Here is a 287922-nt window from a genome sequence, read left to right as displayed (position 1 = left end):
CTGAATCACTAAGCCAGGGAATCAGAGGACAGGACCTGTGAGATTCCTCACTGGGTTTTCGAGTTGTAGCTGCTGTATATTTTGAGAACAAATACCAAAGAGAAGCTTCGATCTTCAGAAGGAATATGGGCACTCTCATCAAAAGCAACTCTCAGTTTGCATACGAGAGGGCAACGTGTGCAGAACCCCGCTCCGTTCCTGAGCACCCGCTGCTGCGCCTAGGCGCTCGTTAACAGTAGTTGTCACTGAGCGATAACGTTAGAGGGGATTTTAATATTTTTCTGTTTGCTTGTCTAGTTGCCAGATAATGTATTGCCTTTGAAATTAGACGTTACTTGAAACATTGACTATTACAACTGAAAATGTTATCTATTAAATTTAAATCATCAATATTGGCCTAGTGTTACTTAATATTGTGAGGTTGGTAGACACTTTCTGGAAAGCACTGGGGGATGTAGCAGACCCTTAAACCTCCACACTCCTGTGCCAGTCCAGGTCCATCTGCCCTCCTGCCTTTGCTACTTCCTCTGCTGCCCCCAGTCTGCTCTGCGGGAAAAGGGGCTGGTCCCTGCAAGTCCTTTGTTTCAGACTCCCTGGTGAGAAGATGAGGGGATGGGAGGGAAGCAGAAGGCAGGTCCCCCCGGCCCGTCACCTTGAGTGGCACATCTGAAAGCCACTACTGGGGATTCAGTTCCTGCCCAACAGGCCTGTCGCAGTTGTAGATTCCATCAGATGCCCCCAGCAGTGTTTGTGGCTTTGCCCCTAAACTCTGGGCAACCTCACCGTCCCTGCTGGCTCCTCAGCCACTTCTAGAACCCACGTAATCAATTTTTTTTTGCATAAATTCCTCATCGCTATAAAAACCTAAGAGTATTTTTTGTTTTCCTGATTGGACTCTAATTGATACTTGATCTGACCACTCACTCACTTCCAGTAACATATCAAAGAGAAATAACCACAGAAGATAACAGCAAAGATTCATATGAAAGAATGTTTGTTGCAGTAGTATCATTTAGAAAAATTATAAACAACATAAATGTCCAATAGGAAGTGTGAGTTGAATTGGTCCCTTGAGAAGATATGTTGAATTCCCACCACCTGATGTCTATGAATGTGACCATATTTGAAAATAAGGTCTTTACAGACGTAATTAAGTTAAGGTTAGTCATGCTCCATTACAGTGGGTCCTAATCCAATAACCGATGACTCTATAAGAAGGGGGAGATAGGGACACAAATATGCGGGGAAGAAGGCCCTGTGACAATGGAGATAGAGACTGGAGTGGGGCATCTACAAGCCAGGAAATGCCAAGTTTGCTGGCAACCACCAGGAACTAGGAGATGTGAGGAAGGATTCTTCCTCAGAGTCTTCAGAGGGAACATGGGCTTGGCAATACCTAGAATGTAGAGTTCTAGCCTCCTGAATGATGAGAGAAGACACTTGTCATCTCATGACACCTAATTAGTGGTCATTTGTTTTGGTAGCCCTAGGAAACTAATATATAATAAGCTAATAATTAGCCAATGTTTTGAAAGAACTGGAATTACCCAAGATAACTGAGATATATGTATATATATAGTCTAAATTTTATAAATATAACCTAAATTATATTTCTATATAATCTAAAAAATAACATAAAACATAATGAGACAGCATGTTTAGAATACATGCTCTTGGACCCCAGATATTCTGTAGATATTCCAACGCAGTAAGTCTGCTTAGCAGCCACTCACACATTCTAGAAATCTTAGCCATCATCAGGGGTCAGGCTCCTCAGCCACTGCTGCCTGGAGTCAGTCACAGCAGGGCCTTAATCTTATTCCCTGAGATGTAATTTAAGTGATTTGGGAGAGAACGGCAGGGCAGAGAGAAAGACAGAGAGATCACTTTTCTTCATTCTTACTCCCAAGTAGTCTCAGGCTTCAATGGAGCCTTAATTTTTAGCTAATTAACCTGTCAATCTTACTTAGAAGAAATTGGTGTCCTTCAATCAGAATTGGGAGGGTAGCACTGAAACCTGAAAAGGTGTTTCCTGGCTCTCAGTCTTATATAAGGCTCTTTTGATCCCAAATTATAGAAGTCAACCCTAGCCAATTTAAACAGGTAGGTAGGTAAGTAAGTAAATGAAGGAAGGAAGGACATAGAGCAAAGACTCATGGACAAAACCAAAGTGGGGAAGGATTGAGGAAGGGAGAGGGGGGAGGGGCAGGAAATTTGAAAAAGTTGAAAGAAAGAAAGAAAGAAAGAAAAGAAAGAAAGAAAGGAAAGAAAGAAAGAAAGAAAGAAAGAAAGAAAGAAAGAAAGAAAGAAAGAAAGAAAGAAAGAAAGAAAAGAAAAAAAAGAAAAGAAAGAAAGAAGGAAAGAAGCCCCAGGGAAACCTGAACAACCAGCCTGAGGGAGCGCAGGGCCCAAGACAGATTCAGTCATTAGCATCAGCAACCATTCCAGGCTGCCGTCCTCACTCAATAGCACACATTCCTGATTATCTGTTCTTCTCAGTTCAAACTTCCAAATGCCTCAGAGACAAATCTGATTGATGTCATTGAAGTCAGAAAGTCCCCAGGACCAATCAGCTATGGCCAAGAAAGAATAAAGTCGTGTAGGGTAGAAGTGGCAGGGGAGGGTCTGTCTGTGTGAAAAGGGTCAATTCTCAGAGCAAGCAAGCAAGGGAGTGGCCACTGCCCCACAATGCAGCCCCTCCCCTGACTCCCCCCCCAACTTCTGCCCTTGGTTCTTCTCTGAGGGCAGATCTTCAGCCTTTTCCTAGGATAGACCATTTCTGTCTTCCCTTCCCAGGCCACACTCCATCCCAGACCAACCCATTTCTGAAATGCTTCCCGAGTCCTCTTTCCCCACAAACCCCACGTGAGATGAGGATTCTTGTTTATCACACACTTACACTGTTCTGTGATATCCCCTCTCTGGAAGAGGGGATTCATTTAGAATCAACGAGACAATGCTGCTCTTTGGATAAATGAGCCTAGGAAATCAGAGCCAGCAAATCTTGGTTTGGGTTATTTTTCCAGGGGCAGTGATGATGGGTCATGTTGAGTCACCCATACTAGTTTCCCTTGTGACCAAGAGCACACATGGAAAAGCAAACTGACAGACTGGGGCACAGTCTTTGGCTGACAGCGAAACAGGGCTTTGCTCATCAGGAGGCTGGGCGGCCAGTGCTGGGAGTGAAAACTTAATCCAGGCAGGACAGCACCACACCCTAAATGAAAGGAGTTATCAGTGCTGAAAATGACTTCAGCTATTCGAGTCAACTCTCCTCCCCCAATCTCTCTCCAGGGTGAGCTGACCAGACTTAGAAATCAAAGCAGTTTCCTTGTGTACCGTCATACTTTCTTTCTCTGCAGAAACTACCCAGCAACCACATCATCAAACATTAGCTCTCACAAACACACTTAGCTCTTAGTCATGGCAAGGTGCCACAAAGCTCAGCTATGTTGTCCTCTGAATGAACTAGGAAAAATGCCTAATGGAAATGCTTAGCTTACACTGTGTGTCATTTTGGGGGGCCAATTACATAACCTCTCTGTGACTGCTTTCTCATCAGTAAGTAAAATGGCATAATAATAGTCCCTCCCTCAGGGGGTGGTTGAGATGATTAAGTAAATGTAAAAAAAAAAAAAATCAGAGCAGTTTCTGGCTTGTGGTAAGTGCTCAATAAATGGTAGTTACGAGCCATTTGCTGACGCCCTGGGGAAATGGTTGACACACCTTGTCTCTACAGAGCATCCTGCACTGTAAATGCTAGTTTAGAGGTTTGTTCCCACCCTAGATGAGGGCTCTAGGTGGAGGGCTCCTGCTTCTAGCATCCAAAGAGCCAGTGATATGAGGGTATGAGTCAATGTTGCTGGAGAACCCAGGCGTGTCACCGGGACCGAGTTGTGATAGAACTGGGACCCCAAGTTTCTTTGGCCTGTGTGAGGAGTGCATGTGTAAATTGGACTATTTGCCCACAGATCATAAAGAGGGAGTAGAGAGGACTAGGGAGGAGTTTGCTGTGACCTCGGGCTAGCTGTTTAACATTCTTAGCCTGCTTCCTCCTGTGTAACACAAGGATAGGACTTAACCTCCGGGCACCGTGTGAGAATTGAATGCAGTAACAAGAATAAAGTGCTTGGCACACCATAAGCATAAGTAATACCTAGAAAATACTCAAGGGAAAAAACATAAGTAATACCCAGTAACAGTCAAGGAAAAAAAAATAGCTACCCAAGTCAGAGTTTGCTCACCAGAGGTGATGAGTAGCTCAATGGCAAAACTGATAATACCACCCACTAATGCCTCAGGTTCTGACTCTGTTTTTACCAATTTACCTTCTAGATAGTGATTTGGTTTCCTAGGCAGACTTACGATGTTATTTATTTATTTTTAGAGAGAGAAGAAGGGAGGGAAAAAGAGAGAGAGAAACATCAATGTGTGGCTGCCTCTCATGTGCCCCTACTGGGGACCTGGCCTGCAACCCAGGCATGTGCCCTGACTGGGAATCAAACAGGTGACTCTTTGGTTTGCAAGCCAGCACTCAATCCACTGAGCCACACCAGCCAGGGCCAAAACCTATGTATTCATATCATTTTGCATATGTATTTCTTTGGGATAGATTATTTGGAATAAAATTATGATTTAAATAGTGCATATTTAAATTTTGATAAGTGCTAACAAATTACTCTCATGTTATTTTGCATACCCATTACCATTATACAGCAGCACCCATTTAAAAAAATCTTTGCCAATACAAGGTTTCAGAGAAGGAACAGGACTCACCAGCTAACAGGGGTCCACTCGACTCTTCAGTGTTATTTAAAATGGGCATTTACAAGTTTTCTCCGAGAGTCCCAGTGAGCTGTCATAATACCTGGTGATATAAAGGGATGTTTCGGGACCTGCAAAGGTCAAGACCTTACACATGGCAGCCCCTTCTTGTTCAGCCACCAGCTCCAGTGTATTCACCAGGGGCACCTCTCGTCTCCCACTTCCCTCTCCAATAGCAAGAGCCCGACATAGGATGAGAGAGTCAAGCTTAATGAAGCTTATGACCGCAGCACCGTTTCACAGAAGGCAAATTACATTGCAATACTCCTTTATTCTGGGAATACTCTCCTGGAAGGCTCAATGATAATTCTGAATCATAGTCTTATGTAAAATATACTTTTAATGGTTTGAAAGTTATATTATTAGGCTTTAAAAAGTGAGATGCCAAAGGCTATAGTATGCTGAAAATCATGTAAAATGTTTAAATGTGTAAACTATCACTAGAAAGATTTATAATAAACTGGTTACCTTGGGGGCCTATGGCTAGAGGAGTTGCGTGGTTGGAGAGCGGGGGTAGGAGGGGAACTTTTCATTGCATGTTCTCTTGAATATTTTATTTTGAACCAGTAAATATATTTGCTTGCTCAAAAAACACATTTTAAAAATGTTATGAAATTCAATGAAAGAATCCGCGTCTGCCACATTTAATAATTTCCTAAAGTCTTTCATGCTTATGGTTAATTTTCTTTCATGGCCTTATACAGTTAGTTCAAAAATTGCATTTTAGTCATTCCATTCTTAAGGATATTTATTTTCTAATTCTTATTTAGGTCTCTTGTCACTTGGTTACTGATTTCCATTCCTTCTTTTTAAATCTCAACAAAATTTTTGAAGGGAAATTTTTTTTTTAAATTAATTTATTTACTTTTTAAATACATTTGTCTCTGCCTTCCCCCCACCTCTTTCCCTTGCCCCCTCCCACCTTCCCTCCCTCAGCTCTTCCCCTTTGGTTTTGTCCATGAGTCCTTGCTATATGTTCCTTGACTTTCCCCTTCCCTTCCCTTTCCCTGCCCCCCCTTCCCTCTTGTCTCTGTTGATTTCTTTTCCTTTCAGTGTTGCTGGTCATATTTGCCTTGCTTCTTTGCATTGTTGGTTAGGTTCCGCTTATAGGTGAGATCATATGGTATTTGTCTTTCGCCCCCTGGCTTATTTCGCTTAGCATGATGCTCTCCAGTTCCATCCATGCTGTCGCAAAGTTTAGTACTTCTTTTTTCTTTCTGCTGCATAGTATTCCATTGTGTATATGTACCATAATTTTTTGATCCAATCATCTACTGATGGGCATTTAGGTTGCTTCCAACACTTGGCTATTGTAAATTGTGCTGCTATGAACATTGGGGTGCATAGGTTCTTTTGTATTGGCGTTTTGGTGTTCTCAGGGTATAGTCCCAGCAGGGGAATCGCTGGATCAAAAGGCAGTTCCATTTTCAGCTTTCTGAGGAAATTCCACACTGCTTTCCATAGTGGCTGCACCAGTCTGCATTCCCACCAACAGTGGACTAGAGTTCCCTTTTCTCCACAGCCTCGCCAGCACCTGTTGTTTGTGGATCTGTTTATGATGGCCATTCTGACCGGTGTGAGGTGGTACCTCATGGTGGTTTTGATCTGCATTTCTCTAATGGCTAGTGATGCAGAGCATCCTTTCAAATGCCTCTGGGCCCTCTGTATCTCCTCCTTAGAAAAGCATCTGCCCAGGTCCTTTGCCCATTTTTTGATTGGATCGTTTGTCTTCTTGGAGTCAAGTCGAGTGAGTTCTTTGTATATCTTGGAGATCAAACCTCTATCTGATGTATCATTAGCAAATATAAGAAGGGAAATTTTTTTAATTTGAAAGGGAGCAAATGGCTCGAATGAGGTCCAGATAGTGTTTTCTGACTGGGGGATGCAGGAAGGTGAGTTAAAGACAAAAAGGAAAGGGGAATATTTTTCAAAGGCATGTTTTCTATTTCCATTCATTATGAGATCATTCTGAACATTTTACTATGGAACTTGCCCTAAATCTCTGGTCATCTAAAATAAATGAATGATTAGCTTAGATGTTTAGCAGGCCATGTGATTTATAGGAGTCTTTCCTGACACAATTTGATTCCTTGGTGTGGAACGTGTGGGCCACAGGCATCCTGCCGGGAGCCTCAGAGTGAGGCAGGCGGAGGGCGATCTGAGTGAAGGCGAGCGCTCTGAGGGCTCTCCCCTCTGCCTTCAGTTACCTCCCCCTTTTCACCAGCACCTCCTACCTCAGGCCCCTGTCCTCCACCTCCCAGGTCCTCCCTACAACATAGACACGTATAGATACTCACACTCAGTGCCTCAGGTCTATAGCAAAGGCTGTCACACATGAGTGTGCATCACAATCACCTGCAGGGCTTGTTAAAAACCAGATTTCCACCCTGGCTGGTGTGGCTCAGTTGGTTGGGTGTCTTTCTGCAAAGCGAAAGGTCGCCAGTTCAATTCCCGATCAGGGCACATGCCCAGGTGTGGAGAGCAGGACCAATAAAATGGTGTTCCTCCAGTAAGATAGGATAAAGTATATAAAACAAAGTGGAGTCACTCATGTCAACCAAGATAGCTGCCAGTCAGCCATGACACTTTGGGTCAAGAAGGAAACTACCTAAGTCAGAGCAGACACATCTGACAAGGAGTCACAACTAAGATATCTGCACACATGGCCAGAACAACCCTGTCTGCAGAGCAGGCACTCACGGATAGGCTTCTGGAGAAATTTCCCATTTGCCACCAAGGGTGCCAAGACATCTACCAAGAGACCCAGAAGGGTGGATTACACCACTTTCAAGGTATAACTGAGGCAGGCTCCAGACCACTGCTGGGACAGCCGAGCTCCACACACCAGAGTGCTGCTCCACGCCATGCTGACCTCCCCTGGTATCAGCTACTGGAGGCTCTGCCCTAGTGGACTGAGGACTCCTTCTGCCCTGCTGCCCATCTGGCTCTAGAGATTCTTCCTTGCAAGATGCTGACAGTTCCTTTGCCCACCATGCTGTCTCCCGGACCCGAAGACCTAGACTCTGGGACTCGGGTTCATTATCCCCCCATTGATTGCTCCGTGTGTGTTATACTTCTCTTAGATTGTTAGAGTGTGAGTAGAGTATTAATGTATGTTGATGTCCTGCTTTGAGTATACCTTCATTCAATAAAACCTGGGTGAATAGCATAGTTACCTCATGTGACTTTTGTCCATTCCTTGGTGCCAAGTTGCTTAGTAGGCATGTAGCTGAGCAGTTGCCTGGCTGACTTACAGGAAAGACTATATCACGAACATACGCTCACAACACTGGGTCATGGGTTTGGTCCCGGTCGGGCCATGTGCTAGAGACAACCGATTGATGTGTCTCACATTGATGTTTCTTTCGCTCTCTTCCTTCTTCCCTTCCCATCTCTCTAAAAATAAATAAATGCAATCTTTAAAAAAAAAAAAAAAGGAAAAAAACACCCAGATTTCCAGACCCCAATGCGGAGTTTCTGATCCAGAAATCTGGGGCGGGGCTCAAGTGTTTGCACTTTTAATAAGTTCCCAAGGCAGTGCTAAAGCTGCTGATCTGAGACCCACACTTTGAGAGCTGATTTATACATTTTTCTCCTCTGCTCAAGGCCTGGTGTCTGCCTCTGGGCACTTAGAAAAGATCCATACCTAATTAATGAATTAATTCTAGTATAGTGGCAAGAGCTTGGGCTATGGAGGCAAGGAAAGCAGGTTCATAGACTCTGTCATTTGTTATCTGTATGATGCTGAATAAGAATCGTGCCTCAGCCTCAATTTCCTCATCTGTAAAAAGGAAATACTAATATTTATTCACATAATTAAATTATATATTGTGTGAAATGGGCCTACACCATATTAGAGATTCAGTGACTGTCGCATTCTTTGACCCTTACTCCCTATCTTGATGTGTAACAGGCTGAAAGGATTACCCTGCCAGGAATGCCCAGGATAAGAGCCACTTAGGTTTGTACAGCTCTTTACATTTGCACAATAAGTCAGTATACATTATCTTCTGAAGGAAGCCTGAGAATCTACATTTTTAACAAACACTCAATGTAATTTTCATAGGTACCAATGTTTGAAAGCAACTAATATCTCATTTAGTCCTCACAACAACCTGAAAGATGGCATTGTTAGTCAGATTTTATAGATGAGAAACAGGGTTTCAGGGAGGTGACTTGTCACCATAACACAGTGACACAATCCCAAAACTCTGGCTTGTGAACTCAGTCCTTCAATACTAAGATAAAAATCTTTAATGGTAGTATTATAGTCATCAGAGACCAGGAAGTGAAGGAGATATTTTTGCATATAAGGCTATTCTTGGCACCACCTGATACCTGATGGATGATTTGCATAGGAAATTGAGGGGCTGACAGGTCAGCTCACATTTGATGCTGTCCAAGCATGTAGCTCCTGTACCACTAAGGTAAGTAAGGAAGCACCTGATCCAGGTGTCCTGGCACCTTTCAACTCTGAATGGCTGATGGAATGCCAGCTGGCTTTCTGGAATGGAGTATTTGTGGCCACAGTGACAGGCCAGCTTCCTCCTTTTCCATTCCTTCTTCCAATGCAGTTGCTTCTAAATGTGGTTCTGAAAAAACAACGCATATAAAAATGAACCTTATCTTGGACCTTTACCATCATCCAACATACCACCAGTGGGTTCTTTATACCGAAAAGGAAATAATTTATGTGTAAGATCCCACCTTTCAGCTTCTGACTAATCTAAAATGTCCCAGAAACCAAAAATTGGAGTTGAGATTAACAAAATATTTAGTGTACATCCACACATGGCTTCCTGTCATAGCAGCGAACTTTTACGCAGTCACCTATATTAGAGGCTCACTGTTTAAATAGACATTTTTGATCAATACTGGTCTGGTTCTTTCTCTGACCTTCTGATCCCAGATCTTGATTTGCTCCTTGGGAATGCTTTCTGTGCTCCTGTGTGAGGAGAGCTCCTCAGGCCAGCGTGGAGATTTTCTTTGTACTTATTTATTTTGACTAAAGGATACTTGAGACACAAACATAACTACGGATGAGGGCGTTGAAACTAGCCCAGAGGAGATTAATCCCAAATCGGTAAAGAGTTTGGCAACTGAAAATGGGTTTCTTATATGTCCGGACATTCTGACCTCCATGGTCAAGGCAATAAAATCATGTAAGCCAAAAAAAAAAAAAAATTCCCCATGAACTTCGGTAGGAAAATCCCACTTTCTTATCAAAGAAATGTAGTTTACTGCTTTCTGTTTCCAGTTAGAAATAAAACATGAGTTTTCTTGATGCTGATATCTCAGTAAGTCACAGTAAGTCCCACTGGAAATATGATACCTGGAACTCAGCAGTTAGAGCCAGTGCTTAAGGAAAAAGAGCTAGAATAGGGTTATTTACTCCAGACTGTGAAACTATGTTAGGGTTTCAATTGACATTTTCACTCCTTTTACAGGTGAGCATGAGCCTAGGTGGAAGTGGGTAGTAATGGGCTCCTGAGGAACCAGTAAGTGCGAAATAGAACATTTTTACGCTGTAGACGTGGCTCATTTGTAGTGTTCACAGGCCATGATGCGATCAAATCAGAAACATTAAAACCAATTTCTGCAGTCTAGCTAAAGGCCTAAAAAAAGAGTTAATGAGACAATGAACTCCTGGGCATATTCTTATGATCAAGAAAAATATATAAATCCCAAGCCATTATTTTCTTGGAACATAATGAATTTCTCGAATTGGGAATGGAAGTTTTCAAGAGGAAGAGCCACCAGTTCAGTCATTTGCTGTCCAAAGCTGACCTTGTCTGCCAGATACGGTCAAGGCCATTCGCCTTGAGCCATCTCCCTGCAGCTGTGCCGTTGCTTTTTCCACGCAGGTTCCCTCAGGCCTTAGAATACTCAATCAGGGGATTCAAGACAGTGGGTGAGTCAGGGCCCTTTTCTATGAGCTTTAAAATTTAGTCTTAGTGCTAAACCCATAGTAATCTGCACTATAGAACTCTGGCCTTAAACTCCAGACCCAGGTAAACCTGATTCACGCCATGATAAGGAAGACAAAATTGTGACAGCATAAACAATCTATGTGTAATTCTGAGGTGTGAGCAATCAATTTCATTTATTTACTTATTCATCCATTCCATAAGTACAGGGGTTGGCAAAAGTAGGTTTACAGCTGTTTGTGTGGGAAAAGACCGACGGGTTACGATTATTACAATAGCTTTATTATCTCTGTGTTTTCATGTACCCACAACTGTAAACCCACTTTGGCCCACCCCGTGTATATTAAGATCCTGGTCAGAGGGGCACAGAACCACCCTAGGGCATGCCATTCACAGATGCCCCCGTGCTCTCTGGAAAGCTCCGGCACACAAGGGACAGTCCAGCCTTCAGGGGGCTCACATGCAGTGGGAGGAAGGCACTAGAGGTCGGGCAATTGCAAAGAAAGACCTAAGATAGAATGATTGGCAGCAGCGAACCTGGCGGCTCCAGGTGGGACACTTACCCCAGCCTTGCGGGGTGGAGGACGGCTACCAGGAAAGGGCTGCTCCTGAGGAGACCCTGAAGGGCAGACTGGATGTAGCGAAGTGAAGAGGAGGGAGGACAGTCCGGGGCCAAGGTACAGCACATGCAATTTCAGAAAGAGAAGGAGAGAAGGCGCAGTATGCAGAAGAAGCCATTTCAGACAGCTGAGTAGACACAGATGGTTGCCAAGAAAAAGAGAGAAGAGAAGGGGAAGGGAAAGGAAGAAAGAGACAGGGAGGGGAAGACAGTGGAGAGCAGGACGGAAGAGGGGAGAGTGTAGCCTGAATCCAAAGCTGCCTTTGTTCTCACTCTTCCCGTAGCTTAGTGACCACATTGCCCTGGAGTCAGCAAGTGACCACACTGTTCCTTACAATCAGGAGTAACAGGGCCTGTTGATACTCAACAGGCAGACATGCAAGTCGGGGATTTTTTTAGCATGCAGCTGATTAGCATGTGACTTACAAAGAGTTATTCGATTAAACTGCCATTTTAGTTTAGAGCCCATTGTCTGGATTCAACAGCTACTCAGGACTGGAGTGGGAAACATTTAGCTTTGCCCCTTTCTACTAAGCATGCCCTCTGCTTGGCCTGGCTTTGTCCACCCACCTGAAGAAATGCTTACTCTGAATTCTCCCTTCTGGCCCCGAGCCTCAGCAGTTGGGCGTCCATCGATGCGATAATTAGAGGAAATACTGGTTGCTGACTTTTCAAAGCTAGATTTCCACCTAACATACAACATATTCGAAATGGGGTGGGGAGGGAGGATAAGCTGTCAAAGAAGTTTAAAAACATAAGTAACAAAAGTATTCTGTCTTCCTATATATCAGCTCTTTTATATTCATAATTCCTATACATACACAAACTAGTTCAACGAATAACTCCTGAAGAAGAATAAGAACAGAAAGAGCTTAACCTTATTTTGACAAATTTATTCTCTTCTCACCACTTTGCCACTTCCTATTCAATCGTCGTCTATTAATTTTTTTCACACCACACTCAAAAACCGGTAAAACAGAGTTACTGAACATAAACATCTCTAGCCTACCTCTTTCTGATAGTTTTGTTCCTCATTTTTCTTCTCACTTCCCCTTAAGGAGGATTTTTCTCTCTTTCCTAAATGGGCCAAGCCCATAATTAGTCCTATGAAAGCTTGTACATGATCCTATTTTCAAATGTTTTCACATACAAAATGCCTTTAGGACTTTAATCTCAACATAATGATTCCCAATAATATGGAGGCTATTTCTGAGAGAGAAAAAGAGAGATTCTAGGAAGCCTAGTTACAAATCAGTAATAGGCTTCGCAAATAGTTGTAGCCATAAACAAACAAACGAACAAAGACCAGAAGATTTTCTCATACGCCCTACTTAGTAAAAACCACTGGTCTTTACTTTCTTAGTCATACCTTCTAATTATAATCATCATCTTCAATCATTAAAAAAGAAATGTCCTATTGGGATCATTAATGTCCCTCTTCTCATGCCATGCTTTTTAGAGTCCGGTTAATATTTCCTTATTACCAACCATTTTTAGTCTTTCCAATCTTTCCTTTGCCTCTGTGCAAAATGGATTGTGCCTGAGGGCTTAAAATTGAGCATCCAGCAATCAAATGTCACCAACTGTCTTTATTTCCCTGGCAGCCCTGGAGGACCCTTGTCACTGGCCCGTGGGTACTTTTCACATTCCCTTCAGTGAGCTGTTTCCCATGGTGTGTGAACCACACTCCATCTCTACTTCTCTCTCACAGTTTCAATTCTTAAAACGTGCTAATACTGAATCTTTTCTTAATTTCCTCCCAAGAAAAATGAATTCCACTCTAGGAGGTACACTTTTTTCTCCAAATTTTTTTCCTCCTTGTCCCGTCTTCTTTTTGCCACCTCCTTGGTAAGACTCTTTCCACCCATGGATCCATTTTGCATCAGCATTAGCCCTTCCAGCCTGTCTAGAGTGGGCATGATATAAATTAATTCTCTCTCTCCGACTGTTTTTCTTCATGTCTTAAAAACATCTGAAGAAAATTTGTTCATCTTATTCAGCCTTTTAAAAAACATGGTTAAGCAAGGGCTACCCCTGAATGTGGGACTGGGGTGGTTTTGGGATAAAGATTGAGAGGGGAATGAGGACCCCTTATATTTTATTTACGTATTTTTACTTAAAGTTTTTATGATGCTAACGTATTCTTTTTGTAATAAAAAGCACTTCTTTCTTTCAAAAATATCTTTACATTGTTCAGAAGGAAAAGGATTCCCACCTAATGCTTTTTAAACCTGAGATTATAGTTATCAAGATTTTCATAACTAAATAGTTATTCATCGAAAAGAAGAAGGGAACAAAGATAGTGAGAGACCGTGACCCCCAGAGAGACGGTATTATTCAAAGTCAGCATTCCCGGCACCTGCGATTCACCTGTGGGCATAAGACTAAGTTCTGTGAGAGTCACGCTGGGAAGGCTGTGCACAGAGAGGGTTTAGGTAAGTCTGACGTAAAGCTAGCTAAGTTATGTTGATGTCTGTTTAGGAACGTAGGAACTTCTAATTCAAAAGAAAAAGGTAGCTCTCAATTTTTTCTCTGTACAATTTGGTAGACTCAGAAATAACACACACACCCCAAACAAAGCTCCCATTGTCCTGAGGTTGGTCAGTTTAATCAAGTGTTTTTCCTAATGCCCAGCACCAAGTAAGGCATGGTAGCTGCCGCAGTCCCCACAGGGGCCTAGAGGGCAAAGGGCCCTGCTGGAAGGCAGCCTTCCAGGGCCAAGAGCAGAGCAGTCGCGGGTGGGGAAAAGATCCAGAGAGCAGAATGGGAAATAATCAGCACAGATGTGATGACTTAGTTATTTTAGTCGTTATATGTTTATAAAACATCATGATCAAGTATCGAAGCACGTGTTTTAAAACTCAGTCGCAGCCGTTAATATATGCCATAAATAAATCTGCCTGGTGGAGCTAAGCTGCTCAGTGCTCACAACCAGATCTGCATACCTAGAGAATTAAGGGAAAATTGCCAGACTCTGAAATACCTTTTCCATGATAATCTATTTAACTGCGACGTAGGCGGGTTGTGATATTTTTCCAAGCTCAGGTGTAGGTTCAGGCCCTTTAAATGATCTGCCTCTCAGTTGCCTTCCTGGTTCTCACAAACTTTTTGCAAATCTCCAGGGCTTTCCAAACTTAATTACTATGTCTAACGTTGTGATCTGAAAGATACTCATCCTCAGCATCACATTCCAAAATACCGACTTTTTCTGGATTTCCTATATAAAGGATGTTCTATTTACAGAACTGAGCTTGTCCCTCAGTGTTTTCCACGCGTTCATTTTTAAGTCCTGGCGTGCGTCTTAAGGCAGGAATTCTTTATTTCTGCTTTCTTACTGCATTCAAAATAGCTCTGCTCTTAAGGGATTTTTTTTGGCAGCTTTATCTTATCAACCACCTTAAAATCTCTCTGAAAACTCTCCTCTGGCAAGTGCAGCCTCCCTTCTCTGAAAAGCTTTTCCTCGTGGTGGGACCAGAAGCAAAAAAGTCTCAGAGGTTATCTACGCCGATCCCTTCATTTGACTGATGAGAAAAATTCTTCCTGCTTTTTTCTTTTTTAATGACAGTACTTAGATTTCAACTAATCTCTTCCTCTCCCATTTGTTCTCCTGTATCATTTATCTTTCAACTGGAGTCTAAGATCTCCCACACCTCTAATAACTCAAGATAAAAACACACACACACAAAAAAAACACAGGGTTTCTTTCTCCCAGAGAGCCTTTCCCTATATTCCACTCTGCAAATCCAATTACTGTACTGATGACATTAAGATCCTGTCTCATACTGTCTGATTAAGTTTACAGCAGGAATGTAGAATTTTACCATGAATTGCACACTCTTGCCACACCTAAATATGTTTTGTCCTTGTGGTAGATTCTAGTGGGCTACCGCTGTGCAACAGGCACATTCAGAAGCACTCTCCGCTCAACATGCACACTTCCCACCCCCATCCTCACAATCCCTTGTGAGCTGGAATTATTGTTCCCATATGAAAGAAGAAGAAACAAAGACTTTGAGATCAAGTGTCCCACGGCACCTTAGCTAGTTGGGGGCAGAGCTGAGATACAAGCTTGAGTTATCTGACTCCAACTTTTGTACATCATTATGTTCCTTATATATTACCGAGTGCTTGGCTTTTCTTTCTCTTTTTGACACTCTACTAACCCGCTCAATCCCACGTCACGAGAAGAGAGATGAGAGAATGATGGAGAAGAAAACACCACCAGTCCCTCCCCTGGCCCAGCTAGAGTCAAGGTCGCCAAAAAGCTTTTTGCTTTTGTCTCGTTATCCCTGGAAAAAATCAGTACATTAATTTTTAACCACTTCTTCCCTCCTGCTTTTTTCCCACCCTCTTGTTGCTATTAATATACTGTTAGGTTTACTGTAACATTTCCCTAGTAGTAAATTTCATGCCGTCTTCTAGGACTTTTCCCTCTTTATTCAATGCAGCTCCTTTTTTTCCCCATTCCTGAAACAATCTGTTAAGAGACTGTGCTTGCCTGAAAACTCCTCCTTATCCCTCTTTAGCTTTAGTAGAATATTGAAGGGCAGCTTTGAGAAAATAGCAAATGGGACAGAGGAGAATATGTGTTCCCATGAACAACAAACCCCCTCTGCCAAAAGCCAGGCACACCAAAATGCAATCCATAGAATTAAAAGATTTCAACAAAATTTAAAACATTTGTGAATCAAAGGACCCTACTAAGAAAATTAAAGGCAAGCCACAGACTGGGAGAAAATATTTGCAAATCATGTCTCTAACAAAGGACTTGTATGTATTAAAGGACTGGGATATATAAAAAATTCTCACAACTCAATAATAAGACAAATAATTTAAAAATTAGTAAGTAAGTAAAGAAGAAATAAAATCTTTTAAAAAAAATGAGTACATGATTTAAAAGGATATTTTTACCAAGGAAGATATAAAAATATTTAAAAAACATATGAAAAGATGTTTTATGTCATTACTCGTCAGAGAAATGCAAATTAAAACAACAATGAGTTATCTTTTCACACTTACTAGAATAGCTAAAATCAAGACAGACAACAACAAGCGTTGGAGAAGCTAGGGAGAAATGGGAACCTTATATACATGGCTGATGGGGACATAAAATTGGACAGCCACTTAGGAAAATGGTTTGATACTTTCTTAAAAAGTTAAACATAAACTCATCTTACAACCCAGCAATTCCACTCTGAAGTATCTATGCAGGAGAAATAAAACCGTACTTCTGCACAAAGACTTGCACAGAATGTTCATTGCAGTATCATTCCTAATTGCCAAACATTATGTCAACTAAAAGGAGCCAGATGTATAAAAGAGTATGTATTATATTCCATTTATATGAAACCTATAGAGACAGAAATTTGATTAGTGCTTGAGGCTGAAGATAGAGTGGAGATTTACTAGAGAAAAAAAAAGAGAGATTTTGGAACAATGGAAAAATTCTAAAACTCAGTGTGGTGATGGTTGCACAATAGCCAATTGGTTAAAAGTAGTTGAACACTTAAAGTGGGTAAATTTTATGGTGTGTAAATTAAAAGATCATTGTTTTTGTTTCAAATTTGCTAAGTTTTTATCTTTAGTTTTATTGACATTTGAATCAATAAGCCCATCCTACATTGTCCTGCCTTTATTCATATCTGGGAAAACTTTAGCATTACATAGAACAGAGCATCCAAATACATCATGTTGTGTCTCGGCACTATTTACCTTGCTTGACAATTGAGTAAACTACAAATAGACCTTAAAATGTGTGTTGATTTCCTTTAGTGGTTACAGCAAATTTTGACAATGTTAGTCAATGTTTTCAAAATATAACATTGAATAAACAGACACATTTGAAAAGCTGACTTAAACCTGAAAGAATGGTTTCACTTTGTTCAGTCAATGTAAAGATTTAAAAACAAGTAGTGAAAAGAGGCCACATATTTTGCTTTTATTAAGGTCAACTTTTTAAAATCAAAATCTGGGTTCTCTATTACCTATCTGGGCTTCTTCCTACAAAGAGAGCATTGACCTATTCTGGTTTTATGTTGGTTGAAGCTCAAGGATGTTGCCATGTGTCCTCACCCATTCACACACCACGTGGCCTGCTTTAGAGCTATGCTATTCTAGTAATGAGAATTATCCTGCTCGGGAAAAGGACCAGAGTAGCTGAAGAAACCAGATTAGAAGTGCCTAATGGACAGAATCTCCCTGTTTTGGTTTTTGGTAAATGGAATGAAATTGCATTTCCTTGTCAGGCTATTTATACACTCGTTATTTTTACATGGGTTATAACTGGGCTCTGGCTTCGCACCTGTGGCAGTTAACTCATGAGATACCAAACATGCTTTAACTTGCAAGGGTAAGAAGTTGTGTGACCCTTTGCAACAATAAGATAACCATGAAAAATGGAGAAAATTAGGTTGTGATTCATTAAATAACTCTGATTTAAATGCCATAATTTGCATGAATCCTCTGAGGGCTCACAAACTTGAACCTTCCATACATCTATACAGGCCATTGGTGCATTTGGAAATGAAAAGACTCCGATAATAGTGTCTTCAGAAGTACAGCCTGCTAGTTGCCAAGAGAGTAACAATGAAGTAGTTACCTTGATAATTTACTAGGACTTGGGTAATCAGTCTTAAAACTGGAAATTTTATCAATCCATTGATGATTGGTTGATATTTAACAGACACTGAGAATAGACACCCCCCTCTGGGACAGATGCACATTAAACCAGTCTTACAGGGACTGACGTACACAAACCAGAATGCCAATGCATGAATTTATTGTGAATCATTAAGTCATCCAAAAGACCAGAAAACTTGTATTAGCAAAGGATATGTCCCTCTCTTACTCCCAGCCATGGACAGCCAACTTACCCAAAAGTGAGGATATAATCATAACACTGGCAATTAATTGATCCTAAGAAACATTTCTTAGTAGAGAAGAGGATGCCCTTTCACCCACCAGAGAAACAGTTTCCTCTGGAAATAGAAACATCTTAGGCTCCTGGACCAAGGGTCCCACCCCCTGGGCAGAACTGGGATAGGTGTCAGGCTGTACTCTCACTCTCTTTTGTCTTTGTTTCCGTGGTGAGGCATCCAGCTCTGACTGACTACTTGGCTAGGTACAGTCACCTCTTAAGGGTATGTGGGTTATCTCCACTATGTGACATGATGCATTGATTTTGAAGGCTCATTTATAACTGACATGTTGAACAAGAACAGTCCTTAGGATGTGCTTATCAAGCAGCTTTTGCTTCTGTCTCCACCAGCTCCTTAAATCCACCCTGGACTAGTTCTTCTCCAGTCCCTGAAAGACATCTTGAACAACACTATGCTGTTTCTGGTCACTCTCTGGAAATAAAAAAATAACAATTTATGGTCTCAATTGAGTAAACAAAATATTGAGCTTTATATAATCATTGAAACTATAAACATGATTTAAAACTGAGAGTGGTAGCTGAAGGAGGTGCCTCCCTCCAGCTGTGACAATCAGACAGAGGAGGAGGCTCAGCTGGTTTCTCACTGTGTGTGTCCAGACTGCCATAACAAAATACCATGGAGTGGGTAGTTTAAACAACAGAAATTTATTTCTCACAGTTCTGTAGGCTGGGAAGTCCAAGATCAAGAGGCTGGTCAATTCAGTTCCTTCTTGCTGTGTCCACACAAGGTAGAAGAAACATCTCTGTGGTGCCTCTTCTGAAAAGATCACTAGTCCTATTGGATCAGAACTCTACCTTTATGACCTCATGTAACATTAATTACCTCCTTCAGCTACATTGGAGGTTGCAGCTTCAGTCTATGAATTTGGGGGGGACACAATTCAGTCCATAGCACTCACTTTTACCACCTTATACTTTCTTTTCCTTCCCCTCTTATACATATTCTTGACCCATGAATAGGGGGAAAGGAGACTTAAAGAAGCAGGACCGTTTATACTTGTCTGAAGCTGGTGCAAGCCTTCAGCACACCCCCCAGGCCTGGCTGAATGTAACATTGATTCCCTTTCTTAGGGGGAATGTTGTCAATTCTTGGGGGGCCTCCTTGGTGTAATTTCTACACTCTCCTCCTGCTCCACGCTTATGGCTCTTTCCTCAATCCCTAGGAATTCCAGGGCCACCTGCCAGCCATTTCCTGCTGAAGCCCCTTCTCCCCTTCAGGGACCCACCTGCACAGATGTGAGTAAGCTCCACACCAGGTCTCTCTAGAGTGTGGGCCATTTTTTCCATTGGAAACCCTCTCTGTGAGTGTAACAGGGCACAGCCACGGCCCCCCAAAAGGGTATTTGTAACAGGATCCAGAAAATGGGATGTTCAAGAAAAATATATTCTTCCCACCCCAGGGCGGACCGCCATGGGGGATGGGAGCCTAGAGCAGGGCCATGGAGAGTTATTTTGACAACTAGAGTTGTCAATAACAGGATAGCTTCATTTATCATATGCAACGAGGGTTATTTTGCATATCACCAAGGCTAATCAGGAAGGTTTAAAAGACTAAATACAGAATGTAACTGGGGAGGAAGGAGAGACAGGGGCGTGCAGGAGAGAAAGAAAGAGACACAGACTCTGGGGAACAGTGTGAAGACCACGCAGGAAGAAAGAGGGGAGAAAGGACTCTTGCTAGTGGGCCAGGAGAAGGTGCCATATGGTTATGGATTAAGAGCTGGAGATCGCGGCGACGCAGCGGATGGTGCTGAGAGGCCTGCTGAGCTGAGCCCCGGACTTCTGTTCTTTTCCTTCTGAAGGACGGTACCCCTGACCGGCCTGACTGGCCTAACTGGGCAAAGGGGGGAAGGCAGGACTGTGTGTGTCCTGGTGGTTGTTTTAAAGGGATTTTGAGGTTTAAGAGTGAGGTTTAGTCATTAATCAAACCTGAATAAATAGTTCCTTTCCTTTTCACCAAACTCTGCCATTCAGAGCCATAATTCCAAGGGCAGGGGGCAAAGGACCTACAACTGAGGAACCCTGGAGAAGGGGGGTGTCGTTGTTTTGGTAACAGCATCTGGGCAACCCCCCCGCCCCCCACCCCGAAACAGGTCCATTTATTTGGTAACAGGAAAACAGACCAGTCATGATGTAGCACCCAAAATGCCTTTGCTCCTGTAGCCAAAACATCTCTCATTTCCAGATTCCGCAGGCATGGGTCAAATGCATCCCTCCTCCTCCCTCCCAATTGCATAGAACACATTTCCAGCTTTCTGAATAGTATCCCTGAAGCTCTTCTCTCTTGACCTCAGGGAAGAGGGAATCAGCCCCTGACCCCTTCCCTGTCCTCCCTCCTATGACAGATGAGAAGAATTGGTCCTTAGCAACAATTCCAACCTCCTGTCTGGGTGCTTTCCTGTACCACTCTCAGGGAAGAAAAGACTTTCCTCTCCCCTTCAAGGTTCTTTCAGCTGGTTTGACAATTAAATCTACATGAGACAGATTAACAAGAGAGAATAACCATATTTAACTATGTACGTATAAGAACCCCACATTCATGAGAGTCAAGAGATCCCACATATGTGAGAGGTTCAGGGGCAAAGTTAAAATGAGGTGTGTATGACATTCTGAGCTAAGGATGAGGGAAGGGGCTTGGGGCTTCGGAGGGGGGTTGGTCACTGCAGGACAAAAGGAAGAGCAGCTGCTCAGTAATTAGGTGTTTGCCCTGCCTCACGGATAGGTGGATAGGTCGTAAAGAGTCATTTCTAGTGATAACTCTTATTATAGGCAAGGCCCCTAATTTAAATTCTTCTAGATCGTTAAGGGGCAGGGGTGGGGAAGAGGGGGAGGAGCAGGAGTTTCGCTTGAGCCGGCAGGGCCTTGGTTGCCTTGGGCTCAGAACAATCCTCACACCACAGAAGCCCATCTTAGAAGGTCACTTGTTCTGAACGCTTACACTACAAAATTGAAAAGAGTCACCTTTAGATTCTCTTGCAGTTAGGGTTTTGGATGCAAATTAGGTTTTGCCAATTGACAGCACTTGAACAAGATCTGAAAGGCAGAATGGAAGTGTGGAGAAGGCTCGTCCCACTGCTTTCAAGGCCATGGAAATTGGAGACGGGACTTCTCTGCATCGGTGATCCAGTGTCCAACCGTTATTTTCATGGACACTAAGAAGCAGTTGCATCAGTGTTGACAGAGGTTTCCTTATCTCTGGCTCGCAGCTCGGGTGGTAGGATCTTGACATCAACAGCGCTCGAGTTGTGGTCCCTGGACCGCTCACCTCTAGATGGCGGCCAGAGCAGCCGCTCCCCGGGGCCCCTGCCCCGGTCCGTTCTGAAAGTTGTTTCCTCACCCCCAGCCAGAAATCTACTCTTCTAGCCCTTTTCACATTTTCTAAACACCAAATTCCTTGAAGTACACTTTGTTCTGATGCAAATATCTAAGCGGTTCCCTGTTCCCTGAAGCTGCTCCCTGACAGATACACCTCCCCTTAGAAAGGGACTGGGGAATGAAACTCACCGGTACAGCACAGTTAGCCTGAAACTCCCACCCTATCCTCTGTCAACTCCCCTAGGGCCGTCCCTACGCCCAGCCCCAGCAGAGCCCTTCTCCAGAGAGCCTGTGCCCCGATCCAATAGAAAGGACCCAATGCATGTAAAATAACACATTTCCCTCACAATGAAGATAATCTCTTCATTTACATATACTTAAGTACTCAGGAATCTACCTAGTATTTTACTTATTTGACTAAAGACAGTGTCGTCTTCCCAATCTTAAAGCACCAACCAAATCCTTTTACTCTTAGTTGGACTGGCCTCCTGAGCAGGCAGAGGGCGGATAAATGTCAGGGATCTGGGAAGAGCAACTTCCCTTTCTGATACTCACTCCACCAACTAACGTTGCACCCAAGGAGGTAGTTATTTTGCTTGGGTTTTGTTCCCAGCTCGGCTCATTGTGACCAGTGAACCTATACTCCAGTTTCGAGTTTATCCTAACTGTCCTCAGAGCAGGTTTTGATGAGAAGGAAGCAGAAAGAAGAGGAGGACATGGCCGGCAGTCCAGGGAAGGGGCGTGTGGCCTGGGGAAGGGTCTTTCTTCCTCTGTTTTCCCCCAAAACACCCCATATAAAGAAAAATGTAGTTTGAGGTAAACAAGTAACTTTCTCTTAATACAATTATGTAGAAAATAAACAAAAACATCTTTTGGAAACTTTGCTGTATGATTTGCTTTAGAGCATACTTGAATCAAAAAATGGTTTGCTTGCTCTACGGATGCAATTTCAAGATTAGGCCTCTAGCCCCGCCCCCTACTCAGATTGCTGTCCCTAAGTCCCTCTGCTATAAAATTCTGGAGTCCTCACTGTGATTCAGGGCATTAGAGAGGAGAGGAGGACCTCCAAGGTGGGGGAGGCCTGGGGATGGGGACATGGGGTTCCAGACGACGTTGGGACCTACTTTGTAATTTTGCCTGGTGGCAGCACACATCATTTCTGGAACCTTCATTGTTGGCACGCTTCATCTCCAAAATAACTGCATGAAAAATCTCACCCCTCCCAAAGCTTGCATCATGCCTTTTTATTCCGATCTGAGTCACGGCAATGTTCCTTGAGTCTTCTGCCAGGATTTAATCAAAGTTTTACAATGTCCTTCCTATGTGAATACTTTCTGGCTTCTCCCTTCAATTTTGCTTTGGCAACAGAATAACCTTTTGAAAAAGTGGCTCCAGGATCTCGGGCCTTCCAATAAGCTCCTCACAGTTCCTCTGTCTCTTCTGTGGCCCCCTCTTCACTGAGGAGGTGGGGTCGGGGTCCCAAGGTCTCCATCTCCCTCTGTCCTTCCCTCTTCCCTTGCCCGTTGTGTCACTTCCCCACCTCCTTCCTTGCATTATTTTCTCCACTCAAATCTTCTCCCCCTTCTCAGTGCCCTTCCATTCTCCAGGGGACAGTGCCACTCCCTGGGTCCCAGGCTCGGAAGCAGGCAGACAGCTCAGTGCCCTACAACCTTGGGCAAGTTCTTTGATATCTCTTAATGTCTGTTTTCTGTAGATTAAAATAGTTCTCAGCTCATATCCAGAGTTGGTTTAAAAGCATTTGGATGGCAGTCCTACCACAGCCTGGTACATTCTACCCTTACCTAGAAAGAATCTTTCCATTACATAGGAACTTTCTTTGATTTTTATTTTACCTAATTTTTAATTATAGTTGACATACAATATTGTATCAGTTTCAGGTGTACAACAGAGGGAGTCAACATTTATATACCTTATGAATACCACAATAAGTCTAATAACCCCATCTCCATACAAAGTTATTATGCTATCATTGGCTCTACTCCTTGTGAGATACATTGATCCCCATGACTTATTTTATAACCGGAATTCTGTATCTCTTAATCCCTTTCATCTTTTTTGCCCATCCCCACCCCCTATACAAAATTTCTTGTTTGAAAATACCCTTCTAAATATTCACCAACAGGACACTGGTAAAGTAATGGTAGCTTCATTAAAAAGCATGAGGTGCCTTTTTAAAAAAGATGTCTGAAGAGTAAAGAAGACCACTTACTAATGACATTCTAGTATCATCCCTGTTTTTAAATATATGTGCTACATGCTTTGTGTTGGCATTATGTTACCGATCACACATAAGTTTGTGTGTGGTTAGAAAAAAAATCTGAAAGGATGAAGACTGCACATAACCACAGTTGCTTGGGAGGGAGAACAGGGATGGGGTAAGGGGAAGGGGCTATTTGCTTTTCATTTCTATGCTCTGAAGAGTTCATCTGTATTTCTTCCATAATTAAATGGCAATGATTTTAAATACATTTTGGAAAATATCTCCTATAGCCTGGAATAGAGCTTTATTGATAGGTGTAAAATCTTATAAAATAAATGATCATAAAATAAGCATTTTCCTTTGGTCCCCATCCACAAAATGCCATTTGTTCTAAGAAATTAAATTCATTATTTGACTGTTCTGCCCTGTGGAAGAGTGAGAGCTGAGCTGACCCCAGGTTTTGGTTCTGCCCCCACGTAGCAACCCACCTTCAAGTCTTCTGACTTCTCCCCACATAAGCATCTCAGCCACCCAGGCAGCCACGGACAGCAGCACTTGGAGAGAGGAAACAGGGTTAAAGGCTGAGGGGAAGCAGAGGCAGTGAGCTGTCCTTTCCCTTTTTAGGGTCAAATCAAAGAACGCTGTTTTTATATGATCAATTTATTACCCAGGGAATTGGCCGAAATTCTGCCTCACAGACTGCAGGCTGATTTTACCAAGTTATTTATTTCAAAACGATTGTATTGGCTATCAAGCAATTTAGATATGACATTAAGTTGACTATGGTGGGTTTTTACTGATCTTATGTCACCGAATGAAGCCATTTCGCTCTGAACCTGTTCACTAATGGAAATTCTGTGAACTTGTTTATAGCTCGGGTGAAGCATGGACTATCAAAGCAGCAAGACACACTCATATACCTGCTTGGTCTTCATTCACTGCATCCTACCAGGATAACCTGCTACATCTTTAAGAATAGAGCCCTCCTGAACCCAATGCCCCAAGGAGGAAGTTAGTAAGAACAACTTGGGAGTGATTTCCTCCTTCTTCCCTCATTCTATCGTCCAGCCTATTTTAAGATAGCTCTACATAAACAGGCCTGATGCCTGCATGACTCAGCCTCTGTTAATCATGGAAAACAGGAGTTCATTTGGCAGGAGAATCAGCCACCATCGCAGGCTCCTGTGCTTACAGCTGGTGTGGGTGTTCTCTGCTGCCCAGGCATGAAGATTCAATGAAAATGACATGTCAGTCCTATGCATTTATGGGGAAATTGGACAGTAACTGTTCAATAACGTCAGTCGTTCTTGGGGACAACATCAACATTAAAACACTCCATTTTCATTAGTGTTAGAAACTGTGTATTTAACTATGTGATGTCTTTGTTTACACATTTGCAGATCCACACCACCTTTCTTCCTAAGGGCCCCATGCCCCCAGGCCTAGAGAAGCCCGCTCTCACTGGACCACTGCAATGCCTCCTGACTGGTCTTCCTGCTTCCGTTCTGGCCCCGCTGCATCCTGGCCTCTCCACACAATAATGATTTAAAAATGAGAATCAAGTCCAATCCTTGCCTGGTTAAGTACCCTCTACATGGGTATTTACTCTGCCTGGAATAAAACCAAACTTCTTTGCATGCTCTGGACCCCGGCTTCCTCTTGACCTTGGTGTTGGGCGTCCTCTCCGCACTCCAGCCGTGCTGGCTCTCCCACACTTCCGAGACTGCAGCAGCCTGGTCCTGCCTGCCTCAGGGCTTTGCACTGCTCACCTCTGCTTGCAGCCTCACCTCTCTGCCTGTTCCCCTGACCTCACTTCCTGCAACTCAGTGTCTCCTCAAGGTGCCTCCTATGACCTACTTTCCGAAGTTTCCCTCCTTCTCCTTTCCAACTTCCTATTTGTGTTCTTTTATACTTATTATGCTCTATAATTACTTGTTTATTGTCCCTCCCCGCCAATACCCTATTGACTGTGGGGCTGGGCCATTAGAGCTTGCATTGTGAATGCTTAGTCCAGGGACCCGCCAAAGTCCCAAGAGGTTTGGGCAGCTGACAAAGATTCTTTGCTTGGCCAAACTTTAGTCAGGCTTCTGAACCTTCTCCCAGGCACCTCTGTGTACTTCCCTGTAAAATCCAGTTTTAGCAAAAACCCAGCTAAGTCACTTTAACCAGAAAAATCCCACTGTCAACCAGGTGATGTCTAATCATCCTGACCCTTTTTCAGCAAAGATTCCTATTAGGTCAGTTTGGCCAGAATCCTCTCTCACCCCTGATATTTCCTCTAAGTAATTTTTCATCCACTGACACCATAACCCCGCCTACCCTCGCCGCCGCCATGCTGTATTCAGAGCTGAGCTCAGTCTCTGTCCCTCACTGCAAAATCCCATTGCAGGGGTCCCTATACTGACTGAGGTGGTGCTGAGTAAAGTCTGCCTTACCGTCTTCAACCAGCATCATTGAATATATTTTTCTTTAACAGAGCCCAGGTTATTAGCTCCTACCATACCATTATTGTGAGTCATCACTAACAAAACTTCTTTAAAGTTCTTGTTAACATCAAGTTCATTTTATTGAACAATTTGTCAACATTAGTTTAAATCTGTTACTATCCTCTGGTTAAAATCTGTAAGTAAAGTTTTTTAAGTCAACTCCAAGGAAATAGGGTAAAGATCAGAAAGAATTTTGATAGGACAGAATAGAGAAGCATGACTCAGCTCTCCCAGGTCAAATTTTTCAACAATGACCTCACTATTTTATTTGAAACAACAAGAATTCCATGGTCACTGACATATCTTTACTCAAAAACAATAAGGAGAATGTTTTGAGAGACTTCTCTCAAAAGTCTCTGTGTCAATGTCTCCTTCCATTTATGTGCATAATCAGTATGATTTTTTTTATGTTTCCACACAAATAAAGGTATTAAAGCAACCAGGGTTTAAATTTCTTTAGTTTTCAACAATAAAATTGTGTGTATATTTGTGAAGATTAAGGCAAAGTCACAGATAAGAATTATTGTTATTCCATGGGAACTTAAATTCAAAATATGGAAAATTAAACATGAAGCTACTACATGACTTACTTCACATTTTTACATAGTTCTACGGCTTTGAAACAAAACAGCTATTTTTTTTTTGCCACTGACAAAAATAGAAGGATAGCAGTATGGAGTTACCGCAAAAAAAAATAACAATGGAACTGCCTTATGACCCAGCATTTCCACTTCTGGGAATATATTCAAAGAAATCTGAAACACTTATTCAAAAGGTTATGTGTACCCCTATGTTCACTGCGGCATTATTTACAATAGCCAAGATTTGGAAGCAGCCCAAAAGCCCATGAGTAGATGAATGGATAAAAAAGCTGTGGAACACAGTGGAATACTACTCAGCTGTAAAACGAAGGAAATCTTACCTTTTGTGACAGCATGGATGGACGTGGAGAGTATTATGCTAAGTAAAATAAACCAGTCAAAGAAAGATAACAACCATATGGTTTCATTTATATGTGGAGTCTAATGAACATAATAAATAAACAAATAAAATAGAAACAGACTCATAGGTACAGAGAACAGACTGATAGCTGTCAGAGGGGAGGGGGTTTGGGGGGCTGGATGAAAAAGGGAAAGGGATTAAGAAAAAAAACAGCTCTGGCTGGTGTGGCTCAATGGATTGAGTGCCGGCCTGTGAACCAAAGTGTCACTAGTTCGATTCCCAGTCAAGGCCTATGCCTAAGTTGTTGGACAGGTTCCCAGTTGGTGGTGTGCAAGAGGCAACCACACATCGATGTTTCTTTCCCTCTCTTTCTCCCTTCCTTCCCCTCTCTCTAAAAATAAATAAATAAAATCTTAAAAAAAAACCTTACAGACAACAGCATGGTAATCACCAGAAGAAAAGGGGAGTAGGGGAAGGTAGAGATGGTATGGGGGGGATAAATGGTGATGGAAGGAGACTTGACTTGAGGTAGTAAACACACAATACAACATACAGATGGTGTATTATAGAATTGTACAACCTCAAACCTATATAATTTTATTAACAAATGTCACCTCAATAAATTCAATTATAAATAAAAGCTAACGAATACAAGGGCCTGCTGTGAATCTCATATAACTAACCAGTTGTATTGACATATGTTTATCGAGCTCCCCTTACGACCTTAGGAACTTTATACAAGGGCCCAGCCTTCAAGGAGTGACCACATCCCAGGACACCCCCCAGTACCAGACAAATTAAGACGTTTGATCCCCTGAGTGCTGAAAGAAACATGGGCTGAGGTGGAGCAGTGGCAGTGGATGGATTGGAAAGGCACCAAGGATGTGAACTGACAAAGTCTGGAGACTCATTAGATGGAGGGTTGGGAAGTCAGCAAGTGATGGAGATGAAGACATTAAAGATGAGCTTTCTAAGTTTGGAGTGGGATGCACTGACATAAACAGCACATATTACTGTAGAACTCAGACTATAACCCCGACGTTCTAAAACTTAAGGTTTTTCAAACATACTATATTTCTTTGATTTGTGTAAGATCAGCTAAGCGATAGAGCTTTGTTTGTTTTATTTTACAATTAACAAAAGGGTATTCTTTGAAACTGGGGGAGACTGTTGGGCTCGATATCTAAAAGAAAATAAAACAATGTGCATAGGTTTCTACTGAAGTTGTTTCTCTGTTTGTTTGGTTCTCTAAGAGTTGGGACAACAATTAAAGCTTCAGCTTTCATTTCATGGGACTAAAAATACCCAAGTCCCTTAACCTGAAATTTGGAAGTAAGCACCATCTTACTGGCAATCATTAGCAAATCATCTCCTTTTCTTCTCTGTTTCACTCTCTCTGACCTACATTTTCCTGGGTGACTTTATTTGGATATTTTTGTCTGCATATGGGTGATATCTAACCATAACTGGAGGAATTTATAGGGCACAGAATGTAGCAATAGTTGTACAGCAAGAGGTAAAATGTGATCGTTTTATTTTGCAGCCTTATTCTTTCCATTTACAGTGTTTTTCTTTAATTATGAAATAATAAAAAATTATTTTCATTGTTAGAAAGTCAAACAATACAGTAAAGTATAATGCAGAAGGGGGAAACACCCTGCCATGTTGCCTTCAGAAATATCCATGTTAATAGTTTTGTGTAACTCTTCCAGATTTGTGCACTAACGTAGAATTAAAATTAGGAATTAGCCAGGCAATAAGCCAAGGGTCAGGGTTCCAGGCAGAGGGAGAGCATGTGTTCTTGAGAAGACACAGGACAGGTTGGAGAAACTGAAGACTCAGTATGGTGCTAGAACAGCACATAAGGTGGGTATGGCAAGAGTTGAGAGATGGAGGCAGGCGGGGACCCCTTAGAGTGCTGGGTGGGCACCTGGGCAACCTTTGAAAGCAATAGATGATGCTATGCATTCTCTCCCAAAACTTTTTTCAATTGTTTCCCACCTCAGTACGTTTAGACTTAATTTGTTCTTTTAAAAACAGCTATGTGTTACTATATTATTCTGGTGTACGAAGTTTGTTTAGCCAATCCGTTAGTTTCTGAGTTTTGCTATTAAGAGCAAATGAACATTATTAAGTAAAAACCCATAGAATTTCTGATGGCGTAATTTTAGGATTGACATTGCTAGGTTAATGGCTACGCATATTTAAAATTTTGCATTACCTATCGTGTACAGGGTTGGCTATTTCCTACCATGCTTAGCAGGACTAAATGTTATTTATTTGTTGCTAATTCAATGGGCAGAAAATGTCTTGTTTTATATTTTACTTTCATTATTACTGAGATTGAACACCGTTTCATTCTTGCTTACAGGTACTTATGTTGTGAACTACACACCGCTTATATCTGATTACTTTAGATTACCTGCCTCTCGCGGCCAATACAAATGTTACTGTAGAGATTTTGCCATCATTCGTAGCTGGAATATTTGTTGTGTTAGTGCAGCAATGACAGTTGATGGCCCTCAGTATCTTAGGGTCATCCAAGACTTTCTGTTTTTACTGAAATTGCATGGCTCCGCTATTTATTTACTTATTTACTTACTTACTTACTTATAGCCATATGTTTTCCCTGGCCTTTTTCTGTTCACCTGTACCTCCTTGATCTGTGGACCTCCTAATTTTCACCAGTCAATTTAATCTTTTTAAGAGGAGACATTTAAAATGATCTTGAGGAATGTTTTGTGCTCCACGTCTTCATTTTCTCCTAATGGATTTATGATTTTCTGGGAAGGAGACACATTTTCTTTTGAATATGGCCTGTCTTCTTTAGACTCCACAGTTCTCCATCAGCAAGCAGTAGAACTTGGGCCACGAGAAGCCTGAATTGGTCCAACTGTTCTAACTGGCTTTGGAGTGAAACATACCAGATTTCCTTCCAAACATTCTTTAAAAAAAAAAAAAAGATTTTACTTACTTATTTTTAGAGAGAAGGGAAGGAAGAGCGAAAGAGAAGGAGAGAAACATTGATGTGAGAGAGATACATTGAGTGATTACCTCTCATGTGCCCCAACAGGGAACCGAACCTGCAATCCAGGTGTGTGCCCTGATGAGGAATCAACCAGTGACCTTTTGCTTTGCAGGATGACGCCCAACCAACTCAACCACACAGGTCAGCCTTCCCATCCCCACAAACATTATTCATGCTTAGTCTGTAGCTGGACGAGCTGAAAGAAGTTCTCCTAGTGATCTCCTAGGGGTCATCAAGGGTGGGGCAAAAAAGACAAAGAAATTAAAATACAGATATAAGGAGCCATTGGACTCATGGATTGGGGATATTTAGAGATCATAGAATTATGAAATTTGAAGTGAAAATGCCATTTTGATGAGATACAAAAACAAAACCAACTTTGTTTTATGGGTGAGACCTGGATGGGTTGCATGTGCTGCTTGAGCTTGCCCAGCCAGTGAGCGACAGAGCTGAAATGCAGGTGTCCTGACTCCTGATCCAGAGCCTTTCTTCGGCTTGTAAGCTGCCTCCTTTTCTCATCTAATGGGAAGATGGAATTCACTAAAAAGATTAATATATTATTAATTCCAGAAGTGATCATCTATCACCATAAATGAAACTGCGTCTCAGAGAGATGAAGTGACTTGCTTGGGGTCACAGGGCTAGTGGGTATACATCTGTCACAGGACATGGGTGGCACATTTTCTCATTGCTAAAGAGGGCTCACTCTATCAAGTCACCATGGAACCCTGCGCCAGGACCATCTGAATCCTCAAGGAAGGTCAAAATATTTTTTGAAGCGTCAGACTATGGTGGATGCCCCCAGAAGTGAAATAATAAGAGGCTCCCTCCACCCAGTGCTCTGAGAAGATGGTAGTCAGTCCTGTGAGGTAGTCTATACTTTCCAAATGTCTATAAAATAAGGTTTAAATATGAGAATAAAGTTTAGGTGCAGTAAAACTGTCATCAAGGAATTGGCCAGCTTAGGAATGTGAAGATCACAAGATCCTCTCAGGACACAGCTCAGAGGCCAAGGTGCATGGGCCTTGTATCTCACTTAAAAAATAATCCTCGTGGTCCTATTGGTAATGTGACTTGTGGAACAGTGTGTATGTTCAGAGGAAGCGCATTTACATTTTCCTAGCAATAATTAAAATATTTCACTGTTTTCCTACTATTTAAGTCAGATTTTCTGTTTATAATGAATACTGATCTAAGTTAGTTGAGGCAAGGGGATTTCATGGCAGGAACTGAGATAGCTGCACAGACTGAGATAGCCTGAGGAACTGGTCACCCCGGGGACCCTCTGCTCTCTCCATTCTTTCTCGTGGCTTCTTGCTTCTCCTTGTGCTTTTACTCACTTCTGTCCCCCTCTGTCTACTAACTGGCTAATTCTGCTGATGAGAGCTTTCTGAACTTTCCTTAACTCGGCTTGTTCATGGCTTTTACTTCAAAGTCCCTGACTCTCTCTTAGGGAATCCTTACAGTTGCTGCTCTTATTGCTCTGGTCTCATTCTTTCTATGTTTCCTAGTTCCAGTTCTTGAAAGATGGGGAATCCAATTGGCTCATCTTTTTTCATCATAAGACATAGTTACTCTCTAGCCTGTCTGATTGGCTGCCCTTTGGCCAGGTGCCTACCTTTGAACCAGTCAGATGTGCCCAAAGGAGGTTTCCATGACACAGCAAATTACCTGCCAAATTAAGGGGCTGTTGGTAGGTCCATTTCTTTCACAGGGCCTTAGGCATCAAAAACACATTTAAGGCATATTTTTTATTTAAAAAAATAAGATTCAAGTATCATGGAACTGAATCTGTTCATTGGCATCTTTTGTAAGCTTGAGGGGAATTATAAAAATATGTTACTCTAGAACTCTTTCAACTATAACAGTGAATCACAATAATACTATCATTTCTCATCAGTGAACGGATTGACTCCCAAGTACTTGGTTCCACTCCCTTGAAATTAAAATTTCAGTGTTTCACTGGCAGAGAATGAACCCATGCACCTTGGCACTTGAGCTGTGTCCGGAGAGGATCTTATGATCTTTACATTCCTGACCTGGCCAATTCCTTGATGACAGCTTTATGCCACCTAAACTTTGTTCTCATATATAAACCCTATTTTATGGCCAATTTGATAGAAATGGGTTGACTTAGAAGCTTGGGAAGGTGCATAGGAGTTGAGCAGACATGCAGAAAAAAAGGAATTCACCTTTACTGAGTATCGACCATGAACCTGATGTGAACATGCTCATTTTATAGATAAGGAAGCTGAGGTTCAGAGAAGACATTTGCCCAATGACAAGCAAGCAGGTAGTAGGCCTAGACTTAAACCCACATCTACCTAATTCCAAATGCCACCCTTTGTACCATACATACACTGGAGTTGAGGGTTGAGAAGGAAAGTGGGAGGAAGGGGATAGTGCAGGTGAAGAGAATGGAGACATTTCAACCGAAGGTTTAGAAGTGGGCAAAGGGAGAGCAGTGCATAGGCTGTTGATTGGAGTGGTGGATTCCTGGTAGAGATAGAGGGAGATTAAATGTCAGAGGCAGCCTGATTCTTGAACAATATAAAAGCCAGTCTAGGATGTATCTAACATTTTTGGAGGCCTCCAGGAGTCACCACAGACAAAGCATGACGTGACCAAGGCAGCTGTTTAGATTAGAAGGATTAGTCTGGAGACAGGTGTCAGAGGAATGGAATAGGAAGAGACTCGAGGTGACTTAGGCGTGCATAGCTATGCAGGCCCTGTAATCTTAGGGAATGTTTTGCAGCTGGCTCCATCATCTCAAGCAGGGACCCCTTTTCAAGTCCTCTCTCTCCTCATCTTCTCTGTGACAATCACACACATGGAATTGCCATTCTTCTAGGAGCTGAATTCTGCTATTTAACATCACCTTTTGATGCAAAGAAACTCATCTTGAAGTTTCCAAATGTTGCCTTTCTTAATTTTTAAAAACAGAACTACTCCGAGGGGTAGTGAGCACTGGGAAGCTGAGACTGTGGTCTAAATTTCCCCTGAAAGTCTTAACCACTGGTGAGATTTTGTATGTGTATCAATCATACCATTTCCATCCTCGTTCTCTGTTCCTGTGAGAAGTGATGGACGATTGAGACAAAGGAGAAGTTCCTAGGACTTTACCTTCTATTTCTCTTTTTTCTTTTCCGTAGTAAAATCACCATGACATTATTTGTAAGAAGTTGCAGACAATTTGGTTAGGGTATTCATAGATTTGTCTTGGGAAGAGTAAACACCAGTAAATTTTACTTTCTTCCCTGTGTTTGTCGGCTATGGAGGCTATTTATGTCACTCAGGCCTGCCAATAACATAAATAATACTGGCACTGAAACATGCATTTTGTCACTAGATATTGAATATCAAGTTCGAAGTTGAGTTAGTCACTTTTACTGGTGAGAAACTAAAGAGGGGAGAGTTTCACGCAGAAACCTAGAGGGAGTCAGTAATAATAAAGGTGGAAACCCAGCAGATAAAAATGGTGACAGGTTGACCTGCCTTTTCTTTGTGCCCCAGGCTAAACTTGGAGCCTCTCTTTTTTGACATAGCTGAAGTCATAAGACACACTTACAACCTTGACAAAACAGGGGAAGAAGTCCTTTGTACTAGCATTAAACTAGTGTTTTCGCCCACCCAATGAAATATGAATGACATTTTTAAAAAAGCCCTTAGTTAATTAGATGCCCTAAAAGTATAACCCACCATATCAGAGGTGAACACTGAATCATTTTTTCTTAAGTTTAGGGACAGAGAATTTGCATACTGTCACATTCACAGTCAATATTGAAACAGAGCTGAGTTGTTAAAATATCAAACTCCGGCCCTGGCTGGTGTGGCTCAGTGGATTGAGAGCCAGCCTGCAAAACAAAGAGTCACTGGTTCAATTCCCAGTCAGGGCACATGCCTGGGTTGTGGGCCAGGACCCTGGTGGAGGTTGTATGAGAGGCAACGGCACATTGACGTCTCTCTCCCCTCTCCTCCCCTCTCTCTAAAAATAAATAAATAAAATCTTTAAAAAAAATAAAATATCAAACTTCATTTAGCATTCTTTAGTCACACTCTTTACCCAGCAGTTTCTCTGCTGATTGCTACAATCAACTCACTGCATTCCCCAGTGCTTAAAGCAGAGACCATTAGATGTTTCAGATAATACAACACTCATGGATTCCTAAAAAGGCCACGTGCTCAGGCGACTGTGTAGGATGTGAAAGTAGGCCCTGGCTAGCAGGTCATGGGGCTTTGCTGTCGGGCATGGATGAAGGCCAACACTGGCAAAGTCTTAGAGTGGTCGGGCAGTGAGGGTCATCATATCCTCCTCTTAATCCCGTCACAGCTATGTCGGATATGTTAGTAAAGTTTAAGGTGGGAATTACGAGAAACGGTGTATGTGCACCAGAATGGAATTGGTCAATGAAAGCTCTGTGCGCAGTCCTGTTGGCATCCAGTTCTAATCTAGGGGTGGGTCTTGGTGGTGTCATCTATATATATTTGTATCTCTCAGAATTCTGGGATCCAGGGCAGACTGGCCACAGTAGAACCAATGACCAGCGGTGTTTAAGCTCCCTGGAAAATAGTAGGAACCTGAAGATTCTTGAACAAAGACAGGAGACTGTGTCTGTGCCAACCTCTCAGCAATAAGAGGGAGTGCCCCAGGTGGCAGATAACTCTGAGTTTAAGGAGGGACAGAGCTCTTATTCCCCATCAAGAAACATGCATTTTTCAGAGTCGAATGATGCTTTTGAGTACGACAAAGAGCTGTATCTTCCTGCCCAGGGCAATAGTAAATTCTTACATAATGGCTGTCTCAAGGGGCCTTTAAGTTTGTGGTCACTTAAGGGTCAGACAATTCAAGGTTATTGGAAAGATAACTTTGTATTTGCTTGGGGTGGAGGCTCAGGTACAACCTTCTAGTTTTAAGAGAAAGCAAGCAAAGCAGGAACTACAGGAGAGCTGGAGATGGCAGTAAAGAATGAAAGCATTTGTTGAGAAGTAGAACACTCCAGAAGCAGTGGCAAATACTCTATAGAGGTAGTAGAGATCACTGGGGAAGGGAGGGGCTTTAGGGGTTTAGAGTTACAGTAATATAACCATGTGGGAGCTCAGAGCCAAATATCTCCATGCCCATCACCTGAGATTTGACTATTGCCAAGGCCTGCGTAGCCTGAAAAAACAAAGGTTTCCCTCAATACTTGGTGAAATATTGGCAGCTTTTAAAATGTCACCATTTTTATCAACATTTTGTGGTGGAAAAATGAACACAAACAGGGGACTGGTCTGGGTGGTATGCTAGCTGTTGGAGGCCAGAGACACAGAGGGGAGTCCAAGATTAGCTCTTGAGGTCAAAATTGTCCAGCTATTTGGAGGGATGACTTACATGCCTGACACAGTTAAATAATATTAGAATATCTGATTCAGTGTCCAGTGGCGTTCTCTGAAAGTTTGTTGATATGACAAATAACACCAAGAGGACCTTCTCGCCTTCCTCAAGTCAGTTGCTGAGAATGTCTACCTTAGTTACCTCCTCAGGTTTGAGAAAGAGGGAGTCCCGATTTGGTCAAAGCCAGACTTCCCACCTCACAGCTCCTGTGAACAGAGATCAGTCAAGAACAAGAACTGACCAAGTGGGAGGTATCCCTTTACTGGTATTTATACAACTATTTATATAATAATAGCATGTTATTTACTTATCACTCCATAATTAATTACCCCCAAACTTAGCAGCTTAAAATAACAATAAGTATTTATCTCACACAGTTTCTGTAGATCAGGAATCCAAGAGCGGCTTACCCTGGTGTTTCTAGCTCAAGATCTCTGATGAGGTTGTAGTCTGATGAGGCTTGACTGAGGCTGGAAGATCCAGTTCCAAGATGGCACGCTCACATGGTTGGTGACTTAATGTTGGCTATTGGTAGAAATCTTCATTCTTCACCATAGAGCCTTGTCCAGAGGGCTGCTTGTGTGTCTGTGTGACATGGTGTCAAGCTCCCCTAGAGCAAGTGATTCCAGTAAGAGGGAAAAAACTGGGAGCCTCAGTAATTTTTATTACCTCGTCTTACAAGTCACATTCTGTAATTTCTCTTATATCCTTTTATCACATAATCATCTCTATCCACGGTGAGAGGGGACTGCACAAGGCTGTAAATACCAGAGGAGAGAGTCACTGGGGGCCATCTTGGAGGATGGCGACCACAAAGAGCTACCATCTATTGAGAGCTTCCTGTGAGAAAGGCACCTTCCGAGAGCTTTACCTGAAGATAACTCTTCAAGGTTATTGTTTTCTCATTATCCCCATTTTAAAGATGAGGAAACAGACACTTCAAGAGTTAATAGCTTTCCCAAGGTGTTCCCATGCCCAGCTTGCCCCTGATTTGTACCCCTAAGGAATAAAGTTCATGCCATGCTTTTCATTCAGCACACAGGCAGGGAGTGCTACTATGAGACAGGCACTGTGTTGGGATCTGGGAACCCAAGAACAGCAAGCCCAGGCCTGAGAACGTGAAGGAGTTATAGGCACAGAGATAGCGCTGTACTGAAGATATGACAGGACTCACCAAGGGAGCAATCAATTCACTGGGGGCGGTGGGGAAGTGGGGAGGTGGGTGGTTCAACAGAGCCTTCTTGTAGGCGTGATGCTTGACCAAAGTGTTAAAACAGATCAGGCACATTCTCAATTGTTAATATATCACCAACTTCAGGCATGGGGAGTTCACCTATTTCCTATACAGCATGACTGTCTTCATCTCCTAGCTTTGGGCTTAGTTTGGTGAAACCACATGGTACTTTATAATAAGGTCTCCTGACTGGGGTCTAGAATCAGGAGACTGAGGTTTACAACTTGTTTTATCCCTAACCCGCTGTAACACCTCAGGCAAATTTTTAATATACACATGCCTTGGATCTTGTTTCCATTGAATGGGGAAAACCAATCTTTCCTTACATTAAGTGCGGGGAGGGTGTTTGTAAACACCAAATAAGGTAAAAAATCTAAAATGCTACTGAAAACTTCAACGCTCTACTTACAAAGTGATCTGAGCTGCTTCTTTGGCACACATGTTACCTCTGCCACCAGAATTGTCACCTCATTTTCACAATTTACCTGTACCCAGGGGGAAGAAGAGTCGACAGCTCCTGGGAGTGTTCGGTACACTAGAGTACCTCTGTGGAAGTTCAGAGCTGCTCCAACTGCCAGCTGGTATTATGTTGCTGAGAAAGTTGGATGATGGGGACAGAGAGAAAGAAGTATAATTTTTGGGATTAGGACATCGTTTGTGTTTTGCGCAGCTCTTTCAGAATGAATATTAAGCACATTACACTTTATGACTTTCACTGTTGGCATACATTTCATTCTTTGGGAAGCCAAGGATTCTTTTGCGATGTGATCATCCTGTGGTTTATTATTATTATTGCACAAGCAAATGAGCAATATTTTCCTGTGAAGGGTTCTTTCATGTCTATCTAAACCACAGTCTGTAGTTCCCCTAAAAAAGAGAGGAATGTGGAATATCCTGAGTGGGATGTTTATTGGGTAGGTTTCTAGATAGAGGTCACCACTACCTTCCAATACATACCATGGGCCTCATCATCATCATAGATCAACAGACTAGGGATTTCAGGTGAATAAAAAATCCCCTGGAAATACTGATTATTTCATGTATGCATGAATCTGGTGATGTTACTCATATGCTATTGATCTCTTTTAGAATCACGTCACTTTCATGCATTTTGCTCTCTGTTTCTTCTCTTCCCTGGAGCCTTCCAAAGCCAGCCTCTCATACTCTTAAGGTCTCTTTTCTTATGTAAATGGGCTTTATTCACCTACACAAGAATATCATATCAATACAATGTTATAATGGTATATACCTAAAATATGTGGGCAAATCTGCTCTGACACACATCAGTACTGAAAACATTTTCCCTCTTCTCCCCAAGAAGGCTCAACCAATTCTGGGGTGAAATTTAGTAACGCTGGATTGGGAAGTGAAGATCACCTTGTTCTGTGGAAAGTGAAAGAGGAATTGAAGCAAGGAAGCTAAAACTCTTCATGTAGTTCCAGAATATCTACTTTCTCTTATAACCACGAATGCTCAAAGCCTCATTTCCTGGTACCTTTTTTAAAATATGAGTTTAAATGCTTTATTGTGGTTATAAGGCATATAAGCATCAAACTCCCACCATATTCTGCAGGAACAACTATTTTTTTTTAAAAAAAGGAGTGCACAGTTTTATGAGTTTTAATGCAGATACAGATTCATGTAACCGCTGCCTCAATCTGGATACATAACAGTTTCTTTATTCCCAAAATTCTCCTGCCGTCCCTTTGCGGTCACCTGCTCCCCATTCCAACCCCTTGTAACCTCTAATTTGTTCTCACTACAGTTTTGCCTTTTCCAGAAAGTTGTGTAAATGGGATCAGACAATATGTACCTTTATAAAATTGTCTTCTTTTCCTCAGCATCCTCATTCCTTTGAGATTCATTCATGTGGTACATTTATCAATAGCTTTTTCTCTCTTATTGGTGAGTAGGATTCTATGGTCCTAGTACATATTTAACTTTGTATTTTTCAGTATAGCACAGACCACATGAGTCCCAGAAAGAAATGGCATTTGGGTAACCACGTAAACAGGCAGCTAAGGTTTATTCTTCAAATTCTATGGTTACTTGTCATAATCCTTTTGGGTGATCAAGAGATGCAAAGAAAGAGGCATTTTTTATTCCCAGAGGCCCAAGAGCCTAGACTTCCAAAAGTCACTTCTACCCAGCATTTGCAGGTTGTTAACATATTTCACCTTCAGGTTGTCTGGTGTGTCTTACCCGCACTGTGTCTTACCCGCACTGTGTAATGCAGTGGTTACCACGGGAGTGGCAGTGTCCCTCTATGAACACCTGGTGATGTCTAGAGATATTTTTGGTGCCACACCGGGGGAGTGATACTGGCATCTAGTGGGTAGAGGCCAGGGATGCTACTAAACATCCTATAATGCACTGGATACCTCCACAACACAGAATTATCTGGTCCAAAATGACAACAGTAGGAGGTTGAGAAACCTCGATCTAGTGTTTCTGAGACATCCCTTCAAAAAACGCAATTGGTGTGTTTTGGATTGGTCTGAAGACATCAGCAGAAAAGGGGCAACCTTTTTGTGAAAAAGCATTGTTTTCCTCCAAATTGTAAATGACAACCAAAAGAATAAGACTCAGAAAGATCAAGAAAGTGATTATTCAGACCTGTGAAGAAATTGTTCAAACCCCCTTCAAACAACTCTCCTGTACCAAACAACCTGCTGCTCTCCAGAGAACTGTCCGGGCACATTCCCCCTCTGCCTATGGAGCCCTTCCCACGTCTCTTCACTTGGAGAACTTATCCTCAGAGGCCGCCATCTTTGGATGCCTTGGTCAGGTGTCCTTCCTTATGGCTTCCACAATGCCTGGCACCTATGTGGAATGTGACATTCCTCATAGTGCCTTTGAGTTTATTGGTCTCTCATCATTAGGTGTCCTCTGCAGAGGCCAATGCCTGGCACAAGTTGGTGCTCAATTATTGTTGAATTAAGAAAAGCATTTTCTAGATCCATTTGGACATTTATTCATTTAGATGTTCAACCATTTAATAAGTATTTACCAAGTCCCTAAAAAGTGCCAGGCAGAATTCTGAGTGCGGGAGATACAAGAATGAGCAGAGACAATAGACCTACTCCGTTAGGTTTTACGTTCTAAAACAGAATTGGTATGTTCTTTCTGCAAAGGGCCAGATAATAAGTATTTGTGGTTTTGTTGACCATGCAGTCTCTATGGCAACAACTCAACTCTACAGTTGTCTTGCGAGAGCAGCCTAAGACAATATGTACCCCAACAAAATTTTATTTACAAAACAGCAACAAGCATAATTTGGCTCTCAGGCTATAGTTTGCCGACTTTTGTTCTAGAGAGAAGGCAAACAATGCATAAAGTTCAAGTAGCAAGGCGGGATAAGAGAGGAGGGATGTACAGTTTAGACCAGGTGGCCAGGGAAGGCCTCGGGGAGGAGATGGCCTTTGATCAGACATCTGAATGAAGTGAAGCAGCAAGCCAGGGGAACAGCTGGTGCCAGGGCCCTGAAGCAGGAATGTGCTGGGGTCTTCAGGGAACGGTGAAAAGGCTCGCGTGGCAGGAGAAGTGCAAGTAAGGGAAGCGAACAGGAGCTGAGGCTGGAGGGCAGTGAGCTCAGGTTACATTACTCTGCGGACTTGGGAGCTGATTCTCTGTGTGCCAGGAAGCCCTTGGAGGTTTTGAGGGAGACATGTTCCAAGTTTTTACCATCAAGCAGAAGGAGTCGGGGTGAACTCGCAGCCCCCACTGATCCCCACAGTAGGTTTGGGTGAATTAGGAAAAAGTGTTTCCTTTAAGCAGCCTTGATTTTAGCCTCCACTCAGCCCTCTTCCAAATGCCCGTGGTTGGTACGACTCATACAGCTGTACACCACAGTTCAGTTGGCCCTTGGTCTGCAGGGTTGCTGAGGTTACTTAAGAAACTCCAAATCAAATGGCAGCCTTGAGGCTTTCTAGGACTGTGATATATTTGGTATGCAAATTAATGTCAGTAAGGTCAAAGTCTCTGGGGTTCCAAATCAGTTGTTCAGGGCAAAAAAGAGGGTGCCCAGTTCCAGGGGTGCTCCTTCCTTTTCCCCTCAAAGGAGTTGCAGCCCATCCCTGAGACCTTTCCCCGCTGGGACAAGCACTTCCTCACCGTGAGGTGATCCAGAGCAGTGCTGATGAAGAAACGAGGGCAAAGAGCAAGTAGCAAAGGTACCGCTCTAAGTTATGGAAACTCATGTAAAAGGAACCTTGTGGTGATAATGATGGTTTTCATTTCCTATTCTTTGTTGAACTACAGGTTGCCAGGAAAGGCTTGTCACACATAGGCATGCGGGGTTAAATTTCTCAAAATCTGAGCCACAAGAGCCTAGTAGCTGTGGGGAATGGGAAACAAAGCCTTAGCTGCTGGGCTGCTGTCATGGTTGGCAGGTAGATTTCTTTAGCAACTTGACGTGGTTTTGTTGGGTCTGAATGGAACAAACTCAGGTGTGGATTCACCATTTGTTAATTGGTCTTCCTTCCTTTCTTCTTACTATCTTGGACAGGACATCTAGTGGACAAGGTCAAGAAACAAAAGACATTTTCATCATCATCTTTAAATACCAATGATAGGTGACTCCAGGAGCTTCCAAAATAACTCTAGACAAAGTCATCATGGACCACCGTCTTTTACTTTCCTATGTGCTTTTGGAGGTTTTGACACCAAGAATGAAGCAGTGCTTTCCAAACAGGGTGGATTTTTACCTAAGCATTGTCAACTGGGTCATGATGGGCACCGTGGTTCATCCTTTTCCCATTGTTGTCTTATTAAACAATTTTCCCTAATCTCACGGGCATGCAGTCTTTAACTTTTTACCCCAAGTTTTGATTGATCACCTTCTACTCATTCATTTATCAGTTTTTTAGAATGAGGAAATAAGATCAACATGAAAATAAATATTTCTCTCCTAGTTGTTATGGACAAACAGAATTTGGGTGCATCAACTTAAAACACTAAAGATGAAAATGATGGGATAATATTATTTATTTTGCAGTGATTAGCATCTTCCAAGCTCTCATAGAGGATGAATGATATAATCCCATAGTTGGGCTTTGCATCTAGATCTGCAGTTCATGGTTGTTAGGAGATAGCTGAGTGTTAGGCCTGGAAATATTGAACTGGCAAACACATACATTATTTTTAACCTGGACTCTGTTTTTTAGGCAAAATGGGCACTTGCTCAATATTCCTTGTTGCACAAACTGGAAAAGTAGAAATGTACCTTGCATTGCAGTAAAAGATAGTTTTCGTTGTTTTATCTCACCACGCCCTACTTGGAGAAAATTAGCTCATGTCATGATGCTGGGCCTGGAGAAATATTTGAGGACCACCTGGGCAGCTCCCAATGGTCTTGTTACCTTCTACAGAATATAGCCACAGGACAGGTGGTGAAGAAAATGGGTTTTGACCTGACTGATGTGGCACAATGGGTTGGGCGTAAACCAAAAGTTTTCCAGTTCTATTCCCTGGTCAGGGCACATGCCTGGGTGGCAGGCCAGGTCCACGGTTGGCGACATGCGAGAGGCAACCAATCAATGCTTCTCACATCACTGTTTCTCTCCCTCTGTTTCTCCCCTCTTCCCCTCTCTCTAAATAAATAAATAAAATGTAAAAAAAAAAGAAACAAACAAACAAAGAAAATGGGTTTTTAGGCTTGTCGTTTGCTTTTCTGAACTTGGCTTATTCAGTTCTTCTCCTTGGAAATAAAATTTTATGCCGGGGGAAAACAGGACTGAAAGCAAACCTCTGGTTTCTCCTAAGTTCCAGTAAAGCAGCCTCCACGCTTAGTCAGTGAGTGAAAGAGTGAGAACACAGGAAGCCAAACTCCGTCACCAAAGAGCCCCAAAAAGGGACCTAAAAGACTTTTTTTCAAGAAAGAAGCATTAACAAAATGATGGGGAAGACACAAAATAGAAGAACAGAGAAAGAAGAAAGAGGAAGTAGAATTCACTGAGAAAAAAACTAAGACATTAATTTATTGAAATGTAAACAGAAGACAATTACACCCAACCTACTTTGTGCTTGCCAAAATTATACCTCAAAGACACAAGGACTCAAATCACCTATTTGTCTCAGAATCTTTAAAACGGAGTCAGGAGGTGAGGGGATTAAGAAGTGCAAATAGGTAGTTACAGAATAGTCATGGGGATATAAAGCACGGTACAGGGAATGGAGTAACCAAAGTACTGAACACGCATGACCCATGGACATGAACAATGGTGGGGGGATTGCCTGAGGGCCGGGGGTCCTGGGTGGAGGGGTGCAACCAGGGAAAAATCAGGACAACTGTAGTAGCATAATCAATAAAATATAATAAAATAAATAAATAAATTTAAACAATGGAGTCAGGAGATTTGCTCTTTACCAGCAGCAGTGCTGTGCTAGTTACCTCTGTTTCCCCCTCTGTGTCTATCCAGGCACCTTGTGCATAATAGGATTTCAACAGGGTGAACTCATCAGTAATTTATGTCCTGTCTACACTGGCAAAGTAAAATGTGGACTTGAAAGAAGAAAGAGAGATTTAAATTAAAAAGACCCAAGTAGTCCATATGAATAAAAAGGTTTATTACACTTTTGGTCCAGGCCCATGGTCCACTGAGTTCAGTGTTTTGACTCCAAGGGAGGAACAAAAGGCGAAGGCAGGCCCGCGGCAATGGATCCAGAGCTGCTTTCAGTATACCTGGTTCGCTGATGAACTGCTCACTTCCCCACTTTGACAAAACAGATCCTGCATGAGTGAGCTTCATGCTGCTGGCTCTTTTACCTGCAATGGAGACATTATGAGATAGTGGGATCTCTGTCCCCCCACCCCCATGAAGTGCAGAACTCCTGCACATGACCCCTCCCCCACCTCTAACAGCTTAATGGAAACAGAGACTTGGTTCTGGCCACTCAACTCCAGACTCCTAGAGGAATCTGAGAAGAATTTTTGACCAAATGGCCACCAGCAAGGTGTTTGGTTTTTTTGTTTGTTTAGTTTTGTTTTTTGTTTTTTTTTAATAAGTGAGATAAATCTAAAAAAATATGAAGGGAATAGCATCTACTATAGGATTTTCCCCCAGACGTCTTTTTATTTTTAAATACCTTTATCTCTGAGCTGTTGTGCCCTAGACGTATTTGGGTCATATTTAGAGTAATTAACAGATTGTTACTTTTACCCCCATCAGTTCTTATAGGATGCCCTTCACATAGAATCTCCTCCAGGTGTTTCTGGCGATTTCCAAGAGTTAATCTATTCTCAGGACACCGTTGTCTTGAGCAAGGGCGTCTGCCATTGACCTCAGGGCTTGGGTCTCTGTCAGAGATCTTTTGCCAGAATCCCAGCCCAAACTCTTCATAATAATTAGTATTCTGTGAAGCCTCAGTGGTATTAAAGGTTCGTGATCATTGACCTATTCCTAGAAATGGGCAGGGACAAACACGCCAGGATACTGGAGTCCCCCTCACGCAAGACCCAAGCCTGAGCAGCTCCCTGAGGACGGCAGGCACAGAGAGGCTGCTATCCGCTGATGGGTTTGAGTAGGATAGAAAGGCAACAGAAAGAATGAAAAGCCTATGTCCTTTTCACTTCTCTCACATACCAAATGTGATTTTAGACAATAAGGGCACACAATTCGTTGTTGAATTTCTTCGTACTTCAGGAGGAAACTCTTCTCCACGTGAGACCAAGGACCTGGTTGGATGTTTTTTCTTTTATAAGCATCTGAGTTGGATGTTTTCTTGTGAAACATCCATCTAGTTAGGCACACGCACACTTGTATTGGTATAGTATCTGCAGAGGATCATCTTCACTGCTTTCTCTCTTCCTAAAGCATTCTTTTCAAAACTGGATAATTTGCAGTCTGAGTGAAGGAAATATTCTGTATCTTCCCTAAAGTCTATCTACAGCTACCTTCCCTGTGGGCCTCCGTTTTCTCTCAGTTCCAGAAATGGAAGATGCTTTTGAAAAGTAGCACCTTTTAAAAATAGTGACTCTGGGCGCCCTCTGCTGGGTACTCTAAGTTCTTCAGCTGTATACTAGTGACAACAAAACATAAAGCCGGCTAGGAATTATTGGAAACAAACATACATATACACACATTTATGTATGTGTGTATGTAGGTGTAACATGCATATATGTATGTGTGTGGGTATACATGTGTATGCATTTTAACCTTTTTGTTCAGAGGCCCCTTTGAAGAAAGGAATCAAGGAGGGAGATCCTGCAATGTGCTTTCCCAGCCTCCCAGGCTCAGGGACCAACCCCCCTCCCCCAGGTGTTTCCCTCTGAGGCCTCCTCTCCCCAGGCAGCCAGCTTAGGAGTGTTTCAATTGCTCTGCAGTGAGTAGCAGCCAAGCTTGGGGTTCTTTATTTCCCTCTGGGCCTTGTTTCCCCAGCCGCACCTCTAATCACCGTGGCAGTGCTGCTTCTGAGGCCCTTGGAGGTCACAGCTCTCAGAAGAAGGGTCAACTGAGCAAAGCTGGCAAATGGGTGGGGTGTGCAATGCAGCAGCGTTTTGATCTTTCATTAACAGCTTGGTAGTTCCACCTGGAAGCCTTGTGCTCTCCCTCTACACTGCTTCCTCCCCAATCACCTCTGACTCAGATTAGCTGCCCACTTAGAATAATGTGGGGAGAGGGACAACGGGAAGAGAGGGATTTTGGCCCCCTTCTCAGGCATTTCACTTCTCTGGGTCTTGACTCTGTCATACGTGAAACTGGAATGAAGAGGATGACCAGTTTATGAAAAACTTGTGAAGTACTTAAAAGCATATCATGGCAGACTATACACCTATTAACTAATCTGCCATTGATTGATTCACTCTTACAACAAATATTGAAGCCCTATTATAAGCATAATATTCTACATAGGCACTTTGGCGTCATATAAAGCAAATGTAGGTTACTTTGGCCTTCAGGAGACACTACCTAAATAGAGGGGAAATTTCTGTGTCAACACAAGGCAATGTACATTACATGTCGAAATCAATGACAGACAGTTTGCTGCTCTGAGATCTGGAAAGGCCCTCCACTGATGGTGCGTGTGCATGCGCATGCACCCCACTTATTATCTTTGTCACAGGGTGATGTATCACCCAGGATTTAGTATTCATCTCATTGTGATCATGGGGTCATTTGCACAGTTATTTAATCTCTGTCCCTCCTGCAGAATGCAGTCTCCAAAGGAACAGAGAATTTTTTTAATCCCCTTGTCTTAACTCCATATCAGCAAATAAAAAATAATTTCAATCAGAATTACACCAATATCAGTCGATTCTTGTTCATTATTTTTTAAAATAATGCCATTAAAATCAACTTTGTTCCTTGATCCATTGTCTATGCAAGACAAACTTTCCTTTAAAAATTTATTTTACTTTTCTGAAGTCTTTCCTTTGAAATCAGTTCACAATGGCTTGGTTCATTCACCATGTACTTTTAATGCATAATGCCTATTATATTTGACTAATTGTAGCTTCTACCATTATAATTTTTTAAACGGGTATTTTATGTACTGAGTTTCATTTTCCCAAATCTGTAGATAGAAATGTTACAAATTTGAATCTTGGGTTATTTTTGTCAAGGCCTGTGCTGTTTTGCCATCTGGTGCCTTAGTTCACACGCACGTGAGCATATGCGCATAGATGACGGGGCTCCAACCTCGGAGGAGGTCCTACCACCAACTGCCAGAAACATTCAGGGAGGAAGCCTTTGAGGTGACTCCAGCCCCAGCCCTCACCTGACTGCACCCACACAGAACCTGGAGTAAGAACTGCCTGGCTGAGCCCAGTCAATTCTGGGGAGGAAGAGAAATAATAAAGTGTTGGCGGTGTATCAGGCCACCAAATTCTGGAGGGTTTTTGAGAAAGCAACAGATAACCAGAACCCTGCCTGTCCTGGTACCACCTAATGAGAGAGAGATCTTTTCGTCTTTTTCTCATACTGTGCTGTACTCACCAGGACGATTTTTGGGTACTGGAGCAATAGACATATACAAGTGAAAGCAATCTACAGAGGCACATACAGAGTTGGGGAATAAGACGTCCTGTCCAATGAAATAGTCTCATTAACAGAGTAAGTACAATACATGCCTCAAGAAAATTACTGAAGAGTAAGAAGATGCTTTAGGCAAATTATTGAATGTAAAGAAATGTCATTTTTCAAAGAAATGAAAGAATAAAATGCTCATTATATACTGAACATTTTTTTTTATATTATTGTTCAAGTACAGTTGTATCCATTTTCCTCCCACCTTCAAACCTATCCTGTTTGGCTTTGTCCATGTGTCCTTTATACGTGTTCCTTGATGGCCCTTCCCCTATTTTTCCCCCTTCTCCCCCCTCCCCTCTGGTTACTGTCAGTTTGTTCTTTATTTCAATGTCTCTGGTTATATTTTGCTTGTTTGTCTTGTTGATTAGGTTCCACATATATGTGAGATAATATGTTTTTTGTCTTTCACTCCCTGCCTTATTTCACTTAGCATAATGCTCTCCAGTTCCATCCATGCTGTCACGAAGAGGAGGAGCTCCTTCTTTCTTTCTGCTGCATAGTGTTCCATTGTGTCAATGCACCATAGATTTTTGATCCACTCATTTACTGTTGGGCACTTAGGTTACTTCCAGCACTTGGCTATTGTAAACTGTGCTGTGAACATTGGGGTACATAGGTTCTTTTGAATTGGTGTTTTGGGATTCTTAGGGTATAACCCCAGTAGTAGAAGTGCTGGGTCAAAAGGCAGTTCCATTTTTACTTTTCTGAGGAAATTCCATTCCATACAGTGGCTACACGAGTCTGCATTCCCACCAACAGTGCACTAGGGTTCCCTTTTCTCCACAACCTCTCCAGCACTTGTTGATTTGTTTATGATGGCCATTCTGACCGGTATCTCATTGGTATGAAGTGGTATCTTATTGTGGTCTTAATTGCATCTCCCTGATGGCTAGTGATGCTGAGCATCCTCTCATATGTCTCTAGGCCCTATGTATGTCCTCCTTGTAGAAGTATCTGCTGAACACACTTTTTCTTTGACAGTGTTTTTTAGCCTTCGAAATCATCTATTATTTTGGGGTGAATGTCACACACATTAGTTACCTCTGTACTAAGCTGCCCCTCAGTAAGACTTCTGGTGGCAGGTCACATAGATCAGGTCTTAGAGTCAGCAGAGCACTAGCTGCCCACTGCTCAGAAGAACTCGGGTATGTCACTGCTGCTATTTATCACTCCCAAGACTCTTTTCTGTTTTTTGCTAATGAATGGTTGTTAGCTCTAACGACTAGGACCACATCCACCCAGGGCACGATAGCGTTACTGAATGCTCTTTGTGCACGTTGGAGGCGATAAATGGTAAGTCAGGGCACAGGAAGTATGCCCTGTTATTCCCTAAGACTTTGAAGGTAGAGAGATTAAATTTTCCTTTTCTTTTCTTTTCTTTTTGCAAAATACAAGACACACAAGATGCAATTAAGAGTCTGTGAAGGCAGAGGATTTTCTTGAAAGGGGGCTACTAGTGTTTCACAGGCATAAGCACAGAAATTCTTTTGATATTTCTGAGCAGGAAGAACTCATTTGTTTATATAATTCCTCGACAAGGTGTGAACATCCCAAATGCTACCGACAGTGACAGCAATAGTTAATGGGAATAAGTACCCCACACTTGGTACTTATTCTGTACCAAGACTGGCCTGATTGCTTTATCTCATTCCCCTCACGCCAAGCCAGGAGGTGGGGACTATTATTATCCCCCGTTTAAGAAATGATGGCACCGAGGTGAGCCTGTGCCACACAGCAAGTTGGGAAAGCCCTTGACACTCCGCCTCTGAAGAGCTCCTTCCTTTTCTTCTCTGCAGAGACACACTGTGGTATAACAGGACGGTACGAGACTAGAAATCTGGATTTGAATTTCAGTGCCTCTTCAAACGAGCTACCCCAATTTGGACAAATCATTTCCTCAACCTGAAAGATGAGGAAGTTAAATTAGGAGACTCAGAAGACTCCTCCTCCAATACAATTTCCGATTCTATGAACAATTCTTGCCTCAAAGGAACAATAAAGTTCCAGTTAGCACTGAAGAAGCCGCAGCACTCCAGGAAGGGGCCTGAGAGGCTGGAACATCACCTGGGCTGTCAGAGACACCCGGCACAGCCCTCCAGGGGCTGGGTTTCAAATCCTAAGTAACGGATCCGTGTGAGCAAACTCCGACCTGCTGTCATGACGCATTTACGTTTACCAAAAAATAAAACATCCAAAGAGAGAAAAGAGAAAAATCCATTAATAAACAAAAATATATGACCCGCATAGAGAACTAAGCAGTGCAGAGAGCATTATGTGGTTTTCATTGGCACTTATTTTGAAAAGCACATGGCTTGCCCATGACCAGTGCAGTAACCATTTAAATGTTAGCTTACCAGTTCTGACAGCGAAATTCTGGTTTTGTTTGTGCTGCCGAGAAAACAAAACATAATCCCAAGAAGCTTTGGGAGCCTTCTTTTATTTTTCTTATTTTTTGAGAAAATGTGACCCTACTGAACCCTGAGTGAAAATCTCAAATCAACATGCAGATTCATATAGGCACTATTATTTTACGGGTGGAAAAATGAGGGCTCAGGTACCTTCTGTGGGGTCACAGATCAATGAGAGCAGAAACAGAGAGAAGGTCCTGGGCTACTTCCCAGCACAGCGGAGCAGACCATCTGAAGTCCGCGAGCAGCCACTCCCCTGAGAGGCAGTCGGAGCCGACCACTTCCAGCGCAGTTCCTTCCACCACTGCCTACTGCGAACTCTGGCACCAGCAGCTGGACCGCACACCATGACGACGTTCCCTTCAGGATCCCCAGCAGTTTACCAGAGGCCAGCCTCCTTTCTGAGGGAGCTGTGCTTTCTGCTCGTCTATATCTAGACCTTCAAAGTGACACAATGGTATCTTCTCCGGTCAGCATGCCTGCACTCAATGAACACGGAAATTAAGGAGGAGACCAAGTGGTAGTACAGTGTCCACTGGAGCTTGGTGCCTGATTTCTTAGGACACCAGTAATTCACTAGAAGCAGGCCCCATCCAACTCAGACCCACCCCACGGGGGGCTTGGACCCAGGGTTACTCAGCCCACAGGGACTGGCTGAGCGGCTGGAAGGTCCGGCGGCTGACTGTCCTCCTGTTTATCAGTACAATGTGGGACTTCAGGTCCCTGGGGGTGTGGCAGAGCAGAGCATCCAAACTGTAAGTGGTGACCTGGCCGTTTATGTGCAGTTTCCCATAGAGCTCATCAAATCTGGCCAGAAGGGCAGGTGCATCCTTCACTTTTTCCCTCACTTTGGCCAGCTGGAAAATAAAGAAAAGCAAATCATTATGTCCATGCAAGACGTTTTCCTTGTTCTTTCTATCCTCCAAGAAGCAGAACCATAAATGTGTAGAAATGCACAGTGTACACCTTAAGTGGTAAAAACCAGGGTGCTGAGGCACACGGGGCGGGGTATGACTAGCTATAAGGGATCCTACAAGCTACACACAAAATTCAGAATTAGTACTTGAAAATCATACCTAATGTATATATATTTTTTACTGCTCACCCAAGGACATTTTTTTCATTGCTTTTAGAGAGAAAGGAAGGGAGCGATGAATGGAGAAACACTGACTGGTTGCCTTCTACACGCACCTGGATCAGGGATTGAACCTGCAAACTTTTGGTTATAAGGTGATGCTCCAACCAACGGAGCCATACTGGCCAGGGCCTAATATTTTATAAAAGGGGGATAGAGATGGCACACACTGTATGATGAGACATATCCAGAAAAGGAGCTCAAATAGGAACAGACCAAGTTTGTCCAATTTAATGACGAGAGCAGGAGGCTGAGCCAAATTATACAGGGGTTTTATAGTGCATGGTAAGTTTGTTTGCAGAGATTGGAAATCTTTTTTTAAAAAAAATGTTTTGTGTTAAGTTAGGAACTATTTCCACTCTGGCATTTTTCAGAGTGTATTTGAGAAGAGAATACATCTTCAGTCTTGAGAGACAGGTTAAATGTGCAGATTCTCCCAGCAATGGGTGAGGTTATGTCCCTTTTAATTAGTGTCCTGTTGGCCAAAGTTAACGTTTGGTAATGGCAGAAAATAAGTATGAGGGGCTCTGTACTCCAGAGTGCACGCAGCTCCACCGGCCCCTGGCCCTCTCTTCACACCCTCTTCTCTGGCGTGGATTTCCTCTTCCCACTTACTGCAATCATCGCTTGAATGCTGGCTTTGGTGTTAGGCATGGTAAGTTTCTTTTGGAATTTATTCTAAAAGCCATCAGAGGGTCCAAAACTGGGCCCTGATCTGGTCTCCACAAGGCTCTGTGGAGACGTGGTGGGTATGAGAACGTGGAGTCTGAGCCGGAGGCCCCACCACAGCCCAGAGGCGAGGGTGATGGTTAAGACTGGGAAATGCACAGAAAAGACGGATCGGTAGATGTATGTAAGATGTACTTTAGATTTAAACTTTTGAGGATTTAAGGTTGAAGGGGTGAAGGAAAGGGAGGGATCAAAGACATCTTCCCAGCTTGGGCTCTGAAACTTGGTGATGGGCGATGTCATCAGCTGAGGGGGGAGGAGGAGACTGACTTGGAGAGGGACACCAGGAGTGCTGTTAGGGACGTGATCGAGCCAACATTCCGAGAGGCTGTTGGATACATAAAGATGAAACATGGCGGGTAGAACTAGACCGAGGGATAAATATTAGAGTCACAAGTATATTAATGGTATTTAATTCTACAAAAGTGGGTAAGCTCGAAATTAGAACGTGAAGCTACTTTTTGAATAAAATCAACACTTCACATAGTTCAATCCTTATTAACAATATAACCTAACAACGTTTATTGATGAGATTTAATGGTAATCAAAGTCTCTAACACACCCTTTGGTCATCTTCTAATATATCATAATCCTATTTGTTACCTGCGCACCTTCCTTTCAAACACGGGCTCCCCAATGAACTATCAAATAAAAAGTTTAAGCACTTCTTAATGTTCTTAAAAAGAACAGCATGTTCAGTCTTCATGTTCAAGGTGAAGTGACTTAACGTGCAGCATATGGCTTCCAAAAGAGGCGAAGCAAATACGCCAAAGGGGAGGTATCAATAGCTTTGCTCTAATTGCATATATGACATCAGTTCCCTTACATCACTACAGAAATACTAAATGATGTCATTAGGACCATTCTACAATTTAAGCAGAAAAGAGATCCATACTACATTGTTTGTGAATTTAATTTTAAGAAAGAAATCAATGAATAAACAGCTGTTTGAGTGGCTGCAGTCCTGGCATTGCAGAAAATAAGCAATTCTCCTCATTCCTCTAATGGCATAATTCCACCTCATCTCCACATGGAAGGCATGGTTAGTAACTGTCGGTATAAACACTAGATACAGCACTTGCAAAATGCAGTTTTACAACGCAAGACTCCACATGCAATCTCACAAACATAGGCGGAGCTAGCCCCAAAGCTACCTGGGTTATAAGAGCGATTCATTTCACAATAGGCAGCTCCTTGAGTGTCTCACAACCACCAGGGGAACAGGCTGAACTAGGATGAGCTTTCTATGTCAACAAGTTTTATAGCTTTAGGGGGTAAATTTCAGATGCAAACAATCAGTATTTTTCAATGTTTGGATGATAGATTCTTCAGTCATAAAGTTGGAAAACATGGATGGACAGGATCTGAGGGATGACTGGTTAACATGTGTCCGTACTGCACACTCATACACACGACCGTGCACTTGAAAACCTGTTCACATTTCCACGGATGCTGCTTTTCTACCATATTCCAAAAGGGTCTGAGTGGGTCACAGCCTACACAGAGCTAAGGCCTCCAGCAGAAAGAAGCTTTAAATTGAATCATATCCAGTTAGTTTTCTGTTCCCTTTAACAGCAGGGAGAAGCCTTTGGGTGGAAGCGAGGAAAGGAACAGGACTGGGAGGCAACAGGGCGGCAGAGGGGAAAGCAGCCGTCTGCGCTCTGTTGCCAGTCCTGCTGTCTCAGCCGCCAGGTGGGGCCAGCGCTATAAAAGGCTAGGGGGGGAGGGAGAAAAGGAGGCCGGGGGACCACCCGACAGGCCCCTTTGTTGTCAGAATGACAGTACCAAGCATCATCACTAACAATACGGTCACTGCCAATAATTTATACTTTCTTTACAGTTCTTTTATCCCTGAGGCTCTGTACTACTGGCAATGTACAAACTGCTAAATTTCAAATAATTTAGAATAACTCCTCTTTGTGTGCTTAAGCCATCAAGTGACACATGGATTCATTTGTTTCATTTGGCTTTCAATTTTTCTTTCTCCTCATTTTTATTTAATTTTGTTTTAGAATTTTGCAAAGCATTTATACGGTTCCATTAGCCGATTTATTCAGGAGCTAAAACAACAATTCTAATGACAGAGGCTTTAATATGGTTTGGCATTTGGAGGTTGAATCTTCTCATTTAAACACATGTTGGTCTTTTCATTTGTTTAAATAGGGGAGATGTTTCTTGGTTTTTGTTGTTAAGGTGAAAGATACCACAGCCTCTTTACTGTTTGCTGAGGGAAAGGGATGCTAATGATGCTCACAAGAGGGTGAGACAACCTCTGGATGGCGCCCTGGAGTGGGGGGAGCGGGGCGGAGCAGGCAGGGAGCAGCAAGAAGGCTGTCCGTGCGCAGTGCTTCTCTCTGCTTCTGTTTCCTCCGTGACACAGGGAGCAAGGCCATGGACGGGGAGCGAGGAGTGAGGGGAAGGCGCTGGCAGCCTGAGGAGAAAGGAAAGAGAGGGAGCGGGACCCACGAAAACAGTCCGGGGGGAGGACTAACAGAAGGGGAAAAAGCTTTCCTAGCATTTTGGAGGATTTTCGTGTTTGAAGGAGAAAAATCTTCGCACCCACAGAGAAATCTTACAACAGGAACAAAGAGAGGTTGCAAATGTGACCACCTCTCTAAGGAAGCGGCCTCTGGAAAGGGTGCCCTCCCCCTTTAAGTGATGTCTGCAGCAGCCACACACTCACCACTTCTTCGGAGAATTTCGTTTTTTTCACAAATCTTGATAAGTTTCCCTCTGCAGCATCCTTTAGTATCTCTATCACGGTTTTCAACGTATTTGACTGGATATGGATCATAAGCTGAATAATAAGAAGACACAAGCAAAAGCAAGACTGAGCCAGTTTTCAACTGAGGAGTGTGCCATTAGGTACGCCTGAATTTATAGGCTTCTACCCCATTGTCATGCTATTTCCTAATTCATTTGCTTTCACAAGTTAAAAGGAAAAAAATGCTTCCAATGTATGTCCGCCAACCAAAACTTCTCCAATGGCAAACCAAAATACCACAGCTGCAGAACTTGCTTAAATTAAGGACAGACATGGAGAGAACATGGATGCTGGGCTGGATTTCCAGCGCTGGCGATTTTAGCCATGTGGCTGGCTGGTACTTAATCTCTCTTTCAATTTTTAATTTGTAAAATGAGAAAAATACCTTTACAGCTCATACTCTGAATTACTGTGAACATTAATGAAATACCAGCACACAGGAGGTACTCCATGAACACTACAGTTTCTTCCTCCCTACAGCCTCTAGATTCAGAGGCCATGACAATCAAACGATCTCACAAGATGGGCTCTAGGGTAAATGACACCTTTACCTTCTTTATTTGTTAGCATTTTGGTTAAGAATTTCCAGGCACACAGGTTGCTGCAGGTACCAGAGGAAGCTGGTCAAAATCTTAGTGAGGCACTTCTATTTAGACCGTTACTGTTAAAGAACTTTCAAAACTGGGTACTGTACTTAGCATTCAAAATGATTTTACTAACTACCTTCCATCAGACTGAAACAACACAAGGAAAAAACAACACATTTCCCCCCTCATCACCAATGTGCATTAGTATAATCTCAAAAAATACAGAAAAGTTTAAATAAAATGAGAATAACTCAGAATTTACTAACTAATATTAACCATTGTTTATAATTTCATATATCATCTTCCAAGTATAATTTCCCCCAAAGTTTGATTCTGCTTTTTATCAATTATTGTACAATGAACATTTGCTTATAGCATTAAAAATAAATTTTAGAAAAAGAGAAAATCTTTTTTAATGATAAATACACAGCCATCCATCATTTAAATAAAATAATGCATCAAATAAATTAATACCATTCTTTACCATATTGATAAATGTGCATACATTTTTAAAAGATAAACTTAATTTCTTACACTTAATTCCCAGAAGTAAAATAACAAAGTCAAAGGGGGTGAACATTTTTAAGGCTCTTGATCCTTAGAAAACGTAGTTTTCTCGGAAGAGATATTCCTTTTTTCTCTTCCAAACCAGCTAAGTTCTCTCAACAGTCCACTTGATAACGTTTTATGTTTGTTGAGCAGCTGATTAGGACAAGGGGCTGTCTTTGGTCCTGCAGAACAGAATGGAACGATCCCAAGCAGACTGAATCCTAAGGCCCTCATCAAAGTTCAGTGTCTTAAAGCACAGGCAAAATCGCAGGCACACCCTCGTCGGGAGACAGCCCTCCGTGCGCCTGCCACATTTGAGCAGAAGCACTGACAGCCTTTATTCCAATCTTCTCACGGAGGTTTGCACAACCAACAGCCTAGGAAGAGAGACTCAGTGTCTCATCCAGAGCAAAGGACAGGAATGCTTACTGCTCGTTGTAAGAGACTTGGGTTCCTCCAATCCATCTTAAAATGGAAGCCCCTGAGTGTGCAAGAGGCATATAGATCTCTTCACACCATCCTATGGGAACTGAGGCTTAGGAAACTAATGCAAAAATACTAATACTATGGCTACTGCTATTGCTGTGAGTAATAAACTATGCTTTACTCCCTGATGTGTTACATCTCTACCGGCATCCATGAAATACATTAGTTTGGAAGTAGGGTAAAATCTCCACTCTTAATAGTTCTTAACACCCTTGTTAATAAAAATCAAATTTGGATGGCAGTAGGCTGTCCCACTGAGGTCTAGGACAAGTCTTCTTTTGTTAAACGCCACATCTCCAGTGCCTGGCACCTAGTATACCCTCAACAGTAATGAAGGAGAAGGGGAACACAGCAATTTTCAAGGATAAACCTCTTGGAGCTCCATGTTAGAAACTATTAATGAGGTGCTCCTGGAAAATTTCAGCTTTTTTTGGTAAGTTTTCCCAATTCCTCTCCTTGTCTTCAGCAACTATCTCTGATTCAATAGGGATTTCAAGAGTACGGTCAATACCTTATGAATATACTGATGAGGAGCGATAAAGATGAGGCAGTTACTGATGAAAGGCAAAGAGAAAATTTAAAGCTAGGAGCTTGTCTCAAACTGATGTCTCAGGGTGCAATTAAAAGCTAAATTAGGGTACAGCACATTGCTTTAATCTTACAGCTTTCAAACAAAAGGCTAGGAAAATTGAATTAGCAAGGAGCATAGGGAATTTTGGTAAGAAAACTATTAAAAGAACACTTACTTCCTACCCCTATGACTTTCTGAGGCCTTGGGAAATGCTGACAAATCATTGGATACCTCTGAACAAAAACAAAGCCCTTAACATGCTAGAAATTTGCATTTGTTTTTTCTTTTATTTTCTTTTAAAGCTGTTATATATTTACTGTAGAACATCACAGTGTGGTAGAGACTGCTGGTTTTCTAAACAACATTCATTCTCCCCCTTCTTTCTTTGATAACAGGACTCCCGAATTGTAACTAACGCTTTCATGTCTGGAACTCAGAGGCTCTTTTTCTCAGGTTTCTTTGCAACCAGGAGAGGTTATGGGATTAAGTTCTGGCCAATAACTCATAAGACAATTGGAAAAGCATCCTTAAAAGGTGCTAAATTCTGGCCTGGTAGCTCAGTTGGCTGGAGTGTCATCTCAATACACCAAGGTTGTGGGTTTGATTTCTGGTCAGCACGTGTACAAGAAGCAACAAATGAATGCAAAAATAGGTGGAACAACAAAGTAATGTTTCTCTCCCTCTCTAAAATCACTAAATAAAAGAAACGTTTTTAAAGGTGCTAAGTTCTTTGTCCCCTCTGTTCTTTCTACTTCTTGCTGGAATAGCAATACAATCAATAGATGTAAGTCACATGCTTAGGGTGGTGGTGTGGGAATACAGAACAAAGCTGGGTCCTTGACGATATCACGGAATGTCACAGCAGACCTAGGCTGACCGCCTCTGGTTTTCTACATGAGAGAAAAAGAAAGCCTCAAATTTGTACAGGCTCTTGTGTTTTTGGAGTCTACAATGCTCCCACACAAATGTAATTCTTTTCTTTCTTTTTTTATCCTTACTATAGGACATGCTTATTGATTTTAGAGAGAGGGCAAGAGAGTGGAGAGAGAGGGAGAGAAACACTGATGCAAGAGAGAAACATCAGTCGGTTGCCTCTTGTACATACCCCAACTGGTGACCATACCTGCAACCTAGGCATGTGCCCTGACCAGGAATCGAACACACAACCTTCCAGTTTACAGACAATGCTCCAATGAACTGAGTCACACCAGCCAGGACTCAAATGCAATTCTTAACTTATACAAACAGGTGAGATGCTGCCACAATGGGATTCAAGAGAAATGAGTCCTCCTTCCTTTCTGACCTGTGCAGCCTGAGACTTCCCAGCATGAGCTAGAACTTTAAAGTGACCTTAGTGAGTATTAGGAAAGGGCATTAAAACATTCACCTGTTATTATCGTCAATAAATAAACGATAAAAGCAGCAAAACCACTTGTCAATTCCTTTCAAAGGTTATTTCAATCCCAAAATCAGTCCCCATTTGGAGACTGCCAGACTTCCAGAGAAATTATTAGAAATAAAATAGTAACCATCAGTGGATAGTTACCCTGTGTTGGTCTTTGATACTTTCAGACATATTTGGAAGTAGGAATTAATCCTTTGATATTAAACAGCATTGTTAAAGAGGGGGTCATAGTTGTTTTGAGACTGAAGGGTTTAAGTTTAGACTAAATGGGCAGAGTTAACATGCACGTACTTTGATGAGATCATTTGCTAACTCGGTGCAATATATAACATATGTTAGCTGGGAAAATGGGAAACCAGACCCTCTGGGTCATATTGACAGCAGGAGCAATTTCAATGAAAGAAAACTGTGGGGGAATAATTGGGTGAGTGCAAATTCCAATTGGCAGCAGAAAGATTTATTTTTTAAAAGTATTTATTAATATTTAAAGTAGATCAGGAAAAAATTTCATTTATGCCTGCAATACTGACTGAACAGACTCTCTACTCAGCCTACTTGTCAGGTTTCCACTTCCTAAAAATTAACAAATTGCCCTTAGGGATTCCAAGTAGATGACTCAGCCTTAGAGAAGCGAGGCCCATTACATTACATTTTTAAAAGCCTGTTCTAATAATGGAGACCCAGAATCTGAAAGGTTATTAAACCCAAGAATGGCAACCATCTCTTTTTTATCATTCCTGAGCAAGAAGAAACTAGCTTATGTTGAAATATGAGAAATTTAGATTGGACATTTGGAAGAATTTCCTAAGAATTTTTAAACAATAAAACTATCTTTAAATTTCCTGACAACAGATAATTCTGTGACCCAGTTCATGGAGAGGATGATTCATATTCAAGATGAGCTCAAGGCTCCTGACGCAGCCCCGATTCAGGCCCACTTGCCACAGCTATCACCGCCTCCTCCCCAGCTCTCAAGGACACAAGGAGCTGGTCTGGCTGCCGGCTGGGAGCGCGCTGGATGTCTCCTCCTACAGTGAGCAGGCGGCTCGCCCTCAGGCTCGTGTTTTATTTCCACCAAAGCACTTTCTCATTTGGAAAAAAAAAAAAAAATCATCACTACATTCTCATAACAACTGTGAGGGCCAAGGATTGAAAGAGATGAGGAATCTAAATTCAAGGCACAGAATATGTGCACTAGAGTGGATTCAATTTTGACATCCAGTCCTGTGCCCATTTCGTGCTTCAGGAGGAGCAACTAGCCCCAGGCCTGGAGAAGAGGCACAACCCTTACTCTTGAGGGAGTGGTGAGAAACCCTCGGCTTTGTAGTCAAACAGATTTGTTTGTGTTAAAACCGCTCTGCTATTTAATGAACTGCAACAACTCGGGTAATTTACTCACCCTTTGAATCTTCATTTTCACATCTATGATATGGAGACATATTATTCTGACAACGCTGTATCAAGTGAACCAACAAATACAAAGTATCTAGCATGGTACCATAGCTAAATTCTATTAAAATCCTGCCAGTCTCACTCCCTTCAATGTCTCACCACTGATCCTTGTGGACTGATCCCCACAACCTCACTTCAACTCTAGGAAGAGCTAATAGTCCATGTAAAACCCCTCTCACCCCTCACCGGTATTTCTTTCCTATGATGCCCTGAACCACTTGGATTCCTAGCAATTCTACTTCTGTCCAATCGTGAGACGAGTACATCTACAGGCCACTCTCTCAGAAACAGCTGCATACCTGGGATCCTCAGAGCTTCCATACCCAGTAGGGAGCACAGAAGCTAACAGATGTTTGGCAGCGGCTGGAGGACGAGGCTTCCTCGTCTGTTTGGCTTGCTGGTATTGCTGGCTCAAAGGACCTGAACTCCGGGACTCAGGACCTTTGCCACCGTGGCCTCCCAGACCTGCTTGAGCCTTTGAGCTTTTCAGGCTGACCCACCCACTCTAGCCTACAGTTTCTGCTTAGGTGCCCAGCCCTGGGACAGGCAGGGGTAGATGACCCTGCTCCCTGGGGCAGACAGCAGCCTGGCAGCGTAAGAATGGAAACAGCTACCATTTACTGAGTAAGCACTTACCCCATCAGGCACTGTTTTATGCGCTGCAGTTACACTGACCCCAGGAGTTAAGCAGCATGAAATAGGATGCAATCAGCACACGGGTTTCTCACGAGTCTTAGTAAAGAGGCTGGAGGGCCTATCTCCCTTCTCTCTACATCTACAGCCTTCTGTCGTCATGTGTTATACCTGGAGCATTTATTCCCATCTTATATCTGAGCATGTCTACATTTCCTCCCTCTACATAAACTCCTGGAAGGACAGGCTGTGTTGGCTCCTCTCACAGAGGCTATACTGTAACTTCCACACAGAGCTCAATAAGTGAATAAACTGAATGAAGCTCTTGGGAGATCAAAAGTCATTGTACAGACAAAAAACTCTAGACACGATTTTAGTACATTTCAAGCCTTTCTTTAAACCACAGAGAAGTCACTTACATTTAAATTATCGCAGATTATGTTTTCTGGCTTCATGATTTGAGAAAAAATGGATGTAGCTTTTTCCACCTGGTTCTAGAAAGAAGAAAAACAAGTCACACTCTAAGTCATATGAACACTACTCTGCTATCGTAAAGATCACTTAAACACGTCAGGATATTCCTGTTTGTGATACACCAGGGTTCTGAGGTACACAGAGACAAAAAGTGTTTTGGCAATCAAGAATAAACATTCTATAAAATGTGCCCTACAGTGTCAGGTTACTTAATGTTTTCTGAGTTCCAGTTTTTCAGAGGGTGGCATAAAGTTGACATTTCCCCTTCTCCCACTGAAATAAGCTTAAAAAAAAAAAAGAAACAAACATCTTTGGCATAATTAGAAGATAGCAGAAAGCTCAAAAAACAGAAGAGGTAGAAACACTAGAGATGGAGCAGAGGTGCGTGGAGAAGGCAGCGAGAGAACACTGCTCCCTACGTTAGCAAGAGCCCACAAAGTAGGTCTCACAGGCGAGGGGCACAACCTGAAGCACAAAACATAAACTCCTGTTTACAGGGATGGTAATAGAGTTTAGAACTGGTAGTGAGAAGTTCTCTGGATCCTTTTGGTGTCCAAGGTGAAGTTAATCAAAGATTTACACAGATAAGCCATATTTGCAGGAAGCAGTGTGTCACTATGGCAGCAGAAAAGAGGTTTTTTGTTTGTTTGTTTTTTAATTGAAAACCAATTCCATGCCTACTCTGAATGGCCAGGGAGAAATAAAGCCTATGCATATTTATAAAATATTACATATTTTCTTAGGCTATCTTGGGAGGGGCTCTTCAAGAGAGGGGGTACTCTAGGGTTCCAGCTTTGAAGGTCCTTCACTGAGATGTGAAGAGAGGGAGGTCTTATCTTCTCTCTGGGCGTCAGCTGCTTCCATTTGCCCAGTGAGAGGGGGAGGCTGAAAGATCACCTCCCTTCCAAATAAGAGTATTTACATCTAACTATGAACTATATGATGGACCCCATTTCTACAGTAGCCTCACTGTGGGAGTCCTCAGTCATCGGAGGTGAATTCAGCTTTGGAGAGCATTAAACTGTTCTCTGAGAATGTGACACAGTAAACAGATTGCATGAAAATTTCATTTTCATTATTTGAGAAATTTCTCTCAGAGGGCAGCTTCCCTCATTAATTCTCCACAGGCTCTCAGCCAGCCCCTTCTAAATAAACAGCACTACATGTTATGTCCTTAACTGTAAATGCAAACATTCTTTGGAGGCACAGGAACAGATGCAGGTTGCCATGGCACCAAAGGCATTGGTCTCTTTATGGAGACATTTCCTTTATGATACAGTCAGAAGAGAACAATACATAAATAAAGGCAAGAAATGAAAGCGGTGATGTCCTGCCCAGCCCCAGTTCACTTACATGCACCCCAGACCCTTACCTGATTCAGGGCTAGAGCCACAGCAAAACATGACGCTCTCCTGGAGAGGATTTCTCCTTTGATTAGAGCTTCTTCCCTTAGCGTAGTACAGATTTTAAAAGACTCAGGGCTATTCTAGAAGGAGGCAGGATTGCTCAGTAAATAAATGCTATGAAGCTTTATGTTGAATAAAATGATTACTAGTGCTCAGTATTTCGAATTTCCTTTCCCAAGAATTTCCTAGAGCCTATCTCAAGCCTATTAAATGATTATGAACCATACAGAGAATATTTGCAAACTGACCCGGTAATCTATACATTAGAAGCTCAAATTTAAATTAACTTTATTTTTAAAGCTCTTTGTCAATTTTCTGACTTGGGACAGTTTTACCAGCAAATATATAGATCTCTTTGTATCTGGGTGGGCTGGTTTCTAGACATGAGTCCCATAATGTAAAAGTATTAATATAAAGATTCGTCCTGCTACTACTGTATTAAATAATAGAGTAAAGCTCAGTGACACGGGGAAACCTTTCCTGAGGGGATTTCCAATGTGGAAATATCCACGTAAGTCAAATATCTGAAAACACGAACACTAATTTTTGAACATTAATAATGAAAGAATTCCAGAAACCAGAAAACTTAAAAAAGAAAAAAAAACCCTCCAAGAATATGAGTGACTCACAAACCCACAGACAGCAAAGGTAAAACTGAATCCTCCCCTTTGCTCAAGATGTAGGTTGATTGTTTATGAGAGCGGCACCAGCTTTGTATCTATGCCTATCTATCATGCCACGACTCACAACTCAAATCCTAAAGTAAAAGCTGACTTTGACAATAGGACAGTTCCCAGAACTGGCCTGAACTTGGAATGGCTGGCCAGTCCAATTTTTCAACTTGATTTCCCTGAGTGAAACAAGTTATTCTGGGACACAGTCCAGGGGAGAGAAGCCTGCTGGCTTTCCCTAAGTGGTAGAATTCCGTTCTCTCCACTTCAGTTACTCACTCTGGGAGGGCTCTCTAAGTAGGTCAGAAAACGGGGTATCACAACGCTGAATAGCTGATGCTCAACCTGGTCTTCTGTTTCAGAGAGCCACACAGAATGGTGAGATCAGGAAGGAGCACCTAATAATCCAGGGGTCAGCAAACTATAACCCTGAGGCCAAATCCAGCCTGTGGCTGACACGGTTTGTACCCTTTTAAAGTTTTATAAAAACACAAAGAGTATGCGACAGAGACCACACGTGGGCCCCAAAGCCTAAAATATTTATTATCTGGCCTTTTTACAGAAAAAGTTGGCTGACCCCCTAATCTAACCCCCTCATTTCACAAATGAGGAAAATGACCAGTTTAAAGCGAGGTAATGCTAAGGTTGATACTAGACTCCAAGTTTCTCAATTTCCACATTAGTTTTCTTTCCACTGGAACCCAACTGCACCTTTTGTTTTGGAAAATTCATACTGCTACATTTTTTAGGGACGTATTTCAAAGGCCCATGGTCTTCTACCTTGCTTGGTGTTCCTTTGTTTTTTAGCATTAAAAAGTTTGTTAAGTTTCCAGAGTTTAAACGGCCTGAATGACTAAAGTGATGCATAGGACCTTGGTCGCCATACTATTTCATCATTCATTCACTCATTAAACGAAGCAGAAACAGTTTCTCTGTGCAAGAAACGATCCTGGCACAGTGATGACATAGGGACTTATAAGTCATGCTCCCCTCAAAGAGTTCATTTTAATGTCACATACATCTATTAAAGGCTGATTGAGTACCAGGCACTTTATCAGGCGCTGGCATGGCAAGAGGCTTCAAGGAGCTTCCACTTTAGTGGGGAGGATGAACTGGGCATGGACTCGGTGTAACAGTGCAGTGTCACAAGTGCCACATACGTGATACAAACAGAGTGCAATCAAGCGATGTCGGAGAAAATACCAACTTAGGTGACTGCAGAAAAACTGACAGATGAGGACAAAGCAGCCCTCGAGTTTGTGGATGAAGGAGATAAGGTTTCCACGGGAGAGGCCCACAGAGAAGACTGATGTAGTACAGTCCGGCAGGGGCCTGGTGCAAGGCCACTCGAAAGCAGAGCTGGAACCCAGCCTACTGTTTCGTGTTCTCACTATCTATATGATTGCTGGAGGAGGATGAGAGATGATAAGCTTGCTTTTCCCATGATAAAACTGACTGACATGGCTAACTTGAGTTTTCTAAAAATGAACACATTTAAAATGGAGATATCTGCACCAGATGGAAAACAGACTTCTGGGGAACTGAATTTTATTGTAAAGAAAAAAAACCAAATCCTCTCTCCTCTCTCAAACACTATCCACAATGCTCGAAAGGTTAGTAGGAGATAGTCTTACCAGTTTGTAGCAAATTGCAAAAGCAAGGACATAGGTATCTTTGCTGAACTTCACTTCTTGGTTTTTCATCTCAACCAATACTTCCAGCGCACCTGCCAAAAGCCAGGAGTGGGCCAGAAGTGCTGAATGCAGTCAAAGGAATCAGAACCCTCTACTGTTGATCCCCACAGTTCTAATCAGCACCATCTACTAAAAAGTATATTTAGCACAATAAAAGCTGCTTGTCAAAGTCATTTAGCAATTAACTAAATTTCAAAATTAATGATCAGGTTATACAGGAAGACCTAATACTTAAAAACCTGTTATAATTTCAGCCTAAGTAAAATCTGAGGTGTTTACTTTAAAGCACAACATACGGTACAGTAATGTTTCACACTTAAAGAAGCAGCTCTCCCGAATCAGGCACTCATCAGGAACACACAGGTCTTTCTGGCGCGCTCCATTATTCTTCCTAACTGCTGTACTAGGAAAGAGAGCAGAATTTTTCACCAAACATCATAAACTGCAATACTTACTTTTATATTTGCCTTTGATAAATAACATGTTCATCAAAAGATTAAATGATGTAGAGTCTGAGAAGAAACCTCGTAAATGCTAATAAAGAAAAACAATACCGTCTGGTTAAAATTAAAACTATTAAGAGATTATTGTCCTTTTACTGCATCTTACCTGCCCAAGACTTATTTTTGTGCATACCTTATTCATTGGGCCTCCTGAATGCTCTAATAAGTCTCTGATATACCAAGGATTTCTTTTTCAAAATAATTAAAATGCTGCCCACTCTTTTGGGTGTTATGCTTTTGGCAATATGTACCCTTAACAAGAGTCAAGAGGTACGGCTTCAGAAATATGGTGCAAAACATCTTTGTGAACTGTGGTTCTGCTATGCTTGAGAGACAATAAACAAGCCCATCAACCCTGGTGGGGGTGGTCTGGGGACCTGGGGGCAGCATATTAACATGAGGTGGCAGCTGAAAGTTAGCTGAGAACTAAGGAAGAAAAGCCTGAAGTAACTAAGATCTTTTTTTAGCAAACAAATACAAAGTTGATTACTCACTTTTTCAAATAATTCACTTTAATAATCATAATTATTATTACTTCATGAATAATTCATTAAAACATTTTAAAGATGTTCTTACATTCATTTTCTATTTGTTTTTTAATATTATACTCATGGATATGATTATAGTAAAACTTTTGTTTTCTTTTAATTATACCATTAGCACATGCTTATTGTAAAATAGTCAAACAATACAAAAATTCATCAAGTAAAAAGTGAGAATTTCCTGTAATTTTATCCTTTAAAGATACACAGTGTCTATCCTTCCAGATTTTTAATACATGTATCCTGAAAGGTAAATATGTACCTATATTTTTTCTTTTAGAAAAAAATAGGCTCAAACAAAGCCGTACAGTCCTGAAACCACCTTTTTTCTTCTTGCTAATATGTTAAGGTCACCTTTGTAAGGTACAGGCTTCCTTAAAAGAGGGGCAGGCCGAGAGTTAACAGCTCCGCAGGGACAGAACCTTTTACATGAAAAACAGTAAGAGGCAGAAGGACAACTGAGTTATGGCGGTCCCCCAAAATTCTAAAGCATCCCAGGTGGCCAGCCCCAACCCCAAAATTTAACCAATGTTTCTGACCATGGATCCATTTATAATGCCCCAGAGTCCTAGTTTCCTCATCTGTAAAATGGGAATTATAATAGTATCTGGCTCACTAGGGCCATTATGAGAAACCAATGAGATGAAACATATAAAGTATTGAAGCTGAGGACACAGTAAATATTCAGTAAGTAATTTAAAAATAATTATTGCTATCATTGTCTTTAGGAAAAGGAAATTGGAATATGTGAAAGCACTTTGAAAATCAAAAAGCACTTTACAATGTAGCCTTCAACCAGGTGTAAAAATACAAAAACAGGAGAAAAGCACAGGTGAAGCACAGGTAAGGCTATTTTAAAACACTGCCTGTCTTACACTGTCTCCCAGTAAAAACTCCTCAAAAGTGATGATGTCAGTCCCAGGTGGACACATATCCAAGGCAAGCAGATACCTCTGTATAAAGACATTCTTCATAGGAACTGACTCCAAAGAAACCTTAAGGATGAGCATTAATGGATGAGCAAAGAGCTCATCCATTCAGCCCAGCAGCCTTTCTGATAATAATGTGCACAGGGAGATGCCTTTCCCTCCCATGGCAGAAGCACCTTCCCCTCTGCACGAGGAGGTCAGGCTGGCAGGGAGGCCCAACAGGAGGCAATCACCTGGTCTCTGACGAGCTCCACTGCAGACTCCTCAAGATCCAACTCGTAGCACAGCCTCATGAAAAGTGGTCCAAACTTGAACTCCCCCAAAGTGACATTTCTGTTCTCTGCATGGTACCTGGTGATCAAAATGATTCAGTGAGCCAAACGGTGGGACACAGCCAAAGGGCAGACAGACCACGGCATGCACTCTGCCAGGCGCTGGGGACCCAGGAGAGAGTGGGGTACTCTCATAGTCTGGAGGGGAAGCCTGCAGAACTGAAGATAATCAGAGGAATGTTGGAGTGCAGAAATATACCGGGTACCCAAATAAGCAAATAAACGGACGAGGTTTGTTGGAGACCCTCTCACCCTGCGAAACAAAAGAGAGGAAAGTATACATGGTTATCATCTGAATTTACCAACAGTCCAGTTAGGACGGATTGACCATGAGCATACTCTATGTTAGGGAACAGCAGGGGTCTTGCAATTGTAAGCCCCTCAGAATGCACTGTCGCTGTGTGGGCCCCCCCCAGAGGGGAGCAAAGGAAAGGGGCGGGGCAATGTTCCGTCCCCTGCACACCTGGCTTCATCAACATCTAGGATGGCCGATAACCAACAGATGCATTTTACAATTTATACCAACCTCTCCGTTCTTCTCAACTTGGAAAGGCATTTGTGAGCTACAATCACCTAGCTAAACAGGTTAAATGCTGGTTTGAAATTTTAGTTTTAGGAAAAGGCAAATTTCAAAGACAGTGACAACTTATTTGTGGCTTGAGATTTCTTCCAGAGACCAGTCTGTCAGTTAGAGCTGTAAAACCGTAAACTGTTAGCATCATTTTACTTTCAGTAACCAACTCTCTGTGCTTTAGATGCTGAGAAGACAATCTGGTAACAAAACAAGTGATTCATGATTACATGTAAATTGGATTTTGGAAAGATTCAGTCTTTACGTGATTAAATCCCAAATACCATGGGGACAAGCTCTAACTTTAAGAAACAGAATACTTTTTAACCTGCTGAAATCACTGAGGGAAGCACAGCAGAGTCGTGAAAAGCCTGTCCTAAACATACATACTGCCAAATAGAACAGTGAGGTCTGCTTTCAAAGATACATTGCAAATCCCTAGAAGCTAGAAAAAATATTCACTGCTTCATTACAACCGTTATGGATTAAATCATTTTATCAAAACATCAAGTTGTTACCTCTTAAATATACAGTCAAACCTCATTTGTCTCTCGAACATCTCAGTTCTCGAACAATTCGGTTCTCTACCAGAACCAAGTGGTTCATGGAAAAAAGGTCTCAGTTGTTGAACAAAACTCTTGAGTTTCGATTACTGACCCCACACGCTTTTCATGCTGACACCTGTGTGATCAGTCCCACATCTCTCAGGGGACAAACAAGAGAGATTCAGTTTGGGAAAAAGTGCTTCTCAAGCAGTTTTCCAGAACAAAATAAGTTTGAGAACGGAGGTTCTACTGTATACAATTTTTGCCAATCATACTTCAGTAAAGCTGGGAAAAAAAGCAGGTTATTAAAAGGCAGTATGGTATAGCAAATAAGAATTTTTAGACTCTCATTCCAAAATAACAGTTCAAATCCCAACTCTCCTGCTTACTATCTATGTAGCCCTGAGCAAATTAATTAACCACCGGTTCCTTCAGTTTCCTTATTTGTAAATGGAGATAAGAGAATTCCAAGGTTTTGTGAGGGTTAAATGAGGTGATATACCTGGCACAGAGCTCGTCTTCCCTGCACGTTAGTGCTCATAAAATGTAAGACATGTAGAAGAAAGCATCTTCAAACATCAGTCTATTTCAATAAATATACTCATGAGAAACTTATGCCAGATTAAAAACAAAACAAAGCGGAAGAAAAGTTTTCTCAACTTAAATAACAGTCACGCTAATTAAAAGTCCTAGAAAGCCACAGAAACAATGATCCCCTTGCCAAGAAATGTTCCAGTTAGAGGATCGAAATCCCTCTGTAAACCAATGTGCTTCAGATCAGGATGGGATTAAGCTGCTCCTCTGTTTTGATTCAATAAAGACTTACTCCAGCTCACTGCTCTTGGTCCCCAGCCCTGGGCAACCGACCTCCGTCAGGAAGAGCGGGAACGGGCTGCTTACGCCCTGGCCTGCCCATCTCCCCTCTGGTCCAGCTGTCCCCAAGCAGAGGGAAGGGCCCCGAGTGGGCAGAGCTGTAAGCACCCATGAACGGATGACGAGCCAGGCTTTGGATGTTTATGGGAGAAACAGAGTGGAAAGAGCGTTCAAAATTTTATCCTGTTTTATTACTCTTTTAAACGTCTGATAGCTTTGGGTAATAAAGCAGGCTAGAGGGTCTTAAATGGTTCAACTTCATGAAACAGAAATAACAGAATTAGGTTTGCTGATACTGTGTGACTGTAAATCAGTGTAACTCTTTTATTGATAAACTTTAAAAGGTTCCTACCTCTGAACTCCTCCAAAAAGTAAAGGATAAGTTTTATGCATAGAGTTGTTCATCACAGTGTTATTTATACTGGTGAAAAGCTAGAAATCATTTAAACACTCAATGATTTCTAGTTAAATGTTAAGATATGATTCCTAAGCACAGTTAAATGTTATTAAAATACAATTCCTAAGCATATGCTTGACAAGCAAAAACACTATAGAATACTACTTAGAAAACAAGAAAATATCATTATAAAACATGTACAGCAATAATTAACAATTATGTACATATCAAAACTGCCCCATGACAAAACACCTGTGTCACAGGGCACCAGCCCAGGTCCCTAAAAAAAATCACCAAATCTTTGCATGAAAATAATTGGTAAGGATGTATTTTCGATCTGCAGTTGGGAATCCATGATGCTAATTTATAATCTGTGATGTTAACTTGTAACTTAAACTATATGAGAATTTTTGGCACCCCTAACACCTGCAACAGTAGACAGTATATCAAAATATTAACAGCGGTTTCTCAGAAGCGGTGGGTAGGCCCCGAAGACGGCCACCCTCAAGTCCTTCCCTCGCTGTGTGTGCACACTGCGCCATCCATCCAGAGGGGGGGGCCTTCCCCTCCCTTTGACTCTGGGCTGGCGGGGTCACCGGCCTTGCCCAAGAGAATGCACCAGAAGTGCAGTTGCGCCAACTCTGGGCAGCTCTACCCTTGCGCTGTGGACTGCTGCAGCTCAGGCCAGACTCGTGAGTGGTGAGATACTGCAAGGAGAGAGGGGGCCCCGTGCCATCAGAAGTGCGGGCGAAGCCTTCTGGGACCTTTCTCCTCAGCCCAGAGACCTGGAGATGAGCAAGCGACATTAGTCAATGCCAAGAAAGAACCATCTAGCTGAGATGGGCCTCGATTCCTGATCCGCAGACTTGTGAGAAATAATAAATAATGGTTGTTTTGAGCAACTGAGTTCTGGTGTGGTCTGTTACGCGACAGGAGACATCTGAAGGAGCACAACTTAGAATATATTTGTTCTTTCTATTTTCTTGGTGTTTTTCAAATTTTCAATGAATTTTGTGTAACTGTTTTTTATTTTCCTTTTAAAAAATAACAAAGTTTTCACATTATAAAATTGTTAATGTCCGCTATAGACAAATTGAAGAAATCAGAAAAGTACACTTTTAGACAGACAAAAAATTAGAATGTGTAATTCCCAGAGAGCCACAGTTAACTTTTGGTATATATTCTTCCAGTGTTCTATATATGAATACCTTGTATTTCTCTATAAATATACAATATAAATGCAGGTCAATGTACAGAACTATGTCGTTAAAGAATGGTGAAAAGAAGCAATGAACTTAATTTCCAAAAGGAAGCCCACTGATTTTCTCCCATGGAAGCGAAACCTTTGCTGGGTTTCCTAAAAGCAGACTATGATTTCGTGTGAGTTCCTTCTGACATGGAAAACTGACAATGGGTCAGACACAACAGAACATAATAGGCATAAGCCTGGAGGAAGGAAACTGGTTAGGAATCCACTAAGCGACCCAAGTGAGAGATGTTGAGGCCTGAACTAAGACACTTGCGCAGGGCCAGAGACAGGGAGCTTAGAGCTGAGAGACGCTGGGGAAGTGGAAGCGGCCCAACTTCTTACCTCGCCAGGGAGAAATGAAAATGAGATTAGGGGAAAGAGGCTCCCAAATATCTGTACTGAGCGATTGGTCAATGCGACAGAAAACACAGCAAGAGAAAGAAATTTATGTAAGTTCAATGTGAAGACCTAGGGGACATGTAAGTGGGGTTAGCGAATAGCTGGTGATTTCTTGGGGTATGGATTATTAGTGTTTCTATCCCTGGCACCTGGAATGCAGTAGAAACCCAACAAATGTTTGCTAAAAGAATGAAGATAAATGTCTAAAGCTCAGGGCAGGCATCTGGACAAAAGCCTTGGCAGTTACCAGTGTATAGGTGATGGCCTAAACCAAGGAAGCAGAGGAGACTGCTCAGGAAACAGGGCAGAGTAAGAAAGGACAAAGGCTAGCTAGATTCTAAGGAAATGCCTCACCTGTAAATGACATTTTTAGCCAGTTCCACATCGTCCCGGGACTCACACAAATGAAGTAAGGTTCTCAACTCCTCCTTCAAGATGAGCTTGTTCTGGGTCAATTTCTCTTCCAATTTTTTCAGATAGGTTTCTGGAAGAAAGCACAGCGGGGTGGCCATCACTAGGCTGGCTGGGACTGGCAGACCTGACCTCAGGGAAAAGGGGAAGCCTGAGCCTGGCACGTTGCAAAGGGGCACTTGGAGGGGCTCATGGTCACCCAGCTCCTTTCACGGGCTGGTCTCCTTGAGCACAGAGTCGGAGATGGTGCATGACACAAAGCGTTTGTGTCATGGGGCACCAGCTCAGGTCTCACTCAAGACTTTCTTACGCAGAGTCTCTGGGGATAGGAGCACAAGAATATGTATTTTTCACTACCTGGGTAATCTTTATGCACACAAAAGTTTGATAATATCCCAGAGGGTTGGCCTAAAGAACTGTATCTACAGGTGACTCAGGAGGGGAAAAAAAGAAAGAAAATGGCCCTGGCTGATGTGGCTCAGGGAACTGAGCACTGGCCTGCGAACCAAAGGGTCGCCAGTTTGATTCCCAGTGCAGGGCGCATGCCTGGGTTGTGATCCAGGTCCCCAGTAGGGGGCATGCAAGATGCAACCACACATTGATGTTTATGTTTCTCTCCCTCTCTTTCTCCCTCCTTTCCCCTCTCTAAAAATAAATAAATAAAAAATCTAGAAAGAAAGAAAATGTAACCAAGATAGCCAAACCATCAACTGGCAGGGCACCTAACAAGAAAACTGAAAGAAAAATGTGAACTGAAGATGGGTTTACCCATAGTGGTTGACTTCCATGACTCAGAAATACTTTATGTCTCTTTTATTTGGTCCAGCTTTACCACTATTTCATTCCTCTTGGTCTCTCTCTATTCAGTTGTTTAAAAGTATGCCACGGGACTATATAATACATAGAGGGCAAATAAAAAAGTCACTCTTGCCTTGGCCGGGTAGCTCAGTTGGCTAGAGCATTGTCCCCAGTACACTAAGGTTGCAGGTTCAATCCTCAGTCAGGGCACTTACAACATGAACATATAAATAAGTAGAACAACAAATCGATGTTTTTCTCTCTCCTTTCAACTCTCTCTCTCTCTAAAATCAATTAAAAAAACAACACCCACTCTTTTCAAGGTGATCATACTCTATCTCTGTCCCTTGTCTTGTGTCTGATCAACTGTGGGGACAGACAAACACCAAAAAGAAATACAGTTTCTTGGCATTAGGAAGGGACTGTGTTCCTGCCAGAATGTTGGGTGAGATGCAAGGCAGGCACCAAGCAAGCATCTATTTTCTGGAAGGCATGGCTGTTCTCAGGAATAGAAACGGCCCAGAAAAGTCTACGGGATTTGCTCCAAGGACCAGAGCTTTAAAGGAATGCTGCTTAAAGGAGTGACACAATATACATTAAAAATGCATGATCTGGAAGCCGAGGCAGACACTGCTCTCGATTTACAAAAGAAGAAGGCCCACTAGGTTTGAGATGCTGTGGTGGACCCTCCAACCTTTACTTGCAGAACCACATCATGGTAAAAAGGTTTTAGAGAGAGAAGGAACTGGAATGAAGTCTACGCTCTGCCACCTGCACACTATGAGGAGAACTTTGTCTGCAAGACCTGATTCCTCGTGTGGACAGTGCGGATCGTGACACCTGCCCCCTGAGGGTATCCTGCGGTGATGGACACAACGCACGTAGCACAGAGCCTAGCACAGAGCAACTGCCAGTAAATCACAGACGTTATTGTTCTATTTTCATTCCTTCCATCACCTCTTAGATTTAGGAGGGTTTGTTCTATTAAACATTGCTAAACAATTTCCAATATAAAAGATTTTGACGGGATGACTTTCCATCTCCATCCTTCCAAATAAACCTTAAGAATCCAAAATTTCAACAGCGATAATTAGTATTTTAAAACTAATCAATGAAGATGTCAATGTTTATCGCATATTCATACTCAGGGGTATGGTTCCTGTTCTGACAGAGCATGAAGTCTATTTAAGAAGACAAGATACATTTATAGGGAGCTATCTGAAAACATTCATGGAGTAGACGGCACGTGGCTGACTATAAACATAATAATGGAGAAGAGAAAAATCAGAGCGGCAGGAACAGGCCAGTTCTGGTGGGAGGGGAGAGAGGTACCAGAGAGGAAGGAAGGGGCTGGAGAGAGTTGGAGAAACTGTGAAGAGGGGGGCGTGCTAGGTACCAGCATGAATAACAGCACAGAACTGGTTGGGGGGGGCGGGGGGGAGGTGGTGAGAGGAGAACTCTGAGTAGATTAATAGGAAATCACACTGGACTCCAGAAAGGGTAAGGTCCACTGTGGAAGAGCTAGGAAGCCAGGTGGTAAGTTCGTATATTATGTCATGTATAAGGCAGTACCATTGTAGGTTCTTATAAGGATGAAATGTGGACAGGATTTTATAATTACCAAATCTAATAATGGAGTACACTGGCACTCATTATATTAACTGCCTTTCAGAACATATGCACAATTGTCATTGCCTTAGAAAGACTATGACAATTGGAAAGAACTGGAAAATGACATGGAGCCCTATTTTTCAACTTCACATAGCTCCAAAAGACCTGGTATAAAAAGAAAAGACTGAACTAAAAGCTAGATTGAGTCTACTAAACTGGAGGTTAATATATTCTCTCCCCCACACTTAGGGCTTGTTTTCCTGTTCTGTAGGTGAGATTATTCAACAATGTGATTAGCAGAGTGGTGAGGGAAGACATTCCTGGAGGGCTGGACTGTGAGTGAAGAGAAGCAAGAAGTATTAGATGTTCGTAAACAATAATAGAGGAAGGAGAGCTGAAAAAGTCAATAAAGACAAATAAAAGAGTCACTAAGAGACAACAGTCTTGCTGTGTTTATAAAGAAATTTGAAGGACTGGGAAAAACTGAATGTGCAGGAGGTAGACAATGAATAAAACGAGATTCCTCAGATGCTGCGAGGGAACAGGACCTAAGTGGTGGTGCTGCATTTTTAGCTTTTTATAATAAAAAATTTCAAACATACCTGAAAGTAGAGAGATCAGTATAATGACCCCCCACAACCATCCAGCCGTAACCATTGTCACTATTTTACTAATGTTTAATGGAAATCTTTGTTTTAGCTTAGTGATTTCCAGCACAGGTGGAAAATATGAGAATATATCATCATACGCAGCACTGTTTTGTTTCATTTGATTTCATTTACATGCAGAAATGTATGTGTATAGTGGACCCATAACGTGGGTTTTTTTTTTTTTGTTTTTTAAGGATTGCATCAAAAAGTTTGAATGCTAGTCGTGTGGAGCAGTTCTTCTCAGACTTTATTGTGCGTAAGAATTGTCTGGGGCCTGTGGTTTAGTCTTTCTATCAGCCTCCCAGTTGCTGCTGACCCTTGAACCTTTGAGTGACAGGGATCAGGAGAGGACTGGTTACAACACCAATTGTAGTATTTCTCTGGGTGATGGGATAAGAGGAAATTTGTAGACTCCGTAGGTAAAGAATGAGATGAATGATGAATTTAAGGGTAGACTAGGAAACTAAAAATAAATCAGCTCAACTTTTCCTGAGACATAAAGTCACTGAAAAAGAGACCGAACAGGGATGAGACAGGGGAAACTTAAATGACAGAACAGTGAACAGATTAACAAAATAGATTCAATTACCTTTGGTGCCAGGAAGATTATGTGCAATAGCCACCTTCTTTTGCTGAAATTCTCGTAATTTCACAATATTATCTGTAAGCAGATATCTTTTAGCTAAAAATTAAAGAAAGAAAAAGAGTAAAATCATTTTGACTGTTTCATACTTAGCAAATAACATGAGTAGAGCTTGACTGCCTCTAATAGCTGATCTTACTTCCATTTAGTATAAATAATCCGTCTAGATAGGTACAAATGTAACAGTCACCCTAGTCAGAAAAAACAAATCTCCAGACTACCAGAAAATGCAAATCCTCAGCAACACAGGTTATGTCTGTGTGTGTAAAAGAAGCTAGTAATTGTGTGTTGGGGGGGGCGGGGGAGTGGGGGTGATTGACAGGAATCTGGGATCTGAAAGACGAATAGACATTCACCATCTGGTTAAGAGATAATAAGGGAATTTTAAAACAAACTAAAGACTATTGTTTATGCAAAACAGGAATATCTAGTTTTGGTATACATAGGTAGAATCATATAGTGTAGTGGAAAAAGCTACAGAGTGACCATTGGAATTCCCAGTTCCCTCACTTATGAAATGAGGAGTATTGCCTCTCAGTTGGATTAGCAGTATCCTCATGAAATACCAGAAATCACTGATCACAACTTAGTAGAAAAGATGAGTTTGAGAAACATCATCATTTCTTTAGGATGTTCGGCTGTGCAGGAAGTGGAGCTTGGCCAAAGCACCATCCACTAAAAGAGCTCCGAGTACTGCAACAAGGTAACAATAAAAATTGCTGTATTGAAAGCCAGTCCAGAAGTGTTACAGTGGGACTCTACAGTAGGGCTGCCTGTGTTCAAATCTCTCCCCTACCAGTTCCCTCTGACCTTAGGCAAATGAAGTCAGACTTGCTGTTTCCCCCTCAGTAAATGGAGAAAAGAATGGTACTCTGTCACTGGATGTCGTGAGAAAAGGGATGTGTGTAAAACGCACTAGAATAATGCCTGATACAAAGCGTTATATATTTTATTATCACTCAGCAGCATTTTCCATTTCAATCATTTTCATAAAGATATTAATGGATAATTTTACAAATGAAGAAATCTGTTCAAGCTCTTTCAGATTGTTAGCTGCAGAGTTGGGGACTCGCCTCCCAAACTGCAGGACGCTGCAACCAAACGGGGAAGGGATGTTTTAGGAGAGCACTGTCGCCCCATCCGAGGGAAGACCCCCAAGGTCAAGCCCGGCTGTCCTTTGGTTTCCAGGCACGTGGGTATCACGGCACTCCGGAGCCACCGCTGCACCCACGCGCAGCCAGAGGGTGAAGGAACACTCGGCTGCCCCAGGCCAGTAAGCACCTACGGCGCAGTTATTTCTCCAAATCGATGCCCACTGAGGGATAAAGGTCCCTTCTTTCTCATCCCTCCCTCCCTCACGGCCCGAGGCCGCGAATACCTCCGAGAGGGCAGCGGCAGCAGGTGGAGCCTGAAACTACCACCCCCGGATACACCAAAGACCGCAGCGCTTGCAGCAAAGCTAGCTTCCACGGCCTAAACGCAGCAGCCATGCTGTCCCGGGTGGCACCAACTGCGGGAGCCGGGGGGTGGAGGGCCAGCCCGACTGGGACTCCACCCCTTCCTCTGCCAGCAACCCCCCCCCGGGCCGGCGTTCTCCTTGGTATGCTCCAAGATGGCGGCCCCCATGGCGAGGTGCGGGATCCTCCTGGCGTGGAGAGTGCCTGTGACTCGACTCTCCCTGGCAGGTCAGTGGCTGGTTGCGGCCTTCGTGGAGCTGCTTCATTCATCCCTGAGAACTGTGTTTCCTGAGTGAAGGAAGGGATGGGCTTTCAAAAGGAGAGGAGATGCATCTGGGATCTACTTGCTAGAGAAACCATTTGGGGTGTTTGGTAACACAGTAAGGGGAGATAAAGTCCCTGACTCATCTCCTTTCATAAAGTCAGTGTCTGCCCATCCAAAGGTGTAAAGAGCAGAGAAAGTCCAGGGATGAGCGCTTTTCCGTATGATTTGTGTTATGGTGATTGTCTTTTGCCCTGATACCTGAAAAAGCCCAAAATGTGTCCCCCTCTGGGGCTATGAAAACTTGAGGTTTCCCTCTCTGGGGCTCAGAAACCCTCTTGAGGTTTCCCTGGAGGGGCGTCGTAAGCGTTCTCCTCACCACCTAACACTTGGCCAAAACCCCTGGTCTTCACTTGGTGAAAGAGTTTTTCAGTATACTAATCTCACTGCACCTGATGACCTTGGACACAATTTTTGACCTTTCTTTGCTACAGTTTTCCACCTATAGACAAGGAATGCTAACAGTTACTACTTAAGTACTTTGGTATCTCAGTGAATGGCAGCCCACTCAAACCTGTTTAACGGATCTGCTGGTAAAGACGTTGGAAAAGATTTTTTGAGCATTTCCAGAAGCTAAATCCTGACAAGTGTATGTGATTATTTGATTAAAATGCAATAATCACAGTTGATGTTTCCAATGCCTATTATCTCTTCTTCCAGCTTACTTCCTCTAGCCCCTACAAAAAAGCAACAATGTACACCCTTGCTGACACTTTTTTAGGAACAGCCATTAAATATCAATATGAAATCAGGGAGTTGGCCACCAGAATTTTTCTGAGGATTAACTGATCAACCTAGCTAGTGAAAATATTTAATGTCACATGTTAGGTAAAGTGGTATGCACAGGACCTGGCACCTCAGTAAAAATTAGCTGGTATAGCTTTTTACAAGCATGTTTAGTAATGGTTGTTGGTAAATGTTTCGATTTAAACAAGACCTTATATTGTTTATTAGGGAGAGTATTGTGGTTGCTTAGAATGTTTGTTTGGGACAATCATACTAACAAGGGAATGGAGATTAGGTAAGGATGAATTGAGAGAATTTCCAGTTAGCATTTTGGTCTTAGTCTGAACTGGTGAACTTGTGGCAGGTTATACACCTGTGCTATTCCATTGTGGTAGCTACTAGCTGCATATAGCTATTTAAATTAGTGAAAATTAAACAAAACTTAAAATTCAGTTTCTTAGTCACACTACATGTTAAGTGCTCAGTAGACACCTGTGGCTACTTGCTACTGTGCTGGACAGCTCAGAATGGATTATTTCCTTCATTATATCAATAGAAAAGTATATCCAACAAGCACTGGGTTAGACCATCAATGAAAGGAGTGTTGCAATTAGGAAGTGGAGGCTGTAAGGCAAGTAATATGAATAAGTAGGATAGTGCATTATGGACCACTCAGGATTTAAAAATGCTGATAAGGAGCTTGACTTTAAGTCATCAAAACATCTTGAACCATTGCAGGACAAGAGAGGAAAAATAGTCTACTTTATACAAACTCGAGGCAAATCAATATTTGCAACACTTTGGTGCTTCCATTGATTCTCTGTAGTTACATCATATTGAAAAGAAAATTTATTGAGATGAATGAAAAAATGACTTCACGATAGGAAGAGGCTAGAGGAAGGAAACTTATTGGGCACCTACTTACACAGGGGACATTAGGCTAAGCACTTAATACTGTACATTCATTTATTTAAATTATGGTACAAGTAGGCATTATTTCCTCATTTTACATGTAGGGAAAGAGGCTCAAGACCCTCTTTTAACTTGCCCATATTTTCATAGCATTTATTAGCAAGGCTGGGATTCAAACAGAGACTTTGTGACTCTGAAGTCCATCCGAGTCCACAATTACACTGCTTTCCTTTGGAATTGCTGGGCTGTATCACAACTTCATGTTTATATTTTAAGGAACTGCCAACCTTTTCCAAAGTGGCTGTACTATTTTACCATTTTCACCTGAAATGTATGAAGGTTCCAGTTTCTCTACATTTGTGTCAATGGCGGTTATTATCTGTCTTTTGGATTATAGTCATCCTAGTGGGTGTAAAGTAGCATTTCGATGTATTTGGCATTTCCCTAACAGCAAATGATACTAAACATCTTTCTGTGTACTAGCTTGCCATTTGTGTGTATGTGTATATGTTTGTATGTGTGCATACCTTTTGTTTATTTCTATAGTTGTTCAAATCCTTTGTCCATTTTCAGCTGGATTGTTTCTTAAATTTTGAGTAGGAAGAGTTATTTTTATATTTCGAATACAAGTCCCTAATCAGATAAATGATTGCAAATGTTTTCTCTCATTCTGTGAGTTTTCCTTTCACATTCTGAATTGTGTCCTTTGAAGTATAAAGGTTTTTAATTTTGATTAAGTTGCCATGTATTTTTTCTCATTCATTCTTTGAACTCATGTCTATTGAGCACTGTCCCATGCATTGTGCCAGGGGCTGGGAATACAGCTATGCCATCTTGTGAGTCACCTCAAATTTGGCTTATTAGTTTTCTCTTATTTACCTCTAGGGTGCTGATTTACTGGCTAAGATATTACTGTTTGTTTTATGTGAAGTACAGGTGAATATGTTGATCTAAGTCAGATGGAAATGTTTTGAGAACCAACTAATGATTATAGAACATTCGATTAATGAGTTATGTAACTGTTCAGCAAAATTTTCAGTTTTCCACATCTTCTACTTGTTAGAGGGTGAATGCATTTTGTCGGGAACTGAATTGGTAACTGTGCAATGTTGGTTACAGTATCGTGTTAGAATCTTTAAATAATCTAGTAAATCAAAAGTATTACAAAGATATGTTTAATAAAAGATCTATAAACTGAACCTGTTGTGAAACCATGAATGTTGAGATAATTGTCTTTTCCCTCAGGTAAAAGATGTCTGCTTTCTGCAGCATATGTAGACAGCCACAAATGGGAAGCAAGAGAAAAAGAAGATTGTCACCTCGGTTGGTACCTATGTGTCGTTTTCACTCACTTCATATGTTCATGATCATATATTCACATATTCATATTATGTATATATGAAATGATGCTGTTGTGATAACCCAATTCAGATAGGTACATTTGAGGTCTTGAAAAGAATTAGACTTTTGTTTCACATATGGCAAAGTCATTTTTGCTATTCTTTTTTTTTTTGCCTCGATGTATAGTCTTCCTAAATTATGTAAACAATTCTTTTATTTTGTGTCCATTTTTATTGTACAGTTAGTTGCCCTGCAGCCCGTCTCTGTTTTACATTATCTGCAAAGAAAAATATATTTTATACCTTTATCATTTTTCATTGTCACTTCTGAACTTGCAGTCTTCAGAAAGCTTTTTGACTCTCCTCTGTTTCATTGCCAGGTGATAGGTAAATTTGAAAGCAGCGCTATAATCTCATGTAAACCATTTAAGAAAAAGAGTTGGCTAACCTCTTTTCATGCAGTAGGCTCCTAATTATAGGCTCCTTATATTACACAGACAGCAGCCATTCTTTTATAAACTAACAGGGCCTAAAAGAAATCACTGACTCTATGAACATTTTATAGAAATGGACATGTTACATATGTATTATTCCTAAAGATTTTTTTTATTGTTAGTCTATCACAGTTGTCCCAATTTTTCCCCCTTTGCTTTCCTCTGCCTATCCCACCCACCAACTCCCACAGTCAATTCCCACACTGTTGTTCATGTCCATGGGTCATTCATATATGTTTTTTAACCAGTCCCTTCCCCTTCTTTCCACCATTATCCCCCTCCTCCTATATAATATTATTTTATATATAAAACATCATTGTGATAAAGTCAGATGATTAGTGACAGTTTTATGGGAATAATGTAATTTTTGGATCAGTTCCAGTGCTGATCTCACATTTTCCCCCAGGTTTCTTTCTCTGCTTTATTTCTTTTCTTTTTCTTTTTGCTTTTGTTAAATAAGAAGAAAGTCCCCCTGTGTTTATGGATTCTTCTAAAAACTCCAGGGTTGGGGAGCAGGATTGTATTATCGCTATCTATAACAGCTACCCTGCAAGCGGCAGAGGGTGGGGTGGGAATGTTCAAAGAACTCATCATTTTCTCCCTTAATAATGTGATTGCAGGAGCACATTAAAGTTGGTTTGTGAGACCTGGAATTGGGTATATGGACAGGGGCCAGCCAAAACAGCTGTGGAGAATGCGAAGACTAGTAACTGCATGTTTGCACTGAAATAGAGAATCACTGAACAACAGATAGAAATGCAGATGGATACAGATGTGGTGTATTAGGAAAGTCAAGTACCACTTGGTATTATCATGGCATTATCATAAGTGACACAGTTTTATTCACAAAATGGTCAACAACTCTTGGTAAAGTTCTGAATGAATCAAAGTGCTGTCTTTCCTCAGTTTACCTAGTACTTGCATTTATGGAAAATTCAGCTTATTTTAAAAGTATGTCCCTCCCTCAAAGTACTTTATTTTTATATTTAAAATTGACTTACTTTTGTTAATTATAAACAGGTAATTTTTTAATAGTGTGAATGTCTGCCACGTCATACATGGCATGGTATATAGACCAATTTTTAACTTTTTACTTTGAAATAATTTGAAATTTACAAAAAATTATGAGAATAATACAAAGAGCATCTTATACCCTTAGCTCAGATTTAGATATTATCACCATTTTGACCCATTTGTTTTTGCTTTCTCCTTTTCTGTATGTGTACATTTTTTAACCTTTTGAGTTTTTGCATGTATTATAGCCCTTCATCCTGAACACTTTAGTATATATTATCTGACTTTTTTTTTTTAAGAAGCCTTCTTTTAATATGATATTCTTTTCGGGTTTGTCTGAGATACCCTCGTGATTAGATTCAGGATATGCTTTCCCAGTTGGAATATTATCAGTGATATTTTGTCCTTTTCAGAGCACATCTAGAGATACCTGTTGTTGATCTGTCTTCACTGGTGATGCTACCGTTGATGACCCAGTCAAGTGTGTCTGATTTCCCCACTGGAGAGTTACTGTTTTTCTCTTTATAACTAATAGACATTCTGTGGGGGGATATTTTAATATGCAAATATCCTGTTTAACAAAGCCTTCCCCCTAGATTTAGCATCCATTCATTCTTGCCTGAATCAGTCTTTACAATGACAGTTGCAAAATTATCCAGTGCTAGTGACAGATGATTTTCCATCTCCATTAATACTTCCACATTTACTAGTTTGTACTCAGTATTCTACTATAAGCAAGAGCTCTCCCTTTTTTCCCACTTCTTTGAACTATGTTTATCTGTTCATTATCAGTACAGCTTTCTGGATTGTAGATTTCTCTTGTTTTGTTTTATTTATTTTTTAATGATTCATTAACATTCTTAATTATTTGGGTGATCAAATTGTCCCATATTTGGCTAGTAGGAGCCCTTTCACACTCATTCTCAATGTTCCAGGCTTACGTTGTACCTTTCTTGCTCTATCCCTGGAATTAACTATTTCTCGAAGGAATCCTGTTTCCTTTCAGTAAGGAATGGTATTAGACCCCAAGATCTGTGTACTAGATGTCCTCTTGTCACTATGAGGTTTTTGCTTCTTGGCCCATCCAGTGGACAGAGCTAGGAAAATATGTATACATATATACTTATACACACAAATATACAGATGTGCACATCCAGTACATATGCATACATGTACATATTTCACCAATAACAATTTCATGCTCAGACCTCTGATTCCAGTGCATCCCCACAGGTTCTTCCTTGCCTTCCTCTAGTCCATATATGTATCTCCTTTCCATACTGAAAACTCTGGCTCCCAACAGGAACAGTGTTTTGATGTGTTGGACAGGCTCAGCGTTGCAGGTTACCTAATTTTCCTTTCTTCTGCCCATTAAGTGTCAGTAATGCCCCACTGTCATTCTGACAGAAAAAATCCCCATATATTCTAAAATGCACTCTAGAACCAATAATACTCCTTTTAGAAATCACTTTTGGTAGTGATGAAACCAACATGGACTCAGTTATATTTCAAAGCTTATTATATATGAATTAAAAGAAAAGTGCTATGGAAGTACAGAAAGGAGAATGGAGGACTTCAGGTAAGCTGTTGTTAACATTTTCTTAGGTAAGAAGGGAAGATTAGTAAATGAAACCATTATATTTGGCACCTTGGTATGGGGTATAGCCAGCTGTCTTTTTTTCTGAGACCAATCTAGGGGAACGTTTTCATAGATTCCTGAAAAAGCAAAAGCTGTTTGGCAAAGAATGAGCATAATAATCTGCAAGAAATAAGTATGGGGGGTAATCATCTCCTTGTCTGTTAAGATTAGCATATTTGGGAAAGTAGTGCCAGCTACCATTTATTGAACACTACCTGGCCTAGAATACCCACTGTACATCCTGAATCTTTACCCCCTCAGAATAAAATTTCCCCCACCCTATATTATTACAGGATGTACTGTAATAATACAGTTTGATGTGGTGAAGCGTCTGCACTTGGGGGACCGACATCTAGCTGTGAACCCCAGCCCCGCCAGATTGCCAAAATTGTGTCACTTAACCTCGGTTCCTTTACATATAAATTAGGGATGATGGTGAATGCCGGCCTCAGCTAATACCCTGACGTACAGCAGGTGCTCCAGAAATGGATGGAAGGAACAAGCCCTAGGCCCTTTGATTTTACCTCTTTATAAAATGTAGAGGTGAATAAGGTTTTGAAACTCAAAATGTGTGGAAGGGAAAAAGGCTATTTGAGGCTTTTTTTCCCCTTACTTTGTAATAGTAATTACATGTGTGTGATTAAAACACACATTCGCTTCTACGTGCTATTCTGCGTGTTTTCCCTAAGCCATACTTCAGCGTTTGGGTTGGGATATTGCTTTGAGAGGTTAGGACAGCGCGCGGTCAGGCGAGCGTGGTCAGGAGAGCGTGGTCAGGAGTGGTGCCGCCTGGGGAAGATCGGGCAGTAGGTGGCAGTGCGGCCTCTTCGGATATGGCCGCGCAGCCAGCAAATCCCGGCGTTCCGTCCGCGGCTTTCCGTCTGCCACTTTCCGTGCAGCCTGCGGCAGCCTTTCCAAAGCCTCCCTGGTGTGTGCGCGCGGAGGGCTGCCCTCAAGCATGTGGAGTGCTGTGATTGGGCGCGGTGATCTGGTGCGGGCTCGCTGATTGGGGGAGGGAGGAGGGACGATGTGAAGCTTTTATTCTGCGGGTCCCCATTGGAGGGCATTGGGTGGAGTGGAGCGCTGCGAGGAGGGAAGAGGTGTGGGTCTGGGTCTGCGTCCTCCATTGGCTGGAGTGGTTTCCTCTCCATGCCGAATACTGTGGGGGAGACATTCTGGGTTCTCTCAGACAGGCATGCGGCTATGGTACCTCTTTTCTTCAGTCTGAGCCTTGAGGGAGGGCTGATGGGGATCTGTCCAGCTCGCAGTTTGAGGGTATTTTATTACCAAGGAGGTCTTGATTAACACCAGGAGTTCTATTTAGTAGAGTGTACCTGCGCCGCAGTCTAGGGGGCAAACTGGGCATTAATGCGATGCAGGTCCTCAGATAAAAATCAAAAGACAGCCTCTGTTCGCCGCTAGTTGTGTGCTGGGTTCTGTGTAAAGCATTTCACATACATCATTCCGTTTAATGCTCAACAGCCAGCTAAAGTAGCTGTTGTTACTCCCCTTCAGAAACGAAAGGCCACATTCTGACATTTGCTTGGGGCCATACTGTATTCTGTTGCTTTTCCACTCAAAAATAACCTTTCTCAGTGATTGCTGTTGGTACCTGAAATTCTACCATAGAGTCTTTCTTTGCATCAAAGCTGCGGATTTCCTGCTTTAGAAAAAAATACTTCTTGATTGCAGTGTAATGTATACTGAGAAGTGCATAAATCATAATGTATAGATTGAGGAGTTATCACAAAGTGAAGAAGCCTGTGTAGGATAGAACATTCCTAACAACTCCAGAAGCCCTTATTGCAGCCCTCATTCTCTTCTTCAAAGGTAACCATTATCCTGACTTATAACACCATATGTTAATTTTTTAATGTTTTTAGTGGCAAATCTAAAACATATACAGAAGTATAGTGGTATAAGGAATCCCTTTTACCCATCACCTGGCTTCGACAGTTCTCAGCCATGGCCAGTCTTTACTTCATCTCTACTTCTCATTCCCCCATCCTCACCCTTTAGATTGTTTTGAGGCAAACAGTATGTCAGTTTCAGCCATAAGTAGTTTATTATATTTTATTGTATACCTCTAAAATATAACGTTATTTTTAATACCGTCATCACACCTAAATATTAATAATTGTTTAAATATAAAGTATCCAGTCAATGTTCACATTTCCCTGATACTCTCACGAATTTTTTTTAATGATTTTTAAGGATGCACATAAGGTCTATACAGTGCAATCAGTTGTGTTGCTGACCGCCCACCCCCCAACCCCCGCCCTTCTCTTGCCTCTTTTAAAATCTTTTTTATAGAAACATAGGAAAATAGACTAGTATAATGAGCCTCCTGTACTGTCTCCCAGCTTTAGTATTTATCAGTTCCCTATTAGTCTTGTAACCAAAAGCAGGTCGGGCTGCCTGCCACACGAAAGCCACTATTCGAGAGGCCAGGGCTGATGTAAAGGAAAGTGGTTTACTTGCAGATACTGGCCATCTGGAAGATGGGGGACTCAAGTCTCAAAGCCCGTCTCCTGGAAGATGGGGCAGGGGGCACTCATGTCACAAAGCCCATCTCCACATCTCATTGGAGGCAGAGGATTTTTTATAAGGAGGGACAGGGGAACAGAACAAAGAGATCAAGGGAGGAGATTGAAAAGTTCTCTACGTGCAACATAGCACAGTCCATTCTGATAAGGCAAGTGATGGTCCGATGTGCATCATCCTGGGCTAGTCATCCTGGCCTCAGGTCACCTCGGCTTCATGCCATGCTAGACCCTTAATTAAAGGTCAGCAAAATTCCCAGAGCTGAGATGCTTGAAGGTCGGAGTCTGTATCTTTTGAAACTAGTTCCTAGGATTCTTACACAAACATGATGTTCATCTACAAGCCACGTATTAGTCAAAGTCTAGCACCTACAGAAACAATGTCAAATGGATGGTGGCGTGGGTTACAGTTTCCTACTGTTAACAATTTTCCTCTGTTACAGTCTTGTTTCATCAAATCTCTACTCCATTACCAGATTACTTTCTAACAAATTCTTGTTATCAGGTTATTTGATATGTATTTTGACATGTACCTCTAAAAGATATAGGTTTTTAAAAAATAACTACAACACCATTCTCGTATCTAAAAATTAGTAACCCCTTAACATCATTATATATTAATGTTCACATTTCCCCCAAATATCTTATAAATTTCTTTTAAATTTATAGTTGGTTGAAATGGGATCCAGATAAGGTCCCTGTTTGTAATGTGTTGAAAGGTCTCTTAAATATCTTTTAATCTGTAGGTTTCCCTCTTTCTTGTAATTTATTTGTTGAATCAAACCAGGCCTTTTGTTCTATATAGGTTCCCACATTCTGAATTTGCTGTTTTTATCCTTATGGTGATTATAACATGTTCCTCTACCTTCCATATTGCCCTATAAAACTGGCAGAAAGGGGAGCTTGGTCAGATTCAAGGTCCTTCTCTTTTTGTTTTACTTTTGTCATGAATACTTCATAAGTGTTTTTTACTTTTGCAGAGACACAGCACTTGTTTATCCCTTATTTTAAAGACCATTCATGATCGCTGCTTAGGTCCATTATTTCATTAGGAGCTACAAAATGTTGCTATTTTAATTCTATCATTTCTTCCTCATTTATTATCCAGAAAATTTTTGGAGAAGAATTTCCTTTTATCAACAGTTCAGTCATCCAGAGATTCACTTTGTGTGGAAGAGACAGTTTTCAATAATGAGCCTTTACTGTCCTCCAAAGATGATCCTTTACTGTCCTCCAAAGATGATCGATAAGGTTTTGTTTTGTTTTGTTTTAAGTATCATTATGAATTCATGGACTTAAGTACTCCCATCATTTTAATCCACTGGGGTCTGTGTATAGAAATTTAGGAGTTCTTGGGCTTTTCAACCCAAGTCAGATGATTTCAGTTCTAGACTCTTTCTGGACCGGGCTTCCTGTTGGTTAAAATAAACACTGAATTAAAGCATTGCCTTTGAATTCCTCCTCTAACTGGGCAGATCTGTTGGGGGAGGTACAGAGTGAAAGTAATCAGCATCCAGACAGCAACTGTTGATTTTCAGACTAGGATCCATAGTGAATAGGATTTAGGAGAAAACAATTTTGGGGAACTGGGTATATGGTTCAGGTGGGAGGGCAGGCCCGATGGGGAAGACGTCTAGGTTCTATGGGAGGAAGTTCGGGTCACCCTGCTAGGGATAAAGGCCCAGGTGACTTGAACTGAGTTGGATTCCTGAGCCCTACTGGCTTAACTATTGTATTTCTGATTTTTCAGTTTATACATAATTATAAAGTAAGGAACACTTTTGGGTTTTTGTTACTTTTTTGTGTTTTTTAAATTTTATTTTAGTTTTATAATAGAAAGTTTATTTTAGAAGTCACAGAGGTAGAAGTGAGTTGTAGAAGGAATGAGCTCAGGAAACAGGTTAGGAGGCAAGAGAAGGGCCGTTGGAGCTTAGGAAAGAGAGAGACAGGAAAAAGTGCCTGGGGAAAAGGGGTGGGGAGAGGCATTGGCGTGCTCCCTAGAGAGATTGATTGATTATTTTAAGAACTCTCTGTCCGAATCCAAAGTGAACAATACCATTGACACATTTGCATTCAGTTCAAAAATGAGCACTCTGGTCACGTCTTACTGACAGTTCTTCCTTTAGCTGAGGTTTATTTTGCTGTGTCATATTAACTGTGGAGAATTTGAGCTTGTTGCGGTAATTTTTCAAATCCTGCTCCTGAAGCCTGATGGTGATGTTGTGGAGCCTGCTTCCTTCACTTTGTCAGTTCCCTATTTGCATCTCTGTGACATCTATTCATTTAGCAGGTTTCATATTCACCATCTGCAGGCTGTTCTAGAGATGGCCTGGCTTGTGCACATCCTCCTCCTTCCATTTCATTTTCTGAGTATATGTGTCTACAAAGCTTGCCTTCACATTTTTCCTTTATTGGAACTATTTGTTTTAAAGTTTCTGGTGACATATAGAGACAAATAGACAGATGTTAATCTAAATATTTATATTTAAAATGGTTCTTAGGTTAGCTTTTTCTCTTTCCTTCTTTTACTTTTATAGATTTTACATGTTATCTGTCCTTGTTTTTCTTTTTAAATGTGGGAAACAAAAACACAGTTTCAGCCTGTTTTCCAGATCACTTCTTTGAGCAAGTGCAATAATGTATATAGTTCTTTCCTTCATGAATTAGATTAGGTGCACAGAAGTTCCTAAGCCCAGAAAGAGCTTACTGTTGACCAAATGGATAACAATGAGATGCAGTTAGTTACAGAGGAATCATGAAAAACTGAAACCACCTAATAGTTTCTCTCCAGAAGTTCCCAGGATTCAATAGAGGATTTGCTTTAATGACCTTCCTCATTACAACTTAGACTTAGGTACCACCTTCTTTTATAAGAGGCTTCTTTCCCAGCACATCTCTGCTACAGATTTTGTGATCATTAAGGAGATTGACCTTTTTTCCCCCCAAGGATTTTATATACTTTGAAGCTGAGTGGCTTTGGTGAACACCAGGTTGAAATGATCTTCCCAGAAAAATGAAATTTTTTTTTATCATTATGTAATGACCCACATAATGTATAAAGAAACACTTTTTACCTTTAAGTCTATTGAGTCCGATATTAATACAGCTACACCAGTTTTTTTTGTTTGTTTTTTCGTTTTTTTGGCTACTGTTTGCCTAGTGTATTTTTTTGTATGCTCATTTTCAACTCTTCTCTGTTCGTGTGATGTATAGAGCTAGATTTTGTATTTTAAACCAACCTGACAGCTGTCTTTTAACTAGAAAGTGTGGTCTGTTTACAGTGTCATAATTGCTGGTGTATTTGGTTATATTTCTGTCACGTTTTGTGATTCTTCTTTCTCGTGTTCTTTTGGATTGATTACCTGTGTTTTTGTTTTTTACATTTTCCCTCCTGCTGGTCTAAAAATGATATACCTAACATTTACTTTTCTAGAATGGTAGATTCTTCCACTCTAGACATACATCTTGGTCGCTGTATGACTCTGACGTGCGTATTTAACTTAAAATCCAGCCTCAGTCACACTCTACGTCCTTTAGTCCAGTCACACGTACACACCCCAAACATGTTATTGTTTAATATTGAAGTTTTATCCTTTAAAGTACACACACAAGACATTAGTTTAAACAATCAACTTTCCTTCAGATTTTAGTAATTTTATTTACTCACCCTTTTTTTCTAGCATCTCAAGTCTTTTTGAAAGGACCATTTTTTATCTTCTAAAAAACATAGTACTTCCAAAAAGTTCCTTTAGTGTTTGTTGCTAATAAATTCTCTCGTTTTGTTTGTCTAAAAACATCTTATTTTTCCCATAATTTTAAAAAAAGATTACTAGATTTGTGAATCTGTATTAAGAGTATTTATTCCCAGTATATTATTCTACTGCTTTCTGTTGTTCCTACTGAGAAAACACCCATTCATGTAGTTGTTTTTCCTTTGTATGTAATTTATCTTTTTCTTCTGGCTACTTTTAAAATCCCCTCATTTTTCAGTTTCACTAGAATGTTTCATGATGTGGGTATAATTTTACTTAATGGACTTGAGATTTTATATGTTTCCTGGATCTGAAAACTATCTTTCATCAGTTCTAAAATTTATTTAGCTATTATCTCATCATATATCACTTTCCCCCATTCTCTTTAAGTTCTTTTAGAAATTCAGTTAAATGTAGTTTAGGCCTTATTCTATTTTCTGTTCCACTTTCATACTTTTCATCTTTATCTCTGCTGCATTTGGTGTAATTTCTTTTAGATCTTTAAGTTCACTGATTCTCACCTCACCTAAGTCTAACCTGTTCTTTAATTTACTGATTAAGTTTCCATTTATTTTTTACAACTTTGTTGTAGTCTTTACATAAAATTTTGTTAAGTTTTGACACATGTGCATTTGTATATGTCCATGAAATCATCACCGCAGTCAAAATAGCATTCACGTCCCCCTGCCCCCACCAAGCTTTCCCTTACACCTCTCTAATCCTTCTCTCCCGCCTCTTCTGCGCACGCTCCCAGATTCCCGGGGAACCACTACTTTGTTTTCTGTCAGTATAGATTAGTTTGCATTTTCTAGAGTTTCATGCAGTAAAATCACCTATTTAAACCACTTTCAACAAAATTATAGGGTTGGCATATCTCGTATCACATAGGAAGTGTGAATTAGGGCCTCAGAGGTGTGATGGCTGACTTTGTAGCTTCCGGTCCTCAGAGGACAGCTTCCCTGCCGGGGATCTTTGCAGGGTGCATTAAGTTCTAATTAATTCACCTTTTCTCTGCAAGTGTAGCCCTAGCTGGTCCTGGCTTTACCTGAGGATCTCTGAAACAGTTTGTTATCTCAGAAAGGCCTTGGTTTTATCCTCTGCCCCCTATAAGCCAATAAAACCAAAGCTCTGTTACTGGGGACCTGCAGGTGCCCTCAAGGGGCTGCTACCATAACTACTCCCTTAAACACTCAAGGTTTGTGCTCCCATCTTGCCTTTGGCCTCAAACAATTACATCTGCCATCTTGAAAGCATGTATATATGTGTGTATACACACACACACACACACATACACATACAAATAAAATAACAGCTTTATTGAGATTTATTCACATACCATAAAATACACCCCTTTAACATGTACAATTTAATGGTTTTAGTATGTTCACAGAGTTGTGTGACCAAGCTCAGTCATACTTGAAAGAAAATATAGACATATTTAATGTTTTTATAGTAGGAGGAATATTTTAAAGGATATTTAGTTCCACCTTATTCCAGAAACAAAATTCCATTTAATATATTCTTCAGGCTTAGGGAGAATATCCAAAACTTATTTCGTGTTCCCCCGTGGTAGTTTTCAAATATAACCCCGTCTAGTCTGCAGATTGTGAGCAGCTGCATCTCAGTCTCCTGGGGCTTTGTTTAAAAATGTGGATTCCTCTGATTTCCCCTAAACCTACAGAATTAGAATCGCCCTCTATGTGTGATGCTAGAAATCTGGAGTTTTAAAGCCCCTCAGATGATTCAAATCCTCAACAAGGTTCATGAACCATTACAAAACTATATTTGAAATAGTGTAGGGTCCTCAATATGTATGTCCTTAGATCATCAATGGTATTGTTTTCCCCAAACAAAAAGGGCATTTTGCACTAGTTTACATATCATTTTCTGGACATAATCTATATTATCTGTACAGCTTTAGGTTTTGTTAAATGAAGACTTTTTCAGATCATTTCCCATATATACTCTTTGTCATGTGTATTCCGGAGGAGGTGAGTGACAGGCAGGAAAGCATCTTTTCTTAGCACATCCCTTTGAATGAAACCTGGGCATCTGCTGGCCCCTCAGAGAAACGTGAAGTGTGATTTTGACTGTTGCAGCCCACAGTCCAGAAGCCTGTGGCGCCGGCCCTCTGCAGGGCGCAGCCGCCCCAGCTTTCCTGGCAGCCCTGCTCCGTGCGGCTTTCTGCCTCATTCATCACGCCAACGCTATCGTCGGAGGTGATTGGTCACATATTATATTTAGCAGCAAACCTTCCTCTGACTTGCAATATGCAAATGTTATTTGTCAGATGCTGGGCCTGCAGCTGTTGCCCTTTCGGAGGCCCCAGCCAATTTCACTTGCTGAAGATGTCTTGGAGTGAAGGATTAAAATGGAACCCTGAGTTACCACACCACAGAAGCCAACCTAACCCAGTGTTTAGGCCTACATTGTGCGCTCTGTGAAATCAATGAGGAAATGGAGGCCATTTTAATTAGGCCATTATATCCTGAGCCACATTTTTTGAAGTTAAAGTTTAAATTTGGAGTAAAGGTACCTAATTGTTTGTAATGCCTAACATCTCAACACAGGGGCCTCTATTATGAAGGGATTATCAAGATTTGGTATCATGGGAGTGCTGTTTAATACTCTGAGCAAATAAATTTAACAATATTAATTTGCCTTAGTGTGAAGAGGTTTTAGGGACATCTTTGTGTGTGAGGTGGGAAGTGAAGGGGGAGGTGTCTTTACCATTCTTTAATCACCTGGTGTTAATACCTTTAAGAGAGTCTTAAGAAAAACTAATTACTTTCACATTATATTAGGTTTTAGGGATTTCGCAAAGTCGCTTTGCCCTACTAGCTACTGAATCATTGAGATCATTACCTCCAGGAAAGAAGAGAGGAAAAAATGGCTAAACGCATTGCAATAGGTCTTCAATAAATACTTATCAGTTGATTACCTCTGTCCCCGTATTACTTGATGCTGGTTTCTTCCACTAGGGATTAAAAAAAAGAAAGAAAGAACATTAAAAAAAACCCTTAAATCCAGTTACTTCTTTTTCTTTCCTCCCTCTCTCCTTCCATTCTCCCCTGACCCTTCTTTCGTTTATTCACTTCTTTAGATATTTATTGAGTGCCTTTATGGAACCGTTCTACAGACCGAGAATTTATCAGTGAATTAATTCCTTGCCTTTATGGATTTTAATTTTAAGTGTGAAAGAGAAAAATAAGTAAATAAATAAACACAGCCCTGGCCAGTGTGGTGCAGTGGGTTGGGTGTTGTCCTGCAAACTGAAAGGTCACCGGTTTGATTCCTGGTCAGGGCACATGCCCAGGTTGCGGGCCAGGTCCTCCAGTTGGAGGTGTGCAAAAGGCAACTAATCAACGTTTCTCTCCCTCTCTTTCTCCCTCCCTTCCTCTCTCTCTTAAAGTAAATTTTAAAAATCTCTAAACATACACACACACCCCCACCAGTTTATGTAGGCACTTACAAGTCATAGGAAATATTTTGGATTTTATTCTAAGTATGATAGGATGCTATTGGCAGGTTGAGAAAAGAGAATAACAGGATGTGATTTATCTTTTAAAGGGCTATGTAGAGATTAAACTAAGTGTAGGGGCCATAGTTAAGGTGAAGTCATGAGGTGAGAGAGATTGGTGGCTTAGTGGTAGTAGTGAGAAATATTTATATTTCAAATCTGGGGCATAAGAGTAGCTGAAAATTGGTTATAGAGTATGAACAACAATGGGGTCAAGAATAACACCTGGATTTTTGGCCTGTATAAGCCACTGAAGGTAGTGGTCATTAACTGAGATGGGAAAGGCTTGGAGAAAAGCTGGAGTGGAAGGATGGAGAATAAAGAGGATGCGTAATGTTTAGATCCTTATTAGACACTCAGATGGAGACATTACCTTTGCAGTTGGAAATTGCAGTTGGAAAACTTTGGAGTTACAGGCAGGAGGCAGGGTAAACATGTAAGTGTGGAGGCAGTAATCTATAGATTAAGGCTGTCAGAGAGAGTGTGTGGATGAAGAGTCTACTGCTTAGACTGAGGGTAATCTAACGCTGAGGACTCAAGAAGAGGCAGAGATCCTGCAAAGGAACTGGAGAGAGGGAGAGAAAGAGTATATCATAACGGTCCACTATATCAAATGCTCATGAGCAGTCAAGAAGAAGAGGATGAAGAATTTACCACCGGATTTAGCAGTGGGAAGGTGGGCACTGGGATTAGCAGAGTGATGGAAACCAAAATCTGATTGGAGAGTGTCCAAGTGAGAATGGAACTAAGGAAGCAGTCACTGTTGTATCCAGTATGACTCTTGAGTTGTCTTGCTGCTGAGGGACGCAGAGCAAAGACGTAGCAGGAAGGAGACAGGATATCAAGGGAGGTTTTTGTTTTGGGGTTTGTTTAATAAAGTTTATCCTTTGTAAGCAAAAGAAGATGAAGGCAGATTTTATGGGCACAGATCCCAGCAGCCTGGTAGGCTTGATGGTAGGAGGATGAAGTTCTCCTTTGATTGCTTCTGTTTTATACTCGGAGAAATAAGACACAGAATCAGTTGAGAGTGAGAGCAAGGGGACAGGGAAAGAGCATATTTTAAGTTAGAGAAGCAATGAGAAGGCGTGAAACAATCAATTTGGAAATTTATCTTTCCTAGGATTTCAAATCTTTTTAGACTCTGAGATAACAGTATAATCTCAGGAATACCAAGTATTCATGTGGATGTTCTACCAAAAGAAACTGCAATAGAAATAGTCCAGGCTGAAAATCACTAAGTATAGCCAGGGTGCCATCTCTGATTTGTTGAGGGAATGTAAAAATGTCATTTGATAAATTCCAGTTAAAAATTTTTTGAATAGCTAATATATTTACCTGGTTCAAAATGCAAAAAGAATAAATGTGTAAATAGTGAAGAGTTCTCTTTCCTTTGCCTCTTACCCTCTAACTCCTTTCTGCAGAGCCTGTCAGTAATAACACTTTGTTGTGTCTCCTCCTAGAGATATTTTGATAAATTTTTAAAGAACTATGGGAGCTGGGAGTGGGGGTGAGCGGGCCTGAGGAGAGCAAAAGGGGAAAAATTGGGACACCTGTAATTGGGCAACAGTTTTTAAAAGATTTAAAAAATAAATAAAAAGCTAAATATATGCTAGCATTTTAAACATAATCCTTACTGCAATTAAATAAATTATTTAAAAATGTTACTAATACTTTTTGTCCTCTTTAATTTATACGAAAATAATTTCTAAAAAGAGAGAGAGAGTGCATCTCTTTTAATACTGGTTTCATAATGATGGCAGCCATCTGGCAGGAGTTGTATCTGTTAGTTTTTCCGTAGTAAACATGTATATTTAACAAGGTTTTTTTTTCTTCTTTGTCTTCACAGCTGATCTAGCATCTTTAATGGATAAAACATATGAGAAAAAGTTGCCTGTTAGTTCTTTAACAATATCACGGGTAAGAAAACTTAAATATACATATTTTCAAAGAAGAAGTAGAAGAAAGCAAGAAACGTTCTTGATATAGACAAGGCTGTGTAAATAAAGAATATTTTTCATAGGAAATATTTTTAGAGTATGGTATGTTTTTGTACTTACTAATAGATACGTTATGGTGAAGTAGCAAATTTCTTTGACTGAAATAAAAGTTAATTTACCAGACTCTGATGTCAGTGATCATTGTTATGTATGTGATTTATTTGAGTTTTCCAGGATATGGTATTCTATTATATATAATATCAGGATTTTTGGGGGCTGGGGCTTATACCACCCTTCAGAGGAATAGTATTTACTTGTTAATATTGGGAGTTATTTTTGGTGGCTGAGAAACTATATAAAAGAACGTATGTTAATGTTCATGTTAAACTGCTGCAGAGCAATGGAGTAGAGAATAATACTAGGCTAGCAATCAGGAATAGTAATTGATAGTGACCATTGCTGAATACCTTCTATGCCATCTATTGTACAAGTTTCTTAATATACATTATCTCATATGTTAAGTCTTACAGTGCCATAGGTGATACTCATTATTTTCTCCATTTTACATGCAACACTCAGAATGATTGATAAATTTCTCAAGTTCACAAGGGTCATTAAGTGGAAAAATTGGGCTTCAAACCCAGTTCTCTGTGACATTGAAGTTCTTTTCCTTCAAATAATACCTGATCTTGTCTTTATCAAGAATTAACTTTGTGACATTGGCAGTTGGACCCCTTTCACTTTCCTCATGTCCGACATGAGGACAATAGTTATCTTTCTTGCAGGGCTGATGCAATGACAAATGAGATCTTAGTTGTGAAAGCTCTTTATAGAAATTAATAGCACCATAAAATTCAATGTTATTGTTAAAGCTAGAAGAGGAAAAGGAAAGAAAGTATTTTAAGTCTGGGTTCTTTCTGTCTCTTGATATTCTCCTTTTAGTAGGGGAAGAGTTTAACTAGGTCATAACTTAAATTTTACAGACTCATACGGTCAGATTGAAGGGGAACAGAAAGACCATTGGTTCTCCCCTTACATGGTGGTTAAAATCTCTGTTGTCATAATACCTGACATTTGTTTAGAGAGCACTGCAGAAATTAAAAAGCTTTCGTATACATTTTCTCATTGAAGACTCAGACCTTTGAGGCAGGTGCCTTTATTCTGTTTATGCAGATGGAGCAACTAAGTTCCAGAGGGGCGATGCCATCTGCTTATGCCACACAGCAAGCCATTGAGGGAGCTAGTTCTCAGCTTCAGGTGCCTGTGTTTGCACCATATTTTATCCACCCCTTAATGAAGTAAGTCTGAGGCATTTTTTAGAAAGTCAACCCCTTTTTACTCTCCTCTCCCTCTTTATAAGGTTTTAATTATATTCACAATATGCATTATCTAACTCCATCTTTTTTGCCTCTGAGTCTCTACTTCCGAGACAATCCTTGGAATAGCCATCTGTGTTTGCTTATTTGGTTTGGAATAAAGGAGCACACTCATAGGTTTTATGGTTCAAAAGGAGACTTTGTTGGTTGACTGGTGCATAGCAAAACTTAAGTGAGAGTAAGAAAAATGGTTCCAACATTGAGTTCTTTAATTCAGATTGTCATCTCTTGATCCATATTTTTTAGCCATTAGAGTTTTCAAACTTTCAGATACATCTTTTCATGACCTTAGTTGTTCTAGACAAAGAAAAAGATAAACCACTGTGTATTTTTTTGTTTGTATTAGCATAAAGGGGTTTTAAAGATGGAGTCATACCACATGATCCTGTGCCAATAAAATGGGTGTTTTGTCTTTTATATGGTTAATGTGTGAATTAGGGCCAATATATGGCATAATTTGTATTCGACCAAAGGTTTCTTTTTTTGTCTTTTAGTTTGTGGACAACATTTCATCTCGAGAAGAGATAGATCATGCAGAGTATTACCTTTACAAGTAAGTTTTCCACTTCATTGGGCTACTCTCCTATTTCACACCTCTTTTTAATACAAAAGGTGGTATGTATTATATATAATTTTCAACACCTTGCTTTTTAAGTTTATGTTTTGGAGCTCCTTCCCTATCAGTATATTGAGAACTTCCTCATTTTTTATATCTATATGCTATTCCATACTATGAATATATCATTTAAACCAGTCCCCTATTGATGGGTCTTTAGGTAGTTTGCTCTCTCTTTTTGTGTTATATACAATGTAGTAATTAATAACTCTATACATATGTAATTTTGCACATTAGCCTCATAAGTGTTTATATTTGTAATTTCACCAGCTGCTTCCAAATTCCTTTCTTTTGTGGTTTTAACCAGTTTACAGTCTCACCAGCAGTATAAGAGAGAGGCCCATTTCTACAGCTTGGCCAGTAGGAGTACTTGCACACTTTTGGATTTTTTTAATAATCTGATAGTTGAAAAATTATATATTTACCTCCCCTTTTTTATTCAGAGGGAAATATACTCTATATGTACTATTTGTCACCTATTGTTAATTGATACTATATTTTAAAACTTTTCCTACACTACCACATTCATCACTTCATTCTTTCCCTCGGCTGTGAGCAACCCTACTGTGAACTACATGGGTTCAAACAGCACCACCTATAGCAGCAAAAGACTGAAATAACCTAAAAACTCATTAAATAAGTGACTGGCCAAATAAATTATGGCTTATCCTTATAGTTGATATTCCACCTATAAAATACTTGTCAAATAGTACCTTACAACTAACTTTTTATTGTTTCCTTATTGTGATTTTTAAAAATCTGATTTATGATTTGTTCCAATTCCTTGGTTCCAAAAATATCTCAGATTGAAATTTAAAGTGTTTCCAGTAAGCATTCCATTAGAATTTCCCACTAGATTTTGCTTTGTTTTGATCAAGAAGGTTTCAGTTATTTCCATCTGGGTGCATTTTTAAAAGCTTTCTTTGTATTAGCGAGAATGTACTCAATTCTCTTTTATTTCATTTTCAAAATAGTAATGAGGCTTTTTTTTTTTTCTGTCTGAATTGGATGAATTCTACCGCCTTTTTGGTGTTTTCAGTTTAAATATAAATCTTAGGTAGATTAGATTCCACACTGTGAAAAACCTTTATTTTAAATCTAAGATTGAACAATGTCCAAAGTTTAAATTCCAGGTCCTGAAATCATAATTGCAAGTGCTCTCCTACCCTTCATTAAGATAAACATAAAGGGGTCCTTTGATGAGAGCAAGCCCTGTCTTGGGGCTCCTTTGATAGTATTTTTGCCTGTGATGAAAGGTGTATTTGGGCTGGCATCTGCCCAATTCTCATTCTTTTGCTTTATTTATGGCAAAACTCAGAAAATAGCTCCAACTTCTAAATAGAAACTAATCCTTAAAAGTGTGTCCCATGGAACACAGTGCCATAGTCTTGGAAGAAATGGGTGCCCAATTTTCTTCTGTCCCAAAGTACCTCTGTAACATATCATTGATTTCAGTGATTCAACATTCACCAAGCATTTACTGAGCACCTAGTGGGCGCCCAGTCTCTGTCTGAAGTGCTGGACCTACAGTGATGAACAAGTTATGAATTAAGTGTTAACTGAGAAATTTAAGTCCTACCTTTAAGGTCTTCTGTGATTAAAACTTCACATGATGTCCCGTTTTATGTGGCTTAGAGTCTTACTGAAAGTTTCACAAAATCTCTATTTCCTATTTTTGTAAGATCATACAAAATACTTTTGTCCATCTTAAATCTGAGCCACTGTTTAATTTGTCACCGTGACCTTTGCTTAATTAAAACTAATGTTCTAACTATGACATCACTTTTTTATTCCTGTTCTTTCTTCTCCTTCCATTACTAAGGAAATTAGCTCTCTTTTCCTCAGCATATTGTTTAAAGAAAGAAGTGTTTTTATGACTCCTTAATATGACTGTTATACAGATATGAGACTGAGTATAACTCCATATAGCTGCATTCAGATGTAGATCATGGAGGTTGGCTAGATTCAGTCATTAGCTAAGAGTCTCACTCCTGCTTTCTAACCTTAGAGAATAAATATAAAACATAATAATGCCTCAGCAAAATGAAAAGTTACAGTTGTGAACTCTTGAGGTTTATCTCCATTAATTGCAATCAGGAGTGTTCATCCTGAAGCCACCGAGGGCCTGTGGTATTTCTACCTGTTAGGTCTTCAGCGTGTCATGGTTGCGATGCCAGTATCTATACTACATGGGATGACTTTACGCATCTTAGGGTCAGCTGTAGTCACAGGTCTAGGATGAGGAACTAGAGTGGCACTTTCTTAAGTCCGACAACTGACAGCTTTTCGCTGGTCTGCCTTGAGGATCTCTGAGACCCCAGGCAGTACCATCTTGAGGGTAGGGCCCCTAGCAGGACTTTGGGCTGCTACCTGTCATTAGCCCAACTCTCCCTGCCTCAGCCTGTAGAGGTCAGGCGCTCCGCACACAGTGTAGCTGCTACATTGTCTCATCTCCAAGTGAGCAAATCTCCCCAGTGACTATGTAAAGAGCATTAGAGCCAAAGAGGTCGGGAAACCCTGAGTGATCCACAGAGAGCCGATTGAGCCTCTGCCATTGTATCGGGGGCTCAGGTAAGCAGTTCCCAGTTCCAGCAGTTCAGGATGCTGCTGACATGTGCCAGCCTGTTATTATCCCATTGTCCCAGGAGAGACTTGCAGCCTTTGAATCTCCTGAAGAATAAAGGTTTAAAAGTTTAGGGGCTTCAACCCTTGAGGGATCTTTTAAGGAGAGCCAGAAAGGCCACTATTTAGAGAGCAGGCGGGAAACAAATATCTGACCATCCTATTTGGGCCATGCTGTTCTCTGAGGGCCCACTGCCCTTTAATCAGCATCTGTCCTGCTGCTTATAAATAAAGCATGGAAGCACCAAGAAAAGGGAAATGATCCTTTAAACAAAAGAATAATGTGAATTAAAGATGATTAAGGCAGTTAACACCAGAAACGATATAGGTTGGCAATTTAAAACAAAAATAAAAACAAAAAAAACCCTGTTAATACTCTATACAATCTAAAGGGAAAATAAACCAAGAGTAAAAATGATTAAAACAGTTAAAAGGCTAAACTGAAATAAAATAAAGAAAATATGAAAGCTAAGAAACAAGAAAACAAGACATGCTAAGAACTGTTTATTTTGTAACAAAATGATTAAAATAAGAGAATAAAAATATAATAAACAAATAAAACAAGTTAAGAAGGACCTAATCCAGGAACTTCATAAAATATGTATAGATATGGCTAGGAGGGTGGGGAAAAAGAACAAAATAAGGAAAGTGAGACCAAAGGGGTCGTGGAGACCAGGGTGTATATGAGAGGCTGATAGAGCAGGAGAAAATTAAAATTAAGAGATAAGAGGAAATCCCATGTATCTCTTGTTATTTGTTTTCTAAGAACCATGATCTTAGCTTTTTCTCCACAAAATATCCCCTTTTGGGGTCTGTCAGCTTGAGGTCAATGTTATTTTATAGTGAGCTTATCTAGAGTTTTCCATTATCACTTTGTGGAGAGCCTCACTTTCCTGGGTCACCTCGTCAGTCATTCTGAGCCCAGCACCTCCAAAGTCCGTGTGCGCAGACACGTGAGCCCTGAGGCAGGGCCTGTGTCTCCCTTTTCAAAAGATAAAACTGCATGTAAAATTGTAGCATCAGTAAAAGCCATTATTTCCATGGCTGTAACAAGCTTTTACAAATCCTTCCTTATATGAGTATTTGATTACTGCATTAATAGAATGCAAACTCAAGCTATAAAAATTCCATCTTTCCTTGTGGTATCCTCCTCTTCACCAGTGATGTTTGCAAATTACATTTTTAAAGGCTTATTTAGACTTTTAAATCATGTTGGGACCATGGCAGTTTAGAGATGCATGAAATTATACATGTTTCTTTTACTATCGGAGCATCAATAATTGGAACTGATAATCTAGTCTGCAATATAACCGTCATTCCTAAAGGATTAGTGATAGAAATCTCTAACATATATAACATATTCTATTTTAAAAATATAACATCTTTTAAAAATTAGCCTTTTTGGTTTTTAGCTGAATTAACTGTCATACAATAAGAAAAGATTGTTGCCGAGCTCCATGGGAAGGTATGCTTTTCTCAGAATACAGCTCTGTGTTGTCATGGAGAGTGGCATGCCGCGCACTAGTGAGAGGAAGTCAAGGTCGCTTTGCAGGCTGTGTGCGGCCGATACATTCATCCACACTGTACCTTGGCCTCAAGCATCTTTCATCAATTGTTCAACTGACCTGGCAGAAACGAGGTGTCCCTGGTTGGAGACGGATGGCAGGTCAGGAACAGCTGGGGTGAGACAGATGGCAGCCTGCGTGTCTCCCGGTCCCAGTTGGCAGTCAGCCTAAAAAGGAAGGACCAAAATAACTTCATTTTAAACAAGCAAAAATATTCCGATGCTTCCTTGGAAGGTGAGCATACTACTACCCCGGGCCTGTGGTGTAAGAATCCACATCTGCTTGTGGAAGGAGGGGAGTAAGGAGTTTATGAGGACAAAACAACATTCATGAGTTTAGGCAGTAGTAATTTTCCTTTGAGAGCATAGAGATTGCGTGTGTGTTACAGCAGTAAGAGGAAGTTAAAGTTTTTTCTCTCAGCATGTTGCCAGGTCTCATTATGTTTGAACATTATTAAGAAAAGAGTAAGAGCCCAAGGGGAGTTAAATGACTCTTGGAGCATTTTTTAGAGACTTTGATATTGCCCAGCACTTTATTTCTTTCTCATTTGCTGACCCTTACCTTGGGCCTAGGAGAGGTTCTTACTGTTAATGTGCATTGGAGAAGAGCCGATTGTCAGGGGCATTGTCCTGGCCCTGTCAAAGGCTCATCGGAGCTTTGTGATGAGAGTTAGGATGAGAACCCTCAGCCTCTGAGCCTTTAGACTTTGTACTTCTCTCCCTACTGGTCTTGTTATTTCATCCTGGAGCCTGGCCGTGGAAGGCATGTAGGGGATATAGCGGGAACCTTCAAGGGTATTTTCCTGGCTTTAATTCTAACATTCCACCTGATTTCCCAAAGTGGTCTCATACCTTGGATAGTTACTCTCTTTTATTCCTCCAGTGTGATGAATGGGTCTCCTGAAGGTTTTGATCCTAGGAGTCCATAGCAGTCCATGCTACTACAAATATCTAAGTACAAATAGGGACATGTGCTTTTATGGGATGGGGCGGATGGTAAATATCTAGGAGTGGAATGATTGGAACATATGATAGGTATATGTTTTCAAAACTGTTTTCCAAAGTGGTTATACCCCTTTACAATCCCAACAACAGTTTCAGTTCCCCCGCATTTTTCCCAACATATTTAGCCATGCTAATAGTGGTGTCTCATTGTGATTTGTATTTGCATTTGCCTGATGACTAATGATGTTGAGTATCTTTTCATGTGCTTGTCTACCATCCATATATCTCCTTTGGTGAAGTATCTGTTCAAATCTTTTGCCTTTTGTTGTTATTGAATGGTAAAGTTTTGAGATTCTTTTTCTTATAGTCGTGTTTTTTCATTCAATTAACAGTGTTTTTCAAAGTGGTTTTTATTTTTGATGGAAGTATAGTTTGTCATTTTTTTTTCATTTATGGATTGTGCTTTTGATGACAACAAAGAACTTCTTGCCTAACCCAACACCACAAGGATTTTTCTCCTATGTTTTGTTTTAGAAGTGTCATAGTTTTAGTTTTCACAGGCGGAACTATGATCCATTCAGAACTATTTATTTGTATAGTATTATGTAAAGATCAAAGTTAATTTTGTGGCATAAGAATACCTAGTTGTATCAGCACCATTTGTTGAAAAGAACATTCTTCCTGCACTGAATTACCTTTGAATCCTTGTCGATACTCAGTTCGTATACTGTTTGTGAGTCTGTTTTTGGACTGTTTTTTTCCATTGATGTCTCTTCTATTGTCTGTTTAACGCCAAGACCACATTGTCTTCATGACTGTAGTTTTATAATGTCTTAAAATCAGTTAGTGTTAGTTCTTTTTGAAATCATTTTGGTTCTTTTTAATATTATGTTGGCTAGTCTAGGTCGTTTACATCCTGTATCAATTTTAGAATCACCCTGTATGTGTGTGAGCGCACACACACATTATTAATGTAGAGAAATTAGGAACAAGATCAATTCTAGAAATACATGTCGGATGCCTAGTATGTATTTAGAAACATGAAGGGTAAGAAGTAAGATTATAAGGGATCTGAAGGGAGATTGATTTTGCAAAAGTCAATAAGCATTATTTGTCCATTCAAGGGAAATTTAAACTTCCCTGACAGAATTTGAGATGAAGATATGTGAAGACAGATTTCATGTCTGAAGGACAGAATGATTCTCAGCTCTATTTATAATGGAAGTTCTGAACCCAATAGAAGGTTTAAGAGAAGAATTTTTTAATTTACCAGAATTGCAAATGCACATAGCCTTTGACCCAATAATTTCCTATCTAGGATTTTAGCCTCCTGATATAGTTGCACACATGTGACATAATATTCATTACAAAAAAGTAAAAGGTTATGTTCATCAGTTGAGTCCTGGCTAAATTAATTATTCTACAGCCATACAGTAGAATACTGGGTAGTAAAGAACAAGGCAGCTTTATTTGTATTTCATATGGAACAAGTTATAGAGTGCATTAAGTGAAAAAAACTAGGTATACAACTTTTCTGTTACATTACAACTGTGGTTTCTGTGTATGTATATGTAATATGTATGTGCTTTGAGATGGGTGTATATATGTGTGTATATGTGCATAGACTGTCTCTGGAATGATACATACATACGTACACACAATAACTGGTAACATTGGTTTCTTAGGAGGGAAGAGACCTGGCTGACTTCAGTGAATTCTCTCTTGTACCTTTTGAATTTTATATCATGGGTGTATATTACTTATTCAGGTAGTACTGAGTATTAAACTCAATTAATATTAAAAGAAATATTAAAAGAAATATTCATTGAGTTTATTATAATTATGAATATTAAAAGAAAAACTAATGGATGTTATAAGACATGGGACTTAAAAGGATTTGAGAGCTTAATTAGATTGATTTTAATAGTTGCAGAGCCCTTTGTGGACTAAACAAAAAAACTACAGTTTCATATAAAAAGATATGTCCCAAGTTTTTTTTCCATAGTGTAAAGTCCTTTGATCCAAAATTCCTCTTACTGGCTATTTTCATATCTGTGAAACCATAACACGGGTAACAGGAATTAAAGTTGTAGGGCAGAGAGAAAATTGTAACTAAATATATTGTCTTATATTTAATAAAGAGACCAGTAGGATTTTAAAGATAATTGAGAGATCTTTTCAGAAGCTGGTGCAATATTTAAGGGAAAGATGAGGAGATAAACAGAAGCTTCAAGAAGAGATTTGTGGAACAGAAGTTTCCATTGTTTGCATCATCAGTTTTGAGGCCACTGGCAAATAAATCCCAGAGTATTTCCAGATGCTGTGTGTCTAGGCAAGAAGACACTCGGGTAGCAAGAAGTGTTTGATGTGGCTGCAGTTACTTCCAAGATAGATTTTCAGTTATGTTTGTTTTTACCAGACAGATTTGATATTTTTGAGGCTTCTGTCTTTCTCATAGCAATGCTGGCTTCAAGACAAATGGGGTCACAAATTACATAGCTAGTAACGAGCAAGGCTGGGAAAACCAGGTCTTCCTATCCAGACCATTACAGCACAAGAACAGTGTGTTTATAACCCACTGGCTATTACACAGCCCAGCGATGGAAGCTACCAAGACGTGGAACTCAAGTTGGTCATTAGTCTTCATTGATAAAAGCCTGGGCAGAATTTTGATAGGAAGAACACTGAAATTATTGGTGAAACTGAGAACTTTGTGGGTCTCATACATATAGATCGTTAGAGCCCTCTGGTTGCGGGCTTGGCAGGCAGTCCCAGTTGATGTGTAGGGCCCTCTTACCCGGTGCTTACAGACTCCAGCCAGCATGGACTGCTGTCCTCGGAATGTGCCCCTGTGCTCCTCCCTCCCCACGGTCCCCCATCTTCTTCTGATAGAATCTAACCTGCCTCCTGAGGCCTGTCCCAAATCCTGCTATATCCATGAACTTGCACGATTTTCACTATTTGAATGTGCTCTCTCTGACCTCCTTCTATAGAATTTTCTTTAATCTAGTGAGTGGTGCTTACTTTGTTTTGTTTTGTGACTAATCAAAAATATGTGTTTCTTTTTTTATTTTTTATTTGATAAGCAGTATATTATGGAAGATGAAAGCATGGCCAATGGAGCCAATCTGCCTAGATCTGAATCCTAGATATGCCATCTATTAGCTGTACAGTTTAGTTACTTATATTCTCTGTCCTTCACTTTCCTCATTCATATATTTGGGGGTTAAAATCATGCCTGTGCTTTAGGATAGTTATGCAACTTAAAGAAATTAGTACTTAATAAGGCCCATAGAGCAGCCTGGGGGCAAAGAAGGACAATGCTCAATAAGTTTTAGCTTTAATGTTGGCTGTACTAGACATAACATCTTGAAACACAAGGACTATTCCTTCCCCATACTTCTCTCCTTAGGGAAAATGTACTTTAAGCTCCAGTTTTGGTTTCTGAGACTAATAGTCCTCAGTTGTTTCCACCACCCCCACCCCAAGGGTATCAAGGTACAAAGATTATAAGGACTTGGGGATAGGGAAAAATAAATGTTTATGAACACCAGTAGCTCAGCAGCCAGATGAAAAGGATGTCTCATTTTGGAGGAAGCTGCCTGGCCCCAAAAGACAACTAAACTGAAGGTCTCATAAGTATGCTCATATTACTAAGCTTCCAGCAGCCAAAAACCAGAAGGGGGCAGCAGAGAGTCATCTGCTTCCCATCTGTGGAGAAAGAAACAGAAGGTGATTCCCAGTTAGAACAACCTGCATCAGAACCGATCTCTGATAAGATGTTATTGAATCAGTAATCAAACTGTAAATCAGACACAAAAAGAGAGCTCTGTTCTTAGGGCTGGGAGCATGACAGGAAAACGTTGAAACAGTTGAAATAGAAATTGAGGGATGGCTTTCAATGATTTTAGCTCTGATATCTAAAGTGCACAAGAACAGTTCAGAATACTAGGTAAAGATGTTTAATGTTATTGGCGTTCCTCATTATTTATTTTAATTTATTGGTTTATTCCAAGCTATAGAAATTAAGAATTTCTATTTGTGTAGACTATTGTTATATGAAAAATTGGGCTGTTATGGCCCTGCAGGATAGGTAAAAACATACAAATTTTCCCATATTTTTAAAAATTATTTTTTTGTTTATGAAAAAAGTAAGCATATCCTTTGTTTTCAACTTGTAGAGGAGACATCACTCACTTTTTAGTGTTTCCTGCAGGCTTTTTTACTACATATTTCCATTTTATTTGTTTTAAACTATTTGACACTATCAGATTTCATCTATAAATTCAATGCAATTCCAACCAAAATCTCAGCAGAATATTTTGTGGAATCTGAGAAGATGATTGTAAAATTCAAATGAAAGAGGAAATGGCCAAGAATAACTAACTCGGTTTTAAGAAGACTAAGATAAAATGATTGGTTTACCAGATAGATAACAAGACTTAGAAAGTTGCAATAAATAAAATAAGATGTTGGCTTAGACAAACAGTCTAGTGGAACAGAACAGAGAGAGCCCAGAAATGGATCCATACACATATGGAAACTTAGATGTTTTACACAATTACAAAGGGGGAAAGAATGGATTAGTTAATAAATAGTACATGGACAATTGATTATACATATGGAAAAAAATTAGTTCCTCAAAACACACATGCACATTTTTAAAAGTAGATTAAAAACTTAAATGGAAAAAGCAAAGCATAAAACTTTTAGAAATATAGGAGAGTATTTATATTTATACAACAATAAGGATTTTTTTTGAACAAGATACAAACAACTAATTGATAAAAGATCGATAAATTTTGATGCATTAAAGTTAAAAAGTTCTATATCACAAAAGACACCATTGACAAATTAAAAGACAAGCCAATGACAAGGGAAAGATTTGCCTTGCATCTAACTGACAAAGATTAGTATCTAGACTGTATCTATAGATCCATAAGATAAGAAGATAATCCAATAGAAAAATGGATAGAGGATAGGAATCAATAACTCACAGAATAAAAAAAAAAAAACAGAATGGCCATAAATATATGAAGAGATGTTCTCATTAGCGATCAGCTAAGTTGTAGATTGAAATACTGCATGTTTTCCCACTTATCAGAAACAAAAATGAAAGTCTTGACAGTTACAATTATGGCAAAGGAGAGGGGCAGGAGGAGCTCAGATTCACTACCAGTGGGGACTGAAACTTGTGTGCCCACCTGGGAGAACAGAATGGCCAGGTGAAATGAAAGTGAGGATGGGCCTGGTATTCTACTCGATATCCTCCTCCAAGGTAGATACCTTAAAGAAACCTTGGCATGCACAAGGAATAAGTTATAAGAATAAGAATATTCATTGTAGCGTTTTTCATGATAGTGAAAAACTGGAAGCACCTTCAAATGTTATCAACAGGAAAATAGACACAGTGTGATAGACTCATACAATGGAATACCATATGGCAATGAGAAAGAATAAACAAACTACAGCTGGTACATACCAGCACAGTTATCTCAAAACCATAAGGAGTGAAAAAAAAAAGTGTGGTAAAGAATCACTGTATAATATACCGTTTATGTAGTTTGAAAATATGTACTGCTTATGCTTATATAGATACACGTATAAAGTGTAAAAGCATAAACGTGTGCCCAAGAATGATAAACAAAAAATTCAGGGTATTATTTACCTGTGAAAAACAGTGGAGTAGGAATAGGATCAGGAGATGCATAAAGGGGGACTTCAACTGTGTCTGTGTTTTGTTTGGTTAAAGAAGAATAAAGTCTAAAATAAGTGTGACATTTTAGAATTTGATGAAGGGAGGTGGTTGGGTACATGAGTATTTTGTTCTCTATACTTTCCTGAGTGTTTAAATACTTTAAAATGTTTTAATCTCATCTTTCACAACACAAAGAATTCATTTCCACATTTTAAAAATATTTATTTGAACAGATGTTGAAAAATCCTGAGGTAGGCCTGGCCAGGCTGCTGTCAAAGTCCACTTTGGCAAGAAAAATAGGGTGTGTTTGGGCCAGGGTGGGCCAGGTAACTGCCCCTTTCTGAGTCTGAGGCCTGATATGGCTGTTTTCTCTACACCACCATTTACAAAGGTAAAAACTATTCTTAAATCACAGGCTGTTCAAAAACAGGCTGCGGGCCAGGTCCACAGCCCTAATTTGCCAACATTTGATCTATACCCTCACCTACGTCGCTCTTTTTTACATTTTTGGAGGGAAAAATCCCAATGTGTCTTTTACTCATCTTTACTGTTTTGTTTTGTTTTGTTTTGAAGAGAAAACAAAAAACAAAGGCTGTAGCTTCAACTCCTGAGCTATTTAATTTGCAACTTGTAGCGTGAGGAGGAACAATAATTTGGATGACTATTTTGTATCCCAAAATGAGCATATATATAATCATCATCAGCCCTGGAACATGTGTTTATCATGTGTTCCTTTTTCACTCAGGTTCCAGAATAAGAAAAATGACCTTGTTAACTGATAGACACCTAACTTACATGAATATTTTTTTATTGACACTGATCATTTGACTTTTCATTTAGGCATTTCTCATACATAACTACTATACAAAGATTAAAGTCGGAACATTTGACTGTAATGCAATACTATAATCTAATACAGAGTCTATATTCAAATTTTGTCAGTTGCCTAATTAATGTTCTTTATGGATTTTTTTTTTCATGGTCTAGGATCCAAACCAGGATCACATGTTATATTTAGTTGTCATATCTCTTTAGTATCCTTTAATTTGGAAATAGTTCCACAGCCTGTGTGTATGTATTTCTTTATCTTGACATTTTTGAAGAGTACAGGCCAGTTATGATGTGGAATGTCCCTCAGGTTAGTTTCTCTGGTATTTCCTAGGAAGGAGGGAGTTTGTGGGCAGGAGTACCATAGAAATGATGCTGCGTTCTTCCCAGTGCATCAGAATCAGAAGGGGAATGTTGATAGTTTGTTCCTATGTTGGTAATGTTAATTTTGACAACCTTATTAAGGTAGTATCTATCAGATTTGTCCACTATATATTTACTATTTCCCCTTTATAATTAGTAAGTAATGTGTAGGGAGGTACTTTAAGATTATGAAATATCCTATTTCCTAACAAACTTTCAGCCACTAACATTGGCATCTTTTGATGATTTTTCCAACTGTATCATTCCTTCTGTATTTTAGATAGCATTCTACTGTAAGAAAAAACTTGTCCTTTCTCCTCTTTCATTTATTTATACATTCCTTTCTATCATAAGGACTCATGATTTTATTTTATTCAGTAAGTTATATATATATATATTTTTTTTTTGATGCACTGAATGTCCCAGATTTGATCAGTAGGAGAACCTGACTCTTGCATTGTTTTGATATGTCCTCATCATTCTTCAAGCATTTTTTTATGTTCCAGCACAAAAATATATTTTAGTCTTATCTTATACTTTATCTGCCCCGGCCCTAAAATCAGCCATTTTTACAAAGAGCGCTGGGTCTTTTTAGAGGAGGGTGGTATTCAGAAGTCAAAATCTCCGTGTCACTATGCTCATTGCTATTAGGGTGTCACTGTTCCCAGGTCTTTCTCAGTGAGCAGATAGGAAATCTGTCAATCTATCCTTCCATCTAGTATGTACCAGAGGGACCAAAAACAAAAACAAAAAAACCCTGGAATTATTTTCTGAAGGGGAAGCCCCTTGTAGTACAGACTTCCCCCACTAGGTGAGTATTCTAGGAACCCATCTGTATCAGTGTACCAGCTGGTGGTGTTGTGAGCGGCTATGTTCAGCTTCAGTGAATTTTTTTCTGAAGACACTTTCAACATCTTTGCCCATTTCACGATGGGTGATTTACGAGTGCACCTGCCTGCACTGTGCTGAGTGTTCAGTAGTTTTTGACCAAAAAGCAGCTTGACTCCCATGTCCCACTCTGCCTATTCACCTGATCTCACCTGATCTAGCGATTTTTTTTTTGTTTGTTTCTCCATATGAAAAAGGTCCTCCAAGGGAAACATTTTTTGCCAGTGTGGAAGTGATAAAACAAAAAAATGGCAGAAGCACTAAAAGGCATCAAAATCAAAAAGTTCAAAAACTGTTTTGAGCAGCGGGAAAAACACCTTGATAGATGTATTGCATCAAATGGAGAGTACTTTGAAGGTGATTGAAGTTTAAACATGTAAGAATAAATACACAATTTTTTATTTAAAAATTCTGGATTTCTTGGGTCCCCCCCTTCTATATTTTAAACCATCTTTCTGGTGCATCCTACTTCAGTCTAATGTTTTAGGTTTCATTTTAGTCTTGACCAGACCATTATTTTGTAATTCCTTTCTCTGATGGTGAGAAATCTGATTCTCATTCTTTGTCACATTTCTGTTTTGCAGATATTTTCTCATAAAATATGGCTATTCTATTTAGTTTCTTAATGACATGTTTTGATGAGCAAAAGTTTTTAATATTGATGAAATCTAATTTACCACCTTGTAATTTATGGTTATTACCTTCTATGTCTTAAGTAATTATTGCCTACTCCTTGGTCATAGGTACTGTTCTGTTTTCTTCCTTAAAACTTTATAATTTTAGATTTTATGTCTCAGTTTAATTTTACATCTCAAACCAATTCTGGTGTATGGTGTAACTATTGACATTCATTTTTTTGTATTTGGATGTTTCTGTTTCCCTTATTCTTTTCCATTGATCTAATGCCAATACCACAGTCTTAATTACTGTAAGTCTTGAAACCAGATAGTATAAGTTCTTTAGTCTTGTTCTTTTTCAATATTGTTCTGGCTACCTCAGGTCCTTTACCTTTTCAAATACATTTTAGAATCAGATCATTAATTTCTATTAACTAGAAATTATCCCTAATTTTGATTGATATTTTGTTAAATTTAGAGATTAGTTTAATAATTGACATCTTAATTGGGTCTTAATAATGATGATGTCATAAAATATTGAGTCTTCCTCCCTGGCTGCGTGTAGCAATTGGTTGGAGCATCGTTCCGTGCACTGAAGAGTTGCTGATTTGATTCCCAGTCAGGGTACATGCCTGGGTTGAAGCCCGATCCCCGGTTAGGGTGCGTAAGGGAAGCAACCAGTCGATGTTTCTCTCTCACATTTCTCTCTCTCTCTCTCTCTCTCTTTTCCTTCCTCTCTAAAAATAAATGGAAACATGTCCTTGCATAAGGATAAAAATTAAAAAATAAAAATAAAATAAAATATATTTTAAATGGAGTCTTCCAACCCATGAACATGGTTTAACTTTTTTTCAGGTCTTTACTTTCTCTCAGCATTGTTTTATAAATTTCAGTGTAGGCATCTTGCAAGTCTTTTGTTAAATTTATTTCCGAGTATTTTATGGTTTTTGAAGTTATTTTTCAAGATTTTATTTTCTAATTTTTTTGCTACTAGAAATACAACTGATTTTTATACTGTGTGCCTGTCCTGTGAGATTTTGATTAACTCATTTATTAGTTCTAGAAGCTGTTTGTAAATTCCTTAGTGTTTTCTACATATCTAATGACATTGTCTGTCAATAGAAATGCATTTATATATTCCTTTCCAAGTTTTAGACCTTTTAATTTCTTTTTCTTGCCTTATTACATTAGATAGGACCTGTAATGCAGTGTTGAAGAGAAGTAATGAGAACAGATATCCTTGTTTTCTTCCCAGTCTTAGGGGGAAAGTGTTTAATATTTCATCATTAAGAATGATGTTAGCTGTAGGTTTTTCATAGATGATCTTTATTAGGCTGAGGAAGTTCCCTTTTATTCTTAGTTTGATGAAAGTTTTTATCATGAAAGGGTGCTATATTTTTGTTAAATACTTTTTCCGTGAATGGAGAGATAATCATGTGATTTTTTTCTCCTTTATTCTGTTATTTTAATAAATTACTTTGATTGGTTTTCAAATGTTAATTCAGCCATGTGTTCTTGGGATGAAGTCCCAGAATGTGCTGTCCTAATATATAGCCTTAAGATGAATTTGTTAATATTTGTTAGAAATATTTGTATTTATGTTGTCAGTAATACTGGTCTCTAAATTTCTTTGCGTATAACATCCTTGTGTGGTTTTGGCATCAGGGTTGTTATGTCATAAAACATAATGGGAACTGTTCCCTCTTTTATTTCTGAAATTTTGTAGAAGAATATTTATATTATTTCTTCAATGTGTGTTAGCACTCACCAGTGAAGTCATCTGGGCCTGGAGTTTTCTTAAGAAGATTTTTAAATTACAAGTTAACATTTTAGAACAGCTAAGTGGCTTCTCAAAGCAGTTTTATTTTGTATATTTTATTATTGATGAGATTAACTTGTTCTTAAATGCTTAAGAGTCATATTTTGGTGAACTTTCTTATATCCTTTCTGGGTTGTTGGTCTTTCTCTAGTTTGTAGACCTCTCCTAATCTTTAGAAAATAGCCCTGAATTGCTAAATATTTTTCTTCTTTTGTTTTTTTAAATTACTTTGCCTTATAGTAGTTTTTGCTATACAGACATTTTTATTTTTTATGTAACTGAATTTATCAGTCTCTTTTTTTACGGCTTTTGTATCAGATTAAGAATGACATTCTCCATCCCAAGAAATTTTCCCATATTGTCCTCCGTGGATGTATGTTTGTGTTTTTAACATGTAAATATTAAATTTATCTGGAGTTTATTTTGGTTTAATTATGTGAGGTACAGATTCATATGTATGCATACTTCTGCACGTGCATTAAACAAATGGCTATTCTGTTGTCCTAATGCCATTTATTGAATAGTGCACCTTTTGCCTACTGGTAAGACAAGCTAGCTGCCTTAGCATATGCTAATTTCTGGTTTGTGTTTGGACCTGTCTTCTGAACTTCTTGCTCCGTCCCACTGATCTGCTTTTTCACCTTGGAGCATCACACTTGTTGTAATTGTTAGAGCTGTCTAATATATTTTATCTGAGGAAAAAGGCCACAGTTCTGTCTACCTTTTTGCTCAACCCTTTCTTATTATCCTTTCTTCTGTGTTTATTTCATTAATTGTTGGAAGTATTTTCCAGCCCTGACTGGTGTGGCTCAGTGGGTTGGATGGGGTCTTGCAAACCGAAAGGTCGCCGGGTCAGTTCCCTATGAGGGCACATGCCTGGGTTGCGGCCAGGTCCCCAGTCAGGGTGCATGCAAAGAGGCAACCTATCAATGTTTCTCTCCCTCTCTCTCGTTCTCCCTTCTCTCTATAAATAAATAAATAAATAAGATCTTTTTAAAAAAGGAGAAATATTTTCCAAATACCTTATTTAAACATACCTTCCCTCCTCTCTCTCCCTAGTGGGAAAGCTAAAGTGATAGTTGAAAGTCTCACATATGTGACCTGCACCTCAAATTGCCTTTAGGGCATATTTGTGGAAATGGAAGAAAAAAAAAACTGCCCTTTTTAGGTAGGTAAATTAGGGAAAAAGTACTATTTTCTGACAGAGGCAGCCCTGTACCTGATTATACAGTTGCTAGGGCTGATTTTAATCCCTAGTCACACATTTGGGCAGTGCTCAGAAAGGACCACTTTCCCAGGCAGGCCCGTATAAAACAATCTTGAATTGTAGTGCGCCATACAATGCAGGTCAGTGAAAGAATTACCAGGAAAGCCAGATGCCTATTCCTCCTTTGCCTCCTCCCTCCCATCGGAACTACTGGCCCCAGAGCTGGCTAATTACATCATTCAGTAATGTGCTTCCTTGAGTGGAAGTACAAATGGCTGTTGACACGCATTCCCTGCCTTTGGGAATGCTTAGATTGGGGTGAGTGAATAAAGCTCTCAGAAGTCCAGTTGGCCACCCATCAATTGGAATGACATTGTGGGTCATCAACATGAAAGTCAAACAGTAACAATTACTGTATCTACACAAAAGTACATTGTCATCTCACTTTTGTTTATCATCCTACAAAATTGAAAGGGCAGATATTGTTTTGCCCTCTTTTGTAGGTTAAGGAAGTAAGCCAGAAAGGAAGGTTCCCAAGGCCAGACAGCGAGTGACAGCAGAAGACCGCCATCCTAGGCCTCCTGAGGTTTGGGGTTCTTCCTCCAAGCCTGAAGGAACACATTTCCCATATCACCCAACCTCATAAAATCATTGTCAGCTCCACAAACATCCAGGTCGGTGAAATTTAAATCATCATGAAATTGTGATGATATGTTGCATCCTCCTCAAAGTATATGCTTGTATTTCTGGCACATTCATATCATCTTCCCCTAGTAGTGCCAAAACATTGTACTTCCTATTCAAAAACAGTCATGCTGCAAAAATATTAACATCATTTTAAGAACAAAGGCAAAAGTTGCCTAGCATTTGTTTTGATTTGTTAGTAGAGGTCTCTAAGCCTCTGGGCATTTAGAAGATTGAAAGACAGTGATTTTGAGAGTAAGGTTATATTGTGATACAGTGCTATGGTAAATAAAGTTTGTCGTGTTTATGATTCCAAAATTGCATTATATTTTAAGGAGTTGACTTTTAGATTTTTTTTTTGTTTGTTTAGGATGATCTTTGCCTACCATAGAAACAAAGTTAGCTTTTAACTCTGGACACGATATAGATTTGACGCCAAGTAGGGAAACTGCTGAGATTGGTTTTGGTGCCCATGTTTATTGAGGTTGGGAGTCACTGTGCAAGTATTGTAGTTTTTAATGCTTTTAGATTATTTTTCTTTTTTCTCTGTTTTCATTTCTAAGTATTACCTTTCTTTGCAGATAGTAATCATTGGACTGTACTGTCAGATCTTTTTGGCAAAATATTTTGTAGTGACTCACATAGTTCACCTGGATATTTGTTTAGAGAGCAACATCTGAGCACACATTTTTATTTTTAAAAATCTCGATATCTTATTACTGCAAGATAGTACAGATTCTTTTTAATTTGTTTTGATATCTACATATTTGGCAGCAGTAAATTTGATTTTGACTGTAGGCATTTTGACTTTGGACAAAATGTATTTCTGGAAAAACACCCATCTAAGGTGAACTTTTTAAGGATAATGATTACATCTTATTTGATTTTGTATTCCCAGCACTCAGCCATGCCTGCAACATAGCTGAGCCTCAATAAATCTTTGTTGAATGAATGATAGAAAGTCTATATGCAAACACATTGTCTTCCTCTGCTCATACAGTGTTTGAACTGTTTTTTAAAGAAGTTTCAGATAAATCTCATTGTGAAACAGAGTGTTAGTCTAGGGAAGTGTGGTTGGCAGTAAGCCACAGACTGGAATTGGAAATCCCATGTGGTTCCACCAAAATGATTATAGCATGACATTGGTCATGTCACTTAGCTTTGTTAACCTCAGTTTTCTTATCTTTAAAATAATTATAAAAGTTGTGTAGGAATCACTCAGCTCATACCTGTAGAAATGCTCTGGAAAGGTTAAAGCATCTTATACATGCAAAAGGGCAATACTCTCTGGATGGCTTTCCCTAGGGTCCTGAGCCCTGATTGGGGGATGCTTGGGGACCCTTTTGCCATAAAATAAACATGATTTCTACTTAGTGAAAGGGTTTATGAACCTAATGGTAACACATAGTTCATTTCTGGCTCCTTCTGTATTTCTGCTTCTCTGGTAGTTCAATAACATTTTCCTTGTCATTTCTGTCTGTGACTAGGAACAGAGCTCGCAGCAGGTACATAGAGCATGAAAAGCACACAGTGCCACTCTGGGGACTTCACGCATATCCAGATCCATGCCGCAGGAAGGCTGCAGTTGGACTCCTTTGCTGAGATGAGGCAGTCTTGTATGCCCTGCGTAGAGTGAGCCTTGAGGGGAACTGATGCAGACACCCACTTCCACAACATGTCAGGAGTGGGTCAGACAAAGAAGACGTGGGTCTTAGAAGTGGAAGGAGGCAGTATGACTATCTTATTTTCTAGACTCGATGTCTTTTCAATTCTTTAAGAATAAAGGAACTGCTGCATAGGTAGATAGATACATGTACTCTTTGAAATTGTTACCCTTTTTCTTCATGATTTACTTTTTTTTAAAAGATATTATTTATTTCATTTTTAGAAAGAGAGAGAAATGTGCTCTGACCGCGAACTGAACCAGTGACCTTTCACTTTGCGGAATGATAGCCAAGCAACTGAGCCACAATGATCAGCGCCATGGTTTACTTTTAATACCACAGCAACTTTGGGTTATTTTTTATCTACTTCACCAGGACCTATTATGTCTCCCTCCATATTTTTGTGTCTTCCCTCTTCTCTGCCCTATGGAGTATCATCGTAGGTCAAGCTCTAATCTGTTTTCTGTTTTTCTTTCCAGTGTCCATATTCAAATTGTGCTTATAAGAAACCATCAAAGATGAGAAAATGTTATTGACAAATTTCAAATCAGAATCCTCTTTTATTTCAAAAGTGTAATCATTAGTTTAAAATAAGGTATTTGGTCTTATTTTAAAGTTGTAGATCTACTTGAAGTCATATTCTTGGTGTTTATAACAGAACCAGACTCCTTTTTCAATCAAGATACTAGACATTGCTTGTATTTTACAAGTTATATTCATGGTTTCTTGGATTTACAATTCCCAGTTGTAAAATAGAGATGTGAACATCATCATTCACTTATTTTATAACTCTGTGAGATGTCTGTCCAAGTAAACTTTTTTTATGGAGGTGATAAAGCAATGTGACTTGTATGTTCTGACAGTTATTAGTAGGTTCACTATCATTCACTAGATTTGAAGTTAAAAGAGCAATAAAGTGATTATCCAGCCTCCCCATCTGCTAAGGCTCAGTCCTGCTCTGATGCCACATATTTCAAGGATAGCCCAGACTGTTTATATAATTTGGTTCCAACCTAATTTTCCAGCCAGATATTACTAATCTCTAACATAAACCCTACATTTATGGACTTATCTTTCCTGACTCATTCAGTTTTGCTCAACAAATATTAATTGCATTTCCTCTGTAAAGCGGGCCCTGCTTTTGCCCTGGGGATTCATTTCTTTCCAATAAAAATTCTGCCAAATCTTAAGTGCCCAGACTCCATGATGCCATTCTGGGTCACTGCAGCCAGCAATAACCCCGCCGACTCACACTGAGTTTGCGTCACTCAGGTTACAGTGGTCATGTGTGGCCTTCCTTTGTGATGTTATCAGTTTGTCAAGATTGTCCGCATTTTGAGTAAACTTTGTTTCATAGAACATAACTAGTAAAGGCCCTGAAAAATGAGCTCTAAGCTATCAATAATAGAAAGATAAACATTCAATAGAAAAAAATTAAAAGGGCAATTCTAGTAACAAGGAAGGCAAGTGGACCGTAAACATATGAAAAAATGTTCAGCTTTACCACAAAATAGAATATGCAAATAAATAACCAAATTAAATGCTTTTTGCCTGTCATATTGAGGAAGAGTAAAGGTTTATCAATACCCATTCTCAGGGCAATAGACATTCTCAGCAAGCTGGTAGGAACTTAAATTGGTACTTTTTTGAAAGAATTTATTCTGAGGAGAAATGAAGATGTTGAGGAGGTCTGGTAGTAGAATTCAGAACACAAATTTTTCTGGATTGGGTGAGCTCCGTGATGTTAAGTACATAGGTCAAGAAAACTAACTAATTTGTTCATACAAGTGAAATGTGCCCATCTTAGGGTTAGTTAAATCATTAGAGGAGTAGTTAAATAAATAATGGAAAACTAGCTCTGGATGGTAAGAATTCCAGAGATTTTTCTTTTTCTGTGCTTTTCCATAATGGTTAAATTTACAGGAAAATTATATTTATATCAGAAGAGATAGCTTCTTGCAATTTAAAAAAAGGGTTTCAAAGGAAGCCTTATAAAGGCCTCCTGGAGAGAGTTAGACTTTTTAACTGGGCAGAACAGAAACTAATAGATGTTCAGGAGGCCTGGTAGTAGAATTCAGAGCACAGAGTTTTCTGAATTGGGTGACCTTAGTGATCTTAAGGTGGTCTTAGACCATTGGAGATGAAGAATACGGAAAGTTTAAGAACCATGATTGAGGGAAGGAGGAGAAGAGGTAGAGTCTAGGAGGTGATTGAATACATGGATCTGAACTTTGGGAGATATTTTGGCTGGAAAGGTGGATTCAGTAGTTACCTGTAGCTAAGCTTTTTTATTACCTGCATTTTCACCCAAGGACATTAATTACTGAAATCACGAAGACAAAATGGTTCATATTTAGCCTGGATCATGGAAAGCACAAAATTTGTTAAGTCTTTTTGCTTGATAAGCCTCTAAAAGATCAGAGAACATAGCAGGCTCTTTATGTCACACATTTTACACGAGGACATCATAGAACAGCAGGTCCATTCACCTAGATGCGTGGGCTTTCCTAGCAGCCTCTCTGATTAGAGATCTTTGATGGCATCTCTCTTTGTCATGTGCTCTTGATCTTTGAAGTTCTCTCCAAGTCTTGATCAAATCCTTGGGTGAATAAGCAGTGCACTTTACTACTCTATAGAATCACAAAATCCTCTCTGAACTGCGACAGCCATTTCTAAAATCTCTTTACTGCCACCGCTCCAATTCATACCTAATGAATAATAACAATGGTGAAATAATACTTCATTTGGAGTGTCCTAAAAATTTGATTCTTATTCTTTCTCCCCAACATGACCTAGAATATGAAATTTTGATCTTCTGAAACAGACCACCCATAAAACCCATGCACATGAATTTCCATGGAAACAGTGGAGCTCACACCAGGCCAGATTTCATTGATTCAGGATTGTGGGTGAATGTAGCAGGCATACCAGTCAGTTTCCCTCTAGTAGCCCTTAGTGAGAGGAAAGAAGGCTTGTCAGCCAGGGAGGGAAAAAAGCCTGCAGTCATCTTAGTGGTTGGAAAAAAAATATAGCCTAAGCATTTGTGGACCTCCAAAGGCCAGGTTATATAGATTCATAGTGTTTTTGAGCTGTTCAAAATAATCTTATTTATAGAGATGGAAATGATATCAGAGAAACAATAAGAGACTTTTCCTAAGGTACAGAGCTATTTATAATAGGGTACTGTTATATAAAATTCCCACCAAAAATCATTACAGTTATTTAAAAAATTGGCAGTGGGATGAAAAATCAAAGCTGAACCTTTAGGTACCTGGGATACCTTATGGGGGGTTTTCCTTTCTGCATACAGTGATTCAGGAGAGGGAGTTATTCTTACATTTGTATTTAGGAAATCATCTTAGGACTGCCTTAAATCCTGAGTTTACCAAGAATGGCATGTCTCCTTGTTCTGCACAGGAACACACCACAGCATCCTCTAAGAATAACAATGGTAGATTGAAGAATTCATTAGGCTTTAAGGAGTCTTATAATGTTTTCATTTTATTGCCATTTATACTTATGTGAGTGTATGTATAAATCTGATAGCACAGCATGAGTCAGCATAGCAATCTGATAGCATAGCGTGAGTCAGCATAGAGGCACTGCGTGCGGAACTGGTAGGCATTCGGTGAGGGGATGAGCATAACAGATGTATTGTTTTGAGGATCACATAGGCAAAAGCCTAAAATCAGAGCATGTGGAATAACTCCCTCTCCTCAGTGAGGCTTCTTTCTGAGCCGCCTCCATTCTGCCTCACCCCTGTATTTCTGCATTTATGCCCACTGCAGTGCTACATGTCTTTGGGTAGCTGGGAGAAGAGAATGAGGGCAAGACATTAAGGCTCGGATAATATAATATACATAATGAAATTGTCAAAGAGCTCTTGGCCAAGTTTGCATAATCATTTCACGCTCACTTTTTTTATAATGAAGAAAGTGAAGGCGTTGAATGGATAATTTGAGAGCCTCTTTCCAGTCTTGCCACTGAGTCAGCATGGTCCTTTCTCCTACCTACCCCTCCTCTTAAATTTTATTTTACTCATTCTTCTATAAATACCTTTAGGTATTTAAATTTTGGAATGGCTGTAGCTCTGCTTCTTAAATATGAGGTGCATATTATCCACCTAATAGTGTTTTCTTATGTGAGTGTATATATAAACCTGTAAGGGAATAAAACACATAATTCTATTATGCATGGAAATATATCAGGTAGACACAGATATGCATGTCTGTGATATCATTAGATGCATGTAGTCCTTGGGGAGATATAACCAGTGGTGACATTTGATTGTCATTAGTGAATAATAATGGAAACTGGGGCTGATATATCTTGCTAACCATTTTTTATAATACTGTATTCCAGGATCAGGAGAGAGGTGACAATGGCTTTCATACAGTATGATTCAAACCAAATGATTTTACCTCTGACTTCTGAAAGGCAAGGTTTTCTAGCCAAATGCCCTCCCATAAGAGGGTAATCTTAATTAGAATAGAGCCTCCCATTCCATTGTTGATACCCTGATTGGAGCGTAGTAAAGAGGTCTCAGTTTTTGGTAGAAAGTTAATAGAGGCTTTGCCTCTAGAATCACCTTTTATAGTATCAGGTAGTATAGCTCAGTGATCCAGAGCTCTGGAGTCAGACTATCTGGATTTAAATCCTGGCTTTGTTTTATCTTTACTGTGTGCCCTTGGGGGATTTATTTAATCCTTTGATGTTCAATTTCCTCATCTATAAAATGGGAGATAATAATAACTTACCTTATGTATAGTTGTTCTCATATATAAATGAAATAATCTTTAGAAAGTGGTTAGCACAGTGAATGGAGTAATGTAAGAGTTGAAAAAATGTTGGGTACTGATTTTATTATTGAATACATCATCTATGTGTTGTCATCTTGAGTTGCCTAAAGGAAAAAGAATTGTTGAGGCAATTACTCAATGAGTGTTCACATCAGGGGTAGTTCAACACCGACTTGATATATAGACTCTTAACGCATGTCCACATCTGCTACCCTTATTTCAGACGTGTATCTGTATACTGAATATGTATAAAGAAATGTATCACTTTTATTGTTTTTTCCTTTTTAAAAATTAAATTTATTGGAGTAACACTGGATAACATTATAAGCTTTGGGTATATAACTTTATAAAACAGCATCTGTATATTGCACTGTATGCTCACTGCCCAAAATCTAATCTTCTTCCATCACCATATAGGGTATGGCAAAAGTAGGTTTACAGCTATAAGTACACAAAGCAAACTTTATTCTTGTATGATTATTAATTATTGTATTATTTTCCATACGAACAACTATAAACCTACCTTTGCCCCGCCCTGAATCTGACCCCCTTTAATCGCTTCACCCTCAACCCCCTTCTCTCTGATAATCACCATACTGTTGTCTGTGTTTATGAGTTTATTTGTTAAATTGTTGCTCTCTGTTTTATAATCCACATATAAGTGAAATTATATGGTTCTCATTATTTTTCATGTGACTTATTTCACTTAGCTTCATGCTCTCAAGATCCATCCATGTTATCACAATTGACAGTATTTCTAAATACTCAAAAAAGCAAGCTCTTTAGTAAGTTGCCCTTTTGTAAGTATTCATTTACTCATAGAAATATATTTAGTACAAGTATTGCTAATAAATTAGACTTTCCTGTGGTTGTATGGCATTATGGAAAATTCCAGAAATGATCAAATTCTGTGGTCATAATAGCAACAGCTCACTGTCTTTGCACACCTCTCTCACACCCCGCCCACCCCCCATCTTAACATGGGATCCTAAACACAGTTAGTAGTGGTTAGTTATATCCACATTTTTTTCAGCATGAAAAAAACTGTTATATATTTTTCATGGATATTTCTTTAACTCAGTGACCCTTTGCAGTCATGTGGCTGCTGTCAGATGCTTCCTCCAGGTTGTCTGAAAGAAGGGCTGAGAGCTCCATTTGGGTTGGGGCTGAAATGGGGGCTTCCTCTTTGGGGTTACCAGTGGTGGATAAGTGATGAAACCAGAGGGTTCTTGGCAGCTCAGGGGGTACAGAGATTGCAGGCTGGGACAGCAGCTTGCTCAGCAGCAAATGCATTTCCTTTGTTGCTCTTTTCCTTTATTTCCTGGGCTTGAATAGGTGGCATGACCTACATAGATATCAATACCTATTTCCTTCCTCTGGGATTCTTTCCCAAGCACAGACAGAGCCGTGAGTTTGGCAGCTTCTCTTTTGAGTGGTTCAGTTTATCTTCAGTAGGTGTCCATTCTCCTTCACTGCTGAATTCAGCCAGGGGCTAGTGGGCACTCAACAAACAGAGGACTCAGGAGTAAACTCTATTGTGTTGTAACAGCCTTGCCAAGCTTATGAAAACCAGACCAAGGGCAGAAAAGCACTAATGGATAAAATAACTCCTCATTAGGTCACCTCCCAACTCCCTTCTCCCTGTCTGGACCTTCTTCTATCATAAGTAAGATCAGAAACCCTGCTACCAGTCATCAGACTGACTGGCACACCCCGTACTATTTGGCGTTGAGCCTTCGTGATAGTGAAAAGCCTCTGTGTTGTCCCCTCTGCTTCACCTTCCAGCTCCTCATTTGACATCAGCTCTAGAGGAAGAAGGGGCACAGGACTCTTTACCCTCTGAATGACCCTGTCCTTCCCACTCTATCTCATCCGAGGTGGCCAGTGGCCGTGGGGTATTCGCTGCACTCATGTGCCCAGCACTATGCAGGTCACATCCCATGTGAAAGGAAACAGTCTTGAGTTCACATTGAGCTCAGTGACACTTTGCCTGTGGCTGCAACCAGCTGCTCTACCCAGGTTGTCTGAAAGTGCTGTGTGCTAACCACTGTACAAGCAATTCACCTGTCCTATCTTCTCAGTGCTCATATCCGCCCAGAGACATATCCTGGAAGTAGGTACAATTTTTATTCCCATTTTATAGATTAGGATCCTGAGGTTGTATTATAAGTTTCCTGGGGTTATAAAGTAGGAATGATGTCTGTCTGCTGCCATATTAAGTACATAGACTGTACCTTGTTTGTATGCATATATCTACTCTGGTTGGTTCCAAACGGGATTAAAAATTGTCAACATAACTTGCCTAATTCTCCTTTGATTTTCCTGAGTTACCCAGTGCTAAACATACCATTTATCACCTCTATTTTATAGATGACAAAACCTCTTCTCAGGTTGATTTAACCAAGTCTGTAAGTGAGTCAGGGCTGGGTTCCATCAAATGCAAAGAAGCCAACACCTTATCGGGGATTTCTCTGGTGGCAGTGCTGATTGATCCCCTGGTAAAGGTGGCCTCCAGGCCTCCCGCACATTTGAGATAGCAGTTAATTTTATTTCTTCTGCTCCTGGAGAAACTACACTACTGTGGTTTGGCCCAGGTCTCTATCAGACAGGCCCTTGAATGCAGAATGAAAAGGCACATGTACCTTAATTAAAGTATTCAACATGGACATGCCTCTAGGTAATACAGGTATAAAAACATGTATGGGAGTGAAGGACACCAACTTTTCTCTTCTGGAAAGTAGAAGGAGACGGATACAGCTTTATTTATATCTGTAACATTTTATTTCTTAAATATACCCAAAGAGAACAAACAAGTAAAAAGATTATTGGGAAGAGGAAAGAAAAGTTGAATGCACTTTTCTCTTGAGAGCCAATTTTTAAAAATTTAGTACTGGCGTATTATGTAACAATCAATGTCATATAAATGAAGAATTGCATATGATGCTTCTGAATAAAGCTTCTAAGCTTGTCTTAGGTGCTCATGAAAATACTTGTTTTTTGATAACCCCAATCTAACCTCATTGAAGACAAGGAGTGTGTGTGTTTCTCTCTGTCACTTAGTGCCCAGCATATTATCTCGATTCATAGTGGGTTGATGAATGATCACATGCAGAACAGAGCAGCTTTGCCCTCACCAAATGCCTCATTGTTTTAACAAGTGATTCCATGTAGGTACCAAAGTGGAGTTATTTTCTCTAGTTTAACATGTAGCTTTTCCTTAATGTTATTCTATGTTTAAAGAAAAATTTTTTTTAACTAGCTCCCTTGCTTTTTTGCCTAAAGTTTGTCATTGAAAAATTGTGACTGTTCACTGCAGGCTGCATGCATTGCAGCAGCCATGTACACACACGTGGACAGCCTACAGCTACTACAGTTGAAATTCCACCTAATGTGCACTCATAAAGGACGAATGCCTCCTCTTTCCAGCTCGTTGTAATTGTCTGGCATGTGAGCTGATGATGTTTAGGAAGCTAGGGAAGTGGAGGTACTTTCATAGCTTGTTTCTCTCTCCTCTCCCACAAAGTGCAGTCATCGCTGGATACATGATGAGTGAGCCCGGCCCTTTCTGGGGTGCAGAGGATGCTTCACTGCGTCTGTGGCTCACAGTGGCAACAACAGAGACTTCAGCAATGCTATTTTGCTTCCCTGGTGTTCAGACTTCTTCAGTTAAGCCTGTCCGGAATCTTTTTTACTATTATCCATCAAAGCTTTGTATATAACATAAAATAAAAGGGGGAGGGAGGGTGGAACCAGAGAGGAAAGGCTGCATCTTTGCCTAGGAGCTCTCCCTTCTCCCTGTGACTCAGACAGAAAAGCAGAGGGGCTTTGGAGGGCTGCCTGCAGTCCCATTGAGGCAGGTGGCTCTCCTGGCACTTTCAGGCATTTTTTAAAATTTTCTCATGCAATAAAAGATGTTTTTCAAATTGTTCATGCCCTTCTTGTGGACCAGCCTAGGAGCTTTTGTTTAGCAGTAGCATGATGGTTTATGGAAGGATTGCCAGCGGAACAGATGAACCTGGACCTTTGTATTTGATACTTTACAAAAGAACTAGCTCTTTCCAGTTTAAAATTTGTAAGCATTCTTTCCTACGATCGTTAACTGATTAAAAGGAATTATCTCTGACCTTTCAATGGCATGAAATTTGCATTTGGTCATTCTAAGAGTTTTTTTGTGTATTATGTTTGTACAACTTCAAATGTTCATTTTTTTTTTTTTAAGTTTGGTTTTGGTATGGAGGGAGTTGGCTTGAACTAAATAGAGGAGCTGCTTATTAAAGGTGGTATCCTAATTTTTAGATTTGGCAGGAGAAGAAAGAAAGGTCACCTTTTTTCTACTTTCATATATAAATAAGGGTTTTTGGTAAGTGGTAAATTAAAGCTTTCTGCAAAACAATTGGACTGATAAATCTAAATCTCGATTTTTTAATTTCTTCCCTTTTTAGCTACAAAAAGTGATTATGTGCCTTTATGGTTCCAGAAACGGGCAACTAATTTCCTAATATCTCTGTGATCACCCCTATCTCACTGCTCCTTTTTTAAAAGGGTTCAACCATTTCTGCTCTCAGACTTGCCAGATAACAGGGGATTTGTACCAAAAATAAGGTATGGTGGGGAAGTGTCGGGGTGATTATGACTGCTTACAATAATTTAGTTAAGGAGTAAAAAAAATCACCAACATATAAAAAAAAATTGTGTTGTATAAAAAAGTTAATTTAGATGGGTGACTTTTAGATATAAATTGAATACAATGAAGTATTCATTAGAGTGGAAAATACTGTAAAACTTTATTTCCTACAAAACTTGATCTCTAATTTAAATCTACTTTGGGACCTGAATTTAACTTTAGTGATTGTATCATTTCATCTAGAAATTTTAGATGCCAGTTGGCAGGGTGCTCACTCCATCATTGTGTTCACTGCCCAAGCTGGGTAAAATGATGCTCACTTGGTAGAACAGAGGATAGGGGAATAGACTAGAATAAGCTGTTGGCTGATTGGTAGCTTGTTTATCTTTGAGTCTCTATTCACCTATTTGTATCATTGCCTTTTTTTCTGGCTCAATAGAAATGTGTAAATGATGTTTTAATGAGCAGAGGAGGCTTACTATCATTTAGGGTCATTAAATTTCCACCTGGAAGTTTCAGAGGTCTAGTGTAGTCCACCGTTCTGGTATATTGTTTGGTCCATATAATATGTTTTCAAAAACAGTATAACTAGGCAACCAGTTTGCTTTGCACCTATTGTCTTACATGATTCACCCTGCATTTATATTAACTAACTGACCCTTGTAGATATTTGAGTTCCTGATACAGGTAATCCTGTCTCTTCATTTTACAGTTTCAGGAGCTGAACCCATGGAGGACCAATTGACTTTCCAAAGTCAAACAGCGAGTTCAAGACAATTTAGAACTATTTCATAGCCTGAGTATTTTTCTCTGAATCCTGCTTCTAAATTTAGAAGAGATGTTATTTATTTTTCAGGATGTTAGAGACCTTGGTCAGACTGCGGGGATGCTTTTTAAAGATGCCTTACAAATATAATAAAAGAAGTCATGTTAAGTGAAATAAGCCAGGCAGTGAAAGACAAATACCATATGATCTCACCTATAAGTGGAACCTAATCAACAAAACAAACAAATGAACAAAATGGAACCAGAGACATGGAAATAAAGAACAAACTGACAGTGACAGGTGGGGGATGGGCAAGCCAAGGAACACAAATAGAGGACTCATGGGCACAGGTAACGGGCGGGGGTGGAGGGATTGACTGCTGGAATAGGGGTACGGAGCAGGGGAGAACAGTGCGGGGGAAAGCAGGACAACTAACTGAACAACAATAAAGATAATTGCAGCAAATAAATAAATAAAATAAAACTGCAATAATTAATATTTTAAAAAAAGAAGTGAGAGGCAATGGTGGAATGGTAAGAATAAAGAGTCTAGTTCAGGTCCTGCTGCTAGCTGCTTATCTTGGGTAACTCATTTATCTCCCTGGACACCAACGTTCCTCATCTATAAAGGAAAGGAGTTAGACTAGACTGTTTCACATCACTCAGTACAGGATACAGGATTTGGTAAATAGTAACTTTTCAATAAATTTCAATAAACAGTGGATATTGAAGGTGCCTACTATCACTAAATTACAGTTCTCTAATTCTATATAAACTTTTCTTCATCCCCCAACCCCAGTTTACTTGATGCAGATGGCTTTCAAGGTCCCTTCCAATCTTGAAAGAAATCTAAGTGTTTTGATTTAGGACTTGCTAGGGGAGTTCTTTGAACCCATAGCCTCTGTCCTCATCTTTTTGGTTGCACTCTCCTATCAGCTTGACTGTTCCTGAACTTAACTATTGTACTACAGAATCCATGTATCCTTTTTATGTATGGTGGGAAGGACACAGCCGGGGGAAGAAAGAGCAGGGGGAAGAAGCGAGTAGGAGCAGAATGACCACACCCTATTCCACATCCTCTGCCATCTCTTCTCTCCTCCCGCCTGGTACAAAGGCAGCATCTCCTCCTGGCTTCCTCCATTCACAGGCAGGATGATACTTCAAAGCCAAGCGGATCACTGTTTCTAATGTACGTAATATTCATGAACTTCAATACACAGGGATAGTAGACCTAAGTTGGTTAAATTACCAGCCATCATTACCTAAAAGATAAATCATAAATAAGGGTACTGCACACTTGCAGCCAAGATGGAGGCATAGGTAGATACACTTTGCCTCCTCGCACAACCAAAAGAAGGATGACAACAAATTTAAAAACGAAAAATAACCAGACTGCCAGAAAATTGAACTGTATAGAAGTCCGAAAACCAAGGAGCTAAAGAAGAAACATTCATTCAGACCAGTAGGAAGGGCGGAGATGGGCAGCCAGGGTGGAGAGGCTGCATAGCGAGGCAGTGGCTGGCAGACTGGGCGATCCCATAACTCGCCTGCGGATAAACCAGAGGAACAGTTAGGAAGTGAGACAGACTGCCCAATCTAGGGTTCCAGAGTGGAGAAGGAAAACCTCAAAACCTCTGGAGGTAAATACCTGTGGGGGTTGCAGTGTCAGGAGAAACTCCCAGCCTCACAGGACAGTCTGTTGGAGAGACCAACGGGGTCCTAGAATGTACACAAACCCACCCACCTGAGAATCAGTACTAGTAAGGGCCCAATTCGCTTGAGGGTAGCGGAGGAAGTGACTGAAAGCCAGCTGAGAGCTGAGCAAGCAGCAGTGTTCCCCAGGGTTCTCGTACCCCTCCCGCATATACAACATCACAACAGAGCGACCTGGGTTGCCCCACCCTGGCAGATACCTAAGACTCTATCTCTTCCAACATAACAGGTCTTCTGAGACAAAGAAATATGGCCCAAAAGAAAGAACAGATCCAAAAATAGAACCAAGCGATGAACAAATGGCCAACCTATCAGATGCACAGTTCAAAACACTGGTAATACAGGATCACATACTCAATCACAGAAATGATTGAGTATGGTCACAAAGTGGAGGAAAAAGTGAAGATTATGCAAAGTGAAATAAAAAAAAAATTTACAGGGAACCAAGAATGAAGGGAAGGAAACCAGGACTCAGATCAATGATTTGAAGCAAAAGGAAGAGATAAACATTCAGCGAGAACAGAATGAATAAACAAGAATTCAAAAAAAATAAGGAGAGGCTGAGGAACCTCTAGGTCAACTTTAAACGTTCCAACATCAGAATCATAGGGGTGTCAGAAGGAGAAAAGGAAAAGCAAGAAATTGAAAATTTATTTGAAAAAATAATGGAGAACTTCCCCAATCTGGCAAAGGAAATAGACTTCTAGGAAATCTAGGAAGCTCAGAGAGTCCAAAGAAGTTGGACCCAAGGAAGCCCATACTAAGGCTCGTCATAATTACATTACCCAAGATTGAAGATAAGGGGAGAATCTTAAAAGGAGCAAGAGAAAAGGAGACAGTTACCTACAAAGTAGTCCCATAAGACTGTCAGCTGATTTCTCAAAAGAAACCTTTCAGGCAAGGAGATGGAAAGAAGTATTCAAAGTCATGAAAGACAAGGACCTACATCCCAGATGACTCTACCCAGCAAAGCTATCATTTAGAATGGAATGGCAGATAAAGTCCTTCCCAGATAAAGTCAAGTTAAAGGAGTTCATCATCACCAAGCCTGTATTATATGAAATTTTAAAGGGACTTATCTAAGAAAAAGATGATGATCAGAAACTGTGAACAGTAAAATGATAACAAACTCACAACTATCAACAACTGAACCTAAAAACAAAAACAAATTAAACAAACAACTAGAACAGGTACAGAATAGCAGAAATGGAGATGGGAGGAGTAGGGAAGGGGGAGAATGGAGGGAAAAGGTTCGGGGAATAAGACGCATAAATGGCAGGTACAAAATAGTCAGGGGGAGATTAAGAATAGTAAAGGAAATGGGGAAGCCAAAGAACTTATATGTACGACCCATGGACATGAACTAAGGCAGGGGGGTGGGGAATGCTGGTGGGATGGGGGTGCAGGGCAGAGGGGAATAAAGGGGAGGAAGAAAATGGGACAACTATAGTCGCATAATCAATAAAGTATATAAGAAATAGGAAAAAGCTGCAAAAAAGGATACTACATAATAAGACAGGTAATACAATAATAAATATAAATAACAGTACAAGAATAAACTCTGCTTTTGCATACTCACAACTCTAAACCTACTTTTCCCCACCCCTGTACATTACTGGCATTTATACAATCTTAACGGGCCTAGTCCCTGTTTCCGTTCCTCAGGCACCTACTGTTGTAGGACATAGAATGCGTGTCTCCTGCCTTTTAAGAGCTTCAAGGCTTAATAGAAGAGTTTGTAGAGTTTAGGAAGTAGCTACCAGCTTCGGTTGTATAACTGGAAGTAAGTCCAATCTTACCTTTTGTTATAAACAGAGAATCCTTAGGAATTCAACTTTTCTATGAATTAGAGAATCAGAATGTTTAAAACATTGAGATGCTTTATTAAAGAAAAAAAATCTGATTCTTAAGAAATCCAGATTAGTGCTGAGCTTCTCTTCCCTCAAAAATGCCCCTCCAGAAATCCACAGTCTCACACACAAACCCATAAATCTGCTCAAACCCAGCTCAGTTCTTGCCTGTTTTTATACTGCTATGCTTCAGCCCCAGGCCAGGAATCTTTGCCTGCTCATTTCTTTTCTGGCAGACTTAGCCCCTACAACTTCACTAAGCCCAGAATACTCCAGAAATTCTGATTTCTAGTCTTTCGTTTTCCTCCTTTTTTCTTTCTGACCTTTCTTTTCCTCAGCACTATGCAGATAAACAGCTTACTGGTGATTAACTAATATATGTGATTCTCCTGTCTTAGTCGCTATGTTACTCATGATTTTGCAGACATGTTATCTGAAGTTCCTAGCCAGAACTTTAGGAGACACCCGGAAATGTTTGTGTCTTATTAAAACTGGTTTTTCACTGTGCATAGATTTCCTACTCAAAACCAGAAATATTTCCCTTCTCTCTGCCCAAACCAAACAGTTCCCACAACTCTGTGTTTTTATAAACAAGACTGGTCCCCAGATCCAGTTTTGCTTGACTTCCTGCTGTTCCTAGCGAAAGGCCCCTCTCCCTCTAGCCTTACTTGCCCATGAAAGAGTGTCCCTCAGGCAGGAAGCTAACGGTGTATCCAGCTTTTAAGTGGCTGGGGAGGCGCCACCAGATGCTTCTGGGTACAGTTCACCAAGAGGTCATTTGACCACAGTCAGCCATTTTCTGCTTTAGACCATCACTAAGGGGGCATCTCAGCCATCACTGTAAATGCTTTTCTTCCCGTTCGCCCCACAAGTAATTCCCCCATGTTACCCGCATACATCACCCTTTATCACCTTTTGGAAGCTGATAAAAATAGCGTCCCAGGCTTCATCTAGAAAACAATTGGCTTCACTCTAACTGGCTCCTTATTTGAAAGAAAGAGCAACAGATGGTCAGTCTGTAGGTGTTTTTCTTTCTGTATCAGAAAGAGGGAGATGCCGGCTTTAAGATTAGTAGGAGTTAGATGAGATTGGGATGGACCAACAGGGATAGAATAGGGATCATTGTGCCTGGCACATACTTGTTTTGTGCATAAGACGTGTGTCTCCTAGATTGAGAGAGGTCTGGCAAAAGAACAGCCAGATCAGAGAGAAGAGAAAGAGATAATTTGGGGACTTGTCACTGCTTTCTTTCTGGCCCATGAGAAGACATGGAAAATACAGTATTTTTCCTAGTTTCTCATATATTAGTATTTTCAGGTAAAATGCTAATGACCTCATTTTTAAGCCCTAGGTCTGACAAATTTAGACTTTGACTTTGATATCTAACAAGCCTCTCTTATCCATCTTCACTTCAAAAAATGTGTTATTGTGCTGCATTTACTTAGCACTTCACATTTGCAAAATTCTATGCCTGTGTTATTCTCTACGAAAAATCCACTTATTTATCACCCTTTTTTAGAATGACAAATAAGGATGCCAGAAGGTCTAATGACTGTATATGGAACTCAGAAAACTACTTGCAAACTGGGTTACAATTTTTTCAAATTCTTTTGGGGAATTGGCAGAACATAAATTATAAACTAACATAAAAATTATAGTTTTATTACTTTATTTGCTTTTCCTCTTGCAAAATTAATAGCTGTGGTGTTACAAAGAGACCTGAGGAGGTTATCTAGCTAGAATTCACTTAAATTGACCAGCAAACTCTGGAAGGGTTGACTGCAAAGGAGGCACTAAGGACTTTTTAGAGATGACAGAACTGTTCCTATATCTTAATTGTGGTTGTGGTTACACAACTGTTTGCATTTGTCAAAACTCATAGACCTATATATTGAAAGTATAGATTTTACTGCTTGTACCTTATCTCTCTGTAAAGCTGTCTTTTAAAAAATAAAGTATTAGAACTTTTTTAAAAAGACATTTTTTAAATGAGGTACATAATGAATTAATTGGAAATGTTTGAGCCCAGGCTGGTTGCCCATTTGGGGGGTAGGTATTTTGGAGGAGATCTTGCTCCTGCTGCTTCACTCAGTACACACCCAGGACATGTTTTCTGAAAGCTAATTTAACTGAAGTTTCCCGAAACAAGTACGAGTCTAGTATCTCAAGGAAGACAAGAATTTTAACCTACTGATGTCTTTATGGTCACTTCTTACATTAGACTCTGCCCCCTTTTTAAACACTTGACAAAAATATACTCATGAGAAAATAATCTCATCAAAATTTTGTTTTATTTGTGGTAGGTGGGGGCAACTAGTAATCAATAAAAGCGGAATTTCCAGCAGAATGCAAAAGAGTTAATTATCTAAAATTTTTAGTGGGTGGTGGTGATTGAATCAGACTCACCCACTTTGTTTCTATTCACAAATGCACTCAAACCTTTTTATGATTACACACTTTGCTTCATTGGCAAGATTCCCAGTTCACATTACCGGCTTTGGAGCCAGCTATATATATATTTAAATTCGCACCCAAGGTTATGTTTATTGATTTTAGAGAAAGAGGAGGTATGGGGGAGTGGTAGAGACAGACGTTGATATGAGAAATATCGATCAGTTGCCTCCTGTACTTGCCCAAACCGGGGATTGAACCTGCAACCTAGGTATGTGCCCTGACCAGGGACTGAACCCACAGCCTTTTGGTGTACGGGTTGATGTTCCAACCAGCAGATCCACCCAGCCAGGGCTGGAGCTGTATTTTCTTCTTGGCATTCTTTCTTCCCACCCTCTACCCGTTCACCCAGCTCCAAGTCGGCCCAGTGAGGAAACTGAGGTCTCCATCTGTAGAGACTGTTGCCACAGGATACAGAATTCAAATGCACTAGGGAGGAAGGAAAGCTGCACGTGCATGTTTCAGGGTGGTGGCTCTCATGATCAGATAAACGTTGTGGAAAGCTTGCTCATTCACACGGAAGAGCCAGCACTGCTGCTAAATGGTGGAGCAGATGAGCTCCAGGCTCTGGCATCTGCGCGTCGGCCCTGCTCAGCCAGGAGCACTTTGGTCCCTCACACTGGGAGAGCTGATGAGCATTGCCACTTTTGCCTTCAGCAGCAACCTTTATTTGAATCCCTTGAAAGAAAGGCTCTATCTCACTTATTTTCCTAATTAAAGGATGAAATTGGTCACAAATAGGAAATCCCATGTGGCTTTTACCCACAGTAAACTACCCTCTGTATAATCATAATAAGTCTCTGGTGTTTTCCTTTTCATTCTTGACTTCTATGTAACACCTCTTCCCTTCCAACATATCTCTAGGGCATCAAAGACTTTTGCCCCCTTGTCAATCCTGTAGCCTGTGATTCCGTTCTCCTTCCCTCCTGTTGACATCAGTCTTGAATGAGCAACAGTGTAGGGAAATGCCCTGAAGAGTTGAATATAGCCTGAGTTTTGAGGAGAGGCAGCTTCTCAGTTCCTGCCATTTCATCGGCCATGGTTTGGCTTTCTCGGGAGGCACTGTCTTCACCTGACAACCCCACTTAGCACCGTGGACAGAGATCCCTTCAGCCCTTGGTTACCAGCTTTTAGAGCTAGAGCTAGAGCTTGAGAGCATACTCCTTCATTCTTTCCTTCCTTTGGAGACACTCCTTTCTCCAAGAAATACTCTTGTCTTTAAAATTGTGTTAAATTTACTTTTATTGTATAAGTTGGAAGCTCAGAATGTCTCTTGCCTTCCTGAGCACAAACATTGTTGGGGTTGTTTGGGTTGTGTTTGTTTATCTTTTCCCCACTCACACAGTTTGCCCAGCGTGGCAGCCTGCTGGCCTGGACAATAATAACGCTCTGTCGAGGTGAGCAAACAGCTGATGGTGCGGGGCACAGAGGGGACTCCTACAGTGGCTGCCTGTAATCTGCCCGGCCGGTGGTCAGAGCAGGCGAGAACAAAGGCCAGTCTGTTTGCAGGCAAATTGGAAAATCAATGTGTTAGTTGTGTTTTTGTGTCTGCCTTTCTCCTGGCTGGACGAGAGAACACTGGTCCAGCAGCCTGCAGAATCGTTCCAGGCAAGTGCCCATTCCTGAGCCTGTCAGATTACCCCTGGCAGTTCTGAAAAGGGCCCAAGTTTATCTGTCTAAACTGCTTCAAAAATCATTGGCAGAGGAATTCTTTCCAAACTCACTCTCTGAAATTGGACCTTACTGTCTCAGTATTTTGAGTTATTTTCTAGATAGCTCCTCCCATACGTTGTGTGCTTATTTCTTCTTAACACCGATGGAGGCTCGGAAAGGAGTTTATTTGCTGTCTGGCTGAGAAATTCAGGAATTGCACGTTGGACAGCATATTTCATAATATATGCGTGTTTCCCTCTTGTTCCTAAACTGATTTAATGTTGCCACTTAGTTGAGAATTTTCTAGTCATGGTTGTATATCTGGATTATTAGGTTTAGCAAGCAGAGATCATACCAAGCAGCCCTGTTCCAGGATGGGAAAGAAGGTAGACTTTCTAACGACGACTTTGAGTCTGTTGACAAATCCCTCAAAGGGCTGCAGTGCAGCAGTGATTTTATTGGATGTGGGAAGTCTTAAGTAACTTTCCATGTAGGCTTCTAAAAAATAAAGGGTGAGAAGAAAAGACTTTTTAATTCTATGAGTTGAAGTTAGTCTCAGAAGGTTAGCAAATGGTTTTAAACAGATTTTAACTTAAGCTTTGAAGCTCTATAGCTAGGTCCCATCAATCTTTGTTATTCTTGCACAAAGCCTAAAAATGGTCTGCTGATCATGAATGAGAGAAAAGGATGTTTGGTTGGAAATAGTCATGGTGCTCTTATTTTGAAGTCCATCATAAAGAAAAGTCCTAATTGTAGTGCTCACTGGAGACATCCTAAAGCAGAAGATTAGATTATAAATGAGGATTAGGTTTAAGATAATCTTGGGTAAGGAAGTAATTGACATTTTTATTGTGTTTTGTTTGTGTTTAAAAGGGAAAATGTACTGAACCTCACACCCATTGCTACCAAAAACACCTCTTGGTGCCCTTTCAGCATTTATTGTTCTAATTCATATAATTGTTAAATTTTGTAGTGAGATTTTAAATGCCCCAAACAGGGAACTTCCATTTCTTCATATAATAGATGGTAGCAAAATGATCAGTCCATTATAGCATTTAACACATGTGTTGATTAGAGCTCTTTTTTTGTTGCTGAAAACCTGCCATGGGCCCCGGGTGTGTCTGGCACTGGGGGCCCAGTGCTGAGCACGTAGCCCTGCCCCTGCTTGCCGGGCGGGGGGCGCAGGCAAGGAGGGAAGCACCTCCATCACTTAGGCAACACGCCTGGTGTGCCACGCGTTTGTTTGTTTTTTTCCTTTAAAAACTAAAATTAACCTTTAATTGGCCGTTACAGTCTATATCTCAGATTTTCCAGAGTAACAAGGAGAGGAGCTCAAGTGGCTCAACAACCGATTTGAAAATGTGAGGGAAAGCATGAAATAATAAAAGACATGTTTTGTTTTACTTCTGTGCAGAGGATTTCATTAGATTTGTAACCTTGGGCATCAGCACAAGGCCTTCCTGGAGCCAGATCACTCTCAACCTGAACATCATTTGACCAGTTTCTTTCTTTATGCTTTTAAAGGGGTTAATTCTGTAAAGAAAGACAGTGAGAGGGAGACATGTTCTAGCCACATCTAAGATATTCAAAAGACTGGAGAGGGCTAAAAGATTCTAAAGGCATAAAAACCTCTTCAGATTTTATTTTTGCCAGTTCTCTAACCAGAGCACTAATAACCTAAATTAAATACTACTTCTCACTTTTTCTCTTTTTCTCTGCTCTTACTTTGGCAAAAGAACCTGTTCAGCAGGAAACTTTCCCAATAGCAGATGGCAGGAAATAGCAGGTGGCAGATAGCATAAGCAGCCTCTGAAAAACACTGATACCAGCCCGCAGCCCCAACTCTCAAATCTGGCACAAAATCCTTGTGCTCCAAGTTTTTGTCTTGCCTTTTTGTTTTTAAGAAAACAGTTCGATTTTTATAGGGCCCAGAGATTGACCTAATTCCATCAGGTTGAAGAAAAAATGAGCACTTTAGTTGACATACGATGTTTGAGGATCCATCCCAATCAAAACAGATAAACAAAAAGAGGACTACAAAGCCCTTCATACTGTCTCTGCTCTCGCTCCTTCCCGTGGCCCGGACTGCCAGGAGCAAGGAGCAGCGCTCAGACCCAAGGCATGACTGTCGTGTGCAAACCCAAGGCAGGAGTAGTAGTCGGAATTCCTTTCTTTGCGGCAACACTGTTACCGTGTGCGCCTTAGCTTCAACTGCCTTTTACAACCACATGGGGAGCAGCGGGAAGCCAGAGAAGGACTGAGGGGGTAAGAGAGCTGTGAAGAAGGCAGCAGGACTGTGGATCCTGAAGACCTGGAGGGCCTGAATGTTAAGATTTTCCATAATTTTTATAACTTTTTGCTCTTTTTCTTTTGATTGAGTGACAAGGATCCCAATCTCTGCTAAGTACCACAAGAAATATCAGTATCACACAAAGCTAATTTCCTTGTAGAGCTGCTGTGCTACTCTGTTTTCTTTTCTGCTTCACCTGTGTTGCTGTGAACTTCTAAGGTGTCAGCTTCAGCTTCACATCTCTCTTCTGTTGAACTGTATATTCACATAACGCCATGGTTAGTATTTCTTCCAAATCAGTTTTCATAAACCTCATATGAAAACAAGATTTGACTTAGGGGGCATTAAATAAAGAATACAATTTTTACAATGTTTTTGTTTTTTATTATTATTTTGCCATTTCTTTCCCATTTCAGACTTTATAGTTAATGAGTTTTATCCTCAAGTTTTTATAGACTGTTGACTTTTATGACTTTGGTCACACTGACTACACAACTGTAAACACCTAAGAGAAGTACCTGCTGGTGAAAGATAGATTTTGGCACTGACATTTAAGAGTTAACACCGGTTTTCTCTCTTCTTATATTTTATATAGATTCCGACACAGCCCCAACTGCTGGTACCTGAGAGACTGGACTATCCACACCTGGATCAGGCAGTGCCTGAAATACGGCGCGCAGGACAAAGCCTTATATACCCTTGTGAATAAAGTGAGTGCTCTCCTGGCATTTGCAGCTTGTTCCTTTGAGTTCAGATGATAACGGTGTTTGAACCTATTACAGTACAACAAAAATAGTATAAGAAATAACTTTTTTAAATTATTTGCCCTCAGATACCCTTGTGAGAACGGAGCTGGATGTAAATTAATCAACACATTTCTAGTAAAAATTCCTGTAGATGCTGCTTTTTCCGATGCAGAGACTCAGAAGTGGACAGGCAGAAGCTTAGGCAGCAGTCGCGAGAACTCTGCATGGGAACGCATTTCACTCGTGGTCCCTAAGCCTGGGGTTTCATGCCTGGTCCCCTTTGGTGAAGTTTAGGGGAATAGTCAAGACCCTAGTATTCAGGCTGTCTTACACATTTTTAAAAAGACGTATTCCTAGTTACTCAAATAATGTCTTCTAAATTCCCTGACCCCTCCCCTCAAGCAATTCAGTACAAAATAAGCAAAAGTTTAGAACATTGTTATTGTGAGTCTTAAGCTACAATACTATTATGACCTATAAAAAGACTCTAACAATGTTTCTATGAAAATGTATTATTCCTATAGTAGCATTGGACCTTGTATGTTAAAACTCAAACTATAAATGGAAATACTATAAATGTTTGTACATTTTTTTTAAAGGAAATACTAATTTCGTTCTGGGAAGTTTTTTTCTCCCGTGAGCTGGGCCCAGTTCAACTTAATATACGATGCAGACAGTTTGTATGTGCGACATTGCCTTGGGTATGGCATTGTCTACAAAAATGAGCAATATCCTCTCCTTACCCTCAGGAAACTTATAATTTAATAAGGCAGATAAGCAGGTTCACTGATAAATCTAATATTAGGCCCCAAGGGAAGAAATAGATTGAATTCTGCTCTCTGCAGTTTAATGACACAGATTATACTAAGAGAAGATGCCTATGAAAACAAAAGCAAGAATAGTCTAGAAAGGCAGAAATGTCTGTCTCATTTTCTGCTCTTTCTGCTCTTTTGTGGAAAGAACACTGGGCAAGGAGTCAGAAGACCCAGGATATAATTCCATAATTCCTAAGTCAAGTGACTAAATCGGCGATTTCCAACCCTGGCTGCCCATTAGAATCACAAAAGAAGCTTTTAAAATTTTTAGATACATCCCCAAGATTTTCATTTAATGGATCTTTCTGGAGCCCGGGCATTGATATTTTTTAATGAGTTTTTAAATTTGTTTTAATAGAATTTATTTTTTAGAGCAGTTTTAGGTTCACAGCGAAATCGAGACGGTATGGAGATTTCTCCTCTGCCCTCTGCCCCCACACATGCACAGCTGCCCCCATTATAACATCCCCCACCAGAGCGGTGCGTTTGTTACACCTGATAGACCTGCACTGACACATCATAATCACCCAAAGTCCAGTTTACATTAAGGTTCATTCTTGGTGCTGTACATCCTGTGGGTTTGGACAAATGTGTAATGACATGTACCTACTGTTACAACATCATGCAGAGTAGTTTTACTGCGTTTAAAATCCTGTGTTTTGCCTGTACATCCCTCATTGGTATCTTTTTAAGGCTCCCATGTTCCTTCTGATTTGCAGCCCCAGCTGAGAATCACTGACTGGTTGATTTCTAAGGCTCCTTCTAGCTTTAATGATATATCAATATAAAACATTTTATTTTTGCCCTGCCCTTACGATTAATGCTGATTTGGATGACCGTTCTGAGAAATACAGAGGCTGCCCATGAGCTCCAACCGTTCAAACAATGGCTTAAACATTTTTCCATTTCAGCACACCTGAGGCATCCCGTGCAGCCTCCCAGCAACGGTGACTCAATTCAGCAGTGATTCACTACCGGGGTGGGGGTAGGGGCAGTGGTTAGGACCATCTGGGTGCCCCAAGAAGATACAAGAGGGTAGGTATAGTGTGGAAAAAGTCTTCAAGCGACTCTGGAGGTTGGTGGCGGAAGAATGGGGCGATGTTGAGGATGGTGGGTAAACCTACTGAAGTAAGAATTTAAAACAAACAAAAATATAACCACAATTTAGATCATTAGTCAACCTTGACTGAATGAAAATCACATGGGAGGCTCACTAAAACCTCAGGGTTCTGTGACTCATCCCCAGAGATTTTGATTCTATAAGTCTGAGGCTTAAGAACTGCACTGTTAGCCCTGGCTGGTTGGCTCAGTGAGCGCCGAGCCTACGGACCAAAGGGTCACTGGTTTGATTCCCAGTCAGGGCACATGCCTGGATTGTAGACCAGGTCCCCAGTAGGGGGCGCGCAATATGCAACCACACATTGATGTTTCTCTCCCTCCGTTCCCCTCTCTAAAAATAAGTAAATAAAATCTTTTTAAAAAAAGAAGAAGAATCTGCACTGTTAAATGCATGCGTTTCTCACCCTGACCAACAGTTCCAGTTACCAAAACTTAAGAGTTACACCTTCTGTTTCACTGTCCCAGATGTTGTAAAATGATAGGCAAATACTGTAAAGCTTATGATGGTGAGTTTTGTCCTGAATAATACATCGGTATATATTTTAAGTCAAAATGGGGATTTTTCTCTTATCTTCCCTTTATATCCATATTCATTACAGGTTCAATATGGAATTTTTCCAGATAACTTTACATTCAATTTACTGATGGATTATTTCATAAAGAAAGACAATTACAAAGGTAAGAAACCAAACCCAGGTCCATTTATAATGGGGCTTCAGCTCCCAAAGAGAAGTAAATGTGGTCACTTTCCCTTTTGCATTTCTTAATGACATCTCTTAAAATCATTCAGAGGTAGATTTGTAGTTGATTTACCATTCCAGTTGGCCAGAGAGGAAAATTATGTCTAGGTTTTTTTCCTCTGAATTTGTCAAGTTTATTTGTGCATGTCTTTTTACGCAAAGAACAGTGAATTGAGTCAGGCAAAAAACCCTGCCTGAGCTTCCATGGCTAGTTAAGATTATAGTAACGCTGTTATTAGCTCGCGCCCCACCCCCCACCCCCGCTTTTTGGCACCATTTGCTACCTTTATTTTATTTAAATCATAGTTGTTATATTATATAAAATATAAAACTATAAAATCAGTTGACTTCTCCTGGAAAAGAACAGTACACTCACTATGACAAAACGTCATTTTCCCTCCCTAGAAATTGTTGCTTCATCTGTAAATAAGTGGATCAGTGATCTCTGAGAAATCTTCACCCCCAAATTCTCTGATCCTGTGAAATTAATTTAAAGTGGCTCTTAACCTCAGCTGCAATAAGGGAGGCCAAGGAAAGGTGGTGATTGCAGCGGACTCGACCGTGCCGTCAGGTGGGACCCTGCGGGTCTCCCATGGACGGGTGCAGCACTGCCGGTCACCAGTGAGCAGGGAGTTGTAGTGGAGCACACTTGTGCACGCAGCTGTGCGGACAAACAGGCGAGAGGAAGCCTTGCCATATAAAGACACACACTGGCTTCCCACTTCCACCATCTCATCCAGGCTTGGTTGGTACCACGGAGCCCTGAGGGAGCCACACCTGTCTTAGGGTACCTACTACCTCAGGCCCATGAATGTGGACGGGGGTCACTTAGGAACTCTGGGTGTTTTCTGTTACCTTGTCTTCCAAATCGCTGATTCGATCTTCTGCTTCATCTAGTCTGTTGTTGATTCCTTGTAATGTATTTATTCATTACAGATATTGTATTCTTCATTTGTGACTGGTTTGTTTTTTTTTTAATGGTTTCTGTGCCCTTTTTTATGCTTACTGTCTCTTTGTTGAAGTTCTCACTGACTTTATTCATTCTTTCCCTGAGTTCCTTGAGCATGCTCATAACCATTGTTTTGAACTCTGCATCTGGTATATTACTGGTATATTATTTTATTTAGTTAAAAACATAGAATGCTTTACAAATTTGCATGTCATCTTGCACAGGGGCCACGCTAATTTCTTTTATCATCCCAGTTGTAGTATGTGTGCTGCTGAAGTGAGCACTGGTGGTCCCTTATACAGCTGGGGCATCTGTGATCCTCTCTGTGGGTCCCATCCCTGTGTGCCAGCACCCTCGGCCTTTTCCATTGCATCAGCCCTCAATGAGCAGGCTGGGCATTGGCCATTTTTGCCCCTCGTGTGGGACCCCTCTCCTTTTCTCTCTCTGGATCTCCGTTTTATCTTCTCTCTCACAGGCTCCCAGTTGCTGACTGCCAAGGGAAATTTGCTGCATATTATTTTTTGAAATGTTAATTATCCCTTATTGTCCACTTCGTACTCAGTTTTAAACATTCATTTCCTGAATTCAACTGAAAGATAATTTGCTTTCACATAATCTAATTTTACTAATCTATTCTCTGAACATCAGATGTAAGAATCCATATTACTGTATCACTGGAAAATTATATGGTAGCAGTTTTGTTCCCTTACTCTCTCTTTAAAAGGTATGCTGGAAGTATCAAAGGAGATTTTTTTTTCTAAATACAGAGTAAATAATACTGAATTTTTAAAAATAAAATTTTGATAAAGATTATCATTTATGGCAAAACTTAGAAAGTATATATTTCTGTTGTTAGGGTAGGAAATATCAAAGTACATAAATGATTATGGAAGAAAATTAAATTAATTATACAGGCAAATCTGATTTTACTTCCCAAGATAACTAAAATAGAGAATATAAATAATGAAAAAAGTAAGTTTGATTTCTTTTTCATGTGTAATTTTAGATTCAGTAGTAAACAGCAAAACTAAGTGTTTTTTTAAACTGTATTTGTAGCTTTAATTATCTTTTAAATATTACTTTATTTGGTGTTTCGTTGTTTTTTTTTTAAAATCTATTCCAGGTCATTATTTTGCTACTGACTAGATGACTTCCTGGTCTGCTTGTCTATCTCAGTTTACCAAATATAGAAATTCTTGCCTGTGGCCTCATTCCAAACCATGACAACATGTACAAAACCAGCTGACCAGGAACAGCTGAAAACCAGTGCTAGCTCTTATAATTATGAGTGTAAGTGAAAATTGGTTAACACAGTAACTGTCAAAAATATTTGTACCTGTTATATGCAGGCACCACATTTTAAACCAATATTAACATTCTCTAACAACAAATATTAAGAAGAGGAAAATGACCCTGGCCCGTGTGGCTCAGCTGGATGGAGCATTGTCCCATAAACCGAAAGGTCACAGGTTCGATTCCTGGTTAGGGCACATGTCTAGGTTGCTGGTTCAGGCCCCAGTCGGAATACTTATAAGAGGCAACCCATCAATGTTTCTCTTTTGTATCAATGTTCCTCTCCCTCCCTCTCTGCCTCTCCTCCTTTCTCTGAAAAATCAATAAGCATGTCCTTGAGTGAGGGTTTTTAAAAAAGAAAAGGAAATTGTTTGAACTTGATTTTCTTGGCTTCTGTGTATGTCGTGGAATGTTAAGGGAAACTAAAGATTGCTCAAGGTCTGATCTCCTATGACTAGTGTTCATGTGGCAACAAATATTTTGTATATTATACCCAAGTGCTTATAATTTATGAACAAGCATTTTCCTTTCCCTTCATTCAAGTCTTAAACTGAGCTCAATTATCTTTTTTATATATGTCGGTTTTCTGTCTTTGAAGTAATACCTAGGATTTAGGATTGCCTCCAGCATTTGTCCTCTTTTGTCACAACAAGAAGGTACCAGAACACAGAATGGAGCGGTCAACCCAGCCCAGCTCTGCTTGTCAGGGTAACCTAGAAAATACAGGGTCCGGCAGAAGTAACTCCTGCTTGAGTGTGGTCGGTAGGGTAATAATATGGGTATAATAACTTATTGTTTTAATCTGAACATTTCACCTAAAATGCCATATGGTGTGCTTGAGTGCAATATTGTTACAGAATTACATGCTTATGATTTTGTAATAAAAGATTTTGTAATAAAAAAGGGGAATTAATCTCTGCCGAACCCTGTATATCTGCCTTCTTTCTGTGTGCCTTAGCTCTTCCAGCTGATAGACATGATGCCTTCAATTTGCTTCTCAGTTTATGAGGCATTTTCATGTGTGATACTTTGTTGGGCTGCCCCACAATCCTATGAAGTGGATGAGACAAAAGTATTTTATCATTAGGAAGATGCTACTGGGAGACAGTACGTGGTTTATTCAGTGTCCCTGAGTACAGTGGTGCAGTAGCACCAGGTTTAGTAAATACTAGTATGGACAGCAGAAGCTAAAGTTTTGCGAAGAACAAGGACCAGAGGTCACATTGTTTTACTTCTTAATTCTGCTTGTTTTTCTATCACCGCCAATATTTGTGAGTGTTTATGGTTAAACATAGAGATAGTGACGTTACCTGCAGCTAATTTGTTCTCATTTTTGACCTTGATCTTCCTGCCAGATGCTTTATCTGTGGTTTTTGAGGTCATGATGCAAGAAGCCTTTGAAGTGCCTTCCACCCAACTTCTCTCCCTCCATGTTTTACACCATTGTCTGGCAAAGAAGACAGACTTCACTGTAAGTGACCCACTTGAGGCATCCTGGGAGCCTTAGGAAAAGCAAGTAGTGGCTGCGCAGTAGGGATGAGGAGGCCAGAAACGTCTCTCTGGATCTGAAAGGAGCTGCTGATGTGCGGCTCCGTGGCTGAGGCCAACCAGGAATGAGTATTCACTTTGTACATCCAGCTAAGTGGAATTGGATGCCCCTTCACTTGAGAGAATCCCAAGTGAATGTGCTTATGCACATTTTGAAACTTGAGCTAATTCGACTGCTCATCAGACATTCAGAAATGGGTAACTGGTAGTGAGAGCTGGGCGTGACGTATCAGAGGAGCAATTAGGTGCTCACTTAGACGGTAGCCTTAGGTATTAAATACCAACTATTTAATTTATATCAGTGTTTTCCTAAGGTTATGTTGGGTAAGTCCCGAAGACCAAGTTTTGGTGTTACCCCTTAGGTTAGGTAGTTAGTCATTATTTATTGCCACCCTAAGAATAACAACAGTGATAACAACAATAACTAATATCGAAAGAGTGCTTACTTTATGCCAGGCTGTGTTCTTGGTATTTTAAATTTATTAATGCATTTAATCCTCACAACTCTATATGGATGAGAAGCCTAGAGCACAGAGATATCAGTTAATAGCATGAAGCCCCTTCATGAAGGAAGTCTGGTACAATCATCTGCCCTTAATTCAAGTATAACATTAAAAAAATTCTAGTTTGGGTAGGAACTGAAAATGTCATCTAGTCCAGCCTACATTCTAAACATTATGGTATGTTTTACGTAAGCACTCGGGAGGTGCTTATGGCCCTCGGAGCAAGCTGGCCGGTGGTTGGGGGCCAGGGTGTGGCGGAGTTACCGGAGCAGCCGACGGACGTCTTTGGGAGGCAAATAACATGACACTGAACTAGATGCGGAGCCAGGGAAGTAGGGGTCAAAGCTTCCCTCCTTGGTTTCTGACCTGTGTATTATATCTGGGCAGAAGGGGTTCCACGTGCATTTGCAAAGGGAACTGTGGAAAAAGACAGGGTTTTATGGGGAAAATCATTAATTTGGCTCTGAAGAGTTAGCATTTTGAGATAGCCAAAGGATTGCACAAGGGAAATTAGGATCTTACGGGAAAAATCTGGACTGGATATAAAATGTATATATCCATATAAATGTCCGCAAAGAAGCCAAAGAGCAAAAGGAAAATTTGGGATGTGCGGACCACAGAACCCATGGGAGGAGAGCGGTCTACAATGCAGCACGCGCCTGAGTCGGGATAGGGCTTCTGAAAAGTTCATTGAATTTAGTCTGCGGCCATGCCACCCTGAAGCAGCCTGATCTCTCCTGATCTCGAAAAATTCATTAAATTTAGCAACATGAAGGCACCTAATTGTAAGTTTTGTTTCCATAAAAGAATGGGCAGGAAACCAAATTGGAGTGGGCTGTGGGGTGAGTCAGAGATGCAGAAAGGAGTCAGCGAGTGTAAGCAAGCGTTTCGGGATGTCCAGCTGTGGCACGGAGTGGAGCGAGGGAAGAGGGGAAGTGAGGGTTTGCTTCGTATTGGAGAGGCAGAAGCATAAAGTGGAAAAACCTGCAGGACATCGGTGAACTAGCACCTGGCTTAGTCTGCACGTACAACAGAAGCTAGCGGCTTGGAACAAACCTAATGTTTTAGCAGTGGTTGTGTTATTCCCAGACCATTGGCGGGGGGGCGGGGGGGATGCTCTAAGACAATCATTTATTTTTGTTTGTTTTCATCTTTTTAAAAAGTCCTTTGGGAGCGTCACCATTCCTGTCACCATCATCACCCCGCTCGGCTCCTAGCACAGAAAGGGTACCGCTTACTAGGCCTTTAGCCCTATTGTATTCTGATGCTAGAGATCCTTCATTTTTTTTGCCTTAAATAAAAGAAAATAAGCTTTGAAAGCTCCTTATTTATTATTCACCTGGCCCCTTTTCATGCAGTTTATGTAGGGGAAACTCCTAGAGTGATTTGCTTTTGCAAGTGAAGTGACCTGGTCCTTAATTACCAGCAATTTACTTATCTGTGCTGCCTGGGGAGGTTTTGTTTTCCTCCCAAGGCCTTTGCTTTTTTTCAGGCCTTTAAAAATGACACTTTCCTTGCACAAAGGCCATCCCCAGTAAAAAGGTGCAGGCGCCTATTAACACCCAGGGTGCCCGGGTAGCCTGCAGACCACATTCCTCCTCGAGTCCTCGCAGGCTGCTGAGTGCAGGGGCCAGTCCTGCAGGGCAGCCTGAGCTTTGTGTCTGCGTCTCCCAGCCAGAGCCCAGCCTCAGGCCAGCGCAGACTCACATAGCACCAAGGCGATCACGGCTCTCCTGTCTGGGGGGCTGCCAAGGCGCTCCTCGGGGCCTTGCTCTTCCAGCGAGGCTCTGTCCCTGCCGCTACCGTTCTACATAAGCGTAGCCATGCTTGTCGTTTTGCCCCATTTTTCTCTTGTCTCAAAAGGCTCCAATGTTATTGAAGTGTAATTTTGCACCCTGGGTTGAAAGAAATGATCACTAAGTGTTTCTGATCGCCTAATTTATTTTTGAGAGGCATAAATCTATCTAAAAGCAACCTAATAGTTGTATTTATTTTAACACTGCCAAGCAGGAGTCTTAACATTACCAAATTGTTTAGAATTCAAAAGCTTGCTCCATCATGTCATAGCCACGTGAGTGAATCCAACAGCGTGTCAGATTTTTATTGTCTCAAGACAGTGTTGGTCCAGAGTATACTCCTTATTTTTGTTTTGTTTTGCATTTCTGATTATAAAAGGAGCTCTTACTCATTGTCAGATTTTTGGAAAATAAAGAAAAGTAGAGAGGAAAACCAAAATTACTTATAATTTCACTACCCAGAAGTCTTTTAACATATAGGGTATTCTTTATCTTTCACTAAACATAAACACCTTTTACTTACAAAATTGTGATTATAATGCATCTGTAGCTTTATTATTTTTCTTTTTTAACTTAATGCTATATAACGTGTTCTTTTTCTTCCACGTTATTAAAAATCACATTTTCGGATAAAGTTTTCATTGCTTGTCTGGACCATGCTCTGTTACATCCTGTTGCAGTGGGAAGAGGAGAGGAACTTCGGTGCTTCCCTGTTACTCCCAGGCCTGAAGCAGAAGAACGCGGTGGGGTTGAGTTCTCAGTTGTATGGCTATGCGCTTCTTGGTAAGCAAAGTGATGCTCACAAATTTTGTTTTTCCTGGGTAGAACTAATGCATTCTTCACTTCATAATAAAATTTGAGTTTGATTTAGATTTGCTAGTGAAATTCCTATATAGCTTTCACTTTTAGGCGAGTGTGTGCACACACACACAAAATAGACTTTGATGGCTTTACGGTTATGACATAAGAGAATAATGAGGGACCTAAGACCTGTCACTGACGTGCAAGCTGAGAACTAGTGCTGGTAGCTGTACATTCTACAGACAATGTGAGGAAGGGATAGAAAAGAAAAGTTCTAAGTCTTTTGGGAGAATAAGCCAGTAGAGTTTTTCCCAGTATTAACAAACATCTTTCTCTCTCTCTCTAGATCTGAAGTCCAGGAAGAAATTAAGAGTTAGGGTTGAGGTTCTCTCCTTGGTATTGTTTTCTTAGCACAACTAGCAGCACTTTGGGGAAGCAGAGAGGGAATCATTGGGACAGCGTGGCTGTGCCCTGCGGGGCGATGGTAGCTTGGCGTCAGTGCTCTGACTGCATTGTAGTCAGACAGCTCAGGGGGACAAAGCCTTCTGAGACGGGGCCTCAGAACCTGGGTTGTGTGGAATCTGGACGAATAACACTCAACATTAAATGCGCATTAAATGTACCCTGTTTTCCAGAGGTATATTAAATGGCTATTACTTCATTACTCTTTCATTCTCTCGTCTCAAGTGATGGGCGTTTGAGAGAGCACTTTCTCTTGATTAGACACTGCCCTGCTTACCTTCATTTTTTGAAAATCATCAAAGTTATAGCAGTTGGGCTGCCTTTGAAGTTGATCGTCACCCACAAAATGCAGTGTGGCGTTCTCACATACTGATTCTGATATCGACTGACTCAGAGAGGAATCCCAGGGTTTACCTGACTGACTGTCAGACTAATGAAAGAATTGACTACTTTTTTAAAAACCGTGTTCTCCTTATTTGCCACTTGCTTTCAATACTGGTTTACATGTTGTTGCCTTCATATTAGCATTCAGGATTATTATACTGCAGGAATTATTCGGGAAGTTGCCAGGGCTAAGAAAATGCACTTAGTTAGTGTTGTTTCTGAGCAGAGGCCCCAGCGCGTTGGGACTGGCGGCCGTCAGACCAGAAGCTTCCCTCCCCTCGTGTCATGTGCAGGGCAGCCTCACGCACCCAGGTTGAAGCGGCTTCCCAGAACATGGCTGCAGTCGCCCCAAGCATCTTAAAGCTCTAAAATTAGCTGTCACCCGATAAGCTTTGCCTATTTATATCCTACTATAGCTTTTCCAAATCCTCAGAGATAAGTAAAGGTGGATTTAAGACCTGGCAGCTCAAGGTGACCCTGGTCATGAGTGCAGAGAGGGCTCCAGTGCCACAGGAGTTGAGACAGCCCCTCGCCTGCCAGGGACCCTGCTATTTGGCGTCCACACCTTGAGTCCCCGTGGTGATGGTTCGAGGTACCAGGAGAAGCACTCGTTCCTGAGAGGCCAAGGATGATGAGGACTTTATTATGCTTTAAAAGTGATAAAACTCAAATAAAGGAAAGAAGAATAAAAGATTTTTTTTTCATAAGGACAATCAATGGGATATTTTGGAGCATTTTCAAAAATGTCATATGTTTGTTTCCTGGCAGGTCAAATTGTCCAATGTTGACAAGATTTTCACCATAGCGAAGCTGTAGAATTTCTTTTGCTGAGGAAAATTTTGTTCTTGAAACAAAAATAGCATTTTAGTTGCCATAAGGGTATCTCCGCTTAGAAGTAGATATATCAACCTCTCTAAATTCCCCTCAGCCCTGTGCTTCAGACAGCCTCGTGATAATCCCCACCAGCCCAAATGGAAAAGAAGAAAAACAAGTTTAAAAAGTGTATATAAAAAAACATATCCAGTGAATTTTACCACATTTTCCATCATCCATCTGAAATGCCACCAGGCACCAGGTTGCTGGTGGGATGGGACCCTTGGGACAGACGTGGAATGGCCCTTCCCTGTTTTGAGAGCTGCCGCGTGTGCCTCAGAGTCCTCAGTCTCAGACACAGCGGGAAGGTGTGGCCGTGCCTCCTTCTTCATTGTTCCTTTCTGCGACAGGGAAGGTGGAGTTGCAGCAAGGGCTGCGGGCTGTGTACCACAACATGCCCCTGCTGTGGCGGCCCGGATACCTTGACAGAGCCCTTCAGGTGATGGAGAAGGTGGCCTCCTCCCCAGAGGATGGAAAGCTGTGCGGAGAAGCGGTATGTCCTCAGTCCTAATTCAGTGGGGTTTAGCCATCTCCTGTTTCTCCTAAGTCAGGTTTTAGATTTGTTTGTGTTTTCTTCCTCCACCCCTCACTGTTTTTTCTAATTTCTGTAGAATCATATACTTATTCAAGTGAAAAAGGAATGAAAAACCACAAGTCTTCTCAACGTTACTGACAAAATACTAGAAAATAAGGTTATTGTTGACTTTATAGCTCACTGTCTAGAAGGAAAACTACTCCCCTCCCCTGAAATTCAAACTCCCCTGAGTTCAGTAACATAGTGCCGCCTCCACAACCGAGTCTCAGCCGCAGCTCAGGAGAGGTTAAGATTGTATTTAAAATTTTTGGCCTTTCTGTACCCTTAGAGTCCTGGGAGGCTACACGCTCATTTTTCTCAAGCCCACAAGAAATGACTCTGGGGACCAGAGATGGGAGAGCCTTCCTTCCCTTCCATTAAGCCTTTCCATGGTGGATGCACAGAGCTGAGATCTGGTTCACAGGTTCCTCTCAAAGGTCTGAGGAGCTTACTGTGCCAGGACTAGGAACCTGGCCTTCAGCCCCAAAGCTCGTCTCTCTTAGTCACCTGGGTCTCTTGACACTGTGAGGTTACTAGACTTATTCCAGACTGCAGGAAACGTAGCATCTTAGAGCCACACGACACTTACATGCCTTTGGAAGCCACAGTGTCCACTCCTGTCCAAGCACCTTTTATAGTCGGGGTGAGGCCTAGAAGCACATCGGCTGTTTTATTACTAGGGTGTAAAAGTTCACTTTGAGCTGCATATTTGTTTTGTCTTGACCCTGATCACTTGGCTTTCATTTCAGCCAAGAGATGTGCAAGTCTGGTTCCTGTAGTGGCTCTTTATACTTATGTCTAGTGAATCATTGTTTTTTTTGCCAGGCATTTATAACAAAGCATATACATTTCTAAACATATTCCTACTTATCCCTGCGATAGTCAGGAGTAGCGATTGAAAAACAAAATTGTACATGAACTCTTTGCCAGGGAAAGATTCCTTCCAGTCTGAGGCAGATTTGCATTCTCTGTGTTCTGACTTAATAAGAATGTGATTCAGATGTTGACAAGAATGAGACATGTATCAGGTTTGGGTGTATGTGTTAGTGGCATTAAAAGGCCTCAGAGTATTTCTGGATTTTTGTTCTAATGTGGCACGGACAGAATTAATCGATGTTGAAGCAGGTGCTGCCGCTGGCCATGCGGGGGTGTCCGTCCCATCTCTGACGATTAGCCCCTCTGGGCCGGGCAAGGGACGCCCCGGGGTGAAAGTGGTGAGGGAGAGGGGTCAAGAAAAAAACTCTCTGTTTTTTAATTCACTTACTTCCTAAGTCACTGAAGTCGCCTCATTGAAATGGATTTCATGTATGCCTCCCGGCTCTTTGCCAGCAGCATGTGTATGTGCACTGCGCTGATCCCTCATTTACAGATACTCTGAGAGCTAGAATCTTCCTGTGAAGGAGGCCCTCTCCTAGATTCAGAGGCTTCCCTGAGCCTTCACAATGGCCTTTTGTTGCTTGTGGTCTATGCTGGTTTTTCTTTCCTTTTCTTCCAGTTCCACACTGACTGAGGAAGAAAGACTTGGGCAGGGGGGCAGGATTCTTTAATGCCCATTGAGCATAAGTCTTGGATTCCTACCTGGTTGATTAAAAGTAAAATCAAATGCCACTGTGCTGATCTATATGCAAACAATTCTGAGCTTGCTTATTTGTATCGTTTGTGTCACACGAAGTTTTTCATGCCATCAGACAGGGTATTTCTAATGTGAAATCATATAACGATTCCTATTTTCTGTAATTTGGTAAGAGAACTCGTCTCACGACTTGTTCGGGCCCAGACCTCCTTCCTGCCCCTCTGCAGCCTTTCCTCACAGTGGGCTTTCAGGGCCGCAGGCTGGTGAGCCCCTGCCCCCGTTTCTGCTCCACAGCTCGATGTGCTGGACAGAGTCCTGAAGGCCCTGAGTGCCCCGGCCCCTGGCTCTTCGGAGGAACGGCCCCGTGAAGGGGAGGACAGCCAGCGGCCAGAGGAGCTGATGGAGCAGCTGGACGTGGAGGAAACCGAACAGTCCAAGCTCCCCCGGTACCGGGAACGATTTAAGGTGAGTCACAGCAGAACAGAGACCCTCTCGGCTGTGCATTAAACATGCTGCTCTGCCACAGTGATAGACAAGCAGGCCTTTCATGCATTAATGTCACACACAGAGGCATTTAAGAGTGATCGAAAATTGCATTTTTATTGCTTCACACAGAAAGTGGTCTTAAAAGAAACAAATGGAATTTCTACTCTCCTTTTTGTACTTGAACTAATGGGTCACAGTTTTGTTCCCTAAGGCAGCATGTCATAGCCGCCTCATCCCTGACATGTGCCTGATAGGTGGCTAACAGCTTGCCCCCTCCTAGCAGTCACCTGGCTCCAACGCCGAGTGGAAAGAATCCGGTCATTTCTCTGTCTTGCACTAAATGTGCCTGACAGCCCAGAAATGCAAGTAGAAATTACAAAGCCACGTCTGAGAATGATGGGGGTAAGGTGCGGGCATCCTCCTCTGCTCATCTCGGCGGCTTTGTGTTCTGCTCGTGGGCCATTAGAAATGCTCTCTTGCTTTACACAGAAGGTGGAAACAAGTTTCCACTGTTTCTTTTCAAAACAGCCCTGGCTCTGAACATGCCTTTAGTAGCTGTCAAATGTATACCCCAAAGGCTCTGTGGTCATCAAGGAAGGAGAGCCATGTTGAAGGTTTAAACCCTTGGCCTCTGAAGAGAAAAAAGTGCTACCTGAAGGAGAATTCTTTGTATGAAGCAGAAAACGTTCTGATCCATGCCTGCTGACCTGTTATATCATTTGCGGACAGAGTAAATTTTTCCAGTGTAAATTTTATCTTTAGATCTTCTCAATAATTATATTGAATCAGCTATGGGAAACCTATTTCCCCCTGTTTCCCCCAAATAGAAGGAGGATTCTACTGCACTTTTAGCAGCTGTTTCTCCCAGTTCTTCTTTCTGTAAGGTCATTGCTCAATCTCCCTCTTTTATAATGTGAGAGCTGAGAGAGAAAGGTTAATCGCTATTTCCAAGGTACACAGAGAATTAGCAGCAGAACAATGTACATTTCCGTTCTTTCCTCTTAACATTGCCTAATTTGGCAGATTTAGAAAGGCTAAGTAAAAAACAAAAAATTTTCCTTAGCCCCAGAGCCTACCATTTCCCATATTCATACTGACGAAGGCTGTCACACCATTCCTAAAAGTGACCACCTCTTTCTCTTGGAGAATAGAAATCTGTTGCCTACATTAAATTCTCAGCCCTCACTCTTCCAAAAACGCTTTTTGTTGTTGTTCTTGAAAATCAAGAAAAGGCAAGAGGCAAATATTTATTGACTGCTAGCTGTGCCTGAGACACGCCCGCATTTCATCTGCCCTCACCATGGCTCCGGTGGCCGTCACTGCTCGTCCTGTGTGACACAACACCAAGGCTGAGAGACACCAGCCCCTAGACTTTGGATTTGAGCAAGTTTTCTGACTCAAGTTGTGTCCATATTCTCATGTCACAAGCCATCTCCTTGGCCTCAAACCACATGAATAATGATTTTCATTTTACATTTCCATTCCTTTCTGTTGCCCGATATTTATTAGTCTCCGGTCATTTGTTTGGGACCCATTTTTATATGACAGACCCATCACACTATGCCTCCGGCCACTCCTTGAACCCAGGGCCCTGCCCACATTCCGCTCCCCATTGGAACAGCCCTCCCCACTCGTGTCGGGGAATTGCATCTGTTTGTGGAACGTGGGCATGTGTGGTATAAGCTATAGCAGGGGCCGTAAGTGGCTCTCTGGCGATCTACACCTTGAAGCACTTAAGGCGATTAGTGTTTTTCGTACTTCTCTGGAACACAATCTGAGCAAACCAAGCTGCCATTTCAGATGGAGCTGTAAGCAGTCAGTTTGTGAAGGCTGACCTTCTGTGAGCACAGCAGGTGGAAGCCTGTAATAGTGCAAGTACTCAAGGGAGCTCTTTAGCATGCCATTAGTAAGAAATCCTTGAAATGATTTCCATCTGTTGAAAGGAACACGCGTCGGGCAAACACTTATCTCGGTTATTCTGAAGGAGAAGATATGGATGGGCTTCCAGTTTTTCAGCTGCTTCTGCCATTTTGTTTGCATCTTCGAGTTCTTTGTTCTTGGAGTTTGCTGCTTGGTTCGGTGCAGGGCAGTGTGGAAATGCAATCTCTTATACTTATGTTGTCTTTATGATTTAAAACAAGAAACTAGAGGAGATCACAGCATATGGAGTTCCGTTTACTGTTTGTAAGTGAAGGGGGAAAAAAAAATCACATGTAGTGCATCCAAGCAAACTTGCTAAGGCTGGAAAGAAAAAGAGCAAAAGCTGACAGTGCTTGGATGAAAGGCAGCCTGACAGGTTCCCAGCAAAGCGCCTTTTCCTACAAGCAGAATATGTGGAGATTTTGCAAGCAACTTAATCTCTTTTACTCATTGTAGTTTCCTTCCACCTGCCCCTACCCTCCCCAACATACATCTTCTCTCCTTTTTTTTTTTTTTTTTTGTTGTGTGTGTGTTTCCAACAGGCCTTACATTCTCAGCTGCAGGCTCTGGGCAGAGTTGAGTCAAGAAGCCTTTTGACTCTGACCACTCAGCTCATCGAAGAACAGCTCCCCGCCTGCGAAGCAGAGGACATCGCCGCCTATGAGCAGAAGCTGCAGCAGTGGCATCAGGAGCGGCTGTACTTGATCCAGAGGGAACAGGAGCAGAGAAAGCGAGCGAAGCAGGAGCACCAGGCTCGGAGGGCAGCAAAGGCGTCCGCCTGACGGCCCCACGGGCCCCAGCCCGCCACAGGGGCCGCACTGGCCCCCGTCATGGGACTGACTCATCGCCACCGTGATGGCCGCCTCAGCTCCTCCATCTGTCTCCTCCCTTCCTTAAAGCCGGCCACTCATGGTATAAAAGCCATGATGTTCCATACATGCAGGCCCTGTGACTGCCCGTCCATATAGTTCCAAGGGCTGTGGGGCTATGAAAGGGGCTAGTGGTGAGACTGAAGCCACCAGCCGAACACCTCAGGAGGAGCTCTTTAGGTTTATGGTGGAGTTCCTGAGGGACGGGCCGATTTTGAACACTGAAGGTTCCTGACACCTTGCGATGGTGGCGGGAGAGGTCATGGTTTTAAGAATCAGGTCTCCGGTACAGGCTTTTGACTGGTCTCTCTCCCCCCAGCCAACGCAAACTGCATGTCCTGGGACCTCGTCCCCCTTCTCCCTGGGGCAGGCACTCAGCCTGAGCAGGGTGTGGGTGCCCGCTCATCCCCACACTTCCCTTCCCCCGTGTCTCACCTTCAGACCCAACTTTGAGAAGTTCAGTGCAGGACGAAACACAAGACCCACTTACTGGCTTTCAAATTTTAGGAACCTGTAGTGGCATTTTTGGAATGTAAAGACTTTTGAGGAGAAAGCTAGGCTCCTTGGCCAGAAGCTTCTCAATCGTGTTGGAGTAACTTTTTTCCAACACTTTTTCTCAGCTTCGTTAAGTGGATCAGTCGAGCCTTTCATGCAGGCACATGCACACGTCCAACCTGTGAACACACCTTTCAGTGACAGAAGCTGGAGAAAAGGAGAGCTGGGATGGGGCTTACAGTGCCTGGGAGACATGGACAATTGCAACTCTCTCGGGAGGCAGAAAATTCCTGAAGTTTCTAAGTGACAGGATTTGGGGAGAGCTCTGGCTTGCTATGTAATTTTGCCTTTAAGTACAGTGGTGTACTTTTATTCAGGATTCTGTTCTTTTATCAGGAACCTATGGAAATAAATGTTCTAGGATTTTTTTGATGTATTCTTTTTTTTCCCCCTTTTCACATGCTCTTTATATTTCACAAGAGGGAGGGAGACACTGGGAATCTCATCATCATAGTTACCATGATTTTGAGCAACATATTTTCCACCCTCCTCCATTAGTCTGTGGCTTTTGTAATAACACTCACTAACCTGACCGAGGACTCACTGCGCACCAGCAACCCCAGCAACCCCCTGGCGGAGGTGCCGGGCGTCCCCGTTCTGAAGGAGCAGCCAGCCTGCAGCTGTGTACCTTGTGAGCAGTCAGGCCGCGGGTCCTCACCCTGCGTATTGCCTGCATTTGCCTGCAGTTACCTCCAGCAGGGGGCCTCGTGCCAGCGAAGCTAAATCCGTCTTCGGCAGAGGGCTGTGACCAAGTCAGTTCTGGCATTTTGGTTTATCAGGGGCAGGGCTTTTTCAGCCATTCCCTCACTGTAGCAGGAGGAAGGTACAAGATAAATCACAAGGCACCTTTGACGCAGGAATGGCCATCACGTATGAAGCATCTAGTTAATATTTCAGCTCATACCTTTGTCCATTTTTCCTCCCGATCCATCGCCATTGCACTTATCCAGTCCTCACCGAAAGAGGCCACTTCTCCACTGTGCTGCTGCCGCTCGGACTCCTTCCACGTTTGGGCCTTGCTCCCTCTCGGGGGCTCTCCCATCCCGGAGTCATTCCCCTCGGTACCCTTTCCGCAGGCTCTTCCCTCCTGAGCTATCGGGTGTACTTCCACATTCCTGGATCATCGTGAGACCTGAACGATTGTCCTCTGTCCTTTTCCTAAATAGCCCCGACGTGGATGGAGAAACTGCTTTCAGTACGCTGGCCTCTGGGATGGCCTTAACTGTAATAGAGTGCCTTCCTGGTGGCTAGTCTACCATCGTCCACGGCTGAACCTCTTATCCCAAACCCAAGAGCTTAGAACGCGAAGTCCCATTCTTCCAGTCCCCCCTTCCTCTCATCCATGACTGGGCTCAACCAGCTTCTCCCTGCAAACCCTTAGCCTTTACCCTGGCACCCAAAGCTTTGAGCTCCAGAATTCAGACCCTACTCACCCTTTTTCCATGCTGGGCTCCACGGTTGGCCGTCCCACCAATGTGCTCAATGTCTTCAATTGCTTTCTCACTCTCTTTGCCAAGGCCCACTTGCCATCCTTGGACCCACCTGTTATAGGTTGAATTGTGTTCCCCCCACAAAAAAAAAAATACGCTGAAGCCTAACCGCTAGCACCTTAGAATTGTTAGTTGGAAATAGGTCTTCACAGAGGTAACCAAATTATACTGAGGTTATTCGAGTGGGCCCTAATCCAATGTGACTGGTGTCCTTATAAAAGGGAGATTTGGACAGACACACAGAGAGGGAAGACACAGGGAGAAGAAAACCATGTGACCGGCGTGGCACATCTACAGGCCAAGGAAGGCCAACGATGGTGAGCAGCTGCCTCCCCACCAAAGGGAGTGTGGCCCCACTGACACCCTGATTCGGGACCTCTCACCTCCAATACTGTCCTGTTCTTTTTAAGCCACCTGGCTTTTGGCACTTTGTTGCAGCAACCCTCAGAAGTCAATACATCGCCGTTTGTTTGCTCTCTGTTTGCTTCTGACTACTAAATGTTGGTAAGCAAAGCCATAATATTAGGCTAATTGATTACTCTACAAATTTGTAGCCATCCTTTTCAACTCAATAGTCCTTTTGATTCCTTCACTCTCCCATTTTTACCTCATTAGCCTTTCTGCTGTGCTGAAGCCCCAGACTTTTGTCCCCAAGTTCTGGGTGGATGTTCCTGACTCCTACTTTATCAAGAAAACTTAAAGCCATGTCACATGACCTCAGTCTCCCGCCTTTCGAGCTTAACAGTTCTCCTCCCTTGCCTGTACTCTCCTCCTTCCCTCCTCCAAGTGAGTTGTATGCCCGCCCCCCTTTCAAAGGTTTAGACCTGACCCCATGCCCGCCTTCCTCTTCCAGAACCATCCAGCCTTCCCTTTTACGAGGTCTTCTCTAATGAGGGAGAGGATGCAACTAGTGCACCCCTAAAAAGAATTAGATGGAGAAAAAGTGATGTGTGCAGTCGCAGGAAGAGCAAGTCAAGCCCAAAGATGCGAAAAGCCCCAGTGAAGGGAAATCGCCACTTTGTGAATTTGTCACATAGGCCTGTCTCACCCTGTCCTGGGGTGGAAGCGGCCTTCGCCCCTCCGAGTCTTTTATAGAGTAAATGTTCAAGAGATAGAATCTTGAATTGAATCGAAATGAACAATTCAGACTGAACCTGTTTTGGCTCTCAACCCGCACCCACCTTAGCCAAAAAAAAAAAAAAAAAAAGTAACAAGTGGTGGAAGAAGAAAAAACAATAATGAGGTACACATACCTCACTCTCCTCCTCTTTAAGCTGTTAGCCTGGCACCAAACTTTGCATTTTGTTTTCACACCTAGCTGGCCATGGATATAAAATGTGTGTAGGAGAGTTGCTAAAGATTTTACAAATCAAAGGCCCTGAAAACTGGTTTATTAAAGGCAGATTTACACTTTGAATGAAATAACATCTAGTGAGTAGAGGCCAAGGATGCTGCTAAACATCTTACAGTGCACAGACAGGACCACCCCTGTGACAAAGAACTGTCTGGTCCCAAGTGTCAACAACCAAGGTTAGAAACCCTGGCCTAGGTGTACAGCCAGGGCATCCAGAGGAATTTTTGCAATGATGTTGATGAGACCCTAGAATAATATTTGTGCAAATGGCTCGTTTACAAATGATATTTATCAAGCTAGAAACACAGCATTGGGCCCTTATCTAACTGAACATGAGTGTAAAATAAACAATGCTATAGGGTGAGCCATTATTTTTCCTAAGCAAAATCCATTATGGAAAAGGGTCAGTGGTGTTTTCATGATTTTGCTGTCCGGGGATGTGTAACTGGGACCAGGAGTCTTGGGCCCAAATGAAGTGACTGTGATGGGACCTTGAAGCCAGGGCATCCAACACGGCTGCAGCCAGCGACCCGAGTGGCCCGCGTGGGTGTGGAAGGGGCCAAGTTTCAAATGGCCTCGGGGGCTTTGGCTTCAGAGAATCCTAAAAGCAAAATACGTGGTGTGATTTGATTTTTATTAAATGGTTAGAGCTCAACTTTTCAGAGTTCTACTTCAGAGCTGAACTTTACAAACTCTGGAAATAAATTTTAAAAATCTTTCTTTAGAAAATGGGAAAGAGGAATTCTTTTCAACATACCGTCAGAAAAATTGCCTTTTATTCTAAATAGCAGCTTCTTGGCTTGAAAATAACCTTCCCACCCCCTCCACCTCACCCCCCACCCTGCCCCACCCTGTCAATTGGGCCTTTTGCTGACACTGCAGTGGCCCTGAGGTGTTCCCACCTTCACGGAAAGAGGGAAGTCCACACAGAAGTCGGTGGCCGTGCCCCTGGGCTGTGGCAGCCGCCACTGGGGTCTTTGTTTAACACAAAACAGTTACTCAGCCTGCGTGCACATTGTGTATGAATGTTAGGGATTCCAGATCCGTGCTGGACGTGTTCAGAAAACAGTTTATTCTTTAAAAAAAGCATCTGAAAATAAATTATATTACGGGTTTTAAAAGCTAGATCGAGGACACGAGGAAGATTTATGAAGGTTTTATAAAAGAGACATTGTATCCTCTGATATAGGAGAATTTTGCTTGCTTCTCTGGTTCCCATGAGGCTTCATCTCTGCAGAGTTCAACATTTAATCCGTAGACTACCCTCTGAGGTTAAGGTGCCTGCGACACTATGTGAAACAGAACAAGAATGCCCGTTGAAAGTTTCCTCCAGTGACAGACGCTGGGCAGCTGTTGGGTGCTGGTGTTTCCCAGGCTTTGGCTCACAAGCAATCACGTGCCCATCTGGATTACAGAAGTTATATTTAACAACTCCTCGTTGGGACTGTCCGCTCCCGCCTAATGAAACTCACCCTCCCTAATCCTCACAACAGTCCTGCAGGACAGGGATTTATCACACTCGTTTTTCAGAGCAGAAAACAGACGTATGCAACTTGCCCAGGGCCACACAATAAGTGGCAGGGACAGTATTTGAACCCAAGTTTGCCTGATTCCAAACCCACTTTCCGACAATACCCACCACTGTAACCACTGTGCCACCCCGAAACGAAGTACATTGATTGATTCATTCAACCAATATTTACTGAACACCTACTATGTGTCAGGAACTGTTAAAATAGTAACTGAGGATACAGCGAGGAGGGAAATAGACAAAGATCCCTTCCCTTTACCGCATTTACAGGTAAGTATATAATGTCATATGGTGATGTGTGGTGTGGAGACGGAGCATGGATGAGGAAAAGAGAGTGCTGGGTAAGTGGTGGAGGCTGCGACTGAACGCGGGGAGGCTGGGGAAGACCTTCCTAAGAAGACATTTGAACAAAGACCCACGGGGGCGGCGGAGACTGAGGGTCACGAAGTTGCCTGGGGAAAATCGTGGCCGAGAAAAGCCACAGTGAGCCCCTAGGCCCCATGCGGGAGCATGCGCAGAGTCTGAGGAGACAGCAGGGAGGCCAGTGTGGCGGGACCAGATGTGTCTGTCAGGTGGAGAGTTGCAGGAGACAAGGCCGGAGAGATACGGGACAGGTGGTTTAAGGCCCCTGGCCCACTTGTCAGGACCGCGGCTTTTACTCTGAGGTGAGAACCCGTTTGGAGATTTTGAGCACTAGATGCCATTGGGTAACCCAGCGTGTTCAGAGGATTAGTCTAGCTGCTATGTAAAGAATGCATAGGAGGGCAGAGAAGGAAACGTGAAGATCGGTCGGGAGGCTGCTGCAGGAATCCAGCAGAGACATGATTGGCTTGGACAAAGGCAGTTCACAGTAAACGTGAGGAAAAAGGGTTAAAATGCACGTATTTTGAAGGTAGCGACATCTGAAGGTTTGCTAAAGGGCCAAGATTTTTGACTGGAGCGGCTGACGATATATTTGCCATTCACTGAGGCAGAAAAGCCTAGGGGGAGAAGTAGTTTGGGGAGACCAGGGATTTGTTTAGGGTCATGTTAAATTTGATTTGGGATAGTTTCATGATCCATCCAGACGAAGCTCTTAGTGCACAGCTGGATATATGAGTTTAGAGATCAGCGAAGAGGTACAGACTGGAGACACAAACTGTGAAAGTCATCAGTTTACGTACAGCATTTAAATCCACAAGACGGCATTAAAATAACATGCATTTTTTAGTCTGAGTGGGGAGAGTCTGAGCCATGAAATAGAGCTGCACCTACTGTACATACTGTATGGCGAGGGCACTCCACGAACATGGCCTCTGTGGAGCATCGCCAAGAACCCCCAGAGATCAGGCCAAAACTGCTCATCTTAAAGGAGCTGGGTATGACCTACAACTGGTCAGCATGTGTGGTCCCAGGGAATTTTTTAATATGTACAATATAAGAGCAAAGAGAAAGTGGTGACCTGGAGTTATGAGGGAGACCAATTCATGAGTCAGGAACGTATGAGAAGTTCATTTCAGGGACACAGAGAAGTGTTTAGATGAGCGATACAATTATAAAGACAGAGAAAAATGTAGGCACAGCACTTTAATAGACCTTTGTTGATTTGCTTGGAAGAGAAGGGAAAAAAAGGTGGAAAAGAATTACCTCCAATGTGTAGAAAGAGACCAGCTGGAGGGGACTAGCTTCTCCATCAGTGATCCGTCTGGGCCCGGAGGAACTGGGGTATAAGCGTGCAAGGGGGTTGAGATAGGGTGACCAACTGGGAGCGATTCCCTGGGAGAGGGGCCTCCTGGCACACAGGGTGCTCAGAGATAAACCCAGGGTAGTCCCAAGCACACCTGGGTGGTCGGTCGCCCCAGGTTCAGGCCAGAAAGCCTTCCTGAAACTCAATAGTCATACAGTGGCATAGAAAACAATGTATGTATTTAAGGTGAGTCCAGAAGATGTCATTAAAATCTTTTGGTGGTGATTTCCCACCCTCAGTTTTCACATGTTTGCTTAATACTTCAACTTCTAGAGGAATCAGAATCCCTTTTGGCAGATAGTAACTTCTAATGGGACAGGCCAAAGAGACCCTGTGGTTTAGAGGCACAGTGTATGATCAAAAGGGGTGTATGTGACAAAGGAATGTCATTGACTCAGGAGAGACTGCAATGGCCTTTTGAGGCCAAAAGACTACCTCTGAAGACTCACAGGCCACGTCCTGGAGGTCCCTCCTGAGTGTTCCACGGGCACCTTTTCTGCGGCCACGTGGAGGGAATCGAGATGCCAGGCCTCACACACTACATCCTGCTGTTCCGAGCGCTCTGGGCCACAGACACGCTGATCCTGTTCCCTGCTGAGCTCCCCTGTGACCTGTTCCCTCTGCCTAGGATTTGCTTTCTGTCCAACATACACACGCCAGTTCTCAGCTTTGACATCACGTCTGGAGCTTAACATACTCTTGAATTTTGGGAGCCCCCGTCACCCCATTAGGGCAGCACTTAGGTTTTGTTCACCTCTGAGTCCTCACAGTATTGCCCACTGCTGGGTATACTTAAAAGTACAATAATTAGAAACTAAGAGGAATTCCTCTTTTTTTTTCAGATGCTTTCTTATTTATGATCACTTTTCCAAAACAGCTTCTAGTTCCTGGGTGTCAGTCAAATCCACAGCACACTATGTTACTTATACACAGCTTATTCTGTAACTGAGCAAGAAACCCTGAGATAAGGCATTGGTTGTAATTATTGGGTATGATGGCCTTGCAAAGCCCCAGAGAGTCAGCCTTGGGAGGGACCATCTATGAAGTCAAATCCTCTAATTTTACAGGTAAGAAATGAAACTGTAGATGGGGATAAAGTGACAGAGGTCACGCAGCCAGGTGTGGCAGAGCTCGGATGAACACCTGGTTTGGGGTTTACATTAGGATTTATGTAGGAAACCCTTTCAATACCGCCCCTCCAACCACACTGGTATATACACTTTTTCCTTTTAAGCAATGTTGTCTCTTTCCCTCACTTCCCAATTTCTGTCCTAAGAGCCCCAAGTCCTCTAGGGCTTGGTTATACAAGATAACAAGGTAGCAGTGATAGAAATAGTACCAAGACCCTCTCCAAGGTTTGCTACTCCCCGCCCCCTCCACCATGGGGGGCAAATCCCAACTCCTGATGAGCCCAACTCAGCAACACAAAAGACAGCACATACGTGAACTTTTGCCACTTTTGTATTTTATTGTGGAACTGAGTTTTTTTTTTTTCTTTTACATCAAATATCCTCAATGGAAGAGGGGATATTGCACACAAATATCATAAAAGCACTACATATTACTTTCACTGGAAACTAATTTTCTACATTAGATATGACTGGATAGGATAGAAGTGATGCAGGATTATAAGACATAATACCATACACAGCTGCAGACTGACACAAACACCATTCAGAACAAGAGAGAGGAGTGGGAGGTGCCTCTCCGCTGGGCTCAAGGCCACTTCTTTCCAGGGCCGGAAAGAGAAGGGCTGCATTCAGCTGGCGAGCACACTCGGACCTGCTGCAGGGTGTTCTTGAAAGGGCAACCTGGTCTTGATGTCTCATCTCGATGGTTCCTACTTGGGGAGCTCCAAACGAGTGCAGAGAAGCTATTTTGTTTTTCCCTTTTCAGTTTTTGATGCTGCCTTTTAAATCAACTTAAGAAAGTCACAGAATTTTAAAACAGTAAATCATTTTAACACCAGGTGAATAACCTAATTGCTCTCAAAGAAATGCTCATCCATAGGCTGCTTTTGGTGTGTTTAGTTGGTTAGAAGATAAAAGCTTACAGTTCCTTACAAATGGAAACAGGATCTTTTCTCCTAAATCTGAAGCGCAAAGAAAAAAAGGTTGTTAATCTAACTCACAATATCATCACTGAGCAAGAACCTCCTGTGACTGAGAGGCAATTTCAGAATCATAGAACAGCTCCTGAGAGCGGAAATTTGGTAATACAGGAAAAATGGAAGGTGGCAAAATTTCCAATTAGCAAATGATTTAATTTTATTAAATGAGCATTGAAAAGCTCCTAAACTGCAAAAGCTATTGGAGACACTTAAAACATTCATAGACACTGGGGAAACCACCCACTATGATATGTAAAGTTAAGGAAAAAAAATTTTTTTAACTCCATGGAAAATGGCATTTGGGGGAGGGGGGGTTAGTCATTGTATCCAGTCCCACCACAAGACTGAGAAAGCATGCACAGGGGTCGGGCTTTGAGAAAGGGGAGAGAATTAGTTAAAATTGAAAATGGAGGATCATCTCTAACATTCCGTCTCCGTAGAATTTTGCTTAAGAATACTACCGAAAAGGTCATGATCATGAATGCTATCTTGATGGAACCCCATCACTTAAAGAGTGTAAATTCCTTCCACTCAAATAGTCTATCTACACAATTGGATTAAGTAACTGGTATGAATACAGCTCCTAGAAGTCTGCGTCAATCTTTAGCTCTCACCATGAATGTACGTGGTTACCTCGTGATGGCTGTTACTAAAGTAGTTGTGTATTTATGGAACTAGCAAAATTAGGTTAGTCACCCAGGTAGAAAAGGTTTCTGGAAGGACAGGAGCAACCTGTATTGCAAATAGCAGTTTTCCTGGTATCCTCAGGCTCTGTGGTCATCACTGAGAACAACGTATGGGGAACAGTACTGATATATTTCATAGGAAAAAGAGCCAGCTGGCCAGTAACAGCTTTTGTGTATTTTCCCCATTAAATCCCATAGGGAAGGAGGGAGGGAGGAAGGGGGATAGAATCGTTATAATTGAAGACTGGCTATAATTCTTCTAAAATGTCTGCATTTTTAAAAAGCAAAATAATGTATGTTAAATAAATTGAATTCGAGACATTGGAGAATAATTCCATCTTCTATCAGAAAAAATCAACCAGAGGTCTGGATTTGGCAAGAAGGCTGGAAATCTGTTTCTCTTTCCATGCATTATGTGGGTTAACTCAACAACTAATCATTAGAGAATTATCTTGGGTATCTTAGGTTGTCTAATTAAATAAGTTTGAAGTACATGAGTTTATACTCAGTGAAATTCAATGTTGTCACAATGAGTTTTCCATCATGTGATAACATTTTGTACCCTTAATCAATGTGTTGTTCTTAAGAACTTGAAAAAAATGGAGTAATAAATAAAAAGCTGAATTTCTAGAGAAACCTAAAAAAAATAGAATATTAATTTTTTTAAAAAAATTAAACATTTGAAAATGTAATTCACAGCATTAAGTCAACTGCATAGGTCCTCAAGAAAGGGACCCTGAAGAAGCATTGGTTAAATCCTCATACTAGTTAGCAGTGCAAAACATACACTTTATCAGACAAAAATAAACTAAAGTGTTATTTTTGAAATAAATAACTAACACAGAAAAATAAAATGAGGTCATTGTTCACTACTCCATGGATCTGAGAGTCTGCAGGAAACGCAACGTGACAGCACAGCACAGTCGTCACGGAGAAGTTTACCCCATCTGAACACCGGGTGCATTGATCTGTAGCTTGAAATTCAACATCAGTTTGAATCATGATCTGGCTTCCCAGATTCATAGTTCAATGATGACAATGATGGAAATGATATCTGAACTCTATGTGATGAACAGTAGGAGTTGGGAATTCATTTGCTTTCAATGTATTATTTCTTTTTTTTTTTTTTTCCAGGAAAGAAATCCCAAAGCAAATTTTCGCTAGGGTTCTTTGAACTTGTCTTGGCCCTTTTACCTCATGGTTGAAGATCTTAAAAGAAGAATGTAGGATATCACTGGGTAATGTCGAGGCCTGGAAAGGTAGCCTACCACGCCATTCTCCCCCACTCTCAAATAGCACATACTCAGGTTTTTACGTTATAGGAATCAAGGGGTGGGAGGTATCAGTCACTATTCCTGGTAGTTATGGGTTTTAATAAATATTATTACTGCATTATCAGACTTCAGTCTCACCAGAACTCCAAAAAACATTATTCATTTTTTTTGTCTTACGAAACACTTAAAGAAAAAAAAAAAGACTGTCACTTGAAAATTTTCTTTGCATTTTCCTGCAAATGAAAACATTTGTTAAAAAGTTCATCTATGAAAAGTTCTGACATATCTAAAAAAAAATTCTTCTGTACACTTGTTCCCATAATTATACTGAAATTAATGGAAAATTTAAAAAAAGCCAATGTAAGACAAAGGAAGGTAAATACTGTACACTTGCTGAGAACCTCTTCCACCATAAGATTCACTGTTTTCCCAGTTCTGATCAAAGAAGCCATTTCAATCTTGAACTTGCAGTAGTGAAGAAGCTATGAAAGGCTCAACTTGTTTGGCTGAGGGGCTGTAGGGGCACCGAGGTGTATCCCACAAACATGACTCAGCATCAAACCGTTGCACCTTTCAGATCGGCTTCTAGTACCCCCACACGCGCACACACATGCTCCTGTAACTGGAGTAGCTATAATCCTACATGGATGTTTTATAAACTTGCTGTCTCACATTTAAAAATAATAAGTGCATCAAGAATCTTTGTACATTCAAGTCACTTTCTAAGGCAAATTGTCTACCGTATGTACTCCCAACTGCTTTGGTATTTGCTTGTTGATTGGGGTGGACTTGGGTGTCTCCGCATGCAGGTTAATTGACTCAAAGTGGACTAACTGGGTGCACAGATGCTGGGAGCATGCCTTAGATCAATCTACTCATGTGTTTGAAGAGTCTGAGAGTTCCGAAGGGGGTTCAAACCACTTGCATGTCCAACCTACACTCACTACATTATATGTCAGTGTGCAGCCTTCACACTGAAGGTGCTTAATTAAGGCGTGAAAATCTCACATGCCCTCCTAACATGTTCTTTTTGTGTTCTTCCAGCCAATTTGCTTTAGAAAATTAAGACCCTTTTTGATGACTCAGACTGACACAAGGTTAAAACTTCGCCTATGTAAACTGCAGAATACAGACTGCCTGAGAAAATGCAGACCGAACTATTGGTTCTTGTCCCTTCCTTACCCCACCCTGTTCTCTCTTCTCCTCTCTGGGTATCTCACCAGCACTCTCTACCATTGCATCTCCTTCTTTTGCATTCTTTTCCTTTTTCATTCTCTCTCTCTCTCTCTCTCTCTCTCCTGTGTTCTCCCTCTTTGTGCGCACACTCTCTCTGTCTCTCTCTCTCTCTTGCTTTCTCTCTCTCTCTCTAAGACAAATGCCTCTACCTAGCAGAAGTCAGTTGGGTTTGCTAGTGCATGTTTTCCAAATGATCAGCAGAGATGAACTGGGGTAGGTCATTTTGCAGTAATTTGAACCCTATTGTGGGAATGCTGTTACTTCCCTTAGCGATCAGCAAAAACTGAGAAATATTAGTGACTCGCACCACCATGACACAGTATATAGCGTTTGGCAGGTAACAGTTCAGCGACTTATTGAGACTAATTGACTTTTTAGAAAAGGTGGTTTCAAATTGTAGAATTTCTGGAAACAAAGTTCAAATCCTGTGGTGTGGCTGGCCTTGGTCTTTACAGTTCGATCTTGCATGCAGGGAAGGACTCATCTTGCATGACCACGGTGCTGCTGCTTGCTAGAACCATGATGTTGAGGTCCTGCTGTTTCTCGTGGGTCTCCTGGTACCATTCCCTCATCACCTCTGAGTCATGAGTCGGGATCAGGGTCACCTGCGGGGAGAGAGAAACTAGCTATTTAAGGGCAGAGGCAGAAATCAGATGACAAAAAACTAGAACAACAATAAGGTATTAATTAGACAATTAGAAAGGGTAAAGAAAGGAAAATGTTTCTTTTCCTCAAGTAATGCACAGGACTTTTCTTCAACTTACAATTTCCAGGAACCAGAATAAAGATTTTTTTAAGAAAAATCAAGTTTTTGAGGGGAAGGAAGACTGGAAAAACTAATGAGAAGTCCATTGCTTCATCTATATTCACTGTCAGTTCAGTCCTTTAGTTTTAAGAGAAGTGCTTCAGTTAAAGTGGAATTTCTTGTATTTCCTTTAACACATCTGGTACATTTTGCATCAAGGACACTGCATATTTGATCCAAAGAGCTTTGCTTATTAATGCAGCTCACAGCTCTCTAATGTGTCTAATAACATTCTGTCCTGAGAACAAAGATTGGTCGCTTTAATTTGTGCACGCGGTCAGGGGCAGAGGAATGGGGTGGATGGGCGGGCGGGGACTGGCTTGAATAGTAAAAATTCCATCCGGTGTTCATTAAGAGGCCACTGGTGCTTCTTGGGAGATTTCATATGATTAACTAACAAGTAATTCTATTTAGTGTTATGCAAATACAGTTTCCTAGGTGACTTTGCAGACAAGCAAAACTTAGATGAGCAAAGATCATGGCCCAAATAATAAAGAGTGGCTTGTGGCCAGTCACTTTTGTGAGTTGGGAATACCCTGCTGGGGAGCATCTTTAGCAAGGCCCCTCCTGTAGAATTTCACCTGGACAGTGAATTTTATAAATGGTCACACTGCTGGCTTTGGTCTATTCATGAAACAAAAAGGAGTAAAGACAGTTTCTTAGCAGCTCTCACATAAAAATATGAGCACTTTTATTCATACACACTTACTCTTCATATATTAGGAGGCAGGGCAAGGAACCTTGGGCCCGTCATGCCTGCCTTAGGGCAGCAAAATGGCTTCCCTCCCAGGCCATAGTTGTTATTGGTACCCAGAATAATATTTTAGACTATCTCCTGTGTGTGAAACACACTTTGTCTTTGGGGAAATTCATGTGTGACAGGCCCATGGGCACCTCATGTGGATGCAGTCACAACGACGCCTGTTTAAACACAATCCCTGCCCCCCGCGCCGTGGGCACAGCTCCACCTGCCTGCAGATACTTCCGGAAGCTCTTACCTGCATGTTGCTGCCCCACTGGGCCTTCCCTTCCAACAAGGCATCCAGGACAGCCCGGCTGGGCTCCTCAGCAGCGGGGTCATTCCCACTCACCACATAGTAGGATGATCTCACCCTCTTGAAAAATTCAACATCAACATTCTTACTATTGCTGTGGTTGGGAATATAGCACAGGTCCAAGTACACAGGTGGGCCAGGAGGCACAGCTGAGGGTTTGGCCGTCTTGGTGGTTCCTGGTCCTTTGGTAAATGAACAAAAAGAAAAGCCAGGGTCACAGGAATGTGAAGAGACAGGTCCAGTACTCATCCATACTCAACCTACTCATCCATAAGAAGGACCACAGGACAGGCAAAGGGGAGACGGGGCACCTCCCTCTCTCTGGTAGAGGGCATTTAACACTGGCAATTGAGAAGATATAAATAACATTCACCGTCTCACCAGGAGAAATGGGAACAGAATGGTTTCCCTTTGTGGACAATGCACTAAGAAGTAAGAAGAGTTTCAGGGCCTTTCCCCAAAAGGGAACTAGTTAATAATAATATTCCTAGAGAGCTACTAATGTGAGTCTTGATTTGAAAAGTGACCTAAGAAACAGATTTTACAAGTCAAAAGGAAGCACCTGCACTTGGTAAACCATACTTGAGCAACGTTAGTAATCCATGTTAGGATCTCATTTAAGAGCAATGTTGCCCACAGCTGAATATTATGCCCTAACATTTGATCTAGTAACTGGTTCAGATCTGACCTTCGTATGACTTCCAAGGCCTTCGGCACCTCAACCTCATTCACAAACTGATGAAAAAGGTTGTTTTCTCTCAACACAGTAGTCTGAGTGCGAAACACCTCTCACTAGACAAGGCTGGATACCAAACTTGAGGAAGAGGAAGGCTCAGAAAGACTGGGCTTTCTCTAGCCAATCAGGACACATCAGACTGGAGAAAGGGCCCCCTGGTTGCTGAAATCCCTAGTCTAAATTAGAAAAAGCCTGGGCAAAGCCAAAATTCAGATTACCGCTAAAGCTTCCTGGCACCTTGTTTGGTGAGCGGGCTTTCTGACTTGTTCTAGCTGAAGGTTTAAACTTTTTGAAACATTAGTAGAACTAGCATTCTAAGGCCAAGATTCTTCACCCTGGCTGAATAATTAGAATCCCTAAAAGTTATTGGTACTTAATGCTTAGTACTGATACCCAGGCCCCACACCCCAGAGCCTGACTTAATGGGGCTGCGGTGAGGGCCTGGGCATCACCATCCTTTAAAAGCACCCCAGATAATTCTAATGTGCAGTTGGTTTGAGGCTGCTGCTGGTAAGTCATTCATTATAAAATACCAGCCGGATCCTATATACTTAATCCTATTTCCTTTCTCCATAGGATGTTTAAAGACTGTCATCCAAGAGTCAAAACCACCAGTGACTCCATCAACTGTCCAGTTTTACTTTTAGAGGTTTGGGGAACTGATGAGAATCAGCCAAACTGATATTTAGATTATCTGACTCATTTTATAAATAGAATTAACCGGCTATTTTAATGAACCCAAGCTGAAAGCCCTCAGATATTCACGTGTAGGCCTCCCAAAGAACTCTGACTTATAACAGAAGTTTGTGAGTTACAGTTCTTTTAACAATTAAAAATTCCTGCAATTTTCCCTTGCAAACTAAATCACTACCATCAACACCAACTGAGTATCTCTCATACAGAAGCATAAACTGAGGAAACTGCCAGAAGTCAACCCACCTTTGTTTTAAAAATCAATTAATAGTACAATTTTGTTTTTTAGAAATGTATTGGAAAAGCATCTTCAAAGTACATTTTAATTAATTCATCTTTATTTATTACTTTGCCTTAAAAGTATGTCTTTAAATGACAAAAATGTTTTTTAAAAATCAATTATGTGGGCTAGAATGTATATGTTTGTCGAGTTGGGTAGCAAATTCCAGTTGGTTATTATCTGTTTGACTGAATTTCACATTTTCTCCCAAATTCTATTAATTCTAAGCACGAATAAATTTTTTCCACGTGCATGTAACAAAAGGAAATCTGATGAGAAGTGAGTCTTGAAATTGATCTTCCATGTTGCTTAAAGTTAACACTTTTCAGTTGTAACACTTCCTAAAATGTACTGTATTTGAGAGTCCCAAGGTTTATCTATCAAATTTTCCCTTATTCCAGTTATCTTTTGCTTTACATGTTTGGGTCAATTTTCATTATGAACTGTACTCTAAATTCTTGAATAACTACATAACACAAGTAAAATGTACCAATGCAAGTTCCTGTGATTGGTTTGGAGCAATAAAATAAGTCTGGGCCATCAGAGACCTTTTCCATCAAAAACCCAGGTATTGCTGAAAACTTGATAAATCTGGGAAATGAGACCAAAACGGGAATGATCGGAAGTCAGGGATATTGCTCCTGCCATGTAAAATTTCAATCTGAAATAGAATTCCGAGCCTCTGCTAGTGAGACTGTGGGTAAAAGGGGTATAAGAAGAGCCTTCGATGCCCTTCTCTCAATGTGTTCAGAATATCTACTGGAGAACTGAAATTATCGTATTGGTTGGCCCATAAAAAACAAAAACAGAGCATTGCCTTTGATGGGGATGTAGCTCTAGCCTGGTAATTTTTTTAAAAATTAAAAATGTCATAATTGCTAATTTTAAAATGTTACAACTTTATTTTTAAACATTTTAATTAAAAAAGGAAATCTAAATCTTGGGCCCTACAGTGGTCACTCCAGGGTTGGCTTAGAACTCTGGTTCTCCCTAGCCCTTTGGCAGCTCCTGGACTGTGTCACCTAAGCTCCATTCTAGGGTCAGTGTGTCTGAAGCCACTGCCAACACAGCCTCCCAAAGGAGCTTGAAACACACCTCCTTGGCTCTGATGATTTAGAACAAGGCTGCAGTTGCTGTGTTGCAGAATGAGCAAACCCAGGAATCTCATCTGGTGAATCAAAAATGCTGTGGGCCATATGCTGAGCTATCCCCAAGCCCGCGGACAACACTGAACCGAGACTGATGCCTTTTGGCAGAAGAGTAAACGGAAGGGAGAGCACAAGTTGTGCTCTCTCATCTTCTGAGGACAAAGTCAAATGAAAATTCGAGGGCTCCAGTTAAAAGTGTAAAGTTGTGGATGCCAGCCCCTTCCACCTACCTGCAGTCGCAGTCTTGACCGATTTGGATGTGGAGGCGTTGGCGGCATTCTTAGTCTCCTTGTCTTTCTCTTCCCCACGTGTAGCTTTGACCTCTGGTGTGGTGGCGGGTTTTGTTGCTTTTTCTACAGATTCCTTCTTCTTAGGAGAAGCCACTCTGGACACCTTATCTGAGGATTCTTTCAAGCCCCCTGGTTTTGGTGAAGCCGAAGAGGGTTTGGACTTCCCATCGCTTTTTTTGACAGGTGAAGATGACTTGGTCTTCGTACCTGGCTTTTTGGTTTTGGTCTTCTCTTTCAGATCCTTCTTCAGAGCTTTGCCCAGGTTCTGCTCAATGGCCAAAGCCTCTGGGTCCATCATGGACACGTCAGGGTGGCGTGGAGAAGGGCTGCGATCCTGCATGGGGGCTGGAGGGGGATCCATGTGTTTGTATGTGACGGTTTTGTCTGTGGGGATGGTTTCTGATTCATCTTCAGAGTCGATGTTTGCATCGGCTGTGATGGAGGGGCATTCTTCAGTCTCTGGGGGAACATCGGAGTCGGTCTGGGATGGGGCCGACTCGCTGACTGAGGTGGGAGGGGTTTCATCACATTGTCGCCCCTGTGGCTTTCCTCCTGGAGGCGGTGGGGCTCCTCCAGATTGGGTGAGAGGCCTCTCAGATTCTTCAGTTGGCTCTTCACTGGCAAACCACTCAAGAGGATTGGGATTAATGAAGGAGGGCGACAGCTCTGTCTTGGGATGCTTGTATTCACAAGAGGACACAAGGCATAGGTCAACATCCTGACGAGCCTCGGAGGGGGACTTCTTTTCTGCAGAGTAGCACTGGTCTGAAGACTCATAGGAATATGTAGACCCCTGGGGGGTTCTAGTGATTTTCTCTGCAGTCTCATAACAGTATGTGGAAGTATCGGGGCTTCGTGTAGTTTTTGTAGGTGTCTCATAGGTGTAACTTTCAGATTCAGGGAAACTGGCAATTTTCTCCGTGGTCTCATAAGAGTAGCCAGAATCTCCAAGTGTGTGGCCGCCATCTTCAGAGTCATCATAGCCATTGCTGATGTCATCCAGCAGTCTCCTAGACCTCTCAGTCTTTTCGTAGCTGTAACCACCCATTTCAGGGGTTCTTATCGTCTTCTCACGTATCTCGTATGAGTACCCACCCTCTTCGGGGGTCCGTGTGGTCTTCTCAGTAATCTCATAGGCGTAGCCACCATCTTCAGGAGTCTTGGTGGTTTTCTCAGTGGTCTCATAGGAGTAGCCACTGTCACACGAGGATTTAGTGGCTCTCTCTGTCTTCTCATAGTAATAGCCACTAACATCTGGGGTTCGGGTAGTTTTCCCATAAGACTCATAGTCGTAACCTTCTTCTTCTGGGGACCTGGTTGTTTTCTCAGGCTTCTGATAGGCATAACTAAAGTCACCAGGTGTCTTCCCTCCACTGTCCTTCTCCACACCAGACGTAGTCAAATCTCTATTCAAGGCTAGATGGTGTTGCATTGTATCAAATAGCATAGAGGCACGGAAGCCGTAGGGCTCTGCGGACACTGCTTCCGCTGTTGGAGGAGCAGAAGTATGGCAAGCTGCTATGTTCTCTTTGACTGCGGAGGTAGAATCTGAAAAACTAGGTGAATATAAAGGAGAGGACTCTCTTGGGGTGAGTGGAGAGATATCAGATTTTGGTGACAGTTTCTCTCCTTCCAGACTTCGCACTTTTTCAGAGGTGAGTGAGGCATATAAGGATATATCTCTGGGAGGAACAACATCGGATAGAGTATCTTCTTGGAGAGGAGAAGCTATCTGAGAAGGGGTATGTGCAGAAGAGGTGGATGGGGAGGCCTCGACCTGAGATACTGAGATGAGCTCAGAAAGATCATTATCTTGGGTGTAGGATGGCTCCTCCGTTGGCGGTATCTTATGTGATAAACTAGAGTCCTGCATGTCAGAAGGACTGTAGTCCACCTCAGTTGGCCCATTTTCAGTGATGTGAAGCACACTTGCACCCATTGTAGGGTGATCTGGAGACTGTCGACTAAAGTCCATAGCAAGGGAGTGCTCAGGGGATTCTTGACCAAATTCAATAGACATCGAGGATTGTTCAGACCTATGCTCTTGAACTGGTGTCCTGGATTTGGCTGTTTTAGGGGAGAAGTCTGGTGGAGAAATTGACATTGGTCTTGGGCATTCTTCTTTAGATGGAGACATTTCTGTTTCCTGAAAAGTGGTAGGTGTTTGCACTACAGATACAGAAAGGGAGTCGTCTACTTCTGTGGAATGCGGGGAACCAACCTCAGCATGCAGTGAAGGAGACACATCATCTGTGGTTGGCTCTGGAAATGAGCTTGTGGCCACGGAAGCTGTGGAGACTGAGGCCACACCCTCCATATGAGAGTATGTGTCTTCCGCTACACCTTCATCAACAGGAGTAGCTGACTTGTCTGAAACAGTACCTTCAGAGATGGACATCTTAGTGTCTTCTTTAAAAGATCCAAACTGACTGACATCTATTTGTGTAGGAGAAACTTCTCCTCCCAACTTCCTTTCATCTAAAGCCAGTCCTGGTTGAGAACTCATGGCTTCAATATCATCAGTTTTCTTTTGTTGACCAAAGTCCTCCTTGATCGGTATAAAGCCTGTGCCTTTCCCGTCCTGTTTGTCTTGGAAAAGACCAGTGGAAGTCATGTCAGAAACTGGACTTGCTTGGTCTGGAAAGCCTTGTTTTCCATTCTTTCCTTCAAAGGGACTTTCAGTACATCTACCAGGAGCCTTGTCATCAGCACTTAGAAAACTTTCATACGCAGACTCAGATCCAATTAGGGGAGGGCTCCGTAACGGAGACAAAACTTTTTCAATAGGAGACTCTGAGTCCGGAACAGGTTCATCCATGGGGCTTATGGAAGCCCTTTCATTCTCATCTTTGGCTTCACTGAATTCAAAACTTGCTGGAACTGCTGATGACTTTTCAATGACTTCTGTGGGGAGGTGACTGGACTTCTCTTCAGTAGGAGATTGGTAGTAAGGTGTGTGGCCAGCACTGCCAGTCACAGACTGAGATGGGGACACCACTTCCAGGGTCTTATCCTCAGGACTTGCACAATGTTCCTCAACTATTTCCTGGGTCACCTCAGGAGATACTGGGACTGCTTCTGCCTTTGCCGAGACTTTAATCTCATTGGGCGTCAGAGAGAAATTCACACTACGTTCACCCAGGGGGGTCTTTTCAACGGGTGATGGTGGAGATGGACTCAGGGAAGGGCTCTTGGATGGACTAAGTTTTTCACCTGAAACTGCAGTGATGGTGTCTTTGATCTCCAATGTGGCACTGGCTTTCCTGTCTTTCTCTTCAGCGCAGTAAGCATCACGTAACACAGATTTGCTAAATTTGTCTTCCTCCATGGAAGAAGGGGGTGAGATAGTCGAGGCTGAAGCATTGTAATCTTTCCCATCAGTGGCATCTGTTTTTGACCCTTCAGATAACCCATTGAGCGGTGTGACGGCAGATTTGGCGTATTCCTGAGAATACAGGGAAGACTCGTATTTGGTGATGTTAACAAATTCTTGAGATGGGGATTCTGTCTCTTCATTGTTGGTCTCATCACTCATCACGTCGCGAGGAGTAGACATCTCATCCATTGGGGTGGGCTCACTGGATATCTCGATGGTAGACTGAGTGTAGCCAGAGGTGGCAGTGAATTCCTCAGGCTGGTCTTCTCGATTCTCCTCATCAGAAGCAGTGGCCTCACTTTCCGAGCCTCCAGGTAGAGTCTCATCATGAATTGAAGATGCAGGTTCCCGGGCAGGAGACTGGGCTCCCAGTTGCTTGGGTGAAGTGGTGAGAAATCCATACTGATCCTCAGCACCAATGGCCTCCGCAGCCTTGTCCACCACGGCCATCACATAATCTTCAGCTTCAGCTTTTTCGGGCTCATATTCTTCCTCTCTGGCATCCTCAGCTTTGTCCTCCTCATCACCCTCCTCCTCAGACTGTTCAGCTTCTCCTCTCTCCACTGCCTCATCCATGTCTTCTTCTGCTCGGTCATCGCCACTGGCCAGAGACTCCCTCTTCTCCTTGATGTGCACATCGGCCTCGGCCTTGGCACTTTCCTCGTCCTCTGCGAGGCTGTGCTTGGAGGTGCTCACACACACATTTTCTTCACCATCCTCTTCTGGCTCCTCGGCCTCCTCAGTTTCTGCCTTCTCTTCATAGTCTCCAGTCTCTGAGGATTCTTCAAAACCTGCTCCTTCATCTTCAAATTTTTCAATGTCGTCCACCCCCTGCTTCTCAGCTGGCTCCAGCTCCTCAGGTGTTTGCTCACATTCACCCTCCCCTTCGGTGGTGGTGATTCCCTCATCTGGGGACTCAGCAGGGCCTTTGATGACTTCTGTCTCTTTCTGGATGACATAGGCTTCGACTGGCTCAGACGCCTTCAGTTTCCCTTCACCTTCAATCAGCTCCAGCTGAGGCTTGATGTCTTTTGCTACATCAACCTCTTCAGCCTTGAGCTCTTCAAAGTCCTTGGTTAGATCCTCAGGGGATGACATAAGGGATCTCTCAGCTTCCAGTTCTTTGGCAGGGCCAGTGGTTGCTATTCCAGCTGCTGCCACCATGGCAGCTGCGGTGGCCACAGTGCCGACGGCTGCCGCTGCAGCCTCGGTTGTCTTGCCTTCCTTCTTAACAACTTTAATTTTCCCCTTCTCCTTTGGCTTCCCGGCAGCAGTAGAATCTTTCTTGACAGACTCTTCCTTCTTGGGTATTTTCGGTTTTAATGCAGCAGGTTTTTTTGCTTCGGATAGAGGAGTAGATGATTTCTTTGTGTCCTTAGCAAGTTTCTTAATTTCTTTTTTGGGTTCTTTTTCTTCCTTTTTCATTTCCTTCTTGTCTTCCTTCTTAACTTCCTTCTTAGCTTCCTTCAGTGGGGTTTCTTTCTTAACCTCCTTCTTGGATTCTTTTTTTTCTTCTTTCTTGATTTCTTTTTTGACTTCCTTTTTTACCTCTTCCTTTTTTGGTTTTTCCTCCTTCTTGATAGGTGTCTTGTCCTCCTTTTTCGCCACTTCTTTCTTTGGCTTTTCCTTCTCCTCTTTCTTTTCTTCAGACTTTGCTTTTGTTTCCTTCTTTACTATCTTCTCCTTGGTGACTTTGGGTTTGACATCTGTGGCTTGCTTTTCAGCCACCTCAGCTTTTACCGGAGGCTGTTCTTCTTTGCTGGGCACCTCCTTTTCCGTCACTGGAGGTTTGCTCTCTGTTTTCACTGGCTTGTCTTTTTTCACTGTTACCTTTTCTTTGCTTTCAACTCTGGATGGCTTGTCCACGTGGTTGGCTTTTGTGACCTCAAGGGTTTCTTCTTTAGACTCCTTTCGTAGAGATTTGCTGGCAAGCGGTTTTGTGGCTGGCTTGAGACTTTCTCGGCTATCAGCCCTCTGTTTCAGTTTTACTTGTTTCACAGCAGGAGCGGCCCCCTGGCCGGTTAGATCCTTCTGGGTGGCCAGCGGCTGTTTCAGGAAGTCTAAATGTTTGAGCTTTTCTAGGCCTTCCAGAATATTGTACTGGGTGCTGTTTCCAGGAAACAGGACTCGGATGATTTTCTCTGCAGGGTTTGCGGGATGCCACACGATCAAAGATGAGACTGAGGTTAAGTAGGAAATTGGAATGTCTATTTCTTGACCATTAGGCAGGATTAGGTCAGCCTTGTCTTTGTTGGTGCCAGTCCACTGCTGCATAAAATACTGCATTTCCTTGCTGCTCTTGACTGGGTTAAGCACATACATCTCAAGTTTACCAACTCCCATTTTTTGGAAGAGAATGACAGGGTCGACGGTGTTGCCTACACTTCTGAATAGAGGTTCTGGTTTCATGGACAACTTGTTTAGGTACTGGAGGGTGAAGCAAGCTTCTTCTATGCTTCTCTTCATCTTGATGTTTGGCTCTGGGTTTTTAAGGTTTTCTGGGACATTGAGAAATACAACTCCTAAATCAGGCGAGATGAGGTTTTTCATCCAGTCGCTGTTGGTGGTGGAGCCCTGGGACTGTTCCTCCTCCAGCTCTGCGATTTTCCGCTGCAGCATGCTGTTTATTCCAGGCAAGTTGTCGTCCCCAATGTGGGTGAGCAGGATGGAGTCCACTCGGTCCAAGTGTCGGATGAGCTTCCAGAAGCAGGATTTTCTTTCTGACCCTCCATTGATGAGCATATTGAATCCGTTCACCGCGAACAAGGCAGAATCACCCCTCCCTCCTGGGAAAATGTAGCAACAGGGCTTGGAGAGCTTTAGGAATCCACCCGATGTGGGAGGTTCCAGGATGTCAAAGGGAGAGGGGACTTCCACTGATTCAGAGAGATACTCGGTAAACTCGGAAAGTCCTTCCATCTCTGGCAATATAGAAGCTGAGTTGAGTTTAATATTAATGAAGTCTTGGAGGTTGTGTCTGTCAAGATTGGAGTTCTTCCAGTCCCCTTCTTCAGGACAGAAGAGGGTTAAACTAGCTTTGTTGGCAGGATGGGTGGTACTCAGTAACTCCCCAATCTGGGATTTAAAAAAATAATAATAAACAAAGAAAGAAAAGGTTTAAGTGGGTGTCATCACTGATCCATCATCTCCATCTATCACTAGGTATTACCAGACCGCTGGATGCACAAAGGGCTGATTTCAGAGATGCTGGTAGGCGCACAGCCTCCATCCCCACGCCCCCCCACCCCACGCATTACTCCGTTGTGTCTCAGCCATCTCCCCAGCACCTCCCCTTCCCCTGTTCTTGTCCAGCAGGAGAACCTCAGAACGCTGGTCTAAGACCAGTGACCACGTGGAGGGTCAGGGCCCGTGCCGCAGCCCTTATGAAATACTTTGAGTAGTGCCCCTAGGTGCCTGCCACGCAAAAATGTCCTTTAAAAAATATTAAACTGTCCCACGGGAAGGCTATGTGAGTCATTTTACCACTGATATAAAACATTTTCTGTTATTCCACTGGGTCTGACAAAAAGGCCTGACTGATACATTGAAGGAATTTAGTACAAATGGTTAGTTACAAAATAGTTACAGGAATGTAAATAAAGTACAGCATAGCGAGTAGTCAATAATACCTTAATAACTATGTACGGTACCAAGCGGGTACTGGAAATATTGGGGGGATCACTTTGTAAAGTGTATGATTGTCTAACCACTATGCTGTACATCTGAAACTAATACAAAATAATATTGAATGTAAACTATAATTTAAAAATAAGATTTTCTTTAAAAAGAAATACTCAAGCATAAACCAGAAAAAAATTTTGGACCAGGCATTTTTCAATACATTGTTTAGTACTTCCCATAAAACAGGAATGCAGAAGAGACATCCCAAAACAGAGACAGTGGTTCGTGGAAAATTCTATTTTTGTCTCACCCCATATTATGGCCATATGTTTCACGGTTTAAATAGTGAGGAAGAATCATGCCGTAAACTCCAGTCTTCTTTTGGTTGCAGCAAAGCTCATAAATCAGCCCAGACATTCAACTGAAAAGAGCTTTGTCCCTGATGGTAAAGGATGAAAGGGCCAAGCAAAGACTTCACGTGGTCCAGGCATCCCTGAGCCAGCAGGCCTGAACTCAACCTCTAGTTTCAGAGTGCTTTCCTCTGTCTCATACAACCTTCTGGCTACCAAATTCTGAGGGTATGGGTGCGTGTGCTAAGGCTCATTTATAGAATCTGAATTTTTCTTCCTGAGATTGCAGTAAAATAGCCATTTTTGTTTTATTAGCCTATTGGTCCTACATTTCATACAAAGAGTCACAAAATAGCAAAATAACTAGTCTTGGATTTTGCTGCTTCCACTGACTCCTATAAAAGGGATAAGCATCGACTATTTTGGAAACTAAGAAAACTGAAAAAGTGAATGGTAACCATCCCTGGGTAGTTGTTGCTCAAATAATTTTCTGAGGAAAGCAAACATGAGCACTAAATATAGTATCTTGTCCAATAATTAGCATTGCCCTTCATCACCACCACTATAGTACAATTAGGACTCTCTCAGTCCTAGTTTTTACACAGAGCACATGCAAACTACTCATGTTTTATAATACATTTTGGAGAAGAAATCTAGGATAACTCAACTGATGAATTCTTAATAGTAAAACTTTTAATTTTAGTCTATTTTCATTTTTGAAATTCCACCCTGAGGGGTAAGGGGTTTGATCCTGTTGTGTGTAAGAGGCATTCATTCACCAGCTCTTTCTATGTGACATATGCAATCACCAGGTTCCAGGAGAAGGTAAAAAAAACTTGAGGACTACCTCCCCACTTTCTGTCTTTCCACCTCTATTTGAAGAGTTCTTATGAAATGAAGGAAATGACCCCCCCAAAAAACCGGGTTGCAGAGAATTCAGAGTCAAGGGTAATACAAAATAACAAAGAGGCTGGTGAATGGAAAATGATGATTTATGAGGAAAACAGAAAAAAAAAAGTCAGCATTGCTGGAAATGTTTCTTTTCAGAGAGGGAAAACCTGGTCCCTCTGGATAAATAGCAGCATATCGTGCAAGATGAGACAATGCAGAGACTGAGGCGAGAAAGAGCCCTCCAAGAAGGAGAGATGAATAAGCTCGAGAAGGAGGAATAACTACTGCAGTTCTGAAGCTGTAAAGAAGGAACAAAAGTCCCCACTTCCCCTCCCCCCTCCCCCCAGCCTGTCTCCAGGCCCCTACTCCAACACACACCCTACAGACTGAGTACCTCAAGGGCAAAGACTGGGTCTTACAAGTGTGCAGCCCATAGTGGCACTTAATCAATGTTCATTCAATGAACAGATGAGAGCAATAAGGAGGAGCCAACGAGGGAGCACTGGCAAGGAAACTTGCGACTAGGTCTTAGGCTTGGAAATTGAGGCTTCTTCTAAAAACGTTTGGAAATCATTGTCATAGCAAATGGTAGCTATGATAGCCCATTAGACTAAAAATTCCTGAATAGGAGTAAACTCATCTTCTTTTGATCTCTGTATTGTAGTTACCTTTGTTTTCCCAACATATCATCAGGCTCAATGGGTGTCTGTTGAACTGCACTGAGCTTGATCAATTCAATACGTGCTGCCCTCTTGGAGTGGCCACTTGGGAAGTGTCTTGAGCCTGCTCATACTTCTCAAGCACATGGCTTGCTACCCTCCCCTTATTCTTACGAAGATGGAAGAAATATTGCTCTGGGCAAAGATAGCCTTTTATGTCAATTTATTTTTCTAATTAAATGCAGGCATACTGGAAGAGGAAGGAAGATAGAGGAAATAAATGACTTTACTGCAGACAACATTAATGAAATATGATTTGAATTTCTAAGCCATGGCCTACTAACTGCATTTCCTTTTGTGATTACGTTACTTGCTTGGCTAATGAGGGAATACAGTAAACTGCGTATCTCCTGGTTTTAGCAAGACATTTAACAGGATCTCTGAACAGTGTGATAGCAGAAATAGGTGGATTTGCAGCAAACCACATATATAGTGCTGCTTAGTGTCAACCTGGGAAGCGTTGGGCTGCCTCAGGGCTCATTTATACCCTTGGATAAATGAAGACATGATTATCACATCTGTGACGGCATGAAAATGAGAGGCACAGCAAAATGCAGGGTGGTAGAATTAAGACATTTACAAAAGCGCTGGACATTGGGGTAATGACAGCTGAGTCAGCTCTAATGGGATGGTACTCTAAAAGGGTAAGTGTAAGGTCCAATAAACCAGCTGGGTACAGGGCAGGATTTGGAGATGTGGCTTAACAGCATCTACAGAAAAAAACTCAGGGATTATATCTGACAGTCAAATGGATTTATCATAAAGCTAAAGAAGCTTCAGCTTCAAGGCTCCTCACTGGCATGGGTGACTCCCAAAGCCCTGTACTTAACTGTGTATTAATAATTTTGTTTTCTTTCTCTTAAAGGGAGCCCTCAAATTATGTAAATTACAGAGCTTCTCAAAGCCTGCATCCTCTCCCCATTGGCATTTAATTGGGAATGGTAATAGTTACTTTTACACTTATTTAATAAAAGGCTTTATTAAAAACTGTAGAAATCATCAACTCTCACCATCCTAACCTGGTCAATGATCCCTGGAGTATGGGCCCAGTGTGAGTCACGACATTTTAGAGAAACTAGGCCATAAACAAACAAGCAAACGTATTACAACAAGTCTCCTTGCTGGCTCCTCCTTCTCAGCCGTAACCGCGAAACGCTAGACCTAGGCCCTTTTTTCTTCCAATACGTTGTTGCTCTTTCTAGATCATTCCATCTATGCTCTCATATATATTAATATAATAGGGTATATAAATTTGGAACTGATGTTGGCTTCCAAATTAATATATCCAGCCAACTCTTAGTTCCCTGAGCTCTGGACCTATATATCCAAATTGATGTCTGGTAACACACAGCACTAAAGCATGACCAAGACTGAACTCCTGAATTTTCCTCATACCCATTCCATTGTCCCTTCCTACCAATGAAACAAGTTTGAAGGACAGTGACCAGGGAATGTGAGGAAGCTTTCATATCTTGATTTATGAAGAATGGTGGGTGGAACTGAAAATAACTAATCTGGAAGAAAAAAAAATGGCAGTGTTAGTGAAGGGTGCCTAAGACACTGTCAGGTGGAATAGAGATCACATTTCTTCCTTAAAGATGCAATGAGACAAGGAAGCACTTTCCGACAGAGAGACTAAAAATTGTCCCCAGGAGATGGTGATTTCAGCATCCTCGGATTTCAGGGAGGGTGGGTTAGCCAGATGACTGTTTTAACTCTAAATTCTAGTTTCGTAGTTGATCTCCAAAGACTAAGACTCCCAAAAGACCTGAAGCTCAAAATGCAGTGATAATTCTATTTTTAAGTCCATTTTTAAAAAAATACCCTCATCCAAAAATGTATTTAATTTTTGCTTTTTAAAAATTGTATTTCTAATTTCCCTGGAGTGATGAGTATATACTGAGACAGGATAAGAAGAAGCTAGGAAAATTCCTCGGCAAGTAGAACAGGGAAACTGAGACAGAGAGCTGAACACAATGGCAGAGCAATTTACAGCCAGCGGCAGATGGTCACCAAGGCACCTCCCCCCAAGGCCCTGGCAAGGGGCGAAAGTGGGAAAACAAGGACCTCAACTGCCAAGGTCACTTCTCCTCCCTGAAGATAACGTCTAGAAGATAATGTCTAGACCTCAACTGTAATTCAGCTCCAGGCCCAGAAAGCCAGCAAAATCAGACCAACTGCAATGACTAAAGACCTCCTGCTCTATCACTGACCAATCAGGGGACACCCTAGCCCTGTAAGAGCACACCTGGAAAACTGATGAATACTCTACTGAAACCCTCCCCAGAGACCTCCCCTAAGATTCCTGCCTAGAGAGAGAAAAGCCTAAAGAAAGAGGAGCCAGCACACACACTCTCTCTGGGGAGTAGCCCGCCCCATTCCCTTCCCTTCCTTCTTCCCCCGCTTCCTTCCCCACAGGCACACCTTTCCTAAACACTAAGGCAACGGGCAGCTGGCAGCTCGTCCCAGGCTGATCCTCTAAACCTGTCCCCAGAGCCCCCTTTTCTCTGACTTCCCAGGGAGCTAAGGCAGCCCAGCCTAGGCTCTCCTGTTGTTTCTTTTATGCTAAGCCCTTCCCTGTTCCACTTGAATAAATGTACCCTCACAGCCACCAGAACTTGTATTGTGAACTCTTTCCTACACAAAGTCAAGAACCTACACATCATAGCTGGCCCTAGGCACTCCCGCTCAGGGCAGGCCCCCGTTCTGTAACAAGTATCAAGGACTAAAAAAAGGGACAACACCGGACACCCAGTGGCCTTTAAGGTCCCTTTGTTACTGAGTCACTCTGTACTCAAATCCTTTTTTCCAGTGCAACTACAGGTGATCGTAGCTCTAAAAGGCTGGTAACCATTGATCTTGGCCCCTGACTTTCAAGCCATTTTAGCTGTGGCAGCCTCTCTTCAAAGTCCACAGTGCCAAAGGGATAAAGTCTGACTTGGTCTGGTTGTGGCAAGAGGAAAAGAGTGGTAAATTCTACCCAACATCCTCCCCTTCTCTTGTCCTGCACCGCCCCCCCGACCACCACCACTGATCTAGTCCGTTCTGGAGCACCCCGGAGATCCTTTCCCACATAGGTTGAACATTACTTTCTCCAAAATATTGGGGTGGGGTTACGAGGCACGCAGAGGAGAGCATGCCAGAGTCCCTGGCCTACGTGATACCTGGCTGAGTATAATGAAGCTGAATGCTCTTCAGAGTCCACTCAATTGATTACAAACCCTGGGGCACCTGCCCTTCTGCAAAACTCACATTCTTCAGTTAAAGCTGCTTCTTTTTCTTTGGTAATTAAGGGTAAATTCTGATCGGTGCACCACCCATTGAGCTAAAATTCTACTTCCGTGGGCTAATAAAAAATGATTTAAGCAGCAATTTCCTAACACTATGTTTTACTTAGACAGAGGGGTATTATTTGGGGTCTGGATGGATGAATTGTGTGTGATACCTCCTTATTTAAAATTTGGGCAATGACAAACCCTTTTGTTTACATTCGTCCTCCGTTCAATTTTACTGGGATGGGGGTTGGGGGGAGGAACAATGACATGGGATAGAAATCAGCCACTAAAAACTAACTGCAGAACCGCACAGGAATGCAGGGGAGGCAACCATGCATACAAATGAGCTGGGGGTTCAAGGCGGACCTCAGAGCCTACCAGAAGGCCAGTTAACCACCCACCAGTGTTACTGGGCCACAGGGCAATTCCCAGGCCTCCACAGCTCTGTCCTTCCCCTGGAGCAAGGCGCTGAGAGTGTGTGTGACCTCTGAGCTACCAGACAAATGCCCACCTACCTGCAGGCATAGCGTGCACTTGGGGATACAATCTTGCAAAAGATTCCAACTTTAAAGTGATCGCACCAATTTTCAGACAAGAGGTAGAGAATTGTAGTTCCGACCTTGGGAATTTCAATGCCAATGAACAAGGTTTACTGCGCCTTTGCAGCATGTGGGGGTGAAACAGATATGATGGGGGAGGCCATGCCTTGGAGGAAGACAGATCCCAGGCTCTGGAGGACAGGGTCCTGGGGCCCCTTCTTACTCTGAGGAGCCAGGACTATCTGTCGGAGGACCCAGATGACAATGATAAGTAAAATGTTCCTTTTCACAGTTTTTTATCCCCGCACCGCTCCACACCCCCGTAGGTGGAGAGTGAACCATGGTTATGTCACCCGACCAGCCTTTTTATAGAAGCTTCCAGGTGAGCCCATTGGAGCTGGGCAGTTTATTTACAGCTCTTGCCAGTGATGAAAAGTACACAGAGACCTCTCTGGGAAGCATAGTCTGAGGAAGATTAAATGCAGAAAGACAGATGGCCCTTGACAACACCCCTGAGACCGACAGGCCGCCATCTCAGGAAGTTCCCAGGAAGCCGGTTTTAAATAGATGTGGTAACACGTCCTGTCGACACCCCTCACCGCTCCCCGAGGAAGTCTGCTATCAGCTCCGGGCAGGCCCCGGCCTGCCATGGCGATGGCCCGGGTGGTTTCTGTAACTACTATAAACAAATAAAACGAAAGGGGCACATTGTTTGGGAAAGAGAAGTTGCCCAGCCAGGATAAATTCTCGAGCAGAAATAACCAAATTAAAATCCTCATTCTGATTTTCCCAATTACCACTACTATAATCTAGTTTTCAGTACTTTGTATGTATCATCCTTGATAAGATGTATTCATTAGGAATATTAATGACTCAGCTTCATTCCAGCTACTGCAACCGTTTTGCATGGGGCATGAATGTGAACCGTGAATGTGCCCATTTTCCTACAGGAATCCCTTTCTCGGGCCCTCCCTTTTTGGGGCTGTTCAAACAGCCCAGGTTCAAACACTGGGACCGAACATTAGATCAGGAAAAGTAAGTTCAAGGCCTAAAAAAGAGAGCAGGGCAATCAAATCCTACCAGAAGTCTAAAAGATTTTTAGCATATTCCTTCAGAAAATAGGAAGCCTGGGTTTTCTTTTGGGCTCACTTTGAGTGTTTCCATCATTTCTGTCATCTGCATAACGTTGACTATTCAACCCTCTTCCATCTGCATCTCGGGCCATCAAAAATGCTTCCAATTAATTATAGACGAAGGCTCTAAATTCGTTTGGTGATGAGCCACAGAATTATAATATGTTGGGTCCTGGTTTTGCTTATTTCAAAGGAGGAGGGACATTCCCTCCCCCTTTCCGTATCTCCCTGGAGTGCTTTCAAAGAGCACCCGGAGGCTACAACAGTAACAAAGCCACTGTAAAGCTTAGACACTCCCCGTCAGGAGCCCACCTCTTGATCAGTGAAAATCTCTATGAAGTTCTGGAAGGAGAAAGAGCCAGACTGGAGAATGAGCTCTCCGGTATTTTCAAAGCACTGTCCCGTCAGCACGAGCAGCTTGTGTCGGGCGGCGTCCGTGATCATTAAGCGCACCTGGAACAAAGCACAGGGTACAGGACACGGGTCACAGCAGCACCGTCATTCCACCTTCGGGACAGGGCTAGCCCTGGGAATGCTTGAAGTTTATTACCACCAGATATCATTCATTCCCTGGTTATTCAGATTTCCCCTGGGGAGGGGGACAGAGCCAATGACTGCGGTCATCAGATCGCCTATGCGGCCATTTTCCATGTTTGACTACAACCAAGACGGTGGTGCTCGTTAGTTGACTTTCTCCCCCTTAGATTCCTTGTCTTTTTCAAAGCTGTCTCCATAGTCAGCGATCATTTGTTCCACAGCTGTGTCTGCTAGCAGCATGTGGGCTGAGACTTCATATCTTGCAGGCTGAGTCACCAAGTACAGTCCGGGTCCCCCAACGGCAGCCTCAGGAAACAGAGGTTTCCAACGAGGGTCCCCAGTCAGCCCCTCCCTTCCAGGATCCCTTTCCTTCCAAGCCACACACCAAACACACAGCTCCAAGTGCAGCCTACAGTGGGATCAACGAGGTACCTAACATTGAACATAAACAAAAGGCTGCTCCTGAATGGGAATCTTTTAAATAGAATTGTAAATGGTTTGCAGTAAAGAACTCTGCAAACTTAAAGTGGCAGGATGCCAGCCCATGCTTAGCAGAAACCCTACTCTAAGCACTAAGGTATTCATTCTATCCCAGTTCCGCTCAGGGAGGGACACAAAAGTAAACAGGCCGCGAGGACCCACTGCCTCCAACCACCCCACAGCCTCATCGAGCAAACATACACATACTAAAGTACTTGTTCCAGCCCCACCTGCTCCATGGACAAGACTGAATTCTTTTTTTTTTTTCCTTTTCCATTTCTTGCAGCTGTTCTAGGCAGTCTGGCTAGATATACATTCATCCTCCAGCCTTTTTCACCATTATATGTACTTCCTGATTCTGTTAGTCACAGAGAGATGCCAGCCTATCACTTCCCTCAACTTTGTGCCTTAATGGATTGCCAGAGAGGTCCAGAGATCCTGCTAATCTGAAGCAGGAGTAAGTGGGTTCGAAACCAGCCACATAATGATAACCAAAAAATGGAAGCAAACCAAATGTCCATCAACTGATCAACAAACAAGACAAACAAAATGTGGTAGTCTATACAATGGCTTCGTACTCAGCCATAAAAAGGGAAAAAGTACTGATATATGCTACAAAATGGATGAATCCCAAAAACACTATGCTAAGTGAAATAACCCAGACACAAAGGGCCACATATTGTGTGATTCTCATTATCTGAAATATTTAGAACAGACCAAATCCATAGAGGCAAAAAGTAGGTTAGTGGTTGCCAGCAGCTGTGGACAATGGGGAATCACTGCTAATAATTGTAGGGTTTGGGGGGCGTGATGTTTTATAATTAGTGGGGATAGTTGTACAACTTTGTGAACGTACGAAAATCCACTGAATTACACACTTTCAAAGCATGGATTTTACGGTATATGAGTGATGTGGTATGTAAAATATCTCAACTTAACAAAACAGGCTACAGTCACAGAGATGCCCAAAGCGTGGGCAGAAGAGACCTTTCAGGTAATGGAGGCCCCCAGGGACTGTGGCTATTTCAATGTCCAACAAGCAACTCCATCTCAAAGGTGCTAAACTATAATAAAGGGTAAATGGAGATACATCAACTCCTCTGGCCTGGGGCAGAGATTCTTGGCTTCAGCCAAGTTCCTATCTGACCGTGGGCTCTGAAATACCCTGTTGCTCCCTCTGGCAAAAATTTCATATGATGGAAACAGTAACATTAGTAGTAGGAACAGCCAACATTTATATTCTGTTGTTATATGCCATCCTGTGTTCTAAATACTTCACATTCCTAAGCACAACATTAAATATAAAAATTAAATGTAAGCACTGTATAATCTCCATTTCACAGAGGTGGACAAGGAGACAAAGAGACAATAAATACCTTGTCCACGGCCACCAGCTAATGAGGAGAACACACGCAGAGGCCACACTCCTAACTGCTACGCTCTCCTGCCTTTCCACAGTGGGAAGAGGAGTGGGCCAGATGGATCTGAAAGGGGCTTGCATCTAAAATGCCCTTCTCCAAATTTGGGTCCTGGATGTCCCCGCCTGAGGGCTTGCCATCTATTTCCCCTGCTGCATGCTAGCAGAATCCATCCCAGAAGCACACCTTCCACATACAGCCAAGATTTCTTCCCACTGGCCTTGATAAAATATCCCAGTTCTGAAATATTCTTCCATGTTGTCCTTATTGGGAAGGGCAGCCTGGGGTGGTGTTGATAAAGAGAACCAGCCACTGACTAGACCCAGTATCCTAGACCAAGGCCCTCCCCGCCACCTGCCCCAGTCCCTCCAACCAGCTGCGCCCTGCCCACCGTGTGAGGCTCGGCCCGAGACGCTGCAGCGCGCCGCCTACCTCCGTGCTGACTGCTTCATCGGAAGGGTTGATCAGGACCACTGTTTCTAAAACGTCACTTCGGTGATGAAGGATCTTTTGTCCTGCAGGCACAAAAACACAGACAAAAGAGGAGGCCTTTAGTTTTTCCAGATTAAAACCTCCCCGACAGCTCCTGGGACAGCTGAAGCACTTCTGCTTCTGACGAGGCACCGGGCACCAGGATTCTCCCCCTCATCTTGGGAAACACAACTGATGTTACTAAGCAAGAGCGTGCAGACCCCAGCAGGTTTCTCCAGGAATCGGGTCCGTGTGCTCAGGGCGCCTCACGCTCTCACAACCCCCTCGTTTTCATGGCTGATCTCTAGGCCATTTGAGGGTTAATGGCGGTTTTCATCTGAGACAGGGGTGGACGCCAGGAAAACTCCACGGGGCTCTTGACATTTCCTTTCTCATGGTAATTGGGGATGTTTCTCCCTATCAGCCTTTCTTCTGGTGAGAACGGTGCTGAGATTAATTAGGAGGCTTATTGTGAAATGAATGACATCCAGAAACCCAGCTAACAATTAGCCCAACAACCAGAATGGCTGTCTGAGGCAGGCTTACAGGCTGTTGGGGTATTCATTAATTCATTCACTTGCTCATAGAAAACTGGAGAACTGTGAGCAAATGAAACACGGAGAACAACTCTCCTGCTGGACAGGGAGGCCAAACTGTCTTCCAAATACAAGCAAAGCTGAGGGAGAACAACAAAACGAGGCAAGGTGTGTGGGAAGAAAGAAGCCAGCTTAAGGAGCGCTCAGATTCTGCAGTGTGTTTGGTTCCACATCCCTGATCCCACACCTTCGAGACTCTAGGGACATCCTGGGCTGAAACCACCTCCAGCTGCAGTGGACTGAGGCCTACAGATAACCTACAACGCCTCCCCTACCCTTAGACAATGAGATGAAAGGGGTCAGGCAATGTGTGGCCGGAGTGCGCGATATAGGCTCTGACACTCAATGAGGGGCAAAGAAGACACGTGAGAGGGAGACACGTGGTTTTTGGGAGGGGAGATAAGGATGTGTCTGCTGATTGGAAGCACCATGAAACTTTGATAACAGGAGGAAATGGAATCTAAGGGAGACAGACACCAAAGGATAGAAACACAAGAAGAGAGAATGACCAAAAAGCAACTGTTTCCCAGGAAAATATTTGGGCGTTTCTTCAAAAAGCTGAAACAGAATTACTACATGACCGAACTATTCCATGCCTAGGTGGACTAAAAGTGGGGATTTGAAGAGATCCCTATCTGCCAACATTCATTGCAGACTTTTTCACAATAGCCAAAAGGTGGAGACAAAACCCAATGTCCACCTATGGATGAAACAAACCATGGTAAACCCAAGCTGTGGACTATTATTCAGACATAAAGTAATGAACTTCTAATACATAACAACAACATGGGTGAACTCTTAAACTATTATGCTAAGTGAAATAAGCCAGACACAAGACAAATACTGTACTATTCCACTTACACGTAATGTCTAGAATAGGCAAATCCATCGAGTCAGAGAGCAGATTAGAAATTATCAGAGGCTGGGAGAGAGGGAATGGGACTGAATACTTAGTGGGCACAGCGTTTCTGCTTGGGGCGATGAAGAAATTTTGAAAATAGAGACGATGGTTGCACAACATCGTACATGTAATAAATGCCACTGAACTGCACATTTAAAAATGGTTAAAATGGCAAATTTTACGTTTTCTATGTACTTTACCAGAACTTAAAAAATAATGCAATATACCAAAACCTAGCGAATACTACACTTTAAATGGGTGAATTGTATGTTATGCAAATTTTAACCTCAATAAAGAGGTTTTTTTTAAAAAAAAAGCAGTCCCGGGTACACAGCTTGGGGCTTTTTTCCTTCATATCCTCAAGGACCAGAACTATTATGGAATTGCCCCATGTTGAAATCCCACCGTTGCATCATTATGCCTGTTCCCTTCCATTGTCTTACCTTTCCTAATAGCCAGCGTCTACCAGGAGACCCCACATCCAATGTGGAAGAAGCCCAAACAAAACACGAATGGTGCCACGCACCGTTCTCTGCACTGCACGTGTACTCATTCATTTAATCCCCAGAAGAGCCCAGTGACAGAGGTACTATGTTCCCTTTTACTATGACAACAATGAGGTCTATAAAAGACTATTAACTAGCCCATGGTCGTACAACTAGTGAGAGCCAGGACTGGAACAAGGCACAGACTTTAAATGCCAAAGAAGAGCTAGGGAAAAATCCAGAGGAATAAAATCAGAAATGTGCTTCAAGGAGCAAGAAGCCAGAAAGCATCAGGAGAAGAATATTATCAAAACAAAAAAAAAAAAAAAAGAGAGAGAGAGAGAGAGAGAAAAGATAAAAAAAGCAAAAGTGGCAGAACACCCACATAAAAGAGAGTAAATTTAAGAAAATGCATGTGATTCTTTACTCACAATGCCTGAAAATGAAGAAACCCCCAAACAAAACAATGTCACACAATCTGAGCAGGCTAAGGACTGAGCCTCAAGAAAAAGAATTCAATTCAGCCCTAGGGAAAAATGTTTGCTTATGAATGCCGGAGTCTATAATTTGCTGGACATTGCCTTTTGGCTTGGTTGTTTTTGCTTTTGACAACCATATGCACTTAAAGCTCAAGCAAAAGAACATCAAATTAAATAAGCAAATGATAAAATGACCATCAGCCAAATACAGAAAACACGAAACTGCCCCCTAAGTCCTTCCATTAGCAGTCTCTGTGAAACAAAGACTGCAGGGGTTTCAAAAGCACTAAGTTGAAACAAAATTAAGCAAAAGGCCATGGAGAAGTGAAGGCTGTTTCCGTGATCAAACTTTTGACCTGTTTTCAGGCAGCAAGCACAATGCCACTGTATGGCTGTAAGTCATTATTATATTCTGTAGGAACCCACAAAACAGAGTTGGTTCCTTCCCCAAGCGATGGTAAAGAAATCAGAGCCCTCTTCTTCCCTGCATGACCCACATGCTGCCCCAGCCCTGCTAACGGCATCCTTCCAGGTGCAGCGTCTAAGCAACAGCCTGGCCAGCCCAGCCCGAGCCTTGGCCCACCCAGTGAGCCCTTCCCGAGACACGCCCTGGCCGGGGACTTCTTACCATCCACAAGAAGTTCCTTTCTTCTGTGGCTTCATCACTCACAAACAAAATAAATGCCATGTGATGACGGCTGTGTACCTCTACTCCTTCCAAGTCAATTTTCAGACCTCTTTGCTCAGGAATTCAACTAAGGATGTTCTTCTTGTCCATCTTTGGAAATACTGACACAGCCGTGCACCAAGATGCTGGGGCTGCTCCTTCAACAAAAGCCTTTTGATAGGAATGGATTTGAATGAAGGAGGGGATTTAAAGAGAGAGAGAAACTTCAGGCTCTTGTCACAGCCAGACTGCTGGCCAGATTCTTCCCCTGACCACGTAACCAGGGGCCGGGCCTGCCGGAGGGGCCGGAACGCCAGCCCCGTCCCTGGTCCCTGTGAGATGCCAGCCCTTCAGGCGGCAGGCTGCTCTGGGCTCCGGCTGCTGGGACGCTTACAAAGTTGCATATTTGGGGAATGTTTCACACTGGGAAACAGGCCAGGCATTCTGAAGGAGAGGCCACCACCCTTGCCGGCAAAGGTCTCATTCAGTTGCTTCAGAAAGTAAGTTCCCAGGAAAGAAAGACAGCACAGGGCAGCCTCTCTCTCTCCACCATTACAGATTGCGTTCCGCAGAATCCGCTCACAGGAGAAGCATTAGGCAGCCCGATGACCAGGTTCTCTCTCCTCAGTGCTGGTCTGAGGGTCACAAAAGCGGGGCTCTGAGATGGAATGACCGCCACCATGGCTTTGATAAGACAGTCTTGGAGGGCTCCCTCCAAATTCAATGTAATTGTGAAGGCTCTATCTGCCTTGCGGAAGTTGGCAAGGGCTGCTATGTGACACAGAAAAAAGGGTCTACTCCACCTTAAAAACAACAGAGGATGGTCTGGGGACCCCCTGCGGCAGCAGGGTCCTTGCAGGAGACTTCTGTCTGCATATTCCCACAAGCCATGCTTGAAACTCAAATAAGCCTGTAGTTTTCAGTTGTTGCTGGGACTGTTTCCCTTTTTGAACACTGAATCTATGTCTTTTAAGGTTGGGCTATTCTAGTGCTTATGTTTTACTATATTCAGGTGACTTTGAGATCACTTAAAACAAAATGCTATTTTCTAGGTGTATAATTTGTAGGATGTTTATGGGCTCTCTTCTTCACAGAGTTTAATATTCATCTCCTCTCTCCCAGTTTCGAAGAGGCTAACCAAGGCTGACTCCAAAGACACCCAGTGCTGAGGCATGGCCACAGCCGAACCTCCATAAAGCTGGCACACAGCTGACTCTTCTCTCCGACACAGAGCAGCCGCAGAACTAGTCACTGGGAGGTTGTAATGTCTCTGCTGGGGACAGAGAACACCCAAACCAGCCAGCCCCGTGAGGCCACTGTGCTGAAGGAAGCAGCCTGGCGCGAAGGAGAGAACCCCGGACCTTAAGCGGCAGCAGCCCTCAGAAAGAGGGAAAACCCTTGATGAAAATAATAACTAGTAATGCTAAAACCTTTTCAATTGCGTTTTAGTGAATGATCACTCTGTATGTCTTAAGGATAAATATTTAATTTCTATTTCCATTAATGATCGCAATCCAGATGTTTATTTCTATAACTTTTTTCCTGAAAAAATGAACACATTGTAAGCATAATCCAGAAATAGAAAGTGAAGAATAAAGAAGACCTCCGATATGCGTTCAGTGTGGAAGGGAGAAGATAAGGAGGGTCCTGCGCCCCTGATATGGAAGGAGCGGTAACCAGAGCCAGGTCAGGGCCAAGGCCTCCAGCAGAAGGGCCCTCACGCCCACCTGTCTCCGCCCCTCCCTCCACCAGCTTGCACCGCTGACATATCTGCACCCACCTACTCCTCCATCCCCTTGCCCAGGTGCAACCAGAGTGGATTCTTTCTGGAAAAGGCATTTGACATTGTGACTCAGCACTAGAAAAACCTCCAATGTAAAGAAGCAGAAATCTTAGGGTTAAAGAAGTTTCTAGAGTCAGAAGGGGAAATGCATGGGGTAAAGAAGGAATAGGATTATTTAGCTAAATGTAAGGTTTGATAGATCAAGCAAAAGCGAGAAGCACAAAATGTCTTGACATGAAAGTCTGTCTTCACTGGGAGGGAGGGAGGGATGGAGAGAGGGAAGGCGGGAAGGAAGGGTAGAAGAAAAATGAGAGCAGTGAGAGTTCTTCACCTCTACCCTTCATCCCTGTGCCGAGAGGAAACATCTCACCTGCAGCCCCACATGCCAAAAACACTCCCCAGGCTAAAATTTAGATAAATAGATGAAAGCAAGAAATGAAAACTACTCAGTGCTGGAACTAAAATTAATTACCAGCAAGTCTCCCAGCAGCTTTTCATAATAGCATTTTGTTTGTCTGCAGGAACCCACATAATGATGTCAAGCAAATGTGGTGAGAGATGGGCGAAGTCTGAAGAGAAAGGATGCTGGTGTGGCGGGAGGAGAGAGACCTGCATCAGCAGTTTTCTAGTGAATCCCCTCTTCTTCTGGAGCCCTCACAGATGTCCCCTCTGTCCCTCACAACCAATGCTGGGCACAGAGCAGGCGCAAGGCCCAGGCCCCACCCAGCAGGAAGATGTCTCCTAGGCTCCCTTTCTCAGAGGGAGGAGGGCAGGAGCAAGTCAGGAGGCCTCCCGAGCAGCTCCAAGACCTGTTTCCAACAGCCTTCATGGTTCTCCCTGTCTCCTTCATTCCCACCTCATCATTTCTAAGCAAGAAACACAGAGGGAGAGAGAGAAATGGGGGTGAAGATGGCTTCTGCGAGGCCGCAATCAGCAGGTCTTTCCCAGGTGCCCAGGGTGAGGGCTCAGAGTATCCTGGTCTAACAGAAGATTTCCCCCCGTTCCCTTGGAATATGAAACCACCTCAGACCTGGGGGAGAATGTGGCCATGAGGCAGGGTTAGACAGCTCAGCCCCCGGGTGCCTGTCACTGAGGTGCTCTTAAGAAAACACCGGTGTTGGGAGACTTGGTATCTCCTGATTACACAGGTCCCCAAAGACTAGGTGTCAGCAGAGAACACAGACAGCCAGCTGTTACTGGGAGATTGTACAGATTCCCCCTCCGGGGAAGTCAAACTTGCAGCTGGAGCGGGTTTGATTTCCCATCATCCCTCACACATCAGAGTCAACTCATTATCTGTCACATCTCTCAGTTCTCACAGCTCTCAGCCCGAGGCTGGGACAAGGAGCCTTTCTAGGCTGTCCCAGAGGCGACAGGGAAGGTGGGGAGAAACACGCAGGGATGCGTTGGTTTTTAGGTCACACACACATCGGAGCTCCTTCCATGTGCTTTGTGCTATTCTTCCTGGATCAAAATACCAGGCGAATGCTTGAAAGTGGTTAGTGATAGTACCTAATTCTTTGAACACCAGAGAGCCCATCATAAGGACACAGCAGGATTCTCTGGACAGTGTGGCTCAGCTGGTTTGAGTATAGTCCTGTAAAACAAAAGGGTTGATTCCCGGTAGGGGCGCATGAGAGAGGCAGTTGATGGATATTTCTCTCCCTCCCTTCCCCTCTAGGCATGTCCTTCAGGGGACAACTAAAAAAATAAAAGTAAAAAAGAAGACAGCAGAAAACCCTTCCATGTGTAGAGTGCTCTAGACTTTTCAAAGCATTTTGTCCTTCGGATGGCACCTTGGTTAGTCATTCTAATGTTCCTGTGAAATTGTGATGGCAAGTATTACTACCCCCTCTTCATGGGCCTAGTGATGTGCTCAAGGCCCCAGACAGGGTGAGAGAGCACAATGTGGCTCACAGCCAAGGCCGTGGCACTTTTCTTTTCTCTGTCTTTTCCCGATCCACCCTCATCCAAAATTAAGGTTTTCAAGGTGTGACGCCAAGATTCCCCTTTGTGAGAGGTAAAATGCAGCCGGGGTCAGCCACTGGTCAGCCAGCGCGGGCTGAATCACTGCCCCTCCAGCGGTGGCTGGCCTCCCACGCACACCCCGAGGCCAATTCCCTCTTTGTTTCTCCTGAACAATCAGAGCCCAGTTCTCTCCCACTTTCCCCCTAATATTCCTGGAAATGGCATATCTTTTCTCTTGGAAATAAATTTTTTTATTTCTGCATTTGTTTCATCTCTTGATGTATGTTCCTGCCAGTCACCTCGCGCTCCAAATTTTCAGTGCTTGTTTTGTTAAAAGAATAAAAACTTGAAATCCATTACAAACCAGTTCAGGAGACTTGGTAAATTTTTTTAATGTAATAACTTGCTCATTGCTGGGGAGTTAAACTTTTTTCATACCTCAGATATCTTTTTGTTCAGAGAATTTAGTTGTTAGAGAATCTGAGCCTATTTTTCCTTTTTTGTTGTCATTGGTTAGGCTTTTCATGTGTCTGCTAGTTCTTCCGCCCCGTTCTTCTCTTGGTTTTCTCCGCCATCCTCTCATTTATATTTCCCTGTCTAGCCCAAAAAACCAAACAGCCAAACACCCTAGACCTGTCCTCAACATGTTCACTGCATTCAGAGACAAACTAAGTCTTTGGGTGACAGGCAGGCCGGCTTTGCTCCTGGTGGTAGATGGAGGCTGGTCTTGCTTTTCACTTTCCCTCCCTGTCCAACCACCCCCCTGGGAGAACCTGTGCAGATGGGAATGCAGGCGACTACAGGTCTGAGTCCTGTCGCACTGAGAACCCTGAGTCCTGCCGCAGGGTTCTCACTGCGCCTTCTTTCTAAATCCTCTCTTTCAGGGGTTTTTCCTACCTAATCTCATTCTGTAAATTCTCTTCCCTTTTCCCTCTCCCTTTTTTAAAGTACGTCGAGGCAAAGGAATAACAATGCAGGCCATCAAGGTTTAGAAAGGGAAGAGTAGAAGAAAGAAGTGTCAGGGAATGTTTTTTTAATCTCATTGGTCCTCTCCTGCCTTTCTAAGAGATGCTGTATTTCCTGTCAAGACAATGTGAATTATTTACAGAGGACAGTCTTCTGGAGTTTAATTCAGGCAAATGTGTGCTACCTTTATAAACTATCACTGAAGTTAAAACATAAATGCAATGCTCTATCTCAAAGAAGAGAGTTTACCGGGGGGGACTTAAGAGTTTTGACAGTATCTCATTTGGGAAATGCAAGTCAGAAGTAGTGTCTGATACACAGCAGGAGCTCAGTCAATATTTGATAAAGAAATGACTAATAAAAGTGGCTAAAATGTTTTGAATACCTGCCCTAGTTCAGGCCTTGGCCCATGTTCTCAATATGCGGTCATCACATCTATTCTGCATATTAACCCCATGAGAAGAGTGCTAGTCCCATTTTACAGATAAGGAAAATGAGGCATAAGGCAGTCAGGCAACAGCCCAAGGTAGTACATAGTAGAGTTTAGGATGGAAACCCGGGTGGTCGGTGCCGAGGGCCCAGGCTCTTAGCTAATACACCACTTTAAAAGAGAGGGTAGCAGACAGATGAGGGTGAGTTTGCTTTGGGGCACTGAGTTGGAGGTCCCTGTGGGAGAGATCCAGGTGGCTCGGTCGGATGGGCAGGCGGAAGTGTGAGTCTGGTGGTTGGGCATAGGCTGGGCCAGAAGCACAGCTCTGGGAGGCATCGGTGTGTTTTTAGGTGATGCCCTGGAGAACCCAGAAAGGCCTTTTTGCTGAGGACAGTCTTGGGAAACACCATTATTTAAAGGATGAACAAAAGCCAGGGAAAGCCCACAAAGGTGATGGAGAAAACACAGAAGTGATGGTGCCACGCTTTTTCTGCTCACATTCACCCCTATCCCCTGAGGTGACCTGGAACCACAGCGCTATGCTGGTTTGCAAACTTAAACTGCCTCCACGTACAGGAGAATCGAGGCAGACTATTCCAAAGACATTATATAATCCGATAGTAATTCTGATCTGCTTTTCAAATTCAACCCCAAACATACTCACTTTGACCTACATACGCACTGCTCTGCTACATTGCTTAGCCCGCGGACATGGCTCTATTTTCTGTCTGGGAGACATCTGCCTGCTGGAAGAAAAAGACTGCAGCCTGGCAGGTCCAGACCGTAATAAGCCCCACAATTACCAGAGCTGCTCCCTAAAGTGTGGATTTGCACGGTCACCCTCAGGAGGTCTATCTGATTCAGGAGGTGGGGGTGGGGTCTGAGACTGCACTGCTGCGATCTCTCAGGTGACATTGATGGTTCTGGTCCCTTTCTTTGAAAAACAAAGACAGTGCCAATGATGAATACGCTCGTGATCAATAACAACATAGTAAGTCACCTTATTTAAAATCATCCTCACATTGCTTTGTATGTATTAACTATCCTAATGTCCGAACCTACTGCTAGGATTATTTCCCTCGGGAACAATGTGGTCATTAAGGGCTCACACAAGTTTTCCTGGTATCGATTCTCGAATCATGTGACAGTTTTATCTGACATTTAATTTACCATCAAACTCCTGCCATTGATCAAATCCAGAAAACAGTTGACCTTTCTCCCTCATCTGTTACTGTTCAGAACCAAATCATCACACTATTCACCCTCAAAGCCAGCTGCCTTAAAAACAAAAATCAAATTAATCCTTTTGGCACTGGCTATTGAAAAGGAAAATGCAAGCAGCTGACATAACAAGTATTATACCTCGTATCTAATAATTACCAACCCCTTGGAAGCCCTTAGCCCTGGGTCAGAGAAAAATGCCATGAGTTGATCTTTTACCAGTAAAGTCCTGAGGGGCAACGCTACCCAGCAGTGGCAGCATCAGGCTGGGCACAGCCACCGCCTTGGTGATCTGCCAGGAAGGGATTTCCTAAGGTCAAGATCCTGACCCGGGGGATAAGGCTCTAGGGCTCTGAGATCTGGTCTCCTCTGAAGTGGTGCCTCAGCTGCCACCATCTGTAAGAAGTAGCGGAAAGGTGGACGGATCCTCAGGCCCTGTGTTCCAGCTGGTAGACGTAAATGTGCTATCTCTTAAAGGATTTGGCATAAAGCCTTAGCCCAGCCCAAGGGAGCTGTGATTTTTATTGTGTGTTTTGGTTTTGTTTATTTATATCCTGCCTCATTCAGCAGGGGGAGGTGGAGATGGCTTGTTCGCACATACTGACGCAGTCAGCTCATGTTTATTTCCACTTTCCACTGTGCCTGTGCCGTCCCGTCACGGCTCCGTGCTTGGGCTGCCCAGAAAAGTACACCAGCTCTCGCTGACCTGGGGATTCCCTCTACTAGTGCTGAAGAGCAATTCAATTCACACCAGGCCCCCGATTACTCTTTACTTTCCTGGTCTTTGCTCTAGGTTATGTGCACTGTCTGCTGACCCAAAGTGAAGTTCCACTTGGAGCCTGGCCGTTGACTCTGGAATACATTCTTTCCATTTTTGAGGTCTTTTCTTACAACTCATGCTTCCAAGCCCATCTTTCATGTTCTCCACCGCACCTTGATCCCTTGTTGTCCTCTGACAGAGGACCCCAGAAGAACCAACATCCTGGCTCACATGGTTTCCTACTTGGTAGGCTCCTTTTCTTATTCTAAGCAGAGAAGTGAGTCTCTCCAGCTCCCCCTGCATTATCCTTTCCTTCTCTCTGTGTTGCTCTAACAAGAGAAGGGCGGCATTTTTGAAGACTGGACAAGATACATGAACACAAAGCTTTAGGTAGATATTTTAACCCTACTGACTACAAATTGAGGAAGACCATACAACACAGTCTAGCAGGTTAACTGCTCCAAGCTCATCTTCAGAGACTGTCACAGACAACATTGAGCCCGTGTAGAGGGTAGTTCCAGCCCCTCTCCATGGGCACAGAGGCAGGGAAATTTATGAGAACTTAATCCAACTAAACTTTTCACCTCTCTTCCCTCAGGCAAATCCAAAGCCTACATTTCAGTAGTAAAGTATTTATTAGGAAGGCACAGGTGAACTAATTTAGTATTATCTTAGGAACACCCCCCATAGAGTTGACCCTCTGTTTTTCATATGATTTCTTGTTTTTAGAGAAAAATATGGAACCCAGCTCACTGCAGACCTAATGCAGAATTGCACTTTGATGGAGGGGCAGGCCCTTGGCTTTCAAGTCAGCCAAAGTGCTTTTCCATTTCACCTAAAAGCATTCAATTTCAATCAGTCATACTATTACAAGTTTACGTGAAATAAACTGGTAATTTACAATACTGATGTCTTCATTTAATTCACACTAAGTAATCTAAATTTTCAGTATATCAGGTATTCAAGTTTGCCTAAAGGGTTTTTAACAACATCCTTTAAAAGAGGGTGATACCATTTACTGTGCCATAAAATAAGGCATCACACCTACTTAAATCTAATCCATTCCTTACAGGTCCAGTTCACATTTTATTTCCTCTGGGAAAATGGCCCTGTCCACTTCAATTCTGAGTTACCTTTCCCCCCAAAATTCTGATAGTGATCCATGGTCCCTATATCATATAACCCAATTAGAAGAAATGTATAAACTTTATATGAGCTATTGCATCCAATCAAATTAGAAGGTCTTAGTTAACAAAATGCCTTCACTTACTTTCACATACAATATCTCATTTGAACTTTCTGTGAAATTGTTAACTTCTGTGTAAATTTCACAGAACCTAGATCACAGCCTTCCATCTATAGGCATTCAGTTGATGGCTTTGCAAAATAGGACAACTGAAAATATAGACAACCATAGTTACACACAAACACTGATTCAATTTCTAAGTAGGATTTAACGTAATAGTGTGCATCGAAATTCAGCCTATAGAAGAAGTAAGCAAATCAGGCATGTACTTTCAGGATCAGAAAAATATATGCTTGTGTCATCATTAGCAGTAAGTCTACTGCCATAAAAAAAGAAAAAGGAAACACTGTTTAGCTGTTTTTATGTAATTAGGAAAAAAATAGCCAAAAGTGTTAGGAGTTGTTTGTGTTTGTTTTTTGCACAAGTACATTGAATTTCACCTCTGGCCATTCAGCATTTATTATTTTCATTTTGATCTTATATTCAATTATAGGTCTTCAGAAGGTCACTATCACTGGGGTGCCGTAGCATGTCCCATACCACAGGGGACCTCTCCTGGGAGACTGTGGCTAAATAACTGCATCTGTAGACCTAGGAAAATTTAATGCAGAACACAAGGGATAAGTACAGAGCAATATAGTTAATTAGTATTTTCGTAATAAGCAGAGATTTGTTTATGATAGATTCAATCAAATCTGACTAGGGCATTTTCAAGGCATTGATAAATGTATTCTGAACCATCAGATGTAGCTCTCTCAGGGAAAAAAGATCCAAAACCTGTGATGCAGAAGTGGCTCAGAGAAGCAGTCATGTAAATTCCACCCTCTTTTCTCTTCTTCTAAGAAAGATTGAAATTCCGCTTTAGAATGAGTTTAGGGAGGAAGGCAAATAAACTGGGGACTCTGGGAAAACTTACTCCGGTGAAAATCTCTAGATTTTAATTTCAATGGGAAGTAATAAATTCTCATATGAAAATCAGCATGTATAAAACCACTTTCTACATTCCTACCTTGCATTATTCTCTACTGGTTATTTTTTATGTATTTATGCACTTGGGACACAGGCAATTATCCATACATATGGCAAGCAAAGTTGTTATGATGCATTATTCTTTGCTCTCTCACACATAAAAGAGTATACGTTGGAAGTATGTTTTGTCCCAGTAAAAATGCCAACAGGTAAGGAAGGCGGCTCTGGAGAACGGACCGAAGCAGGCTCCACTGTTGGAGCTCTGGAGTGTAAGAGAGAGAGAGAGAGAGAACATCTGATTCTGCTCCAGAAAGCAACACTGAACGCTTCCCTATTTATTTTGGAGTAGAGGCTGTCACTGGAGAAGCTAGAAAGGTGAGACAGTGCACTCAGGTTGTAGAGGGCACTCCCAATTCGATTTAAACTCAGATGTCAGGGAAATGCAAAGAGAACCCAGATTGGAGGGTCCTGAGCCCTTGTTGGCTCAGGGCCTTGAAGGAGCAGCAAGAGTTGGACGGGGATGGGAGCCAAAGGGAGGCGGGCAGCGCTCGACCTGTTTTCTGAGGTCCAGGGGTCTAACAAGAGGAGAATCTACCTTGTTCCCGACTGCCAACCTCTTCAAGATCTAAAGGACCCCAAAACCAAGGAAACTGTGATGTGGGTCCTGGGTTAGGTTTAAGGCTTGGGAATCTTTTCTAAAACAGACTAGAACACTCTGCTATGCTCCTAATCATGAGGTTGGCATGCACAAGGCCAGAGCTGGTCACGAGCAGGTTCCTGGCTCTCTCCCCAGTTTGTTTTTTGGAATCTTCAGTAGAAGGTTATCCAAGCTGCACAGCCAGGTACCAAAGGGTTTACTGTATTCCAAAGAGTTATCGTGCAACCACACTTAAGAAAAGGAACCACTCTTCATCCTGTCTTCTGGCAAATCCATCACAATCCTCTAAGAGGTGCCAGAAAGGTTAGGACATCTCCCTCTTCTACAAGACCATTCTTTTTTAAAAAATATATACGTGTACATATTTAATTCTCATCTGAGGAAAGAGAGGGGAAGGACAAGAGAGAGAAACATTGATGTGAGAGGGAAATATCAATTGGTTGCTTCCCTAAGTGCCCAGACAGGGGATCGAACCTGCAACCTAGGTATGTGCCGTGAGCAGGAACCCAACTGGTAAACTATCACTTTGCGGGATGATGCTCCAACCAACTGAGCCTCCTGGCCAGGACACAAGACTATTCTTTATCAGGCTCTAGGTATAGTTCTAGAAGCAGCTTCCTAACTGAATTCTGACCAAAATACCAGCACCAGAAGAAAGAGATGCTCTTTCTCTTATAACTCCAGGCTTCATAAAAAGAATATGCCTTCAGACAGGTAGAACATCGGTAGAAAATAGACCAGAAGAGGATTTTATAACATAAAATAGGTATTTCCCTCTATTGGCACTTGATTATGTGTTCAGTATCTTCTGTGTAGTGTGGCTAAAGGTTTACTCTGGGGGCAAAAAGTTGTATAGGAATTTTTAAACATCTGGGAAAAAAGCTTAAATTTATGTTACTTTTTTCTCATTATTTTTAAATGATATAAGCTGAGGCTTTAATGTGTTTTTTACACCATTTTGGAAAATATCTGCATCGCCTTTCTATCAGATCCAATCAAATCCACTATGAAAATTCCTATGTGCCTAATGTCTATAAAATAGCTTTACAAAATAAATTACACCTTTTTTAATTATTAAAAAAATTAACAATTACTGGGAAATAGATAAGAAGTCCACTTCAACCTGTGGGGTTTTGATGTCAAAGTTAAAGAAAAAATATATTTCTTTTCCCTGGCCTTCCCCACCCCCCTCACATAATATGTCTGTGCACTTAGATAAGCTTCATTAGAGAAACCATCATTTTAATATGTTAATCTGTTTTTATTTGATTTAAAGAAAACAGTCATGCAAGGGTAGCTAATGGAAGGAACACTAGAGTTATATGACTTGACAGATTAAAAAAATATTCTGAGTCTTTCCTATAAATGGATAATTATGTTAAGTGAGCCCAATTGTGTACCCTCCTAGGTTTGCATCTAAGTCTTATTGTGTCTTGTCCAGAAAAGTCATCTCACATTTTGTTACTATTTACTGGAAGCTCTGATAACTATTCTGGGATTTTATCTTGCTCACTTTCTATTCTTTCCAGTGGTAGAATTTTGCTTCTAGTTAAAAAAAAAAAAAAATCGGGGGAGGAAAAAATGGGACAACTGTAACAGTATAAACAATAAAACATTACAAAATAAAATCCATAAATAGAAAACTTTTAAAAATAAATTAAAAACCTCAACTAACCAGTTTCAGACTAAGGGACAGATACTGCCAAGAGCATCACACGTAGGAAACAACACCCTCTGCTCACTGCTTTTCCATGAGGTTTGCATGGAAGGGAGAGGTGCTGATTTAGCAGAATGCTAAGCCATTTTGTAAATTCAGATCCCATGTTTCCCTTTGTTCCTCCTCTCTTTTTTGTAATGGCCCCATTTTGGCATTTCTGCACGGCCTCTTTGGTTTCAGAGCTTTACAACAGAGCATTTCCCGTGGAGGAAAAAAAAGGAAATATAGCAATTAGCATACATTATGTAGCTGCACCAAACTAGTCTACTGGCAAACATGTCTGTGTGACAGGCAAGTCGACCCTGTTTTGTCTAGTTTCCTGGCTGGCCCCGCCCTGCTCCCAGCCTGCCCTTTGCCAACTAGAGATGCCACCCCTTCCCTTCCGCTGCTTTCGGCTTTCCCAGCCCCTGCGCAACCCGCCAGCTTAAATGTAGGCTCGAAGAATTTAATGAGTGTTTAATTCAGTTTTGGCTCTGGAACCCAGCCAGCTACTGCTGCCTGGGGCTTGCATTTCCCTTTACACATTATCAGAGAACAGCCATAAAGACAAGTCGGGTCACTGTTGGACTTTTCCAGGGAGGATTCGCCTGGCCTCCGGTTATCACAGGTCTTGCTGACTGCAGACAACAAGGAACTAAAGGCAGTCATCTCAGAGAGCCACAGGCAGAATGAGGGTGGCCCCTCTGGGTGCTTGGAAGCAATTTCTAGGGAGTGTACACTGCTCTGTAATCACTGCACCTCAGTCCAGCAGGAGAGAGAGTGGGTAGGGCCACACTGCATATGCTTTGGGCCAAAATTACATGCACTTTTACACTCAGGTGCCCAACATATAACGAGGCCCTGGAATACTCTTCTCCACCACAATTCCAATGGCCACTTTTCTCAGGCACTGGAAATGGGTCCACATGGTGTCCTTACCTCTCTGGATACCTGTGTGGATCATGAAACAGCAGTGCTCCTGGTAGGGAGGCCTGTAGAAGCCACAGAAGCTATTACTCTAGGAGAAGATGTTAAGAAAACTCTCTGAGACTTAAAGTGCTGAGACATACCTTACACACTTTTCTTACATTAGCCAAACAATAGCTAGGTTGTTTCAATCTGTTCTACCCAGCCTGCCTGGGTCTTTGCAAATGCTGTTCCCTCTGTCTGGAGCACCTGTTCTCTCCTCTGTACTTGGCTGCTTCCTATTGGTCCCTCCTGTCTTGGTACGACACATCACCTCTCCAGAGTCCTCCTGGAATGCCCTGTCCCCAGAGCAGCTGGAGCTCACAGTTACGGTCGCAAACACTGGGCTGCTGTGCACGGCCAGCACTGAGTCCACTCTGATGTCAGAAATGGAATCTGTTTCAGGATGAACTCTGTTGTTTCCTCACAAATGAACGCCTGGCATTTATTTATTATTCATCAGTGGAGATGGCGGAAAATGTCTCTCTAGTTGAAATTGTAGCTTGAGGTTTTAAGAAGAGCACAGTAATATTGATTGAATGGATGCAGAATAGTTGAAAGGAGGCTTTGCAAATGTAGCAGACAGGAATAGAAACTGATTTAAATTTATAGTCAGATATTTTTAAATAGCTGCATAAATGTATCCCACACAAGCTATGATTCTACCTACTCATAAATACTGAGAACAAGTTGTTAAAAATAGGTACCTGACTCAATCTAGTCATTAAATAAATGACTACATTTTACCTACAACTACGGGTTTTAAATCCAATCAACCGATAATTTAAAGCACTTAAGAGCCAAGGCACATTTCCAAAGGCTGAAATAGGGTTGGTTATCTTATGAGCTGGTGAGGCCGTCACTGTGGGGGTGGGTAGGAAACCAGGAGCTGGTGGCGCGCCTGTCAGCAGCTGTAGAATGGGGGTTCTGGGTCCGGGCTGAGCACCAGAACCACATGGGGTGCTTATTAAAATTACATGTGGCTGATCCCGATCTAGACCTACTATACTGGAATCTCTAGAGTCAGGGTTGAAGTCTGTGATTTAAAATCTCTGTTGATGATTCTGATCACCAGGCAGATTTGGGGACCTCTGTTCTAGTGCTGGGTGACCTCCCTAAAAGCTTCTTGAGGGACCCCTTCCACACCTAAGTTTTAGTGATTTATAATTATATTTGCCATTGTAATAAGCAACTCCTCTGAGAAGGCTCCTCTTGTCAATATATCAACATAGTGCTCTCTAGGATTTGAAACGTGAGATAATCCTAAGAGACTTTCACAAGTTAGAAAATAGGACAAGAAAGAGGTGGCTCCCCGGAATGAAAGAAAAAATACCTCCAGCCAGGAGGAAGCCAGGAGAGGGGAGAGGAAAGAAATTACTGGAAGGAACTAGAAGCCAAGGTGAGAACAAGAACAAACAACTGGGCAGAGAGGTCTCACTTTATTTCATGACTGGTTGTAGTTCAACCCACCAAATGCCGGCAGGACGCTGCCACGGGTGTGTCCCTCAGAACTCTGGTGGTGGTCTGCACAGAAAAGGACGGCCCCTGCCTTTTGGGTACATACACACTGTGGCAGGAGAGAGCACAGGAGACAGTCATGGGGTAACAGGAGGGTTTAGAAAGGCTTCCTCATGAGATAGCATCTAGATGCGATCTAAAAGATGGTGGGTAAAAGGAAGCAAGGAGCCACACGACAGGGAAGCTACAAGCCTGGGAAACGAGCTCTCAGGCAAGGCCCAGAGCCTGTATTCCAGGTTTACAGAAATGTGAATTTGGACAGATCTATTCCAAATTGTTTTACAGGCATAGACATGAAGGTTTGGAAAGGCTAAGTGACTTGTCCAAGTCATGCAGCACGATAATGGCAGAAACAAGAGTAAGGCCATGGACAGCCAGACATGCAAGCCTTTTCCTCCCCGAAAGGACTGCAGATGCCGGTGGCTCCTAGAGGGCCTCGTGACCTCACAGCTCTGTGACCCAGATGCCTGCACCCGTGACGTGACATCCTCTCAAGTGACATAAAAGGTGTCTTTGATTCTTAATCTAGATATTGCTCAGATTCCTTATGAGAAGCCAAAGATGGGCTACAAGAGAATTAGTTTAAACTGAATTCTTAGATTATTTATTTGGGTCAGCAAAGGCAAAAATATGGAATCTCATCTATTTAGGCTAAAAGTGCTGGCTCAGAGCTGGGCACACATTCTCCCTTCTTTTAGAAAAGGAGTAGACTAGAAAACATAACTGCTTTATTCACAAAATGATTACAGTACAAGCAGGGAATTCTAATCTAACACAGAATGTCCAATAAGGTGCCTTTCAGCTCTTCTAGGTTTTGTTTTAACAGAGAGCCCTTGTAGCAAACTCTGAAGGATAGATTAAATGAAAATCCTTAACCTGATCAGCATGGCCCACTCAGCTGAGGGTCCCACAAAGCAAAGGGTTGCTGGTTCAATTCCTGGTCAGGGCACATGCCCGGGTTGAGGGACAAGTCTCTGGCTGGGGGTGTGCGAGAGGCAACCAATGGATGCTTCTCTCTCACATTGATGTTTCCCTCCCTCTCTTTCTCTCTCCCTTCCCCTCTCTTTAAAAACAAAAATAAATAAATAAATATCTGAAAGAAAAAGAATATCCTCATATACTTCGCTGGAAGCCTTTACCCAGGTGGCATAAGCGCCGCTGAGCAACACTCACCACATTGCAATAAATATTCCACCCCTGTGCTTTCGCAAAAGGTCTCAAAGTACAGTGGGAAGTGTTTCTTAATGATAATGATTTAATATTTCCAAAGCCGCTACTGTGTTGGGTCCCTCACATTACATGTGAATAGCAAAGTCTGTGGGCTCTGCTGAGGTGATAGAATCTAAGGAAGGAAACAGAAATGATGTGAACAGCCTTATATTTCTTTAGAAATAGTTCATAAGCACGGCCATAAACTAATACATGCAACCTGAGGAAGTCAGGTAGCACGCTGTTTATAAAAACCCATTTCCTTTTGGTTTTTTCTTACCTTCCTTTTTCTAATGACTTTTTTTTTCCTTCAACACCCTTTTATTTTCATCTCTCCTCCAAGGAGTAAGAGAAAAGGCGAGGTTGGGGGGTTGGTATAAGATGCCCTCCTTATTTTTCAAGTTAGTCACCACAAAAAGATCTTAGAGGACATGAAAAAGTCTTTAATTGTCATGTTGACAATGACTTTCATAGGGGAAAAAATTCTGCCTCTAGTTTTGGCTCTTCTCTTTCTCCCCAGCTCAGGCACGCATCGTGTCAGTCACACAAGTTTTTCCAAGAGATGCGCCGTGTCCTCGCTCACAGAATGTTAGTGCTTAAGCGCCACAGAATCAGTCCGGTGCCTTGGCACCTAGGATGATGGCATGATGTTGCCCACAGTGCTGTCCCAGGCTGGAAGGACCTTTTCACTGCTGGTATTAGTACATCATAAGACCTCTGACCTAGCTGTCAATTCTAGTTTTGCCAACATGTATTTTTTTGCAACACCATCAGCAAAGTCTCAACATGAACTGAGGGTGCAGAAATCTCTAGGGGTAGAAAAGAAGGGCAGGGGAAGCCAGGAACATCACCATTACTCTTCACTAACTGCAACCTCCCCTGTCCGTTTGTCCATCCACCAGACTCCTGGCTGTGGTGGGCAAGAGACCCTATTAGTTGAGAAGAGTCTCAGAGAGAGAAGCGTTTTCAGTTCATTCATCCCTTCACTGTAACACCAGTGCCAGTACTAGTATCCAAAGGAACCACACAGCCTCCGTTTACTGACTGTTCATTATGTGTTCTTTGTGGGTAACATTAAATCTAATCCTTAACAAGAGCTGTATGATTAACTTCATTGTATGTTCAGAACTACACAGAGAAACTGGGTACAGAGACATTAAGCGATTGGTCCAAAGCCATGGCTGGTGAGTGACAAAGCTGGGGTTCAAACCCAGGTGCACGTGACACTGAAATTCATCTTCTCTCCTTGGCCCCCTTGGTACCGACAAGTCAAACATCCTGGCCAAATCAGAGCTGTGTCCTCAGACCCAGACCTGAAGTTCTTGAAGGTGGAGATACCAAAACCTGAGGGAGAAGCAATATGTCCTCCCCACAGCTACTGTGTTGCCAAGGCCCAGGAGCACAAGTCACTGCTCACAAGACATAAATGGTGTGCTCTGGAGATAGGACTTCCCAGTAGGTGCTCTGCAGCCTTTCTGGCCTACGAAATCCCCAACTCTCTCTGCGCCTAAGGCCAGGCTCACTCATCCATCCAGGTACTACTTCAAGGCCCAGAACAAACGAACACTTCCTTAATTCTGTGGCCTGTCTAGCTTGCTCTTGAAGTTCTCCAGGGACAAAGGTTCTACAACAGCCTCTAGCAAGTGACACAGAGGATTCTGGCCCCTGAGGCGGAGAGGGCAGGAGTCCTACTGTTTGCTTATTCTTCACTTTCTGAGAATTAAGACATTTCTTACAAGCCTCTCTGAGGTTGCCTATATATAATACTTGTCTCAAGGAATAGGACTAGCTCTGTTCTCTATACCACAGAGTTAAAAAGAATATAGTCTAGAATAAAATGATTGCATTATGAAGCTACTGAATTGATATAAAAGAAAGCACCATGGACTATCAGCCACAAGAACATTTATAAACCTCTTACATGAGGAGATTGTAAAAAAAAAAGAAAAAAAGAAAAAAGACTTATTTCTAAACAATGTAATCAGCCAGGCTATTCCCAGCCTACACTCAATTCCTAGACAATAGTCATGGTTGCTAAAATAACTTCAGCTATTTCTAGCCTAGCAAAATAAATATTGGCTCCAAGAAAATTATAACTTGTAGTAAAAGACTAATACTATTGCTCTTGATTAAAGATGTTATGTCCTTTTCAGAGTCTTTTCAAAAATAGCTGAGAAGTAGCTGCAGGACATTTTTAGGGGGGGTTACTTCTAAACATACAACTGACCACCCCCCTTTTCCCCTCTTCCTAATCCATAATAACATCTTCTTCCCTCCTGCTTCCTGATTCTCATTCAAGATCAAAGTGAAAATGGAAATAGAAAGAAGATAAATGAATGGGTGAAACCTTCCCTTGCTCAGTTCAAAAACACACGTTTGCCATCCTCCATCAAATCTGTAACAGTCATCACATGTCGGCTCTAGAAGATACCATAGAAACACAAGGCAACAAAGAAGGGGCAGTTCAGGAACAATTCTGATGGAGCCCCATCCTCTACCGAGTGAAAAGTACTATTTCATGTGGACCGAGAGAGGATGCACTTCTCAAGTTTAAACAACCAGAAGTAAGGCCCGAATCTCACACTGTTTGTGGAAAACTGTTTATGAATTTGATATGAAACTGTAGGGCCCCTCAAATCCCTACTGAATCTTAACAAATGTTCCCTCCTTTATTTCTGTCATTCAATAACTGCATCCATCAGTGTCAAGGTTTAATGAACATTAAGGGTCTGGGAAGCACTTCTTCCTCCAGGCCATAAGCTAAATCACTGGTATAATGGTGATTATCAACAATACAACACAATATGTCAACTTAAACAAGTAATTTCATATACACAGCCAAGCTAGGAAATGGCCTATTGTTAATTACTTGCTAGCCCTTAGGAAGTAAGCACTTAGTAATAGTCTTCATCTGCCTTTTCAGAAGCTTCCAGATGCTGAACACATTTTTTTCCCAGTTTTGATTGCATAAAGCTCCTTCTGTCCTAGAGGCAGTGAAAGAAGCTGTGGAGACAGGCAGACCTGAGTTCAAGTCCCAATCCTGCAACTTGCTAGCTATGACCTTGAGCAGATTATTTCATCTCTCTGCCCCTCAGGCTCCTCATCAGTAGATAGAATGGGAGGACCCACACCTCATAGGGCTGCAGTGAGGATTAAATGAGGTCTTGTTCATAAGGAGCCTGGCATGTGGGTGTTCAATAAATGGGTGTAGCTATAATTACTACAATAATTAGACCTGGATATCTTGCCCAAATCCCTAACCTCCTTTTGAAAGGTATAATGAACCCTTTCAAAAATCGAAGTATAGAAACTTATATGAAATCTCCTTGACCCAAATCCCTCTCCTCCTCTTGAAGATGCCACCACTGTGTTTGTTCAATATCCCCCACCCAGCAGCACTTAACTCCTAAACCCCCGGCCATGTGAGTCCTAGACTCGCTCTGGACTACCTCAATCCTAACTGCTGTCTCCCATCTTCATTTCCATGGGCACCAGTTTTGGATCTCATTATCACTGAAATTCTAAGTTGTCATTGCTTTCCTAGTCAACACACTGGTGATCTTCTCCAAATCAGTCATCTCCAAATCACAAAACTAAAACGCCATTGAAAACTTCCCACATTCAGCCACATGAGCTTTCCCTTGTGTCTCCACTGCTGATACCTCCGAGGGTATTTGGTCACATTTTCTGAACACCTTTTTCCTCTCTCCAGTGGCTTTAGTCATCCAAAATTGTTGTGTGAAACTGAGCCAACATTTAAGGTTCTTTTAGTTTTGCATCATTTAGAATTTCCCACTATCCCTTACGAGCACATCTATGCTATCATGAAAATCAGAGGAAGAAGAAGAAGGCCAGCATTCAGTAGCTGCCTTCTTTGTGCAAGGCATTGTTCAAAGTGCTTTGCATATATTAGTTCCTGGACCACGGTCACTTCCCACAGTCCAGAAGCAATTATTGGAAGGTTGGGATTTTTCTTCTCCAGCAACAATCTACTGGAGGATGGCCCATGAATCTTACCATGCAGGTATGGGCTACCTAGTCATTTTTTCCACTTTTAGGAACTGAGATACTTCCTTATAGGTTCTGCTGCCCACTTGCCCCAAGACCCTCCTCCCTTTCCTGTAATCAAAGATGTCCTCTCCAGTCACTCCCTAGGGAGCGTGTGGGAGCTCAGGCTGGCTGTCCCCAGGAATCCCACCTCCATCTTGTCTCTTGGCTCCCACTGTCTGCAACCCACAGCTGCAGCTGTTGACCTGTGTTTGCTGCTATCTGCATTTCAAATAAGTTAATAAAAGCAATGAACTAAATAATAAATTGGAGATTTGTGTTTAAAACAATGATAATAAAGGCCTTTGATTAACCCCACATTATCACAGAAGAGCAACTCAGTTATACCACTAATGGTACTTTATATACATACAGGGCCCCTCAGCTGATTGTCTCGGGATTTTTATAAATACTACCCTCTCATATAGAGTGAAAAATACCAACTTTGGGTAGGAAAACTAGGTCAAGATAGATATAAAAATGATTTGCATATGGTTACAATTAAAGTCAGTGAATCATTCATACATCTGTTTAACACACATTGACTAAGCGCTCACTAAGCACTGTCACTGGGCCTCCAGCCATTAGGGTGGAAGTGGAGAGCTGACAATATGTTGCTCTATTCCAGTCACCCTACAGTGGTCAGGAGCTGGGGCGGGGGGTGCGGTGGCGGGGGGCCACAGGTCTGGTCCTGATATGCTGCTTCTCAGCTCTGACTCACAGCCCTCCCTGGGCCTCAGTCTCCTCATCTGTAAAGTGGGGACAGATGAGGAGGGAGTTTGAACTAGCTGCTCTTGAGAGTCCCTTTCAGCTCTGACACTCAAAAGTCACTCAGGTCCTTTGGTCTTCCTCTGTGTCCTTGTGTATGCCGCACATAACGTTGTTTCCCATGTTGTGCATGGAACCAGAAGAACGATGTTGGAGTCCCTAAATCTTACCAGATCCTGGTTTCCTGGTATACAAAATGGAGACAATGACCATTCTTATCTGTGGAGTTGACCTGAGATTTAAAAGAGGGACCGCAGGAGAACAGCGCCAGAAAGCCCTGCAGAAATGTGAGTCATCGTTAACATCCTTGAAATTTAACAACCATCTTCAAGATCAGAAATCAAAGGCTCACCTTTCTACTGTGCTTAAGCATCTCTGCCTTTTTGTTTAATTGTTCAAGTACAGTTGTCTCCATTTTCCCACCACCACTTTCCCCTGCCCCGCCCACCCTAAGCACCCCTGTCTTATTTTCAGTTTTCACTACTTAACGAGCACGGAGTGGCTTTTATTATGTGGCCATGTCATCCCACTATCAAGTTGCCTGTTTTTTGTTAAGCTGAAATTTTAAAATTTCTTGCTTTCGTCCATTGTCTTCTTGGTCTATAAGTAAATGCTTCATTTAGCCAGGCAGATTTGTTTTCTCTATTAAAATGTATGCATATTGGGGGCTTCAGAAATTCTATACACACTGGCTGGTGTGGCTACTTGGGGGGAGCGTCAGCCTGGGAACCAAAGGGTCGCTGATTTAATTCCCAGTTTAGGGTACATGCCTGGATTGTGGACCAGGTGCCCCAGTCAGGGGCGCACAAGAGGCAACCACACATTGATGTTTCTCTCCCTCTCTTCCTCCCTTTCCCTCTCTAAAAATAAATAAATAAAATCTTAAAAAAAAGAAAGAAAAAGAAATTCTATACAGAAAGGCAAGATGCCCAGCAGGGAGTTGTGGGCGTCCTGGGCAAAATCCACACCTTCCAGGCTAGCACTCTTTCCCTGCCTGCAGTTGCAAGTGTGACGGCAAATGCCTCAAAGAAAAATCAGCATTTCAGAGTGAAGGAAGTATACACAGAGGAGGGCAGAGGCACAAGCCTGTGGAGCTCTGCACGCGTTCAAAATGAAGATCTTACAGCTACCTCTAGTACTCTTCCTGTTGGGTGTTCTACCAAAAGGCTACTCAATAGTGTGGGGAACACTGTCAAGAAATGAAGGGACTCAGGACGTGCTTCAAAAATGGCCACCACAGATGAGAACATGACGCTGCTGATACTGGGAACATTCAGGCGTGGAGACTCCCAAAGTGGCTGTGTGTGCCTGGACACGGTGGCTGTGCAATACCTTGATGAAGGTCAGCGCCCTTGGAAAGACTTAGCCACTCTGTCCAATTTACAGTGAGATTTTTCATTTAATCCAGCACATATTTTTGTTGTTAAGTGTGTGTAACTACCAGCAACTTCCAAGGACAGGAATACACAAAAATCAAAACCTCTTTGTTTTTGAGCCAACACACTCTTTATTAAATCATATTCTCAGTCACTGCTTTTATTAAGTTGGCCCACAGCTCAAGAACCACCAAAGGCTCCCCAGTGCCCTCAAGATTAAATCCAAGCTTCTCAGCCTAAAACTTAGGCCCTTTCATAAATTGGCTGTTTACTGTACTCTGGGGGGAGCAAGATGTACATAACATGGGATTACCACTTTTGAGCAGTTTACTGTCTAGTCAGTGAGGCCAGATTTTTGTGTATAAAATATTCAGAAAATAATATATGTGAGTGTATAATCAAGTGCTAAGACAGTGAAGGGACACAATGTATAAAGACATGGATTGACTTCCAATTCACCAGGCTATCCAGCTTTCCATTTCTACTCTTTTTAGAAAAATGCCTCATTCATTATCCAACCTGCAGTCTAGAATAATCTCAGTTTTGGAGCACCCTGATAACATTAAAAAATGTTCAGCCCTGGCTGGTGTGGTTCAGTTGGTTGAGCGTCAGCCTATAAACCAAGGGGTCGCAGGTCTGATTCCTAGTCAGGGCACATGGCTGGGTTATGGTTCGCTTCCTGTAGGGGCATGTGTGAGAGGCAGCCAATCAATGTTTCTCTCTCACATAGATGTTTTTCTCCCTCCACTGCCCTCTCTCTAAAATCAATAAATGAAAAATTTTTAAATATCCGGTACCCCTGCATTTGTCAGGGCAAAAGTTTCCCAGATAAAAGATTCCCAATTTAGAGGCCACTCTCGAGGTGGGCAGGGACCAACAGGAGCAGTTAGGATGCTCATTCACAGTGCATGAAGAAATACATCAAGGGGAAGGGGTGGGAAAGCTCAGTACCTATTGGAATCCCCAGAACTAGTGGGTCTGGGGAACAGAGGTCCCAATGAACAAAAGCAGCTTCCGAATCCCCAAATCTGGCCACACAGAATGGTACAACTGCTGGGCCTAGAGGCCTTGTTCTACAATCACCTCTCCATCTGGTAGGGGCCCTGTGTTTATTCCCTCAGGAAAACTTTGCTTGGCAAAGTTCAGGAGCTCAGCTGGGCAGGACGCTGGGCACCGCTGAATGGGTGAGCCTCAGCGTTCCAACACTTCCCTTGACTCCCACCTGCCCATGGCCATCTGTATTGGCCAAATGAACTGAAAGTTGTCAAACTTCCTTTATGTTGCATAGACACTACCTCTGTGTTTGTTTACAAATAGATAAAGCTGTTAACAGCAAACTGGAATGGGACCAGAAGCGTTCAGTTGGTCCAAAATTCATCAGCCTAACATATCCTTGGAGCAAAGTCACGAAGTCGGTGTGACTGAACAGGGGCACTGAGTGGGGGCAATCCAGATTCCTCAGTCCTAAATCCTGTCCCTTCTTCTCATGGAACACCTCATGTATACACTATTTCTACAGAATCTAAGGGTGTCATGTCCACTGTGACAGACACTCAAGTGTAAGCGAGGAATAGGAGGCAAGTAATAAAGAAAATGAATCCCCCAGTGGAAACAGAAGCAAAACAATAAAAGTAATAATAATCCTATGCCAGTACACTTGTTCATTTTTGCTGTTGTTCAACACATCAGAGATTTACATGGCATTTAAATCAAGAACTGCTTTCTAACTATAGTTTCAACCTGCAAGTTTAATCAGAAATTCAAATGTTTTGAAGATCATCTTGTCAACCTAAAGAAAAGAGAGTTTTTTGGGTTTGCGGGTTTGTTTTTGTGTTTTTGTTTTTGTTTTTTTGCAATAGTACAAGGTTTGGGGAGGGGGTATGTGCACCACGCTGTCCATAAGCTCCCAGAGCTGAGCAAAGTCAACTCATGAGATCTAAACCAAGAGAAAGGAATCCCCTCTCTCGCCCTGTTTGATGACCAACCCAGAGACTATAAAAGGGAAAGTAGACTGATTTTGACACCTTCAAGGATTTATATGATTTATATTCCTAAGTGCCTATCTTATGTATTCGCGCCCCCGCCCAGCCACGTGTGGTCCCTCCAGAGTCCACTTCTAATCAGTCATTACAAATTACCACCACACTGATCTAGGCCTTAATTCTGCTTGTCTTCACTTTCCTTTTGAGTAAGACTATAATGGAAGATTGGTACCACAGGAAAACAATACTATTGCTTCTAACAAATATTTCCAGATTGGAGCCAATTAAAAAACCTTCACATGACTAAACTTCAGTGGGTGATTCTTGTCAAATGAGAGGTGATCCCCGCAAATTTAAGAAATAGTTTCCAGCAGGGAAGATGACACGGGCTGGCACATACACACTCTTCCCAGCTCCCTCCTGTGAGAACCCAGCCACCATGAGCCGCACAGCCTGTTGCCATGTAACAGAGCAAAGCTAACATGTGGCCTCATGTGTGCAAAAGATTCAGCAAATACTTATCTGAGGCGAATACAAGGTAACTCAGCAAATACTTATCTATCGTCTGGTCAGAATTCATAGAGCCAGACTATAGGCCTAGCTGTAGAGCAATCTCCTGACTACATTTTGTTTCCCTACATTTAGGCTTGGGACCCTAAACAGCTTTCTTCCAGACTTCAGACGGCCTAGGTTTCCTTGCGGTTGCTCTGGTGGAACCACGCTGCTACTTCCTGTTGCAGCAAGGCCAGCCAGCGGCCCAGGTCCACATGGCAACCACATTGCTTTCAAAAGCCTCACCGTACAATGTTCTTGCTCAAAATGGTATTTTCAACAAAAACTGTATTTAAAAAAAAACCTGGCTGATTTATAAGAAATGCCAGAAGAGGTAGCATGTGTATCTAAAATTTTTCTGTAACTCTAAAATTATTCAAAAAGAAATATCAAAGTGATTAAAAACATACTCCATCTTGAGAGGTTATTTCCTATCTGAAAAACAAGGGAGGGAGTTGTAAAACCCAGGGAGGGACAGAGCCAAGACCTTGGGCTCTGCCAGTTTGGGAGCCCACCTGCATCAGCAGCAAGACCACACCCCTTTCTGTCTCACAGAGACGGTTTCTCTTAACCTTTAACAAATTATAAAAGTATCAATAAATGCATGCCTGTTGTGGACAGTTTGGAGGACACAAACGAAGCAACAGCTAGCAGTCACCTATAATCGCCCCCCTCCAAACAATCATTATTATTCATCTTTCACCATATTTGCTTTTGTTTCCACGCATACATTTTTCACATAGTTGAGGGCACACTGGAAACACAGTTTTGTGGTCCTGCTTTCTTCACTGAATGGTCTGCCGTAACCCAAAACTCCACAAACACGAGGTTTAACGGCTGCCCGCCTCCACTGAGCACCAGGTCTGCAGTCCGCCCGACGGGGGACAAGTGCAGAAAGGAGGGCGCAGCAAGGTTACTTCAGGCTGTTCAGTTAACGCCACGGGAGGGCATAAGGAAAAAATATCAGTTCTGTATCCAGTTCTCTCTGGGCTTAAGTTACTCCTCACTGGTAAATTAGGCAGAGGAAGTTGTTCCAGAATGTTTGGGTCCATTCTGGCTTTGCAGCCAGTTAATAATGTTAAGAATAAAATGCCCGTCACTACCAGAGAAAATAATAGATCATGAGAAAAGAAAATTGGGTAATATTGGCATAAAATCTTAAATGGAATCTAAATCAGGAATTAGTTTATAGCAGTGATTTTCAACATTTTTCATCTCATGGCACACATGTACTAATTACTAAAACTGCAGCACACCAAAAAAATACATTTTTTCTGATCTGACAAAAAAATAGGTATAATTTTGATTCATTCACACCAGACAGCTATTGTTGTGTTGGGTGTTGTCATTTTTTTAATTCAACAATCTAGGGGAAAAGAGGTCAGTGCCCCTAACTAAATAGTCAGATATTGCATGTTTTAAAAGTTCTTGCAGCACACTGGTTGAAAATCACTGGTGTATAATAAAATAAAAATAGCAGACATCAAGATCTAGAAAACTACGGTGTTGTTTAAACAAGCCAGACTGCCTGTGTTGAACACTAAGTCAACACACTCATTTTTGTAAATTTTTGTAAAAACTAAGTGGGAATAGATACCAGCCCAATATTAAGACTGAGTGGACACTTAGGCTGTAAAAGATGCAGGGATGGCCGAAGCCTAGGTGCTATTCGGGAAGGCGAGATCTCACGTGATATACTTACTCAGATATACACACACGGCCACATCCTAAAATAAACTTAATGATGCTAAGATTTTCTTTCCCATGGTGCACTCAAGTGGCTACAACATTCAGGAAGAAAAACCAAACATACACAGAAATGTTGGCTTTCAAGAATAAATTTAAATTCTTATTTGACTTTCATTTTCCTCATTCCTCTGTTCTGGCTACTGGGTGCACCTAGAACTATGAGACTTTTCCTTTTGCTCAGCCTCCCCACTCCCATCCCATTTTCAGTTCTAACCCACTTGTCTCCATGATTCTGAATAAAAGTACAGAGGAGCAACAGGAGAGGACAGAGGCATCCCCACGGAGCAAAGAGGCTCTGTCCAGGACACATCCTGGAAGACTTTCAACAATCTGTTGGGAAAATCCAATCTTAGAAACAGTCTCCAACCTTAGAAAGCTGGACCAGAGTCTTACTAATAAGTTAACAATCTTTTCAACAAAGGCAACAAACCACCAAACATTTCTTGTCCAGTGTAGTGTTCATCAGATATAAGAGGTCTGTCTGGAAAAAGTCTAGCCATTGTTAACGTAACGAGAATGGTCGTTACCATCAATGTAACCTGGCAGCCAAGGAGAGTAGACTGGAATGCACACGTGTAAACAATGATGACCTCACTGTACTAGTGTGGGTGTGACAGACACCGTTGAGTGAGTGTACACACTGTGTGGCTGTAGCATTGAAAATGACTGAGCAAGTAGAGCAACGAATCTGCATCAAATTTGTGTTAAGTTTGAGCATTCCTCAACAGAAATTATTGGGATGATTTAAAAGACCGCAGCTATGGGCAAGTGGTGATTGGCAGCTTCATCATGACAACATGCCTGTTCATGCATCACTTCTCCTGCAGAGTTTTTTAGAGAAACAGTAAATCACCCAGGCAACTCGGTTCCCCTTCAGCCCAGATTTAGTGCCCTGTGACTTCTAGCTTTTCCCAAAATTAAAATCACCCTTGAAAGGGAAGATATTGCAGAGATTCAGGAAAATACAACAGGGAAGTTGATGGCAATTAGGAGAACTGTGTGATGTCCGAAGGTGTCTACTTTGAAGGGGACTGAGGTATCACTGTCCTATGTACAGTGTTTCTTGTATCTTGCATCTTCTTCAATAAATGTCCCTATTTTTCATTTTCCATGGCTGGATACTTTCTTAACAGACCTCGTATGTCAAGCGTATACAGTGAAACAAATGTCAATTTTGAAATACGGGAAATTAGATTTTACTTATGACCTTTCCTATATCTCAACATGCTTTTGTAGTACATTTTTCTAATAGGAGACAACTCATTTGGTGAGAAACAGGAAATTTCTTCCAAGTTAGTTTGAATGAACAGTGATGCTAAAGACCTTAGGGGTCATATACTACATTCTTGACCATGGAGCTTTCTGAAGTCCAGAAAGAGCAGAAAACAAGCAGCATAACACTGAGGACAGGCGGTTGGTTCCTTTCTTTCCTAGAAGCTGCTAGCAAAGGCCTCCCTTTGTGTGTCCCCATCTCCTGCAGGTCTCCCCACTGGTCTCTGTGAATGGAGGGTTTGGGGTGTCCTCTGAACCCCAGGGGACAGGAAGGAGAAAGGACTGACTTTAAGGAGCCCTGTGCAGTTTCAGGTAAAGTAGAAAATTCAATGGAATAAATGTTCAGAAGTGGCTTAGCTAAGCTGGATGTGTTCTTGGTTCCACAGCTTTGGTTCCACAGCAGTATTGTGAAAGAAATGTTCTATGAAATAATTTGTATTTTAAAAATATTCATACTCCTCATAACTACCATAAAATTTATTTATAATTAATATAGATCATTCGCTATAAACTGGGTAACATCTTTACCACCAATTGTGCTTATATTTAAGGAAACTTCCCATTTCCCTAATTTGGGTGATTTCCCCTCCTCTGTAACTAAGGGAAATTTTGGAAACCACTGTCCTGAGCCCACTTTGTATAGACTCCTTTTACTTCTCACGTTATCCTTTCATTTGGGTCCAGGAAGAAGGCCTTGTTTTTCAGTCTATAAATCTGTCCGTGAAGACGGCAAACTGGATCCTCCTTGGGTTCACTTTGTAGTCGGCAGGGTCTCCCAGGCAACGGCCACCAACCCTAGTCCATCAAATAGTCACCCATTTTCTCCGTTGACATCTCTCCCAAGTCCTCCCCTGCCAGCTGGCCAGCCGCACCACACCCCTCCCCTTCTGCCCGCGGTGGGCGGGGGCGGGGGCGGGGGCAGTCCCAGGGAGGACACGTGAGCCCGGCCGATTAATCACCCAGCCAGGTGCCCTCTGCGGTCCTCACACCGGGCTTCCAAGGACTGCGCAGCTATGCCAGGGGCCTGCCCTTCCCTCCCAGACATCTCCCCCTTTTTCTTTTTTAATCACTAGAAAGGATTCCTCCAGTAATTCATATAACCTGGAATATAAATAGCTACAGAGCAAGTGATAAGTTTTCTTCAAGACCCTGACCCAGTGACAAACACATGCCTTTCTGATACAGCTTTCTTGGGAAAGCTGCCAGCACTGCTGACTCTAGGCTTTTCTCTTTTTTTGTTCTTGCTAAAGACTTCTTTTTGTTTTGTTTTTTTAATTTTTTTTCACAGTTTACATTCAATATTATTTTGCATTAATTTCAGGTACACAACATAGTGGTTGAAAAATCATATATTTTACAAAGTGTTCCTCTGATATTTCCAGTACCCACCTGGCACCATACAGAGTTATTACTATATTCTTTATGCTGTACTACATTACTCTTTTTTATTAAATTTATTGGGGTGACATTGGATACAAGATCATATAGGTTTCAAGTGTACACTTCTATGATGCATGATCTGTACATTGCATTGTGTGCACACCACCCAACCAAAGGAACACACTGTGAAGTATGACTGTTGAACCACTATGCTGTACACATTACTTTTTTTTTTAAAAAAAGAGGATTTTGAGAAAAGATATTCTCCCATCAACTGTGCATTAGAATATCCTTTAGCACATCTCCTTTCCAGTTAGGCTCTGCTTTCAAAAACAGGTTTTAAGTGCTCCAGAAAGGGGCCGATGCTGCATGTCAGAAGCAAGTGCTTCCTTGTGCTTGGACTCCATCTGCCCCAGATGGACAAGGTCCTCAGAAGCTCTGCCTGGGAACACAGGAGCTCTTTAACTAAAGAACACCTCCCACCGGTCATCGAGGGTCTTCAGAGTGGAGTGCAGGCTCTGGAGCCTGACTGCAGGTGTCTGAGCCCCGTCTCCACCACTCACTGGCTGTGTGACCCAGGGCAGGCTACTTAACCACTCTGCCTCAGTTTCCTGACGGTCACGTGGGGATAACAACAGTACCTCCCTCTTGGGAGGCTGTGAGGTTTATATTATTTAATACAGGCAATGTCCTTAGAACAGTGCCTGGCACACGATGAACATTCAGCAAGTGTTAGCTATTGAATACTATTATTACTATTAGCTCTCATCAGGAACGCAGATCAAGGCAGGCAGGCTTCACGGAGGGATGGCGAACAAACCCAGACTCAAAAGTCACTAGCTCTGTCTGAGAAAAGCAAGGATTCTTCCCTGGAATGTGATTCATCCGAGAAATCCCTAGGAAGGTACCCCGCCTGAAATTATTTTTAGATTTAATAAAAAGAAGCAATCTAGTCCAAATTAGATGAGCCGGGTGACTGTGAGATCCAGCCCTGGGGCGCTATTCAGAGTTTTGGTTCTGGTGTCATGCTGAGCGGAAGTAAATTGATTTAAGTGAGTTAATGCAAAATCCTGTCTTCCTCTTTGCAATGGGTCTTGCCAGAGTTTCTGAAACAGCTCAACTGAACAAGCTTCTTTTTTGTAAGACAGACTGCCTCCTTCACAAAGAAGAGTGTACATTTAGTTTATGTACTTTTCCCGGTGAGTCCCTGGCTTGGCCTATCTCTTTATCCAGCTCAGCCTTTCTCAGAGGATTCCTGGCAAATTGCCCCTATTTTTAGGTCTGACTTTACTCCTGAATGGAAATTAATGGATTTGGCTAGTTCATTACTAGATCCATGTGGAACAATATAGTATCATGCTTCATGCATAATAAATAAATGACATCTCTAAAACAATAGGGATGAGTATATCTGCCATCTAGAACAAGACCTTCTAAGTGCTCCGCTGGGCAGCATCATAATTAGCTAGTGATTTAGAACAACTCAATTTCCCACCATCACTGCCTTGAGCTTGCTTTAAGGAAATCCACCAACACGTCACTGCGTCTTGGAGGACATGCTTGGACTCTGAATGGAATACTGTCAGGTGAAATTAGGCCACTTCTGAGTTGTGCAACATTCCCCTTCAAAATCTTGCTGATTATACAAACACTGAATAATTACACTGATGCGTGCACTCTATTTCATCAGAATGACAAAGCATTGGCACTGGCGCCCTGTTCCCTCTGCTAATGAAAAGCCCCAAGCAGTTAAGACCACCATCCATCAAGAGACAAAAAGCACTCATTCACAGCAATGACAGGTGCACGACAATGGAAATGGGTTTTTTTCCAAAGTATGGGGGCTGCTGCCAAAGATGAACATCACCCTGCGTTTAATATCATTCTCTTGCTTTGTGTTTCTCAGAGGTTCAGTATTTTCTTTTGGCGGAGAAATAAAAAGGTTGATGCAAGAGATCCCAAATTCTCAGGAGGCTCTTTCTATAGTTTCCCACTGTGCTGGTGAACATTTTCCACTGAGGTTTCCATCATATTCTTCTGAGTCCAATGCACTCCCCTTCAACAGTCCAGTGGGTAAATCTGCACCAGAATTGTTCTCAACAAATATTAATAAACTGAGCTGAGCGGGGAGTTTGTCCCAGACAGTACCCCCCTCAGCTGTACAGAACGTGACCTGCACAGACACAGAGAGTAATTCACAGGCAGCATCAGGGGTAGGCAGGGATGGGTCCTCCTCTGAAATCATGCACAAGTGCCAACAGTCCTCAGCAACTCAGATGGCCAAGAGAAAAGAGGGATTTTGTGTTTAAGTTGTAAGAAGGAATGTATTCTAGGGCCTCTCCTACACAGCCTCTCCTCATACATCTCTAGTTATGGCGGACGCTACCTCTCAGAAACAGCACTTGGCTCATTCTCCAACCCCCTGCCCCCCGCACTCTAAAAAGCACTGTCTGAAAGATCCAAGCATAACACATCATGTGTTCAGAAGTTCTTCATCCATCAGTCTCAACAGTAAGACATTCAGTCCAGAATCCAGTTAAACAAACAACAAAAAAAAAGGGGGTGGGGGAAAGGGCCCAAAAATAGATACCACTAAGTCAAATAGGCTTTGGTCTAATAGGTTTGGTTGCTGAGTTTTGAATCTATCGCAGATTCAAAAGAACAAAACAGAAGGTGCTGATTTGAACAATGTTCCCCCAAATTCATGGCTGCCCAGAACCTCAAAATGTGACCTTATTTGGAAATAGGGTCCTTGCAGACATAATTAGTTATAATGAAGTCATTCCAGATTAGGGTGGGCCCTAATCCAATGACTAATGTCCTTATAAGAACACAGAACAGAGACAGAGGGAGAACAGACCATGTGACAACGGAGGCAGATTTTGAAGTGATAAACCAAGGTCATCCAGATATTGAAGTCTACAAGCCAAGGAATTTGCCAAGCACTGCCAGCAACCACCAGGAGAGCTAGGGGAGAAGCAGGGAGCAGATCCTCCCTCGGAGCCTCCAGAGGCAACCAGCCTGGCTGGTATCTTGATGTCAGACTTCTAGCCTCCAGAAGCCTGAAAGAATAGTTCTGTTGTTGTAAAGCCACCTGGTCTGTAATTCTTCACTACAGCAACTCTAGGAAACTAACATGAAAGTCTATGTAGAAACTATGCAAGGTAATTTAAAAGAAACAAACTACAGCATGATACCAAGAGAGCAAACCAAGTGGATATTTGTTTCCAAAAGACGTATGAATTAAAACATAATAGGACCAATAGAACACTGAGGGCATAATGACATAATCCAATTGTGGATGTTCATAATAATCACCTTGAGTTGATTTTTAAAAGGCTGGACTCTGTTCAGAGTGTTCAAATGAGGTCTCGCTGCACTGCCTCACCCCGCAGCCCTAAAAAGGAAATGTATTTGTTTGCCTCTTGCTTTGCACTAAACATTCTCTTTTATCCTTAGCACCTCAACATGGCAGTGTATTCTTTTGTTACTAAATTCTCAGGTCTAATATTTCTTTTCTTTTCCTTTTTCTTCTGGAAATTCAAACTATATAGCTTCTCTATCGTTTGTATAAAGATTTTTCTACACTTAGTCAATAGTTCTTTCTATAGCAGCTGTACAAATACACACATATATACTTTAGGACTACAAGGATCGTCCCTTACAACTCTGAACATATTGACATCTTTAAGCAACACAACTCTATACTGTGGATTTCACACAAGAACCAGAACACCTTATTTCTGAAGGATGAACTGTGAACTTGGGCTTAGAATTATTATATCATGTCTTCAAATCACTTAAAAGCTCTATGCCTCACTCCGTATCCCCCACCCATCTATTAAATAAAAAATAGAAAAGAAAAATAAGTTTAAAAGTTTTAAATATAGGCTATGAAAATGGCCCATAACAGTTCTAAATTAGTCTTTGGTTCTCAGTTTTACCAGGATTTGGTTTTTTTCACTGAAACTTATACTGGGACACATTTCTTGTTCCACTTGGGGAGTATTTCTTTTTTTTTCTTTTTTCTTTTTTCTTTTTTTTGCCAGAGAAATCTCCTTTTCTTTATTTTAAGTGTCTGTAGCTTGGGCAGCCCTAAATCTTCTCAAATCATCTTTGAAAATGAGACGTGTACTTTATGTAACATCTTTTAGAATGTTCTTTTTTAAGATTTGATATTATCTTTGTTTTCATGTTATTATTCCTCAATTAGCTCCAGTATCCTGGTTTAGATACGCCTATAGGCAGTTTCTCCCCTGGTCTTCAGGTTTCAGGGTAAACAACTTAGAGGTTCTGCAGAAAGCCTGCCCCTATCCTTGCCTAATGAAAAGGATGCAGTTATGCCCTGGCTGGTGTGACTCAGTGGATTGAGCGCTGGCCTGCAAACCAAAGTGCCACCTATTCCAATTCCCAGTAAGGGCATGGCCTGGGTTGCAGGGCAGGTTCCCAGCAGGGGGCGCTTGAGAGGCAACGACACAATGATGTTTCTCTCCCTTTCTCTTTCCTTCCCTTCTCTCTAAAAATAAATAAAATCCTTTTTAAAAAAGGATGCAGATGTGCAGGTGTGGAAAGGCAGGCCCCTCCAACAGGTGCATCACTAACCCATCTGCACCATAAGCAGCACCCAAACCCCCATCCTCACAGCACTTTAAGAGTAACTTAAGTCACTCCTTGTCACCTTGGCTTTAAAAGAGGTCCAATTTGCCCTCTACCCTCTACCAACATAGGGGAGGTTGGGGAGGGGGTGCTGAGGGGTCACCTGTGGGCACAGAGAGGGTGGCCCAGCCCCTCAGCCAGTCCCCACTGCAGTCACTCACTCCTCCGGGCATGAAGCCAAGGTGGAAAGGGTGAGCAAACTGTCGCTGGTTAAGGTTCCACGTGTCCCCTTTGCTTTTGCACTGTCAGCACTTTAGGATTTAGGGCTGGGGGCTATGTTCCAGAAGTAATAAAAACTACCCATCTGCAGAAACCCGTGGCAGGGCTTTATGGCTTCGCAGCCTCTCTGCAGCCCAAGGCAGACAGTGTCTCATCACTGAGAGCTTCCTCCTCCAAAGTGTTCAAGACACCAGCGGGCGGGGCGGGAGTGGGGGTGAAGCGGGGCAGGTTGGTCAGCCAGGACAAATGCAAATGAGAGATTTGCTAGCACCCCCACAGTAACCCAGAATGAAGGTGGAAACATGGGAAGGGGTTTTCTTTTCTTTTTTTTTTTACCAAACCTCTTAGTAATATGATACGATTGCTTTAAGCTTTTCTTTTCTTTTTTTTTTTAAACCATAATCCTCTTACAAACCAAACGTAAAATAGAGACTCAGAACCTCTCCATATAAGGAGTTTGCAGACAGGCTGCTTCTCCCCGTTGTTCCTCTGGTTCAATGGAGAAAGTCATTCTAGGGCACTTTCAAGCTTTCTGAGTCATGCAATGAGGGGGGCTGAGAGGATGGCTCACACAGGAAAGGGTTTAACCTTTCTAAGCCCCAGGCTGGCCAGAGGGAGAAGGGTCACTCTAGCTACTGGTCCCTGCTCCAAGTGTTAATGATTTCAGGACTCATTCCGCCTGAAGGCAGAACTGGTCTGCGGTAAAACACCCAGCACAAAGGCTCTGAATTCAGGTCTTTTCATCTATTTCTAACTGGGCATCAGAAGCCATTATTAAAGGTCTGTGGCTACCAAGTCCTGTTCGAGGACCTCCTACCACTTAAATCCTGGAGCCCAGGGAACAAGTGTTCAGCCCTGCAGGGTGTGCTCTGAGGTTATGTCATGGTCACCGATGCTATGGGCAGATCAAAGGCAGAAGAGAGGAAAAAGCAAGAAGAAACAAGGAAAGAAGCTGGAGGGAACAGAGTGTGGGAGGTCAAGGCGTGAGTGAAGCCCTCGGGTGCACGGTGCTCCCCGCTTCACTGGCCCGGCGATGCTCCGGCGGCACAGACAGACACCAGACGCACATGCAGCCGCGCTGACTGAGAGGCAGTGGGCACCTCCAGGAAGGGGTGGAGTGGCCCAGGAGGCGCAGCACACTCTTCCCGCTCCCAGGGGCTGCTGCCTAGACCTGGCTTATTGCATGCTCATCCTTTCAGTCCCAAGGAAAAACATGTCATAACACATTGCAGAGAGTAAGGACAGGCATTATTTTGTGAGGCTTCTGTTTCCATTTTATATATATGCATGCCTCACCATATATCTTTTATACTGTGGTTAATATAAGTTTACAAAACATTCCTAAACAAATGTATCTTTAAATATAAGTTTGCCTTTAGGTTAAACAATAAAATCCCCTAATTGGGCCCTTTGTCTGCACCAGTGTATGGATGTGGGTCCTCTGCCCCTAAAGTCTCAATTCTAAAACCACCCCTGTCGCTGACGGAGTGAAAATTAACTTGCTGATAATTGCAAACCTGAATTTTTATGTAGGAAAAAATATATTGTTAAAGTATATACCAGTTTTGTTCATATTCTGGGACACATCTCTGCTTTTATTTTGTGATCTTCGAGAGAATTGAACTACCTTTCTTACCCTCCAAGGCGGTCCTTCTCAAGGACTTACATCATGGTAATTTATTACTGACAAAGTGACAGGACCAAGATGACATAAGAGGCATCCGATCCAGGGGTGTGGCCCAGGAGGAGCCTCTGTCTGCCTCAGCAACGGCCGCACACCGTAAGAGACTCACCTCTCACCCTGTGGGGCTGAAAACGGCATCAGAATGCCAAACTGCAAAAAGAGAATAAACCTCCAGCCCTGGAAGAAAACTCAGACTTCAGAGAATTTGGTGACTTGCCCAAGGTTAAGTACAAAATGTATTAGCAGAGCAGCCAGAAGGACAATCCAGGCTTCCAAGTCCAGCTCCAGCGCAATGCTCTAAGACACAGATTAACTATGAAGGAGGCGCAGGCTGACCGCAGAGGCTCCCAGAGCTAGAGATAAGAGATTAGTGAGTTTGCGTCTCTACTGGCTGTTTTATGTGTCTTCTCTACCCTCCTTAACTAAAACTGACATCTGTGGCTTTCCGTGCCATGTCATTATTCCACTACATACTAGTTTGAGGTTTCTGAGGTTGTATTTATGAGAGCTTTCCAACCTCTGACTCAAATGGGTTCTATTTTCCCCAGACATATAACTTACCCTTGCATCTCATTGCCAGGAGAAATACAAAAGCAACAGTGATTCATGTCTCCAATGCTAGGCTTACCGATTTTGAAAAGCTTATACTTTTATCTGACTGTAAAAGAATATATATCCACTGTATAAAATGTAAACAAAGAAAAAGATTACGAAGAAAATTAAAATAACTGTTGACTTATTATTCAGTAATAACCCAGATTAAAAAGCAGGTGTATTTTGTCTGTTAATTCACAAAATTCTTTTGGTACAAAATCATGATTAAAATGAAAAAATACCTTCATATATCCTGCCCTTGTCAACGAACATTACACAGCAATAAAGATTCTTTAAATATATGCTTTGTAATATGGGCCAAATATTGCACCCTATTGATGAGTCATTATTCATCACACCACTCACTATTATTGAGAATTTTGTTTTTCTAGTTTTTCACATATATAAGTAGTGCGGCAGTAAGTGTTGTTTACACAGTTGTTTGTGCAGTTTTGCTTATTTCCATAGAATAGATTCCCAGGAGGGAATAATTGGGTCAAAGTGTGTAAACATTGTTAAAATTCTTTGATACTCCATTTCTAGAATTTTCATTCTCCATTTTCATATCTAGAAAAGCTGTTTATATCCAAACAGCAGGATTTGAAAGTGCCTATTTTGTCCTCTGCCAATAGCAAGCAGTATAATTTTTAAAGCCTTACTTATATGTAAAAATTTGTTTCTTATGTTCATTTACATTTCTTAATTGATAGATTAAACATTTTTATATGTTTCAGTTTACTGGCCATTTTTTAATCTCTCACTCTCTCCCAGAACCCCTTCCCACCTCGGCTGTGTATGTGTCTGTCTGTCTGTCTGTGACTCTGTGTCCGTGTATGTTATGTGTAAACTGAATGTTCATGCATGTACCCATTTCTCTACTGAAATGTAAAGGTTTTACTTATTTATTTGTAAGAGTTCTTTATATAATAAGGATATTAAACTTTCGACTGGGCAAATACTTCGGGAATCGTTTTTAATTATATAACAACGTAAAGTGACAAGATGCATTGGTTTTTACACTGTCAACAGCATAGCAATAACTCAAACCACCTGCTAAGTAAAAAAAAAAAAAAAAAAAAAAAAGATAGTAAACTTCAAATTTCCAAGATAGGATGCAGAGATAGTACTTTCTCCATGCTGATTATATTAAGGGGTTGGAAACAAAAGAAGAATGATTGGTTGGGGTTATCTATGACATTTCATACACATGGATCCTATGACTAAGAATCTCTGTTCACATTTAAAAAATTTTACGGCTACTTTACCTAAATGGACAAAAAAGCTTTGACCTGTAATAGACATTATTAAAATAAAGCAAAATTTAGTTCCGAATTATCTCAAAGCCACTTCTGGTGCCAATTTTGTACACACGTGTATGTGTGTTGTTATAAAGAATTGAAAACCCAAATTTAACAATCAGATGAATGAATTTATTTTTACAAAAGGCATTGTTTTTAAAGAAAGAAACATCTTCAAACCACAGGTTTTCCTACACACTAACATGCTCTAAGTTGCAGATCAGTTAAAATCAACAGAGGCTTGATTTGGCCAGGTAAGTTCAGGGAGGCTGCTGCCACATAATTTGGCTGACGATGGGCGTAACCAGTTAAAGATCAGAAGGTTTTCATGTAATGCAACTGGAAAATGTGCTTTAGTGTGTGGCTCACATAAAGCGACAGAGGTGAAACACATTTTTTGCCTTCATGCCCCTAGTAAACTGATCTAGGAAATACAATCCACTCAAAGGCTCTACACAAACAGGCTGTCAAGATGATCAACTAGGTATAGCAACAGGGCCAAGAGGTCATTGATTTCACTCATATTCATGGAGGTCAACAGCCGAGCTACAACATCTATCACTGAATGGTCCGACACCCCTAGAAAGATAAATGGAATAGCTGCTTTGTAAAAAGCCACCCTAATGAATGAACTGAACTGACTTATGGTGTTGTGAATTATTACTCAGCTCTTGAGAGTTCTGATGTAAACAAAAATGTCAATCACTCCAATAACCCTGCTGATCTGTGTGCCACAAGCACAACCTTCCGGAACCGGCGCACAGTCCACTGGGTGGAAGATGCGGAATTTGACTCTCTCTACAACTTGTAACGACCAAATACAAAACACTCAAAACTGAGTTCATAAATGTTTTAATGAAATAAATTTTTTTATTGTCCTTGCCCATTCCCCCCCTAAAAAAGAAGATCCTCATAGTGTTCACTCATCTTAGCAACCTCTGAACAACATTTTCCTTGCAGAGTGACTTGGACTCAGTAGACAATTGAAAAGTTTGCGGTTTATAATCAGGGGAAAATTAAAACAACTCAAGAACATACTCTAATTGGAGGTGAATATTTTTGGAGATAAAAACATACTCAAGAACAATTAAGTAGAGAGAACAAAAAATGAGCCCAGCTCTGACCTGAGGCAGGATCTGACAGCGGGTAGGAGTGAAACAATTATGTCCCCCAATGAAAAGCCAATGAGAACGGCTCCCTTTTCCTACCACCCAATCTATGAGGTCTTGGCGCGGGTTGGTAGAGAACAGATATTACAATTATTTCAGAGAAACAAACCCATAGGTGAGGATGAGCCGTGGATGACTCAGCCATCTGGGGAAAGCGCATAGGGCTGTCTACCAGACAGCACTTTCAGCTTCCCAAAATAATTGCTGATTTCCTGTTTGTAGTGTTTCCTGTAAATTCTATCCACATTCAGGTCATTTGTGTTAAGAGAGCTGTCCTGGGTTGCAGGTAATCTGGGAAGTGCTGGAGGTGGGTGTGAAGGAAACGATGACAATGTCTCATAAATTCCGGAGAGAATGTGGGAAACTGAGAGAGAGCGCGTGTGCGCAGATACGTCTAGTGCAGTAACTGGCACTTGACACAGCAGGCAGGTGCTCACCCAAGTTAGTGCCTTCCCCCTCCTCCTCATTCCCCTGGAAGGCAACAGCACAGGTGTTTCGGATGGCCTAGTCCTTTCTAGCACACTCACACAGAGCTTGATCCATCCAGGTTTCCTTCGAACCAGACAACAGAACACATTGACCTTGAACGACAACTGAAGACTTTTGGTCAAATTCAGTTACGCTATACCTCAAAACCTAGTGTGATTTGGTGTCAAATTTCTAAATATCCTTCTACTACGCAACAATAGGCTAGGAAACTGGACCTGAAAATTCAGATGAAGAAAGAGAAATAGCTCACCACCTACCTTTCAAGGCAGAATAAAAATGAAAATGAAAAGGCCCCAGGGCAACCTGGATGGAAATTTATCGCCTGGCAAGAGGACTGGTTTTGGATCGGATCCATCCTTCTTCACAGGCCAACCCCGTTCCAAAGAAACTAGATGCTAAGAAAATTCTGGTGTTCAAACAGAGAGAACTGAGAAAGGTTATAAGGGTTTGAAAATCTACCAAAAAAAAAAAAAAATCTGTGGGGACTTAAAAAAAAATTCTTCTAATTCCCTGGCAAAATTGTAAAAGACTGAAATTCCAGAGCCTGACTAATCCAGGGACCCTGGATCTTGTAGCTTTGAGGACCATTCCCCAGGGAGAATATCTAGACTGGCCAGAGTCAGTTGCCTTACCTATGTCTGCAAGACAATGACAGAAATGGGAGAGAAAAAGGGAAAAGAGGAGGTTGCCACTTTTACTCACTGAAATAATAAGGTCCCTTCAGAATGGTAGCCTGTTTTCTGCTAGTATTTTTGGAGATAAAAACAACAATAGGTACCAGGCACTACCTATGAGCTGTGGGCACCGTTGCCAGTTAAACCCACTATACAGATAAACAAACTGAGGCTCAGGGCGATTCAGGGGCCCAAGGCCACAGAGCTAACTAAACACTAGAGCTAGTTTTTAAACCCAGCTTTTGAGGCAGAGGTACTGGTAGATTGCTCCAAAGGAGGACAGGATTCCTTTTCCTCATGTCTGAGTATGACATTCTTCCTCTTTATTTGTGTTAGACAAGTTGGAAATGATTGATAAAAATTATGTTCTCCCATCAACTCAGCTCTGAGCTCGAAGCATCTTCACCATCAGGCCTCTCTTTCTCCCTGGTGTATTATTGTTATCATTACTATTTTCATATGCGAAGGGACCTGAGAGCTTTCCCCTGAGAAGTGAGGAATAAGACATTAAGACATACTCCATCAATGCCACCATGAAAAAGAAATGGTTTCAGAGGTGGATGGACCCTTTTCCCCAGCAGTGACCATAGTCTCTGTTTTCCGTTCTCAGGGATACTCTCTGCAGCAGGGGCCAGGCATTGTGGGCTCTGAGAAGAATGATATTCTGCTTTTGTAAGAAAAGGAGCAGATTTCCCAGGCATGCTTTGTGTCCCAGGCTCTTTCACTAATTGATGGAATGGTGCTACCGGGCACATTTCCATTCATGCGGTCAGCGCATGTCTGCTTCTACGTTCTCAAGTTTATCTTCTTTTTTCTTTTTAAAACTTTCTCCTATGAAGTAAGACAACAGTTCCTGCTAAGAAAATGAAGTAAAACCAAATTCTTCTTAATGAAAATTAAAATGCCAGTAGGATTTCTCTCTTTGTGCTAATCCCCTGTTTGACATGCAATGACATCATTCCACAGAAGCCAGGGACAAACGTAACCTCCGCTGTAATTACAGGCTTAATATGCAGGCTAAGGGAAGTGGCTGTGTGGTGCAGCAAGCCCCTCCCCCGGGCACTCCCTGGGAGGACAATCAGACCCACTAAAGCAGTGGCGCAGTCTTGCTGTGACGATCCCAAAAGAAGCTGAAATCAAAGCACTGGATTCGGGCTTGATTTTCTGATGCAAACTTTATATCCCCAATGACTATTTAAATAAAACTGCATTTTTCTTATTCAACCAAATCAAACTGCAGTGTCACAAAAAAACCATGTATACACACATAAAATTCTCACACACATGCAGACACTAAAGGTAAAAAACAAAGCTATAATTCATAAGGTTTTTACCCAGTGACAATAAGAATGAAAGTGGCACTTCCTTTAGCAGAAGCTAGGAGTTGGGGAAGGGATTGTTTGCAAACCCCTAAAGAAGAGAGGGATTTATATAAACTTTTGAAATGTGTAAAGTTCTGATTAGATAAAGAGAAATGGAACTTCAAGTACAAAACACAACCCTACAATGCTATAAAGAAACCGAGTCTGGACAAATTATTGTTGAGTAACGGTGTAGATCTTCTAGAGTAGCAACAGTTACAGGTCATTTGAAGATTACAACAAAATGAATCAGCTCTTCCTGCTTGGCTAACACTTCTCATTCATTTCCTTGAACAGTACATTAAAAATATTAATCATTAACAAAAGTTTTCTTTTTTTAAAAAAAAGCACTTTTATCTAAAAATCTTTTTTCAAAAAGATAATTAATGTACCTGGTAAACTATTGGTTCATAGTACAAAATACCTGCACATTACTTACAATAAGAATGGTATGCTGTTTAGCATGAAACCAATAAAGTTAACCAGAGAATTTGTGTTTTTCAAATGACATGTGTGATTCTCTCTTAAATATATGATTCTGAAAGTGTATCCAAGATGCCAAAATGGCACTACATTCTTTAAGTATTACAGATTGTCACAAATAAAGCTGACATTCAATTAGCACTTTGAGTTGGAATTAGGAAGCTGGTGGGTTGATAGGGCAGCAGAACAGCCTAATATATCCTTATTCACATTTACAAATTTCTGAAATAGTCATAAAAATACGCAAAACCAGAAAAACTGACCTTGGCGATTTAAAGTAAAGAGATGGTCACATGCTGAAAAGCGGAAGGTAAAGGGGTTCAGCAGGGGGAGGAAGAACTGCACCACAGGGAACGGCACAGGGAACTGCATTGTTGAACACTTGAAAAATGTGCTCCACCTCAGACCGCACATGTAGTAACAACAGCCAACACTCACAGAGCACTTAGCATGTTCCAGCCACCCGTGCAATGCTCTGTATGTCCCACAGCCACGTAGGTTTATAGATGAGGAAACCTCGGAGGCACAGAGGACTTAAGTGTGAGGTGAATAAAGCTTATATTTGAACCTGGGTACCCTACTTTTGAGTCCCCACCCTTCACCATTCTGCCAGACTTAAAGAAGCTGGAATGGTTTTGCCTCGCTCTTCAAAAATCTGCCCCGAAGTCTAGGATGCAATGATGTCAGTCCTTCCTTGCCGGTAACTGACACTTGGCTCCCACCGCCTGCCACCCCTGCTCCAGCGCTTCACCTTCAGAACCCAGCAGAGGCTGGCGGTGGAGAAAAATCTTAATCCTGCCTTACAGCCTGAGCTGACTGGCTTCTCAGGAAAAGGACTGGTAAGTGGAAGAAGAAAGGAAGAACCCAGAGAAGAGGAAAGGCTGGTGTATGGTCTTTCTCACATCTTATTGGTGTGAAGAACTACAGGTCCCACTGAATTCTCTCTCAGAGGCAGAAACTCAGACAGCATCCCATGCCAGGTGAATGCCTGCCGGACCATGGACTCAGGCTGGGGGACAGGAACCTGAGTCTGACTTCCCGGTTTTCGCTAGGAAAGCGGAGAAGTGCCAGCATCCACATGAGCTGGGAAAGGCACTAAGGAGTCTCTTCAACCTGTTAGCAAATGTTGAGCCTGGAGAGACCTCTCCTTGTGTAAGAAGGAGAAAATAAACAAAAAAAGGGGACCTTTGAAAAGATTTTTCAGCACAAGGAAAAATGAACACTGTCTTGAGACTTGGTCGAAAACCTTTCTTTAAAAATGACTTTTCATAGGAAATTAAAAAAAAAAATCGTAGAAAATGATACTTGGTATCTACAAAGGGTGGTAGACATGGTCTCTATGAAATGACAGAGAGCAATATAGAAGGGGCTGAATTACAAGCAAAGACTTAAAAAAAAGCCAGTGGAATCAGCAAAAGAATTTCAGAAGGGTAACTTACCCTTTGCAACAGTATGGAGAGACCTGGGGAGCATTTTGCTAAGTGAAAGAAGCCAGTCAGAGAAAGGCAAGTACCATGATTTCACTCATATATGGAATCTAATGAGTAAAATAAACTAAAAACAAAATAAAAACAGACTCAAGAGACTGACAGCTGTCAGAAGGGAGGGGCTGGGTAAAAAAGGTGAAGGAATTAAGCAAAAATAAAAAATTTAAAAAACCCTGATAGACACAGACAACAGTATGGTGATTTCCAGAGGCAAAGGAGGACAAGGGAAGGTAGAGGAGGGTAAAGATGGGATAAATGGTGATGGAAGGAGACTTGACTTGGGGTGGTGAACACATAATACAATTACAGATTATAGAATTGTACACCTCATGGAACCTATATAATTTTATTAACCAATGTCACCGCAATAAATTTGATAAAAAAAATTTTAAAAGAATTCCAGGGAAGACAAAATGCAACAGTAGTATTTAAATCTGCATCCAAGGCAGTGAGGACCAGAACCGATGCTGCAGAGTACAGTGACAGACAGGACGAATGTGCGGGACTCGCCCAGAACACAGGGAAAACATCGGAGAGAACATGATGAGGCAGAGGATGAATATAAAACAAGTTTGAGCATAAGAATTACACATATTTTTAAGGCTGAAATCAGAGCCATAAGAATAGAAACAAGAAAAGGACATATATGGAAAAGAACTTTGCTACTTGAAAAAAGACCAAGGTCTGCAGACTGAAAGTGTTCAGAACATTTCAGGAAAAAAATTAATGAGAAGTGCTCATATCTCCACATTTCTTTACAATATATTTTAATTTCAGATGAGAATCAGGAGAGTAGCCAAGATTTGGGAGTGAGCGATTGACCAAGAAATTTCATCTGCATGCAACTAAGTTTTTAGCACCTTTACATAAAATTTGATATAGAACAAGAAAGTCAGTTTTGTATTAGATGTAATTGGTTTTATTTTTTCCACTAAAAGGCAGAGGTTTCAGCTAATACATGGGCTATCTGCTTCAGTCATATCCTCCAAAAATAAAGTATTTTTCTGTACAGAAGTTGAGATTTTTAGATACATCACCAAGTCAAGCCAAGAGATATCAATTGCCGGGGAAGAGGAGGAGTAGACATTTAAACAAGAAGGTAAATGGCAAATGGCAAGTGATGAGAGATGTGATGCAAAAAAGCTGCTTATAGCCCTGCCCGGGGGCCTCAGTTGATTGAAGTGTCATCCTGTACACCAAAAAGGTTGTGGGTTTAATTCCCAGTCAGGGAGGCAACCAATCAATGTTTCTCTTTCTCTCTCCCCTCACCCCCCATCCTTCCCCTTTCTCTAAAATCAATGAAAACATATCCTCGGGTGAGGATCAAAAAAAAAAAAAAAAAAAAAGGCTACTTGTAAACTGTCTAAAAAAAAAAAAGACAACATCTGTAAGAGATGATTAGCCTACCAGAGCTTTGACTATTACGAGGTGAACATCTCTGAAGCAGACACAGGGAGATGCTGGGGAGAAGGAACTGAATCTCTAAGCACCATGTACATAGAGCATGTTCCAGGGCCACTCAGAAACCAGAGTTAAGTTACAATCCAAAACAACTGTGATTGTTGTAGCCCAGCAAATTTGTAATTAATCCCATGTCTTTAAGAGGCCAATGGAAATTCAGATAGTTCTCTGTTACTTTCATTCTTAACTCAGAGCAAAATAGTGGAATCCTTACAAGAATGATAATAGCTCCATAGAGATATTTTTAAATCATGTCTATTTCATTGTTCCTGTTTCCTAAGAAGTATGCTACTGTTTCCTCACATTGATCCCTGTGAAAGTCAAGCAACATCTGTATAGTCTAGAACCTATAAAATGAGGCTAAATTGCTACTGTTGCATTAAAAAGAAAACATACAGTGTCCAATGTTTTAAATATAAAATAAAAAGCTTTTGTCACAAATCTCAGCTCTAAAGTTCTCTCACTTTTCCTCTTATTGGTTAGTTTCCTCCTTTATATCCTTATATACCTCCATACGCTCTTCCCTAGTACTTAGCAGATTGTGAAACATAGTTGCATGACAATTTGATTAATGTCTGCCTCCTTACCTTGACTGAGCACTCCATAGAAGACCATATATGGACTGTAGATTATTTATTTTGCTTATCATTGTTAACCTCAGTATTTGACACAGTAGCAGATCCCATAAGACAAGCGATACATATTTGTTTAGTAAGTAGATTGAGTGTACATGTTTTAATTCACTGTTCAGCCAAGCAAGTAATTTTATGCTAAAAATTCCAAAAAATCTTACATAGATAATTCATCTTGGCTTTGCACATTAGTTATGCTTCTCAACTTTGCATGAAAGCCCCATTTAAAAAAAAATACCAGAATGACTTTTGCCACTATGGGTTGATATTGTATCACAGAATATTAAATATAAAAGGAACCTTAGAGATAATAAAACTATAGCTCATAAATGATAAATCATTTGTCCACAGTAACACAAGTCTACTTAGCAGTAGAACAGGGATGAGAGCATAGATTTTCTACCTCCACCCTCACCCCCCCAGGGTTCTGCTCACTGCTTCTCAATACACTGGCTCTTGGACAGAATTTCTAGGTTGCCAAGCCTCTGAAGGTAGTTGATAGTTTGTAAAGAAACATTTTGCCACACTCCAAAGTTTAAAAAAAAATGAAATAAAAAAATTGTTTGCAACATAATCATCACAAATTTTCAGAGTTCTTATGCATCTTATTTTTCAATCGAAGAGCTAATTATACTTTCTCAAACCCATAACATCTCATCATTCATTGTCATATGTGTACTGGTGCTGTGAGCCAGGCACTGTTCTAAGACTCTTTCCCAAGGGACATGAGCCTAAGGCCTCCTGAGTTCTAATGGTTAAGAACGATTGCATTTTTCCCCCCTTATCATTCAGTTGCAATTGGGAGAAAGCCATTCCTGAGAAGTTAGAATCCTGAAAGATTGAAAGAATCTAGTCCTATGATTCAAGCTCTTCCTTTGGTCTCGATTTTTCTCCTTCGAAGTATATTTTTTGTTTGTTTGGTTGGTTTTTCTTTTCCATCTTTTTAAATTGTAAGTTGGAACCTTTGGCGGGGGGCAGAGGCAACTATTTTCATATTTTTGATGAGGCTGTTTCCCAAGCATAGAAAATCCATTTGCTGGCTAAAGGATTCTAGTAACAGAAATTTCTATCTGATGATGGAATCATATTTCTGGGCGACTGTGAAATGAGTTAATCTGCCAAAATATTTCACTTATATTTATATGCTTGAATGTTATAACAAAGGTTCCAAATGGTCTCTGTTCTATGTATAAAACAATAAAGCAAAACTAAGACACAGTATAATATGCATAACTATACATAATGTAATGCTTCTTTAAAAAGCAGACACCGAGAGCATTAAATAACCCAAATCAGCATTATTGGCAGAAAAGAAGGCTATGATTGAACAGAGTAGAGAGGGCATATTAGGAAAAAGGGGAAAGAAGAAAAAAGAAACAGAAGGGAAATAGATGACATTAGAAGGAGCAAAGGCATGAGTAATACAGATGAGAAAACAATGGAAGGAAAGGAGGTACATCCATATAAAACGCCCGTTTTCATCACCAGACATTTACTTGGATGTTCTAGTGCTTCTTTGAAAGGGAAGATGTTAAGGAAGTCAATAATATAAAATATAAATCACACATATAATTACACATGTGCAAGTAAATGTCTACACAGTTTTAGCCATACAACCTGTCTATTCCCCGGATGCATAGCTATTCTGGACAATCTTAAAGTACAGACAATACATCTTTAAAAATAATGCCAATTCTCATCTATTTTATCACTTGGGTGGGTTTTGTGTTTATTAGCTCATTAGGAACTAAGACAATGCATGGAAAAAAACAATTATATATTTTTAAAAGTGCAGGAGATACAGAAAGTAGAAAGGAAAAATGGTTGGGGCTTAGAGCGCAGTGTACTAGTTGTATATGCAACAGGACAATTAAGTGGGCTAATGTGTATTTGGGAAACTCTTGAGATCTCTTTTCAAAGTTATCAGAAAATTGCCATTTTTACTTTCTCCATACTCTCCTTCTTTCTCTATAGCATTCCTGAGTTCTTTTGCAATATCTAGAATGAATGACTCATTTTCAAAAGCAGTATAATAGTGCAGGATATCCACTGTTCTAGATAAAAATAACAATCATATTAAAAATAGATGGCCATTTGGCCAACCCAATGTAAAAGGTTTGCTCATTAATGTTTCAGTAATAAGAAATCACTTTTTTCTAACCAGCAAGCCCCCTTTCTAACAGTGTGGTTTACCACTAGCCTTCGTAATGAGGACCTGAGGCACGGGGACTCTCCTCCTGAATCCTCCAAAAAAGACTAAATTAGATTGTTCTGCGTTTGGGTTCCAAGAAGGTAGCAAAATGTGTTCTCCTGTGTGAGTTCATCTGTCATGGCCTGTGCTTCTATAAAATGCCAATGTTCATCCAAGGAATGCAATGCCTCCTTTTTAAAAACTCCCTTTGAAAATATCACTCTATTTGGGAGGAAGAAGGAATCATAGATTTCTAAGTGCATGTTTTCTATAAGTAGTTTAAATATATCCTGAGCTAACATATAAGTTTGGTTTAGTAATTCTAAGTCAATGCTAGATAAATTTGAGGTATTTACATAAAAGAAAGGACTATAACATTGAATTCTAAAGTTTCAAAAAATAATCCCACAAGGAATTATTGGCAACTCTCTGTTAACTAGAATATTTGATTAGCAAGACCACCATACTTCTCATCCATAGAGATAGTACCATTTACGTTGTTATTGTACATTGATTATTTCATTTGGGTTTTTTGAACACAATGTAAGGTTTGATGTAAAAACAGTATTACATGTAGGTTTTAGTGAGTGAATTAAACATTGTTTGCAAACATGATCAAATTAGGGGAACAGGACAAACCGAAATTGTTAAAGGTATTAGATACCAACAATCGTGACGTATTAACATAAAAATCACTTTTCCTTATGGATAATCATGACTTTCTGATAATGATTACCTTCATGCGAGTTGTACACTGTCAGTAACAATATGACTTGAGCATTGCTCCCCGAGGGCGTTCGTGTCTGCATGTTCTGACTTGTTATACTATGTTGTACTAATTGAGGGTTCACATGACTGGATATGCATAACTGATCATGCTTATTAAAATGCAGGCCATTCTCAATTAGCCATAACAAATGCTATACCTGGCATATTTACCACAGTCAACCTAGACATAATCCCCAGAACTCATGAAATTTAATTTTCAGCCTCTTCCTAAAGGTCTGTGACTACGTAGCTAATCTGAGGCTCAATGCAGTACCAAACATCAATGTGGAAATTCTAATTATAATGGGGGGGAAATGCAGCTATTTCCTGTTTGGCATTATGTAGATAAAACACTTAGGAGTTTGACTTTACAAATACTTTCCATGCAGGTGTTTGGCATTGTGCAATCACCATTAAATTTTGTCTGGTTTGGTTAATCTGCAAGGTAAAGACAGAAGGAAAAGGCTGAGGGCCAAGAATTCCCAAACGAGGAAATCAGCCTGACTGTCATAAAGCTGTGCATATTTCCCTAAAATTAATAATCCTATCAGATGGAACAGGCCGATTTTCTAAATTAAATCCTTTCATTGGTATTTTAAAACCGGGATGAAAAACATTTTAAGCTAAACAGCAAATAGGACAAGTTTCCTTCTCTGTGTCAGGGATGAGGCATTTTAGTAAAAATTCATGTTCATATGGAAAATGATACAATAATTAATAATACTAACAGAAGAAACTGTCTTTTGCATACTCACAACTGTAAGCTTACTTTGGCCCCACCCTGTACAAGACCCTGGAAGAGATTCGAGAGTCATTTAGTCCATCCTTTTCCAAATGGTGTTCCAGAGAAACCCAGATCCCCGGGAGAAAGCGGTGGTAGAAGTGCCTTGTCGAGTAAGTTAAGAAAATTTATGGTTATACAAAATTAAACAAGTTTATTTGTATGCAGTTGCTTACCTTATGACTCCCCAAAGAGTAAGATCTAGTATGCTTTCATTACTAGATTTATTTCACAATGGAATTCTTTCCCACTGACTGTCTATTAATGTTTTACAGAACTAAGAGCTGGCAAAACGGCGTTTCAGGTACACTGATCTAGTCTAAGCCCTTTATTCTGCAGAAGACAAGAGGCCTCACAGCAACTTTTCCAGGGGCCACATGGGCCAGAACAGCCTCCGGTGGCCCCAGAGCGGCTGCACTGGGCCGGGCTTCCAGAACTCCGGAGAGGGGAGGGTGGTCCTGGGAAGCAGCTCACACTGCAAGTCCCCTCCCTACTTCCCCTGATACAGGAACAGCTGAATCAGAGCTCTCCAAGTGTCCAGTCTAACCTTGAGGCAGTGAACCAATTACTTCAGATTTATTTCCATATAACCTGTCCCTTTCACAATTTCTCCAAGTGCCTTCCGAGTCTGCCAATGGACAATGTTCCAGCACTCAAAGATGAAGACAATTTTGAAATCGAGCCTATGCATTCATTTCAGCAGTCGTGTTCTCCCATGCTTTCAAAGGGGACGAATCCTTAAAAATAGCAATTCAGTCTTTTCATAATTAAAGAGTTTAATTTAAAATGCAGCTCCAAACTAGAGAATAATTAATTCTGTTTGGATCCAAAATTTCTTGGTCACAAAGAGAATCCAGTGCATTAGATTTGTTGTATTTCTGTTTAATTTGTGTAGATAATATGATTTTAGCAAATATTTTTTATGCATGTGCATCTTTTAAACATCCTGAACAAACAGAACTCACAGAAGTATCCTCCCACAAAATTCTCATGCAACACATATTATACACTAACTTGTTCTGCTCTCTTTATTTCCATGCTCAGCTGTAAACAACTCTCAGGCCAGGATTACTTCTGTATCATCTTCCAATGGCCTGCAGAGCTAGGAACTGGAACTGCTGCTTGCTACAGGAACTACTACATAAATATTTTATGACAGATTGGGGCTGATAACAGGGCACGTTCTAAAAAGATATACCATATACCGTGAAAAGATTATCTCCTACCAAATGGATTAGAAGATAAGGTATCCCTTCTTTTTTCCTCCTTATCCTTCTACTCTCTCCTGCCCCTGCCTTCCTCCCTCTGTGTTTCTCCCCCCACCCCCATCTGTTCTGCAGGTCTTTCACGAACATCAAAACTTCTGGGTAAGAGTTTAGAAGGCAAAGAACAACTGCTCAAAATGACTCAGGAGCGCTGCATGCACCTACGGCACTGTTGGCCTGGGTTGCAGAATTTATTCCCTCCAGTTTTAGTTCTATCGAGTGAACTTCCCCAAATGTGACAGTTCCATTGACTGACATTTCAGGGACCCAAACGCACCCTGCATATGGAGTAGTATCCTTGGGGCAGGTGCGCTAGAAATGTGCATGCTGCCTCAGGGCACCAGCTGTTCTTTCCCAGACCATTCCTGTGAGATGCAAACAAGGAAATCTGTGAATTTGGTCCAAAATGCTCAACAGTGGCTCCTTTACTCACAGCCTCCAATGAAACTTGTTTGGTTATGAAAGGGCCTGCAAAGGGCAGGTTTAAGGACTTTCCAAACCAAGACAGTCCTAGGGATGTTCGCGTTTACCTTAACCCCTCAGACGATTAAACCCACAAGGCAATTTTCAGAGACAAACTCAGTTTGAGTCCCTAAAATGGGGTGTGATACAGCTGCAGACAGGGGTCACATCCAATAGAACACTATCTTCCCTAGGCTTTTTTTGTTCTTTTTTCATTAGATAATTTTATTTTTAAATCATGCATTGACTCTTTTGTGGCATTTGCTATAAGCAGTTTTCTCACTAGTCCTGAGTAGAGGCAGTTCTTGAACATAGGAAGGAATAGTTCATTAAAATAACATTATTTTTGCTTGTGTTTATGTTCATTTCCCATCCCTGTGGTCATTTTTAAGTGTCCTTCCCCAGGGGCACTTTCTTTCTCACACTTCTCTATGACCAAGGAAATCTGACTTCCCAGGCAATAGAAATTACCCTTAGGCCACAGCAGAGAAAACAAAGGCATGAGCCCTCGAGTATGACGTTTGGGGGGATACTTGATGGTTGCCGGGGTAGCATTTAATTAGTCCTGGGCTGCGGCTGGGGGTGGGGGTGCTGGTACCTGGGTAACCTTTGTCGCTGCCACTAAATCTGTGGTTGAACAATCAAAATGAAATGCTTGTTGTATTCTCCATTCTCACCCCTTCTTTTCTTTAGGAATCTGAGTAAACCTCTCTCTCTCTCTCCCTCTTTCTCTCACCAGTTTGTAAATTAAGAAAAACACTCTTTGTAATAGTGTTTTTTAAAGCTGTGAATAACATTTTTCCAACTAAATTATAAACAGCGGGGACACCTTATTCTTCTATCTAACCCTTTATACTTCCTTGCTTATTAATAAGCACTCAAAAATAGTACTTGACATTTTTAAAAAGAAATCTGTTAGTTTATGCTTTATTCCTCATCTTCCACCATTCTTTCTAGCATGCTTTCATAAATGCTGAACAAAATGTCCCAGAGAGAAAGCTGTAAGAGCAGGCAGCAAAGAGCAAAGGGACTGTAGTTGCTTGGTGGTTTGCCGATATTAAGGGCTTAAAAAACAAACAAACAACAAAAACTCTACTAGCAGAAACCATGGGCTCTCTTCAGTCTTTGCAACGGAGACAAAAGCTGTCCTTGGCTGGCAGTGTCAGAAGTTGTTCTGGAATGCACTTAGGATTTAATGGCGGGTTACTGACATTTCCCCAAATGGCTATTGGGCCCAAGCAAACAATTTTCTGCCACCTTCCTGCCTATGCGTGTCTGTGCTTAGTGGTTCCACAGTGCCCATTAGGAACCGCTCGGGAGCCATTACAGTCGATAGAGTAAAACATCCTTTTTCACTCCAAAAAAAAAAAAAGTGAGAGGAACTGGTATTTCTAGGGTGCTCTGAATGAACTATTAACAACCCCAAGGAAGGAAGGTGCCTGAGTGGCAATGAAGCACCACATAATTCCTTTTCAGTGGCCACACCTGCAAAAATACGTTAGTGTGTGGAGCTCTATGGATATAAAGAATCCCCATGTTTCAAAGTTGTGCAAAATGTAAACCTTGCAGGAATTACGCCTTGTATTGCATACACTGTAGATTCCAGTTCTTCTCTTTGGAAAATTTGGCCCTTTCATCGGTTCAAAGGAATTCGGACGGAGGCAACCAGACAGTGGACCGCTCCAGTGAATGGGAGCACTGGGGCGGGAGGGGCCGCTGAGTACCCCACCAACTGCAACCCACGGGCTGCGAAGGCTGAGGGCAGAGGGCAAGTGGAAGAAAGGCGAGTGATTTGCATTAAAACGGGAGTCTCCTTCCCAGACCGGCGGCATTGGCCTCAATGGATGTTAAACAGAGGTCTGGTTACTTCGACAAAAATAAGGCTATTTGTCATTTTCTTCGAATGACCTCAGATGCAGTGAGATGGCGATGCAGTGAGAAAAGGTGGGCCAAGCCATGTTGGCATGCGGACGAGTACCTTGTACCTGAACGTGCGCACCTGAGAGAGAAGACAGGAAGATACAGTTCCTTCTGAAATCTTGGGTTCCTTGAGGGTTAAGTCAGCCTCCTGAATGCAACTGAACATGTATTTGTGTGCTTTATTGTTTAAAGGTTGGGAGCTGGGCTGAAAACACATTCATTACTCCCTGTCATAGAGCTGTTGATGCATTCTAGGCACATACAATTAGGCTATAATTCTGTACAACGACAGACTAAACATACAAGTCTAGACAGAGAAAGGAGACGACTGAAAATATTCTTAGACCTTTGCTAAAGGCGTTTTTGCATTTTCTTATCACTCTACTGGCAAATATTATAAAACCTTGCCTCATTAATGTCAAAGGGAGTAGAGGATTCGCATGACTTAAATTCAAGGGTCTTGATTTTAATTCTCCATCAAAAACCAATCTGCAGGCCAGTTATTTTTAGCAGTCATTCCGCACAAATCTGACATGCTCAGCTGTGGTTTGTTTATCTTCTAAAGAAAAGGCCTGGGCTCTTAAACAGAACCACCCATATATACATTACAAAATCAATCACATTGTATGAAGGTTTGTGTGAATGTGATGTAGGAGTTACAAAACTAGTGACAAAATGTAAATACGCCAAGGTCTTACTATTTATTCAGTTGACTAAGAAAATAAACCACAAGAAATCTCAATGTCTTAAAACTGGCGAAGTCTACAGTCACTTGCTGATTGGAGAGAGCAGAAGAAACCACTGCGTGGTAGAATGGAGTGGAAGAAGCTGCCCCATGAAGGGGAACAGAATATGTAACCCCAAAATATGCCACTTTGGCATGTGGATTTTTTTGAGCCGAAGGCAAGAGCCAGCAGACTGTAGAAAAACTTTTACTTCTCCCTTAATTACCTAGGAGAATTTAATTAGGGGGCCTGGTTCAAAAAAAGAGCTATTAACTAAGATAACTTTTACATGAATGATCTACCTGTACCACAAGGCAAACATATAATTACCAAACATCTGCTTTTCTTATTGTCTTGTAAATTACCCTCCTCCCCTTTGAAGCTCCAGGTCTCTATTATATTCCTTAGTTCAGGGGGGCACCAAACCCTCAACTGCCCAGCCTGCCTTTCCTTGGATCTCATTGTCTTTGCGAGGTTAAATATGTTTTCCTCCTGTTAATCTGTTTTAAGTCAATTTCATTACTAGACCAGCTAACAGAACCTAGAAAGGTAAATAAATATAGTTTCCTTCCCTAGAGATGAAAAGATTATCACGATGAGAAAGCAGACTGGCACCCTCACCTACATCAGCATCCTTCAATGAGCACTAACAGGACCATTTTGCAAATGGCCTTCAGCCCTGCCCTCGGTTCTGCTATGCCAGCATCTCAGTGTAGTGCCTCCTTTCTGCTCTCACACCCAAAGGGCCTTCCTAACGCAGCCATGGAATGCTGCTGCCCCCTACACATAATCAGCAGCTATGTTCCTTCTCGTAATGCTGGAGGCAGTTGTTTCTGAGAAACATCTTTAATACAAATTTTAGTATCATTACAAAAAGGAAGTAAGCCAATATCTAAAGCCAGTATTTCCCATAGATAATAATCACCAAATATACAAGTCAAATAAGTTTTCCGCAAGGGAGGCAATTTTAACACTAGCTTACATTTATTGTTTTTCCAAGTGACAAGGGCTGTTTCAAGAGCTTTACATGCATTAATTCATTTGATCCTCATGAAAATTCAATGAGGGGGAAGTGATTGTCCCAGTTTTATAAACTGAGGCATAAAATGGTTGAGTGACTTATCCAAGATCCTATAGCAAATAACTGTCAGAGCTAGGATCCAGAATCTATGCTTTTTTAAATTAAGATTTTATTTATTTTTAGGGAGAAGAGAAGGGAAGCAGAAAGAGAGGGAGAAAAACATTGATGTGAGAAACATCGACCAGTTGCCTCTCATATGCACCTCAACCAGGGAGGGACTGAACCCATAACCCAGGCATGTGCCATGACTGAGAATTGAACCAGTGACCTTTTACTTTGCAGGACCACGCCAACCAACTGAGCTACACCAGCGAGGGCCAGAATCCACACTCTTAATCATTATGCTCAGTTGCTGGTAGGGATCTGGATTCTCAAAATCTTTAAATTATTTTAATAGGCAGAAGTGACATAATGATGGGAAAAAAAGAAAACTAAAATTAATTTCCCCCTGGTATCCCCTGTCTAGGGAGTGGTTCATATGCATGTATTTGTTGTTTTGAAACGATGTCTGTCTAATACTGATAATCAGGGAGCACTTCCTGTAGCCCCTAGGAGACATCCTCCTCTCCTTACAGGCAGACAGGTCTAAAGTGCAATTAGGGAAAGAAGCAAACAGGAATGGAGAAAGAAGCATGGTAAGCCTACATCTACTCTTGTGGCGGGACTTACAAAAAACGATTTTCATCCAACATGATTAAAGTACCAAAAAAGGCTATACTATACAAATAACTTTAGGATAGTATTTGAATTCATAAATATAAGGGAACATAAGACTGTTACTCTGATTTGAAAAGATGCAATTGTTCAACATTCACCTAAGCGAAAGCCTGAAGAGGTTGGTGAGAGAACGCAACGCTTTCTTCCCAGATAAGGGGTCTCGCTGGAGCCGCACCTATTAGATGTGGCCAGGAATGGCTTTACCTCAGGGCAACCCAGCAGAGGCCCACTTTGGGCACATGGCAGCTGTCTGCGGAAGGATCTTGGGGGAAGGCAACGCTGTGACAGCGTTCAGAGAGGGTGACCAGGCCAAGAATGGTACTATGCCAAAGTCGCATAGTACCGGGGCTTCATGATCCCAGGGCTCACATTCTGCAGAACTGGGGGACGTCCAACCTTACTATTCACACTAGACGACCCTCACCTTACACAGAGAAAGCATCCTAGCCCAGGTTCCTGCTTAAAGGATATTTGTTCAAGATGACTACACTTTCATTAGTTGAATGACCCCTGCAATGCTGGAGAAGGCAAACTGAACCTCAAAGCCATACTTAAAAACCAGTACAAGCAGACAAATCTGATTGTGCCGCCTGCACGAGCTGTTAGTTGACTCTGAGGTTATCACAAGTCTTTTATAAGCGATCTCTAGACACAGTGCCTAGTGAAGCACTGATACCACCAAGCAGGTAATCAGCCTTTATTGTAGGTGACAGCAGGAAAAAGAGGGAGGATGGTACATTAGGCTGAAGCGGTATGGGGAGGGGGAGGACTTGACCTTCCTACTCCGCTGGAGTAATTGGAGTAATGCTAGGTCTTTGGTCTAAAAGTAGTTAATTCTTTAGCAACTCTTGCAGTCTTTCATTTTGCAACACATGGCTGTCATTCTATCCAGCCAACACAACTATGCATGAACACAATGGGAATCACAGGCTTTGGTAACTCACCCCGCAAAAAGCAGTCTTACAAACCATCATAGCAAGAAAGCCAAAACAACCTACAGAGAAAGGATAAAAGCTTGAGATTACATTTTGAAACACGCTTGTTGGAAAAGGGTACTTCCCTTATCTTCTTTTTTGTGAGATGGTTTTAAAAGTTACAGAGATGCGCAAGACATAAAAATACAACACAGCAACAATGAGAGACAACCGCATACTGTACCTTTACTTCAGCAAATCATTTGCTGTCTGACCGTCTTGACATCAGTCTCTCTTTTTCTCAATACAAAGAGCTGATTCTGCACATGGCTCTGCAACAGGTTTGACTTTTAATGAGCCAGTTCCCGTTCTGTTTTTCTTAGTACACACACTCGAGTCCATGCTTGAAGGCCACAATTCGTTTGCTAACTAGAAATACACGGGATTTTATCCAATGTCGAACTCAAAGAGAAGAACTGGGACCGCTTCACGAGCATATTGCTGCAGCCAAGTGTGATTCATGAAGGTAGTGACATTCTGTTTACAAGTGGTTTCCAGCCTTGGTATGGACCAGGTCAAGTGAATACGATGTGGTCAGTCAAAAAAGGCTGAACCCCATTCCTGATTTCTTATCAATGTTAGTACAATTAGCAATCATACAACAAAATCATGTAGACAGAAAAGAGTATTCTCTGCTCTATTTTACGTAAAATTTCAGTGATATTCAAGAAATGAAATACAATATAGTATCTATGATGGATCGACGGCAGAGCTTTGGAGAAAAATACCCCAGGTTTGGAGTCTTTCTGGGCTGGCCACTCTGCTCATCATCCTAAATGTGACCAACTGGGAGAAATATGGGTCACTGTTCACAAGAGGAAGACAAGATGGGTGAGCCTGACAACATCCCCAGGCCTAGAGGTCAGGAGGAGGCAGGACAGTAAGAGGACAGGAAAATTTCTTGGCAAGTAGAATGGGGAAACTGAGACAGGTAGCTAAACAGATGGCCAAGCAATTTACAGCCAGCTAATAAATCACAAGATCTCATCTTCCCTAACTAAGGACACTTAGGAGCAAATGGTTTCCACATTTCAGACTGCACCAGGGCAGACCCGCCTGGGTCCAGGTCCCTCTCCAGTGACAGCCTTTGAAGGTGAAACTGCCTGGAGAATGACCCTGACACCTCTATATGCTCATTTTGATGCATCAGCATATCAAAGGACATACCTAGAAAGCTGATGAATATGCTATTGAGATTGTCCCCTAAAATTCCCCACCTTTACAGATAAAAACCTTTAAGACAAAGAACCCAGTGTGTGCTCTCCCGAGGACACGCCCGTGCCTTTCCCCACTTCTTGGCTCAGGTTGTATCTTTGCCTTCTTCCTCCCAAGCTCTAAAGGTTCTCAGGAGACTTGCAACCAGGGGAGCAGCAGGCAGTGGCACCACATCCTAGGCTAACCCCTTGAACCTGTCTCCACGAGCCTTCCTTTTGCCTTTGTTATTTGTCTCCTGAGTCCACGCTGCCCAGCTGGCCCACTCCTCCTGCCTCTGTGACTTTCTTTCCAAATGGCCCAGACAGCTCCACCTGGGTTCACTCCTGTTGCCATGGCCTTGCCTCTTCCATCTGAAGCCCCTCATTTGTTTCACTATCCCTAGTTTTAATAAACATACTCTGAAAATCACCTGGACTCGTGCTGGGAAATCTTTCCCGCACGAAGACCCCACACATTCCAGACCATACTTGGGCAGACCTGCCTTGACCTGGTCCCTTTCCAGTGACGAGGGTACATCCTCCCACGAGGTGGCTGGTTAGTGGGAGCATCTTCACATTAAGGGCAAATTTTGGCGTTCTTACCTTTAATTTTTCTGTAGTATTCTTTTCCATCTCTGAAAGAAAGGCTATTTTAACAGCAGTTGGAATTTCAGACTTTTTTTTACCAACACTAAGAAAAGTGGGTGATATCGCAAGGATGAAATGATGATGTATATTTCATTTTGAAATGCAAATGTTTCTTTTTTCTTGGGAGGGAGGGAGCTTGGGAGATTCTGGAGGCATCTAATTTATATTCATAACTTCATTTGAGTAAAATTAACATTTAAATAGTTTGCAATCCCTTAAAGTCAGAGTATATAGAGATAACAACAACAACAACAAAATTACCCCAGAACTTAAAAACCTCTCATTAAGAATCCACAAAATATGTAACTAACCCACACAGGGACAACCTAGAGTTGGCGTTCTTCGAATACGGCTTCTGGCTAACATAGTAAATACTGACATATACAAAGAATCCTTCAGCAATAAGAGAAAGTCTTTTTGATGCTCAGGGAAAAGCTTTCCAGTCAATGGTTTATTTCTCCATCCTTTCTAATTCTAAGTTACTTAACACTAAACCCAAGCCTCACCTGGGACCTCAGGAGAGAATCTTGCAGAGTGTCGAGATACAAAAAGTTTCAGTTCTTGGTCTAAGTTGCATTCAATCAGGTTTGTGTCCCATGATCGGATTCCTGAGGAGGAAAAGGAAGACAGTTGACAGACTTCCAGTTAGTCATTTCAGAGTGGTTTGGAAAACATCACTGTGACATTTCTCAGGCTAACGAGAGGATGTGGAAACTCCTTTTCTGAGGAGCTTGGTGGTGAGCAGTGATGCCCACAAGAAGGGAGGGCTGGGGAGGTCCCTCCACCAGGCCACAAGGGAGGGACGACTAGCAATGCAGAGTGAACTCCTGCCCCTCATAAAGCGTAAATGCAGCTTTTCTGGGAGAGTCAAAGAAAACAGTTATTAGGAAAATGACAGGCTTTACTCCCTGGAGGGAACAGAAAGGACAGAAAGATGGTGGTGAATTCTGAAGCAGTCCAGAGGCCACCAGACAATCTGACTTGTCCATGGTTTACTCGTAAGTGGCAAGAAAATGTAGAATGAGGGTGGGAAAGCCAGAGACAAGGGGGCTGGCAGTCAAGCTCAGGTCTTTGTCTTTAAAATGATGTTTTCGCAGTGTGCCTATGCACTGGGTGCGCACGAACAGTTTCTTTTCTTTACCCATTCCATTTTTGACCTTGGTTTCTCAACCCCTGGATATCAATCCAAAATTTGTGTGATCTTTGATAAAAAGGCTGGATCTCAATCTTCAAGGCTTGGCCTGTCTGTCCTCCCAGGCATCTGCTGTACCTGACTAGCTTGGCAAGCTCCTCTTTCATTCACAATTGTTAGTTGTGCTGGATTTTCTTATCCGAAAGCAAAGAAATATGGCAACTTTTTATCTTTATGAACTTTCTACAGAATTGTGGGCCATACACTGTCCATTCCCACAGAAGTCCTGACTTCCACTCGCTAGGCTGGAAGCTGCGGCAAGAGGAACAGCAGAACAAGGGCTGCTGATACCCTGCCTCCCCAACCCCTCCGCCCTCCCTCCTGCCCTCCGCTCGGCCCTCCCAGAGGAGCGGGCTGGGCTGGAGCCCGGAGGGCGTCACAGGAGGGAGATCTTGGGAGCAAGCCAGGGAAATCCGGGCACCACAAAACCCAGGAGTGCATGTGTGTTTTCTATGTATTTTTATATTTTTCTAAATAGATGGCTCATGGTAGAGCCAGCATATAGTATCCATAATTGTAGCTTTGCATGGAGCATCCTTAATTGCCAGGAACAAAGCTCTGGAACAACAATCATTTACTGCAAACCTACTAAGGTTAGGGGCTTGAAACTCTAGGTACAACACAGCTGGTAAACTATCATTTTTGCTGGTCATTAGTCATGTGCACAGGCTTGGGGGTACGTACAGTAGTGTGTTATTTTAACACAGCTCTAGAGCCGAATGTATATCTGCATTTACTCCCACTTATCTCCTGTTTATTCTTCCTCTCTTGGAAAGAATTAAGGTAGATTAGGTAGATTAGGTAGGTAGGTAGGTAGGTAGGTGGTAGATGATAGATAGATAGATAGACAGATAAAAATACACACAAATTACAAAAAGATTCTGGGAACTCAGTTGACTACACATCAAAAACACCTTTTCAACTACAAACAATATTTTCCAATAGATGTATATATCCACTAAATGGACATAGAAATTTCTCCTACAATCCATGGGAAGAATTCAGGTGTGAAAGAGTTAACATTCCTAAAGAGAGGCTAAATTATAAGGGAGAATTTTATGGGTCTCCCTGGAAACATTAACAGTGTCAGTTTGCATTTGTGCTAATGGAGTATTTAAATTTTAACAAGAAAGGCATGGTGAGATTTTGTGGATCTTTTTAGTACAGAAATGATAAATGGGATCTTTTTGTTTCGCAGAAAGCTTGACAGGTTGAGAGGTCTGAATTCATTAGAATATTTTACCTCAACCTATATGCACTATATTATCATCTAGTGTGAAAAATTGCAGAGCTCCTGTCTGAGCTGCTTAATTAGTAATTGTTGACTGGATGCTCTGTGCTCCAGGTCTGAGCTCCACTTTGTCTTCTGGTTTGTCAAGTTGTGTCAATAAGTTAATAATGAGATGTGTGTATTTAAATTAAATTCATACAATTTTTCTGCCTTTGTTCTGAGTAATGTCCAAACTGCTACATAATTTGAATGACTTCATCTAGGGTTATACATAGATTTGCTCGTACATTGCTGTTTGCCATTTTTCCCTTGGCTTCAATTAACCTGTCATGACATGTGCAATTAAATGCTTGCTTTATATTTCATAAACTCCTGGACGTATGATTTGTAATTTAGCAATGGAAAAAGTATGAAATAGTAGAAAAATATTGAGTAATTTTTAAATTATACTAGTAAACAATTGATAAAAAAAATTTCTCCTTTTTATACACCCAATGAAACTAAAAAATTAAGGTTCTCTTTTCAAGGAAGCAATTTCTAGGCAAATTATTTCTTAACAATGCATAATCACTACTACCACTTATAAAATAAAGGTTATAATGGATTTACTGGTTATTTTAGTTAGAAAGGAAATTTTTGGAACCAGGCCACTTTCTATACAAATTTTAGAAATGAACTGCTTTGTAATTATTCTGTACCTTCTACTGGATAACAGTAGTAAAAGGAAATAGTATTTCTCAATGAAGGTCCATGCTGCATTTGGTGTGTTTATGTACCTCCTCTATATGTCTAAGAGGAAGCCATTAGTGGGCCCTCTAAAACTCATAGGATAAAAACAGTCTTCTTTGGCCCTTCCCACATTCTCCACTCTCTGAATCATGGCTGGAGGGGGAAGTGGGGTGTCAGCTTTCAGAAAACAGGTCACTCTGAAGAGGCTTTCAGAAGCAGGTCATCCCGGTCTCCGATGGGTTGTAGAGAAGCCAGGGTAAATTCCTGGCCCTTTTTCTGACTTACCCCTGCCCCTCCCGTACCCCCCCCCCCAATAAACAACAGGTTAAGGGCTGCCCTGAGGCTTTGCTTCTCCAGCCCTCTGTGGAGACTGTGCCGCTTACTGGCTTACCCCAGTGGGGGCAAAACAGAACCACTCTTCCAGCTGGAGGAGATAAAACTCCACTTTTTGAACTTCCAGGCCCCGAGGGCACCAGTCACCCCTGGGAAGCTGGCCTCTGGCCAAGCACCCTGAGAACTCTCCCCGAGAATCTGGGGCTGTCACCCAACCCTGGAAAGGAGCTCCCTTACTCTGCCAGCCAGGTCTCCAGCCACGGAGACCAGGGGAAGCCAAAGGATCTCCCCATCTCAGCTCTCTGACCCCAAGGGGAATAATGCACAAAGAGGAGGCTGAAGTGCACAGGAGGTTTTAGATGGAAAAAGGAGGAAATGGGTGTGTGTGTGCGTGCGTGTGCGCGTGCGCGCGTGTGCACGTGTGTGCACACACATGCACATGCAAGGGGGCTGGGGGGTGTCGTCACAGGAGAGGCCAAGATAAACAATGAGGAGCCAGGCTGCCTAGCTTTGTACAGGTTAGATCCGGCCAAGTTTATTGGTCATGCAAGCATTTTGCAGGATTATTTAATGAAACCAACATTAAAAATAATATCACCCTTTATTCAAAGGCTAAAGTCTATATCCCTAAAGGAGACAGTAGATTGAAGAATGCAGAACACAATGACCCTGGGTTTTCCAAGTTGAAAGGGCACGTGGTGTCTATCTGACAGCTATTTGGGCCTTTGACAAGCTGCTTTTCCTCTGTGCGCTTCAGTGGCTCCCTCTGAGAAGCTGGCTTTTTAATAGTTCTTACAAGTACCTAAATGATTAATCTATAACCATGAGATTCTGTTTGTAAAACTGTGCTAAAAAGTGACCTGAAGTCAGATTAATATCATAAACTAAAGAAACAGAATTAAAACAAAGGAAATGCTAACTTCAAGGTTTTATTTCTCAAAGAAAAGTTTTCCTATTTTTTTTCCTTGACCCAACCTTCAATTTACTTTCTTCCTTTTTTTTTTTAAGCCAACAACTTCCTATTCATAATATATATGTTATGTATAAAGCTGACAATATCTTAAGTACAGAGCTCATTTCAAAGCATTGCTGATAAGTAATTTTGCTCTTGGATAGCACTTCACATTAGAAACAAACAAAAGAAGTGATTTATAATAATTTATTTATTGTAAAGCTTATTTTAAAAGTAAGTATTTAGAGATTAACAATGAATCATCAATTTAATGAGCTTAAATTTGGGAGCTTGTTTATGTTTCAGCACGGACCACAGAACCCTTAGATAATATCCATTAAGCAGTGCAAGTGGAAATCCATCTGCCTTTTGACTTTGTAAAGTATACAGATAACTTTAAATTTAACACTCTCTAACATTTATTTTTAACCACCATCATGTGGTAGATTCAGTTTGATTTTTTTTCCTGTTGAAGTAAAATGAAAACCAAAACCCAAACTTTCCTGGGTTCTTAATTCTCTTAGCCATCTTGGACTGAAAATATTCACTAAAGTGACATCAGAAAGTTACAATGTATTCAGCTAAATTTACATCTAAAAATCCAGGGCAGGAGTTGTTATACACATCTATCTTTTAGTGAACAAATCTTGCTGCTTCCCAGTGTTACCTAGAGGAAAATTACACTCTTTTAACAGTAATTGAAAGCCTTAAACTGACACTTAGTATTCCTTTAAAACAATAAAATGAAGTAATGAAAATTCCTTTCACAAAGTTCTAGGATTCAGTTTGCAAGGCATGGATCCATGTAGTCCATGTCCTAAAATAAACTAAAGGAGCGGGATCTCTGCTAAAAATGGGATGGCTGCGATGTCCACATTTGGGGCTAATTAGGAGGAGGGTAAAGGACATTCCAAGGAGCAGTAGTTGGCGATAATGACAATGGCTTGGCATAAAGTCTTGCATAACTAACTAAATAAATCTAGACCAGTCCAAGATAAGACTCTTGTTTCAAGCTTGAGAAGAAATGACCAAACCCTACATTTCGCTTTTTGAAGTTGAGAGAATGCACTCATTTTCCCTTGCTTGGTTTCAAGAAGCATTTACGAGGCATCTGCATTGGGATGTTTCAGGCCTGGTGATTTACTGCATTACCACTTTCTTCCTACAGATTGACTTTCTAGGCTTCCTAAATAATCAGATGGCAAAAATCCAAGTCGCCAGGGTCTCCAAACCCACAGAGCATCAGTCGAGGTGGGAGGGCAGAGTAGGAAGCAAGAGTAACAGATGCGAACCTGCTTTCCAGGCCTGCAGCACACAATCAGAGCCCCTGGAGCCTCTCCATCTTGCTTCACACAGCGTGGCCCACAGGCGCCAGCAGCCACAGCGGAGGTAGCAGAGTGACCTCTGGAGGAGGCCCAGCTGGGGCCCGAAGGCTAAGGCAGCAGCCGCATGTCAGGAGCGGGGACACAGAGCCAGCCTGCCCTGTTGCTAAGTCATCTCACACGGTCTGGAAAGCTATGGGACCACTTAGCACTGGGAGGCTCTGCAGCCGGAGCTGCATCCCAGACCCTAGGACTCTGGAGAGCAATCTCCAGAGGAAAAGCAGCATCTGTTACTGAGTGTAAGGAAGTGGATCCGCTCACTCACTCGGTTGATTCTTAATGGGATCGATACATCCCTTCCAGAGTTTCATGCAAAAACCTGACCAAACAAGAGAATGAAAACTAGGAAGGCATGGTGATTACAATGCAAACAGGATGGGGCTTCAGGGATTCCAGTACTGTCAGGGTCTCAATCTGGGGAACATGGGGTATGTTCATTTTGTAAAAATGTACTGAGTTCCTCATTTATGAGTCTTGCCTTTTCCTCTCTATCCACTGCTTCATTAAAATGTTTAAACATTTAAACAATGTCAGGGAGACAAATCTGAACTTTTTCAGTAAGTGCTAGTAATATAAAAGAGAGTAAAGACAGACAGCACCTCACAGCAGTCCTTGAATGCATCTATTTTATCCTCAAACAGAAGCTTGAATGAACCCCTTGAGGAACAGGATACTGCAAGGATGATCAGCAGGGTAACAAAGCAGGAAGGTAATGACAGTGGGAAGGCGATTTCTGAACCACCTCCTGGCATGGGGTGCAGCCCGCAAGTAGATGACTATACAAAGACAAGCTCTGAAAATCGTTGCTTGATCTCATTCTGCTATTAGCCTGCCCTGCACTAATATAATGACCGGGCCAAAAAAAAAAAAAAAACAAAAAAAACCAGTGATGCTGCAGGAGCGGCATTTCTGTCACTTCTAAGTGGTGTGACCTTGAGCCAGTCTCCTTATCCTTCCTGCCTCCCTGGGCCCTCATCTCTAAAATGGGGCCGAAGGCCCCTCTCATGGCACCACATCCTGTGGTTATGAAAATTTTATAGACAGAAAAGCACCTCCTAATGTTTTATTATTCCCTGCCAATGGTACCGACAAAAAAAAAAAATTAAAGTCAAAGTCACTGATTCATAAGGAGCCACACCTAAAGTCAGTACGTGTGAAATTTTCCAAGGAGAAAATTCACTATAGGAGCAAATACACTATATTAGAACAGATCAGATTAAAGTCCCATAGTTTGAAAATAAGTGTTATTGAGATGCTCTAATAAGGCATTTCCCTATTGATATCGTTTATTCCCGATTTTTCTCCTGAATAGAATAGTCTTCATAGTGCCCACATTTTTTCTTCTTTTTTTTAGCTTAAAGGGGGAAATCTGTGCTTTAAAGTTAAACAAAAGGAGAACCAGGTCTGCAACTCCAGTCCACACCCTGCAGCCTTTTGTTCTGGGGACAGGCGTCCGTTTCCAAATGCAGCGGCAAATGACTGACAAGCGTTTATTTTCTCATCTAAAATAAGGTTTTTCTTTAGTCTTTCTTTGGGGGGGGCGGGGAACAAGGGCTGCGTGAACGCCCTTTGTCCGCCTCGGGCCGCCGTAGAGACCGCACTGCGGACTGCACCACGCCCACCCGCGGGTGTCTCCTGGCAGAAAAGCTTCAGCACCACCCCAAGAGAATAGAGCGCGGGCTGGGACTGCGAGGGGACGTAGCGACCTCTGTCAGGGGCGAGGGGTGCTCTGGGACGTCCGGGGTGAAGGGGAAGGAGGAGACCAGGGCTGCCCAGATGGTGACTTCGAGTTCAACAAAGATGGGCTGAGGGAGAGGTGGGGGCATGCAGCACCCCTAAGCCCGGGGCCCAGGCGGGTTGCGCCCAATGGGGGCGCCGCAGTGCGGAGGCAGGTGGAAGCACTGCGGCAGCCCTGGTGGGGCTGAGGGGCGGGTCGGTCCGCGTGCCCGAGGCTGCGCCGGTGAGACCCTCAGGGCCCCGCCCAGGGTCCCTGGCGAACCGCTATTCGGCCTCTGCAGAGCGCGCTCTCAGTGCGCGCACCAGGAGAGCGCGGGCCCTACTCGTGGACCCCCTTATCTTCCCCTCCAAGCCATCATTCCCGAAGCGGAGACTTTTAAAAGAAGCCCCACCCCGCAACTTGGGGTCCCATTGTCCTTTCTCAAAGCTGTAACCAAGGTCCCAGGGGCGGTAGCGAGGAGGGCACCGTCCGGGAAGAAGTGCAGGCGGCTCTCCATCTGCGTCCCGGGGGAGGGGGAGGGGGTACGGGCGTGGCCCTAGGACTAGCCTAGTCATTCCAAGGAAAAGAAAAGATCCGAAGGTTTAAACCAGAAAAGGCATTTCTCAGGGGCTGAGATGGCTGAGGTGGTGAGGATGATTCCCACGCGGGCCCTGGCACATGGTGCTTCAACCTAGGGTCTGGCGCGGAGGCGGCGGGGGGGTTGGGTGGGTCCATTATTTTGTGGAAGTGAGAGGGGGGCTTAAAGGAGTGGCTGCGTAAGAACCCCCCACCCCTTTTCCTTCGTGCGGCTGCAGCTTTATTGTGGCTTCTGCCCCTCTGACACCTGCATTTCATTTAGCGGGAGAGACGGTGGCTAGCTTGGATCTGCAGAGCCAGCCTGGTGACAGATCCCTCAAGGTTAGGAGAGACTCCAATCGGATCTCAATCAAATTCACATTATTTAGCTCTGAAATTAGCTAAAAAAAAAAAAAAACAACCCAGCCCGCACCGTGTGCGGGAGGTGGCGGGGAGGGGTGGGTGCGGGGCGCGCCAGAAGAAGGTGGCCGTTGCGCCCTGGGTGGGGTCGCGGTCGCGCGTCTGCCGAAGCGCGTCCCCTGGGGGCGCCGGGCCCTTACCGAGTTCGATGTTGCCAATGGCGCGTCGCAGGTGCTCCTCGGTCACTATCTCGCCGACGACCACCAGCAGGTAGAACTTGCTGTCGAGGAAGCGATGCGACAGGCTGGGCGAAGTTGACGCCGCTGGGTTGGCGATACTGCCGGACAGCTCAGGCTCCGCGGCTTCCACCACCACGGTCGCCATCCTGCCGGCTCGCTTTGCCTTCACGAGGTGTCCCGCTCCAGCCGCTCCTCTCTTCTGCGGCAGGAGAAAGGATTATCTCCGAAGGTGCTGTCTCTGCTCCGCCCCCTGCGTCCCCCCTCCTCCTGGCGCTATTGCACGCCGCCTCCCCTCCGCCCTCTCCGAGAGCACAGCGGAGAGGAGTGGGGAGTGAGGGCGGGCGGGGTGGTGCCGCTTTTATATGGAGACTAGGCAAGGAGCTGGGGAGGAGGAAGAGGAGGAGGAAAGGACCACCCGGCACATCCTCACGCGGTGGCTGCCTCCTCTCTTCCAGCCGTTGGCCCAGGGCTGATGTCATCTGCAGCAAATCATCTCACTCGGGCCCGGAAGCTGGAGGGACGAGGTGTGCGGACAATGGTCAGGGCAGGGCCGACAGTCAAAGGGTTGGGGAACCCAAAGGGCCCCGGCTGCAGTTGTGAAAACACTCCAACGTACATCCTCACATACCTACTGACCGCGCCAACCCCCCACCCCGCTTGTGCAGGCAAACGAGATGGATTTCCATTCGTAGAATAGGGATATTTGCCTTGTCCGAGGGGCACAAATCAGGCCTCTGCCTAGTGTCCCGTTATGAAGCCAGGTTCTCAGGAGTTCTGCCAGTATCGCTAACGTCGTGTTCAGGGCGCCCCGCCCAGGAAGACAGAACCTGTCTTGTCTTTGGCCTTGTGGGATTAGGAAGACATACAGTACCAATATTAACCAACTTCATTTAAAGAATACACTTAAAAAATGCAAGACCTAAACCTATTGTTTAGGCTTTGGACCCTGCTCCACGAGTCCCAATGATGAAAAAGTACTGACTTTGTGGTATTCATTGGAAGTGAGAGGAATACAGATGCATTAGCCTACATACAGATTTATTTTCTTAATATGCTGAACAGATAGTATCAGACTTAACGAAAAATAAAGAGAAGATACTGTTTCTACCCAGCAAGATTACAGTTACTATAATATACTTTTCAGTTCCTCAGGGAACACACAAACAAAATTATTTCACGTGACAAAGATGTCTTTTAAAATATATGAAGCATTGGGAATTTTTATTGCCTTTGTCTATGTTTAGAAGAACTCACAAAAGTGTTTAAGGAAGCCCAGCTACAACCATTTCTCACAAACATACTGAATATTGCTTCTTTCCCAGAAAAGGGATGGTGGTGGTAAGGAAGGAACAAAATGTGCAAATATGGTACTATCATAAAAGACTGGGGGATTAGAGGTTTAGGAAAGAGAAATGGAGGGAAGTTAGAGCAGTCAATATTGTTTTAATACTTGAATGAATATTAGTAAAAAAAAAAATCCCCTGGATATGCAAAGAGTTCCAAAATTGCTTTCTGTCTTAGCTATTAACAATCATGACTTACTGGTGATGTATTTTTTTGCCCTCAGCTCTTTCCTGAAACCCTGGCATAGGAGACATATGGGCAGCCAAAGGCTGTGGCCCCATCCTACATACACGCGAGTCTGATCAGTGGGGAATAAGGGTAACCATCTGGCCCGCGGTGCTTGGGGTCTGCAACAGGCTCGCTGGTGAGGTGCGTTCACCAGTGAACAGTGACAAAGAGTTTCCAAGTGAAGTAACAGATTCTATCTTGGTCAAGAGAAGGCATTTGGTTGCTGTTGGAGAGGTGTGGCCAGCACCAAAGCCCATGACTGGGGAAGAAGTGATGGTGAGGAATACTGTTGTCCAACAGTCAGCCATTGGAGCCCAAAGCCATCTAGTGATTATCTTCCATTTCTCTGAACCACTGTCATCTTTTTCTTTCTTTCTTTTTCTTTTCTTTTCTTTCCTTCTTTCTTTCTTTCTTTCTTTCTTTCTTTCTTTCTTTCTTTCTTTCTCTCTTTTTATTAAATGTATTTATTTAGAGAGAGAGGAAGAGAAACACCAATCAGTTGCCTCTCACATGCTCCCCAACTGGGGAACCTACAACCCAAGCATGTGCCTCGACGGGAATGGAGCCAGCAAACTTTTGCTTTGCGGAAAGATGCTCAACCCACTGAGCCACACCGGTCGGGGCACCATCACTTTTATTTATGTAATAGTTTCCTTTAGTTCTATTTCTTTTACTTAATTTTATTTTTAAATGAATTTTGTTGTTGTTGTATGAATGGAAACACCAATATCCCTTGTAAATGGAAAGTATCCTTAAGATTAAGCATATCCCACAATACACTGCTGGTACTTGCTCAGGACTCTGACCCTGAGGTGTACTCTCTAGGTTAAAAATGGAGATTAGCAATGGTTAGAGAGGTATTAAGGACACACCAGCACCTAACTTACTTGTTCTCCATGCCATAATAGAAGGTTGAATGAAAATAACAACAGAACTTTCTTACTGGCCGATGAAGCACAATTAAGTGCTGTGCCATGAACCACCTAGGTCATCATTAACATGTTGAAAAACAGAGGCATTATAGGAGAACACAAACTGGAGGTGCCAACTGCTATTGCACAGCTTTATAACTTTGGGTAAGTGACTTACTTTTTTTGAATTCCAGTTTCTTTATCTACATATCGGAAGAATAATAACTTTATAACTGTGTAAGGAAGGAATATATGATATACCGTACTTTGCCATGTATAATGCACACCCACATTTTTGGCCCAAACTTTCAGGAAAAAAAAATCTTTTAATTTTTTAAATTTAATTTTGTATTTATTTACATTTAGGTATTATAAAGGAATTTTCAAGTTCTCTGAGAAAAACAAGCAAAGTTGTTTTTTTAAGTATCTAATACTACCCATGTATAATGCACATCCTTATTTTTACCTCAAAAATGTGAGCAAAAAAGTGCACATTATATATGGCAAAATAGAGTAATGAATATAAGTACCTAATACAGTGATGAGAATATAGTAAACACTCAAAGCATGGCTGATAAACAGACATCATTTGTCTCAGTTTCTTGGACAATGGATTAAAAATATTGTCACAAAAGGTGCAGTTTCGTCAGGTTGGGCTCAAATGCTAAAACCTCTGAAACAAGAAGAGCATATTAAGTGGTACTAAAAACTAGAAAAGGAGCACTCACCATCCCCATCTGAAGAGGAAAAATACAGTTCTAAGGAGCAGGAAAGAGGAAGAGTAACATATGGAGGTGAGCAAAAGTAGGTTTACAGTTGTTTGTATGAACAATAATACACTAATTAATAAATAACAATGCAAGAATGAACTCTGGGTTTCGCATACTCACAACTATAAACTTACTTTTGCCCATGCCCTGGATGTCTGGGTGTCCTCACTTAGAGAGTGGGGATGAGTACCGACCTCACCAACAGGTGGACAATTTAAATACGTGAAGTGCTTAGAACAGTGCCTTGCATGTAATAAGCACTCACTAGAAGGTAGTTGGTTTTGATGCTCTTAATTATTATTTAACATTTTACTATGGAAAATTTCAAACACATATAAAAGTAGAGAGAATAGTGTAAGAAATCTCTATGTATCTGTTATCCCCAGTCAAGTGATTTTTTTTTTTACTGTTTGTTTAAATTAAAGTCTAAATGAGGTCCATATATTTCAACTGATTACTATGTCTTAAATCTCTTTGAATCTAAGGGTTCCCGTCCGATCTTTTTTGTCTTGCAACTTTTTGTTGAATAGTAAAAACATTTATTCTGCAGGATTCCACAAAATCTGAATTTTGACAGTTGCACCTTTGTTGTATTAGTTAATGTGTTCTTCCATCACCTGAATTTTCTGTGTAATGACAGTTGGATCTAAAGGCTTGTTCAGATACAGGTTTTTGTTTTTTGATAAATTTGCTTCTTAGATGATGTCATGTTCTTCCATGAGGAGGCACATAAAGACTAGTTGAACTCATTCTGAGATCTTAGCAGGCACTGATGATCATTACCTAGATCTGTTGTTTAATTATGGTTGGGGAGTAATAATTTTCTAATTTTATTATTCTCCCTTCATCTGACACCTGAAGACTTCTGTTAGGAGAACTATTTTCCTGTCACTTGGTTAGCCTGAGGTACAGTTTTTGCAGGAAAGGAAGAGTAAATACATGATTTTTTCTCTTTACTAATTTTCAAAATAATGAATTAATTCATTAATATCCTCCAAAGATGATTAATAAATTGTATTATTAAAAATATAGCCTGAAGTCATTTTTATGTTATTTTCATTTTTCTGTCTTTGGCCAGTGGTATCATAAGACGTTCGTGGCTCACCTTGTACATATCTAGCGTCAGAACCTGGAATTAGCCATTTGTTTAGCCCTGGTTCCTTAAGAGGGAAATAATGTTTAGAAACCATAATCTGGATATTAGAAGTGACTTGTTGTTACTATCTTGGTCATTGTTTCTAGATACTTTCAGTGGACAGAAATAGAGAATAATTTCTTTTTTTAAGATGAAATACATCATGAGTTCAATACTGCCAATTCAGGAGGAGGACTGCAGGGATTTTGCTTAACCTTCAATTCTACACCAGTATTTCCTTTGTTTTATGCCACGAATTCCAGTTCTCAAAGACAACAAGGGTGATAGAATTAGAAGAACAGATAATTTCTCACCTTCTTTATCCAACAATATATACAAATTGTACTCACGGTAGTCTCAGTTAAAAATACAACACTTTTACCAACAATATAGTTACTAAAGGTATTTTATGATAACTTTTGTTCATCAAATGTATCACACCAGAGACCCAAAATTCCCAGTTGCCAAGACACCAAAATGATCACTTTTTTGTTTTATCCCACAATTCATACAAAAACATCTCAGAATAACAATAAAAATGCTACTGGCATCAACAGAGTTAGTGAAAGCAGTTTCAGAATTTTTTTGTTGCAATTTGCTTTGTTATTAGATATATCCCAAGGGATGCAATTTTAGAGTTACTTGAATGAATTCCTTTTTTTATGATTATGCCACTCACTCAATACATAATTAGTTTCATTTGTTTTGTTTCATTTTCAGTTTATATGAATTGATTTTTATACTTAATTTTGCTTTATAACTATGTAAAATATGTGGTTTCACAGTAAGATCTACAAAACAGTTGTATTCAAAGATCTTCAGTCTCTATCCCTTTCTCTTCCATCCTGCTCCCTGACTGTTTCTATAAATAACTTTTTCCCCCCTTGGCTTACTTAGCCTTCCGTTTTTAAAATGTTTATCTGTTAGATAAACAGCGGCAAATATACACGATTTTTCTACTTTTCTCTTTTGACTTAACAGATATTCTGGAGATAACTTCATAATTACATGGAGTTAATATTCTCCATTCATATAGTCTTTATTTACTGTCATTTACTTCATCAGCCCATTATTGATTGCATTGTTGAGTTATTTCCAGTTCAGTCCCTATTATGAACTAGAAGTAGTTTTAGCTCTTGTTTTCTCCTGTGCGGCGGCACTACTCTGACTGGCATCGGCACATCCATACCCCTTCCTTGCTTCACGCCATAGGAAGGGTGATCTTGCCTGACCTGGTTATGTCACCTCACCCCTATTTGACCCCTTCAGAGGCTTCCCATTGCTTTTAGGATGAAAATTAAACTCTTTAGTATAACCTGCAAGGTCCCAGAGAGTCTGGCCCCTGCTTATCTCCCCAGTTTTATCAAGCCCTCCACTCAATTTTGCTTTTCAGCTTCAGCCACACAGACCTTATATCGGACCATGCTTCCCAATGCAAGACTTTTTCCCCATCTTCTGCTTGCTGCTTAACTTCACCTGTTACTGTCTACTTGTCTGCAGATGGCAACTCAGCCCTTCTTCCTTAGGGGAAGCCCTCTCTGTCGCTTCTCACTAGGTCAGTCAACCTTTTTTATATTCGCTTTTAGCCCTATGCCCAAATTCTTATCTGTAGCACTTGGCATCATTGCAATTTTATATTTCTATATGTAATTATTACAATTTGTCTATCTTCACTAAACCCTCTGCACTATGGAGGCCAGAACCTTGTCTCTCCACCCCAACTCATGCATACTCACCAGCTCACCTGAGGATTCCCAGTGCCCAGCATACAGCCTGTGCTCAATAAAAGCGTATCAATGGCTACATGAAGGGCTCTTATAAGCCAGGTTGCTGTGCTGCATGCTTTATGTATGTTTCTTCAGTGAATTCTCACAAACTTCCTAAGAAGTAGGGATTGTTTTCATTTTGATAGCTTTAAGGTTTCTTATATTTTTGAGCTTGGTAATATGTATTTTCTGTCTTGTTGTTGTTGTTATTCAGTCTTGTTAGAGTTTTACCAATTTTAATAATCTTTACCAAAAACTACATTTGGCATTACTGATAGTTTTCTATAGTACATATGTGTATATTTTTTATTGATTCTGTTCTTATCTATACTGTTTAATACCTCTGATTTATTTTTTTACATTAAATATGATTTTGTATTAGTTTCAGGAGTACAGCATAGTGGTTAAACAATCATGTACTTTACAATATATTCCCCCTGATATTTCCAGTGCCCACCCGGCACCATATACAGTTATTACAATATTGACTGTATTCCCTATGCTGTACTTTACATCCCCATGACTATTTTTTAACCTCTGATCTGTACTTCTCAATCTATTCACCTTTTTCACCCAGTACCCCAACCCCCATCCCTTCATTCCCCTGATTTCTTTGGGATTTGTTTTATTTCCTATTTTACCTCCTTGAGAGGCTCAGGTAATTGACTATTAGTTTTCTTTCCTTTCTGATACATGCATTTAATGCTATACATCTCTAAGTCCTGCCTTAGCTGCACCCTACACAACTTGATATGTTGTATTTTCATTATCATTCACTTCTTAGTATTTTCTAATTTCATTGCTATTTCTTCTCTGTCGTGAGTCATTATTGCTATTTGACAGATGGAAAACTGACATGCAGAAAAGTTAGACAGTTTGTTCCAAATTATAGAAAACCTACGAAAACTAAGGTATGCCAGACTTCAAAGTCCATGACCTTGCCTATATAATACTCTTCCTTCATGCCACAGGCATTAAAGCAAATTAAAGGAAACAAAGCACAGCAAACATGTTGGCTGGGAAGAGGAGTAAAGAGAAAGACCTAAGTGTCAGAGTAAATTTTACACCAAATGAACCTCTAACATTGTTATTTAAAATTAAAATAATCCAAGAATATAGTTTAGATAAATATGTCATTTAAGGCCTAAAAAATAGTGGTTTTTTACTCTGCATTGGTTAGTCCTTTCTTTCCAAATTTTAAGTTAGCTGTACAAAAATTAAGAGTTTGAGGGAAGAGAAAAAGAAAAGTCAGGGGAAAGATTGACAAGGTATAGAGTATTAGAGAAGATTTTAAAAGCATGTGCCCTGGCTGGTGTGGCTCAGTGGATTGAGCATCGGACTGTGAACCAAAGGGATGCCAGCTCAATTCCCAGCCAGGGCACATGCTTGGGTTGTGGGCCAGGTCCCCATTTGGGGAAGTGCGAGAGGCAATCACACATTGATGTTTCTCTCCTTCTCTCTCTCCTTCCCTTCCCCTCTCTCTAAAAATAAATAAATAAAATCTTTTTTTTTTTTTAAGCGTGATCTACATGCTGTGTCATGGTGGGTACAGTTATTCTCTATGCCAAAAAAGTAAGTGGGTCTCACTCTCAGTAGTGACTATTTAGGTCGGTGGTATTCTTCAGAGCCAGAGATAATGCCTCATTCTTTTTTCTGTTTATCAATCTTGATTCATAAAGTGCCTCTTCCTTTCTTTTGATGGGACACTGGAGAAAATATCACACTAGGAGGCCAACTGACTGAGATCAGATTTCCTCTAGCTGTGTGAGCTGGGTCCTCCCATCACCACCTTTCAACAGCAACCAAACAAACAAAACCTTGTAAATGTGTACAGTGGAATATCAAAGTCTCTCCTTCTCCACCCCTAATTGTGTATATGCACATCTATACCCCACATTCATACATATAGCTTTTCCCCTATCCACAGAATAATATTTTACCTTCTGTACTTCAATGGTATTTTGCCTTTATCTTTTACACAAATATGTAGAAGTCTGCCTTATTTTTTAGACTACTGCCCAATATACCATAGAATGAATTTACCATAGTTCATGAACCTTTTTCCCATTGTGGTCCTTTAAGAGGTCTTTTGTTTTCCCTATTATGAATAATGTTGTGATGATCATGCTTGTAAGTGCTAAGTGCTTCTATGTGCATGTGTATATCCTTGAGCACAGATGGCTAGCAGTTGAGTAGATAGATTGAAGGTGATGCATAATTTTAACATTTATTGGCTCCTGCCAAAGTACCCTACAAAGAGAATTTAACAGTTTATACTCCCACCACATTATTTCCTGTTTCCCTTCGCCATAGTACAAATCTTTGTAATTTTTGCTCATCAAATAGAGAAAAATATTCATTATTTAAAATTGACCATTTTTACTTGCTTTTATTTATTTTTTTAACTGAATGCATTTTTTCTTAAAATATGCCCCTTTTTCTTTTGGACTGTTGGCTTTATATTTGTTGGCTCTAGGAGCTCTCTCCCCCCACCGCCCCAGCCCCTTAGGAACTCTGTATACAATTTTATGGTGAACATATACTTCCACCTCTTTTGGTTTTATTCCTAGGAATGGAATCAATGGGTCATATAGTAACTCTATGTTTAACTTTTTGAGAAACTGCCCTTGGATCTATTCAAATAATCTGGATAATAAGCCTTTGTTATCACGATATGGTGCTCAATTTATTAGGTTTGTGTCCATTTATGATGCCTTTTACCATATAAAATATTCCATAAGTATCCTATAAGGTTAAATTAATTTTCTTCATTTATAAATTACTGGGGGTTGTCTTGCTTAGGAAGGACCTCTCACCCAAAACCTTAAAACTATTCTAATAATTTTACAGTTTTGTTCAAGGGAAAGAATGTTTAATTGAGAAGATCAATAAAAGTTCATAGAGGAAGAAATATTTGAACTTTTCCTGGAAAAATTTTTTTTTTCAGTAAGCAGAGGTGGAGAACGGGTAATCTATATAAAAAGAAAAGCAGCTTAAGCAAAACAATCAGAACTATACTGTTTACCCTTGAAAACAGCTGTAGCTTACTCTTCCCTTCTATAATATACAAATGCAGCTCACTGAACACACTGTTCTGCATGTTGCTTTTGTCACTTATCTTAGAAATATTTCCATAATTGTCATAAAGAGCATCCCCATTCCTTTTGACCTATGCATCGAATCCCATTGTGGGCAAATATAATAATTTATCAGTCTTCTATTTTTATCACTCTATTGATCGTTTCCAAACTTTTGATCCCATAAACACTGCTGCAGTAATAAAGGTTCTATATATTTCATTTCCCATAGGTTAGAAACCAACCATAGGATAGATTCCTAGCAAAATTACTGAGTCAAAGAATGTGCATGCTTGTAATTTTGGTGGATGCTGAAAATTTACTCAAGTGTTGTGCAAGTGTTGTGTACCAGTAGGTACTCTACCAACGATAGATGACTAGGCTTCTGAGTCTTCACAATATAAATGTTTTCACACTTGGTGATTTTTGAAAATTTAATTTTAGTTGCATTTGTCTTACTATAAGTGAGGCTGACCAACTCTATCTGCATTTCCTTTTCTGTGATCTTTTTATATTTTTTGCCTATTTTCCCATTGGATGGCTAGTGTTTTTCTTTAATTGATTTGAATGTATCCTTTATACATTGAAACTTTGCCTTCTTCTGTGATATAATTTACAAATTTTTTTTTCTCAGTTGGCATGTGTTTTTTCACTTTATAAATTGTAGATTTTGCTGTGAGAGTTTTTTTTAATGTAGTTAAATTTAACTATTGTTTCATTTGTGGTTTATGGATCCTGTGTTATATTTAGAAAGGTCTTTGTCATTCTGAGATTATGTAAGAAAAATTCTCCCAGTTTATCTAGTACTTTTAAGGCTTCATGTTTAATATTTCAGATTTATCCAAATGAATACTGAGATATAGATCCACTTATTTTTTCTGTTCCACAGCACTTTGCTGATAGAAGATTTTGCAGAATTTTTTAATGACTTGGTAGCTTATCTCTCTCCCCAGTTGATTTTGAAATGTGTCAGAGCAGAAACTTTGATTTCATGTTTTCATTGCCCCACCAACTCTGCCCTTAAATCTACTTCAACTTCATCCCTGAACTTCACCCAGTGTCCACAAATTAAACAGTCCTTGCTTCTGCATTTCTTGACAGCTGGGGAAGTAAGATTCTGCCTGGGCTGAGGCAAGGCCTCATTGAGCCTGGGACATTTTCAACCAGTGCCCTTTTATTAAGCTCTGGCTCTTGCTACGTACAAGTGCCAAGTGAGTCATACCGACACATGTAGAGGATGGCATCCTGAGGGAAAGAGAATTATAGCGGAACTAGCCAAACCTGCTTGGAGCCAGAGCGTCTCAGCTAGCTCTGCAGACGAGCAGCCCCTGCCACTGCAAACAGCAGAGCAGTAACAAGCCCGGCTTGTGCAAGGCGGGAAGCTACAGGCGAAAGCGTAGGCTGCCTTCCTGGGCCACTGACAGCCCCCAGGGACAGTATTTTCTAAACGGGCAGCCATTGTAGAGTCCAGCAGTTCACAGGTAGGGGAGCCGTCACCTGATAGGGGAGCTGCTCTGAGTCGAGAGTGAGGGGTCCTGTCTCAGGACTCTGGAGAAAATATCTGGAGGGCACCGGGTCCAGGGAGAAGTGGCTCACGTGTCCCCTGTTGAACACCAGCGGTAACAGTTGAGCACCCGCAGCCTGCCACACTGTCCTAGGTCCCAGGAGGGCACAGAGTTGGCTCCTGGCTCAAGTTAGTCAGGAAAGTCACAGGTACATATACACATATGGTGCGGGGTGGCGGAACGGAATGCCCTAGAGGGTCCATGGTGCTCAAAGGACTGTGGAGGGAGAAGCAGGTGTGTCCAGCCTGGAGGCCCAAGAAGGAAGCCTCCAACAACCTGTGAGTGTGCCCAGCTCTGGGCAAGGGGAGGACCAAAGGCCACTTTGTGAGGCTATTAGGAAGACAGCAGACGGAGTGGTGGGGTAGACACAATAACAGCCCTGACAACAGTCACATCCTGATCCCTGGGATCTGTGAGTGTGCTACCTTTCCTGGCAAAAGGGACTTTGCACAGGGCGTTAAGTCAAGGATTTTGAGATGAGGAGATTACCTGGATGGGCCCCATATAATCACAAGGGTCCTTATAAGAGGGAGACAGTGTCTGAGGTAGAGGAGATGTGATGATGGAAGAAGGATGTGATGGCATGAGAGGAAGAGAGACAGAGAGATTGACATTTGAAGGTTCACGGCTGGCCCTGAAGACAGTGGAGGAGACCCCCAGCCAAGAACTGTGAGTGGTGGCTAGAAGCTGGAAAAGGCACGGAAGTGGATTATCCCCTAGACCCTCCAGAGGGAATGAAACCCTGCTGACACCTCGATTTTAAGACTCCTGGTCCCCAGAACTGTAAATGAATAAACTTGTGTTGTTTTAAGCCACTGAATTTGTGGTGGTGATTTGATAACACTTAGGGAGACATAATTCCTTGGGTAATTCCTTCTGGGAAGTTGCCATATAGCCTGGCATTCTGCCTGACTGTGCCCAGTCACACCCCACATTCTGGACTGGGTTATGGGCAGAATCGAGCTGGGAGCAGGTGAAGTACTGGGGCTGCTTGTCAATCTGCCCAACTCAGCACTTCTCAACTTTGTGCTTCTCACAGAGCACAGTCAGGGTACATGGTATTCCCTTCTGTTAGGTTGGAGCTGGGCAAGAACGTCTGAAACCCACTGGGATTTAAAATAGCAATACAATCAAAATTGCCCTTTATAAAATGGTGGGTAAGTTCTCTTGAATCCCATGGTCAGCAAGTATCTGATTTCTCATTAGATGGTATGTCAAGTTTTGCCATTTCTGAAAGGAGCTTAGTTCTCTTTAGAATTCTACAGTTCCTTATGGATTAGTTACGTCAGAGATGGATTCTTTTTGTGTGTACGTGTGAGCACTTCTAAAAGGTGATAGGAAAAAGGAAAATCACATGCAGATGAAAAGGAAGGTTTCCAAGCGGTGATATCAGCAGATGAAGAGATAATCATGTATTTGAACATTCATACGTTCGTTTAGTCAGTACATCCTTAGTAAGCACCTACTGCATACCAGATGCTGTTGTAGTTCCTACAATGTTGCTGCAATGACGAGAAAAAACAAACTTGGTCCCTACTCTTGTAGAGCATCTTTTCCAGAGGAGAGAAGTGCAGATACGGAAAACGAGGGCAAGTGGAGAATGGCATTTTAAACATTCTTTAGAAAATAAAGAAAGGTTCACTGGACAAAATGCAGCTTGAAAGGATTGTGGAGTGACACAGATTCCATGTGGCATGAGGTGGCATCTTGAATGCCCTTGAACCACTATTCCTCCATCCATGCTAGGGAGTGAGGAGCTGGCCGCTAGTGGACATGGTATAAGAAAGACTGAATTGGCAACAAGGAGTGTTCAGAATCTGCCAGAACAACAGGAGCGTGGGATGATGACCAGATCAGAACAGTTCCCGTGTAACCGGGCATTTGTACTACCATCACAGTTTGTGGCAGACTGCAGAAACATTGTGTCTGAATTCTCATGCTTTCGTTGTGCAGAATACAAAACAGCAGGGGAAGGTTATTACAACTATCCCAACAGATATCATTACAACCTTGAGAAAACATGACTCAATTGCCATTTCTCATCCTTCTAAACCATATGCCCTCCTGTGGTAAATATAAAAACCAACTGCCTTATAAACATTTGAAACTTCAAAATACATTAATCATCAGGATTAAAAACAAACCAAACCAAAGCGAAGGGAAATTGTAAAAGCAAGTCTGGATTGGATCTGGAAAGGCGTGTTACTTTAATCATGACAGTGGCATGAAGTAATGGCACACAGTGTGCCATCATGGGAGAGGGTGCTACTTGGGTCATTTGAACACGAAGTCCACTGTCCTTATCTTCCCGCCACACATGCTCCCCCGAGACTCTGATCCACCATTGCCCTCACTGCCACCTGGGTGCGGGGGGCGGGGGTGGGGAGGAGGACAGTGATCCCAGGAAATGATCACTGAAGAGAGGATGCTAGACCCGTAGTTGTACACCTGACTGCTCATCCTAAATAATAACTATTAAGTATTCAATCAACACATTTGATGTAAAAAATGTCACCCTACGTAAATATAAAGGATAGAAAAATGAGCTTAAGGACAGCATGAGGAACCACGCCTGAGGCACTAATCTTGCATCGCTATCTGCCTCTATGCCACTTTCTGTACTCTCAGAGCTTCCCAAGGAAAAGGTCTTTTTAAAGACACCGAGTACATTTTTTAAAACTTTTCTTGAAATTGGGGTTTCCTGTTTTTTGCTCTTTTCCCTCTGTCCTCTCTTCCCCCATTTGCTGTGAGACACTTGACAACTCCTGAGCACGTGGTTCAGAGATTTGGCTACTGCCAGCAATTCTGAGTCTTGAATAGAAGCCTGCATTTTCTGCCCTTTTACCTACATCCCGGCTCCTCCCAGTGACACTAGTGCAGGGCCCTGCTTTCCCCGAATTGGGCTATGGAATCAGCAGAGGGGCCAGTCCCATCAGGAGCCTGTCAGGTGACGGCAGCCCCGGAAGGCTGGGCTGCCTGTCTCAGTCCCAGCTGATGCATTTCTCCTGGGCAATGGTCATGCCCCAGTCTTTCGCCTTCTGCATCCTCTTGTATCCACAGGAAGTCCCTAATGTCCTTTTGAATCTCTTTCTTGCCAACGTTGAGCCCTAAGCACATTTTCTGAAATGACCTCTTTTTCCCAACATTCCCCTGTCATTCTGAAGGTAGCCTGTGTCCCCTCCCCTCCGAATTTCCCTGTGGCCCTAGTGCGCTGGGAGATAAGCCAACTCGCGATGCTGATGCTTGGACTGCACTGCCGAGTCCTGATTGCCCCCTTTCTCAGGGCTTTTGCCTCTGTGCATGTTTTTATCCTTATTTTATTTGGCTTCTGATAAAACTTTCCCTGACTTCACCCTTTCCCACTCTCCCTTGACTTTGAGAGGGAATTAATTTTATTTCACAATGTCTTTCAAATACAGTTATAATCTACTCAAAGAAAAGTTTACATCATTAGTAGAGTGAACAGCAAGGTAAATGTTGCAAGAAGGGACTCTATTATCCTAGGGTGGAAAATGTCGTCTTCGGAAGGGAGTAACCAATGCCTGCAGCTGATTGGTTACAAGCAGAAGCTCTGAGTTCATTCTGGTCCTTGGACTCAACAGCAGAAATGGCCATGGGCCAGTTGTTAAACCTATCTATTTTTCTTATCTAAAGTTGGGTGATAGTGGTACTTATTTCACATGTGCACTGAATGACATTGAGAAACAACTAATGTGCTTAGCACAGTGTCAGGCACATAGAAGGTGCTCAACAGATGTCAACGGTAGTTACAGGCGATACAGAGGGCATCCCTCCTGTTAGCTCAGCACCTGTAAGCCTTGGGCAGTAGGGCTGAATCTCTTAACCTTATTTTTCACTGGACTGGATCCAGTACCTGATGTGACTAAATCCCCACTACCCTTGATGATGGGGTCATCGTGGAAGTGTGACTGTACCTTTAGAGCTTCCCTGTCACCCACCCATACTTGGAAGTTGTTTCTAGATTACACAACCCAGCCAGCTGTCAAAAGAGGAAGCGAAGTACACTTTTACAAGCCTCTGTGTTGGTCACAGTTCAGCAGAGCCTGACCTATTTGATAAATTTCAAGCCACTTTAGGTTTCTTATGGATTCTGTATTTGGATCGTTCATTAAATTCAGCATATTGCGGCCATCACTGATTTTCTCCCTGAGATAACCGTGACTTACCATGTTCCATTTTTCTACACCCCCGTTTTTGACCTTCAGTGTTGTTTGTTTTTACTTTCTTGGCATGCTATTAAGTAGTACAGAAATTCAGTTCAAAGGATTTGTTATTTTTCAGGGACAGTTTGCACCCCAAAGAAAAGCAAAAGTTATCCTTTGCCTCTAGGGTTTATTTATACTCTAAATAGAACTCCATTTTTAGAAAATGTCTTCTGCTTGAACCTATGTGTTCTGTCTAAAATAACCTTACCTATTGCTGATTATTCTAGGCTCCTGAAAACTATATGAAAAGCTATTTAAAAGCCTCTCTGCCTCTGTTAGTAAAGAAGCTTCAGGAGGCCAGACCAGAAAGAGGGGGTGTCTGAGAACCATATCTAACTAATTCAGTGTATATCACAGGTACTTGTGTACAGTCTGACTCAGTGGAGTCTCTCAACAAATGTTTGTTGAATGAATATGTACAATGTTAAAGACAGATCCTTCTATTTAAAAAATGAATCATCTACTTGAATATTTTTATTACTTAGTCCTCTGACAACCCTATGAACTAAGAGTAAACAGGGAGTTTTTTTAGATGAAGTGACTGTCTCAAAATCCAGGGGTGGCCAGAGATTGTCGATGCTTTTGCAGGGAGCTTCATGCTTCTTTGATTTCTTGATTTCCCAGATGCATACTCACTGGTGAAATTATTCAGTGAAGGAATGTTAAAAGCTATAAATATGCAGGTCCAGAGGAATTGAAAATCTAACACTGAGTAAGTAAAGCCCCCACTAGAAAGTCAATAGACTCATTAGGAAAAAATTATAAGATGCAAGAAAAGATGATTAAATCTGAGCTAATAATACATTTGACATTTTTATAGAAATAGTCTGTGTACATGGCAAAGGAGTTCAGCAGTTTTATTAACCTTATTATTCAGTATGATGAGTTTACAGAAATTTAGAGAGCTGATAACAGTAATTAAGCAGGGAGATGTGACAAACCAGAGCATGTAGGTAAGCTGCAGGCGCTGGGCTGAGTGAGACCAACCGGCCAGCAGAGATGTTTTTCAGTGGAGAGAAGGAAATGGCACAGAGGGGAATAATTTAATTTGCTTTCAGCCATGGAGTTATCTCTTTTCACGCATCTTGTCTCTAACCTACAGCCTTAATGACTGGCTTTGCTTTAATTACATTGAAAGACATCCTGGACTGGCCATTTCCTTGGGCTCAGTGATTGACTAGGTGGACTAAAGTGTGGCTTTCCCTGGCCTCTCATCTTCTGTTTCACTCTCCTCAGAGAACCCCTAGGCTCCCTCCAGCAGAACACAAAACAGCCCAGAGTAGTGTGGAGATGGGACAACCCACCCTGGGGTCTGGTTTCATTCCTTCCCGTTATATTTCCTAAAGTGTGTTTTACAGAACACATATCCCAAAAGGTTCTCCATGGAAAAGGAAGTCTTCAGAGAGCTAATGATCCAATGCTGAGAAATAGACCAGGGCTCACAGTAATAACAAAGCCTTGGAGGAAATACGAAGTGGAGGTTCAGAGGTATGAGAGGGCACAAACTATTGGGGGTCAAAGAAAAGGCAGCACTGAGAAGAGCTTTGAAAGGTGCACATTTTCAAAAGGTTGAGATAGGGCATTTAGGGAGGGTATCGAAGGCATGAGGACTCTTGGAAGCAAGTCGCCACATGTAGAGGCTGGATGTAGAAGTCATGCAGGGGACAGTGAATGAGGGCTGTGGGCCCGGAAGCTGCAGCCCTAGCACTGCAATGCTTACATGCCAGGCTGACACAGTTGACTGAATTCTGTGGTAACTGGGCAGCCACTGAAGGTTGTTGAGGAGGAGAGTGATTTAATGGGAACGCCGCTGTAGGAATGATGGGAAACTATGACAGCTATGATGAGGATATGTCAGAATAGATAAAGAGTAAGAGGGATGGCAAGTAATATTTTATTTGAGTAGAAGTCAAAGAGAATGGCAATGAGGCACTAAGTAGAGGGCACTAATAACCCAAGGTCCAAGGCTCCCCATGGTTTATCTGCTACCTGTCTCTCTAGCCCAGTATCTCACTATCCTTTTGCCTCTTAGAAGTTTATGTTCCTTGAACATATCATGCTCTCTCTCTCCCTCCTCCAAACCTTTGTATTTACTGTCCCCTTCCCCTAAAATAATGATGAAGATGATGATCATGATAGCTGGCACTTATACAGTGCTTCTTATGTGCCTGTCACTGTTCTAAGTGGTTTCTTTCCCAGAGAAATCTTCATGTTTTGGATGGTGCCATGCCTTCTTTTACTTTCCATTGAGGGGCTAGTGCCAAAAGTATGATAAGTATGGGGTTTCTAGCCACATTAATATTTTTGAGGGGTATAGCTTATTGTAATTGAAGTTTATTAGAAAGTTAAAAGACTGCTATTCTGTATTTTTGGGTGTATGTTTCTGCGTCTGCCTGTTTTTAGAGAAATTACAACAATACTAAAAATGACCAGGAAATGATTTCACCAAGTTGTGAATACTTAAATGCTTTGTCATTATCTATTTTGTTCACCTTTATCTGTATCCACAGCACATAAAGTAGCACCTGGCACATAGTAAGAGCATGCTGCATCTGTTGAACGCTTGAAAAGCTGAATGAGTGAGGGAATTAGTAAATTAATGAAATTTCTGTAGAGTTATGCTGTGGTTCCCAAGTCAGCTCCCACCCCTTAGATCTTCTTTTCCTTCCCTCCTCAACCCCACCACGACCACAGCTCCCCACTCACAGCATGATCTTTTCTCCGGTGGTCTTCTTTGAGGGTCAAAGAGGCAGAAAAACAGTAGTGACCTGAGGACAACATCAGCGCTGCTGCCTCCTCCCTGTGACGGGCCCTCCATGCCCAGGATGTGATGGGACAGGTGAAATGCCCCAAAGGATGGGCTCTGACAGAGAGGGTGTGAAAGATGAGAAAGAGCAGTGCTTGACATGACATCACCCGCTCTTGCTGCGGAAGGCAATTCTAAGAGTCTAATTCTCAAACACTCTAATAGAGACTTGAACTCAGGGGATGCAGCCTCTGCTGTCCCAGGTTTCGTGGACCGGGGCCTGAAGGTCACACTCTTCTTAATAACCAACCCCAGAGTTTCAGATTTCAAGTGTTTTACTTGACGTTGGTGAGAGATGTGAGTCTACACGGCTAAAGACACTTGGGGTTGGAGTGTGTGACCACGGCAGAGTGTGACCGTGGGGCTGAGGGGACTAGGAGGACTTAGAGATGGAACCAAGGCACATGGGAAATAGAAGCTCTCAACTCATTTTCAACTTGCCGCAAAAACCTGCCAAACAGTGGGGATGTGTCCTTCCATGAATGTGAGAATTTTAATTCATAGGGAGTTTGTTTTGCTCATATGTTTTTATTTTATTTCCTCCAGTGAGAGTTGTGATTCCAAGGAATCTGAAAAGACAATGTTATGTCTAGTGCTGGATGGGGAGAAATATGATAATGATTGGGAGTAAAAGTTGGGAAAAGGTTAGTGCGTTCAAAGGAACACTTCTTACATGGGGATAAAAAATGTAAGTTTTAACATGGCACTAATTCACTCGGTCACTTTAATAAAACAGAAAATAGTAAATAATCCACTTTCAGAGAAAATATTTTAATGTTTTTGATATATATCCTCACTGACTTGTATGTGTTAGAGCATGTTGCATATATATTTGTTATTCTATTTTTGAGTAGAATGTTCCATTTTGAAAATAGAATCATGTTTATAGGCTATAGTGGATACAGATTTTGTGGATCTGAAGCTTATAAAATTTGGAGATCTTCTTCAATAAAATGTTTCAAAATTATTAATACAAATATATGTACAGGGCCTGGGAAGGGGCCTTACGAGTGAAGGGTCCTGAAGTTTAAGCTTCATTATCATCTCAATAAATTCCCCTCTGTATGCCCTGGTTTGATTTCTTCCCCCTCACTTGGCAATATCTGGTCAACATCCATAAACTGCTTTCTCATATCTCCAGTGAGACCATCAAGAATAGCTCATATTTTGTATTTTCTCCTAAAACTCCTTAGATTTTACATTTTGATTTTTAATTCACCTGAATATTTTTTGTATAACATGTGAAATAGGGCTCTGTATTTGTTTTATTTCAAGTAATAGTGGTCCATGCGCCTTATTTGTTGATAAGCCTTATTTTTCCCATTGATTTGAAATATCAATTTAATCATATATTACATTGTTAGACAGATATATACATTTGTTTCTAAGAATGCTCATTTTATTTCATTGATCTACTTGATTATTTCTGTGCCGGTGTCATGTTGTTTTAATTGCTGAGACTTTATAATGGATTTAAATTTTTTAATATTTTATCATGGATCTTGACATTAAAAAAATAAATAAATAAAATCAACCTGCATTTAAAAACACAAGAAAAGAAAGAAGGAACTCCTACCTTTCTGTGACAACATAGATGGAACTGGAGAATATTATGCTCAGTAAAATAAGCCAGTCAGTGAAAGACAAATACCATATGATCTCACCTATAAGTGCAATCTATCTAACAAAATAAACTAACAAGCAAAATAAATCACAGGCATGGAAACATGGAGCAGACTGAAAGTGACCAGAGGGGATGGAGAAGGAGGACAATGGTGGAAAGAAGGGGAAGGGACTAAATAAATACCATGTATGAATGACCCATGGACATGGACGACAGAGTGGGAATGGACTGTGGGAGAGGGGGGGTAGGGTGGGGTGGGTGGAGGCGGGCAAAGGGGGGAAAATTGAGACAACTGTAATAGAATAAACATGATTTAAAAATATATATAAATGTAAAACCTGAAACCATAAAAAAAAAAAGAATAGCTCAGTTCAGTAAGCACACACTGAACATGTAGTATGTGCCTGGCACTGGGATTACAATGCAAGGAAGTTGGGTGCCTGGCCTCAGCTCTTATCCATAAAGGAATCATGGCAACCAGGCAGCGCAACCTCTTGGCTGGTGTCTGCCACTGGCCTGTGTGCAGTCCAGTTACTTCACAAGGACCTAAAAGCAAGTCCTGTGAGGACCACCATACAGCATGTTCTCACTTAGAACCCAAGCTAACACCTTGTCCTGGTCATTTATTTCCACATGAACTCTCCACACTGTATTTCAGGAGGACAAGTAGTCCCACCTGCTGCCACTTCCCACATTCACATTGGAACAAAGGTTCCAAGAGCCTTTGTTCTCATGATATGGCTGATGGAGCATGGTCCTAGGGTCTATCAAAAATAGATGTTATTATGTCAGTGATATAAATAATGTAGCTTCAAAAAGGGAGCAAATGGATTTGAAAGCTATAATCAAATACAGTTGAAATATTGTTTAAAGTGAATCACTATAGCTTCAGTTTGAACCTTTTAAGGTCCAAATTAGAAGGCAATTAATCATTTTCTGCTGCATTTGAAATGCACACCACCAGACAAAGGGAACGTTACCCTAGTCAAGTGCAATGGCAGAGCAGAGCAGATGCCAGATGCATTTTCTGTCTTAATACATTAACTGTAGTGCTTTAAAAGCAAATGTTAAAGTGACCCTCATTTAAGCACACATGGATGAATATCTAAGTTATTATCAAATACCATTTATTAATATTTCACATGCATTTTTTAAAATGCTGGAAAAGTAGGTGAAGACTTCTTAGCAACCACCCAGTGCATTATGGCCTGCCATGGAGGATTCTGAGGTCCAAGCTCTCAGCTGTCTTCAGCTGACACTATTCAAGAGGAACTCTCAGGGAACCTGTCTCAGGTATGATTCAAACTGCCATACGATGAGAACTTACCTCATGTTTGAAAACCTCCAAATAGATGGATTCTCAAATGCTGTCAGTGACTAGTCCTGATTTCAATAGACGAACCATAGGAAATCATTGGCCAACATTAGGAACAATTATAAAAGAAACATAGGGCATTCACTAAACAGAATACTATGCAGACATACAAAAGAGGAGGCACTTTATCTGATACAGTGCAGAGGAGGCACTGATACTGAAAGATCCCTAAAATATAGTAGAACAACAAGAAGCAAGGTGCTGAATATAATGTGCCACTATTTGTAGGGGAAGTAGGGATAGATGTCTATCTGCTTATATAGGCCTAAAACATCTCTGGAAGGATATACAGAAGAGAAAACAGTGGCGAAGGAATGGGATGGGGGGAGACTTTTCACTGTATACATTTTGAATTTTGGCCCATGTGACTATTACTTGTTCAAAAGTTAAATCACAAATAAAAGTAGAGTTAATCATCACCTAAGGGAAAACCTACATTTTTTATGCTATAATTCAAATATGGGCTTAAAAGTCCAGTGCTTCTACATGTTCTCTGTGCCTTTCCTTAGAAAAACAGACCAATAGTACAACATTCCCTCTTGAGTTCCCTTTACAAAGATGGTCTTTGAAAAAGTTATGGTCTTAGCAAAAATTAACAGGGAGGGAATTTAGGGTGCATACTGTCTTGATCCTTGAAAAGGGAACCTTTGTCTTCTGGATCATTATTCAGTTTTCCCTGGAAAAAGGAAGATGGTGAATGCAGGCTTCTCAGGAACTTATTGGGTTGGTCAAAAAGTCTGTATGTGGGGGGTTTTTTTTCCATAAAAGACACATTTTTTTTTCCACTCTCACCAATAACTTTATTGATTTGGATATTTTGAGTATGTTGGTTATCTCCCACTATTGGCTTCTAGTGCGTAGAGGCCAGGGGTGCTGCTAAACATCTTCCAATGCATGAGACAGCCCCTCAGCAAAGAATTATTTGGCCAAAATTTCCATAGTACCAAGAAACTTTGCAAACCATGTTTGACATGTTCAATCAGCCATAGCACCTTCTCCATACACTGCACAAATCTTTTTTTGCGTTTCAGTTGCATTTTTACCTTCCTTGAAATAATAAGGCATAATATGCCAAAAATGTTTTGTACTTTCTTCCACTTTCAATATTAAAATGCCTGCACAAAAATTTGCCAATTTTGATAAGCTTTTTATAAATGCATGCTGCTATGACAGCTATCACAATACAATCTAATACAATTATTTCAAATGAAATTAAAGTCAACTCAGTGCTATGAACTTTTTGGCCAACCCAATACTATAAGGTACCAGCAAGAGAAGTAAAGCCAGATACACAAATCATCTTTTGAACTCCTATAATGATTGGCAGCCCTCCTTACACACACACACACACACGCACACGCACGCACGCACGCACGCACGCGCACACACATCCACACACAGATGCACCCTGGGATGGTAGGGGCAGGACAGTGCTCAGAAAGCTGCTCTCTAACTTCCCCTGGCAGGGGCTGAGGAGTAATGCGGTCTGAACCAGGGAATGTGACTGGTCAACCCTTCTGGGCAGGAATCATTGTCCTCTAAGGAGAAAGGGCAAGAGGACACCGTTGCAACAGCTCACATAGCCCTGATGCTGAGCACAATAGTTTCAAAATTTTAAATCTCCACATAGCTTATGCAAACGACAAACTCTTTTTGAAAACATCTGAGATCTTTGACATTGAAAAGTCCCACCCAAAATATTAAAACAGAACTGCAACCATCTCATCAGTTAAGAGGAGGGTCTCCCTGAGAATAAATTGAAGAGTTTTATCATTGCTTCTATTCTGTTTCATGGATGTGGTGATGAAATTTTGTTCTCATGACCTCCTATCTGCCTAAATAAATAGCAAAAGATGACCGTGTCAATGGAAAATAAAAGACATTTCAGTTCATCAATAACTGGACAGTGATAAAAATAGGCACTCAGAAGCCACAGCTGAAATGTGCGCTCAGAGTTCTACGCTTGTGGGAGGAAATGGATTCTTTGGCTGAAAGCTCCTTCGGGCCAGTGGTTCTCTGAAGAGCCCCCTCAGGCTGAGGCTCTTCTAAATGCCCCCTTACTCAATGCCTCTCAGGAGTGTCAGGAGCTCAAACATGATGGCCATGTTGGGCAATTAAAAAAATATTTAGTCCCTGCTCCCTCTTCCCAGCACCCGGGCATCAGCCGCTGACTTAGCCATCTGATTGCCAGATGTAGACACCAATGCAGAAACTGATGTTCAGGGCACTTAGTACTTTGTCATTTCTTTCAGTGAGAATTTAAGCACCAGCCCTAAAAAGTTGAAGCTGAGAAGACTGAAGATCAAGGCAAGGCCTTGGGGGGAAAAAATGAGTGTTGAAGAAGAAAGAACAAAAAAGAAAAGCTCTAATATTCTGCCTAACGTGAGCATCAAGCTTCTATTTGTATCCCAGCCACTTCTTGAGCAAATCATTCTATTTCCATACTTCAGACTGCTCACTGGTGAAAGGGTGGTAAAAATAATCCACTTCATAGGGCCGTTGTGAAGAGTAGATGAGATAACCAAGGCCTATAAAATGCATAGTCATTTATGGCACAGAGAAAATGCTCAAAAACTGGGCATTGGTTAATATGGGGAGGTTGAGGAAGAAGCAAGTTGTCAAGTTCCTAGTAGCCTTGCCTCGGGAAAAACCAAACCACTTAGATCAGGGATGGGATTGCATTTTATTTTTCCAAGTGCAGACCTGGAAACCAAGTGGAAAAGCCAGCAAGAGGATGACTGTGCTCTCTATTGGTCCCATCGGTTATTGGCAAGGTTGCCCCCTGACGCAGGCCATAACTCCTGCGTGAGCCCCTCCTCATACTTAATAAACACAGCCCCCCTTGTTTATCTGCAGCCCCCCAACAGGCTGTCATTTAGGTTATTCCAGAGTTGATTTGTATCCAATGTGACTGTAATCGACACAGTTATCACACCATAAAACCCAAGGTCATGTGAAGGTGAAGACGGGCTAAGGAATCTATTACGTCCAATGAAAATAATATGAATAAATCATCTTGATTTAAAAAAAGATTACGGGAAAACACATAAACTCAAGTCACGCCTCACCTTTTCATGTGATTTGATGACTTGCTGCCCTTCCTTGAGGCGCACAGGCCTTCACTTGCCCGAGGCAGGGATCCTCTTTTGTCAGTGGAGAGCGCTATACCTGGAAAATATGTAGGGACCCATATAATACAGACAATGAGAACATGAAGGACTACAGTCAAAGCATTCCTTAAATGGTAGGAGATTTATTCTATCAGGTTTATGGGCTGCAAGTTTCTTTTTTCGCCTGAGAAAAGTGAAGACTGAACACAGTGACATGGCTGAGGATGGGCTCCTTGCTCTTGGGCAGACAGGCGTCCACCCAGAAAGGGAGAAGGTGGTTTGGACTTTTTAAAGGCCCTGTAAGAGAACTGGCAGTAGTAATTTTAAGATCACTATTTCTTCAACAACTGCTGCGTATTTTGAGCACCCCAGCTCTCCTCGCGTGATGGGATTGATATCATCCCAAGCCTGGGTCTGCAGACAGAGAAGCATAGTATCCAGGTCCACATGGCAGGGCTCCGGTGCTTCTGGACAATGAAGACAGGCAAACCAGCTCAAACAGGGTTAACCAGCTTGTGAGATACCCAGATTTTCTGAGTTACCTAGAACAGTCCGAGTTAGGGTGGGATCATCCAGGTACAGTCTTTCTTTGCCTTTTGTTGCCCAGGAAAAGCCTCTCTGTCCCAGAATTCCTTCCAACACCAGTGTCTCTCTAACAAGGGGACCTCTCTGTTCATGAAACAGTCTCTTTCATTTGTAAATAGCAGCAACATAGAGAATAACATCTTATTATTCTTTATTATTATATGGTAGAATATGTACTATATACAGAGAGAGATTTAAATATATCTGTTATATGTGATATATAAACATATTATATAAATCATTAATCTTATATCTTAGTCTTTCATTGTAAACTAAGCACTTTCACATGTATCTGTGAAAGACTATAGAAGCTCATCATTCATTATCTGTGTTGTTATTGTCCCTAAATATCTATGGACATAGTCACAGTTTAAAGGTGTCTAAACAGTCTTGTAGTTTGTTTGAAAGCTTTTTTAAATTAATACAACAGGAGGCCAGTATAACAAGGTAAACAGACTTTAGTGCACCTCTGATCAGCCATGCCCCAGAATGATAAGTTACATAAATAAGCCTTTCACACTAGCGTTAGTTCTACCCTCTTGTCCCAGTATTGTGTAGAGCTGCTTCAGCGTTTTGGCTTTCCGCAGCACTTTCTATTGAGTAGTTCAGCAAGGAGTTCAGATTGTGGACTCTTTTTAAGGGTCAGTATCTTCTACAATCCCCCTGACTCCAGCCTTCTGGTTTATGGGGGACTTTGGGTGAGGTGTCTAGTCCCTCGGTAGCCAGATAGTGCTATCTTTCCCAAGTTGGGGATGCATCTTTATTTGTTGGCTTTGAAAGGATTTTTATTTCTTTGTGGCATTGTGCTCCAGGACCTAAGGTTGCCTTTGGCAACAGAACTGAACATTCCTCTTTCCTTATTAAGGATGTAGGTGAGAAAAATGACAAGCAGGACAATTTTATCTGTGTGACTAGACATCTGACAAAAAGTCTCTCTTTTTGCATTTGCATTTGTGTAGGAGTTTTCTTAAAAATGTAAGGTCCTTAAGTGGGGACAGAATCTATGGCCTATCGTATAGCTATTATTTTTGCATAAATGACTTCAGCTAACAAAATTTGGTGGACTATCTCTAATTTTGAGAGGAGGTATTCCTGCAAATATTACAGCAGGAAAAAAAAATGTATTCGTTTTCCATTTTTAGTGAGCATGTGTCCCTGTTTTATTCATGGCTATTAAAGGGCCACAGAAAATTTTAACCTCAAGCATAGAACCATGCCTCCCTACACAATTTAGGAAAGGGAGGCACTGTCTAGAGGGAAGATGGCATATGTAGCATAACCCTCCACCTCTGCTCGCCACCACAAAGGGACCCCCTGCATGGGGAGAGGGCAGCAACATCAGGAAGAGGAATCCAAGTTTACCTAAGTCATTATTAATTGCCATAGTGCTGTTCCCTCATTTAAGAAAATGATAACCAAAAATAAAAAACCTAATGACAAAAACTGATGTTGAAAAACACCTAAGTGTGTGTTGCATTACCACCATATCTTTCATTTTGCAAAAGAATTTGGCATCTGGGTATCTTACGACATGCTTTTCCTGTATGATGAAAACTGCATTCAATTTTTAAAAGATATTTTACAAACAATGTGATAGGAGGACATATTGGCTAAAGTTTTAAATATATGTATGTTATATATATATTTAATGTATCTATTGAGAGTTGGCATTTTTATTATTTGTGCAAACACTGCATAGAAAGCATCATTCCAAATTTTAAAAGACGTAGTTTACCATCTCTAAAGCTGTATTGGGTGAGCAATGCAGAATAATGTCCCATGTTCTAGTAAGGTGACCCTCCTGCTGACATTAGACAAAGTCTACTTAACCTCTATACCACGACTGACATACTGGATGTCTCTACACTGAGCATTAGTACTCTGCTAACAATGTCCTCAGCTGCACATGGTATTGATCTGCTTGGGTTCCAGCTCAGTAACTGCAGCTGCTCCCAGCATCCAGGAGAAGATGCTGATTCAGCAAAGACAGAACAGGCAAAGAGAGCCAGTCTTTTGCTGTTCACTTGGGAAGGCTTAGGTGACCCTCATCAACAGCATCAACTAAAATTGCACAGCAAACCTGCCAGAGGGAGAGTATTGGAAAAATGAATGTTGGGGATCACACCGAGGGCCACAGTATCAGCCCATGACCCAGGCCCTGCATTTACCTCTGGTCCCTCTTACTGCGAGGCTCCCCAGGGGAAGTTTGTTGTTGTTTCTATCTTTGACTCTCAGTCTGAAACCTTTGGAGGGTGGGCATTCTGAAGACCTCCACTGGTGTCTCTGAGTCCCCATCTGTAAATGGATAGTACTCACCTCACTGAGTTGTTGTGATGATTAAATAAGGTAATGTCGGTAAAGTGTTTAGCGTAATGCCTGGCACAGGGTTACCATTCATAAATGTTCTCTATTGATGCTGCTTTAACCCTTGGTCTCTGAGCTGATGGCGAGGAGCTACATCCAGAGCTGATGGCGACTCCAAGGAATGGAGGAAATAAGAGCTTCTCAGACACCCTTGCTGATTTGCCTCAGTTTCTCGATAAAGGGGTGAGAAAATGTGGGTGCTCCTTTCCAATTAGACTAGAAACCTCCAAGGGCTGGCTTATCTATTGTTTCCCAACCTCCCCCCCCCCCCCGGCCAAGGTCCTGCACATGCAATCTGCCATGTCAGGCTTTACTGTTTTATACTGTGAATTTTTCTTTTTAAATGTTTTGAGCTGGGTATTTAGTCTTTGAGCAGTTTTGTATAGGACAACATTAAGGGGGGAAACAAACACATACATACTCGTATTCCCAAGCAATTAACTGGCTTGTGAAAATGGATATGAGCAAACCCAGAAATGAAATGCATTTTCCACTTAAAATGAGATTGATTTCTTGACTTAACATTGTAAACACTGCATTATTGTCCGGTTATTGAGAAGCCTAAAATTGTGCATCTAAAACTAGAACCAGAGTGTATTGGATGATTACTATCTATAGCCTTTGTAAATATAAACGTTTTCTTTCCCTCCAAGTGGTTAAATCTGGAGAGATGCTGAGATTGAGGAGTTTCACGTCTCACTGATATGACAGGCTCTATCTCAAGAGGTATTTGGTGCTGTGATAGATTACGAGCACATTTCTTTAAGTGTTCACAGCAGATTCAACAACTGTCTTCTTCATTCTCCTTTTAAAAAATGTATTAAACCTAAAGTTAAAGTCCTAAAGTCCAAAGGACTGACATGGATGCCTTGATTCACAGCTGGTGGTCTCTGCCTCTGCTCAGGGCAGGGGGCTTTTAGCTCTCTCCCTGAGAGGTTGGAGTAGCAGGTATTTCTCCTACTCACCGTGCATCTTGGTTTAATGCCTTTCCCCTATTTCTCTTCTTACTTCGAACCCAACCAGTATACCCCATCTCTGTGGCCCAGACATTATTTGAAGCCAAGGTTCAGCTTCCTCCAGCAGGAGAGAATTGGGGTGGGAGAGTGGTTTTTACATCCCAATGATGCTCCTCTAGTTGGGCACTGAATCCAGTGCTTTCCAAATAAGGATGTGTCCTGAGGCCATAGCAATGTGTGGACGTGTGGTGGTGTTTTGGGTCATCTTCTGACCAGGGCATCTTTAGGTAAAGAAGGTTAGGGGTGGTCAGCCTCCTGCAATGCATGGACAGTCCACACCATGAGGGGTTGTCCCAATGCCAGTAGCATCCCCATTGTTTCTGGAATCTTCCAGACTTTCTGTAACTCACTCTTCTTTCAGGCATAGGCCTCTCTTCCTTTATCTAAGACTCATCTCTAAGGCCATAGACCCCTTTCTTCAGAAGCTTCCTCCCAGCCCCATTTCCACTAGAGGCCTAGAGTGAGCTCCCTGTGTGGTAGTGTTAATTCTGTGTGTAACTTCAGCATCCAGTTTGGATGAGATCCAAGGATAATGCTGGGCCTCTTATTGAAGACATTATCATTTATGGCCACAGAATGAAAACAGGACTAAGGATGGACATCTGACTCTAGTACCCAAGTCCCCAAACCCCTCTTGCTGGTACTGTTTCCTCTAACCCCTGATCTCTCACCTCTGGTCACAACCTACTGCCTGATCAGCTGCTTTCTTCTTTCTGACTTGGCTGATGGTTACATCTGCTCAGGCCTCAGCATGGTGCTCACTTCTGGCCTCTTGTCTCTAAACCTATTGGTGTGGTACCCTTTTCTCTAACAGTGGAGAATTTTTCTGCCTAGACTCCAAATCTACCATTCTGAGTTTGGGTGAGAAATGCTTCCCTAGTACAGTTATCTCTGGGTGGAAGAGTTACAGATGGTTTTTGTTTTCTTCTAGTTATATGATTCTAATTTTATTTTTTTAACAATGGGCAGAGATAGTGTTATATCCTCCCCGCTTTGCCTTTTATTTTAAAAAATTACCTAAGGTATATATGAATACATTTTTGTTATTTAAAAAAACAACAGAGGTATTTAGAGTAAAAAACAATTGCCCCACGTCCCCCAACCCCCATTCAATTTACCCTCTGCATAACTGGTTATCAGCTGGTGTGCATCACTCCATTACTTTTCTATGCACTTACTTATGAATATATGCATACGTCAGTTACGTACTCAAAAAAAAATAAAGGTAGGAAATGACAGTCATGTGGTTCACCAACTTTTTTGCTTTTTGGGGCTTTTTTTTTGTTATTGTTTTTATCCTCACCTGAGGACCTATTTATTGATTTTTAGAGAAAGGGGAAGGAAGAGGGAGTGAGAGGGAGAGAAACATAGATTAGTCGCCTTCTGTACATGCCCCAAACTGGGGGCCAGGCCATAGTCTAGGCATGTGCCCTGACCAGGAATCAAACCTGAAGCCTTTTAGTTTACAGAATGACATTCCAACCAACTGAGCTACGCCTGCCAGGGCTGGTTCGTTGTCTTGATTAGTCTCCCTTATCATCCGTTTATCCTGAGCTTCCTTCTCTCCCAGTTCAACTCCCTCCTCTGACTTCTTAGGGTCTGACTACCGTTCTCTGGCTCTGTTCTGGCCACCCTCCATCCCAGCCACTGCTTCTCTCTGAAGTCTTTTCAGCTTTTCACAACCTCACTTCTCTGTGATGCTAGCACATTTGATTGATCACTCCCTGTTCCTGTCACTGCTAGATTCCTTTCTAAGGAGGTGGTCAGGAGTCAGGTGTTCTAGTAGTAGACAATAACATACAGGTAGGTAGCCCCATCTTCCTCTGGGCATCTCGGAATTATACTTCATAAAATACTTAAAACAATTTGTATTTAATCATATACTCTCTGTAGCATGGTGCCTCAATCTTAACAAGTTTTAGAAGAGATGAAAGACATTTTTACAATTTACAAATAATAAAACTAAGTGGTCAGTTTTTTATCCCCAAGGCAGCCATTGTCCCCTTAGACACGTAGTTGAACATCTGATATGTGGAAAAATCCAACTGAGAGCAACAGCTAAAAATAGAATTCAGAGAAGCAATGAGTCATGGCCTAAATGAACAAATACATTAAACAATATATTAAATAGAACAAATTCGCCAAAAGAACATTGAGGCTGGCTTAAGGTAATCTGCCGCTTCTCAAGATGTAGATGTTAAAGGGGCTCAGAGATATTGGGGATCATGAACACTTTTTGGTAACGTTATTATGTCCATAGTTTTTTTTTTCTCTTAAGAGATATGATCTGCCTCGCTCCCCCAACAAATATACACTTATTTTAGTCTTAAAATAAAGATTGATTCAGACTGATGTTTTTTGGTCCTTAAAAGACTATACGCCGATCTCAGATACAGATAAACAACCTGGCTCTATGGTTTTAGCAAGACAGTAACATCTGTGCTAATCCCTGATCAGCCAGGTGCTTGCCTCCTGGGTGACCTTCCAGTAAGACCAGCTTTCCTGCTCTTCCTGTTCTCTAGTTACTTCAAGACAGTAACATTAGCATGATCCTTTGCTCTCCCAGGCTGTTCTGCAGTGTAGGCTAACAAATGAAAACATGGGAAAGACTTTTGCAAAAAGGAAGTCCTTGGTGATACAGGCAGGGTGGAAAGAGACAGGTCAGCTCAGACAGGAAGTTCTAAACCCTGACCCTGGCTCCATCTCCAGTCACAGAACCCAGTCACCCCATGCTGGGTATCAGCCTCTGTGCTTGCAGTTGGGGGAAGGAAAACAAACAAACAAACAAATAAACAAAGCTGAAACAGCCTATCTAGCTGGGCAGACCTGACTACACCATGTGAAAAATCGGACAAGGGTACTGGAAAATAAATACTGTTACCACCCAGTAGCACAGGATGTAATTTCTGTACTTGGAGTTTAAAATATCTCTGGTGCAAGATTTTCCCCTCCCCAGGCCCTGTGCCTTCTCAGGACTTAACACACTTGTTTCCCAGGGTAGCTTTGATTCCAGCCCACTTGTACTGCTATCGTCTTGTACTTGTCTTCCCAGCTTCGGGAGCAAGGACCACATGTGTTCTAATCTCTAACAATTCAGAGACATTAATGATTTTTCTCTCTGTTTTGAAATGTAATGTGTATATCATATAATTCACTCATTTAAAGTATACAATTGAAACCCAAGAATGGATAAAACAGCTGACCTTTGCTCTTACTCTGCTCTAAATGCAGTGGGAGAGACAGGGAGCAGCAGCATCTCACAAGCAGCAGTAAGCACCAGGAGGAAGAAGTACAAGGTGGTCGAAAGGGTTCAGCCTGGGGACCTGATCGAGTCTGGAAGTGAAGGAAGGCAGTGATCTGAGGGGGAGGCAAGAAAAGGGAGAGAGGCAAGTGTAGGGTGAAGTTGGGAAAGAATGTTCTTATCAAAAGAAACAACAGTGAGTGTGAGAGAAGGGGGTGGGAAGTGCCAGAATTCAAGATGTAGAAAGGGGACAGAACAATCAAGATTGTTTATTAAACACTGCCTATAGGCCCAAGTGTTGTAAGCTCTTTTATATGTTGCATTCTTTTCAGGAGTTTTCATTCCAGCCATGAGAGATAGGGTCATTTCGCATTTCTTGAATGAGGAAAACAATGGCTCAGAGAGGTTAGGTGACTAGTAGGCCTACTCAGCTAGCAAGTGGCAGAATCAGGACACACACCCAGGGCTAAGAAAGTCTACGCCTTGCCCTTATGGGTCTGCTATATTGCCTCTGCTCAGAACTGGAGTCAGGAGCCTCTAGTTTAGGTTTAAGAACAGCCTTCATGGAGGTATTTCAGTCAAGAATCTTGATGAACTAGTCTGGGAGAAAGAGACTAGAGTGCACACAAATAGGGCTGGCGTCTCCTGGCCATGAAAGGGTGAACATGGCAGCTGCGCTGGGAAAAGCCTTGCCACCCTCAACTGTTACTCTTATGCATGGAAGACACATTCTAAGACAAAGTCCTCAGAATCCCATGGGCTCATCCTGGTGGTCACGGTGCCTCCTGGGGCGTGTTCATGTGAGATCATTCTCTGCTTACCCTAAGGAATCCAAAATCTGAACTGCAACACTGAACCACCTCATGATGGTTCTTGCCTAGATTGGAGTGGCTGATTCTTCTGATTAAAGAAAACCAATAAATTGTTGGATTGTACTCCCCTCACCAACAGGCTCCTCGGCCTTTTAGAAAGCAGGGTCACCCACGCGGATACGAGTCTGAACTCTGCAGGGCCCGGAGAAGACTGATACAGCAGGAAACTCTACACTCAGATGAAATTTCCCACCTGATTACCCAGAAGCAAGCAGGCTGGTGTGGCTGTACAGCCGCTAGGGCAGCCAAATGCCCACGTTCTCGGCAAGTTGCAGGCTTTTAGCTTTCGGATTCTGTCCAGCTGGAAGCTCAGACAGGGATGATAAAGCAGAGCTACGGCAAAGCT

At 41.8% G+C, this 287922-nt stretch overlaps 3 protein-coding genes and 1 non-coding gene across 5 annotated transcripts; 1 reads left to right on the top strand and 3 right to left on the bottom strand.

The window, feature by feature from the left end:
* Positions 1-49371: 49371 nt before the first annotated feature.
* PTCD2 (pentatricopeptide repeat domain 2) lies at positions 49372-75820 on the bottom strand. Its single transcript, XM_054578242.1, has 10 exons — positions 75771-75820; positions 74299-74391; positions 70594-70723; positions 66107-66224; positions 64355-64433; positions 63840-63931; positions 61501-61614; positions 60074-60148; positions 53891-54004; positions 49372-50200 (listed from the first exon to the last, which is right to left on the bottom strand). The coding sequence occupies exons 4-10, from the start codon at positions 66164-66166 to the stop codon at positions 49976-49978; spliced, it is 759 nt and encodes a 252-aa protein (XP_054434217.1). The 5' UTR covers positions 66167-66224; positions 70594-70723; positions 74299-74391; positions 75771-75820; the 3' UTR covers positions 49372-49975.
* A 128-nt stretch (positions 75821-75948) lies between these two features.
* MRPS27 (mitochondrial ribosomal protein S27) lies at positions 75949-153407 on the top strand. Its single transcript, XM_054578482.1, has 11 exons — positions 75949-76037; positions 79015-79092; positions 93918-93988; positions 95879-95937; positions 135640-135754; positions 138324-138402; positions 142062-142177; positions 145234-145336; positions 147424-147566; positions 149515-149685; positions 152169-153407. Exons 1-11 carry the CDS (start codon positions 75965-75967, stop codon positions 152406-152408), a joined length of 1248 nt encoding a protein of 415 aa, XP_054434457.1. The 5' UTR covers positions 75949-75964; the 3' UTR covers positions 152409-153407.
* LOC129074778 (U6 spliceosomal RNA) lies at positions 139594-139697 on the bottom strand. The gene has a single exon (XR_008529582.1). It is a non-coding gene; the product is annotated as a U6 spliceosomal RNA (small nuclear RNA).
* Positions 153408-160594: 7187 nt separating the features above from the next.
* MAP1B (microtubule associated protein 1B) lies at positions 160595-255771 on the bottom strand. 2 transcript variants are annotated; one of them, XM_054578480.1, is made up of 7 exons: positions 255523-255771; positions 247357-247458; positions 186236-186318; positions 183681-183821; positions 169405-175915; positions 166261-166499; positions 160595-165062 (listed from the first exon to the last, which is right to left on the bottom strand). In XM_054578480.1, exons 1-7 carry the CDS (start codon positions 255704-255706, stop codon positions 164907-164909), a joined length of 7416 nt encoding a protein of 2471 aa, XP_054434455.1. In that variant the 5' UTR covers positions 255707-255771; the 3' UTR covers positions 160595-164906. The 2 variants fall into 2 exon arrangements, with proteins under 2 accessions (XP_054434455.1, XP_054434456.1); XM_054578481.1 differs by lacking the exons at positions 247357-247458; positions 255523-255771 and adding an exon at positions 189364-189646.
* Between the last annotated feature and the right edge of the window lie 32151 nt (positions 255772-287922).

Source organism: Pteronotus mesoamericanus, unplaced genomic scaffold (assembly GCF_021234165.1).
Source record: "Pteronotus mesoamericanus isolate MK-2021 breed Mesoamerican mustached bat unplaced genomic scaffold, CSHL_Meso_final contig_50, whole genome shotgun sequence".
Classification (NCBI taxonomy): Eukaryota; Metazoa; Chordata; class Mammalia; order Chiroptera; family Mormoopidae; genus Pteronotus; species Pteronotus mesoamericanus.
Note: the sequence above shows the minus strand (reverse complement) of the source record. Positions and strands in the feature narration are given on the sequence as shown.

Excerpts from the sequence above, each read along its gene's own strand:
- PTCD2 (XM_054578242.1), bottom strand. The coding sequence starts at position 66,166 with ATGAGGCTGTGCTACGAGTTGGATCTTGAGGAGTCTGCAGTGGAGCTC. Across the intron at positions 64,434-66,106 it reads TGGAGCTCGTCAGAGACCAG|CATTTACGAGGTTTCTTCTC; the intron begins GTGATTGCCTCC and ends TTTCTTTATTAG. Across the intron at positions 63,932-64,354 it reads TATCAAAGGCAAATATAAAA|GTGCGCTGGAAGTATTGGTT; the intron begins GTAAGTATTGCA and ends GGCTTTTGGCAG.
- MRPS27 (XM_054578482.1), top strand. The coding sequence starts at position 75,965 with ATGGCGGCCCCCATGGCGAGGTGCGGGATCCTCCTGGCGTGGAGAGTG. Across the intron at positions 95,938-135,639 it reads GCAGAGTATTACCTTTACAA|ATTCCGACACAGCCCCAACT; the intron begins GTAAGTTTTCCA and ends TATTTTATATAG. Across the intron at positions 147,567-149,514 it reads GAAAGCTGTGCGGAGAAGCG|CTCGATGTGCTGGACAGAGT; the intron begins GTATGTCCTCAG and ends TCTGCTCCACAG.
- MAP1B (XM_054578480.1), bottom strand. The coding sequence starts at position 255,706 with ATGGCGACCGTGGTGGTGGAAGCCGCGGAGCCTGAGCTGTCCGGCAGT. Across the intron at positions 247,459-255,522 it reads CATTGGCAACATCGAACTCG|GAATCCGATCATGGGACACA; the intron begins GTAAGGGCCCGG and ends TTTCCTCCTCAG. Across the intron at positions 186,319-247,356 it reads ATTCTCTCCTGAGGTCCCAG|GACAAAAGATCCTTCATCAC; the intron begins GTGAGGCTTGGG and ends TTGTGCCTGCAG.